The 277,461-nt window shown below is 53.5% G+C and overlaps 13 protein-coding genes across 24 annotated transcripts in view; 7 read left to right on the forward strand and 6 right to left on the reverse strand.

Annotated features, from left to right (window-relative positions):
• Positions 1 to 109,184: 109,184 nt before the first annotated feature.
• On the forward strand, positions 109,185 to 110,491 carry THY1 (Thy-1 cell surface antigen). 2 transcript variants are annotated; one of them, XM_009486832.2, is made up of 3 exons: positions 109,185 to 109,221; positions 109,358 to 109,693; positions 110,379 to 110,491. In XM_009486832.2, the coding sequence occupies exons 1-3, from the start codon at positions 109,185 to 109,187 to the stop codon at positions 110,489 to 110,491; spliced, it is 486 nt and encodes a 161-aa protein (XP_009485107.1). The 2 variants fall into 2 exon arrangements, with proteins under 2 accessions (XP_009485107.1, XP_075579470.1); XM_075723355.1 differs by having other exon boundaries at positions 109,409 to 109,693.
• Positions 110,492 to 118,686: 8,195 nt separating this feature from the next.
• Positions 118,687 to 129,806, forward strand: USP2 (ubiquitin specific peptidase 2). 3 transcript variants are annotated; one of them, XM_075723298.1, is made up of 13 exons: positions 118,687 to 119,313; positions 119,365 to 119,415; positions 127,143 to 127,193; positions 127,487 to 127,610; positions 127,927 to 128,038; positions 128,119 to 128,229; positions 128,385 to 128,449; positions 128,544 to 128,647; positions 128,721 to 128,801; positions 128,956 to 129,034; positions 129,139 to 129,246; positions 129,481 to 129,601; positions 129,719 to 129,806. In XM_075723298.1, exons 1-13 carry the CDS (start codon positions 118,687 to 118,689, stop codon positions 129,804 to 129,806), a joined length of 1,722 nt encoding a protein of 573 aa, XP_075579413.1. The 3 variants fall into 3 exon arrangements, with proteins under 3 accessions (XP_075579413.1, XP_075579412.1, XP_075579414.1); XM_075723297.1 differs by having other exon boundaries at positions 118,687 to 119,415; XM_075723299.1 differs by lacking the exons at positions 118,687 to 119,313; positions 119,365 to 119,415 and adding an exon at positions 124,322 to 124,462.
• Positions 129,807 to 132,117: 2,311 nt separating this feature from the next.
• MFRP (membrane frizzled-related protein) lies at positions 132,118 to 136,206 on the forward strand. Its single transcript, XM_075723359.1, has 13 exons — positions 132,118 to 132,171; positions 132,269 to 132,380; positions 132,632 to 132,760; positions 133,116 to 133,277; positions 133,358 to 133,601; positions 133,696 to 133,826; positions 133,984 to 134,109; positions 134,263 to 134,339; positions 134,485 to 134,633; positions 134,827 to 134,957; positions 135,495 to 135,629; positions 135,776 to 135,903; positions 135,982 to 136,206. Exons 1-13 carry the CDS (start codon positions 132,118 to 132,120, stop codon positions 136,204 to 136,206), a joined length of 1,803 nt encoding a protein of 600 aa, XP_075579474.1.
• A 3,193-nt stretch (positions 136,207 to 139,399) lies between these two features.
• C1QTNF5 (C1q and TNF related 5) lies at positions 139,400 to 140,741 on the forward strand. Its single transcript, XM_075723350.1, has 2 exons — positions 139,400 to 139,616; positions 140,224 to 140,741. Exons 1-2 carry the CDS (start codon positions 139,403 to 139,405, stop codon positions 140,739 to 140,741), a joined length of 732 nt encoding a protein of 243 aa, XP_075579465.1. The 5' UTR covers positions 139,400 to 139,402.
• Positions 140,742 to 148,824: 8,083 nt separating this feature from the next.
• RNF26 (ring finger protein 26) lies at positions 148,825 to 150,275 on the reverse strand. Its single transcript, XM_075723336.1, has one exon. It carries the CDS (start codon positions 150,273 to 150,275, stop codon positions 148,851 to 148,853), a length of 1,425 nt encoding a protein of 474 aa, XP_075579451.1. The 3' UTR covers positions 148,825 to 148,850.
• A 9,673-nt stretch (positions 150,276 to 159,948) lies between these two features.
• On the forward strand, positions 159,949 to 170,993 carry MCAM (melanoma cell adhesion molecule). The gene is made up of 15 exons (XM_075723217.1): positions 159,949 to 160,015; positions 164,808 to 164,935; positions 165,043 to 165,253; positions 165,342 to 165,412; positions 165,524 to 165,611; positions 165,823 to 166,002; positions 166,090 to 166,217; positions 166,381 to 166,543; positions 166,632 to 166,753; positions 167,074 to 167,212; positions 167,327 to 167,448; positions 167,546 to 167,681; positions 168,423 to 168,564; positions 168,998 to 169,115; positions 169,989 to 170,993. The coding sequence occupies exons 1-15, from the start codon at positions 159,949 to 159,951 to the stop codon at positions 170,016 to 170,018; spliced, it is 1,845 nt and encodes a 614-aa protein (XP_075579332.1). The 3' UTR covers positions 170,019 to 170,993.
• Positions 170,994 to 179,741: 8,748 nt separating this feature from the next.
• On the reverse strand, positions 179,742 to 221,034 carry CBL (Cbl proto-oncogene). Of its 3 annotated transcripts, XM_075723175.1 has the most exons (17): positions 220,888 to 221,034; positions 212,668 to 212,915; positions 196,336 to 196,482; positions 194,847 to 195,003; positions 193,193 to 193,314; positions 192,066 to 192,203; positions 191,179 to 191,266; positions 190,492 to 190,623; positions 189,858 to 190,061; positions 188,187 to 188,318; positions 186,673 to 187,050; positions 185,637 to 185,731; positions 184,744 to 184,828; positions 184,673 to 184,707; positions 184,076 to 184,179; positions 183,429 to 183,611; positions 179,742 to 180,766 (listed from the first exon to the last, which is right to left on the reverse strand). In XM_075723175.1, exons 1-17 carry the CDS (start codon positions 221,032 to 221,034, stop codon positions 180,486 to 180,488), a joined length of 2,676 nt encoding a protein of 891 aa, XP_075579290.1. In that variant the 3' UTR covers positions 179,742 to 180,485. The 3 variants fall into 3 exon arrangements, with proteins under 3 accessions (XP_075579290.1, XP_075579289.1, XP_075579291.1); XM_075723174.1 differs by having other exon boundaries at positions 184,673 to 184,828; XM_075723176.1 differs by lacking the exons at positions 212,668 to 212,915; positions 220,888 to 221,034 and adding an exon at positions 196,829 to 196,855 and having other exon boundaries at positions 184,673 to 184,828.
• Positions 221,035 to 225,629: 4,595 nt separating this feature from the next.
• Positions 225,630 to 229,255, forward strand: DRC12 (dynein regulatory complex subunit 12 homolog). The gene is made up of 6 exons (XM_009485450.2): positions 225,630 to 225,696; positions 226,438 to 226,503; positions 227,706 to 227,825; positions 228,473 to 228,565; positions 228,920 to 229,050; positions 229,127 to 229,255. The coding sequence occupies exons 1-6, from the start codon at positions 225,630 to 225,632 to the stop codon at positions 229,253 to 229,255; spliced, it is 606 nt and encodes a 201-aa protein (XP_009483725.2).
• An 855-nt stretch (positions 229,256 to 230,110) lies between these two features.
• Positions 230,111 to 234,248, reverse strand: NHERF4 (NHERF family PDZ scaffold protein 4). Its single transcript, XM_075723205.1, has 10 exons — positions 234,206 to 234,248; positions 232,826 to 232,853; positions 232,414 to 232,478; positions 231,989 to 232,200; positions 231,646 to 231,832; positions 231,422 to 231,558; positions 231,142 to 231,346; positions 230,757 to 230,953; positions 230,409 to 230,579; positions 230,111 to 230,155 (listed from the first exon to the last, which is right to left on the reverse strand). Exons 1-10 carry the CDS (start codon positions 234,246 to 234,248, stop codon positions 230,111 to 230,113), a joined length of 1,290 nt encoding a protein of 429 aa, XP_075579320.1.
• A 103-nt stretch (positions 234,249 to 234,351) lies between these two features.
• NLRX1 (NLR family member X1) lies at positions 234,352 to 239,732 on the reverse strand. Of its 3 annotated transcripts, XM_075723203.1 has the most exons (9): positions 239,612 to 239,732; positions 239,332 to 239,392; positions 239,028 to 239,204; positions 238,817 to 238,914; positions 237,990 to 238,606; positions 236,114 to 237,528; positions 235,186 to 235,272; positions 234,824 to 235,075; positions 234,352 to 234,670 (listed from the first exon to the last, which is right to left on the reverse strand). In XM_075723203.1, exons 1-9 carry the CDS (start codon positions 239,730 to 239,732, stop codon positions 234,352 to 234,354), a joined length of 3,147 nt encoding a protein of 1,048 aa, XP_075579318.1. The 3 variants fall into 3 exon arrangements, with proteins under 3 accessions (XP_075579318.1, XP_009483704.1, XP_075579319.1); XM_009485429.2 differs by lacking the exon at positions 239,028 to 239,204; XM_075723204.1 differs by lacking the exon at positions 239,028 to 239,204 and having other exon boundaries at positions 239,332 to 239,389; positions 239,606 to 239,732.
• Positions 239,733 to 247,730: 7,998 nt separating this feature from the next.
• Positions 247,731 to 255,103, reverse strand: ABCG4 (ATP binding cassette subfamily G member 4). 4 transcript variants are annotated; one of them, XM_075723227.1, is made up of 15 exons: positions 254,875 to 255,089; positions 252,297 to 252,414; positions 252,081 to 252,213; positions 251,772 to 251,822; positions 251,441 to 251,586; positions 251,001 to 251,124; positions 250,632 to 250,746; positions 250,193 to 250,332; positions 250,023 to 250,031; positions 249,770 to 249,868; positions 249,405 to 249,573; positions 248,737 to 248,837; positions 248,382 to 248,540; positions 248,093 to 248,211; positions 247,731 to 247,981 (listed from the first exon to the last, which is right to left on the reverse strand). In XM_075723227.1, the coding sequence occupies exons 1-15, from the start codon at positions 255,086 to 255,088 to the stop codon at positions 247,756 to 247,758; spliced, it is 1,923 nt and encodes a 640-aa protein (XP_075579342.1). In that variant the 5' UTR covers position 255,089; the 3' UTR covers positions 247,731 to 247,755. The 4 variants fall into 4 exon arrangements, with proteins under 4 accessions (XP_075579342.1, XP_075579340.1, XP_075579341.1 ...); XM_075723225.1 differs by lacking the exon at positions 250,023 to 250,031 and having other exon boundaries at positions 254,875 to 255,103; XM_075723226.1 differs by lacking the exon at positions 250,023 to 250,031 and having other exon boundaries at positions 249,770 to 249,925; positions 250,226 to 250,332.
• Positions 255,104 to 262,965: 7,862 nt separating this feature from the next.
• HINFP (histone H4 transcription factor) lies at positions 262,966 to 268,057 on the reverse strand. 2 transcript variants are annotated; one of them, XM_075723181.1, is made up of 10 exons: positions 267,895 to 268,057; positions 267,447 to 267,673; positions 267,126 to 267,237; positions 266,485 to 266,637; positions 265,794 to 265,871; positions 265,580 to 265,700; positions 265,331 to 265,469; positions 264,914 to 265,038; positions 264,066 to 264,208; positions 263,892 to 263,947 (listed from the first exon to the last, which is right to left on the reverse strand). In XM_075723181.1, the coding sequence occupies exons 1-10, from the start codon at positions 268,055 to 268,057 to the stop codon at positions 263,928 to 263,930; spliced, it is 1,281 nt and encodes a 426-aa protein (XP_075579296.1). In that variant the 3' UTR covers positions 263,892 to 263,927. The 2 variants fall into 2 exon arrangements, with proteins under 2 accessions (XP_075579294.1, XP_075579296.1); XM_075723179.1 differs by having other exon boundaries at positions 262,966 to 264,208.
• A 5,137-nt stretch (positions 268,058 to 273,194) lies between these two features.
• POU2AF2 (POU class 2 homeobox associating factor 2) overlaps positions 273,195 to 277,461 on the forward strand; it is a 7,091-nt gene continuing 2,824 nt past the window's right edge. Inside the window, exons 1-2 of the mRNA XM_075723402.1 lie at positions 273,195 to 273,262; positions 273,784 to 273,943. Of these exons, the coding sequence (XP_075579517.1) occupies positions 273,195 to 273,262; positions 273,784 to 273,943 (228 nt within the window). The remainder of the gene's footprint in view (positions 273,263 to 273,783; positions 273,944 to 277,461) is intronic.

Genomic DNA, 277,461 nt, shown 5'->3' on the forward strand with positions numbered 1-277,461 from the left:
AAGTTAATTTGGAAGGGGGGCTGACTGGGTGTATTATCTAAGAGAGGGAACCATCTGTAACCAGGGTTGATTCTCCAGACTAATCTCTCACAGTCACATAATCTGGGAGGAGGCGTTGAGGGTGAATACACCAAATTCTCCCTCTGAGATGGCGCTCTCAAGTTGGCTGTCTTCAAAGCATCCCATGAACCAGGGTCTCCCCTTAGAGAAGGCGGCAAGCTGTTTTGAGCAGCAGTCTGCAACCAGCCCATTGCTGGTGCAGGCAATCACACCCACTGCCCGCCAGCAGCCAGAGCAGGACCGACGGCAGCAAGGATTTCAGGGCAAGCTTTGGATGGCGTTACATCGATACCTAACGCTTTTGGCTGTCACCCTGTGCAGGTACAGATTTTTGCATTCAGTCTCTCTCAATATCCAGCTTGTGGATTTGGTGTTTCGAGTCCTTGCACTACACACACACGGAGGTACCCTTCGTCCTGCAAAGGCACTGCACACCCTAGCAAGGGGATGCAAAGCTCCTGAGCAGGGCCACGTGCAGGCAGTCCGTGGGGGTGCATGCAAAACCTCCGGGTGCTGGGAGTCCGGCTGGGCTGAGCTGCTCCAGCCGCATCTGAACTCCTGCGGAGCTGAGGCTTTACATACACAAAAAATAAGGATTTACAAACCCTGCCCGGGTGCATGCTTCCCTGAATGGTAAAATACTTCTTCACTTATGGATGTTCAGGAACAAGGAGATGAATCAAATCCAGATGCGAAACCAATATGCATAAATTAAAGGAGGTAGCTGTTCTTACGCAGGAGTGAAGCGAGCGAAGATACACAAAGCTGAGCTCCCCCTTGCCTTTTGCACGAAGTGCACTTTGAAAGCAGGGGGAGCACAGCTTTGTGTCTCTGCTGCAGCAAAACCATGTGTACTGGGAGAAAAGCAAATGGAGTACAGAGCAGAAAGGAAGATTTGAGCAGCCCTCCTCTGCTTCTCCTTAGCACAAATGGACGCCTCAGAATCTGCCTTAGGGAGAGGGCAAAGGAGTGAGAGGCAGAGATGGCAATCTTGGAACAATAGTGGTTATTTATAAGGCTTTTTTTGTATATTGCAGATCATAGCCAAGAGGCATCTGCCTGAGGTCTGAATTAGTCAGAACGGGGTTGGGAGGGGAGGTGGGCAGCTGCTTGAAATCACCAGTCTCCAAGTCACTATTTTTTTCTCCTCAGGGTAGCTGGCATTGTCAATGATGGTTTAACCTACTTACGATAATAATCCCTGTAATAAAGGCATTTTTTAAAATCTCATAGCCCGAATGACTGCGTGGAGCGGTATAGGAGCTGCTGTGCGGGAAGGCTCGTCTGTGTGGCTTGCCAGTGAAGAGTGGTGAGCCAGCTATATGCTGTAATTTCTTTAATACGCTCCCAGACCACTACCCCCCACAAGGCAAGAGAATTCCTTTCCAGGAAGGGAGTTGGCAGGGACTGTCCCTTCCCCCCAAAAAAGATCTCCTCCCTGTGGATTAAGGCATTTCTCATCTGGAGCGATATTAGATCATCTAGGTTTCTGATGCTTTCTGAAAAATCAAATGCCTCTAATCCTGCCCACCATCTGGCCCAAACCCCTCACCAGCTGGTAGGTTCCCTTCTGCACACCCAGCAATCTCTGTGCCAAGATGCGTGCCCCAGTGTCGCAGGGACTGTAGCTGCACAGAAGCATGTGTCTGAGGCAGGAGCTGTTGCTTCAGGTGACAAGGCAGGCAGACGCGGTGGCAAAGGTGTTGCAATGGGCTTCAGGAGCCCTGGGGCCAGCTGCTCTGCACGTTCATCAGCCTGGCCCCGAGGCAAGTCCCTGAGGCGGGCAGAGATTCCTGAGCAAGCAGAAACCATTCTGACGCTGGAACCAGGAGCAGTAAAGTTGCAGCAGCACAGCAGCGGTACTAAGTCCCCTGGGACAGCTACACTGCTTTGGGACCAAGCTGTATGAACGTACAGGCGGCTGAGGGCCTTGAGCAGGTTTGTGCCAGTGCCACCCTGAACAGAAGAGCAAAGCCTGCAAGTCTCCCGGCTGTCTGAATTGCACTGAGATCCTTTAGAGGCCATGGATAGAGCTGGTCTTCCTGATTATGTGTGTTTTGTTTCTACTCCTCAATACAAAGCACTTCTCTTCCCCTGCCCCCCCCCCCACTTTCAAGATTTTCAAGACTTTTCCTTCTGCAGAACACGAATGTCCAGCAGCCTGTAGCTCACCGTCACACTTCCTAACTCCACTTAATGAGGTGCAGACCTCACTGTTTCTCTGACTCCAGCTTTGATAGGGTCTTGACTAAATCCTTCCCTGCTCACCCACTTGAGAATATGTGATTGCTGAACTCAGCTTGGTGCAGTGGTTGGCACGTTCGTTGGCCAGGCGAGGAGGTGTCAGAACAAGTGGGATGGAACCTGCTCTCCCAGAGCTTTTCCCCAGGCTCTGGGTAATGTGGGGAGGCAAGAGCTTTCTGTGTATTTACCAGATATCTGCTCACTGAGTCACTGAGAACAGCATGACACGAGTTGTACTGGATGTGCACTGAACAGCAGGATAGAAAGACAGGGCTGGCAGTGGATGGCAAAGAAAGATAGCAAGATTGTGCATGGCCGTAGGTAGGTAGTCAGGGGAAAGACTGCAGTCTGTGTCGTTTGCTCCATCTGCATGCTTGCATGAGCTCCCTGTGCCTCAGCACACCATTAATAGGGGTATCGACAGTGCTTCCTGGGTCTAATGTATAGACTTCTCCCCAGGGTCGCCTCAGTTGGCAGGGAGACACTAAAGTACTAAGGTGGAGTTGCCATTTCCTCTAAGTGATATTGTCACTGAATGGATTTACCCCCTTATGTCTGGGTACACTGTCCTGGGGACTTTGCACACAGTGAATTGCACACAGGGCTTGCACAGAAGCCAAGAGGCTGTGGGGAAAACCTCCTTCATCCCTATGCGCTGGGCAAAACTTTTACGTACAGAACCATCGTGAAAGCAACAGGTTTAGGCTGGGACACCAGACCGATGAGGTCCCCTCAGCCAAGAGACAATGGCAGCCCAGGGGCTCTGCCTGGTCTCCTCCCCAGACAGATCATTTCCATACTGAGTAGTGTTATTCATGAGGGTGCCTGGGGGCCCCAGCGGTGCTCAGAGACTTTTATAGAGCTGCAGATCCCAGCGGCTTCAGCCAGGGAATAAACAGCTGTGAGGGAGAGAGAGCTTTGCCAGTGCTGGGGCTGTGGAGCAACAGTTTTCAGAGCTTCCGTGGGATTAATGGAGAGGAAGGTGACTGCATCTGCACAGACGAGTCCTGGGAGGGAATGAGAGCCTGCCTTTAGCATCCTGTGGCTTGTCGTGATTATTTGTTCTTCCACTATGAAGAGAGGCAGGAAGGACGGCTGAGGTGCTGGCTGGAAAAGACCCGGAGGTATAAGCCATGATTTAGAGCTCATGTCCTTGGCTGGAGGTACTCTACCTGGGAGGCTGCTTGGTCACAGAGCTGAGCTAGATTTAGCCGACTGCTGCCTTCTCGCAGGCTTCCAGAGGAATGACTGGATGCTTGTCACAGACACTGTCCTTACTGTGGAGAATGATAGTCTAGCAGGTAGCACAGGACCTGGCAGACAGGGTCTTGGTGTGTGGTACCCATGTGGGATGGAGGATGACCTACTGGTTCAGACAGGAGAGGAGGACCCTTCATCTCCATCACTGGTGAGGGATGCTGAAGTACAAAGCAATTGTTTTCTTACTCTGGAGGGTCACTGAGGAAGAGGTTTGTTTTCAGGCTATGTGGGTGGGAAACAGTAGCTCTGGGTCAGTCCAGCTAATGGTGTCAGTCCTATAACCAGGGGAGAGAAGAGAGGGCAGAGTGCAGTATGTGTGCATGATAAGCAGTTGCTTTGTGAAGGCTATGGAGCCGGCTCAGGCTAATGCAGGGGGTTTTATTCTAAACCGTCCATGAAACGTAGCTTGAAAATTGCACTTGCTATTGCTATCTCAGCCACTACAATCAATGCTGAAGAATATGCATCTCAGAGCTGTGAGAAGCAGCTAAAAATAATGCAGGTCAAAAGGGAAAATGAGGGAGAGCAAAGCTGAGCAGCACAGCGACTGCATCAGCAACAGAGCAGGGCAGCATGCCCCTGCTTCCAGGGAGGGGGCTAGGAGGTGTAAAGTGGCTCCCCGGGTCTGGGGAGCTGGAGTGGGCTAACCTTCTCCCTGCTCCATCGTCTCAGCATTAAGGGAAGGAGAGTTATAATCAAGTCCAAAATAAGAGGCAAGAGCAAATAAATATGCCTTTACTTGCATGGTGAGAGAACAATTTTGGGGATCCTGTTAATCCTGTGTAGATCATATTAACACCAATAAAATACTTAGACAGTTCTCTCTGTAAAAATGTCAACATTTATTAAGTGCTGTAGTACAAGCAGCTGGATCTCATCATTGTCTTTTTGCCTGGGATTTTGGAGGGGAGAGGAGCAGTGTTTGCTTTTAACATTATTCTGCAGAGACACGATTGTGTCAAAAAAGGGTGAGATATGGTGACCCTAGAAATGTCTAGACCAGTGAAGGGATCTTCACATGCTGTTGTCACCTGAATTTCTTGCAGCCAGGAGTTTTTATATCCAGACTGTAGTCTCGGCTTTGCCACGTGTCTCTCCTCACTCCCTTCCTTTTCTTCCCAGTCAGTATAGCTGCTGTGTGCACTGCTGAGCTACTGTGAGCTGCAGCTGCCCTCCATGGAGCAAGTGTGCAAGGTCTGTCTCCTCTCTTGGTCTGTCTAGGCACCAAGGAGTTCATACCTTTGCCTCCTGAATGCACGGTGTCTGTGGGAAGGGACAAGGAAAATGAACAGCCTTAGAGATAATCTCTCTGGCTCTGCATCTGCAGGGAGAGTTGTCAGGTTCAGATCTGAAACCAGCTGCTGGAAGACGGTTGCAGGATGAATTACTCCTAGCTCTGCCCTCAGTCTGGAGGGAGAGATAACAGACTGGTTTTATGTCACGGACCACATGGCCTGCCTTTCCATCTTTTGAATCCCTAGATTCCTTCTATTTATACAACCTCATTGGCTGCCGGGCAGATCTGAAGTATTAAAAAGAGAGTACCCTAAAGAAATCTGGCAAAGCCTTCGCTATCTCAGACTCACAGCAGAACAAGATACGAAGCTGAAGGAGCATCTGTCACAGCATGCAGGACCCACAGCATCCCCCCAAAAAGCAGTGCACTGCTGAGCATCTGACAAGCAGCAGCTGTGGTCATAGCCACCCTCTGCTGAGACTTATCTAAGGTGAAGAAAAACATCTGTGGCAAAGCAAGAATGTTGCGTGTCTTTCACTCACTTTCCACATGCTAGGCTACAGCTTTCTCTTCACAGGACGGCCCAACAAACAGCATACAGCTACAAGGACCTCTGAAAAACACAGCTGAAGTAGTGGTGGTCATATACGCCAGCACCTGTGGGGTACAGGCGTGATGGATGTTCTTGGTCTTCCCGTGCAACACTGAATTGCCTTTTTAGATGGGAGTTATCAATTTTGCTGCCATAGCAACCCCAAAAGTCACCTAGAGGACAGCCTTTCTGGGAGAGCAGAGATGGTTTGTGTATGAAATTAGGGGGAGTCAGGGTTTCTGGGACTCTGGGCCCAGGCTGGAGGGTGTGAGACCCCTGGGACCATAGCAGGGGCAGGCTGGGTTTCCCCAGGCAATGGGGACTACCTGTGCCACTGACTCCAAGGCTCATTCCTCATCAGAACAGAGTAATCAGCCCTGAAAATGGCTGCTGGTGTTTAATGTCACAACCCAGCTGCTTTCTCAACATCTTTTCTACATGACCTCCCTCTTGCACAAACACCGAGGCCTACTATCCCTTTGTCAAACTTGGTTGAAGCCTGTCACAGGGTTCAAGAGTTGGAGGAGGGGACAGAAAAGCAATTGCCTTTTCTCGTGCATATCGTACATGGTGTGATCTCATAAGCTCCCTTTCCTTAGAAAACCAGGCTAAAACTGGTATGCTTCAACCATTTCAATTCTTTTCCGTAAATGTTTTCAAAACCAGAAGTTTAGCAAAACTGCCCTTTTCAATGCAAAGGGCTTCAATTTAGCTAAATTGTTATTTTCCCACCAAATATTTCACTGAAAAATTCCCAGACAGCTGTATTCAGCAGCTCAGAGAAACCAGGGTTTTCTTCCTTCATTCTAACATTCATATGCAATACTATACATTTTTAGGCACGTTTCTGTCTGTCCCTAAGCTGATGTTGGCTTCTCATTCCTACCGTGTTTTAAGTGTATTAATGTTACTGAAAGACATTGTCAAACCTGCATCTGTGTTTGCATCTAGGATTCTAGCTCTGAAAAGCACATTTTACTTTCAATCTGACCCACTGAACACTGATTGCAAGCAACGATTTCTTCTGCTTTCCCATCATCTCCACGATGCCCTCCTTTTTGTTTAGAGTTTATGGTCAGTGACTCTGGATTGTGTCATTATTTGTCTCTGTTCCGTGTTTTAACCTTTGTTAGAGACTCAGCCATTGTGCAATTTCTGTTCAATGACCTATAATACCCTAATTTAGTTGGCATTTTGATCTTGGATTCCTGGCAAAAAATCCATCATATGCAATGCTTCTTTCCCTTTCTGTTTTCATCACTTCCCCACTCTTTCATTCCCTCCTACCTTTTAAAAGGTCTCCTGTGTGTTTCCTTACCCTCTTCACACTCCAGTCTCCCTCTCCTTAGGTTGTCTTTCACCCATTCTTTCTCTCTCTCTTTCTTTCTTCCAAAGCAGCTTCCCTTTTCACCCCTGCTTCTCTCTCAATCCCTGCACCATGTCATGTCACCAAGAGGTACTGCAATGAAAGAAGGCATTTGTTCATCCTCTCAGGATGAGTCTGATAAGGAAACTGGTCTTCAGCTGAGGCTGGAAATTTTGCCAGAGCAAGAAGTGTTGGTAGATGAGATAATGGCCATAAAAACAAGCTCTGGGGAGCCCATCCATCTCCTGAGAATCAGCAGCAAGTGCATGCATGTGGTCTTCACCATCACAAGAGGGAGTTGCTACTGCTCATTTGCATTTTGTTACCAGAGACTGAGGCAAAGAAGATGGACTAAGCAGCATTCTGGCCAGCTCCTGGCACTGGAGCCCTTTTCTGGATTGCTACTTGATAGCAGTAAAGGGAGGAACCTGCATAGTGCATCACATCTTTCCAACCACGTTTCAGGACCCTCTCTGAGCAGAGTCTGGAGGGAGCAAACTCAGCCTTGCTGTGCTCAGCTAGTGCTCCGTCACAGAGTACCCCTCAGGACAAAGAGCTGGAGTCTTCATTTCCTTGTCTGCCTTTCCCAGGATCCCCAGTGGCTGAGATCAACTGTGATGTTCGACAGCCATGACAACATCAGGACAGTGTTGTTTTGGAGTCTGAATGCTCAGAGCAGAATTTCTCCCAGTACGCCTCCCCCTGTCCCCACTGGCTTTGATTCACACTCTGATGTATTCTTCTGTCAGGAGACCCCAGCTGGGAGCTGCTCACAGGGGAACATGCTCCCATTTTCTCTGGCTGTGGGGACATGAATATTGCAAGGCCTGGGAGACAGCAGCCAAACGAGGAGGGCTGTCTATGCTAATTTCCCTCTGTAACACAATGCCTAACAACATCAGGCTCCTTGTCTCCGGTGCAGACAAGCCAGGAGATGCTGGTCTTGCTCAGGCAGCATGGAAAACACCTTAACCACGGGACAGCATCAGGCCAAGATGGGGAGATGGATGGAGGCGCAGTGCCTTGCTTTTTCAGTCTGGCAAAAGCAAGAGGAACCAGTGGTGTTCATTTTCTGCAACATGGCCTGAGATCTGCTGTGCAATTGCTCGAGATAATTAGTTTATAGAGGAGGTAAAACAGGTAAATAATTTAGAAATGAGCGGAGTCCTCTAATTATGATAGCTGTCTGCTTGTCTTTGTGTGGTTAGGGCCATGCTCAGCAATCCTAACGGGACAGCAGCCCTGTACGTGCCCATGCAGGGTTTGCCACGTGTCAGTTGGTTGGCAGCCCTGTGTCTGTGCAGCCCTCTGGTTCCTCCCCTACTTGCATCCAGGCAGCCAGTTAAAATAACGAGCCTGGGGAGTCACACTTCGCCGTGGTGCAAGCCCAGGAACGCTCCAGTTCTGCGGGAGCCACATTTTGTCCAGCCGCACACACCCAGGGGGAAGGGCACAGGCAGAAAGAAAAAGGCCTGCTGGCTCTTTTGGCAGCTCCTGAATCTCGCGTTTTCTGTCACCATGGTGGCATTGTAATGAGAACATGAAAGAGGAAGATAACACTGAATGGAGGAAAATAAGGCCTGCTTTTCTCTCTCTCTCTGGTTTCGAACGAAAGGCAAACCGTGTCACATAGGCCTATCAGATCTGTCAGCACGACAACTGGCAATGGGAGGGAAGGGGGAAATGCTATTGCACGCGCCATTCTGCTTGGCGGACTCGTCTCGCTGGCGCAGGGAAGGAGAGAGAAAACAGGGAAAACAAGATGGGGGTGTTCAACAGGGAGCCAGAGACATTTGTTATCAAAATGGAAATGCGCCTCTTTGTTGATGAAGGTGTATCTGCTCCCCATTGTCTCTCATGCCAGCCCAATGAAAGGCTCCTTTGATGGCTCCGTGTTTGTGCACCAGCTATGAATTTGCTTTAGAAGACAAAGGGAGTGCGTGCTTATTGGTAATGAAAAGGAGGTGAGGGCTACGTTTCTCTAACCCCGGCTCACCACACGAGTGCAATCTCCCCGGGAGCAGCTGTCAAAGGCTTGCAAAGAAAATTGGAAGGCTGAGACTGGATGGGGGGCCAGTGATGAAACGGGAGAGTTGCCGCTCTTTTGCAGGGCTAATGTGGCCATCTGCTCTGATTTAATGGGCCTGCTCCAGTCCAAGTGTTTCAAAGCCCCCCAGGCCACTCATTCCTTCCTCCCCAGTACACTGGCTTCCACTAGCAGTGAGGACAGGGTGGGGGGCACGCTGCTGCCTGCCACGTAGTGCCGTGTTAGGCCACTGCCCAGGCACTGAGGTGGGACCTTCCCTGATGGGGAAAGGGGAGGAGGAATCCATAGCTGGAAGAGCTCAAGGGCTTTACATCTCTCCCCTTTCTACTCGCCCTACTGATCACCAGTGATCTTAGCTGGGGAGTGCACCAGGGATAGAGATGCATATAAAGCAGCATCAAAAATGCAGGGATAACCCCACCCAGCAAAGCCATCAAACTTGCAGTACCCAAAGCACAGAACCCTCACAGCAGAGCTCAGAGAGCTGCTCCATCACACAGCAGCAGCGCCGCTCTGTTATTCAGCTGCTGCATGGTCCACTCCCCCCGCATTGCCACACGCCCATCCTCACAAACACAGCTGGCTGTGCCAAAACACAGTTTGCACCCGGACTGCTCCCTATTTACCTGCTTCTCACACTCAGTTTCTTGCACACATCTCCAAGCCCACCTGTGTTGCACGATGCTCGCACCGCCCCTACTCCCTCCACTGCCCATCCTGCCTTTCCACCTCCGTTCTGCTGCGCTCTCGCACACGGTGGGACCAGGTGTGTCTCTGGGTGTGCAAATACTGTATCATCGCACACACGCACACTTGCTCATTAACTAATAGTGGCCTTAATAGGAATGTGTTTCTTTCTTCACCTCTCCTTCCTCAGGTGGAAAGTGTAATCGCACAGTCATGCTCAGCCAGCCTCGCTCCTTTATCTGTGCAATAAAGAAACGGTTTACGGCAGATAGACACCTCAGCCCGAGCTGTCAATTCCACACAGGGCCTTATCAGCGCTCACACATGGTGTAAGGCCGTCGGAAATTAGACGCAGGATTCACATATCTAACAAGCGGGGTTAAATGTTTTCCCCCGCAACCCGCTTTTCCCCTCCACTGCTCCTTCTTCTCCCCTCCCTCCTTCTTCTCACTGGTTACAACACTGCCAATGGCTTTAAAAGGACAGTCTTGCCTGGCTCCTGGTAAAAGATGTTAATTTATTGTAGTCTGTTCTTTATTTGATTATCGGTTTATTAAAACTGCCCGAGGTGATAGCATTTCTTCTAGAACAAATCTTCTGCTTTCTCCTTTAATCTGTTACCAACTCTATTGGCAAGACAAAGGCAAGTGGCTGTGGCTTGTTTAGGGGATCATGCCCCTTTCAGCAGGAGCAGAGGCAGGAGGAGATGGGAGCACACCTGCGTTTCAGTGCTGCAGCCAAGCCACAGTTCCATGCCCTCCAACACAGGGGAGCTATCTGCCAGGAAGGGGCGTCTCTGAAAGCGGATGTAGTTGTCAGGTTCTCTTCTGTCTTGGACATACTCGATTTCCATTTGTTGAGCTCGCCTACACCCTGAAGAGGTCTTCTGTGGTGTGTACCAAGTCCCTGGGGATGCGCTCTACTGGCAGCCCGGACTCTCAGCCCTGTGTAGCAGGCACCCTCTGCCTTCTGCACAACAAAGGGCCATTGCACTCTCCTTTTCTCTAGCTCTTTTAGTACAGTCTCGATGCACCTCCAGCACCACTGCTCTGCTCCAACAGGCCTCTCCCTGTCCTGCCTCGAGCGGGGAGTCCTCCTCAACCCTGCTCTCTCCGTCCCTGTGGCAGCATTCCTTCTGTCCTAAAAACCAAGTGCCCAACATCCAGTTACACTCCTTAATCCAGAATTTTGCTGGAAGTCACCACAGGTATACTATGGCTGTCCAACTGCAGGAAAAGATGTGACTGATTTTTCTCAGGCCATCCACACAGCAACAAAGTCCATTTGTATTCAGAGAGCCAACCCTTCTGTGTTTGCACTCAGAGATGGAGTTATTGCAGCAAACTGTAACTCCTGCTGGAAGCACTGCCTGGTGCAGCCCCAGCCCTACTGAAGCTGCGTCCAGCCTTGCCCCTTCCCCATACCTCTGCCAACCCCTGCAAAGCATCAGCCCCCTTCACCCCTCTTAGCAGCTGGAAATGCTTATTCCTCTTCTCCTGATCTGCCCTCCAGCTCAGCCACAAATGTACAGGAATATTTTTACAGTGACAGTAGCTTGTTATAGACTGCAGTGCCTGCCACATAAAAGTCAGCAGCAACATAGCTGAGCGATTAATGATAATGGTTGACATTTTATACAGTGCCTTCCAGTCTAAGTGTTGCAGGGCACTTAGAAGGTTGCATCAAAATACAGCCCCTTGTTTCCTCCAGAGCCAGAAAAAAAAAGCCCCCTGGGGGAATGCAACATGAAAGCTGAGTTAATGGCATGTGTTAAGCATTGTCCAGGAACCTGGGTGGGAAGGCAGAGGGGAAGGTTGGCTCCCTTCTGAACTGGAACAGGGCACCCAACTCTTTCAAACAGCTTTAAAAATCCTCACTTGCCTGTCTAACAATGACCCAATTTCAGTGTTTTTTTTTAAGACACTGCTATTGTAATTCCTGGAGGCTTTGGGGCAAGGCTTGGGGCAGATTTACATGTGGCTGAGGGGAGAGTAGCCCCTTACGCTATAGTTGGACCTGCAACTTGGACACCAGGGGAAAGGACAGAAGAGAGGTGGAAGCCTTCCAAGATCTGCTGAACTCCCTCCTCTTCTCTCCTTGCTGCTTTTGGAAGGAAAGCTGCCTTCAGCACTGATGATTGTTTCAGGACAAGGAGTCTGTGGCTTGAATTAAGGCAGGTTTCATCCATCCTGGGGAATCTACATATTGCCAAGGCTAACATCTCCCACACTCAGCGATGTTTCTGAAACATCTTCATCAGAACTGAGGACTGTCTCAGCTGACCCGTAATTTAATTTTCTTCCTTTCTGTCTTAGACATGTGCAGCTGGGAGGGACCTCAGGAGAACAATGCATCCCTCCCTCTTTCACTGAAGCAGAATCATATATATCCAAAATGTCCTTGCCAGATGGTGGCTAAGCCCACCTTTATAAGCCTCTGAGGCAGGAGATTCAATGGCTCTCCTGGATAACTTGTTCCCATGCCTCACTCATCTCATAATTAGAAAGCTTTTCCTTATACCTCACTTGAATTGTCTTGTTGCATTTTTTCCTCTCCCATTCACTACAAATAAATAAGTAATGAACCAAGCAGTTTTCCTGCCCCCTTGCTCAATATGAACTTTTGACATGGGTCATAGGGAATGAGCCCCACCCAAAACTTACATTTTTTGTTCCCAAGCAGGAGGCACTTGAGATTAAGGCCTGAGACCTAGAGAAGATTGATTTACACAAGTAAGAGGCATTTATGCAATATGTTGATTATAAACCAGCACTCCAGGATTCATACTCCCACAATGAATGTGGTGCCTCAGGGCATTAAGCTCCTGACTCACATGTCAGTGTTACAGGCAGAGATAGCTGAATAATTCATCAATAATCCTACAAATTTGGCTTCCATTCCTGTCTGTGAGCTCTCTGCATGAAGATGTCTCTCCAAGTCTATTCATTAGGTGAGGTTACTCATAAAAATGGCAGAGGGACTCTGGGTATGAAACCCTGGTCCTAGTGGAAGTTTTGAATTTGCTTTGATTTGCAGCAGGAATTAGTTGCAAAAATTCAGGACTCAAAATGAGAGCTGTTTCGGATTGGCTATGCTGCTCACATGGTGTTGTGTCTGTCTCCTGAGTAGCTGAACTCAACCCCTGGAATGAGTTTCCAGGGTGAATAAGAATATCACATTTGATTTCCATTAATGTGCTATAACATTGCTTAAAATTCACTTCTCTCAGTCAGACTGATCTATCTATCTATCTATCTGTCTGTCTGTATAATTTTATTTCTAGAGCACCCATCACTGAACCATCTAATTATTAATTCATCCACTAGAATGTTTGCTGCAAGCTCACATCAAAGGCATGTAGGTACAACCAGAGTAAATCAGTTGAAATATGCAAACAGATATTGTCTGAAATCTGCTGGCCAAGACATTTCCCTATATCTAATCCCAGTTTTCCAGGCCCTTTCAAACTGCTGAACAACATTCACAAATGCAGAAAGGGGTGGGGGAAGGGGGGGTGAAAATAAATGACAGTCTAAATTTGCTCAGGGCTGACAAAGTTCCACTGGAAATGGCAAAATCTGACATCGGGGAGAAGAGTACAATTATTATTTGTATTGCAGGAGAGTCTGGGAGCCCCCAGCCGAGTGTCAGGACACTGTGCCTACAAGCAGCCAGTGAAAAGACAAGAATGGCTCAACCGCAGCTTTCCAGTAGGCAGGAGGCAGTGGTAATACCTTGAGACAAGGCACAAAGAAAGGGATAGATCGAGTCTTGAGAAACATAAAATAAACCAGTACAGAGAAGGGATTACTGGGATCATTCAGGGAATGACAAACCTCCAAGAGAAGGGGCTGGCATTTTTGTCTAACAAAAGTGGAGGCTGAAAGGGCATCTGATGCCTGTGTCTAAAAACAGCAGAGGAAAAAGGAGGAGAGAACTTCAGTCCTCCAGCTAAACAGTAACAAAGGAGGGCAAACAGAGAACAACATTTGTGGCTACAGTTAGGCCAGAAAGGAGGTTCTTTGCCATCAGGGCAACCAGACCCACTGGTATTCATGAGGACAAACAATAACCAGACTGAAGATGCTCTCGACGCTGGGGAAGGTCACGGCCCACAGAGAAGACCGAACTGGTTGCACGTGCTGAAGGCCAGTGCCACCGGGGCTGCCTGTGTCCCTGGCCACTCATTCCCCTGGCATCCCAGAGCACTCCTTGTCTGCATTGGGCTGATGCTGGCCGGGCTCGTTCTGGCTACCCCACACAACCCACTTCACCTGCCGAGCTCTGGATTGCTGACCTCTAGCAGAGGGGCAGCAACAGCCAGCCAGCCAGCACCCAGTACCGGTTTCCTTCACCCCACCAGCACCTAACCACAGCCTGCGCTTTGCTGCGGCAAGCAGACTGTCACGGAAGCGGCAAGAACAAGTGCGTATTTCACCATCAGTTTTCCCATGGACCTTACACCTTCCCCAGCTCAAAGGGAGGGAAAAGCAAAGCACATTGCTGTCGGCAAACGTTACACGAATGAGTCACTCTCCCGTCACCCTGGTTCCCCGCCGTCCCCACCAGGTGACAGTTCACGTGGGAGGATAAATATAAATAAAGAGAAGGAAGCCGAAGCATTTTGATGACTCATGTAATATTCATTTTGAATTAATTTGTACATGATTCTATAAAAAAGATACATTCCATAAGATTATTTTTGCGAGCTCTAATTTGCTGCTGGCACTGAGCAGCGTTTGGGTCTTTTATGGGTATTAGTTCCATAGTGTATAGCAGGAGGCAGAGGAAGTTTAATTATGATTCACTGAGCCACATTGTGGGTATGTTTTAAAGCCACTTAATTAGTGTAGAAATATACAGCTGTAATTATCCTGAAATATGGCCTAATTAACCTATGGAAAACCCATACACGTGGCTCAGGAAACTTGGAAGCGTTAATAGTCTATTAATATACCGGAGCCGACAGCTATCATGCTCACATTTGGGAACAGGAAGGCAGAACCTCCTTAAGCGTGATGTCCCATTGAGAATAGCTACCTGTGGAAGGTAAGGTGCTGGGAAGGACTGTGGCAGGTCTGGTGCACCTCCCGCCACAGTCCGTGTGTGTGAGCTGGAGTGAAGGTGCTGTGGTCCAGCTCTTCTACTGACCGTCCCAGCCCCTTTCCACTGTTCTGTCTTCTTAAATCCTGACATGCATCTCCCTACGTCTCCTGCCCTACATCCTTCCCACTCACTGCAGCCCTCACTGGACATTCATGGAGGCTCAGGAAACGCACAGGGTGTCCTCAGCCACTTCAGCCGTGTTCTGTCGTTTCCCCCTTTCTAAAACTATAAACGATTAAATGCTGCAATGGACCATTCTCTCGTGGATGAATTCCCAGCCCTGGAGCATAAAGTAGATAAACAGGGAGATAGCTAAAGCGTGGCTGAAGCAAAAAGGTGATGGCAAAAGGTCTCGTGTTTATTCCTGGGTGTTAAAGCTGATAAAAACAGAAGAACCAATTATCACTTCAAAGACACCTTGATGTCATAGGGTTTCCCAAACCATCTTGCAGACCCAAGAAATCAGGCTTATATTTTGTCCTTGGAACGCTGCTTATAGGAGCCTTTACAAAGCAGAATAGCAAATTAATGCCCTGTCCCTTGGCCCCATCACTTTATAGATGAGGAAATGGAGGCACACACCTGGAAATTAAATTCCCTGACTATGCTTTCCTTTTGCCCTGCTCTAACAATCAGATCATGCTGCCTCTTAGCTGGGAAAACATCCTGATTTTAATAGAGCTTCATCTTTGGGAAGGGGCATTTTCTTCCACTTGAGCTAAAGAAGCAGCAGAAAGACAATTTCTGCATTGGTAGGGAGGGGTGATGGGGGCTGAGAGGAGCGAGGTAGAGAGAGAAGACAGGAAGGAAGCGGCTGGTGTGAGGTTCTTCTTTAGGCAGAGCACATACCCAAATATTCAAGCAGCGTCTTCGTCCTTTGGTGATCAAAGCAACAGAAATTGAATCCGGCTGTAATCATCCACAGGGTAGTTTGCTTAAAATTCCCCTAATTATGGAAGTGCAGAAAATTACTGCTCCATGATGCGCTGAATAGGAAATTGAAGGCTCCCACAACCCAACTACTGCCACTGCAGCTTAAAGAGAAAAGACACGGGAAGTTCAGAGAAAAGGAGAGAAAGAAATAGATGTGAAAGTGGCAGGATATGCGAGCAGGGGGCCAGGGAAGGGAGGGGAAGACCGAGAAAGAAAGGTAATTGTCTCTCTCCCACTGTCTGGGAGGCCACCAATTTTGGAGAGCTGTGAGCTAAAGAGAGCACTGAGAGAAACGTAGGCCTTGCTAAGCTGGCCCTTCCACTTTGCCAGCGATTGTGCTGTGACACACTTGACACTGTACCACAAGCAATATTTCATCCAGAACTTCTGGTTGAAACTCAGAGGACTCTTCTGAGTACCATTCGGTCTGATATGCAAGGGTGGGGGATGTCTATATAGAAATAATCTGAATTATTGCATCACAGAGTGTTCTTCCAGCAGCAGTTTCTCATGATAGATGACAGCAGGTACCATGGAAGGCTCAGCCACCCAGATGAGTCACTTAGGGTCAAGGGGCTGGAAGAGGGTATTTTGTGTTAAGAAGATATTTTCTCTTTAAAAAATACCTCTCTCTTAGTGTGGTTCTCACACCTGCTCAGAGAAAGCCCTCCCCTCATCCTCGTCAGACAAGCTGCCCTGCAACCAGGCGGAGCAGTCTGAGTACAGCTGTCTCGCACTGGGCACATGGGTAGCTTGCTTTTTTCATGGGTGGCTGGGTCTGTCCAAGGCTCCTGATACCAAATGACATCTCAAGGGGGCATTCTGTTTTCTGGGGTTCTTTTGTCCTATTTAAGCAGGCAGCATCCTTCAGTGTCTCTGGGGTCCCTCCTCTGGACAAACATTTGCCGCACTGTGGTTCCCTAAGAGGGACTCGGAGCACATTTATCTTGCTCCGGATGTTTCATATTGGGTGTGAGAGAGAATCTGGCTGCATTTTCTCAGGAGCACATACAGTCTGTGATTAAGCAGAACATTTTGCTTACTTAGTATCAGTGTCATTTCAAAAGCCCTACATTCACTTAGAATGAATGGGATCAACAATGCAGTTCAGAGCGTGTGCTTCCTGCAATCGCAGGCGGCTGTTTTGGCTCCAGCTTCCTTCTCCCAGAACTGTGTGCTATAGTACATCAAAAGCTGCTTACAGGCGTCAAATAATCCTCCAGGGAATACCACCCCCATTAGAAACCTGTGCTGGGGTGGGAAAACACCACAGACAAGTGTAATTCATCCCACCAGCATGTTTCTACTCAAATAAATCCTCCAGTTCTTTTGAAATAAACAAGAACAGAAAATAACCAGTGACGCAAAAATGCGGTTTTTTGCAACTCTTCATCTGCAGAGGCCTTAGCAACCGTGCTATGGCGCTCATGAGCAATCTTCAGCCGAGGGCTCAGTACCTGTGCTCATAGGAGAGTTCAGGTGGGAAGGGACCCCAGGGGGTCTCTAGCCCAACCTCCTGCTCAAAGCAGGGCTACTTGTGAGTTCAGAGCAGGTCACTCAGGACTTGATCCTCTTTGGTCCTGAAAATTTCCAAGGATGGAGACTGCACAGCCTGGGCAATGTCTCAGAGCAATGATAATGAGCGGTTAATGGGCTTAGCAGACATCAGAGGAAGAGGAGGAAACTAAGACTTGGGGAACCATGTGGCAGAGCAACAGAGGGGCTTTTGCAGGAGAGTGTTTTGTTCTCCCTCAGTCATAAACACTGGCTCCCCTTTGCTGTCACAATTGCTAACTCCAGCAATAACATGAGAGAATTGCCTGCCTTCCCAAGGTACCCCCAGAGCCGAGCCAGCTTGCCAGGCAGTTTTAGGTCTCAGGTCTGTCTTTGCACACATCCTGGCTTCTGTCTGAATTGAGGTGTCTGCACTTCCTGGTAATAACATGGGACATTAGTCTGCTGATGACTTTGCATAACAAGCGGATTGCAATTAACATGATGATCCTTTCTTGTGTTTGAGCAAGTTGGCATGGGTCATGAAGTCGGTGTAGCAAAATGATCCAAAGGGAGTTCTTTATCTAGCTGTAAAGGGGCTGTGTTCCTGTGGAAGCAAGAACTCCAGTATAAGGTAGCTGCTTACATCCACGTGTCAGTCATTGCTTGCCTCTGCTCGGGTGGCACCGAGGGACACCACGTGCTCACAGTGCCTGCTGGCTGTGGTATGATAGCGACCCCGTGCCCAGGGGAGGGCTGGCCTCCCCAGCTTGAAACACACCCTGAAGCCTGCCAGCACTCTCATGTCCTGTGTTCCCTGCCTGGAAAAGCCAGATCTCTGCCTTTGGCAGAAATGTCTGGCCCTGCCAGTGGAGTTCAAGGGATAGATCTGTTTCAATGCCTCAGGTTAGAGAGGAGAGAAACCCGGGTGAGTTAGAAGACCATGCGTTAGGCTCTTGGCTGTGCTCCAGCAGGAGCCAGCTCTCCTCCTGACCAACACCAAACGCCACGTCCTGGGCCACCTACAAACACCCATACCACGCTCTCACCCACAGAGGCATTCCTCTGCTTTCCCTTCTCCCTGCAAGTGCCAGTATTGGTTTCCCAAGGCAGAGCATCCTGTAAGAGCCTCTCAAGCCTATGTCTAAACGAATCAACATTTGTTCCAGTCATTATCTGTGCAAAGACTTTCATGCCCAGGCACGCAAAAGCAGCAGACTGAGTTTGATGATCTGCCATCTTCCTACGATGGGAATCAATGTCTCTCCACTCCCTTTGCCTCCACCTCTCCTGCTGCTGCCGTAATCACTGGCCAGTAACAAATGAGAGGGATTTATGATTACTGTGTGGTTAACCAACCTATGGTAATTAATGGAGATGCACCTTAAAGGTTGCTGGCTAGTCCCCAGGGAACCCACTGTGTTGGAGGAGAAGTGAGGGCCTATAAGAGAGAGAGAGAGAGGATCTCTTCCTTGGACATCTTCGTGAGAGATGCATCTCTCCCTGGTTAAATTAATTTTCTCTGATTAAGTGATAGGCTGATGAAGTGATGAAGTGATCAGGAGGGTTCTTTCATTAGAGATGTGTGGCAGGGAGCTTGCGTGGATGAAAGTGGTCTTCCACTGTCCCCCCACTCCCTGTACAAGTGCTGCAGGGTCTCAATCCCTGGTCAGTCTCCAGGGGCTGGCATGGCAGCCCTGTTTTGGGGCACATGCGGGTGGGAGGGACAGACTGTCCCCATGGGATTCAAGGTTTGCTGATAGGGCCTCTCTGTTCTGTCCTACCTTGACAAAGTGCCTATCACAGTGCTCTTTATCTAAGCGATGCCAGGACATGAGTTTTGAGCCTGTTTCCCATCACATTTCCTAAGGCCTTGCCACACTGTCCCACAGGGAAATGCCTTCAAAACCAAATCCCCTTCTCCTCAGCACTCAGGCTCACTCCACTCCCCCAGCTGGCCCCTTCCCAGCACCCACCCGCAGCAGCCCATCTGGAAGAGCCGTGCATACATGGGAGAAGGGCAGCACCTCTGGAAACCTTCCCACCAGCACTCATAGAGACACACAGCTGGTTGATTCTGGCACATTCAGGCCGATCTCTCGCAATCCCATTTGGATGCAGAGCAGCATGGTGCCATCTGTACGTAGTGAGGGCTGATTTCAGCCAGGAAGGAGTCTCAGCCCGTTATGGGGTAGCCATGGGACTTGAGGTGCAACACAGAGCTTTCCCCTTCCACTGAGCGGGAATAATTGTCTCCCTCAGGCTGTACGCCTCCCACCCCACAAGCTACACTGGAGTAAGTCCAAAGGGCTGAGCGGACCAGCTGCACACACACTGCTGGTAGGAACCAGCTGAAATGGGACCGCTCCTATCCTTCCTCTTGGCATGCCTGCACTGTCCTGCTGGCAGCCAGACCAGCAGCCAGTATGGGCAAAGGGGGCACCTGGGGAGTTTGGGGTCCAGAGAGGGTGCCCTGCATGTTGCTTTGGAGGGGAGAAACTGTGAGGACTGGGTTCCATGAATGCAGAGCCTAAAGCCCAGGCTCAGGGAGACGGCAGGTCAGGAGCTTGCAGGCATTTCACACCAACTTGTTTCCTATCAGACTTCACCCACTTTTTCAGATCACATGAATTCTTCCATTCTCTCTGAACCTCCCCCTTTGGAGCTTTATTAAACTCCTGTGTCATTTCTGTCACTTGAAAAGACCATCCTTCCTGTTCCCTTCTCCCTGCAAGCATTATTAACAATTCTAAGCAAGCTTCCCCCAAAATGAAGTTTCAATCTCTGCAGCATCTTTTTGGGGTCTTTAAACACTTGTAAAAACTAAGTAAAGTATTAACCATGTGAGAACTGCTCTTTCTCAAAGAGGAACAGTGGTTTACCAGGATGTAAAGCTCTGCAATGGAACAGAGTCTGGGTGTTCAAATTAGCTATCCTCCCCTCTTACACTGCAGATGTAACACGGTCAGTGTCTCTTTTGTATGTATCTCATTGTGATACAGGGTTTTAAAGACTCTTATCACATGCTGTTGTTGCACAGTACTATCTTTCTATTTCTTTAGCCTGGGGTTTTTTCCCCTCAAGCTGTGTATTTCATAGTCAACTTCCAATAGAGTTTGTACCTTGTTTTGCATAACTCTAAATCATTTCATTAATGAAAAAACCCAAGCCATTATAAAGCAAATATATGAAATATGAACAGCTAATCTTTCCCTTATATTGCAAGGATTAAATAAACAGAAATAACAGCAGAAAGAATTCTAGACACGTTGAGCTGCTATAAAATTTAGTAGGTGAACTGTTAATTTACATATTCCCAAAATGCAATAGGGTGACACTTTTGAAATTAAAAACTGATGATACAAATGGCATTTAAAGTTCATTTAATATTATTTGTTAAAATTCCACTGACAAATCTGTCATATGTATAGCAGATCCTATTACTAGAAGAAGAAAAAAAAGGCAATTGAAATCAAAACCCACCCCAACACAGAAGGGTCTATTAAGGCAGTAGATGAGAATTTGCATTATCAAATAATCCTAACAGGAGATTTTATAAATGGAAATGTAAACTGTAGAGGGTTTTAAATGTTAATTTATACCAATAACTAGTTTTATAAACAGACTTGACTATGTTTCTCCTAGAGACAATAAGAAAATGTTTCCCTGGGGGATTGGGAGTACCCAAACAGCAGCAGTTGTATTTCTGAATAACAAATCTGCAACCACCTGGGATTAGGTTGAAGCAGTGCAGTCGGATGGATGGTGCCGTATATGGTCTGTCAGTACAGCGGGTCTGTCGCTGGCCCTGCTTCTTGCTTCCTCTGTGACTGAGCATGCCCTTTTCCCACCCGGCTCTGACCTGTAGGTCTTGCTTCCCACAGGTCTGTATGGCACCACTCGCAGGCACAGCCCAGTCTCGGGCTATCTTGCCCCTATAATAATACAGTCAACCCTTCGATGCTGCCGCAGCAGAAAATTCTCATTCTCTCTGATTTAATGCCTGGCACGGGATCTCATCCATTGTAAGGAGCCCCATCCTGCAGGGACTGCTGTTGGCTCTCCCAGAAAATCCCACTGGGTCTCTGGATCCTAAAAAACAGGCAAATTGTGAATCCCTGCTGCCAGGTGGCAATACGGAGCTAGTGATCCCCAAGCTGACATAGGACATGGCTGCAGAACACCGAAAGGGAAGCCATCCCTGGTATGAAATTTGGAAAGTGCTTCCCACTGACCAAAAAGACACAGAGGAAGACTCTTTCTGCACAAAGCGAAGCATCCTAATTTAAATGACAGATGGCTCATGCACCATGTAAAAGAAGCTAGGTATTTGGATTTCTTTTTGTTTGTTTATTTATTTTCCCCTTACATAAATATGGAAGAAAAGCATTGCAGGTGAAATGGTGCATGGAAATTAATCTGGTTGATAGTCATAAATATTAACAGGCTGGTAAATATATAACCTTATTTCTTTTTCCCTCTGCTCTCGTCTCTTCCAAGTTACTTTCATCAGGGAAGGTTAAGTGGTTGGGGTGGTTGTGTTGGTAAATGAGACTGTGGCAAAAGGGAAGGTTTTCATCCAGACCCAGTACCTGCAGTGGTGTGATCAAAGCAGTGCTACCTACATGAAAAGTGATTCTGCACCATGATGGGCCTCTTCATCGTGTGGCTGCAGAGCATGGTCTGAGGAAGGTTCTGGCCCACCGGCCCCATTGGCCACAGGGGTGAGCTGAGGCACCAAGGGGTGATGCAGCTCACCCCCAAGTCTGGTGGTGACAGGTCCTGGTGCTCTGACCTTGCCAGCAGCCAGGGCATGCTCTGGATCTGCCCTGAGGCATCTCAGAAATAAACTCCCTGGGGCCGGTCCAGTATCAGTCTCCTAAAAGAAGATCTCCCACCCCATGGCCCACAAGGCATCCACCTCCCTGCTCCTGCCAGAAAAAGAAATATCAATAGGCTCCTTCCTTCCTTCCTTCCTTCCTTCCTTCCTTCCTTCCTTCCTTCCTCCCTTCCTTCCTTCCTTCCTTCCTTTCTTCCTTCCTTCCACCCTTCTTCTCTTCCTCCTTTCCTCCCTTCCTCCCTTCCTCCCTTCCTTCTGTCTGTCTTTCAAGAGAGCATCTCTCTGTTCTCTCCCCTCCCAACAATTTCACCAGATAAACAACTGAGTGAGAAATTAACAGACACTTTCATCTGCACTGTAATAAAGTGTGTGCGTGTTGGGGGGAAACAGTGGAGGAAAACTTCGTCTACAGATTAAAGCAACAGGCCTTGTCTCCAGCGAATTCAGTTAGGGTCTTGAAGGATAGTGGATACATGCCTTGAGCTAGACGAGAGCTTTGTGCCAGACGAGTGACTTGAGTGAAAAGAGCTCTGTGGCATGAAATGCAGAAGTGGGTTTATAGCACTAGGATTTATCTGTGACTCCAAGCACTCACAATATTACTAATATGACTATTAGAAAAGCAAATGGATGGAACCATTAGGCCATCTAATCCCTCAGAGTCTGGCTGCAGCTATAAAAAGTGAGTATTTATGGGCAGGGCTTCTAAGTGAATTCAGGTGACGGATGCCCTGAGTGGGACCAGGAGGAGATGGGGACAGGGAAGGGTCAGTGCTCCTCCCTGAGCAGCAAGGAGAGGAGAGGAGAGCAACATTCTCCTCGGTGAGGAAAGGTCTGCTGAGTCCCTCTGACCTGCAGGGGCTTAGGGGTGAGGTCTGTACACAGCACCGTGTAACATGCTGCTCCCTCTGCTTGGCCACGCTCCCTGCAGAGCGGGCCTGTGTCACTTCCAACCTCTGCTGCAAAAAGCTGCTGAGGCTGGAGAAACGTGCAGGGTTTCCACTTCATACTAAGCTTCTGGGTCACAGGGGATGTTCTCCTCACACGGTCCCAGTCGTGACCAGGGAGGGGGATCCTATGGCACCCCACAACCAGTGCACAAGTCTCACGCAGCTCCTCGGGGGAGAAGTGCCTGTAGCGCTGCTGTGGTGCGCCCCTTTGGCAGCTACTGGTGTCAGGGGAAGTGAATCAGCATGACAGAAATCTTGTTCTCACTTGTCCCTGGGCCACAGCTGTCCCGAGCTGAGCCAGTGCTTTCCTCAAGGCTAAATCCATGCCTCAAACTGCAAGCTGTTTGGAGTTCCCCTCGCTCCACACACCTCTCTGCCCATGCCCATCTGCAAAATGGAGGGGGAAAAAAAAAAAAAATTTCAAGAAGAGGAGTGCCTTTTCCAAGGCACCCTGCCTCCTCAGATAGCCCAGGGCTGATGCAGTCAGAGAGCTGGCAGCTGGGCTTGCTTATTGAACAAGGTAAACCCTCTGCCAGGGAGTCTGAATTGCCTCCTGTCACATGCAAACCAGCACAGAAAGATCTGTAAAATCAGTGCATAGGATTTCACTGTCAGACCTCCAGATATAGCTGATGTCCTTCCCCGCTGGTCTCGTCCTCTCGCAGCAGAGAGTAAACACCACAGAGGTGCAAATTGCAGGACCCCTTCCCCTAAGCTGCTCGGTCCCCATCCTGCCTTACTATTTGCACCCCAACATCTTCTATTGCCTCTAAAGACATCTGTCCCTGCAGCAGTGACACTGAGGCTGTGCAAAGTCTTGTGATGCTGACAAGTGGTATGGGACTAGCAAAAAGTCTGAACTCTGAAGCAGCAGGCTCCATTGCATCTCTTCTTTCCAACTCCTGCGGGTCTGGGCCAGGCCTTGAGCTGGTGTCTTCCTCACCAAGCACCAGCAGAAACACCTTTGTGGTTCAGGAGCCAGAAGAAAGAGCAAGAGAGTTAGAGAGAGACCTACATGCAGAGACACACACTGTTTAGGAAAGGACTGTTTCTCTAGTAATTAACACTTGTGTCCTGCTGGTTTTATTTCATGTGTCCATGTTTTTCCATCCAGCAGTGCAAGTGATGTAGGTTTCAAAGCAATCATGCCATTTTCTATCAGCTGATCTTTTAATGCCTAGGTTTATGAAAGATGGCACCCTATATTTTTGTGTTTACATGGATCATTGCTGAATTGGAACTTACCCTGTTTTCATGAAAGGATTCCTCCCTTTTTGGCAGAGAAAATGAGTTTGTTTTCAAATCTAGCCTATGTGAAAGATCACGTGGCAGTGAAGAAAATCTTGAATCAGTTCCAAATGGTGAATATCATGAAGGCAGATTTGTACCAAAACCTCTAACACTTGCAGTTTCAGATATTTTCAGCAGGGAAAACCCTCAGCTTGGCGAAATTTCACAGAGGAGATATATTTCACTGGCATGAGTTTCCCCGAAAGACAAAATTGTGAATCATATACAAAAGAAGAAGAAGGAAAAAAAGCTGCTGAGACTTTACACAACATTGCCATATTTACATCCTTGAGCAGCTTCCCTGAAAAGCAGCCATCACTGGAGAGGAGCAGAGCAGAGAGCCAAAAGTCTGCAGATATATATCAGGTGAGGATGCAGATGGGTACTTGGAAAGTTATTCAAAATGAGGAAAGTAGAGGAGGCAGATGAAAATGGTGGCAGAATTGGAGCATGGCCCTAGTTTTTGTCCAAGCTACCGTGAGTAATCAGATATTGGAGATAACACCTCTCTGAAATCAAACCACTCATCTTCCTCAGTGGAGATGGATTCCATAACCCGGCAGCTGTCCTCTGCCCCGCCCCCCGTGCGACACAACCTCAATTCAGTCCCTTCATGCCCCCATATTTCCTTTAATCACTCGGCAATCTATTCCCTTTCTGTGCTGAAGCCGTCGGGCCTCTTCAGAAGTGTGGAGCTTGGGCAGTAATTGTTCTGTCGCAGGCTGACATCTCCAGAGAGGCAGTTTGGGTCTTAGCAACAGAAAATCCAGAGGCAAAGCTGGAAAGCTATTAATGTTTAACACACAGGGAAGCTGCTGTCTGTCAGATGCTCCGATCACCCTGAACTTGGCAGGCAGAACGTGTTAGCACATCTGAAGCTGCTGAAGGATTTTATCAGCCTGAGAGGACAAGGCATACCCATGTCCCCTTCTGCTGCATATCTAGCATAGACATAAAGAAGAGGACCCTATGGAACGGACATAACCAGGCCCACATGTAGCTTTGACACATCAGCTCCCAGCAGCCTCAGGGGAGGACTAAGTTTGCATGGAAAATTTGAGATGCAGCGAGATCTTTGCCAGGCCCAGCTGGGGCTGCGGCATGTGGTGAAGCACAGGACAAATGCTCCTTGCTGCTCCCAGTGATGCTGTTCCCAGCAGGGACAGGCTGGGACCAGTCCTGAAGAGAGAGCAGGGGACTTGCTTATGGCCCAGGATAAGACAGGTAATAGGGGAAGGTTTCCCAACTCGAATGAATTGAATCTGCTTTGTTAGTATGGGTGAAACTGTGGCTTTGAGCCTGGGGAGAACTGCTCCTGCTTCTGAAATAGCCATGGGACAACTGGAGGAGTCTAAGGGGCACCTGGTCCCTTTCTCAGGGCACAGTCACCACAGCATGAGCTGCAATGCTAAATGACGAACTGCTTCCAGAAGACCTGCTGTTTTCAGGAGTAGCTCAGAGCTACTTTGCCTGGCTCAGAAGGATGTCTGGCATGGGACATAAAGCCTGGGCCTCTTGAGGAGAAGCCAGCCTGGAAGAAATATAAAAAACTTAAAATTAAACAGACTAAAAGGCCCTCCTGCATTATCCTCGTGTTTGAGTACTTAGCCTCAGTCACACACTGAGCTTTCAGTCTTTTTTTGATTTCTGATCCTGTTAAGTTTCCCATGGAGGCATAGTTTTTCTGACCCCTGAAGACCTCAGTTAAGTCTGCTGTCAACAAGTTGGCTTTTCTTAGTTTCTTCTTGCAGCTCCTTAGATATAATCTGATGACCCCCAACAATCTTCAAAGTGCAGGTTGAAAACCACTGACCTGTAATATTTTGGTGTCTGCCACCTCAGCATCTAGCTTAAAACTGCTTCCCAACACCAGGGGATTGAAAAATGCGTTATGGATCCAGATTCCTGTATGGTATTACCCAGCCATGTGTGAAAGTGATTCAGACAAAAAACAGGGCGTCAGGGGGTTGAGACCTGGATTTGGTGGTGCTGATGGCTCTCTGATGACTGTCTAAATGGCCCCATTTAGCTGTGGAGATGCTGGGTGTGTCTGTATCTGAGGAAGATGCTGCTGCTGTACCTCAGTAAAGTATTTTACTAGCTCTGCTGTAAGATGCTAGGCTACTGCAGAGTGATCTTGTTTTGATAGCACCCTGTCTTGATGGAAAACCTTGTGTTTTTCCACGTAGGAGGAAATACTTCTCTAGTAGCCACAAAATAACACGTTACTTCACCCCCTGACTTTTGATGCCCATCAAAAGAAGTGCACTGACAGAGACGCAATCAACATCAGCTCCTGCAAGTGTTTACTGCATTAGGCAGGCTCTCACAGGACTCGCTGCCAATGCTCAGGGATGTCCCCTTTCCCCTCAGCATGCCTGGTTCCTGCCACCTCCCTTCCCCAGCCAGAGCAGAGGGAAGGAGACAGCTGGGGAGGCTGGCAGCTGGGTGGCAGGTTGGGGCTGTTGGAGCACATTGGGGCGTAATACCAGTGTAGGGTACAAGATGTGTACCTATTTTGACTCCACTCCAGGCCACCCCTTTGCTATGCCCACCAGCCCCCCCATTAGGTGCAGCCAGGAAAGGCCCCCTTCCCTTTCTCCAGCTCCTGGTCCCTCCCCAGCTGCTGCCGCCTTTGATCCTCCTTGCTTTCAATTTGCAAATATTCCTGTGTTCATTTTGCCTCCTGCCAGAAAAGTCTGCAACCTTTCAATCTAAGGCAGATTGCGTCCATCCAGCCTGTACTTGAGTCCCCCTTAGCTTGTGGAATAACTATTACAGCTGCAAATGAGCTCCCTGCTCTGCTGCACCTGGGAAAGCTTTCCAATGGTGTTCAGGGTCTAGCAGGTGTCAGCAGACCCATTCTGGCATGCTAACATCCATTGCCCTCCAGTCCCCCTTGCGCAGTGCCTAGCTCTCCTCACCTCTCCGCCTGGACCAGCAAGCTTTCCAATTCCTCACCCCTAAAGCAGCTTTTTTTGATGCATCATCTGACAACAGAAACACTAAACAGAGTGCACAGGGTGGTTGGGATCAAGTCTTTGCTTCAACCACTAATTCCTTTTGTGAGCCTGGAGACATACCTACTCATAAACTTGGGTGAATGTGCCTTTCCATCTCTGTAGCAGGCAAGGAGGAATTGTATTTTGTTGCACCTGGTGCAGCTGGAAACGCGTAGTTTTTAGTTGCTCTGGTGAGTGCTTTCAGGCATTGCTAGCTCAGGAGAGAATCCAGAAGATGAAGTTAAAGGTTAAGACATCACTATGGAGACAGATGCTGTGAATACTCTGTTATCAGCCAGGGGATCCCTAAAACTGCTACAGAAATGGGGTTACATATTGCACAAGCCCCTTGAAGGCTGTCTCCTACAGCATCTGAAACACTGCTCAAACCACACTTGGAGCCACGACTTCTCAAGACCAAAGCTGTGTGATGCCTCTGGTGCAGTTTTTCCACATAATGTGGGCCAGGCCATTCTGGGAGGCATGAATGTAGCAGAGCCACCCTGCCTCTGCAAAGTTTTAAGCATCCAAATTTCTGGCAAGAGAGGGTGCAAAATAGAAGGGGCTGGGCAGGGGCTGCGAAGTGCACAGACCTTCCCCCAGACTGCACCTCCTCTCTTGGCTCTGCAAACACAGATGCCCAGCCAGAAGGAACCATTGATCGGCATGACTAATGGGGACTTTAAGGAGGAAAGTGTGCCAGATCAATATGCAATCCACAGTACATGAATCACTCCAGCTTTTCCAATTTATTCAGCTCCAAATCAAATGAACAAACAAAAGATAAATATATAGCCTGGGGAGGCTGGGGGCGGGGGGGTGAGGAAGGCAGGTGGGGAGGCAAACTCTCATAAGGGATAATTAACTAGCTTTTATCATTCTAACAAAGCATTAAGCCAGTAAATCTATGAAAATGGGAATACTCCAGAGAGTCGTTACTGGCATAAAGCAGAGACTCCGGAGCCCTGCTCCTCTTCTCCAAGTTGCTTGGGTTGAGGAGGGGAAGACAGAGCTGCCCGTGGGCCTGACGCAGCCCCTACAGCCAGGCAGGGCTGCGGAGTCCCTGCCTTCCCGCAGTCGGGATGCTGAAGCTTCAGCCTCCCTGCTGCACTCTCAGACCTCCTGCAGGCTGGGCGAAAGCATCTCGCTGGCTAGAGGTGCATAAAAACTGGGTTGATTCAATTCAGCAGAGGAGAAACAGGAGAAAACTTACGTTCTGGGGATGAGACAGAAACCGATTATTTCCCTTTTACGTGAACTTGTAAGTTCCTTATACGCAAGTCAGAATATTTAGGTTGGCTTGGGGGATTACCCTGTGGATGGTGCACCCTTTTGCTTTGCTGCTTTCTTTGGGGTGAAGGCTATTATTAGATGACAAAATGAGGTTTTAAAATGAGAGATAGCAAAGTTTTGTCTGATACAAGTAAACACCCATTCAGCCTTTTACAAAACAAAGCATTTAATGCTTAAATATGTAGACGTGCCACATGGCTTCGTTATTCCCCAGACCTTCATTCTAGGGATTCATTTGCTATTTCCTCAAAAAGAATAAAATTGCTGAGAGATCACATGTCCCTGAAAGTTCTTGTCTAGCTTGTCCCTCTCTGAGTGCCCCCTTCTTGCCTTTCTCTTGATTTGGCCAGGGCTGCAGTTCAGCCTCCCTCCCACCTCTTCTCTGGCTGCAGTGCTGGGCCAGGGAGGCTCACGGAAACAGAAGCCCACTCTCATCACAGCCAGTCTGTGGTGGGACTTGCCCAGAAAAGCAGCAGGACAACATGGCCTAGAACACCCGGCAGCTGAAATTAGCTGCCTCTCTGCAATAGTCTCTCCTTGCCATCGCCTGCGCTCATCTCTCTCTGCAGCAGCCCCTCCGTCTTTTTGCCTCATCTACTCCCAAGTCCCACAGCACCTGAACCTCCCCTCATTTTCAGTCTTACAGCAGCGATCAGGAGGTTTGTCCAATGCATGTTCCCCATAAGCAGGGGCCAGTCTCAGGAAACTCAGCTGAATATCCCTTGTCTCTCTGACCCATCTTTTTCTCACTGTCCATCACCCATCACCCAGACAGGTGGCTGCACTTCCCTTCCTCATACCACCCTCCCCAGGCCTTCCCATCCCCCTGTGCTGTGGGGTTTCTCAGCAAAGAGATCTCTGGCTTTGCAAAAATGAATGCTGTTCCACTGCTCCAGCCTCCTGATTAATTACTTATCCAACAGGATTTGCTCTGCTTATTATCAACTTCATTAACAGGATGGGGAGGGGAAGGCCTTTGAGGAGGGGAGCCAGGCATCTCAGGCAACAAATTTTATTTGTTTTAGTATGGAAATATTTGGATGAAGCTCATAGCTTCTTTCAGGCTCTGCCAATGTCTTCCGTTCCTTCTCCTCTATTTCTATTCTGGCTTCAGGTACTCCCTCCCCTCATGGCTCCTGTGGCACTGCTTCACACAGACCTGGTGGTAACCCCACACCTTCTGTGGCTGTACCTTCATCCCACGGCTCCCACTACCTCTCACACCTTCTGCTCTTCCCTCATGCAACCTCAGCCTCACAGAAGCTCTCTGCCACCCATCGTGAGTCTCCTGCCCCTGCTACATGCAGTTTTCACACACCTCTGATGAGATGTCCTGCTCAGGAGCACAGGTGACTCCTGAAGAAGAAAGAAATGAGGTTGCAAAGGAGAGGAGGAAGGGAAGAGAAAGAGCAGGAAAAAACCTCACAGGTTCTGAAAAATATTGGGTTTTGATTCTGAGCACTTTCTCTCCCCCAGGCCCACATAGGCAGAAAAAGTAAGTTTAATTAAAACTGCATTAATTCTTCTCATATCGAGCCGATAGGCCTCCTGGAACCATCTGTCTCTGACAAAACCATGTGTGTGATGTGGTGTTCCTTCTGTTCCAGCCAGCAACGAGCACTGCAGTGCTACAAAATATGTTTTTTCTCATCACAAGGTGGGAAGGCAGCCCCATCCTGCATAGCAGAGGTGGTGCCCAGCCTGGCACAGCCAGCGCAGCAAGACAGACTCCCTGCAGAGATGAGCACAGAGACTGCATAGCTGAGTACTGCAGACATACCACTCGGTGTGCTCATGTCACACCATACAGAGAGAAAAAAGGATGGGGCGGAAAACAATTTTTTTTGTTGACAGAAATCCATCTCAAATTGAGGTAGGAAGTCAATGTATTGCCAATTTTCCCAAGATGACCAGTAGAAATACAGTTTAGATTGGGTCACTCCACACTTTACTCCAATAACTTTAGAATGTTCCATTTTGATTTTGAGCTTTGGGGTATTTCAAAGTGTACAAGTTTAAACTTCAAGTGAAATGGTAAATTTCAACTAAGACTTTCCCAGACTTTGTGCCTTGATTATATGAGACTGGGGTGCCTTGATAATTTTCAAACTATGTTTTTCCAACCTGGAAAATTCATCATGAATGCTTCCAAATCTTGAACAGTTCTATTGCAACAAATCAGCACTTTTCAGTGAAGGACAAAAATGCATCTCTGTGAAAAAATTGCCACTGTGTCTGCCTGTCAGAGGCAATCTCACGCTCACCATTCTCCCTTCACTTCTCTCCTTCCCTCTTAATCACCCCTCATTCCTGACCATAGCACGTGACAGTTTCCTACCCTCTGCCATAGAAACAGACTCTTTGCCGTGTGCCCAGCTAAAGAGAGAGTGTATTTTGGAGAGCTGGCATGGGAAGGGCAGAAAAGCCATTGGTTGCTTTAAAGGCTCAGCCTGAAGTTACGAGGACAATCTCAGGTGTGACTTCAACTTCCTTAATGGCCGTGAGATCCGGTTGGTTTTTTTCTAGGCTCCCCTCCTGTACAGAAGGAGTTCCTCCCTTTTCCACAGCCTCAGGTGTCCCTCACTGGCATATCCCCTCTCGCTTGCTGTCCTCTTTACTATTCCTGCTGGGAACTTCTGTGCTGCCCAGCGACGTGCTGAGGAGGGAAGAGGGGCTTTGTTGCCATGTCAAGATTTTTAATTTCCCCATGTGGCGATGGTATCATGGCCCTGACAGTGTACTAAACACATGTCTTATCTCTCTGCCCGTGGAAAAGCAATATCAATTTTGTGGCGTTAAGGGCTGGAGCGAGAACAATGCGCTGTGCATTGTTAAACAAGCCACCAGCCCTGTGCTGTACAAGCAGAACAAGTGTAATCTGTGATACAGACTTTCAGCATAATTACAGCTCACTAGTAAGCACAAAAACCTTTCCTGTCTTCCCTCCCTCGCCTTGAGTATCCTATATTGCAATAGCCCTTGAGACGAGCCTCACACCTTCTTGCTAGAGGGAGACTCCCCCTTTGCCACCTCTGCACTTCAGTCAACCACATGTCCAAGTGAAGCCCATGCCAAATTACAGCCATGGTTTGTTCATGGATCCCCCTGTGATGTCCCCTCCCTGCAGGATGTGTGCTAGTGAGACAGCAGCCCTAATCGTGTCAGTACATTTTGGCATCTATGGAAGGATCCATGTGAAACAGGTCACCCATGTCCAGTTCCACTAGCCAGGATGCACAGCCTGGGAAAGGCATGGGGCCCTCCAGCTATCAGTTTTCCTCTCCATCTTGTTCATCTTCACGCTGTGGTGCTGCACCCTCCAGGCCTTTGGGCAGTCACTCTGCCTGCATGCATGTCAACAAAGCCTCTGATCTGGTTTTGGCAGCAGAGTGTTTGAAAAGGAAGCCTTGAAAACTGAACTCTGCTCTGACAAACAGCATCAGGCATGAATTCATTATATCTGTGCAGCTGGCGCTGCCCCCATCACCTGTTTGATGCACGAAGGCCCCCAGCAGAGCAAAGCCCTTAAGCATGCATTGAGCTTCAAGCACTCGAGCTGTCCTACTGAGTTCACTGGGAACGAGGCAGGTGGGAGCGGGGCCCTGGTGAGGACGTCGGGGTTGTCAATCTGAGCCTCTTGTTTGAGCACTGCATTTACTTAATGCTGTTATTAAAGAGTTTAATGGGATAAACTTCTGCCACGCAAAAGCCCAGCATGAATCAGGTTTTATCATTAAACAGCCCTCCAGCAGAAACATATGGCTTTTGCCACATCAGAGCCACTTCAGTAGCCCCCACATTGTGCTGGAGATACACCACTCTCGCACAGGTTGCAAACTACCTTCACAATAGGAACGCCTAAAGAAGCCGTGTTCCTGTCCATCTCCACTGCAGAGCCAAGCAGTCCTTCGTCTATCCTCACGGTGAGGTGACGAGATCTGACATACTATGAGCCAGTGCACAGGAGGAAATGACCATGGCCGTTAGTTAAACCATGCTACCATGGCTTTAACATCCCCCAGCACGGAGCTGTGTGCAGCAGGCTGATCTTATTGAGGGAACCAAGGATGTTAGTTGAGGAGAGCTTGGAAGAGTCTACAGGATTTGTTCTAATGTTTAACCCTCACCAACTGGTCTCACCGTTGGAGATTGCCACTGCAAACTCCCATCCCATATGAGCAACCTATAGAACCACATTGTCACCCTGTCTTCAGCTGGTTTGAAGTGGGGAAGGGTCATTGCCTGGACCCTCAATGACAGCACAAGGCACCCTGTGTGTTCCCCCAGAGTTCTCCCACCAAATGAGACAAAGAAGGAACTGCCCCCATCCGGCCACCTGTATGTGTCCTTTTTTTTTAAAGACAGATCGTAATGCTCTGAAGTCTAATTGCTTCTAGTAGCAGACAGATTCACATAATGACTATAGTGTTTTGAAATGTTGAATAGCAGCTGTGTATCGGTAATATCTCTGGAGCAAGGTCAACTGCTCTGCAGTAAAACTCTATCCTGCCTTTCATATCCCATCAGCACAATCAGTGAATTGGACTCCTCTCCGAATACTAAATGCAGCAGCAAACTCCAGAATGAGCTTCCTTTGAGAGTGACAGGCTCTGCTTTGTGAGCCAAGACTGGATGCACATTCTAGATGCTGCGGTGCTGCTGCTGTCTTCCCCAGTCCCTGCTCAAGGCTGTTTTCAGCCCCCGTTGCAGCCAGGTCAGGCAACATGCTCAATAGCAGCATCGACCCATATGGCCAGGCAGGCAGAAAGGTCACAGTGACCCAAAGATGTACAGGAATTGATGGCAAAGCCCATCTCCCCACAGCTCTTCACCCTGGTCTCCCAAAACCACACTCCCCCTCCATCCATGACGCCTCCAAGCCTTGGGTCTGCCACTGCCTTCCCAGACAGCAGCAGCAGCCATGGCCCAGCTGAATCAGCCTTTTCTTGTCACCCTCCACTGCAGAGAGAGCCCCTCTGTTCCCTGCTTGTGCTCGCCATGGCAGACAGGTAAACGAACACTGCAAGGTCTAGAAGAGACAGACACGAAGCACTGCACCTTTTCATGAGGTAAAGGTTAACGGAGCAGGCAGGGGAGGCTACACAAAGCTAGAGGAAAGCCCAGCTTTGCTGCTAGAGCTGTGTGCATAATGCAACACTTCCAGTACAGGTACTCATGGTGCTTGACAGGAAAAACACTCCGAGCAAAGTCTGACTCAGGATAGCAAACTTCTTTCCCTGCTCACCACTGCAGAGGCCAGATGTGGCCAAATGAAATGTGCCGACTCTGCCTGAGCCTGTCAAACCAATCTTTTCCTTGACATGGGTACCTTTAGTTTGTTTCTGCTTTCATGTCTCTTTAAAAAGGAAAGGAAGAAAGGAAAAAAATCAGTTTCAACAGGTTTTCATTTCCTCCTCCCCCCTTCTTAAACAGATATTCATAAAACCCCTGTCTGTTTTCCCCTGGCTAATTAGCAGTGCAGATAATAAGCTGGTTTCATGGAGTTAGCATGCATCAATGTCTCTATTAACTGGGTTAATTACACAGTGGATGGGCATTTGTTTCCTGTGAAGACAGACTGATGATGAGAATGTGTCTTGGTATCCCAGCAGATACCACAGTGCTTAGGAACATGCAGCACTGAGTAGAGTGACCGTGTCTGATGGGAGTATCTGTGGACTTCACCAGTGGTGCTCCCTGGACTCGGTGTATGGTGGGAGGTTGTTAATCAATCTGCCCAAGAAAATCATGTTCCATCTTTCACTCATGGTCTGGCAATGGGCTCCAAACATGGAGAATTTGTTCATGCTTCCTGCCAGTATCCATGGGCAAGGAGGGAGAGAGGATGGGAGAAAGGGAAGGACAGATCTGCTCAGTGCCATTGAACCACCAAGGTCCCAGCAAGCAGAAAATTTGCTCAGCAGAGCCAGGGGAATACGCTGTCTCCCCTTTCTGTGCCAGTAATGTCGCACGTGCTTCTAGAGGTACAAACCACGGATCTGCAGCCAACAAGCTGAACGCTATCTCAGCTTGCTCCATTCAGCCTGTCCCGCTGAGTCTCAGAGCAGCTCTCTGGGGCAGTGAATGGCGCAATGGGACAAGGAGGGGAGAAAAGAAGTGTGAACAGAATTGCTCTCTTGAGTGGGAGCACCCTGAGCAAGATACCCCTCTGATTGGAGAGGTCTCTGACCGTTTCGCCAGGAGAGCTCCCATCATAAGTCCCTCTCTGCCAGGAGACACCCACCAGCTCCGGGCACGCAGAGCACACAGCTGTCAGCACGGGCTCCAGCAGCCGAGCAGATGGTCAGAGCTGTGCCCGCAGGGTTGGTGCAGACAGCACCTGCATGGCACAAGCCACCTCTAGGTCAGGCTCTGTGTGTTTTGCAGAGTTCAAGCAGGTAACTGGAGGCACCATCACTGAAATCAAACCCACACGCTGCCAGCCACAACTCACCCACTGTCCCTGCTGCTCCCTGCAGTATTTTAGCATTCAGCCTCACTTTTCCCATTTCCTGTTATCTCTGACAGCTGGGTAAAGTACATGACCCCCAGCTCTGTCACAGCAATGCTGCATGCTGCTCCTGCATGTGGGCCAGTACTGGGGGGCAAGGGGGGGCCGGGGAGCTCAGCGGCGCCAAGCTGTTGCCATGCCGACCCCATCCCCACTCTGCCACATCCTGCGGGGTGTCCTGCCTCTCTGACTTGCTCTGGCAGGTTTTACTCCCTTTCCAGGAGATGGAGAAGGCTTACAGCAATAACCTCGCTGATGGGAGTGGGGAGGGAAGGCAGAAAGGCCTGCATTTTCCATTTGCAAGAGGATGTATGTAGTTAATTCAGCTGGGGAAGAAAATTGTCCCCGCCCCGGGCCCCAGGGGCAAGCTCTAGGCGTGAGCTAGGGGATGGAGCTGCAGAGGGATGGCTCTTCAGTGGGTAGAAATTCTTTTCATTTCTCCAGCACTTATCACAAGGCAGTGCAGTGTGCCTGGGTCCCGGCTGCACTCACTCCCCAGTTGCAGTCTGACCTCCAGCAAGAGAAAGTGCTACAAATAAAACTGAAAAGCATTTCTGTATGCCATGTGACTGGCTAACTACACAGGAAGAAAATCTGGGTTCTCTCAGTTTTCATTCTTAAAATGCCCCAGGAGATTGTGTGTGTGCATGCTTGTGTTTACCTGCACATACCTACACAACACAGTACAGTGCACACATACGTGGAGAGAGACCAAAAGGAAGTGTGAATACATGGACAGCCTTCAAAGGGTTAAGAGCGACATCTCTGTTGGCAGAGGAGAGAAAGGAGAGATGAATTCACAGGCTCAAGAGCAATTTCAGAATCCACTCAAGCTTCATGCCACTCTGTGAAATCTCAGTGCACCTCAACTAGGTCAGAAATTGGTTTACATTCCCTTCTATGTGTTTATGAGTTTGTAAAAGCTGATTTATTTTATTCCATTGCTACTCCAGGATATTATAGCAAAGGCATCTATTGGGAGAAGAACTAGGATTCATTATAAAGTTGCTTAAACAAAGTCACTGCTATCACAATTGCTGGATCGGATAGTATTTTATTTTTATTGCACTGCAAGGAAATACCTTGGCAGCTGTGCTAACTTTGGCCCAGCATCTGATGGGGGATGGTGGAACTGTGGTCAGATGCAGTCAGCAGAAAAATTACTTTTCACTTCTCAGAGGACACAATTTCACCTGGAGGGTTTCATTTCTTACTAGATTCCATACTTGCTTGCACAATGGCTGTGATTCCCCTTTTTCTATCACTGTTGGAGAAAAGACCCCAAGCTGGGTGCTGGATGCTGGGTCTGTCCCAGACAACTAGACTTATTTTAACCATCATGTGTGGGCAGGTGTTATAGGCACAAAGGTATTTGCTTTCCTGCAGTATTTCACATCCTCTCTAACCATGTGCAAGGCTCTGCATGTGCTAGGCTCAGCACAGACATAGGGCAGCAGCAACACTTGTGTGCACAACACATGAGCTGCTTCTCACTTTGACAGGCTAAGGAAGCCACCCCTTTTGCTATGACCCATGAGCTTCTGTTGAAACAGCATCTTTAATCTCTCCTTTCATCTCTTCAGTCTCCCTAGTCTCAACCTCTTGGCCTCCTTTGTGTTCCCTCCTTCTCAAATGCTTTTCTCATGTCAGTTTTGCCTTGCTCAATCAAGAGGTTCACAAGCAAAACCCAATTGTAAAACAATTTGAAAGCAATTTTGCAGCTGCCTCATGATAAGAGGCACAGCTAATATCAGTGATGTTCGCTTTAGAAGCACGATGCACAGAAATAATTATCTCAGCTCATGGAGAGAGAGGGGGAAAGAGAGAAAGAGGAAAAACATGCAGCACGTGCCCAGATGGTCTGGCTGGCTCCTGCCTAGATTTCTGAGTTGCCGTCAAATCATCTTGGCTGCCTGTGTTTTTCCCAAGACATCTGGAGAAAGTTTTTCCTTAAGAAACAGATGCTGTAAACTACCCCGTGCACAAGTTCACTACACTGATTTGTGCACAGCACAGATGTGGCCCAATAACTTCTTTGACACCATACCAGCTTCACTCAGCTGATCTAAGTGGTGTATTTACACCCTCGGATCAGAAGGAAGTGAATTAGAAAATAATGGTATTACATATATCCATCGTTGTGATTCATTACTCGTCGGTTAATTTCCCTGGTTATTCTTTATGTTTGTTAGCATGTCTGAGCTCTTTGGGGAGGGACCATGTTTGCTTCATGCCTGTGCAGTGGATAGCACAACCAGTCTCTGGTCTCAGCTTGCTTCAGTTGATGCTACAGTAATAGAACCGGATCATTAAAAACTGCCATGACATATTGAAAACTCATATCTTTTCTCTGAAACTAGAGTAAAAAATAACACTCCTCTCCCCTAAAGCTAAACCCAAATGCAGCCACTTCTAAAACTTTCACTGTAACTTTCTGATCCAGATCTGAAAATTGCCTGTCAAATCAAACCAACAAATCACAGCACTGCCCTTCCTCCACTAATTCTGTGCCAAGATCAGTGTTCCTGCCTGAGCTGCGGAAGGAACTGAATGAATAAACAGCATTTGCCTGCAAATTCTGCACCTTTTCCTCCAGAGATGACAGCAGATAATCGCACACACTCTTGATTTAATAGCTGATTCTGGAGAAGATTAAAGCTGAAAGGAATAGGCCACATACAAGGAACTTTTATCTGTAGGTGGGAGGGATTTCCTAGGCAGTCTTACAAGGACAGCCACACAGTCTGAAAGAGTGGGCAGAGGTTTCCTCTGTCACCTGAGAAAAAGTGGTTTCTTATAGGAGGTGTGTCTCAAAACCCTAGGGAAGCAAAAGAAGAAGAAATTCCCTGGACCAGTGGCCAGAGGCCAGCAAAGGATCGAGCCCTCTAAGACCCCACAACACAGCAGTCTTCAGCATAAGGCATGCCCCAAATGCCTGGGGACACAGCTCAGGAGATAGTCACACCTTAACACATCCTGTTTCAGAAATACTTGTAGATCAACTTTCAGATCAGAAATGTGCAAGTGGTACAAAGCCCATGTCAGGGAGCAGCTTTCTGCCACAAAAACCCAACACAAGGGCTGTATTCTCCTTTTCTTTCTGAATCTGAATTCCACAGGTATTCCCACTTACGCAGTATTTACTTGTGCCTGGTCACTGCCCAGTTACTTCCAACGTTCTGAGAGGCATTCCCCAAATGTGCAAGGCAGAGCTCTGTATAAAAAGAGAAGGTGATGTAGAATGCACTTAAGGATGAATGCAACCCAGACACTGGTAGCACAGTCCCTTAAAAATCAGTGAGGTGGTATCATGACACTTGCATAAGAAATTTTGCTCTCCATAAAGATAAGAAGTGACTGAAATCTTAGCAATAATAAAATTGGATTGGGTAGATGGAATTACTAATAGAATCTCAGCAGTCAGGAAAGAACCACGAGCTGTTCCTCACACAGCTCCCTCAAAAACTCTTCCGCAGCATGTGACTGAGGAGTGTGCCACCTTCATTTGTATGCAGCCCATGGACTTCAGTCAGCTACCTTGCACATTCTTTTATTATTGCTGTTATACTCAGGGATGAATTCAAACAACTCCTGTTGGCAATTGTGAGCAGAAAGCCAGACAGAAAAGGAAAAGCACATACCTGTCTAGGAACTGACCTCCTCACTCCCCGAGCTGTCTGACGCTGGGGCCCCAGACAGAGGAACATCCTGCGCAGAGCCCCAGTTACAGGCAGAGCCGGCAGATTACCTGCACATCCCTACAGGATAACAGCAGCCCTGACAGTGCCCTGTGGTGTTGGAAGCTGACCCAAAGGAGAGAGTAATCCAGGCACATTCGGGATTCCTGACGTACAAAATCTGTCCCTACTTGTAATAACTCCAGAAATTATCACATGTGCTTCAGAGCTGGTCCTAAATCTGGACTTTTCTTTAGAAATGAGATGTTCTGCCTGCCTCAAATCACAGCTTGCCAAAGGTCAACCTCAGGCAGGGAATATTTTTCAGATTTGTTCTTAGAATCAGAGAATCATAGAATTGTTTAGGTTGGAAAAGACCTTTAAGATCATTGTCGTGGTTTAGCCCCAGCCAGCAACTCAGCACCATGCAGCCGCTTGCTCACTCCCCCTGCCCCAATGGGATGGGGGAGAGAATTGGAGGAGTAAGAGTGAAAAACACTCCTGGGTTGAGATAAGAACAGTTTCAGAATTGAAATAAAGTAAAATAATAATGATAATAATATAATAATGATAATAACAATAATAATATCCAAAGCAAGTGATGCACAATGCAATTGCTCACCACCCGCCGACCGATACCCAGACAGTTCCCGAGCAGCGATCGCTGCTCCCCGGCCAACCCCCCCAGTTTATATACTGAGCATGACGTCATATGGTATGGAATGGCCCTTGGGGCAGTTTGGATCAACTCTTCTGGCTGTGCCCCCTCCCAGCTTCTTGTGCCCCTGGCAGAGCATGGGAAGCTGCAAAGTCCTTGACTGGCATAAGCAGTACTTAGCAACAACTAAACCATCAGCGTGTTATCAACATTCTTCTCATGCTAAATCCAAAACACAGCACTGTGCCTGCTACTAGGAAGAAAATTAACTCTATCCCAGCCGAAACCAGAACAATCATAAAGTGCAACCGTTAACCTAGCACTGCCAAGTCTACCACTGAACCATGTCCCTAAGCACCACATCTATATGTCTTTTATATACCTCCAGGGATGGGACTTAACCACTGCCCTGGGCAGCTTGTTCCAGTGCTTGACAACCCTTTCAGTGAAGAATTTTTTCCTAATATCTAATCTAAACCTCCCCTGATGCAACTTGACACCATTTCCTCTTGTTGTTCATTCCTTCTTCAGGCAAAATCCTGATTTAAGGTGCCCTGACCCTTGATTGGTGAACAAAGTCTGAGCGAAACCAGTGGCATGCTGAGTGGGGTCCCGTGTAGGGTTTGGGTTGGGTGGGCACTGCATCTGCATACCCCTGACATCTCCCTGATCCTCTTGTTGGGTCAAATGGGTTCTGCAGTTTTTTGAAACTCCAGATCCCTAGAAACAAATCCTCCTGAAGAGAGAGAATATGCCTAAACGCACTATCCAAGTGCCTATTCCAAGCCCTGAGCTGTAATACAAAAAAGACGAACTGTGTACCTATTAGCACCACATCAATATCATTTAAAGCCCCATTCTGAGGAGGGCCTGGCAGCCCTATTAATGCACTTAATTTCCCTGTGTCTGTGAATGGACATAAATAATTGTGCAGTGCTGGCCCTTCCCGCTCCATCCTCTCCAGCCAGGAGGATTATCTCTTGTTCTTTCCCTAGATTTGGCTTCAGGATGCAAACACCATTTACGGTCACTGATTGTTCAAAAGGCCAAGTGTATAATGTACCATAAAATGAGATTTTAATACTCAGCGGGAGATTAGAGCAGCTCTGTTTTGTTAAAGCAGCCTGTGTTCCCACACTTCAGTGATCCCCAGCAACTATAGCTTGCCACCAGGTTCAGGAGAACCTGGTGTGGGGATAACACACACGACCCAGCATGGACTTAGCTTAAATGATTCTGTTTTCTGCTGTTGTTTTTACCATTCTGTCTTTGGATTTTTGCCTTGCAAGGCTGCTCTTGATCCTAATGCTTTGGAGATGGAAGAGTTACAGGCAGCAGGTAGCAGGTTGGGTTGCAGCTTAGTGGAAGAGGAGGGTGTGTGGTTAATGGGTGCAGTGTGGTACTTTGGTGCCTGGAGAACAAGGCTCCAGGCAGAACAGGCAGAGCTCAAGACCATTGCTTTAGCCCTGCATGCCACCTGCATGGGATTGCCCATCAGCAAGAGGTGGTGGTTCAGTGGCCTCCAGCAGAGATGTGCCAACGAAGGCCATCCTGGACAAGCCAGCTTTGTCCTGGCCATCTCTGCTGAGGAGGGGCCCTAGTGGAATACGCAAGAGGAAAGGAAGCTCTACAAATATGGATGGCAGGCTCGGCACCTCACAGCTCTGGAACATCGTTCCCATGAAGCAAAGCTGAAGGATCAGTATTATTCTCCATGTAACCCAAAGGTTGGCAAATTAGCAAACTGAGTCTGGGGAACAGACTGCAGGCAAGGGAGAGAAAATCTATCATGAATTAATCACAACAGGGCATCTTTCCTCAGACTTCCATAAAACTCCAGTGCGATAATTTAGTGGTGAGAATATCCTCTAATGAGCTTCGAGGAAACTGCAGTCGTCTTAATGGGCTTCTTAATGAAGAATCATTTAGGTTTTTATTAACACTGAGGAAAAACACATGGTGTTTGGTAGCTATTCGGAGCTGGATGAACATGAATAATTGCTTCAAATGTTCAAACACAAATGCTCTAATGGGCCCCTGTTTGGTGCTTGAAGGGATATCACAATTTTGGTCTTTGGGAAGTGTATCCAGAAAGAAGATTTTGCTTTGGTTCCTAAACAGAATTTTCAGCACATCAAGCTTTGTGGCAAGTGCCATCAGTACCATATGGTTCCCAGATGTTCTCACAACTAAAGATGGTTTGAAGATCCAGTAGAAACTACCAGTGGATCTCAGCTTTGAATCTTGTACTGGGTTTGCTCTAGATTCAGTCATTGCTTACTGACAGCATTTGCCAAGCCATTCCACAATGTCATTCTGCTCCTACCTGTTATTTTCTATTTTAATCCTTTTGAAGTCCTGACACAATGTCTAGTCAAATGGAGGAATGTGTCCCATTGGCTTCAAAGGACTGTGGCCCAGCCTCATAGTCAACAGAAACTGTGAAGTCCCTGTGATTTTTGTCATTCCTGATTTGACTCTGGATTCTAAAAACCTCATGTCTGACATTAGCTGCCTGTTGACAAAAAGGGAAGAAGCAAGATCATGACACACCAGTTGAAATGGACTATGAGAGCTGGGAGAGGAGGAGTATCTTGTTGTCATTTCCTATCACAATTTACCTAGCTAATGGGCAATCTGTTCTGTGGGCATCACAAGTCTAATATCAGTAAAGAAGTTTGAGTTAATAAAGCCAAGAGTTTCATGCTCTGCACAGCCATGTGGGATTTGTTCATTGTATCACACAGTTGCAGCCCCCAGAAATACTCATGGTTGATCTTGCCTGTAGACCTCAGTTTCAAATGTTAGCAGCTCACGGGAAATCTGCCTTTATAGTTATAAGAATAGCTTCAGATAGAGATAATTACATCTAAGGGTATAGCAATCAGGCAGTTATACAAGCAGGGATACTGCAAGAAGCTAAAGAGGTGCTAAGACATGGAGTAAAGATGTTATTTTTTCTTTCCTTTGGCCTAGATTTGCTGCAGGAGTTTTCTCCCAACTTTCTCTGATCACCTTCCTCCAGCCCTGTTCACTGTGTTCCCTACAACTCATGGGAGCAGCAGGCATCTTCCTGCCTCTGCACAGCCTAATGCTTTCACCCATCAGCGAGGATGACTGGTGAGCGTTGCTATGAGGGGTGCTGAAGCCGCCCTCTGAACTCTGCTCTTTCTCTTGTAACACTGCCACATCAATATGGTCCCGGACAAGGAAAGGCTACCTGGACTCCCATCCCTCTGGTCCAAGTGGCGTGCTGATGAGGCAGGGGAGCACGGTAAGTCCAGCAGCTGTTTCCTGACTCCTATGCCATATCTGGACAGATGGAGCAGAGCTCAGGAGAAATCAGAGCTGCCTTCTCCCTCACCCTGATCATTCATGCAGTCACTCACTCTCCCTCTCTCCCGTGAAGGCCATTCAGCTCTGTAGGTGGGCTCCATCACCCTCAGGAGGTGTTTATCCTTTCCTTTGTATTGCAGAGGCAGCAAGGGGACAACACACCTAACATGGCACCTGATAAATGAATCGGATCTTTTCTCACCGTCTGCCTCTGTTTCCCCAGCCCAGCTGCTCATATCACAAGCTGTAGGAGACAAGGTTCCTCTCTGTGGTGTGGCCCTTAACGCTGCTGAGCCCTGAGCAGGAAGCTCCAGCTCCTGTCCTTACATCATTAACAACTGGGTCAATAGCCATGTGCAGAGGTTCTGGCCTTGGCCTCCCAGGATGCACCAATCTCTCCCCGGTCTGAGTGAGAGGTTTTGCCTAATTATGAGCTTTGTAAGGGACATCCAGATTTGTCCCTAGGAGACCAGCAGTTGGGAAAGACAGAAATAACCATGAAATTACTGTCTTAATCTATCTGCTGCTTACTGTGCAATCAGAAGGCCAGCAGTTACCATACAATTATGGAGTTAGTTAAATGGGTATCTGTGCCCTTAAACATAAAACACTACCGGGTGGTACCTGCTGTATGTTGGATTTCAGAGGGATAAACAAGACCAAAAAAAGGGGGAATGGAAATAAGCTATTTTAGATTAAGGGGGAGGAAGGAAAGGGTGCTCATCATTTTCTGATATTCCAGTTTGCTAGATGCCAGGAGTTGAACTCTTGTTTAATTTCCAAGATCTGTGCCTCAGTGCAGTGGAAGCAGCAAGGGAGGGCTTTTGCCAAATTCAATAGACTTAGTCAATAATATTTCATTAATACAGAGGCAGTATCATAAGCGTTTAAGTGTGGACACAGTAATCACAATTTATTTTCAAGCTAGATTTATTCTCCCTGTACAGCTGGCAGTAAAATAAATGGTAATATTACCATTATAATTAATCTCTAACCTTGAAATTTTAGTAATAGCTGAGAAAAGAAAAGGAAGCTATCTTTAAGGAGGAATGTTCTGGGGAGGTATTATATGCAGGTGGATTTATTCCACTTTCAATTAAAAGACTAACACTTCTGTTACTCTATCAGCTTTGATTTGCCAGCATCTTTCTCTGGTTTTACTGCAAGAAGAAATTAAGTTCCTCTGTTTCTAATGAAGCCAACACCAGATTAAAAGTGTATTTACCCATGAGTTCGTGAGTGCTTTGGGCTTTATTTGAATGGCTCCTAATTTACATGAATTTGAGGATAGCAGTTCCTGCAGTTTGCTTGGATTCTCCTTTGGGATAGCCCAACATGACCAGCTCCCATCCCTTTGTGATCTGATCCACTCAGTTTATGTACAAATCATCTTGGGATCATCAGTCAAATTTCTCCTTAAAAACGATGAGTTAAGGACTTCCTGATCTGGGGTCCCGAAGCCTTCACCTTTGAACCTTCCTTGAACCTGAATAAGAGACTACAACTTTTTGGTGGCTTCTGAGCATTTCTGAACCAAGCTGTGCAGTCACCAGCAAGAGACTGTCCATACTTTGGGATCTGCTGCCTCTGTGGAATAAATTAACCACTTTCTCAGTCAAGCAAAGATTGAACGCACAAGGGACTGAATTCCCTCTTACTAACAAATGAAAGCTGCAGTGAAAAGGAGGAGGCTTCCTACCCTCACTGCCTGGTGTTTCTGCCTGTTTCTCTACTTCCATTGCTCTCACTCCTCCCCAGTGCTGAATCCGGCACTTCCTTTTTCCCAGCAGTTTCCTGAGCTTCTCCATAAAGCTACATGTGATTCTCGTCAGTGCTTGCAGAACTTATTTCCAAAGGACAAGCAAATTACTTGCAGCTTCTCTCCCTTCTACAACATTTCTTCATCTCACTTGTGATAAGGAGTCTACAAGCTAGCACTTTCCAGCATCCATGTATCCCTTCTCCAAACATAGTGTAAGTTAATTTGCAAGTCTAAAACTTGCAGGTTCCTAACACAGAGGAGCTGTGGATCTTGCATGGCCGATTACCACACCTTTTGTCTAATTCAAGGGCCCTCCTACACTTCCCTGGCTTCCCCTCAACAAATTAAAAGTTGCTATTTAGCAAAGGTAAGCTCAGGAGATTTTTCCAGCCACAGGAGATACATCTACTGCACTACAGCCTGTAGATAAACTACATGCTGCAATCAGGCCTGTGTCTACTACACAGAGAGGTCCAACAGGCTGAGATTAGCATAGGTCCAGCAATTCAGAAAATCATACGTAATGTCCTGTGAAAACAGGGCAAAAAAAATCATCAGCTGTCCAAAGCACGTGGTAAGGTTTGAATCATGCTCTACACTGGAAAGAAACCTGGAGTCTTGAGAGTGATAGAGAGAGTTTTTAGATTAGGCAGCCAGACATTATTCAAACTTCCACCTTCTCTATTGCTAATTAATCTGGACTCCCTCTCCCATACTGCAGAATTTCCTCTGTGACTGCTTCTGCTTGTGTTTCCAAGGGAGATTCCCCCACCCATTGGTGTGTGATATCTTGACTCATTTTTGGCTTACTTCCCTGTCATGCCTAAGTGATGGACAATGTGTCTGTATAGAATAATAACAGTATAGAATAATAACATTAACTCTGTGTCTAGCAAACACACTAAACCTAAGATGATGCTGCCAAAGAAACCCTAAGGAAGAGAAAGTGATGAAAATACAAATTATTAGAAAGAGATAGGAGACAAAGAGTCTAAACCTGTCCAGGGAGAGAGGAAATGAAAGTAGGAAAGTGGTATTCAGTGGGTTTAAATCAACTCACAGATTATCACAGATTGACACCAGTCTCCCTCCCTGGATGCTGCTGGGAGGAGCTCAGCCCTAACACTATGCAAGCTGAATCCTACAAGCTTTTTCCAGCATTAAGATTGCAGAGCCAGAGTTTGTTCTGTGACAGTCTTGCATCTCTGTGTGTTGATCTCTAACGCAGCCCCTTTGTATCCCCTCTTCAGATGCAGGCAAAAGAGGAAGGAACAGAATTTGGAAAGGGCCAGATGATTTTTTCCTGTGCTCTCCCAACTTACAGTTTGTAGTGCCGGTTCACATCTAAGACACAAATCTCTTCCCTCTTTCCCAAATGAACACACAAGGTACAGCGTCATCAGTGCAAGACCAGAGTGCTCAGTTTGCTTCACCGTGGCATTTTAACGTCCTCTATCAAAGCTCTTCCTCAGGATGATCCAACTTGCAGCCCTCGTTCCTGGGCTCACCATTGCCTCCCCTGCATCTAGGACCCCAACACTAAGTGCCCCCTCTTTCTTTGCTCAGTATGTTCAGTCCATCCTGAAGGATGGCACAGGCATGAATACGATCAGATTTGTGAAGATATGTGTATGCTTGTGTAGTCAGAAGTTCCCCTTAGAAGCATGTTCCTCAGACATGGGCAGGTTCCCCCATCCTAGAAAGAAAAATTTATGGAAGTGGAGAAAGTTGTTTTAAATTATTCAATATAAATGTAAATAGGAGAAAGGGTTCCTTTGAATAAATTGTGTTATTTATGCTCAGCCCTGGAAAAATGGGCAGCAGGTTAGGATCTGCTTGCAAATCGAAGGCATTTGTTTTCCTGGTAGTTGATGCAAATAACGTAAATATGCTTTACATTTTAGAAGGAAGCTTATGAAATATTAAAGCCAAATTCCCAGGTCCCATCTCCTATTGAAATGGAGTGCTCTTGAGGGAGACTCGAGGATATTTTGGTGATAAAGCACAGGAAGGCTGAGGTGTGTGTGCAAGACAGAAAGCAAAGTATGGAAAGGGATGGCTGGGGAGACAGTTGTGTTTAAACAGAAGAAGACATGGCTAGAGGGATGGATGGATGAAAAGATAAAGGAGTACGTGTAACGTTTGTGTCTCCCAGGAGGGCCTCTGCCTCTCCCATTCCCTGTGTGTGCGCGTGGTGGGGTCTATGTGTGTGTGTTGGGCGGGGGGGATTCTCCCAAGGAACAGTAACAAAAAAGGAGCAGGGCATGGAAGTCCCTTGAATTATTCAGTATTCATAAATTACCACTCTTTGTTGCTTCTTTGTCTGGAGGACACGTTTTCATTTCAGGGGAGAGATGAAGAGATGGCATACAACCATGAGCCCTGACAGTGCACATGTCGTTCAGGCAGGATACTGAGAACCACGCAGGGAGAGAGAAACAGGAACACAACTTTTCAGATTTCACCATGTTTCCATAGCATGAGACTTATTTCTTCTCATCTAGAGTATCCAGTTGCGTGGTTTAATCCAGGCCAGCAACTAAGCACCCACGGCCACTTGCTGCATTGGGTCATTACAGCAAAGGCGCATGCCTGGGTGCTTGTCCTGGTTTCGGCTGGGATAGAGTTAATTTTCTTCCTAGCAGCAGGCATAGTGCTGTGTTTTGGATTTAGCATGAGAAGAATGTTGATAACATGCTGATGTTTTTAGTTGTTGCTGAGTACTGCTTATGCTAGTCAAGGACTTTTTCAGCTTCCCATGCTCTGCCAGGCGCACAAGAAACTGGGAGGGGGCACAGCCAGAATAGTTGATCCAAACTGACCAAAGGGCTATTCCATACCATACGGCGTCATGGGCAGTATATAAACTGGGGGGGGGTGGCCGGGGAGCAGCGATCGCTGCTCGGGAACTGTCTGGGTATCGGTCGGCGGGTGGTGAGCAATTGCATTGTGCATCACTTGCTTCGTGTATCATTATTATTATTATCATTATTATACTGTTACTATTAGCATTACTATTTTACTTTATTTCAATTTTTAAACTGTTCTTATCTCAACCCAGGAGTGTTTCTCACTCTTACTCCTCCGATTCTCTCCCCCATCCCATCGGGGCAGGGGGAGTGAGCGAGCGGCTGCGTGGTACTGAGTTGCTGGCTGGGGCTAAACCACGACAGTGCTACACAGTGCTTTGTCTCCCCTTTAACAGATGAGCTCTAAGAAGCCTCCACACCACGTGCCGATGGCTGCAGGAGCCGTGCCTCTGTGCTATGCTGCCAAGGAGGGGTTTCTGCAGTTCCTGAGCTGGCTGGCCAGGAACAAGGCCCAGGGACTCGCATGAGCACCGCTAGCCGCACTTTAGCAATTCTGCCACACCTTCGGGCTCTCCCATAACTCCAGGGCAGAGCAGTGGTTCTTAGAGTCCCCCAGGGCAGGTTTCTGCAGAGCTCTGGCCAGGCTCGGAGGAAATAATGCAATGCTCCCTGCATGGTTAACTGCACACAGTCTCCTACCTTTCCTCCTTGCAAAGGCATCTATCATTACCTTCTGAGAAGTCAAACATGGTATGGAGGGAAAGGGGTATCTTCTGGCAGACCTTGTACCCAGGAGCATTGCAGCGCTTGGAGCACTAGCTCCAGAGCACCAGAAACCACCCTCCCTCATTCTTCCTGCTGACTGCTAAAAACTCTGTTCTATGGAAAGCAGGATTGCTACCTCACTGCTTTCAAGGTTGAGGCCTTCAAATGCAGGGGACTATTTCATGCAGCAGACTCTTGCTGGGCTGCTTTAAGAGAACATCCCTTCCACCCTTTTTTCTTTCTCCACCTTGCATGGTCCTCTCACAGAGCAGAGCTGGTAAGATGAGGCCTTACTATCAGGGCCACCACTCTCTGCTGAACTGCTGTAAGAGGACAGGATAGAAAAAGACAGAGTTTATTATCACAGGATGAATAACACCATCGGTGGTTGGGTCCCAGCCATACACCACAGCCCATTTCCTCCCCTCCTTTGCTCAAAGACAGACAGGGCACCATCCACCTTCTCCTGACACTTAATCAGAGAGCCTGCATGAGCAGAGGTGATAGACCACCTGTCAATTAAATCTGTGGCTAGTGACCAATGGGTGGCAGTTGTCAGAGCTTGTTGCAGAGGAAGGAGGGTAATTATCAGCTGTAGTAGGGAGCAGAAGCAATCGCCTGGTTTGGTGCTGTTTGATTAGCAGGCCACACTGCCTCTGGAGAGCAGACCCATGAAAAATGCAGGAGTGGTTATGTGTGCAACTCAATAAACATCATTACTGCAACAGGAGAGGGGAAAGGCCTGTTTGTACAAGAGGCTGCAAGCTGCCCTGCCAGAGCAAAGCAACCAGCAGTGATTCAGAGAGCAGTGACACCAAGGAGCACAGGGGAAAAGCTCTGGGAAACAAGCAGCCCTGGCTGTTTGAAGCATCCCATTGCATTGCTCCAGCTTGTTCCCATGATGGAGGATTGGATTATATGGGACAGCCACATGGGGATATAGTTATATGTGCATAGTATACACGTAAATGCTGCACACTGGCAGACACTGTGGCTTGCATAGACTTCTCCTATACATAAGCCAGCCAGCAGGTCGGTGAGTGAAATGCATATGATGCAGGTCTCTCTTTAGTGGCCCCAGACAGAGCAAGCTGGCTGTCCCCAGCAGGCACCTAACACGTGGGAGCAAGGAATAGATATAGCCAGGGCACTGCCCTGCAGCTGAGGCAGAAGGCCATGTACACACCTGTCTAACATGCCTTAAGCAAACAACCCAGCTTCTATTTTGTCTGATTTATTTTCTTCCTTCCCTCTTGAGATAAACAGCATAGCCACTTCAGATATTTCTGGGGCTAAATAAGGAATACAGTAACAGACAAGCAAAATCAGGGTTTAAGCATCTGCCTTCCTATGCTGGATAGGTCCAGAGAATCTGAAAAACTCCAGGCATTCCTTTGAAAGACAGTTGATCAATGTCATCATTGCAGTAAGAGCAGAATCTCCCTTAGCAGGTCACCTTTCCACCAGAAGATCTGATTTCCAAAGTTTTTACATTTCTGAAACACTTTCTTTTCTTTAATTGAATGCACTTCTCATCTATAGTACTGCCAGTGCCAACCCTGAAGGGAGAAAGGAGGGAAAGGAAAAAGGGCATTATTTAACTTCCGATTAGGGAGTCTATCAGCCTAAACAGGGACCTGCAACTTGTATTGAACATTTTTATAACATACAGCACTTCTGCAGCATTTTAAGTAGAACCCCCAAAAAAGACATCAGTTTGAACTCCTTGACTTGATGACCGATTGGGTCATTGCCTATGTCTGGAAGCTGTATTTGTATTTACCGACAGAGTTTGAGATTCCAGCAATGCAATCATTTGCTTGAGTTCCCCAGGCAATGGTGTATAATACATGGCTGTAAACGGTAATGGGTATAGAAGTATTAGCATAGAGTCTAACTGGCAGAAAACACACACAGTAACTAGTGGAGCTCCAGGAAGGGCAGCACATCCCTACAGGACCTGCTGCTTACTTGCAGAGGAACAGGAAAGGAAGGACTCATCTGGAGCCCTTGGCTGCCCACATCACCTCTGCCAGAACAGCATAGCTGGGCACATGCTTATTTACATGCAGGCGCTCTGGCCAGTACTAGCCTGGTGGCAGCTCAGTGGGAGCTTCAGGAGCACTCTGTCTGCAGAGACCGAGCACATTTGCCTTGCCTGTCAGACACATCCCAATGCTGTGCCGGCTGACCAGCGAGTACTGGCACGAGCAGAGTGACATCCTGCATTATACAAAGGTAAACAGACTTGTGAACCAGAAGAACCACAGTAAAAACAATCACCCGACACACACCCACTTCAGAGCCTGCCTAACCAGGCTCCTTCACCAGCACATGGGATGGCAAAAAATTCATCCACCTAGCTCTCATTCCCACACTCCTCTCCTCCCCCATTGTAATCCAGTGCTGGAGCAAAGGCTGTCTGGAATTTGCCTGGCACTCAGGCATGAGGTCTCCCCCTTATTCCTGTAGCAGAGCACGTGTCTTTTGCCATCCTCCATCCTTGAAGTATGCAGCCACAGTTCCCTGCCATGAGCACACTGTAAATGCTGGGTTAATCTTAGTGAAAACAAAAGACCTGATAAAATGAAACCTGAAACCTCAAAGAAATTGCAATGACTTCTTATACCCTGCACTGACAGCAGGAAAGCACATATTTCCACCCGGGGGGAAAGGGCTTTTTCCCTCCTCTCCCTTTTTTCTTTAGGGTGGAGCAGCACCCTAAGTCATGCAGCACCCCTGGGATATGCTGTAACAGCCCCAGTGCATGGCTGGATGCTAGAAGTGGATCACGCGGGCTCCTCCTGCCAGCTGGATGCTGGTGTTGCCACCGGCTCAGCACCAATTATTTATGAAAGGAAATAGAAACAAAACTGCTTGACATTTGAAAAGGAATCATTACCACACACTTGTGGCGAATCAGAGCTGGAGTGCTTTAAAGTTCCACCATCCCAGTGCTTAATTAGAGACCAGGCAGCTTATGTTTAGCTCTCATGAAAAATTTAACCCCCAGATGCTTTGCCTGATTCCAGCCAAACCCTGCTTCTGGCCCACCCCCTTCCACTTCAACAGGGTGCTGGGCTCATCCCCCCCGCCCAGAGACATCAACCCCAGCTGGAAGCAGCCTTGGGACTGCTCAGGGTAAACGCTTCAGCAGAGCCCCTGACCCCACAGGGGTGGTTGGGCAGTTCAATCCATTAGGACAGGACCTTGGCGCAGCCTCTGGGAACCTCAGTGAAGCCATGAGAGCCTTTCCCTTTCTCCCTGCGCCAGGAGAAGGCTTGATACACTGGCTCTGCGGGGTCACCATCCCCAGGGCAGGATCACTTTTGGCTAAACTGGCCTGTTTTCTTCCTTGTTTTTATAAAGCACACCTCCATGGATGGCTGAGTTGAAGAGACTCTTTATTTCCACCCCCCACGCCCCCACCCCGAAAGGTCTTAGTGGCTGCAGGGGTAGTAATTAGAGCCTACTCCCTATTTTGGGGGTCTAGTCTCAGCTGCTCTGCTCCCTCTGGATGACACTGCTTGCCTCCATCCCTCATCTATAAAATGGGTGTAGCAGGTGTAGTATGAAGATAAATAGACTGAGTAGCACAAACTGCTCAGATAATGGGATCTATATAAGCTTCCACAGTAAATGATCGTTGTAGCTACCGCTGAATTTCCCTAATCTAGACAAGCCCCTGGCTCTCCTGTCCTTCCACTAGCAGTTTAATTTGCATTAAAAAAATCCTTCCAAGATGATGTGGATTGCACAGGCTTTTTTCCTCTCCATGCTTTACAAGACATAAACATTGCGTCTTCTTTTTAAATGTAGCCTCTGGGTAGGGATTCCTGTGAAATTGAGAAGCAGGCCATTTTTCAGATAAATGATTTATACAGAAGATGCTATGGATGACCTGACGCTGACCTGTTTGAATTAATTCCAGCATTTGAGCTTCCATTTCTATTAAAACTCCATTTACCAGGAAAGTGAAAAGGTAATTATCGTCCCCAGCTTTAAATCACTCTGCTGCTGAATTATTAAAGGGAAGAATTAAAAATAATCAGGCTTTTTCATTATACTTCATAGAGAGGAAATTAAAGGTGTAAGAATGTATTTTTTGCTTGAATTTAAGTATTCATTTCTGAGATTTATGTAGAAATTGAAATTATTCTCTCTGCGTGCCCAGCTCATTCTCTTTATGAAGGATGCACAGACACATACATGGGGGGAAAGAAAAAAGTAAAAACCCTCTTGTAAAAATAAAAGAAGAATAGAAGTAAGAAGGGATTTAACATGAAAAAGTATAGGAGAGTGTTTTGCATTTTAATACCCTTTTTTCTGCACAATTACACCTCTGAGTGATCCAGCAGAGGGAGATTAAGCTGCTACTAATTTCAGATATACAGTTGTAAAATGCTAGGTTAGTTCTTACCAGGAGAGGTAAAAAAAATCTAACACTGTCAGGCAGTAGGAGATAGCTGATTGCTTCTGATGTCTGGAACCTCACAGGAGAAGCGCTACAGCAGGGACTGACAGTGGATCAGAACAGTCCGGTAACATACCTCCTCCCAGGGAAAGGTACCAGCTGCTTTACACAAAACCACAGAATTTTCCTCACTTAAATAAATCCTAGCCCTCTTGCCAAGTAGGCAATAGTTTGTACCTTTGCAGCATAAAACTAGAATGGAGATAGTTGATCAAGTGGATGGATACACACAATAAGGTCTAACATACCTGTGGAAGTGCTCAGGACTTCCAAAACCAGGTAGCTTTGCATGAGTCTTGATCAGTATTTCACCTCACTTCATATCTTGAGGCAGTGAGCTCCAAGGATAGATCATGCCTACAAACTCACCATGCTACAGGGTGGTGGTAGCTACTCCTTCATGCCAGTTCAATAGCACTTTGGAATGCCCTGAGGCAGAAAGACCCATCTTAAAGAATTTTTCTCCTGTGCATCCAGTGGGAACAAGCCTAGCAGCTGATAAATCTGGTCTCAAAGCATGAACAAGTGTCTTTGGGGCTGGTGTAATCTTTGGGGAGATCCAGGAACATTCATCTGTGTAGAAACAGGAAAAGAAGGGAAAAGCCCTTTGTTCCATTCCAGAGTCAAAAGCAAGTCCCAAAACACTGGGCTCCTTGTGTGATTGCCTGGCCCACTGCCTCCTCCTGCCGGATTACGGCAGATAGAGCCACCCCCGGCTCCAGAGTCTCACATTGTCTCTCCCGTGACACATGAAGGCAATGCCATCGCTTGTCTCCATGCTGCCCGGTCCACAGGGGTCAGTATGGGACACCAGGCCAACCACCTACAACATCAAGGTGACAGGAATATTTATTTAATACTGGGTACCATCTCCACTCCAGCCAGTCACTGGCCATCAGAGGTAGTAAGAAAAGGCAAGCTACAACCTTTCGTACAGTCTGTCAGCAGGGTCACTGGATGTAAGTGCATTATTGGGCCAGTAGTAACTGTGTTAGAGACTGTGAAAGAGATACAGTAGTAGTAAGGTACATTCGGGTCAGAAGAATCTTTGTGCAAAGTCATTTGCGAGCTGGTTACAAATGACAGAATCAGATCTCAGAGGTCCTACCCAATGCACATGTCAGGAATGTTTGCAGTGGGTCCTTGGGTGCTTCCATTACACAGAAGAGCTGGGCTTCCCAACCTAAATATGGCCAACCAGCTAAACGTGGTCCTGCATCAGTTCCCACTTCAGGTAGTTTCCTGCAACTCTCTTTCACCACTTCTTCAGGGACAAGTCTTGCCAAGATCAATGTTACAGATGCACTAACCTGCAAGCATATGCGCCGGATAAGGCATCCCAGCCATGGTTTAAAAAAGAAAAAGGCAAAGAGTGGTCAACAGCAAATAGCCAAAGCAAGAGGTATGCTTTTTCCCCCACCTCTTACATTTGTACAAAGTGGTTGCTATCTTTTCTCTCCCTGCCATGCTCTTCTACACATTAGAGCTCATGCCTATCTAGTTCCCTGAAAAAGGAAGAAAATCACAGAAGGAAAATGTAAACCCAGTGCCTACATTTTACAACTGCCACAATATTGAACCAGGGAATCTAGGCCAGTCAACATCTGTCCCTGGCAAAGTAATCAGAAAAGCTGATATACAATTCAATTGATAAAGAATTAAAGGAGAGAAATATAATTAACATCAGTCAACATGGCTTTATGGAAAATAGGTCTTGTCAGACAAATCTGATTTCATTCTTTGATGAGATTACAAGTTTGGTTGATAAGGGTAACTGCAAAGATGTAATATATTTAGCTCTTGTAAGATGTTTGACTTTGTATCTCACAACCTTCTGATTAAAAAAATTAGCACTATACAATATCAGTAAAGCATGTGTTAAATGGATTAAGAATCAGCTTTCTGGCAGTTCCTCAGAAAGGCATTGTCAATGGAGGCATATCACTGAACAAGGGAGAGGCACGAGTGGTGCTAACACATTTCTAGGCTTGGCCTCAATTTTCCTCAATAATCTTGATATGAAGAATTAAACTATTACTAATGAAATTTGCAGAAAGCCAAAAGATCTAAGGAGAGGTATATGACAATAAAGGGGGCAAATTGCTCAGGGAGAGATTTGGATCACTTGGGAAGCTGGGCCTATTCCAGCTTCACAGGACAAGGAACAGCGTGTAGGTAGCTCCAGAGCAAGCAGGGGCAGGAGACAGATGAGTAACTCAGCAGCTGGTGCCTACAATTCCTGGCTGCACAAGCAGCAGTGGAGCAGAGAGGCAATTCCTTCACTGGATACAGCTCCAACGAGAGCAATCAAACACTGCTTCCCACCCTGCTCTCCAAAGGATGCTGCAAATCTGGAGCATCACAAATGACCTGACTGGGGAAACATGCAGGCTAGCAAGCTTGCATATAGCAGGAATTCACTGATGCGGGGCTGGTGTCTGGACAACTGCTTTCCCTGGTGAAGACCAAAGGCGATGCAGAGCATGCTGAGAGCACTGATCCATTGCTCCCCGGAGGGTGACAAAGAGCTCAATCCATTTAGTTTATCAAACGGAGATTGAGAAGTGACTTGACTAGAACAGATAAAAACCTTTGTGGGGAGACAATAGCAGGTACTGAAGGCCTCATTAATCTGCCAAAAAGGACGTAAGAACAATCCAATGACTGCAAGATGAAGCCAAAGAAATTCAAATGAGAAATTAGGCCCAAATATCTGGCTACAATGTGATTAAATACTAACAAACTGCTAGGGTAATAGCACATTCTCAAGCTCCAGACACATTTAGTGTTTTATGAAATGGCTGCTTTAGCCAACAAAAAGTTGGTGGGCTCATGTTCATTCCCTTTTGCTAGGAGGGAAACAGAGAATTAGAAAAAGCTTCAAGTGCTCCCTTCTTTTAATGCTGCCTAGGGAAAAATTGCTGAACGTATCTCTGTTTTCAAGCAAGATAAACAAGTGCCCCATGCTGTTGTTCCTGGCTGTCCATGCACCTATCTGTCCCCTTTCCAAGCTGCACAACCCCATCCTTGGGGAGGCAATTGAGAGTCACACCCCAGGGCTAACACACAGCACCAACCATCCCAAAGACATGCACACACACATACTAACCCTTCCCAGAATCTCCTTCAATCCCACTGACTTTAACCCAGAACCAAGATAACCCTCAACTTGATAACCCTGCCTGTATTGCCCTTCTGCTCAGTATCAATCTTTAAAAGCTCCTGGTCTCCAGCAGTCTTACCTTTTTACCATATTCTGCACAGAACTTATACTACCAGATCTCCTGGGCAATGAATTTATTATCCCTTTAACTGCCTGAAAAGAACTTACAGCCCTTATAATAATATTTTACATCTCTCCAGGGTTTTCCCTTTAAGGATCTCAAAGAGCTGTGCAAATAACTCTTATTCCTTATGTTCCCACACACGGTATTCTGTTCCACCATACAGATATGGAAATAGAGGCTGAGATGACATGATTTGCTCTGTGTCATACATGGTGTCAGAGAAAAGAGGGCAGGAGGATTAACTGCCAGCACTCTTCACCAGATTGCATGGCCTCTCCAAGAAGCTGCAACGAACTTGCAAAAACCTGCTGTTGGCCGAGATGTTCAAGGCAGCCCACAAGAAAGATTGGGGTCTAGGGAGATATTGACATTACAGGGCTGAAGAGTAAGTTGTTTCTGCATTAACAGAAAAAACCAGGACACAACCGCCCTTTGAAGAGTCCTCTCTCTCCACTGACTATAGCAGGAACTTAGCCTCTACTGTACCTGAATTCGACTAATGCAAATAATCACACAGCAGCACCTTGTATTACTAATTTGACCAATGCACTGTTACCACTGCCACCAACTCAAACTCTCTGCCAAGTCTTATCTCTTTTACCCTCTATGAAACCCAAACCATGCAGACATGCCATGTACTGTCCCACGTGGCACTTGCCTGGAGTGGCATTTTAGGCTGGACACATCAGTATCCCCACCCACACCCTTCACACCAAAATGTAAGCTGTACATGTGCCTTTGCTTTTTGATACTAGGCTGCATCATGCAGATGAGGACATGGAGACATTTTCCATGCTTGCTCTGCTGCTTTTTCCTCCAACACCCAAAATTTAGGAAGAAATTTTGATTAAAAAATAGGTAGAGGTGCCTTTCGATAAAGCAGAAACATAGTTTTGCCACTGTTTGGAAGGAACACCTTCGTTTTTCATTTTAAGACCTGCCATGTCAGAACATGGCTTTTATACTATTATCTTTTCAAGGCACAATTGAAAAGAAATATTGTGGTTGGCCCAAAACAATGCTTCTTTCAAAAAGTGTGTTTCACAGGAAAGAGCAACATTGGATTCTAATTCAGAACAGAAAATAGACATCATCATCCCCTGTTTGGATGCATATTGTAGACAGAGGAATAGACAGACAAGTTAGCAAATAGGTGAGTAGGTAAACAAGAGATGGATGGATATTGTAGACCGAAGAATAGATAAAAGTGCAACTAGAAGAAACAGAGGTGAGTACATGGATGCTCAGATGAATATACAACAATTGTGAGTGGAAGGCTGGACACGGGTAGAAAGATCAGCAGGTAGTTTCTTGGGGATGCTCACTTGGGCTTTAGGTCCCCAAATGTAGCAGCTGCTGTTGGCACCAACTGCCCTTGTGCAACCAGCACAAGCTCTTGTGCTGCTGCAACAGCAGCTCCCCATTCCTTGTCTGTCTGGTTTTTGTATCTACCAGCTGGTTTACATTTCCCTGCTGTGTGCATTGGGTTGATTTCTCCTCTTCTGCCTCAGGGTTCCAGGAAGCCATTCTCACTAGCATTTCTGTTTTGTGTTCCTGCTCCTTCCACCTCCGCTACCACCTCCTGCTCTCCAGTCACTTCACACCACAGCCTGATTAGCGTAAATATTGCCACTAAACAGAAACTGTCTGAACAGATACCTTTCCGTTTATCTCCCCTCCCTTCCCACCATGTGAGTCTGTAATGAATTAGAAGAAAATGCTGCTGAGAGGTGTCAGAACAATTTCTATTAAACATAATTTTCTAATGAAAAGGTTATAAGCGACTGTGTCAGAGCTAATCAAAATTCAATCCCCCAGCCACTGCACAGCACAATCCTCTTCCAGCAAGTCTAATTTGGATGGTTGCAAGCCCTATACAGTATGTCAAAGTGGGGTCCCATGCCAGAGCTTGCTTTTGCAATGCCATCCTTTGTAGGAGATGAGCACCTCCAGCTCTGGGGAGGGAGAAACTAGTGAAATAGTTGGAGGTGTCTGTGACTTCCAAACTAACCCTCTCCTGTCTCTTCAGCAGAGCATAGCCCACCCTCCAGCCCAGGGAGCAGGAATAGAGTTTGCTCCTTAGCTAGCCAGCAAGTCATCCTCTCTCAGGGACGACTTTTTCCTTGCCTCCAGCACTTCCCTTAATTTATCCTTCTCATTTCTTACTGTCCCTCCTTCCCTTCCATCCTTCCTCTCTTCTCTGTCTTTCCCAAGCCACTAGAGAGGACTGGAGACAGGATTACTTATTGATAACAATGGCTACCATCTTCAATCCAGCCAGGGATGGTGGCTAATCCCTTTAATGAGCCACTGTAGCTCTGGCAGCTGAGCTAACCTGCATGCTAACTCACCAGCTCTCCTCTCCTCCTCCACAAGCTCTCGCCTTCACCTCCTCCCAGAGAGACACAGCTGCTGATCAGAGGTTGCAGACCAAAAGATTGCTCTCAGCAGCCCTAAGGTATTTTGTTATTTCTTTAGCACTGTGGAAACAGTCTCAGAGAGCCCCAAGCATGTTCCATATGTCAGGCAATCTCTCTAGCACCCAGAGCTGGAATAGTGGCCAGTGCCCATTGGTCCCATGAAGGTTACATGGATGACTGGACAGGGGTAAAGAAATGCCTTCGACCAGCCAAACAGGGGAGAAGCTTGTAAAACTCGAAACACTCACCACCAAAACGGAAGCATCAAAACACAGGACACAGCTTGACCTGAAGCTTCCTCCCGTGCTGAGCTGCTCTGCTGGGCTCCCCTCCGGGTGTCTCAGGGCCCAGTCTCGGATCACACGCAGCACAGACTGTGCTTGCAGGCAGGGCGACTTCTTTGGCAAGCGCAAGGCAGCGTCTTCCCTGCAGCAAACAGAAACAGGGGTGGAATGACCCTGGGCTATTCATGCACATTAGGCTGAACTGAACTGTTGTCTCTAAATTAGGCTTTGTGCAAGGGCTAAAACCTCTCATTGATTCAGTCTCAGTCATTCATTCCCAAGGCTCACTGGAGTTAACGACACTTCCTTTGCTACAACAGGCGCCTGCTGGGCTGGGAAGGGCTTTCAGCTGGTGTAAGAGAGCAGAGCACCCCAGCCCCGCAGCTCCATGAACAGCACACCTGGGGAGGCAAGGTATGCACCTCTGCTGCCTGGAGCTCTCTCAAAGTGGATGCTTTCACTGAAGGGGAGCAGAGCCCATGGCCAGAGTCCTCATGAACCTGCTATTAGTCACTGTTCAGAATCATTCAGTACTGCACAAACAGAAAACCCATCTCCTGCCCAGCACTCATATTAAGATAGGACAGGAGAGGTGGGAAGATCCACTTCCCTCTCCGTTGAATACATTTTCAGAAATGCTATTACAGCATCCAAGGAGACAGTCTGGAAAGGTGCTGCCTGTTTCCTACCCAGTTTGTGTTTCCCTGCCAGCAAGGATGACGGGGATACGTTCTTCCCTCAGTCTCAAGGCAAAATTTCTCTGCATGGATAGCACATGGCAGACAGTATTATAGTGGCCTCTCCAGCCCTTAAGGCTGGTTCTTCGTTATTTTGCACCAGTGCTACATTTTGCACTGATGCAAAGGAACAGTGTAAATCAGGCATGAATGAGAGAGGATTACTGCTTCAGGAGCCTCTGACTGCCCCACATTGGCAGGTTTAATTGCTTTCACAGGGACCAGGCCAAATCAGACTCAAATTCTGAGTATCGAGGCATACAGGCAGGCACACTGATTAAACTTTTTCCTCCCCCCTGCTCTGGTCATAGCACTGCTAGAGCATCTGTGAGCAGGAAGCCTACCTACAAGGTCTGATGCTTTGTTTCTCCCCCTCTGGTTTTTAGAGGGAGTCCTCACTCCAGTAGAAAGGCACTAGTCAAACTTGACTAAAAGCATCACAATGCAATCCTACCTGCTTCCCTTTTGCTCCGCAAGAATGGTCCTGTGGCTGTCAGCACATCCCTCTTGTCCTTCACTTACAGGTGTTTATGCTCCCAGCCACAGCTTGGAGTAACACTGCTGCCAGTGCTGCACTGCCTTTCCTTCTAATGAGGCCTTCCCTCTCTGCAGAACACGTGCCAGCTGGGTTTTTCCCTCCGTTTCCTTATTAAGATAAGGCTGTCATCAGCTTCCCCATTCCACTGGTTTGTTGGGACTTTCAAAGCCTGGAACTGTATTAAATATTCAGTCTACTCCTTTGGGCTACATTTCAGAGCCTGTATCCCTCCCTTTAATTGCTCTGTCAAGAATAGATGAAAGTTTGATACTGAGGCTTTGACTGGGACGAACTCAAACACTTTGGGCTCTGCTGATTTATTTATTTAAAGAGAAAATATCTGGATTATTCTGCTTAAATTGGGCCCTATGCAACTGCTAAAGACCTCTTTTCATTTGTTCTTTCACTCATTCATGCATCCTCCCATTAATTCACTCTTTCCCCTGCTATTTTTGGTTATGCTGAATGATATGCATGCACTTTCCTTTATCCCTTTTTTCCTATCTCTCTTCTGTCACCAAGTGTACATCTCCTCAAACACCTTTTCTAGAACAGCACTGTGCCCTATACTCACAGGAAGGCAGATGGAGATTTCCATCCAAGCAGATACATCCCTGGGGCATTAATCCACCAGCAAGGTAGCAGAAATCAGAATTTGGAGAGAACTTGGCTGGCAAAGAAGAAACATCTGCATAGCTTCAAAGGCTGGCTCTGATTTATATGCACCCAACAGAAGCTCATTAATCTGAGCCCCATCTACTCACTACCTGGTCCACCTCGCCTAACAGGCTGAGCTCTCAGCCATGTCTCCAGGGCCCTTCCCCTCTTTTTGCCTCTCCTGAGCATCTTTGTTCTTGCTCTGAATACTGCTGACTTCTCCCACAGGCAGACAGAGGCCAGCTATGCCCATCTCCCCAGCACAAGGAGGCAGCTTTGCATGCACAAATTCAGCTCCCTCCTTCATTACAGGCTGCAGCTGGGAAGAGACTTTTTGTTTGTTTGGGGCTTTTTCCTTTGCTTTGTCCTTATCTACCCATAGCTACATCTCAGCTGCTTTTCACTGAGGTGTGGAGTCTGTGGGTAAGCACATCTGTGCCAGGATCAGGAGGACAAGGTCAGCCCCAATCACAGCGTGGCAAACAGCAGCCACTCCAGCTGCACTGCCCTCCTGGTTCCTTTGATGTAATTAACATCCCTTTGTTATTGTCTGCAATCACGTCTGTCTCTGCTTTAATCATCATCTCCCAACAATGAGCATTCCTTCTCATTAGGGTCTTAAAAACCTCCATTATAAACATGTAAATGGGATGCAGTGAGGAGGGAAATATTTTACTACTCCAATTTCCTGTTGTGCCACTGCCAGCAAGTCGTGATATTATTACTAAGCATCTCCAATCAGCTCCAGTATCTACAGGACCAGATCTACATTGCATTTGCAGCCAGCATCTGAAAATACATTAATGCCCAGAGGTATCAAGGTTTTCAGCCTTCAATGGAGAATGGAGATTTTTCCCTTGAGGAAAGAGAGGAGAGGCTCTGTTCCCCTTTACAGCAGTTCTCACAGAAGCATATCTCCCAGTGAACCTCTTCTGCTCTTTAAAAAAGGCCTTTTGCCAGGCAACCACTGTTTGGGCAACATGTGGAGAACACAGCAGCTGTGACACCTCTTCCACCACTGTAACCTCTAGGCTGTCCAGCCCTGCTCTGCTCTCAGAGGCCAGCCAAGGCCTGCCACAGTGCTAGGTCAGCTCTCCATCGCTTGAGGCCCAGATACCACAGCCCATTGCACAGATGCCCTGTAGGCTTCGCATATAGCTGTCTAGCTTGCTCCTCAGGCAAAACTTCTGTGCCAGGCCCTCCCAGTTCTCGCTAAGAGCGTCCATAAACAGTTTAATCTTCAGGATTCAACCTTCCTATGCCTGAAGCCCGTGTCACAACTTTTTGTCCTTTTTTCCTCTTCTGTTTTTGTTTGTAGTAGGGTACAAGTGACACTTGATCTGATCTCTCCAGATGGGCTTTCTGCCTTATGCATACTAAGGCCCCTACAAGCAGAACCCATGGAATACATATAAAATATTTCTCACCCAAGGTGCCTAACAAACTTCTAAAGGCAGAAATTGCCTTTCTAAGGTGCAGAGAAAAGATAGCAAGTCAGGCACTACAGTGCTTTCAACTCCAATCTCCTTGTCCTACCTCCTGATAAAACGTTGCTGAGACTTCTTCCATCTCTCAGTTCCTCTCTAGCACATGGATTTGGCACCCATAAACTTTTTAATTTCATAAACCACCAGTGCTTTGCCTTCCTTTTTGCACCCCGTGCCTTCTTGGAGCTCTCTAAGCCAGGTGCAACTACCTGATAATTCCCTGTAATGTGATCACATCTGCTGGAGCAAGGCTTCTGTGCCAGAACTGAACTGTGCTGAACTACAGCCTCAACTCAAGAAGGCCACTGCTAGTAAAAGAGCAGGACAGCTGGGAACTCAGAGTCCCCTCAGGCTTGAGCTGCATCACACAAACCTCCTTATTTCACTGAGCACCAACACCACTCCTCACATTAACAGCCAGAGCATTCTCCTTTATAACAAAACTCAGCAAAGGCCACTTACCTTCATTTCTCATGCCCCACACATCTCATCTCCAAGAGCAATAATACAAAAATGAAAAAACCTTCTCTCTGTGATGAGTGGTTTATATCCTCTGTGCACCTGAGGAAAGAGCACACACTATTGGTGCCTCAGTTAAAAAAAAATGGCACACCTTTTGGCACTCAAGTCATCAAGACAAGAACAAGGGGATTTTGCTCACTCAGTTAAAGGAGGTAAAGGAAAGTTAAAGGAGGTTGAATAGACATGAATACTCTGAGCCTTTTGTGCAAGACCCTGTGCTTAGGGGCAACCCCATCAGATTTAATCCTCTGTAAGAAATACACTGGCTTTGCTCCTGAAACTTTCTGGTGTGTTCCCTTGGAGACAACCCTTGGTGGTACCCGAAACAGCCCTAACTGAGTGCTCGTGTTTACTGCCTTAGCTAATGTCTACTCTGACCAGGCCTTAGCTTTCCCTTGGCCAAGCTGTGGATGGACAGGACAGGATAAAACAAGGGAATTGCCTTCTGCAGCAGAAATACTCCTATACTAGCAGTTTGCAACTGCATGCAGATGCACAAATTGTGCTTCATGTGTTCAGTCCCACTCACCCTTCTACCAAGCCACCGCCACAGCTGGTCAGAGCATCTCCGTCGAGGGCAGAAGTGTGACCTGGATGTGCACTAACTGCTCAGGAGCCCAGACACTGGACCCATTTGCAGGGAATTGTTTGTAGTGAAGTGGAATTCATAGGCAAACACATCCACCTGCCCAGAGACTCACTGCAAAACTGTCTCATCCATCCCCTTCCAAACACTGCTCAGTCAGAATTTAATACTTACACTTTCCTGTTTATGTCCCCATCCCATGGTCTTAAAGCATAACCAGCCTTTTCACAATGAGTTCCCATTGACTGCAGGGGAAAATCCATGCCTGCTTTTAAACACAGGAATGTCCTTCCTAGCTGTCTTCCCCAAATAACTTTCTTTTCTCCTCAATCAGAAATTGAAGCTCTATGCAACATCATCAAGTACATTTCACTCCTCCTTGATGCTCATGGATCTGCTAAAAGGTTGGTTTAAAAGCAATAGAGGCCCAGTATGTGGTGCTGGCAGAGTAGCAACTCCCTCTTCCTCTGGGTTCAGCTCAGGCTAGGGCAGGGGTATGAATTATGATCCAGCATTAGGAATATTTAATAGCAGGAAGAAGATTTGAACCAGTTGTAGGATAAGGCATCAAGATTACAGTGCTAACAAGGATTTTAAGGGAGGCTTGCTCTTAAATGGTCATGAATGAATGGGGAGTGAATGAGGGCGGAGTGGATAGATGCATAGATGAGTGGGAATTAGTAGTTGTAAAGAAGAAATTTGGCTTTCTGTTGTGGTTAGGACTGGGATATGACAAGACTACTATAAAAGTCTGGATGATTTCAGCCTTTGCTCTGTTTGACTGGCCAATATTCTAAATTCCCCTTTGTTTCACTTATTTGGGAGAAGATACATCTACAGATGTAGAGATTAAAATGGCTTTTTTCCTTGTCAGTTTGGGTGCTGATTTTAATCAGGGTTTTTTTTCCCTTTCACAGCTCCATTTCTAAAGAAAAGGAACAGCTCAGAGAGAAATTGGAGCTGCTCCCAGGACAAATGGGCCTGACTGGCAGTGCATAAAATTACCACTGTCTCTTCACCTTGCTTTCTGCAATCCCTTTATTAATTAACTGAATCTGTAGTCATCCTCTCTTTCCTAGCTCATTCATTCTCTTTCTTTCTCCCTCTCTCTGCTCCCAGCTAAAAGGTTCATTATTGCATGCTCGTGGACTAGTAGTGCACCCATATCATGGGGGTTGCAATTACATGTCCTACAAACATCAGCAGCCCAAGCTGGCAGCAGGTCATCAGTCTGGCCCTGTGGAGAATGCTGGATCTGGACCTGGGAGTGGCTTTCTCCAGTGCTGCAGGCACTGATGTGGTAGGGAGGTGCTGCAATGCCCTGTGCATGGGGTTAAGCATCTGGCCCGGTCTAAGGGCAACTTATTTCTAGGATAAAGAGGAATCCTACCCTCCTACGGCTCTGGCAATGGGAGACAGGAAGAGGAAATGAATGTAAGTATGACAAAAGACTCAGCTAGCCCAGGATTTTGCCTCTAGCTGTGCCACAAGCCAATAAGAAAACCCACAAGCTGCTGGTAGCATTTAGCAAGCTTGTTGTTCTTGTGCTTTGCAGCTACCAGTGAACCCACCTTCTGTGAACTGTTGTCTCACCCCTTCTCAGAGCCCTTCACAGAGCCCTGCCATCACCTGTCCTCATGACTGAAAATGCTGCAATTAACAGCCAACCTCCATAACTGTAAATGGGCCAGTGTGACTTTGGCCTTGGCATGTTTTTTTCTGGGGCAGGGCTGAGGCACATCAGAAACCATACTGGGGTGATCACACCCAGCAAGCTGTTAGACTCTGCTCTGCAGTGCCGTCAAGCCAGTTCTCACTTCAGCCCCTAGAAAAAGGATTCAGACACAACCTCCAGCTGTCAATCAAAGCACACATCCAGGTTGAAGTTCCAGGAGGGTAATTAATTTCCATCCAAAGACCAGGGGAGAAGTGTATTTGTTTAATGAACGCATTAACAATTTGTTCTTCTGCTCAGTATGTGTTCTGACATTTTATTAAGACTTTTTTTTACTTGGGGTGGGGAACAAAGACTAATAGAATGTGTTAATGACAAGTACCAACTGCGTGAAGAGAAGACATAAAAGGGACAAGACGATTTGTGGGCTGGATTGAAGGAGACTCTGAACACTCAGTCCACAAACTGGGATGAGGAAGAGCTGACATCACGCTCACTTGAAAAAGGTGGTGGGTATCTGGCGCTTTTAAATCTTGCTTATTAGTGTCTATCTGTGGCATGATTGCGTGTGAAGCACTCTCCCAGCAGATGCTGTCTGCCACCTCCCCTGTTTCACAAGACCTCTTCTTCCTCGCACTTATGCCACCCCCAGATCCCCACAAACCTCACTGAAGTGACCACGACCCTCAGGAGTGCCATTAGCCCACCTGGGGGCTGGGACCCCGCAGGTTACCAGCACTGTGGCTTCGTCCATGGCACAGGTACCAGGACGATAAAGGAAAAACTGCGCAGGGCTCCTCACCCCGCTGCGCTGCAGGCGTTGGGGGCAGCAGGGCGTGGGCGGGGCCCCGGCTTCGGCTGCCCGGGTGATGCCTGGGTGCTGCCCGGGTGCTGCCCGGATGCTGCCCGGGTGCTGCCCGGGTGATGCCCGAGTGATGCCCGAGTGCTGCCCGAGTGCTGCCCGGGTGCTGTTCGGGTGCTGCCCGAGTGCTGCCCGGGTGCTGCCCGAGTGCTGCCCGGGTGATGCCCGGGTGCTGTTCGGGTGCTGCCCGGGTGATGCCCGAGTGCTGCCCGAGTGCTGCCCGGATGCTGCCCGGGTGCTGCCCGAGTGCTGCCCGGATGCTGCCCGAGTGCTGCCCGGATGCTGCCCGGATGCTGCCCGGGTGCTGCCCGAGTGCTGCCCGGGTGCTGCCCGAGTGCTGCCCGGGTGCTGCCCGAGTGCTGCCCGAGTGCTGCCCGGGTGCTGCCCGAGTGCTGCCCGGGTGCTGCCCGGGTGCTGTTCGGATGCTGCCCGGGTGCTGCCCGGGTGCTGCCCGGATGCTGCCCGGATGCTGCCCGGGTGCTGCCCGAGTGCTGCCCGGGTGCTGCCCGGGTGCTGTTCGGATGCTGCCCGGGTGCTGTCCGGGTGCTGTTCGGATGCTGCCCGGGTGCTGTCCGGGTGCTGTTCGGATGCTGCCCGGGTGCTGTCCGGGTGCTGTTCGGATGCTGCCCGGGTGCTGTCCGGGTGCTGTTCGGGCGCTGCCCGGGTGCTGTGCGGGTGCTGTTCGGGCGCTGCCCGGGTGCTGTCCGGGTGCTGTCCGGGTGCTGAAACGTGCCACCGGACAGGCCTGCGGCTCCCACCGCTGCTTCAGCTAACCTTCCCCGACGGTCTCATCGCCTTCCTCGAGCTCTTCCTGACTCCCAGGTCCTCTTGCTGCCAGGGAAAGGTCCCAGCACCTCTAGCTACACCCAGCCATGTTGCTCCTTGACTATTGTGACCAGTGCTGGATGAGAATCCCACTTCTGGAAAGCTGCTGGCAAATGGCTATGGAGACCCTCTCGCTTGCTGCTAAGTCATGATCGTCTTGGTGGGTGGGATCTAACACCAAGAGTGCTGGTGGGGATCCCATCTTGGGCATCTCATCTGATCGTTTTGAAGACATGACAAGAAGGGACAAGTTCAAGAACAACTCTTGACCAAAGCCCAGCTAAGGTGGGAGGAAATGTTTCTGCCCCTTTCCAGCTCAACAGCCTCTCAGCTGTGCTTCCAAAAAGCCAAGTGAGTTATGCAAAACTGGCATTGCTCCCTCTGGCCATCTGCAGCACTACTCACAGCTTGTCTATCCTCTTTGTCTGGTGAGGTGCTGCACATTCTTGCATGGGGTGCCCAACTGCTCACTGTGTCTAACAGTTTGCAGGGTGGACAAGGCACACCACAACTGTCTTTTCCATCATCATCTTTGCAAGGCACCTGATGCCACCGGTTCCATGGCAACACAGAACAAAAGGCAGAAATTAGCCACAAGGACACCCTGTCTCAGAAAAAGTGGGGAAAACAAGTGGAAGCAATTAGCAAAGAGCTGGGGTAAACTGAACAGTTTTATTTTCATTTTCTAAAGAAATCAATTACCTCATTTGGCCATGGCACCTTTCTGTTCTCCCTGGACCAGCTTCAAGTGGAGAGAAGGGACCAGCCCCACTTTTCTTATTTGGAGGCTCTTTTCATCAGAACTTGCCCTGGACTTAGCTGCTTGCTTTCTGCACAGGACAGTGCAGGGAAGGATGTAGCCATGGACAGAGGCAATGGAAGGGATACCCACATTTGCCCACCTCCTTCTCACCCCTTCCCTTGTGTCACAAACCTTTTCTTTCCATGTGACTCCATCCAGCAATGACTCCTTTCAGTATGTGGCTGGCTTTCTAAGCCTTCTGCTCTCCTCATCCCTGCTTGCTTGTGCATTCAAGTATGATGCTCTAGGACAGTCTTGTTCTCTCAGCCACTAGACTACATCCAGGGTTAATTATAATTTTTTATTTTCTTCATATTTTGTGGCTGACATGACAATAAATAACTAAAATATCCATGCCTTTGTTGCAGCAAATATTGTTTTACAGGAGATGAAGGCAGATATGACCCTCGATATACTGCCCTTCGTTGTAGTTATTTTCTCTTGTCTCTATTTTTTGGTGAAGTTTTCTAGAACCATTTATACTTTTCTGTATGTCACTTTAAAATCAGAAAGCTTTAAAAAGAAAATTGCATTTTTCTCTCATTGCAGAGTCTCAGCTTTCTTACTACTCTTCTCTTTGATTTTTCTTTTTCCTAAAGTAAATAAACAATAAAAAAAGTTTTACAGCACTCTCAAGAAGTTATATTCTGGTCATTTCTCATTTTTTTTTCCAGTGTTCAGTGACAATTATTACAAAAAAGAACCATTTTTTCCAGCCAAGACCTAGAATGGGAGCAGTCATGTAAACCACGATTTCTAAAGGATGAAGCAATCTGGCTGGATCCACCTGTTACAGAAATCCTGGGAGCCCCAGTGACCTCAGGTGGACTAAGCAGATTTGCACTAGCTGAAGAGATCTTGTGTTTTTTAACTTCTGCATCCCCTGACACCCCCAGCACTTTCTTAACTTGTACCTGATACACACAGAAGCTACTAAGAAAGAGTGTGCACGTAACACCTATATTTCTAGCACTTCTCACTGGTTGGAGGTGTTACCAACTTCCTCGATGTTTGTTCAGCCAGATAGTCGTCCGTATCATCAGCAGGATGTTGCTGCAGGTTGCTGAGCAGAGACAATAACCTCAGAAAAAGGAGAGCTCGGGGATTGCTGCCCCTGTGCTCAGCCTCCTAGTGCCTCAGGTGGCAGGACACCTGGAGAGCGAGCCAGTGTTTCTCCTGCTGATCCTGCAGAGAAGCCGGTCACAGCCGCAGGCAACCTGTCGTTTTCTCAGCATAATCCAAAGCAGGATGAGACCTAGAGGGTAGCTCATCTTTCCTGTCTGGAGGCAGTCCAAAGTCCTGGCTAAGGAAAAGATTGTCCCTTTGGTATCTTCCCCTCATCTCTCATTTCCTCTAAGTTGCTCTTTCCATCTGTTCACACATACAGGGGTTTTATTTTAACTGGAAGTTCTTCACCATTAAAGGAAAGAGTCTGCCCCATGGCACATGCAGCATGGCCCAGGCAACACCTCTGCTTTGATTAATGCCTCCTGCAGGTTCCAAGTGTGTCCCCATCTGTCATCAGCTCCATGTCCTCACAATGAAAACAGATCACCAGTCTGCATTTAATCACTCAGAACAAAAACAAGCCATGCAAAGCAGAAAGGCTAGTCAGGAGGCAAAGCACTACTCAGCAGCATTCTTTCACCGTGCTTTGTGCTTGGGATCTACTGAGAACATGGACAGAAAGGCCTCAGGGGCAAAATACCATTCAAAGAAGGCCAAGCAGGGGAAAGCAGGGGGTGGAATAGCAACAGGTCAGGGCACAGCTTGTGCACTTAAAAACCACTTGGTTTTCAAGGGAAGAAGAATCAAAAAATTTGTTGCCCACTTAGCAATGTCAGTTCCCACAGGACACAGGAGAAAGTGCCTTCTTAGATGACTACAGGTGTCCACATTGTGAATTCAGATGAAAACAAAGTGTGGTCATAAAGGACAGTGTCTGTTCATGTGTTCATGTGTGGACACTTCTGTCCTCTCCCAGTACAAGAGGAAGGTGTTCCTTTCAAAGTGGGAGAAGGTGGCCAGCAAACGGGGGCTCTTGGTTCTGCACTAAAGGGTGGCCAGAGTTCATCAAAAGCAGTTCACCAGGAATCACACTCTGAAGACAAGCTCTGAAGTCTTTCTTGCTTTCTCTCAGTCTGGTCTGAGTTTCTAACGATTGCCCCATTACTGCTGGTGACAGGCTTGTGATAACATTGCCATTTCATTAGCTGAGTATTGTTCAGGAGATTGATGGCTGGCAAGCTAAGAAAAATTGCATCTCCCTCTGCAGCTGCCTGTCCCACAGACAGCATTCATCACAGAGAGAAGGGGAGTGAAGAAAAACATAGGGGAGTAGGAACCGGATGCGTTGGCATCCCACCAAAGTCAAAAGTCTATCTGCAACCATGTGTGAGGATCCTGGAGTCCAGGCATTTCCCCTTCACTGCTCCAACCTCAGGAGAACGTCTTCCAGGAAAAGTAGAGAAAAAGTGAGTGCCAGGACCACCCTCCCCAGCCTGAGCTCACAGAGCTGGTCCCAGAGGCCTCACCTCACCTCTGTGCTTGAGAATTATTATTAAACAGACAGTTCCAAAGGAAAGTAAATATTGACGTTAACCAAGAAAGTAAATGCCATTTTGCTCCTGGGTGCTTGAAGAGAGTAGAGAGGAAAGACAATGTAGCACAGAAGGAAATGAGGCTCTGGAAAGTTTTAGAGAGACTTAGGCCGGCTCCCCAGCCCCTCTCAGCATCTACACACTCTCTTTTTGCTGGGAGGAAGAGTGACTTGGGGCTTTCTGATAGAGACAACAAGACTGCAAATGCAAAAGAAGGTGGCAAAGGTAGAAAGCAGGCAGAGAAAAGGATAAAAGTAATACCAAAAAAAATGTTTGCGCAGTTGTGTCTAACACTCTGTCTTTCTCTACTGGCTTTTGCAAGTTTCTTCCAATATTGCTGACTGGTTCTCAGGCTGGATGAAGCCAACTGTCCAACTTCCAGAAGAATTTCTCCCATGCTGAGCACCTCCTTCTGTGCTTTCAACACCTCTACTACTACCAGTACTTGCATGGGCTGTGATCCTAGGAATCTTGCATTGTTTTGGCACTATTGCTGAGAATAAGTTTTCCTAAGTCACTCATTGCCCAGCAGTATGTTGTTCTGCAACCAGGACATTTCCTAGGTGCTAGGAAGGGCATGCTGTAGTGCCATGTGTGTGTGACAAATAACCCCAGCTCATATTAAAGCTGCAACCTACCCTGCCACTTCCGGAGTATCATCCTGGTTTTGTCTGGCCCTTTCCATCCTTTTGGAGGCGTTTTCTGATGTGGGAGGCCTCAGAGAGCTCCTGATGCGATGAATAAAAACCACCTTGCAACTGTACACAAAAAATTAAAACCTCATTTGTGTCTGCTGAGCAAACAAACCACAGCTAATTAAATCCCATAACAATAGGACATTATACAAATGAGTACCGCCTCCTTAAAAGCACAGCTGGGGACAAGTACAGTTATTCGTGCTGTGGCCCTCCAGAGTCATGGGGTGACAAGTCTTTCATGGCAAGACTGTGCCGCAAAGGCGGGAGCTCCCTCATGCCCTGACAGATGAGTCCAGAATGATTTATTTTTTTCTTTCCAGGGAAAAAACACATGTATACACACACAGACAAACAGCATGAATACTCTCCTGCTGCCTCCCTGGGGAGCACTTAGCTCTCAGCAATCGCTCCGGCTGTGGGGCTGTGGGGTGGGGGAGTGCCCTTCGTGCTCACAACAGGCTCTGCGTGCAGCACCTCACGCCGCAGCAGCCCAGGGAGGCTGGAGGCTGCACGGGGAGTCGAGGCACAGCCAGGCTGCAGGCGCGCTGCCGAGCACGGCTGTGGGCTCTGTCCTGCCGTCTGTCTCGTCTGAAGTGCAGAAGCCTGACACGGAGAATTTATTATTGTCTAACATCTGTGCCAGTGAAACCATATCAGTCTCCAAGGCTTAAATAACCTCTTTTGCTATTGTATAGGATCTCCTCGCTAGCTTCACACGTCCTTGTCACATGCCCAGGGGAGGGGGGTCATGAGTTGGTTTTCTCCCTTTTTTCCAGACAGGGAGACGAGAAGCATGGAAAAACCTAAATGACAAACTAGGGCCAAGAAACAAATCTGTATCAGTGCCAACATCTGCATCCAGATCTGATGCTCCGTGACTGCCCCTTGCTATTCTTCTTCCTTTGTGCCCTGTGCCATCAGCCTGGCTGGTCTGGCATCCCACATGGGATGTTCTGCCCCTACCCAAAGACATCTGCTGCAGCAGAGCAGCGCCACACACAAAGGGAAAGGTTGCCACCCTGCTGGGGACCAGATTAGCAGGTGTCTCACAATTGAGGCCCCACTTCCCATACAGTTTATTTTTCAAGCTATTATCTGGTATAATGTGCAAAATGTGTAATGTGCTTGCTCACAGCATTGGCTTTGCAATGAACGGTATTTAAAAGTCTAAGGGTAGATTGGAAAAAGACCTGCTTTGTATTAAAAGGATGAAGTTCATTCAGCTGAGCTCAGTCTGAACTCTTTGAGCAGGAGGAGGACAAGGGCTCCTTCACTATCTACACCCATACAAGCTCAGCCTTTGTGATCTTTGTAACATCAGTTAACTTACATTTCTGAACAAAATTATGTCTTCTAATTTGAAGTGGCACATTTTTTCCATTTTGGAAATGTTGAAATGGGATGATTTGCCATCTTTCATTCTTTCCCACAGATAAATTTGTTATTGGGTTTCTTGTAAAAATTGACTTATTTATGAAAACACTTTCTGCAAAGAATTTCAGTTTCACTAAAGCACTTTTCTGATGAGGAAGCAGATAATCAGAGAATACCTGACCTTACCTAGTTATATCTCATCTTCCCTCATTAGCACTGAGGAGCTTTTCTGACACAGTCTGGCAGTTGTAGAAGTGGAAGGGCTGGATTTCTGTGTTAACCATGATCCTGGACCAGGCATGTCAGGGAGTCAAGGAGTAATCAGGGAGACAGAACCCCAGCCCAGAACAGGCAGGAAGCAAATGGGAAATTTAGGTTCACCCTGACTCTCTTCTGCTGGCAGTCTTGGCAGCATCACTTCCCTCATTTTGCAGTGACTTGCATGAAACTTTTTGATCCCTGGGGGAACAAATGTCACTCCTTTCAAGCCTGTGGTTTGAAAGAGCCTAGAATCGCAAAGAGAAAATTAAAATAGAATACAAGACTTCATCTGGTTCTGATGAGAAGTCAGACCAAGCCACTAATGCTTTGTAGTTTCTATCAGCAACCATGACTTTGGCCGTAGCCACGTGAAACATGATCCACAAGCACTGAAAGCTGGGTGAGTGCATTACCAGTGTATTTTCTCCATATAAGTCCTGGAATATGCCTAGGCACAGATGCTCTGCCTTCCTGCCCTTTAGTATCCACAACAGTGCCTTCTCTTAATGCTTTCCCTATGACCATTTCTAAAGTCTGGCAGAAAAAGAGAGAAACAAAACTGAGGAACCAAGTGAATGCAGAAGACAACCAGTGAATGGCTGTGAAGAAGGTGACAGAGGCAGAGGCTCAAATGTCTAAATTTACTCTCAGCACTGAAGCCTGCTCTGCATTGGCTCATGTTGGAAGGGACTGTTCTGTGTAGTTTTGCATTGAGGACTCAGGGAATGTTGGTGAGTTTTTAAGGTTTTCATCCTGATTTTACACCAGTTCTGTGGTTCCCAGACTGGCTGATTTGTGGCAGAATCCCCAGTGGCCACGCAGAACTGTCTCTCCTCCCCACCTTCTCTTGCTCCTGAGGGCAGCTTAACTAACTCACCTGAAAGATTATTTATTCGGCAGTAAAAGCCACAAATAAAACACAGCTGCCTAATGAAGACAGCTTGGTAAGTCTGGCCCATTTTTAATTTTAATGTTGCATGTAATCTTCATTCTGGTCTATGGACTTGTCAGTGGTTTTACAACTTCTGATTATACAAGTGCAGTAGGCAGAGACAGCTCAGTGGAAGAGCTGGGAGAGCAGCATTAACAACTGCCTCTGGGGAGCCCAGCCAAAGGAGCCAAGGATTTGTCTACACCATCATTGCAATGACAGAAAGCAGAGGCTGAGCAAGCACTCTGTTGGGGTGTCCTTTTCACAGCCTACCTGTCTACTTATTTATAGGCAGTCAAGTAGATCTGGGCCTTAAACACAAGGGAAGAGGACACTTCTGCTTCACCATCCATGGAGAGAGAGGGACACTTCACTGTGTTTTACAGAAGGGCAACTGTTGCAGAAATAAAGTGGATACTGGGAATTTGCCCATGGGTACAGGGCAGAGGGGCAGTGGCAGACATTAGGGCCAAGCCTATAGCCAAGTTTGCAATCTTGGACTATCCACCATTGCCTGACTCCCCATCTTCAAGGCTATCTCCACCAGTGAAGTGTCCCATCAATAACAAGCGAGCCAGCCTCCTCTCCAGAGCAGTGTCCTGCCAATAAAGCCCTCCAGACTCATTCACCTCCTTCCATTAGACAGGCTTGGTGCTAAACAGGTTACAGATCTGAGAGTAAATTTATTCAGAGGCTGAGGATTTTCTGACAGAAAGATGGATACAGAGAAAGCAGTTTCCTTCCTGGCATGAATAGAGGCAAGCACAAAAGGGCATGTGCATAAAAGTTCAGCGCTGTTCCCGTTTGGAGACCCATGACCTCAGCCGTCCTGCATGGCTCGCTCTCCCGCCTGCAGAAGCCCCAGGCTCACTGCTCCCATTGTCCCATGAAGGATGCTCTCCTGCACCGCTCAGCGAGCGCACCGGCCTTTCTGCTGTCCTGCTGCAGTGGGCGATTGTCGTTCCTCCCAGCAGGGAAGAGAATGCTCCAAGGAATGCCTGGAAAGCACAGAGGCTGTCAGGGTTAACACCACCACAGGCTGAGGGAGTTGGATGCTGTGTTATAGCTGGAGACTTGGAGAGGAAATGTGAGCTTTGCTCCATGGGCAGTTTTGCCAACCCAGGATCAGGGTTGGGGCAGTTGGCAGAGCAGCATGTGGAACTCCATTACTCTCCTGGATGTTGTGATGGTCAGCAGGAGCAGTCTGAGCCTTGAAAGGTTTGTATTCCTCATAGCCAAGGCAGGAGGTACCCCAGCTTCTCTGGGTAGGAGAACTGGGACCCGGAGGAATTATACAACTGACCTACAGTCCTCCAGGGAGTCTATGGTAGATCTCAGAGTTTTATCCTAGTCCTCCATCACTTTGGCCCTCCCAGGACTTAGAACAAGGTTTAATCAAAGCTGCATCCTTTCTCTTTACAATGGTGTAAATCAGGAGTGACTGCCCTGGAAGTATACTGTGCTTACCTGCCTAGCAGCCTGCTATAAGGCAATGAGCTGTGGGGCCCCACTCATGCCCTGGCCTCACAGGCAGGCATGAGTTGGGAAGGTGACTGGATAAGATGCTTAAGACACTTCAATCCCCCAGCCCTGGGCCTGCAAGCTCTCTCCTGATGCTGGGCCCCTTTTATTCCTGGGAAAATGGTACTGCAGTGCAAAGAGTGCTTGGTTAAGGTCCACAGGTGTCAACCCCCAGTGAGAAAGGAGTGGTCCCATTCCCCTGGCTCCCCTCCAGGGACCAGCATGTCAGCCACACAAGATGCTTCTCACATGAAGTGCAGAAACTGCCACCAGCTGTGGAGCTGGTGAAAACTAGCCCAGCCATCAACAAATCCTTCTCTGGAGATGGCTGACTCAGATGCCGCTCTGCCTCCCAGGGGTCTCCTGTTGTGTAGGCCCTGTCACTTCTGTGTCTCAGAATTAGCCAGCAGGGTTTTCTGCCATCTGAGCTTGACCTTCTAAGGATGTTCGGCATCTTTCAGCATCTGGCCCATTAGGGATGTGACATGCTTCACAGATGTGCAGGACAGCAGGCACAGGCTTCGGAGAGCAATACAGACCTCCTTCCTCCTTGCTCGCCATCTCTTTCCAGGGACTGAAGACACACAGTCTGCCTGACTCCTTCAGGTCCCAGCAGGGACTCCGGGGCAACACTCAACAGCATACCCAGGTAACCATGATTCTTTTCCTGAAGAAAGAAACCTTGTCTCACCTTCCTGCCTTCCCCCCCCCAAAAGATGCTCTCTAATCTTCATGCTAATCCTTCCTGAGTCTCCAGCCTGGTCCTGCCTGATGAGGGGTGGTGAAGAGGATAGCTTTTGCTCTGCTCCTGCTGCTTTGCAGGACAGAAGCACCTGCAGTCAGTCCTGCTTTTAGCTACTTGGTTGCCAGCACACTGCTAGGAAGTGTCTTTCTGCTGCTGCCACCCACTGCTCTGCAGGCAGACCCTTGGCAGAAGTCGCTGTGGGATTATAGGCATTCAACTACAAAGCCCGGTAAACCTCCCGCTGCCTGCGAAGGGGGATCTGCCTCTCTCAGGTGCTGTGTCACTGATTCTGAGTGCTGCTTAGTTCAGTCCCTTGACACATTTATCTGTCTCCATCCACAATGGAAATTTCTGTGCAATTCAGGGGCTCACCAACCCGGGCTGCAGTTTGGCTTTGTACCAATACCTGAAGCTACCCTGCTGGCTGGGCTTCCCAAGGGGCAAGGAAGAGGCTTGTCTGTCTTTACAGGTAATTAAATCTGGATAAAAACAAGATCTTACTGGAATCCAGCCTAGGGGAAATTGTAAAGGGCTTCCTGGAGATGAAGGTCTACAACCAGAGCCCAGGCAGTGCAGTGCCCTTTCTCTGTCTCCTGAAAGCGAGGGGGAAGTGAAAACCCCACATAAGCTGGTTTGAGAACCTGTCCATAGCCAAAGACTAGCTTGGATGCTCCAGCACAACACTGCCCATCACATGGAGCTCTCTATTCCACCTATGGGAATGGAGGTAGCCATAAGAGAGTCCTGACGCATGTAAAACCAAGCTTAGTCCCTAATTGTCCCTAAAATTTCACACACTTGGCTTTGTAGGGCTCCCAGGAGCGAGGTAGCAATCTCTTCTCTCCTGCATAGCTTTGGAGAGGAACCGGCCCTGGACCCTCAGCCAGGACCGCAACGAGTCGGGCACTGCACAGTACTCACTCCTGCTGGGCAGCTTCAGAGCTTGCTCAGCTGCCTCTCAGCACTGCCATGTCTCCAGCACTGCCACGTCTCCAGCGCTCCCACTGCAGAGGGGTGGTCAGGCTGTATCCCTCTCTGGAGGAAGGAAGGACTTGCTCACTGAAACTCAGATTCTTCAAGGAGGGGACCAGGCTGGATTGAGGTGGTCTTCAACTGGAAGGACTGGTCTGCAGAAGTGCTGGGCACCCTGCAGTTCGCTCCTATCAGCACAACTGGCAAGCATGTGCTGTGCCCTGTGCCTTAGCCCTAGAAAGGCTTTGCTAGGTGAATCTGTCACCTTCTTTCCCTGTGCTTCAGTTTCCCCAACTATAAAATAAGGCATCGATGGGCAAACTGGTGTGGGCCCATGCCCTCCTTAGTAAATTGCTTTGAAATGCACCAGTGAAGAGTACAGGCTGCTCCCCCTGCAAAGTACAACCTCCAGCCCACCGCTGCCTTGCACACACTTCTGTCACCAGCTCCTCCTCCTCCACCCTGCTGGGCATTTTCCATGGTGTGTCCTTGTGACCAAGCAGACATCAGGGCTCGCGTTCCCTGCTGGATTCCCACAGCACCCCCGCCCATGTACTTCCTCCCGGCTGCTGCATAATGGGCCTGAAAACACACAACCAATATGCAAATCTGACATTTAATTTGGACATGAGAGTTTAATGAGGCTGTGGAGATTCTGCCACTCGCAGCCTCCACATCCTGCAACCTGCAGTCACATTCCCTTAATTGAACACGTCCCCACTACACATGTATGAATGCACACTCACATGCACGTGCTCTCCAACACAATCCCCCCTTTGTGGAACAGTTGCTCCCAACTCCCTTCTGTCCATGCCTCTTCCCAGGCTCCTGGGACCACCGGGCAAATGTGGGGACTGTGACTCTCCAGTAGCCACATCTGGTCCTTCCAAAAGCATCTCAGTTCGGAGCAGACACACATTTTCCTGCCCCAGTTTTGGGAACTCTTTTAAGACGGTGCTTTGGTTTGGTGACTCCTAAAGCACTTGGCTCTGCTGCAGGGCAGGCAGGGCCTATTTACTCTGAGCCAGAGGGCTAGGGGCATACAGTTCATGAGCTACTGTGCTATCTTGCTTTTGAAGAGGTGGACAGAGTACCAGGAATTGGCTCTGCTGAGAGCTGGGGTGAAGGGGGAAGGGCACAGATCACACCTTGCAAGGCCTCTCCTCCCATCCCATGAGACCTGCAAAGCACTTCCCTGCCAGAGCAAGCTCTTCAGTCAGGGACAATGTATCCCATCCACTAGCCCCAGTGCCAAAGATACCTTGCTGTTGGGAACAAGATCAACTTTTCACTTTAACAGCTCCATACCAACCTCCTCCCTGAGCACCTGTGTGAGCAAAGGCAGCATGAGCATCTCTAGAGTCCCCTTTTTGCCATCCTGCCCTCCTCTGCAAGGTAGGAAAGGAGGAAAAACACATCCTCCCTGATCCACAGGCTCACTCTGATGTGAAAGGCACCCCTGGAAACTAGAGCTGAACTGTAACAAAATGAACCATAATTAATCTGCCTCCTCAACTGCAATAGCCTGAGATCAGCATATTGCTGAGAGCCTCAAATACAATGTGCATAGGATACATTGGTCCTGAAGAGGACAACCAGGAATGAGCTATCAGGCCCTCTGAAGAATCCTTAAAACGCCCAGCAAAGAAGAAAACAAATAATCCAAGAACAAAGCCCAAGCAAAACCCAGGAAGGAGACAACATCCAGCAAGGAGATACTCCTTTGAGCCACCTGCCTGAATGCAAAGGCTTCTACCAGCTCCCAGCACAGAAACTTCAGTCTTTTTATTTGAAGAGGATTATGGAGCTGCCATTCAGTAAATGAAGTGCCACTCCAAATGTCTGCACTGTGGCCTGCCCTTGTTCAGACAGAGCGCCTTGCTGGGGCCGCAGAAGCTGCAGGCAAAGGCTGCTCCTGGCCTTGAAGTTCTGCAGAGCTAAGTAATGCCTGAGAGTGCATGCACAGGAGCCAGAAGAGGGGTGAAGAAGCAAGTGGAGAGCTTCTTTTCATCATTCCTGCTGCTCCTCTGACAGGTACAGCCAGGGTTTTCTTCTTCAGCAGCCTTCTTTCCTCCCAGGTTACAGCCACAGCACTGAACTGCTCCTCTGGCAACTGAAATACAGGTCCCATTTTCCCTGCTTTCCTGGGAGGGGACAGAAGGACAGAAGAATACGGGTCACTCCCCTTCCCTGCTGCTTGATATCAAAACAAGTTGCTCCCAGAACCCATTGTTGCTGCAGTAATCACAGCACCCTTTGCACAGGGCTGATTACCCAGCATCGCAGAAGACAAAGAAAGTGAGCAGCAAGCCCCAGCTCTAAGTGTTCTGCATTTAATTGCCAGGCAATATGAGCTGGGGAGAGGCCATACAGCTGGTGAAGAGAAAGGGAGACCCAGTCAGGGGCTGGAATGGGGGAATGTGAGCTGGGCCAGGGCAGGAGCTCAGTGGGAAGAGGCAGGTACGTGGGATGTGAGCTCTCTTCAGCACGAGCAGGCTGCAGGATGAAATATTAATGCCAGCATCCTGAGAAGGCAGCAAGCAGCGGTGTCAGCGCCACTTGGCCATGAATAAAAGATGGTCCTGAAAACGGGGAAGAGCCGCAAATTAATTAATCGAAGCAAAAGTCTCTCCACTCCCATTAACGAACAAGCCTGGAATCTTCCTATATGCAGCTCAGCTTTGGGAACATGCAGGGGCACAGAGGGGAGGAGGACAGCAGCGGCAGGGTCTTCTCCCAGTGACCTGGGGTCTCCCACTGTCCAGGAGTGCATTTAAGCTCAAGTTCTGGTCCTGGTTCAGCTCCCCATCATGTCTAGCCTGCCAGCTTTGAGATTTCAGCCTCTGTGAGCTCGGACTCCTCGCCTATGCCCAGGCTCCCTCAGGTTTTAACTCCAAGCCCATGCAGGCTCCTTCTCAGATTGCTGTCTCTGCAGTGACCCTGAAAAATGTCCATTGGTTCCTCTTCACTCTCCTCCTTCCTTTCCCAGGGCCAAACTCAGGACCACAGTCAGGGGGTCCTTCTGGACACAGGACTGCTGGGCCCCAACACCCCCACAAGGATGCAGGGCTGGTGAAGGAGGAACGGGAAGGAGCAGCTGCAGCTGAGACAGTGCCAAGCAAGGGCTGAGGTGGGAGCTGCAGCTGGGGTCCTGGCCCAAACACCAGGAGAAGGTAGATGTGGCACGAAGCTGCTGTATCACCCCACGCAGGAGCCAACACATTGCATCAAGAGGGGTTGAAGGAAGGCTGTGGATTCCTAACCCTGCACTCCGAGAGCTGCGCAGGCTGAAATAGCCCATCTCTCTGCACCAAACCCTGGGCCCCAGCCAGCTGCTCCCAGGTGAGGTAGTGGGAGGACAGGGCTCTCTCCAGGGGGCAGGCGCTGGGGGAGGGCTTGGAGCTGCTGCTGCCTGCAAGAGGAGACAATCTGGTTTCTCTTCATTCAGAGCTGGGAATTTTCTGGGTGCTGCTCGGTGGCTGCCCTGCCCAAGGCTAATCCCTTATGCTGTGCCAGTTGACTGGAAACAGAGCAGTGGGGGCTGCTGCAGATGGAGAGCCACCCTCAGCACTAAGAGATGACTGATCTTCTCTTCTGAAGCTTTGCCCATAAATTATAGATTTTAAGCAGTGTTTGTTTAAAATATTCAGCTTCCCACTTAAAAAAGAATACTCATACACACCGGGAATGGGGAGAAGGACAGAGGTGGGGGCTGCGTTCCCACTTGGAAGAGGGGGAGGGAAGCAGACAGGAGAGAGGTGTTTCCTCGAGTAATGAGCCAGCATCCCTCCCGGTGGATGTGCAGTCCGACACGTGAGCCACCTGCACTGCAGCTTTGCCTGCCTCTCCCTGTGGCACACAGCTCAGGCCCAGCAAAGGTCTGCAGGAGCAACAGCTTCTGCTTTTTCCACCCCGCATCCTAGTGTGCATGTCATCCCACGGCCTTCCCTTCGAGCCTGCAGGACAGCACCGTGTTTGCAAAGGCAGAGCAAAGGCAGCTCAGGTGCTCTGGGGGCAGAGAGGAGGTGAGGAGGTAGGAAAACATCCCCCTCTGCACACACCCCCCTTACCTAAAAGCACAATCTTTTCTTTGATTAAAAAATCAGCTCTTCAGCTGACATGGCCAAGGGGCAAGTCTGTAAAAGGTGAGATGCAGGGAGCAGTAGCCGAGATATTTCTCATGAAAGAAAAATGCTCCTCTTCATCTCTGCTCTGGGCGCATCCCAGTCCTGCCAGTCACCAGAGCCTGTATTGCCGCCTGATGGTGAAGAAGAGGCAGGGCTCTGCTGCAGTGTAAAGGGATTTCTCCTCTAGGTTGCAGCACTTCCCAGGCTAAGGCAGGCTCTCGCTATCTTCTGGGGTGGATTTCACATGGAAGAGACTGCAGATAGCATTGGTGAAGAGACACGACCTTACAGGAGATGACTAAAGGCATACTTCAGCTTTTCCTGCCCCAAGCAGCTCACTCATACTCAGGAACACCTTGCAGCAGGGTACAGGTAGCAGCGGTCCAATTGCAGAGAGATGTTCAGGAAGGCACAGATCTCCTCCCAGCAAACCCAGATACACCAAAGGGCTGCTGCTATGCACACACGTTGCCCAGCTCCTTGTGTAAAAGCATTGGAGGAATTCTCAGAAAGGCAAAAGGCTTTCACTGTTGTGTGCTCAGTGCTTGCTGTTTATCAAGGCCTCTGCCAGGAAAACTGAAGTGGCTGGAGGGAAACAAGGCAGCTACAGCCAGGGTACCTAGAAACGCCATTACCTGTACTGTGTTGTAGCAGCACCTGAGGAGAGCCTGACCCACAGCCTTGGCTTTGCAGCACCAGGTGCTGCGGAGAGCTTTAGGAAAACCCAGCCTCGCTGAGGTCAGTGGAAGCTGAGCAGCCGTGCAGGGTCTGGAGCTTGCCCCAAGGAGAAAGACAAAGTTCACTTTTAATAAAAGGAATGCAGCCCAGGGTCAGACAGAACTAGTGAAAAGGGCTGCACCTTCAAATCCTGGCTACCCCACATCTTCTGTGATTTTATCAGGGTCGCACCCAGCTGGGAGCTGGCTCTCCCGAGCCTCAAGTCGGTAGCTCTGTGGGATCTCCCTGTGACCTGATGATGGCTGGCTGCCAGGACCACCAGCCCGGGGGCACTCTGCCTTCCTACCTGCTACCTCCTGGCACCTCATGTGCCTGCATGTGCCTGGACTGCACAGACGTCTTTAAGCAAGGATTCCTCCTTCTAAAGGGCCTTCCCAGGCTCACCCTAGCATGCAGGTAATCTAGGACATGCCCCGGGGCTCATTCTGTCCAGGGAATACTCAGTCTCTGCCTGGGAAAGCAAGCGAGAGGTGGTCCAGGGTGCTCCTAGTTCCAGCAAGGGCAGCTGGGTGTTTCGGTCAGCAGGCTCAGGGAGTCTGCAGCTGAACCAGCCTTGCCTGCAGCTTAAGCACACTATGGGCTGGCTTCACCTCATGCCCTCCTTAGATGCAGAGGGGGAACAAAACACCCTGTACCCCCAATAGGCAGAGAAAAGCTTGGTGCCTGGTCACATTTCCCTTGTGGCAGACAGGAAAAGAGCACAGCAAGCCCTAGAAAAAAACAGGCAAAACTTCTCCGCATACCTGCTGCCTCCAAGGGTACTCAAGGGCTGAGCCTCCCACATTCCCTCCTCCTGTAGCTCTCTGAGAATCCTGCAGGGCTGGACATCTTTGCTCAGCCTGGTCTGCTTGCCGGCACAGCCTTTCTGGCCCTAGCATTCTGCTCGAGCAGGAAACAACCAAATAAAGCTCACCAGACCCAGCCTGGAGCTCAGCAACATGGCAACTGCAGAGACCGAGGGTCCCCTTGAGCTTCCATACAGCTCAGAGGTTTTCCCAGCCCACAGGGGCTTGAATTTGGCTCCCCTCTTGCCTGTCCCCCAGCCAGGCAACATTGTCCCCTGGCCAGCCACAACCGTTTGCCAGCAAGCGGCAAAGAGCCATGGTTGGCTGGGGTCTCCCAGCTGGAACCAGGGGTGCTCGGGCTGAAACATTTTTGCCAGTAGCCAGCTCTGACCTGCTCAGTCCCAAATCAGGGAGTCAGGACTCCTGGTTTCCCCACAAGCAATTAAAATGCGCCAATAAGGCCAGGGAAGGACTGATGCTGAATGAAAGTCTATTGGACACTTTCAGACATTCAGAGGAAAGGCATGAAAAAAGCCCAGAAGACCAAAGAGTCAACAAGCACCTGCTGATCATTTTTAGACTGTCCTCTCCTTGCAGCAATGTCTGTCTTCAGGTATGCCCAGCACCAAGACCTGGCCAGGGCTACGCGCATTGCCAATGCACACAAGGAATGTGAACGCTAGCCCTGCTGCTGCAGCCGCGTGGCCATCAGCTGAGGGTGGGGTCCCTTCAGCCTCTCAATACTGCCTGCCTCCCCACCCTGCAGAAAGACCTAACCCCCCCAGTCAAGCCTGAGCCCAGCTCCCCTCCGTGACCCTGGCAGGACCATGTTTCTTGCTGTCCCTCCCAGGAGACACTGACCATTCTGGCAAGCTTTGCACTCTATTTTTAATAAATTAGCCCTGAACTCCATTTGCGTAGATAAATATAGCATCGACCACTCTGCCAAGCCATTTTTCTCTTGGTTAACACATTCATCCAAGCTGCTCTATTTGTCTTTCCTCCACAGACTCATATTCTTCTGGATTCATTTTGTCAAACAAATTGCATAAGCTGGACTGCCCATTTACCCAGTGCTGTTTGATTACAGGGGTTATTTATGAAACAGCAAGACATATGGCATTAAGCTTCTTAATAATAATAATAATGAGAGAAGGGAAGGGGGGAAGCACTAGAAGAGAGGAGGGGGGAAAATGTTTTTTATTACAGACAAAAGATCCTGCCATGGGTGATAAATTCCAGACACTTTTTCCAGTTGCTCTTGTGCTGCTGGCATGATGAATGGCACAGGCACCAGCACGCAGCTTGGCTGCAGGAACGTGCCCGTGGGCTGCAAGGAAAGGCGGGAAATTCCAGAGCATACACACGTTGTGAGGCTGGCTGAGGTGTGCAGGGGCCACTGGCCAGCAGTCACCAGGCAGTTCACTTCCCAGGAGGGATCACACCGGTTGCAGCAATACAAACCACACGCAGCCCTGCCTACCATCAGTGCCATGCCTGGAGTCCCTCACATTGCAGGCTCAGAGGAACCTCAGAGGCAGTGTGAGGGCAGGTGACATGGCCATCCAGCACCTTGCCAGTCCCCTGCCAGCATTGTTCCTCCCAAAGCCCAGCTGCTACAACCAAGTGATTACTGGAGAATCTTGTGTTTGGGGAGCAAATTATCCTCTAACTCTGTGGTTGCAAAGCAGAGCCTGAAGAAAGAACATAGCACAGAGAAGAGAAAGCCTCAAACTACTTACTACTGAGCACTCAAATCTTGTAAAAACTGCATCTACAGCCCACTGAGAATCTAGGCCAGGTCTTCTCCTTCTCCTACATTGTTCCCATGCTGAGTAGCCTCCATATATGCAGTTACTTTTTCTACCGCAACCTGTACAATTTCCAGGCAGTACTCAGACTGCCCAAGATTTCTGATAACTAAACTGCTTTGGAACCTGTTTCCCCATCTTCTCTCTGATTCAGCCACTTCTGAGAAGTTTGGAACCACTCCATTCACCACAAGCAGGGCCCAGTTAGGTCTCTGAACTCATCCCCCTCTGACCTGGCCATCCTGGCTCTAATGACAGCTTACTGCAATTCAATCAAAACTTCTTTCAAAGGGAGATGCTTGATTAAGGGCCTGGGAGACCTTGAAAGTAGAGGCATTCCTGCAAGATGAAGGTAATTAATTTTTTTAATCAGTGGGCACTGATCTCAAGGTCTAGAGAACAGAGTCAGCAGCAAACTCACTCCCGCAGATACATAGCGGAGCCCTGCCACATTACTGGAGGCTCCAGGGAAAGTGCTGGGAACTGGACTTGGTACACACCAACCTGCAGAGCTGCTGCATCACCTTATCCTTCTCCCTGGCGGCAGCAGTCTGGGCCATTCCCCTGGGGCAGAGGCACCCTGTGCTTTTCCCTCTCACCTCTGACATGAGCAAACTGCTGGTCTTCCCTTCTCACCCTGTCCGGTAAAAGGAAAACACACCAAGCTTGCAATCAGAGACAGCATGAATCTCTGGAGATAGTTCCTTAGCAGCCCAGATTCCCCTCACTGTCTTACAGGGAAGACCCTGGCAATAGGATAAAGAAGGTCAAACACTGAGACTACAGGCTTTCCCCTGGCAGATACAAATGGTTCTGTAGTACTAGCCTCAGCTTCTGGTTTCTTGTTCATCAGCTGGCACAGACCCGGGGACACCGGGCAGGCAGAGTTAATCAGGCCTCGTTTGTGATTACAATGAACTCTTGCATTTCATGGCCTGCATCCTAAACCTGCTTTCTAATTCCCCAAGGGAGAGGGATTTACACTTTCAATTTTATGTCTAGTTAGTTAATGGTCCATTACTGTCAAAAGGATCAGTAGCTAGAAGTTAAATCCTACAGGATTTACGATAAGGAAGAGCCAAAGGCTGCAGAAGAAAACCTGCCAGACAGAGGGCACAGGGAGCGCAGAGGGGTGTTTGCAGGTCCTCAGCACTGTGACACTGGCCCGGAGACAGCTCCAGAACAAGGTTCACCCCCCCACTCCCCGCTGGCTGCTTCTCTGCTGTATACCGTACCAAGTTTCTGCCTCAAGTATCTCCTTGGAGAGAGTTTACCAGCAGGCTGCCCCCATCTTGCAAACTCTAGGGCAACCCCATGTCTTCTGCAGACAGCGTGACCTTACTTGAGCACGGACTGTTAGGGACTCCACTTCCCTACTGCTAAAACTGGAGTAATGGTACTCCAATACTACTGGAAACTAGAAGGGCTGAAAGGCAATGCCATAGTACACATACAGTCTCCCTCATGGAAAAAAACCCAGAACTTTGGCATGGCGTACTGCAGCCCTCACCTTCCCAAAACAACGCTCCAGAGCCTCTCAAGGGGGAAGTCAGGTCCTGTTTTCCCCACCCCACAAGAGTTTGCTTGGGCTTTTCCCTCTACCCAGAGCTGAGCTAACACTGCAAACTCTGCAGGATTTGGCCCCTGAGCCACTGGCCAGTATTGCTGTGACCTTGAAAGCTACTATATTTCCACACTCCAGCATCGCTTAAGTGAAGGTAGGCCACTGCATCCCATTAAACTGCATGGGAAATCAGGTGGAGCAACACTTTGTTAAGCGCCGGCCTACCTTCCATTAATGCCACTCACAGAAGGATCCCAAGCTCTGCTGTGGGTAGAAAATTACACAGCTCCCTCTGAAGCAGGACACTCTCACTACCCCATAGCACAGAGAAGCAGTCCTTGCTGCAGGCAACCAGAAGCTCAGAGCAAAACTATAGCTTTGGCAGGACTGGAATGGGTTTGCCTTGCTCATGCTGAATTCCTCCCCCCTCCCCACCAAGAGATACTGAAAGGTCTCCACTTCCTTAGCAAGATAAAGGCTTCTGTGAAGTATGCACAAGCCTGCCAATAGCTGAAAATGTCTGTCTGCTTCTGATCCCATCCCCTGAGATGCATGGTGGTGCTGCTGTCAGAGCAGAGGTATTAAAGCAGCTACACTGAAAGGTCTGTCAATATTACAGAGCTTGCTGTGCAGGGGTTTATAACCTGCCCATAAAAACCTCACTCCAGGCCAAAGCAGGGCAAACAAGGTCCCCATGCCCCTCGAGCAGGGAAGTGTTATTTTCTTTTTATTTTGCAAACAAGGAAATAACTTTTTCTGCTGCCTGCAGTTTTTCCCAAGTTGTAAATGGTGCCAGAGAGACAGAGCTTGGCTAGATGTAGGACAGGAAAGTATTTACGTGATCAAAGAACAGTTACTGATTGTATTTAGCAAGAGGTTGAAAATTATTGTATAGGTCAAGGTAGCTTGAGCTGCAGCCCGGCAGGCAGCACAGTGCAACTCTGAGGTCTACAGCCATCGAGGCAGGTTCAAGGTCCTTCCTCAGCCTGGTCCATACCTGCAGAAGAAGGACACATTAGGCACAGAAAGACAATCCAGGAGAGCTCCCACTTCTAAGCCCCTCACCACTAAACACAGGTATGCCAGCAATGCTGCTGGCCCTGGAAAGCCTGGGACAGCCAAGGCAGACTTCAACACTGTTCAGGGACACTACCGGTCTGGCTTTCCAGCAATGCTATAAGTCTCTCCCTGCCAGCACTCCCCACTGAAGTCTGTCTCACCCTTTTGATGCCACCATACAGCTTCATGGAACCCATTAGACATACCACACGCATCATTGCCAGCATTCAGAAGTTGTACTGCTATTACTTTCACAATTTCATCTAGTAAGCTTCTAGATCAGCATTTTTTAACTTCTTCCCACTCCCTCTTTCTGTACAGCTAGGAGTACTCCTCCCCACTGAAATCTGTGATTCTCCACTAGAGCCCTGCCTCACTATCTCAGGCCTGCTAGCATATACACCAAATAGAGCTGTATGACTCACGACAAAATGAGTCCATAAAGCTCACTTTCATCCCTCCTATCTACCCTACCAGGAAAGGCAAGGCTAAACCCTGACAACCCAAGGATCATTTTAAAAAAAAAAAAAAAAAAAAAAAATCAAAACCTACCCTACCAATGGACTGCAGTCCATAAGCAAAACATAGGACTTTGGCTTCTACAATGCATTTCTTTTCACATGTAAGAACAGACCACCGCAGGACCTTAGGATCCAACCCGGTCCACCCCAACAAACCTCAGATAGCTAGGAGAAACAGCAGCACTACACTGGTTCCCACAAGCACAAGGCAATGCTACCCTCTGGTGCTTCCTAGCAGCATAACCAGTCTGCCCACTACTCACCAGAGCCAACGCAACAGCTGCAAGCCAGGGATGCTAACACCATGCTGCTTCCCCCACATCCCTCCGTACAGGCCATCTTACCTGCAGCATGCAGCTTCATTACTCAGAGAGCCATAGCACCATAGGCTCCATAAAAAACTACACTAGAAAGCAATAACCAACCATGCTGACTGACCCACCTCCTCACCCCAGTAGCACAGACCACCTCTACCGTGGAAAGCCATTAAATACACGCAGCAAGGCGCAAGGGGCTGTGCTCACACTCACCTGTGCAGGCCAAGGAGCTGTTTTCTTCCCCTCCCCGTGTTAAAGCTGTTTCTGACTCAGCTGGTTCCAGTGTAAATTCCCTCATGCACCTCCACAGCAAAAGCAATTAATGCAGTATTAACGGGAACGAAGGAAGAAACTAGCTCTATCAAGTCATTACTTTGCATGAGTAGGACACATGGAGACTTCAGGGCAGTCTTTATTGGCCCTTCATACTTGATTAATTCATATTTACAAAGCTTTGCTTCATTTGAATGGAGCTTTTTGTGAATTATTTATAATATATTTTCAGAAATGTAGCCCTGGCTTGCCAGCACAGACAGGAATTGTATTAACATAGGCTGTGGTTTGGTTCCTAGCATTTATTTACTATTCTTGTAGTAAACAGCAGATTACACTGTTTGTGATGCTTAATAAATCCCTTTTTGTTTAGTGTGTGTTTGTATGTAAGTAGAGCCTTCCCCTGTGTCTGTGTGCATGCATGATTATAGTAGCAATATTATTTTCCTCTGACAGTACGACAGAAATTAGAATTTCATCTAATTCTTTCCCTGTCTTTCTCATTTTGCCTGTCTCTCTGTCCCTGCCTCTGATTTTCACCAACAGAACTTTCCATTTTTCCTTTGGTTGCAAATAACTTGTTCTTCAGGGGCTTTTTGAGTTTACTAATGTGTGACCTCAGATATACCTATAAGTACTTCCTTCAAGTTAAGAAATAGCAGGAAAGAAAAGGAATCTTATTGAATCAGATGCACAGAAACGCACCCCTGGGTAACAGCTGCATAGATTGCAGTGGCATGTATTTTGAGGACTGTATGTTCTCTACTATTTCCTAGCCTTAGGCTACAATGTGGTCATGAACCTAAGCATTCCTTTTGGAGTATCTTGCCCAACACACTTTTTGACTAAAATCTGAATCTCTTCAAAACAGAGATTCACAAGGTAAAAAAAAAAAATCTATCCTGTGGAAAGAGCAAAATGACACATCATGTTATGACTGACTCATCACAAACACCCTCCACTGCTGGCATAGTAAAGAACTAAGTAAATAAGCATAGTCTATGTTTATATGTAAATAAATGTAGTCAATAAAGTATGTAACTGAACTATGTAAATAAACATAGTAAATTAAGTCAAATTATTTACTTCAGCCTTGCAATAAAAAGCTGAGAAACATACTTGTTCAAAAGGTTTCTAAGCCAGCATATGAACTTAAATAGCCATTTCTTGTTTTTTTAATAGTCTCATGTTTATAAGCTTATTTTATAAGTTTTATAATCTCATGTTTTATAATCTTTGAATATCTCAGAGGGCTCAGCTTTAGCAATCTAGGAGAATAGTGTGATACGCAGACTGGCCAGTGCTTTGCACCCAGGAATTTCAAGGCAATGAAAAGTACAAATCCAGTTGCAGGGAGAGGAAGGATACAGGCTTGAGAAGCAGAGCTAGAAAGAGATAGCATAAATCTTTTTTTTCCACATTTTTTTCCTACCATTGCACAGGAAAGGTAGAGAAGGGGGCCTTCTTGATATGTTGTTTTTTAAAAGACACCAAGGAAACTACTGAAAAATAACAATAACTTCCTGGTCATATACTATACAGTGACAGTATTTTTGCATGTAAAGGGCCTAAAATATTTTGTTTAGAATTCAGCTCCAGAATGATACAAATGCAATGGTTAAAGGATTTGCTGAAGAAATCAGGCTGGGCTGCACCTGTGCGCTGTTAATTGCCCCTCAGGTGCTGCTAGCGAGAGGTCCTGCCCCCAGCACCCCAGGAATGCAGCTGGGATCCCTATAAGCAGCTTCCCAGCAGCAGGTGGAAGTTTCTGTTTGTGCTGTAGTCTGGTGTGAGGAAGCTGAGCAATGCTGGAAAGGTCCTCAATATGTTCAGGATTAAAGCTTCAGAGAAAAACAGGCAGATACAGGTATTTGGCTGGAGGTGGGGCTGTAAATGTTTTCAGAAATAGTTCTGAAAATATTTTGGGGTTATGGACTTTATAAATGAGCTTACATTTTACTTAAGTGGTTGCGTAGGGTGGGTAGGATACTCTTCAAGTTTTTTGTAGCTCTGAGTTAACAATTACAATGCTGAGGGAGAGCCAGTGAGGCTGGGTGTCCTGGAAGTGCAATGCCAGCGGGAGCTGTGCCCAAGCAGGAAAGTCAGGCAGCTTGTGGAAGGGGTGCAAAGGGATGGTGCTTCAGGCTTAGCCTGCTGATGTGGTGGTGCCTGCTGTTGAAAAACAAATTGCTTGGTGCCTGGGGAAATTTGGGTGCTTTAAAAAGGTAGCAGAGGATCACTGTTCAAGAATGGCTCTTTGCAGAGTCCTATCTCCACTTTCTAGCCTGCAAGCTATTTAGGGGCTTTGGGGAAGATTAGGGGATTGCTGAAGGGAGGCTGGTCTGCCCTGTAATTTAACATAGTAACAGACCATGATGATAAATCTCCCCCTTGCTTCGTGAGACTCGGGGGGGCAGCTGCTCTGAGTTTGGGTATGCTGGTGGCCTGCTCTCTGGACCAGGTGTGTCAGGCAATATGAGTGGTCCTGGGTGATGCAGAGTCTAACCTGGGGGATGGAGGGAGGCACTTTGCAGCACTGAGATGCCCCTTGGGTGATTAAGCCTGTGTTAGTAGCTTGCTTCAGCTCTATTTAGGGTGATTGCCAGGGTGCTTACCCTGGGGTAAACACTCATGTAATTGTCCCAAGTGGTTTGATCCTGGCGGCTGAGCTGCCTGCCTTCCCAGGGGCTCTCCGCCGGGTTTTGGGGCTGTGCTGCCCCTTGCCCTTCCTGAGCAGCACTGGAGCTGTAAGGGGCTCCAGTGCCAGGCGGGATGCTGGTCCCAGGCTGCCCCAGAGCTCAGGGCTCTGCCTCTCCCCAGCGCAGGACAGGCGCTTTCCACGCAGCCTGCCTGGCCAAAGGTCTTTTCAACCGTTGCAGGCACAGGCATCTCTGATGGGGCTCACTGGGCACAAAATGCCATGAAAAGCCTAGAAAAACAACTGGAGAGAGAAGGCTGCTCTGCCAGACCTGGCTTTGTGTCTCAGTGCTGGTATCTGCATATTGCCTGCTGTAAAGCTGTCCCCTGCCTTGAGACTGTTCCCTTCCAACAAAACTTCTAGTACCTAGCCTACCCTTGATTGGTTTAGTGTGGACTTGGTAGTATAGGTTAATGGTTGGACTGGATGATCTTAAAGGTCTTTTCCAACCTAAATGATTCTATGATTCTACCTTTTTAGAATACAGCTGTAGCAGATAGCTGTTTTGCATTGATTAGAACTGGATCTGCATGTTGGTGGATCACCTGGAAATGAAGGTGTTATCCAGATGAATGCACAAACAGATTTTAGTCCCATTTGCTGGCACATGCAGAGCTGTTTTTGCTGGCTGTGTCAGCTGCAGGAGCACAGATGATAGCCCATCTGGCATAAACCTGCTGGGACAACTCTTCCTCCTACCAAAAAAAAAAAACCCCACCAAACAAAAAACTAAAAAAACCTGGAACGCACCTGAATCAGCAGAGTGAACTAAAACTGATTCAGCATTTCATATTGGCATGGTAACTCCAACCTGGTAACAGCACCCCAAGGCCTGGATGTGAGCTTCCTGTCCATTAAACATCAGTTCTTTAACTCGTAAGAGTGCCAAGACTCTCTAGAGAAGATAATTCATGAATTGGCTATGGCGGTCCTGCTTTGACTTGCTCAGGGGTTCTTTTTGAGGCTTTTGAGTGTTGGAAACTGAAGTGTGAAGTCCCCTGGAGCCAAGATCACTAGATAGCTCACCACCTCACCCATACAGTCCTGGCTGGCCCTTTGCCCGCTGCTGTCAGTCTGGTCTTCAAAGCCTCGGTGCAGTCCCTTTTCCCACTTGCTATGCCAGGGGAGATGATGGAGTAGGGGGACCTGAATGCCACCCTGATATTCAAAGTACACTGACTCAGTACTCGCTTTTCCCTTTTGCTGCCGAGCAAGCTGAAGGGTACGGCCAGCAGCTCGCCCTGTGGCGTTAGAATCATGAGTACGCTTTATAGGCAGAGATCACTTAGCCCTGGTGCCTCTGCTGACTCAGGGTTGCTGGCATTTGTCTCTGGCAGTTTCCCCACCCCTTAAAATGACTGCAGTAGTTGCCCAGTCAGGTAGGATCCCTGGGGGATCCCCCGCAGGGTTGCAGCCTGACCCAGGACTTTGTTTAAAGGAAAATGTATGTTTTCCTGCTAACCGTGAGAACCGCTGTGCAGGTGGAAAGATCAGAGAGATCTACAAAAGAAATGCTTAAAAATGCATTTGGAACCAGCCTCATTTCCTTAACTTTTATAGCGTGCTCTGACCGTGCATTCCAGTGCAAAGCTGCATACTCCCTTTGGAATTGTTACTGGCAGAGGAACGATACTGACAAAGCGTTTGTTCTGGGAAAACAGCAGCACAAATGTGGAAAAGATTAAAATGGATGTGTTTGTGTAAAAATCATCTTAAGTGGGTGCATGTGGTTGAAAACTTGGGGAAATCACATCAGAGCACGTAAGGCTTATTCTGAGCTCTTAAATGAAAAAAAAAAAATAAAGGAAAGGAGAGGGCCTCTTGTGTTCAGCTGAGTGCGTGTTGGACTGCCGTGAGCAGGCTGGAGTGAAACAGCGGGGCTCCACCGGTGTCTAGCTAGGGAGGGCAGGTGCAAAGGAGATGAGGGGGGCTGGGGTGCAGAGCAGGGCAGGTGGGGTGCATGCCGGGGTGCAGAGCAGGGCAGGCGGGGTCCATGCCGGGGTGCAGGGCAGGGGCAGGCAGGGTGCACGCTGGGGTGCAGGGCAGGGGCAGGCGGGGTGCAGAGCAGGGGCAGGCGGGGTGCAGGGCAGGGGCAGGCGCTGTGCATGCCGGGGTGCAGGGCAGGGCAGGCGGGGTGCACGCCGGGGTGCAGGGCAGGTGGGGTGCACGCCGGGGTGCAGGGTAGGGTAGGGGGGGTGCAGGGCCGGCGGGGTGCACGCCGGGGTGCAGGGCAGGGCCGGCGGGGTGCAGGGCCGGCGGGGTGCAGAGCAGGGCAGGTGGCGTGCAGGGCAGGTGGGGTGCACGCCGGGGTGCAGGGCAGGGCAGGTGGGGTGCATGCCGGGGTGCAGAGCAGGGCAGGCGGGGTGCACGCCGGGGTGCAGGGCAGGCGGGGTGCACGCCGGGGTGCAGGGTAGGGTAGGGGGGGTGCAGGGCAGGTGGGGTGCACGCCGGGGTGCAGGGCAGGGCCGGCAGGGTGCAGGGCAGGGCCGGCGGGGTGCACGCCGGGGTGCAGAGCAGGGCCGGCAGGGTGCAGAGCAGGGCAGGTGGCGTGCAGGGCAGGCGGGGTGCACGCCGGGGTGCAGGGCAGGGCCGGCGGGGTGCAGGGCCGGCGGGGTGCACGCCGGGGTGCAGAGCAGGGCAGGCGGGGTGCGGTGCAGGGCCGGCGGGGTGCAGAGCACGGCAGGTGGGGTGCACGCCGGGGTGCAGAGCAGGGCAGGCGGGGTGCAGGGCAGGGGCAGGTGGGGTGCATGCCGGGGTGCAGAGCAGGGCAGGTGGGGTGCACGCCGGGGTGCGGGGCCGGGCCGGCGGGGTGCAGAGCAGGGCAGGCGGGGTGCACGCCGGGGTGCAGAGCAGGGCAGGCGGGGTGCAGGGCAGGGGCAGGTGGGGTGCATGCCGGGGTGCAGAGCAGGGCAGGTGGGGTGCATGCCGGGGTGCAGAGCAGGGCAGGTGGGGTGCACGCCGGGGTGCGGGGCCGGGCCGGCGGGGTGCAGAGCAGGGCAGGCGGGGTGCAGAGCCGGCGGGGTGCACGCCGGGGTGCAGGGCAGGCGGGGTGCAGGGCCGGCGGGGTGCACGCCGGGGGCCGCGGAGCGCGGCTGTGGGCGCCGGGCCGGCGGGTGCCGCGCGCGTGCCGGGGCTGCTGGGCTGTCCCGCGCGGGCCGCAGGGGGGGCGCCTCCCGCCGGCGGGCGGGCGCGTGCCGCCGTCCCTGAGGCGCGAGGCGGGCTGGTTTCCCGCCGCGGGCCGCGCCGAGCGGGAAGGCGCTGAGGCGGTGCCGAGCGGCTCTGCCGCAGGGCCGGCGGCCGACGGGCTGAAAAGCGCGCCTGAGGCCGCGGTGCGCTGTGCCGGCTCTGGTAACGGCTCTGCGGATCGCCCTGAGGCAGGCTTTGGGCTCCGAGGGCTGGAGCGCTGAGCGGGCAGCGGCACGGTGTTTTGGTGGCGTTTCTGAGGGAGAAGAAGAGGTAATGGCGAGGGGACAGGGTGGGCTTCTTACGGGGGGCAGCTGAAGTAACTTAGAAGGGACAGAGAGGGGACGTTTTGCGTGTAAAATTTGAGGGAGTCTATAGGGGACAGAATGAACTTTTTGGAGGGAAAAGCTGACATAACTTAGTGGGGACAGACGTGACAAACCTGAGGTAAATTAGATGAAACAAAATTACCTTTTCGGGAGGGGTGAATCGGGGGTAATTTAAAGGGTGAAAAATGAGCAATTTCTGAGGGAAACTCTGATGTAACTTGAAGACAGAGGCATTTTTGACAGAAAATGTGGGATAACTTAAAGGGGACAGAGGTGATGTTATTAGCCGAAAAGCTGGGGTAATTTAGAGGGGACAAACCAAGCATTTTTGTGAGAAAATCTGAGGTAATGTACAGGCGACAGAGGTGGCGTTTTGGCGGGAATACCTGAGGTAGTTTAGAGGGGACCCACCGGACAATATTTATGGAAAATCGGAGGCCCCTCAGAATGGACAGGGTAAGCATGATTGAAGGAAAGGCTTAAGTTTCTTAAGGTGGACAGAAACAGTTTTTTCAAGGGGCAACTTTGAAGTAACTGAGAGGATAGGGAAAGCTCCAGAGTAGAGCTCCATCATTTATCAGAGTAATATTCAGGAGAGATAGGATGGGGTAAGCATGTTTAAGGGCAACGTCTGATGTACCTTACGGAAGACGTTGGCACCATTTTTCTGGCGGAACTTACATGCTCCAAAATGCTAAAGATAGGAGAAAGGATGAAGATTTTAGCAGGCCATGGTGAATGAGCAATCTTGATTTGTGTCATTGTTTAGGCTCTAGGCACTAAGGTGGAGGAGGGATGAAAAGAGGGTTATGGAGAGGGATTGTCACAGGAAAACATCATCTTCGTACAGATTGACTCAAAAACTTAGCAATGGTATTTTCCATTATTTACAGTTCTGAAGGCCAGGTTCAAAGAAATTCATAGACATAATCTTCCTGGGGGGAGAAGAAGGATCAAATACTACTTGATGGTGAGTTAAGCAACAGCTTTTCCTGCAGTGAATGAGTACAAGGAGTTGAGAGAGAGCAAAAATGTGGCTGAGAGAAACAGGAGAGGAGGACGCATCAAGCAAAAATTGCACTTGCTATGGGTTGAACAGGGAATACAATTAAAGGAGTGGCGCTACATAAGTCGGTCCTTCACCAGCTGTACTGGCTAAGGAGTCAGCACTTCTCAGGCCTAACTGAGAAGGAGCCTCCGCGGGCCTTTGGGACCAGGGCTGCCCTGTAAGTCGGGGCCCGGCCAGCGCCCTGGAGTCCCGGGCGCTTTGCAGTCCAGGCAGCGGCTGGAGCCCCCTGTAAGCAGGGGTGCAGCCTCTTTGGCCGCTGCTTTGCGTGCCCAGCTTCATTTGCCCAGGGTGCCCTCCTCCGAGCCCAGCTCCAGCACCGGTCGGAGCCCTGCCGTGCGTCACCCTGGTGAGACAAGCTGAAGTAGGAGGGTTTTGGGGAGGTGGGTGGTCCGCGGGCGGCGCCTTGGGGAGCTCTGTCTGGGGGGGTAGGGGCCCCTGTTTCCTTCAGGCGGAGGAGCAGGCCCTAACCCTAACCTGGCGCTTCTGAGGCCTAACCGTGTCCTTCTCCTTCCTCAGCAGCAGCTGGCGGAGAAGAAAGAAGAGGCAAGTAGGTCGGCAAGGCAAGAGTGGGCGAGAAGAGGAGCGGCGTCGGGCTGAAGAGGGGGCACGAGAAAGGCGCCCTGGGCAAAGGGACCTCCCTGTCACCAGGGCGCGGTCACGTAGGAGCATCGCGGGCGCCTTCGGGGTGCCCCGGCTGGCTTTGCGCTGGGCGACCTCCCTGTAACCAGGGCTCAGTCTTTGCTTTTGCTGTCGTTGGCCTTTTGCCGTCTTGCTCCTTTGGCTGCCTGGAGAGAGTGGCCACCCTGTAAGGAGGGTGAGAGGCACCGTCTCCGCACCCGGGGGGGAAAGGGAGCTCTCTGGACCCCGAGCCCACCCTGTAAGCAGGGGAGGGCCGTTTTCCCCGGCCCCCTCCTCCGGCCCCGGCGGCTTTCTGCCCGCTGGCAGCCTGGCCAGCGTGACCCCCGGTGTCGGGGCGTGTCACAGCATCAGCCCCTTGGCCACCCGTGAAGCCCCTTGGCACGTTGAGGCCTCTCTGGCTTCTGTGCAGCCCCGGGGGGCAGGTCTGAGGCTCTTCCCTCCTGCTCGCGGGTAGGGCTGGCTCCCCAGACATTGGCTGCACAGAGCTCGCTCTGCCTTCTGGCAAGTTCTGTTTGTGTGTCCTTGTCCGTGTCCGTGTGGGTGAGCGAGTGAGCGTGTCCTTTAGGCCCCTCTTAAAATCGCTGCAGCTTAGCTTAGCTTAGCTTAAACTTCCTGGGAGGGCAGAGAAGGGCTCCGTGCAGCAACAGGGGGGTCCCCTCTGAGCCCACGAGCGGAGGGAGGGTGCGGGCTTGCCCCTCCTTTCTAAGGACGGAGCGAAGCCGCTTAGTCGTAGCGCGGGCAAGGCGACCTGCCTGTAGCCAGGGCCTGGGTCTCTGCCTGCGTGGCTGCCTGTCCTGCTGGCGACCTGCCAGCCTGCCAGCCCTGTACTCGGGGCGTGTGTCACGAGCCGCGGAGCCCTCTGTCCCCAGGAGCAGCCCGACCTCCCTGTAAGCGGGGCTGGGGAGGCTGCTTTAGCCAGCCACCAGGAATGAGCCCTCCCTCGCCCTTTAGAGGGTGCGGGTCGAGCAAGTGCTGTGCCGGAGGGCGCAGTCCCGCCTTTGGCGCTGCTTTTGGCTGGGGTGACCTCCCCACAGTTGGGGTTGAGGTTGCTCCCTGGGCTCCCGAAGACGTACGTCCGTGGTGGTGTGCCGCAGCCAGGAGGCCAGCCCGTAAGTCGGGCGCGGGTCGGAGCCTCGGGCTCCGTGGGGCTTGTTGGGAGTGCCGAGCCGAGGGGGACGGCCCTGTAAGTAGGGCTGTGCGCGTCCCCCACGCTCGGCGGGAGGCGCTTGGAGGGACCCCCCTGTAACCAGGCGGGTATCTCTGGCCCCGGCCTTGCAGAGGCGTGGGGCCGGGGTGCGCGGGGCCAGGTGCGTGCCCCCCCTGTCCTCGGGGCTGGGGCCCCGGCCCCCCGGCCTTTGGCCGTGAAGCTCCACTGCCTGGCTGCTGAGTCTCGTTCCTGTGGCTGCGGGGGAAGGCCGAGCTCCCCGGCTCCCCGGGTGTCGACCCGCCTGTAATCAGAGTCCGGGTCTGGAAGCCTTTGTGCTCAGCTGGCAGCCTGTGTGGGGTGCCCGCCCCGTTAGCGGGGTGCAGGTCAGGGTGCCCCTGAGTCGGAGAGAAGGAGCCTCCGCGGGCCTTTGGGACCAGGGCTGCCCTGTAAGTCGGGGCCCGGCCAGCGCCCTGGAGTCCTGGGCGCTTTGCAGTCCAGGCAGCGGCTGGAGCCCCCTGTAAGCAGGGGTGCAGCCTCTTTGGCCGCTGCTTTGCGTGCCCAGCTTCATTTGCCCAGGGTGCCCTCCTCCGAGTCCAGCTCCAGCACCGGCCGGAGCCCTGCTGTGCGTCACCCTGGTGAGACAAGCTGAAGTAGGAGGGGTTTTTTGGGATGGTGGGAATTTTCATCAGATACTGCAATAGAGGGAGTTCCTCCTGACAGCTTTGTTGGCATTTTTTATTTGCACCAGATATGCAGCTGTGGGGAATGGGGTATCCCAGTATGATGCAGGTTTTTTTTCTCTGTGAGGACTGTTCTTTTAGGCTTTTTGCTATCCTTTAATTTAGAGATTATGTGGTGGTTTTGTGTCTCAGTGTGTTTTTATTGCAGCTTCTCTACAGGAGAGAGCATCTGGACTCCAGCATCCAGAAAAACATTGTTTTTATTGTCCAGGAACAGCATCTGTGATGTCTGTTTTTCCCATTACTCAGTGTTCTGAGTCCTCAATAAAATGCTTTTTGAAACTCTGCTTTATATTTATAGTAATTTTCATACTCAGTTTTATATTATTCATGCTCTTAACCTTTTACTACAGTTTTGTTTCTAACCTTTGTAACAGCAGTTGCATTTATTCCTGTCACAAGTTTGTTGTGTATTTGTCCTAGGTGCTTCCAAGTGGCATCTCGGGTATCATGAGGTGGTGTGCAGACAGGTGACATTGCAGTGCTACAGCTGACATATCATGGGACTGGTGGGTGTCCGGAGGCACTCCATTCCCTGCCCAACTGCTGTCCGGGCCTGGCCCTGCTCACCCAGCCTCTGGACACCCTGTTTGGCTTTTAAGTGGGACTCCCTGTGGGTGAGTTTCTGTACCTGCTGTAGCAGAGGATTTGTTCAAACAAGAGGATGCACAAATTCCCTTCAAAATTAAAAAAAAAAAAAAAAAAAAAAAGAGCATGGCTTCACTGCTGCACTTGGGGTGATTTATGTACGTGTTCTATTCTGCACTTGCTTGTACGTAGCTCTCAAAGCCTATAATCACAAAAATACTAGAGCAGGTATAGGAGCAGTGAAATGGTGGGGAGTTTGTGGGGCTGCCTAGTGGTACTGTGGTATTTCAGGGGTCTGAAGTGGCCGCTTGCAAGAGCATGGCTGAACACTCTAGAGGGCAGGTGATGTTCTGCAGCTTTGACAGTGTCACAGCCTGTTGCCAGATGGTTTGTTTACAGAAAAATATAAATCTGTGCATTTAACATAGAGGATATTGTTAAGTTGTTAGAAGCAATACACAGATTAATATACCATGTAAACTATCTTAAAAGAATAGGAGAGTTTGTTAATTGTAATCAAGTGCTGGCTGGCAGGATCCTAAACTCTGGGAAGAATAAATGTTCAGCCAGGTGGTATGTAGCTGCTGATCTGAACATGCTCAAGGTATCTGAAGTCATACAGAGAGATTTCTTCTAGTAAACACAGTCATGGGGCCTTTATCTTTTTGCAATGAAGACTTAAAAGTTCTAGAGGTTTATTCTTTATGCGTTGCCTTGTTTATTTCTACTACCTGTACGTGGCTATACAGTTTTTTAGCTATCAGTAGGAGAGAAAAGGACCTCTAAACAGCAGCTAAGCTTGTCCCAGCATCTGCTGTCCCTGCCTTGCCCTGGAAAATATGAAGCGTTTGGAATAAACTTACTGTTTTGCGAGAGTGACAGATTTGATGTGAAACTCCTGGGGTGAGGTTTTGGTGGTGCTTAAAAGAGGAAATTGGCAGCTGTTGCAATACTGAAGTGGGAACTTGCAAAGAGCAGTCAGTGCAGAACGGATGGCACTGCCTAGCATAGCTGTGGTACCCATCGTACTTTTCTCCATGGGGGCCTCGCCGGTGACATCCTCCTTTCAAGCTGTTTCATTTTGATGCTTGTGGTTACAGAATTCACAGTAATTACCAGCTGTGCTGCTGTCCCTCGATGAAGTCCTCAAAGCGAGAAGGGTGCTGTTCTGTTTCTTGTTACGTATGTTGTGCTACTAGGCCAAACTTAAAATGTTCTTGAAACGGAAGGGCCTCAGCTTGCTCAGTTACCAATGTTTTAGATAAAGCAGTAATAGCTCAGAAAGATGACAAGATCATGATGGGGAGCTAATCTTTCCAACACAAAAACCAAAACTGCATTTAAGGTTTATCTTCCTAGGGAAACAGTGGTGATAGGGTAAAACTTAAGAAAGATTTGCTGCCAACTTACGCTTGCAAATGACAAAGTGCACTCAATAGAGAAGGCAGTCCTCAGGTTTGACTATGAGGAAATATGTTTTATTGACTTTTTTCAGAAGAATTCAGGGTTCATCTTAGAGTCAGTTTCCAAAGTTAAAGGTTCCTAACAGCATTGTATGAATTGGGCTGTCATGGTTTAGCCCCAGCCAGCAACTCAGCCCCACGCAGCCGTTTGCTCACTTCCCCCTACCCTGATGGGATGGGGGAGAGAATTGGAGGAGTAAGAGTGAGAAACACTCCTGGGTTGAGATAAGAACAGTTTCAGAATTGAAATAAAGTAAAATAGTAATGATAATAATATAATAATAACAATAATAATATCCAAAGCAAGTGATGCACAATGCAATTGCTCACCACCCGCCGACCGATACCCAGACAGTTCCCGAGCAGCGATCGCTGCTCCCCGGCCAACCCCCCCAGTTTCCATACTGCCCATGACGCCGTATGGTATGGAATGGCCCTTGGGGCAATTTGGATTAACTATTCTGGCTGTGCCCCCTCCCAGCTTCTTGTGCCCCTGGCAGAGCATGGGAAGCTGAAAAGTCCTTGACTGGCATAAGCAGTACTCAGCAACAACTAAACCATCAGCGTGTTATCAACATTTTTCTCATACTAAATCCAAAACACAGTACTGTGCCAGCTACTAGAAAGAAAATTAACTCTATCCCAGCTGAAACCAGGACATGGACTTATGCTAAATCTCCAACTGTCCCAACCACTGCTTGGTATTGATTCAGCTCCGGAGGTTGAGTTCTTTCAGCACAGAAAATGTTCCCAAAGGGTATTTCTTGAGGATGACTGAGGCGCATTTAACACACTGTTTATCACAACATGGAAGTTCCAGCCCTTCCCATAACATTACCTCTTTGGTATAAGGCAGGTCCTTTAGACAGAGCCTCATTTATTCTGCTTTACCACCTTAGAGGCAAAGCAAGCCTGTAACTGGGCAAAATCCCATATCTTGCACCTCCTTCCACTTCTCTCTCTGGTTAAGTGCTGAATTATGAAGGCTGTGCTGCTCCAAGGGCTGTGAGGCCAGAGCCCTGGCTGAGTGTAGCTTTTCCCTGGCAGGACCCCACTTTTGAGCAAATTTTGGATCCCTGAAGTGCCTGTCTTTGGTGCTCCAAAGGTGCAGAAACACCTGGGGAGGTCTGCATGAGAGCTGTTGTATTACAGGGCAAGAGGCTCATGCTGAGCTAAGGCTGGGCCTTTTTGCCTGCCTTGAGTGACAGTACGGTGGAAAAAGCCAAAGACAACAGCATTTCCAGACATTTGATGTACCACTGTTGGAAACAACCCTCTGTACTACAGCACAAATGAGGTGATTGAGACTGTGTGTGCCGGAGGGCCCCTGACTGCTGCCTGGGTGCTTGTAGTAACTCGGTGAGTATACTGAAGAGCACTCACGCCAGCATTATTCTTTAGCGGGTGCCTGGGTAACTCCTCCACTGCTACAATCAAGTTTTATTCTTTCTGTTTCATTTCTAACTTTTACCTATGGCTTTGGGTTTCTCTTTACAAAAGCTCAGTGATTTTTTTGGACTGCGCTGTCTTTATTGGCAGTCTGTCTCCTAGAGACCAGTGTTTCAAAGGGTTGGCCCAGACAAAAAAGGAAGGAATTTCTTCAGGATATGTTTTTCTGTGGCAAAACTGATGCACAGAGATATGAAATGACCCACTTCCTGTCCCTGAAGGAGACTGTAGAAGGGAGGGGGGGACTCAGGCTTCCTAGCTCTGCCTCAAGAGCCCAGAAACACAAGGTTCTCCAGACCATAACGGGTAAAAAGCTGCCTGGGAAGCACTTGAAAATCTCCCTCCGCTCCAAAGAATTTTTCATTATGGACTGGGAGGAATCGCTGAGTCACTAAGAACAGCGCAAGTCTGGTTGCACATGCAGATGCGGCTGGAGGGGTGCTGGCTTGATGCTGAGAAGGAAAGGTAACGCAGAGAGCGGAGTGCCTCCGAGGAAAGCCGGCACCAGGCTCTGGGCAGGCAGCGCTGCCTCCCCCTCCGCCCAGGCGCTCGCGTGTCCTTGGGGCAGGAGGGCTGAGGGGGCACGCTGGCAGTGCGGGCTCGCTGGCTCCTTCCCAGCTGCAGAGAAGGCAGGGAGCAGGGGGAAGCCCTTCCTCGCCCAGCCTGGGTACACGCTCCCATTGTCCCCGCTAACAATGGGGTGGATGAGCGAGCGCTGGAGCTGATGACACAAACCCAAGTGCGGGGAGCAGCTGGCTGGCTGCTCAAGGGATGCACTGTGTGTGCTGTAGCGGCAGCCCGTGCCCTTCCAGCGCTGCCAGGGTGCGAGCCAGGCTTGGGCCTCCCTCTCTCACCAGTCCTCCTGACGGTCTCCAGCCTCAGCGTAGAACCACGCTCTGTTCTGTGCCTGAAAGGGGCACAACTGCCTGCCTTTATTTAACCTGCCTCTCTCGAGTGAGGAGCTTCCCAGGTAACTTGGAGCACAGGGGGACCCTGCGGGCAGTTGCTTCTAGTTGCTGCTCATGCTCTGGAACTATCCACAGGAACCTGCACGGTGAGAGTTAGCCATCCTGGCCTGATGGTTTCTTCATAAATAAGGAATGCTAATAAACAATTTCCATTCTTGAAGGCCCAGCAGGTAGGAGGAGAAAATTCAGGGAAGCTACTTCCATTTTCTGTAGCTTGCATTATTCATCTCTCCGGAGACAGAGAGAAGAAAGATAGGCTGGGGATGGGGAGCAGAAGCAGCACTGTGCTCTACGCCCCTTTGTCTGTCCAGCATCTTCCTAGGAGGCCCCTAGGAGCTTCTCCTTTCCCACACAGGTAAATTTCCCCAAAGCAAAGGGGTTTAAAGTTGCTCTGGGAATCAGCTGCCTCTCTGGGGCTTCTAATGCTGCACAACCTGGCATCAGCCCCCATAGGTACTCCCCGTGGTTGCCATCTTAGGGTAGGTGGGGGGGATGTCACAGGGTAAGGTGTTCAGCAGGTGGAGGAGAGGAGTTTCACCATCTGGAGTGGCATCTTTTCCCAGTTCCAACTCTCTGTCCATGTTAACTCTCATATGAAGAGCCTGTGGGATGTGGCACCCTTGCAAAGAGGTTGAATGCAGGCCCTCTAGCCACTCACCCTGCAGGTAAGAGACAGATCTACAAACTCTGAGCTAGGAGCTGAGTTATCTGCCAAACCTGCCTGGTTCAGTTGGCAGAGATGTTTCTCCTTCCCCCAGGGACACGTCTCCCTCTAAGCTCAGCAGAGATCAGGTTTGCGGGGCATGGTGCAGAAAGCAGCTCTCCCATCCCAGCAGCTGAGTGGGAAAAAGACTAGCCCCTGCCAAGCGCCAGCGGGATGCATCACTGGCTGCAATGGGAAGCAGCGAGGAGGAGGTTGGAGCAGGCAGCCAAGCACCTCTCCCACTCAGTCTGGGGAGCAGATGGAGCAAACTGAGAGCTCTGTTCCTCAGCCAACGCCCTCTTCCAAGCTGAGTTGGTTCCTAGTGTCCTGGCTGGCTCCCACAAGGATTTCCAAGTCTCCTGCAGGAAGATTTTAGTGGCCCTGGGTAAGAAAGGCTGGAAGCAGAGGGAGGTGGTCACTCACTCCTCCAGATGGATATCAGACTGCAAGGAGAATTGTTCTGCTCTGGTTGGGCAGGAGAGCTGCACTTCTGGGATCTTGCCTGGTGGCTTCCAGATCCCAGTAGGGTGGAAAGGCAGCAGTGTCAGGTGAAGCAGGGATTTACTACGGGGAATCCTACACTGTAGGGAATACTCACTGCTGGCAGCCTCTCAGAGACGCCTCCCTTCGAGGCAAGCCACCATGACAAGCAGGCCAGCAAACATCCCCACTCTGGGGCACTCTTGCATGACTGGGCGTGAGCACAGAGCCAGGACTTTCTGCTAGCCAGAGCGCGCAGGAACGGAGGGAAGGGAGGGATGTTCCTGCTGGCAGGTGTGTCGGTGCAGGGACTGGAGCTGATTCCTCACAGGCACTTCCTAGCCCTGGATCACTCTCTGTTAGACTGAGGTCTTCAGTCTCTGGGGCTTCTCTGTACCCAGGACACAGCCATAAAACAGGTTGAGGCTACCAAGGAGCCCTGCTCGCTGCAGGCAAACCACCTTGGCAGAGCTGGGGCTTTCTGCCAGCCAGCCATCTCCTTCGCTAGGCTAACGTGGCTGCTCGAAGCACAGCAGACCCCAGGCCAGTGCTGTGACAGGAGCCCTGCCTGCCCCTGTTTTCCATGGCTGTGTGCTGCATGCAGGAAGGAGGGGAGCACAGTCTCCTCCATCCCTGCTCTGTGCAGCGGTGCCACAAAGCCCAGGGGCTTTGTATCTGGGCCATGCTACATATAGCATCCATGGGGCCTCACTGGGCTCCCAGGGGCCATTCTGTCCCTCCAATCAAGGGCAAAGCTCTTCTGCAGCCTTCCTTTCTTGTCCCTCACAGATGGGGTTGGGAAGGGCCTGGGTTTGGCTTAGTGCAGTGAGAAGCATGAATCCTTTGCAGCCCTCCCGCCAGCCGGAGCTCTGGGGCCCGGCCAGCCTGCCAGGCAGAGTGGGGATATACAGGGGCAGGCGCTGTGCTGCAAGGCAGGTGAGCATTTCCATCAGCCAAGCCTAGAGCTGCGATCTCTGCCAGATCTGGCAGATCAATAGCACTGATTCTCGGATGCCCTCCCTCCCTCCTCCGTCCCGTAACTCCTCAGCTCTAATGGCCTTGGAGAGGGTGCCAGGGGTCTCTCCCCAGGAGTGCTGCTCTCAGGTCCTGGTGGGTGGGACCTCATGTCTCCCCAGCAGTTAGCAATGGGGGAGAAAATGGTTGCTGGTTGGGACCAGCTGCTGCATGGGCATCCTGCTGTCACGTTTTGAGCAGGACCCAGAGTGTCCTGCTGTGCAGTGACTCATGAGCAGGAAGGAGAGGGAGAGACACTCTCTTATTCCCATGTTCGAGGGTAGGCTGAGGGCAGGGGAGGGATGTTCCTCTTGGGAAGGATGTGCACCCACCTTTCTTTTAGAAGGGTGTCCCCTGCAGCAGGATGTCCTTGGGGCAAGGCCAGGCTTTAATTGCTGCAGCAGCACCAGATACCCGAGTCATGGTCCCCCTCAGTGCCTCTGCTCCCAGCCTGCCTCCTGCAGCTACTGGGAACGGTCCTTGAGCTACCGGGAGCAGTGATGCCCCCAACACACTCCAGCAGAGCAGAAGGACACCCCACATGCCCTGGCTTTCTCTCCAGACAGGAGCTTGGGGCAGTTCAGCTGATCTGAGCTCCTAGGAGGGCTGTCTGTGCCCTGCCTCTGCCTGTTTGTCCATCTGTCCTGCCACATCGACCCATGCCTGCTGGTACCTGCACTGCCGTGCTGCACTGTGTCTGCTTGGCTACCTCCTTGTCTCCTGCTTATGCTTGGCTGTCTGTCTCTCTGTCTGACACCTGCCACTGCAAACGCTGCCTGTCCCCCTCTCCATTTGTCTGTCTGCCATTATTAGATTTTCTCCTCCCCACCCTTTTCTTTTCCTTTGGCCATTATCTGGAGGCCTCTGCATTAGGTGTGACTTGGAGACTGATTTTCTCGGGTTTATGGATGGCAGCCAGACTGCAATCTGCAGTGAAGGGACTATCCAGCTCCTCTGCAAGGAGCCTCCTACAAATACCTAGGCAGGACGCTCGCTGCCAGCACTGCCCAGAAACTGCACAATCACGCCTGCCTCCACAGCACCACCAGCCAGTGATTTAAAGGGAGATGAAATCTCTTGCAATGGGACTTGGGCAACTGCATGCCTCCAAAAGCCAATCCTTCGAGCTTGAATTCCCTGGTTGCCTATGCTCGCGTAGCTGGGGGTGAGGGTGGGGATGTGGAGGAGACACAGCTTGTGGAGATGTGGAGCTAGATGTAAAAGGGACCCATGTGTGTGTGCATGATTACGTGTGCTGCCCCACATCACAGCTGTGTTTGGATGCAGGCCTCGTGCTTGCATTTTTTGCACCCTGACAACATGGCAACGCACCTCTCGTGTTTGTCTGTTTGCATTGCATCGATCTGCCTCCGGTCGTGTTAGTGGCGGCTTTCTGTGTCAGTTTGCCATGCCTTTAGTCCCATCCTTAGCCAGCACTGTCAGTCTGTACCATCCTGGGTCGCCAGTATAGTTGTGTTGCTGTGCATATGCAGCTGTGTAAGACCCCACAGCCTGGGTCCGTTCGATACCCCGGCTGCCACAGCAGATAGGGTCAGGCCTTTGCCCTCCTCATGGCGGCACACTAGGAACCCTGCTGCACGCTCCCTGGGCATCACCGGCCCCCCGGGCCAGCCTGGGTGTCCGGCCCTGTTTGGGGCAGCACACCCGCAGCCCACACAGTGAGCGAGCAGCCAGAGCCAAGATTTTGTAGAATTAGCAAAACCCCACTGCACAGCCAGCTTGCAAAACCTCAGCACTCGAATGTCACCTGGGATCAGGTTCTGCTGGAGCAGAATATGACTTTTCATATCAACTTTCACGGTGCCAGCCCTTTTTGCAGAGCCCAGCCAGGGGGTGTGGGAGGAGGTGAGGACAGGGCAGGCCATCCTGCATGACTCTGCTCCTTCCTGGGGTGCCTCAGGACACAAACCCCCAGGGAGAGCAGCTCCCTCATGCTGCCCTCCTCTCCTGTCATCTCCACCTTGCCCAAGAGCAGGGGAGAGGTCTTTTGCCAGACTGCTTTCTGGGTCCAAAAACATTTTGCCTGTGCAGAAGCAGCTCTGCTTAGCCCCTTCCCAACTGTGGGGTGACAGGAGCCTGTGGGGTGCACGCCCTTGTTTGTGCCCTCAGTGCCACCAGCCCTGGGCCTAAAACTTAAGGTTTGTGGCCAGTGGCATCACAGACAGAGCGTCAGCTGCGTCCCCCGCTGTTCCCAGCACCATTTCCCGCTTGGAGGAGACCTGGCTTGCATGGGTCTTTGGTGACTTGGTGCAGGCTGGCCTCGTCGGGCACCTGAGCTCTAGTCATTTGGGGAGGGGGAATACCTCCCCCCTGCTCAGCAAAGCCCAAGCCAAGCTCTCCTTTCCACTGCCGAAGCACCCTCCTTTCTCAGCAAAACAAGCCCCACGTTGCCGGGGAGGATGAGGGTTGGCAGCTCTTCTGCAAAATGCGATGTTCCCATGACAATGGGGATCTGTCGCCCTTTCCAGTCTGCAGAAAGAGGGAACGGGGGGGGGGGTGAACGGGACCCCCCGCACCGCTGCGTGCTGCGGCCGGGCCAGGCTCAGGGGCCGCCCCGGCGGTGCCCCCTTGCCCCCCGCCCAAGGGGCTTCCTTCCTGCCGGCCCCCCGGGGCCTGGGCCGAGCCCCCCCCGGGGCCGGGGCGGCCGCAGCCCGGGGCGGGGGCAGGCCTGCAGAGGCGGCCCACGCCCCCCCCCCCCCCCCCGCCGCAGGGCCGGGGGCCGAGCCTGCGTGACGCCGCCCGGCACTGATTTGCTGGGGCCGCCGGGCCGGCCCTTCCCAAACTGCGGGAGCGCCGCGCCGCCCACAGCCCCGCCGGGCAGCAGCGCCGGGCAGCAGCGGGCGGCAGCGCGGCCAGCACCGGACAGCGCCGGGCAGCAGCGGGCGGCAGCGCCGCCAGCACCGGACAGCGCCGGGCAGGTAGGCACGGCCCGCCCGCCCCGGGCAGCCCCGCTCCGCGCCCCGGGCGGCCGCGGGAAGGGCCCCGCCGGCGGGGCAGCGCGGCCGGCGGCGGCGGGGGAGCCCCCGTGCCCCTGCCCGGGAGGCGGCGGGGCTGCGCTGCCCGCCCCGGGCCCGCGGGGCCAGCCCGCTCCTGGGGGGGCGGCGGCCGGGGGAGACGCTCTCCATCTTCTCGCGTGGGTGGCGGTGCCCCCCCCCCGCGCCGCGGCGGGGATCGGGGCTGCGGCACCCCGCTCTCCCGCGGGCACGCCTCTGCGCGCCCCCGCGCCCACCCGCCGCGCCCTGCCGCACGCGTGCCCGCGCCCTGCCAGGCGGGCAGCTCGCGCCCCGACCCCCCCCAGCCCCCCGACCCCCCCCGCGGGGCCCGGGCAGGGGCGTCCCCGCCTCGCAGGGCCCCCTTTCGCGGGCGGCCCCCCCCGCGCTCAGCCGGGCTCCGGGGGCCCTTGGCTCCCCCCGGCCCCTCGGTCCCGACGCCCCGCGCCCGCAGCCCCCCCGTCACGCTCAGGTGGTCGCGGTGCTGGGCACGGAGGCGCCGCCGTGGCCTGGGCCCGAGCGGGTGGCAGGGACCGCGCTGGGAAGCTTTGCTGGGCAGGGGCTGGAGCCACCCTAACGCTGCCGTCCTGGTGGGTCCTGTCCCGACGTGAAGCCCCCGGAGTCCTGGTGGGTCCTGTCCCGACGCGAAGCCCCCGGAGCATGCGGGAGCGAGAGCTGGTACCCGGCTCGCTCCGCTCCCGGCACCGCTGCCGGGAGGAGGGGAGGGGTGCAAGGGATCCAAGGGCTCATGAACCCAGCGCCTGGGAGATGGGAGTGCTTTTGCACGTAGATGGGAGGAAGCCCCCCTCTCTGGGAGCTTATTTGCACTGATTTTCTGGAGGAAAGCCTGGCTGTGACCTAGATAGTGTCCCAGAACGTTCAAAGAGGAGCGGGTTGGAGCTGGGAAATGACAAAGCAAGGGACAGGGGCCAGTTTCTAGGAACCCAGAGGAGACTCGGGTAGTCTCCTCCATCATGCGTTTGCCCCCATTTGCAACCTCTTGGTTGTCAAGACCAAACAGAAGGGAATTTTTCCTCCTGGCCGGGGTTCAGGGTTGCAGATACAGAGATCTTTCACAGCTCCAGAGTGAGCAAATGGTTTTGGTATTTCCTCCTAGAATGTTATATGAAAGGCCCAAAAAATGCTAACAAGAAAAATCCAGCTGGCTGCGGTGCAGGCAGTTCCTAGCTCGTCCCTGGATGCTTTAGCCAGGCTCAGAGGGAGCAAACCAGGGGTCTGCTGTCCCCTCTGCCAGCCTGGAGTCCCGAAGGGGTGGTAATTCACCTCCCCTTCTTGGACCTGGCCCCACATCCCCAGCCTGGAGGACTGGCTGCAGGGCGCTTGGTGTGTCCTTCAGCGTCTGCTTTGCTGCTCCCCCACCCTCTCCCTCCATTCCGCATGTCTGCGGCTAGATTCCCCATGTGGCTGCTTGGCTGGGCTGCAAACCTTTAATTGATTCCTCTCAGCTGGATTGGACCGTCAGCAGCCCTGGGGTTTTGATGGCACATCCACGGGCCCCTTACCCACGCAGACAGGAGGCAGCCTGAAGAGACGGGCAGCGGGCCAGGGGCCCACAGGGTGGACTCTGCCACCCCAAAACCCTCCCACCCTGTGGCCGGGCAGGCTTGGCTCAGCCCCTGGGGACTTGGTGCTGTCCTTCGGCAGTCTTGGCTCCCCGTCCAGCTGCCGTGTCCCTCCTTCTCGCTGCTCTTGGCCCCCTTCCCTCACTGCATCACAATGAGTCATCTTTGCTGAGCTCACCCGCCGGAGCTGCAGGGGGGCTGGCAGGCCTGGCGCCCGCCGGCGCCGAGGGAGGGTCCCAGCGAGCCGCAGCCCTCTGGCCATGATGTGCAGGCACCAGGGCGCATCCTGATATCACCTGCCCGTCCCTCGACCGGGCACCCAGCCTGGGCACGGGGCAGAAGGAGGGGAGGACAGCGCACGCAGCCCTCGCTGCAGGCAGCTGCAGGTCTGTGCCACGCTCACTGAATGTCTGGCGTGGGGGATCCGGACAAGGAAAAGAGAGCATGGCTGGCATTGCCTGGGGATATGGAAAGGTGATGCTGGCCGGACACACGGTGCCCGATTCCCTAGCTCATTGCAGGGCCAGCCAGTCCCTGTGCGGTGGCTCAGACACCATGATGAGGAGCAGGCTATAGAGCATCATTTGTGCGAGAAGAGGCAGCCTGCCCACCTGTGCCATGTGTGCCCGTGTCTGCACCACCAGGAGCCCGCGTCTGTGTGCCAGGGCAATGGCCTGACGAACCGCCTCTCTCTCTCCCTGCCCAGGCTCCCCTCTCAGTGACAGCCACGCGCACCTCAGCGGAAAGATGAACCCCACCGTCGGCATTGCCGTCATCCTGACAGGTACAGCCGGCAGGCGTGCATCCCCTCCCTGCTCTCCAGCGAGCCCAGCCCAGAGCAGCTGAGCAAGGGCCAGGAGGCTGCATGGGCACCCCCAGTGCCCGCCGTTCCCTGCCCAACCCCTGCTTGCCTCTCCCAGTCCTCCAGGCTGCCCACTGCCAGATGATCAAGGACCTGAGTGCCTGCCTGCTGGGCCAGAGCCTCCGGGTGGACTGCCGTTACGAGAATAAAACCAGCAACCCCCTGACCTATGAGTTCAGCATCACCAAGGACAACAGGAAGCATGTCATCCACAGCACCATCAGCGTCTCCGAGAACATCTACCGGAACCGAGCCAACGTCACCATGCAGAAGAACCTGGTGTGCCTCTACCTGCAGAGCTTCACCACCAGCGATGAGGGTGTCTACATGTGCGAGCTGAAGGCCACCAATGACTACACTGGCAACCAGATAAAGAACATCACTGTCATCAAAGGTGAGACGGGCAGCTGTGCCTGGCCTCAGCCCCTCCTTCCCACCTGCTCCTTGGCTTGGCAGGGCCAGCAGAGACAACCACAACCCCCTATGGCGTCCCCAAACCCTCCCTGAGCCCCATAAATGTTTCCCAACCCTTACATGCCCTTCCTACTGCAAGCAGAGCAGTCAGCCCCACAGATGGCTTCACTGTGCCCCATCTCAGACTGCTTACCCCTGCCTCGCTTGGGCCCTGCCTCGGGTGCATTGCCCAGGTGTCCTATGGGGTGGTGATGCTTCTTAGTCAGTCCCAGCAGAGGGGGTAAGTCTGCTGGTGAAGGACTGAAGAGGTACGCGGTCCGGAGCAGGAGCGCAGTAGGGATTTTCCACACTTACATCCTGCAGGAGCAGTCCTCCAGTTGCAGAGCCCTTTGTCTTACCGGGTGCCCATCCCCTTGTCACATCAGTCAAGCACAGGCAGGGTTATGCTTCCCAGGGACTCTGTGCCCCAAAAAGCTTTGCCACTACATGGCTACAAGGTGGGAGGGGAAACAGGAAAGGGGCCAGGATGGCACTTGCTGCATTTCTGTGACAGAGAAAAGGCAAGAAGCTGAGTCCCAGTACCCCTTGTAACACCCAGCCTGATTCCTGTTCCTGGGGGATTTCATTGCGGCTTCTCTCTCCCTCCCCATTCCCTGTCCTCACAGACAAACTGGAGAAATGCGCCGGCTTCAGCCTCTTGATCCAGAACACTTCGTGGCTCCTGCTGCTTCTCCTTTCCCTGCCTCTCCTGCAAGCCGTGGACTTCGTGTCCCTGTGAAAGGAAAAGCGCACACACGCACGCACGCACGCACACACCGAGTACCCCAGCAAACCCACCTCCCCGCCAGAACACAGCCCTTGGAAAGAGAAGCTGAACCATTTGGAACAAGTGAAACTTCTCTCTGTGTTATCTCTATATAGCCGTATATCTAACGCTAACCACCATCCTGTGCCAAGACCCGCCATCACACGCACACATGCCCTGCTCCGAAGCATGGTGGCTCTGCTAGGCAGCGTTGCTTCTCCCATCGCACCTCCCCGCTGGGTGGGCTGGCTGGTTTGCTTGTGCTGGGATCACTGGAGCCTCAGCCCCACACAGCCTGCTTCTCCCGTCCCTTTAACTTTTGGGGTTTGCCTGTTCTCAACTGGGGAAAGACAGCTGGACTGGCAGGTAAGAGAGAGAGACGATGCGAGAGCATGCGGAGGGGTCCCTGTGCTGGGTGCTGTGCCCACAGGTCCCGGAGGAGACGGGGCTGCCAGCGTCCCTGACCCGCCCTGCCCGCTAGCCAGGTGACTTACTGATTTCTCAGCCTGCTCCTCTCACCCTGAGTCACCCCAAGCTGCCGTGACTGGGAGGGGGCACGAGGTGAGTCCTGTCTCAGAGCAAGCAAGGAAGAGACAGAGGGAGCAGGGGAGGCACGGGATGATGCTGGGCCTGGCCAGGCTGGGAGGAGAGAGGGGAGCAGGTCTGGGAGACACCCATCGAATGCCCCTGCCTCCTTAGGGCTCTTCCGGGGCCCTGGGTGGGGGCTCACTGCAAACGTGCTTTGGCAACAAGTTTTTCCTAATCCGTTTTTTACAGCTGAGCTCGAAGTGAGGCCTCCTCCAGACATCGTCTGGTACCTTTGGGCTGCCAGAGCCCGAGGCACCGCTTCTCTCCCCAGGGACCAGCCCTTAGCTGTGACGAGAGAATTGCTGCTAGCACCTGCTCACAGTGGAGGCAAGCAGAGCCTCTCTGAGCTAGCCACAGCCCTGCCTTCACCCCTGCTCCCCTCCCCGAGGCCCCCGGAGCTGGATCCCCGCAGGCTGGTGGGGAGGGGGCTCCCCTACGGGAGCGTGACCCCAGGGTCTCCGCAGGGACTCCTCTGCACCATCACCCTGTCTTCCCCAAGGGAACATCTGGGGGCCCCGATCCTTCCTCATGGCGCACATCCCAGTGCCTGGCCCTGGGCAGGCTCAGCAGCCTTCCTCCAGCACAGTCTTCCTCCGGTCCCACCATGCCACTGGGAGGAACCCATGTGTCCCCTCCCTTCTCCCTCCTTCCTTCCTGTCTCCATTTAAGAGCAGAAGAGGGCCTAAGGGCAGCCCAGCTCTTGGCCACCCGGGACGTTCGCAGGGGTCGGCGAGAGCGGGGAGAGGGACGCCGAGCACAGCCCGCATCCGCCAGCCCAGGCCTGCCCCGATGCCCCACAGGACCCCGAGGAGCCAGTGGGCTGCTGCCCCAGCCTCCCCGAAACCTGGTGGCTCCTGGGTGAGGAGCAGCCCAGCCGGCCACGGGGAGAGAGACCAGAGGGCTGGCCCTGCTGCACCCTCACCCAGGGAAGGGCACGGGGGCAGGGGAAGATGCAGGCAGAGCATCGGGGTCCATGGGGTGAACCCCAGCCCCACTGCTACCCGTGCAGCCTGGGCTGTGCCACCACAGCTGAGAGCCATTCACAGCAGCTGCTCCCCCCGTTCCTTGCTCTTCTCTGGACACCGCGAGCCGCCTCCTACCCCCTGCCCATCCCTGCCTGCTTGCTTGCTGTCTAGTGCTGCTGAGGCCGTGTAGAGCTGAGGTCTGGCTGCGCCCAGCTCCCTGGGCTTGCTGGTGAGTGCCGGGGCAGGCGCAGAGCCCAGCCTGCAGAGCGCAGATGCGTCTCGAGTCTCATATTTTTTGTGAGCATTTGTAGTTGTTTCCACAGCTTGTCGTAAAAGAAATTCTGTTAAGGGGGAAAAAAAAAAAAAGAACCCTATGAAAAGCGACAACAACAACAAACTATCCTCCGGGAGTGTTCCTCTGTCTGCACAATAAAACTCTAGGTTGTGTGTTGGAGCCATGGCCACCCGTGTGTGCGGCGGCGGGGCGAGGGGCCGTGGCGGGGCCCATGCCCTCAGCCTCCCGGGTGGGGGGACACCCTGCCTGGGCAGCCCCCACCGGGCCTGCCCCCGGGCCTCCAGCAGCCCAAGCCCTGCGGAGAGAAGCGGGCAGGGGCAAGACTTGCCTTCCCCGGGGAGGGAGACCCCGTCCTGCCCACCTGGAGCACAGACCCCTGCGCCCACGCCCTTTGCCCCCATCCCCATCGTCCCTGTCCCTATCCCCCCGCTCCATCCCAGAGGCCCCCCCTCGCCCCATTGTGAGCTCAGGGCCAGGGCTGCCCACCGCGCCGGCAGGGAGGCGAAGCGGGGTAGGTACGAGCGGGCACCCCGGGGCCGGTCCTGGCCCAGCCATCCTCTGGGGAGGGAAATTGCCGGGGCTGGGAGCTTGTGCGGGAGCAGGGCTGGGTGTGCACGCGTGTCCCAAAGCTCCTGGCCCTGGGGTGGTGTGTCTGTCGTGCCAGGGTCCTTCCTGCACACCTGTGCCTGCACGCTGCCCGTGGGGCTGCCAAGGGCCCCTGCATCCTCTAGAGCAGCCGGACCAGCCATGCACTGCTCCCTGCCCCGGGTCAAGATGCCGCCCTGGGAGCCAGGAACTGTGGGGCATGCTCACCCTCAGGTTTGGGAGCAGGGCCCTGGCACCAGCCCCCTAACACCGCTGGTGGCCCCCGTAGCAGCCTCCCAGAGTGACACCCAGACGCATCCCTCCCTGATTAAGGGCTGGAGCCAGGCAGGAGGGAGGAAAATGCCACTATAATTGCATCCCTCCTAATTATCCTCCGCAGGTGCTCACTGAGTCACGGCCGCTCAGGTGCCGGTGTACCGCGAGGCCGTGCCGCCCTGGGTGGGTCAGGCGTTGGGGGAGTGGTGCTGGGGTGGGTGCCCCAGCACCCGTGGAGCCATGAGGGGTGGGTGCTCCTGTGCCTGCACCGCCACAACCGGCTGCCCTGTGGCCCCACCCTTGCTGCAGGCTTAGGGGGCTCTTCTCCCTACGGCTTGCCCCAAGGGGCACAAGACCCAGACCACCTCCTCCCCTCACCTTGATGCTCTGCTCCAGGCCTTACTGGCAGCCATGAGCACCCCCTCTTTCTGCCTCCCTGGCCCCGACACCAAGTTGTGTCCCACCCTACTCCCTCCTCTTAACCCTCTGTCCATCCTTTCCCTCCTGGACCTCCATCTCCCTCCCCAAATCTCTCCCCTCCCTGCACTTACCCTCAGCCATCTTTCTTTGTTCCCACAGCCCCCCCCTCGCCTCCACAGCCTCCCCTCCCAGCACCCCATTGCCGTGGGCCACCAGCCCCCTCAGCTTCACGTCCCCTTTTAAGCCTCCCTGAAGCTGGAATGCGAGAGGAGCATTTCAGCGCCCTGTGAGGTCAGATAAAGACGCTATATTTATCTAGCCGGGTAACCTGAGCCATGAATTTCTTCGGTGGCATTTTTACGCAGCCCCACAGCCCTCCGGCTCGGCCCCCTCCAGCCATTGCGTCTGCTCCTGCCGGGTGGAGGAGCTGACGGTGGGGGTGGGCCTGTCCCCTGCAAAGGTGCTGCCAGCCCCTCCGCATCGCTCACTCTCCTCCAGCCCCAGGGGAAGCACCCCGAGCAGGCAGGATCGGCTCCCCGTGCTCAGTCCCGCAGGCACCACCTCATGACCGGCCCGCCCACCCCCCGCCATGCCGGCCTCGCGCCCCTGACCAGCCGCCAGCGCCAGCCCTGCCGACCCACATGCAGGTGAGTGGAGGGGGTGCCGCGGGGACGCCGGCCCCAGGGAGGGGGGCTGCGGTGTCAGAAATTCGGAGGCACTGCCAAAACTGCCCCCCTCGGCTGGGTAAAACTACGGGGAAGAGGTTTGCAGTCTCTACATCTCCAGAGAGCAGATTCGGAGTTCATGCACAAAACCTTGGCAGCTCTCTGCCAGCAAGCTGCACTCCCTGGCACCCGCCTCGTCCCCCCGTGTGGGCAGAGCCGTGTGCCCGGGCAATTCCCCGGGGTCCCTTCTTTTTTTCCACTCGCAGGCGTCAAAGCAATAACATGCCCTGGGTCTTATGCCAAGGTTCCCTGTGGGTTTGGGGTTTTACTGCCTGGGGGGTGGCCTGGGAGCGGTGAGTAGCAGGTTCTGCAGCCGGCTGGGTATGTGTCAGCAGCGCAGAGTGAGTCCAGGGCGATGACTCCCAGCCAGCACATGTGGCATGGGTTTGGAGGGTTCTCAGGCCCAGTGACTGGTAGGGGAAGGGCAGGTCTCATCGCTCTGGGGTGCACTAGTGGTGAGGGGGCAGCGCTGGAGCCAGGCTGGCTTCTCACCAAGTGCCGGAGCAGGGCTGCTAGAAGGGCTGCGGGCAGCGCCCCGGGGCGCGGGGGTCTCTATCTGCTGACCGAGGACACCCCTTGGTGACTGCCCCCCTTGCGGGGAGCAAACACTTGGCAGCACATTCCCTCCAGGGCTGCTCGGGGCCACCCTTCCTAGAGGGAAATGCAGATACCCAGAGGGATCCCTTGCCTTGTCCCCCTCGGGGAATAGGCAGGAGGCCATCTCACCCCTCTGGCACTGTCAGGTGGACAGGGAGCCCCTCCGCCCCAAACCACTTGTGGGCTGGAGCAGGCAAGGTGCTTCAGTCCTCTGCCTGTGGAGGGCTGGGAGCTCCCACGTAACCTCCAGGCTGGGACATTGTGTCTTGGGGGACAGGGGACACAGCTCCAAGCCTGCGTAAGCGAGGAGCAGCTGTGCCGAAACACCTTGGATGGAGCCAATGCTGTGTAAGCTGAGCCTGCTCTGGGGCTCCACAGCCGCCAAGGGGGACAGCTGCCACCGGGCCACAGGCAGGAGGGCTCCGGCAGCGGCTGGAGAAGGAGCAGGGTCTGCTCCTCTGCCTCCAGGCTGAAGGGTTTGCCTCCCACCTTTGGGCTGAGCTTCCCATCCGGAAGGCTGCTGGAGCTGGAGGCCAGGGCAGGACTCCCCAGCAGCCCAAGCCACCGTGCGGTGCCCAGCTCCCGGGTCCCTGGCACTGGCTGCTGCCCGGCCACGTGATGGCAGACCGGACATTCCTGTGCCTCAGCTTCCCCTGACACCCTGGGAGGATGATGGGGGTGCAGGAGGCCTGACTCAGCCATGCCAGCCCCAGGGCTTTGCCAGGCAGCAGGAAAGCTCAGTGCTATTATGGGCAGGGAGGGGCCAGGCAAGCCAGGAAGCGATGGGAGGAACCGGGGTTTTCTCACACCCCCTCAGCATCTCTGGCTCCTGGCACACTGTTCTCCCACAGCCCTGGGGTCCACTCTGATGTGACATGGGGACTCCGCAGCACAGGCAGTCCTAGCAGATGTGGCAGTCATCCGTGGTAAGACCTCTCTTCCTGCAACGCCAATGGGTTAGCTGCTGTGTTCCCCCTCCCGGGCCCCACATCCCTCCATCGGCTCCCCCACATCCCCGGGGCACGTGCTGCCCTGTGGAGACCTGTCCTGCTGCCAGAAAGCACCTGCTGTCCTCCCGCTCCCAAGCCGGCGGCTCTCCCGGGGGCAGAGGCACCCTGCACGCACGCACGGGAAGCCGCTGCTGGTGCCAGCGGTGGCACAGCACAGCGGGAGGGCACGGGCACCGCTGGCAGTGGGCGATGGCACACGGTGCTGTCGGAGAGCACAGGCACCGCTGGCAGTGGGTGACGGCATGGGGCTGTCCTGGCATGGGGGCGCCTGTCCCAAGCCCAGATCATCCCTGCTGTCTCGGGGGACAGGGAGCAGGGGCAGCCCAGAGAGGGGCCCTGTGCCAGGCTGCTCCGTGTCCCAGCAAGGCAGGCAGCCAGGCGTGTGCTCCCGGGGAGCCGAGGGGCTCCGGCGCTCCCACTCCGGCACCCATAGAGGGTGCCAGTCCCTTGGCCGGGGTCCCATGTTCCTCTGAGCAAAATTCCCCACTGTGCATGTCAAATCCCGGCTGGCAGAACCGCTCCTGGGCCCTCCCAGTGCCGGAGAGGGCAGCCACAGCCTGGCCGGGAAGAGCCGGGTGTTTTGTGGAGTTTCTGCCTGGGAGCAGATTATTCACCCCTCAGCCTCCATTCCCAAACAGGTCTGTGCGCTCCACCTTCTTGCTTGTAAATAGTTTCCTCTCCACTGTGGGCTGATTGTTCCCTGGGCAATAACAACAACAAGTGGGATGCAGCCAGCTGGCCGGAAAGCAGGGCTGCCGGCCAGGAGGCCGTGGTGGCTGGATGATGCTTCTCACCACCGTCTCCGAAAAGCAGTCCCAGGGCATTTACATGCCGGGGTTAGATGGGCAGGGGCGGCTGGCGGACCTGACACCGCAGCCACCTCACCCCCTGACCAAGGGTCGGTGGAGCCAAGGGGGCTCGTCCCTGCAACGCACGGCTCCCTTCCACCACTCCGGTTTCATGGGGATCGCTTTCAGCTGCCTGCCGTGGAAAATGCAGGGCACACGCGCTGTGGCCGCAGCAGGGAGGCTCAGGGTGGCTCCCATTCTGGGGGTGACACTTGCAGAGGGGTGCTGCCAGCAGCTCCCACTGGGGGCAGGCGTGCCTGGGGACTCCTGGGCTCTGAGCAGGAGCCTGGGTCCCCCCCCCCTCCCCGGGGTCAGGCAGGGAGGGATGCTGCAGTGACTTCTCTTGCTGGGATCCAGTGCCCATCCCCAAGCCTGGATGCGCCCTGCCTGCTGCCAGGGCTGCGCAAGGGCCGGGCCAGGCAGCGTCTCGGTCACCTCCTGGCTTGGAGCTGGGCCAGAGCCCGCCCCAGCTGGGCTGGGAAAAGCCTTTGAATCAGGGTCATCTCCCGGGTGACTGGAGACTCTCGGAGCCACATGAGCCACTGTCCTGCCAGGGAAGGGACGCCAGGCACCCAGGGAGCTGAGAGCCAGCAACGCCAGGACAGAGGAGTTCAGCTGGGATCCTGCCCGCCCCGGTGCCAGCCACAGCCCCAGGACAGGTAGGGGACCAGCCATCAGCCTGCCAGTGAGGGTGCCGAGAGCAAACTTCCCTCCGGCTCTGGACACTGCGTTTGCAGGCGTTGGAGGCTGCTGGCTGCCACACTGCCCTGTCCTGGCTCCAGGCTGGCTCCGTGTGTGCGCTGGGTGCCTCTGTCCCTGTCCCCCGTACGCTCCTCTCCTGCCCCATGCAGTGCCATGGGGCAGAAGCCACCAGCTCCCTGTGGGGACCGAGTGCTGGGCTGTCGCCCACTCCTACAGGCTGGCTCTGCCCGGCTGGCCAGGGCACAGCAGCCACCGCACCGGGAGGACTCGCAGCAGCTTGAATTATTGATGGGAGGCTAACGGTGCAGCCACGGCAGGCTGCTTGGGTGGCCAGGCCCCTGCAATGAGGGGATCCCTGGCTGTCCCCACAGTCCCCTAAGGCCCTTGGGTGATTGCGGCTGCACCAAGGTCTTCACCCACTGCCTGGTGCTGAGCACCAGGTAGGAAGCAGGGATGGGCGGCAAGGACTCTTGTGCTGACTTCCTGACCTTGCCTCAGTTTCCCTCTCAGCCAAACCGGCTGTGTGCTAGCAGCAAGCTGGAAATGCCAGCCCCCTGCCAAGCCCCAGTGCTCACTCGGAATAACCAGGGGAACATGCTGTATGTAGTCCATCCTACCTGCCTATCTCAGCCAGAGCTGGGCCTAAGCATCGTGACTGTGACCAGGCAACTGCCTCCCATCTGGAGGAGGCACTGGGGACACCTCTCCAGCCCCAAGAGTGGGACAGCCAAGGGATGGTGTGGCAGGGATGCCAGGGCTGGGGCAGAGGTGACGGCTGCAGTCCCTTGCCTTTGGTGACTGTGGGCGCCGGGATGATGGGTGCCTCTGGCTGTGCCCTGGGGCTCCCTTCTGTGGTATGAGGTGCCTGAAGGTACATGGGTGGCAGTGCCAGCTGGGCCCTGCTGTCCCAGGCTCTCCAGGAGGGCTGGCAGGTGGCAGGAGCCATGGCCACCCTGCACCCCACAGCCCCCCCTGCACCCTTCATACCCAGGGTTCCTGCTGTTGCCTGCCCGCCCCTCTCCCAGGGTCTCCAGGTGAGGCAGGAGCCAGTGAGCTACTGGGTGGGTGCTGGTGGTGGGTGCCCCGTTGTGCTGACCGCGGGCTCTTCTCTTGCAGTCGATGCCTCCAGGAGTGCCTGCTGAGCCCCAGCCTCCAGCATGTCCCAGCTCTCCTCTACCCTGAAGCGGTATGTTGACTCGTCCCGCTATGCCGAGACCACCTACAGCAAGGTGCCCAGCAGCTACAGTTCCTACACCTCCTATGGATCCACTTTGGCCACATCCTATGCAGACAGCAACAAAATCGGCTTCAAAACCAGCTACCTGGCCTCCCCCCGGTACCACCACACGGGGCTGTCCCCAACCAGTGGATACGACAGCAGCCGGCTGCCCCTGTACCCCGACTCCAGCATCCACCTGAGCCCCATGTACATCCGCACCCAGAGCCGGCTGCCCAGCAGCGGGCTGAGTGGGGGTGCGTGCTACACCTTCACGGGGGCCCCCAGCAGCCCCCCGGGCTACCTGCCCACCACAGCGCCTCTCAGCCGTCGCAAATCCATCAGCCACTCGGATCTGGCACAGGAGTTTTCAGGGCTACACACCTCAGACAGCACCTATGTGCCCACCCCCGCCCCCCTCGGCACCCGGGGCCGCCAGGAGCTCAGCGCCCTGCAGGGTCTCTACCAGGCTGCCACGCATTCTGACTACGTCCGCAGCTACCTGGAGAGCTATGGGAGGAAAAGCAGCCATGGCAGCCTCCCCACCAGCCCCCTCAGCCCCTCACAGGTCACCCTCGGCTCTGCCCTGCCGGCCTCCAGCACCCGCTGCACCAGCCAGCCCTGCGAGAGGAACGATGGCTACTGTGACGTGCCCGCCCGGGACCCCACGGTACGTGGCGCTTGCTGGGGGACAGGGGACAAAGCTGGGCTGCGGTGGGGTATGTGGGCCGTGCCTTGCACACTCTCCCTGGGAATCTCAGTGCATTGCTCCGTGCCTCGGTTTCTGCATCTGCATCTGTACCACGCAGGGCTGCTGCTGACCCTTCGAGCCGCCCTTGCTGGCACAGCAGTCCTGGGCCAGAGCTGCTGAGACAGCCGTGTGCAGGCAGGCAGGTGTCCTCTGAGGGGCTGTGCTCCTCGCTGCCTGCACTGCTGGGAGCACAGCTCATGGGGCTCCCCACAGGTGCCTTGCGGCTCAGGGTGTCCACGTGCTGACAGGAGTGTGTGCGCTGCACCTTTCTGCATGTGTGCATGACAGCGGGTGATGGCACACGCAGGCGTACTTACACCCCGGTGCATGCAAACCTGCATGGGTGCACACTGTGCACCATGTCCCCACACCGCTGACTGTGCCTACACCCCCCGCCCTCCGCTCCCTCCCAAAGAGGGCTTCCTGCTGCCTCATCCCAGCTAGAGAAGGTGACATGACAGGGCTGGGCACTCGCCCTGCTGGAGACACCCAGCTGGGAAGGCTGGTTTGACTGCTGCTGGCTCTGGCACAGTGACTTGGTGCCCAGCTGCCAGTCAGGTTTTTCACTCGTGCCCTGTGATGCCTGATCCCTGGCATGGTCTGTTGCTGCCATCCTGGGGCCCTCTGCCCCAGCCCCCAGCATGGGCCGCGGCAGCCAGGGAAGCAGCAGTTTCTCCATGGCAGTGGCTGCTCTGTACAGCGTCACACGAGGTGGCAGGCACTCGGTGCCCCAGGTATCAATCGGTGCTGCACCATCCCCAGAGCCTCAGCCCAGGCCGGGAGCAGGCATCACACGCGCAGCCCGGCTCAGGCGCGCAGGGGAGCAGCCTGGTAATTTTCCACTCAGGTTTCCTTCCAAGATCTGGTCAGGCTCTGCCCGCATTGTCTTCCACTCTTTCCAGTCAGCCTTCACTCACCCATGGTGGAGGCCAGTCTGGCCCTGTGCAGGGTCTGACCTGCCCTTTGCTTCCCTGCAGCTCTGTCCCACTGTTTCCCACCAAAATGGGAGGATAAGGGCTGGGGGATTCTTCTCTGCTTCACTGCGAGCAGGAGAGAAAGCTCTTTCCCTTCCCAGCCAGTACCCCCATGTCCCTCCCTGTGCCCAAGGGCCTGGGAAAGGGCTGTGGGAGCAGCCTGGAGGTCTGGCCCATGCCCTTGGGCTGGGGGGGCACAGCCGAAGGCATGGTGTAGGGAGGACAGGCAGACACTCCTGCCCACCACATGTCCTCAGCTGGGGCTCAGCGGAAAAGGTCTCCCCCCTCTCTCTCTGGAGCCTCCCATCCCACTCCTGGCAGGGCTGGCTCCCCTCTTCCCTCTCCCTGGTGCTCACCTGGGTTTTAAACACCCACCTGAGCCCCCAGGCACGGGAGCAGGGGCAATGGAGGGGGTGCAGCATTGCAACCCACTGCCAGCAACTCACCTGCACCTTCCCCAGCACCCTCCGCCCCAGAACCAGCTGCACCACATGCAGCGCCAGCAGTACCCCCTGTGCCCAACCCGCCTGGTCCCTGGCCCCAGCTCTGGGGCAGGGGAGCAGGTTGGAGGGCCGGGGCGAGTGGAGGAGGGGTGCTTTGGAAGGGAATTCCTGCCTCCCCCTCCCACGCCAGGCCCCGATGGGGGGGACCGAGGGGGGACCCAGCAGCCGCTGCCAGCCATGGGCACTCACTAAAGCCCTTGCCACCACTGCCAGGGCAGGGGTCCCCACCCCCAGGTGCCCACACACTGCTCCGATGTGGGTGCCAGCCTGCTGCCATGGGATGGCCATGGGGCATCAGGGAATGCACTGCTCCCAAACAGCAGCCTTGTGGTCTGCATGTGAATGCAGCTGGGGGCTTTCCAGCCAGGGCTGAGGGGTGGCAAAGATGAGCGGGGCTTGGCAGCTGGCACAGGGTGCTGGGGCAGGCACCCGTGCCGGGGCAGGCAGGGAGGCTGGACTGATGACACTGGCTTAGGTTTCCTTGGTGCTTTGATGGGCCCACCTGCTATTTTCCACTCCTGTGCTTTTTTTCCTCCCTTTCCCAAGCCATGAAGCATATGTACCGATCGTAAAACTGACTTGGGTGCTTGCGGTCGTGCCAGGTGCCGGAAACAAGCACATGTTGCAGCCCTGGCGCTGCCATCGGTTCTGCCCCATTACCCAGCCCCAAGGGCAGTGCCAGCAGCACCCGCTCCAGCCAGAGCCAAGGCATGGCGGGGCTGGCTCAGTGCCTCTTCCCATCCCTTCTTCCCCAGCCACCTCCTGCCTCCACACCACACGAACCACCATCCAGAGGAGTTTGCAGCCAGGAGGCGAGGATGCCCACATTTGTTCCTACCCATACCGTCACTTTGCACCTCCGTTTACCATCCCGCAGGGCAAAGGGAGGCACGTGCAGCTGCAGTGAGCGGCCATGCCTGCCGAGCCGCCGGCTCTGCGCAGGGCCATGCTGGCTCCCGGGAAGGGCAGGCTGGCGGGGGCCAGGACCGGAGCTGTGCCGCCCCATTAACCACCCTGGGTGAACATAGGGTCAGAAGGCCACAGCCACCCACAAAAACGCCAGCAGCTCTCCGCAGCCCCATCCTGAGCAGCTGACGTCTCTGGCCGGCAGCCAGTCGTGGCCCTGCCTGCCTTCATGGTGCCAACCGGGCCTGTGGCAACCTCTGCCCATGGCAGAAGGTCACCGCTGCAGAGGGGACAGCTGAGGGTAGGGAGCTAGCTCTGAGTGATGCCATCCCACCGGGGCTCCCCTTCTCTCTCCTTGCCCTGAGAGCCTGCGTGCCGCGCTGGCTGGAGGGGAATTTGGTCCTTGGCCCAAAGTGCCCGATGTCACCAGGGCACGAGGTTCGGCGCAGGATGTGGCTGAACGTCACCCCTCTTGCCATGGAACCGGTTCTGCTGGCACGGTACATCCCCAGGGAGAGCGCTGCACCGGCACCCTGCACAGCGCTTGGGGCAGCCTGTGCACTGGGGCAAATCTGCCCCCGGGCCACCCACCGGGCTGCAGGGCAGGGTGGCGGGAGCCCTGGCTGGCGTGCGCGGCGCTGGTACAGCGGTACGCGCACTGGGGAGCCGTGCCGTGGCCCCGGGGCCCGGGATGCGACCTGCAGGGGCTGTGGGAGCGCGTTGCAGGGCACCCACACTGCGCAAGGCCAGCGGGGCGTGCACGCTGCATCCCTGCGTGTGTATGGTGTACACACTGTGGGGTGTGTATATATATACACATGCGCGCACACGCAAGCGGGGATTACGACAAGCATCCTGTTGTGATGCAAAAAGCCCTGGCCCTGCAGATGAATAACGCTGCAAGATGCCTCCTCAGATATTTTTGCTGGTGCCAAAAATAGTCTCCCTCCCTTCCCCCCGCAGTCAGCCCCTCCACTGGCTGTGCTGAGCTCACACCGCGGACAGCGGAGGCTGCATCTGCAGCAATTAGGATTCAAACAGCAGCCGCTGGCTCCGGCTGGAGGTGTGCTGGTGGGGGCTGGCATGGGAGGAAAGCAGCCTCTGCTCGGTGCCTCCAGCCCCCTTGGTGAGGCTGGAGGCTTTGGCTGTCCTCGGAGCAGCCTGACTGCACTCCCTGCCTCAGTCGCCCATGGAAATTTCCCTGCGTGAGCGGGTAAGACACCTGGGCACGCACAGCAGTCGCAAGCCTCCGTCGTTCACCCTGCTGCGGTCAGAGGGGTGAGCAGAGGGACATGCAGGACTGGGATGCAGGGGAGACAGGCTCCCTGCCAGCCTCCACGTCTGCCCTTGCTGCAGGAGAAGAGCTGGAGCCCTGCCTGCTCCGTGCCTCAGTTTACCCAGTGCTCAGAGGGAAGACACCAGATGGGGTCTTTGCTCCACACAGGATTTGGGGCGAGTTTTTCCCCAGCAAAGGAAGCAAGGCACTGAAATACCCTCTGAGCTCAGTGCCAAAGAATTCCCCAAAGAGGGGGGTATGCGCCGTCTGCTGTTGTTCAGCTCCCCCAAAACGGCACTGCGCAGCAGCCCAGCACTGGCCCTGCAGGGAATGCACATGCCTAGGAGCCCCACCAACCCTCTCAGACAGCCCTCGGCCCCTCTCTGGGTACAGCCACCCCACGCACCCACATGCTGTGGGACTGTCCCCGTTTTACTGAGCAGTTTTGGCGACTGACCCCTGGCTGGGGTCTCTGCCAAGCGCCTGCCCAGCTCTCAGGCCAGCACCGTGCTGGCAGCCCAGCGCGCCCGGGGCCGCAGAGCTGGTGCCATCAGCCCTGGGCCCCCGGAGCCGGGAGCACGGGGCAGCGCCGGGGGAGCAGGCGCTCCTCCGGCTGCCGCCTGGCACTACGTGCCCTATTGCCCCCGTGATGCCAGTGTGGTGCCGGCACGGGGGACGGGCACCTGGAGCGCGGGGAGCACCGCTGCCGAGAGCTGCCGGGCTGCGGCGTGTCGGCGGGCTAGAGGGGGTAGAGGGCTGCACCGGGGCGCTGCCCGCATCCTCCCCGGAGGCCCTGCGGTGCCGGGGCCCTGCTGCCACCACGGGCTCGGCGTGCCGCGAGCGTGGCCCACGGGCACAGCCGCCCCTCGCGGGCCCCCTTGGCTCGCAGCTCAGCCGTACCACGCGGTGCGGCGGGGGCTGGCCGTCACGGAGCCCGGCTGCCGCCTCTCCACCCATTTGATGTCAGAGCCGCTCAGGTGCCGTCAGCCTCAGAGCCGGCACCGGCTCCGGCGCCGCACACCGTGCTGGTGCTCCAGCGAGGCCGGGCGCCTGACCCCGTGCCCCAGGCCTCAGCTGGCCTGAGGCGAGGGGTGCCCACCCGGCGCCCCTGGGATCCCCCTACCCGCGGCTGGCCCTTGCGTCTCGCCGTGCCCACGAGGGCCATCATGAGGGACTCCTACACAGTGACGCTGCCCGAGGAGCCCCCCGCGCTCCCCGACCTTCACAAGGACCTGCGTCCCCGCACCTCCATGCCAGGGTCCCTGCTGGTCTCCACCTTCGTCGGGCTCGTCCTCAACAAGACCAAGGTACGAGCCCTGTGGCTCCCGCAGCCCCTGCCCTCTGGCTTGGGGACAGAGAAGGGGGTGCAGGGAGGGGGCAGCCCCTGCCCTCGCCGGGGAGCATGGGGTACCCCCTGGCATCCCCCTTGACGGAGGATGGGGTGCCTGGGGTGGGTGCCCATCCCGGCTGGCCGCGGGGCCGGGGTGCCCCGGTGTCCCGCAGGAGGGGCAGGGAGCAGGCGAAAGCACGTGTCAGGGTGCCCGGGACCCTCTCCCAGCCCTGCCCCTGCGGTGACCTTGGTCAAGTCCCCATGCCCCAGCCTACCCACCGCAAAGAAGGGGCTCCTGGTCACACCAGCCCCTTGACAGTGTCACCGGCCTGAGCTTGGCTGTCCTCGGAGCCACAGTGCCGGGCAGGTCTCCCCGTGCGGAGACAGCAGAGGCAGGGGGCAGGGGGCAGGGTCTGGGCACTTATGTAAGTCTGGCTGCTCCCGCTCTCCCGCTGCCAGGCACTTGGCGTGCGGACCTGGATGGGGCAGGACAGTCGGGATCTTGTTCCTGTCCCCTTCCCCTGTCCCCCGTCCCCCTCCTGCAGTGCAGCCTCGGGGACTCCCTAGCCGCCGCCGCGTGAGCCAGCTCTCCTTCGCCGCCTCTGAGCAGTGCCGTGTCCTAGATAAAGCCCCGGACGGGCAAGGGGGATTAGCTGGAGTTGAGTCACCCAGGGGAGGGAAAACTAGGGGGAGGAATAAGACCTTGGTGCACACAGGCTTGTGCCACAGTATGGGGGCACCTGGTGGGCCCCCCCCAGTCCAGCCCTCCCCTGGGGTTGCTCCAGCCTCTGGGAGGGCAGCCCAGGTCCTGGCCTGGCCAGGCAGTGGGCGAGTATCAGGTCCTGAGGGGAGGTTTGCACCCACATCGGTGGGACACTCTGGTCCCTCCCGGCACACGGCAGGAGCTGCCCAGCCAGGGCAACTGGACGAGCAGCGTCCTGATGGGCATGGCTGGGGCACGCTGGGGCAGCTCCCAGGAGTTGCTGCTACCCCTCCTGGCACCGTGACCTTCCCTGCAACAGGGGTGGGTGCATGAGCAGCGGGCCCTCAGGGGGTCGGTCCCTTCAAGGGATGGAGGCTGTTGGGACACAGACCCACCTTTCCTGCTGCCTGCTCGGCCCCGTCTGCTCAGGGACCAAAGCCAGGCCAGCTCCTCCAGCCGCGGCGTGACACTGACCTGCCGCAGGCTGCTGGCACCCCTTGCCCAGCTGAGCCTGCCCCTGGCCTGGGGGTCCCCGCCCAGGGGTAAGCAGTGGGTTTGCCTGGTACTTTTGCACAGCCACCCCCCCGCACCGAGTGCTGCGGCCGGCCACGGCTGCGGACAGCCCTGCGTGCTGGGCACTGAGGGGGCACTCGCATGGCACACAGGGTACCCGGTCAGGCCAGCACAGCCGCCTGTGCCCGCGCAGGGCGGCCGAGTTCCCGCTGGGGCTGGTCCCCCCTGCGGTGGGTGATGCCTGTACCGTCGCTAAGGAGCACGTGTAACTGGATCTGGGTTATTTTGGGCTGCTGTCAGGGCTGGGTGCTCAGCACCTCCCACACACACACCAGCTGCTGCTATTTTGGAGCTGCTGGGCCCCCTCCCCTCCTCTCCTCCTCCCCCTCCTCACGCCTGGGGTGGGCAGCTGAGGAGTTTGCCTGAGGATCTTTAAAAGCTGGTCAGGCTGGGGGGGTATGGTCAGCAGTCTGACCCTGCAAGCCCTGTCAGCCTTCCACCCTGCTCCGGGCATGGCTCTGGGGAGGTTCACCCCATCACTACCCTCTGCGCCAGGCTCACATGCAGAGCTGGGAGCCGGACCCCTGGGCTCCCACCACTCGTCCCCACCAGCACCCAGTCCCCCACACGGGGAGGGGTGTGGGCAATCCTGTGGCACCCCAGACTCCTCCATGCTCTCGGTCTCTCCAGCAAAGAGTGGCGATGCCTCCTAGCCCCAGCGCTCTGCTTGGTGTGGGCCTGCCCGGCTCAGGGAGTATCTGGGGCCCTGGAAGAGCCCCATGGCATGGGCACAGCACAGCCAGGCCAGTGCTTTTGGGAGGGCACCGCTGGGCTCGCAGCCCTGTCCCTCAGGCTGACTGCTGCAGGGCTGGTCTTGCACTTTCCTGGGTGGACTTTATCCTGCAAAACAGCTGTGCCAAAGTCTGGGCTGCTCTTGTGCAGGGTGTCCCGGAGGGGACACCCAATGTGGACAAGGCGGGCAGCGGCAGGTCACTGTGCACCTCCTGCAGCCATGGGGCAGGCACGGGGCACTGCCGCCCCCCAGCTTCCGAGGGCACAGGGCTGGGGAGGGGAGGCAGCAGGGGCGGCTGGCCTGGCCTGCAGCCCAGGCATGGGGCAGCAGCGTCACCGGGCAGGGAGAACTTTGAGCCCTGCGCGTTGCCCTGGGCCAGGGAGCCGAGCAGCAGCCAGACCAGCAGGATGGGGCAGGCCAGCCGTGGCTTCCCACCGGGCCCTCAGCCACGGTCCTGCGTGCAGCTAGTGCAGAGAGCAGCTGCGGGGCTGGCTCTGCCCTTGATGCCCGCAGGGGGATGGGGCCTCTGCTTGCCCTTGAGGGTCTGCTCCACGTGGATGCCCATGGCACCACGGCCTCACTGGGCTACCCGCAGGCATGGGCAGCCTGTGCCAGGCACTGTCTCAGCCCTGTTCCCTCTCTTTGCAGAGCTCCAAGGCGGTGCAGGGGCTGACCGGCCTGCGAAACCTTGGCAATACGGTGAGTGCTTACCCAGGCACCTGGCTGCACGTCCCCAGCTCACACTGTGCTCTTCTGCGGGCACATCTGTGGGGCAGGAGGGAGCTCTGTCCCTTCGCCTCGCCCCCAGCACCCACACTCTCACCCCGGTGGCTCCCTGCACCCTGCTCCTGACAGTGCTGGCTGAGAAAGGGGCTCCCGTGCTCTGCGCTGCTTTGTCCCCATCCTCTGCCCACTCGCCCCAGGTGTCCCCCTGCCACCGCCTGCCTCCCTCTGCCTCCCGTTGCCATGGTTTTCTCTTCTGCCTCCCCCAGTGCTTCATGAACTCCATCCTGCAGTGCCTGAGCAACACCAAGGAGCTGCGGGATTACTGCCTGCAGAACCAGTACCTGCGGGACCTCAACAACAACAGCCGCATGCGCACCGCGCTCATGTCAGGTAACTGTCAGTCACCGGCCCCTGGCTCTGCACCCTGCGGGGCGTCCCTGCAGCACGTCCCTGCTCCCTGGGCCACCCCGTGTCCTGGGGGACCCCCCACCCAGAGGTCAGTGCTCTCCCCAGCCTTGTTGGGGCAGGTGCCGAGCTGTGGGTGCCCGACCAGTGGGAGGATCGGGTCCTCTCTCCAGAGGGGATAGGGCTGGCCATGGGGACCCCGGAGTGGGGTGCTGGACACTCTCCTGGAGGGCACGGCAAAGCCATGCCAGCAGGGCTGGCCAGGGCCAGCTGTGCTGCTGACGTGCCTCTCTGCCCACAGAGTTTGCAAAGCTGATTCAGCTGCTCTGGACCTCGTCCCCCAATGAGAGTGTGAGCCCCTCTGAGTTCAAGACGCAGATCCAGAGATATGCCCCCCGCTTCGTCGGCTACAAGTAAGGGGTGTTGGTGCAGGGGTGGCAAGGGGGAGCCGAGCTCCTGCCACCACTCACCAGCTATGCCCCATGTCTTGCAGCCAGCAGGACGCACAGGAGTTCCTGCGGTTCCTCCTTGATGGGCTGCACAGCGAGGTGAACCGTGTGCTGGTGCGGCCACGGGCCAGCACGGACACCCTGGACCACCTCCCGTAAGTGCTGGCTGGGGCGGGGGCGGCAGACAAAGCTCGCTGCCTGCAAGCCCGGCCCAGGGACGGTGACCATGCGGGTGCCTCTGGGCTGGGTCATGGGGGCCGACGTCCTCCAGGCCACACTCAGTATGGCTCTGTCTCCCCATCTCTTGCAGTGATGATGAGAAGAGCCGCCAGATGTGGAGGAGGTACCAGGAGAGGGAGGACAGCCGCATTGGCGGTGAGCAGGGCTGTGGGGAGAGGAGGGCAGGGCTGGGCTGGGAGAGGGGCTGGGAACTGGGGGTCTCACCCCTGCTTTGTCCCATCCCCACCAGACCTCTTTGTTGGGCAGCTGAAGAGTTCACTGACCTGCAGCGAGTGCGGCTACTGCTCCACAGCCTTCGACCCCTTCTGGGACCTGTCCCTGCCCATCCCGAAGGTAAGGGGTCCCCACTGACCCCCAGTCCCCTGCCCTGCACACCCCATCCCTGACCCGCGCTGTGCTCCCACAGAAAGGCTACGGGGAGGTGACCCTCATGGACTGCCTACGGCTCTTCACCAAAGAGGATGTGCTGGACGGGGATGAGAAACCGGTATGGGGCGTGGGGCACGGTGACAGGTGGGCTTGCCTTGGTGCAGGCTGGGCCCCTTTCCCTCCATGCTTGTGTTGCCAGGACTGTGGGCCCGGTACCTGGTGGGGCTGGCATCTGCCCTCACCCTCCTGCTTGTGCTGTTTGTCTCCCACAGACATGTTGTCGCTGCAAAGCCAGGACGAGGTCCACAAAGAAATTCAGCATCCAGAAGTTCCCCAAGATCCTGGTGCTTCGTATCCTTCAGGCGGAGGGACAGGGCTAAGGGGTGCTCGGGGGGGGGCAGGCAGTTCTTCGCAGGCTCCGCTTTGACCCTCAGCTCCTTGACATGCTCCCCCAGACCTGAAGCGCTTCTCAGAGGCCAGGATACGAACGAGCAAGCTCACCACATTTGTCAACTTCCAGCTGAAGGACCTGGACCTCCGGGAGTTTGCCTCGCAAAGCTGCAGTGAGTGCCGGGCCCTGTGTGGCTCCAGCCCAGCCCTGGGCTCCCGGCAGCTCCTGGCTGGGTCCCTCATGCCCCCCAGGGTGCTGCAGCCTGCAGCGGGTGGCAGAAGCATGGGGGGTGGGAGCCGCAGACGTCCAGGGTGCCGGTCCCTCCCGGCCCCAGCTCGGTGCTGGCATGTTGTGGGGCAGCAGGACAGCAGCTGGCACAGCTGAGCACCATCCTTGCTCCCCACAGACCATGCCATTTACAACCTCTACGCCGTCTCCAACCACTCGGGCACCACCATGGGGGGACACTACACCGCCTACTGCAAGAGCCCCGTCTCCAGCGAGTGGCACAGTTTCAATGACTCCCGGTGAGGCTGCGCATGGGACCGGGGTGGCTGCAGGGTCGGGGCAAGTGGGGACCCCCTGCCCAGGGCATCCCAGTGCCTCATCCCCATTGCTCACAGCACATCTCCCCATCTCTGCAGTGTCACCCCGATGTCATCCAGCCACGTCCGCAGCAGCGACGCCTACCTGCTGTTCTATGAGCTGGCCAGCCCGTCCTCCCGCATGTAGCCAGCCCTGCCTCCCTGGGGACCCCTGCACCACCCCTCAGAGCCAGCGCCTCCAGGTTTTGGCCATTTGCCCCCCAGGTGCAAGAGGGAGGTGAAGAGGAGAGACCCCGAGGTGGCTGCAGCGGGAGGCTGGAGGCGGCCAGGAGCAGACCCCAGGCAAGGACACCCCAGCTCTGAACTGAGGAAGGCAGCCCACAGCAGGGCAGGGCCCAGGCAGCTCAGGCACCTCCTGGTCGCTGGCGGTTGGTTTTTACCTTGGGGTACGTTTTAGTTTCTTTTTTTTTTTTTTTTTTTTTTTTGTTGGTGTGTAATAAAAATACTGAGCAAGGGACTCTGCGGGCATGGGGCTGCCTGCCCCATTGACTCAGCCAGGACCTCTGCTCCCTTGGGGGAGCACCCAGAGCTGGGGACCCAGGAGAGCCTCCCACATCACTCCTGGCCTCTTGGCACTCCCATTCTGCTTGGCTGTCCTAGAGGATTTGTGAACTGCTCCTGGTCTCCTCCCGGCACTTCTGAACCTCCTGGCAAAGGACCCCGGCCCTTCAGTTGCCTCCATCCCATCTCAGGCAGCACGTCCCCACCAGCTGCCCACACTCCTCAAAGCAGCCTGAGTTCAGGCCCAGACTCACGGACAGGAGGGAGGAAAACATTTTGTGGAATTTATATGTATTTATAGTGGACTTCTCTCAACCTGGAGCACCCCACCGCTTCCTGGCTCTCCAGGGACTTGTACCGGGGGATGCTTTGGGTAGGTTTTTACCTGCCTCCTCATACGACGGTGCCTTAAACCATTTAGGGGAGCGGGAGGCCACGGGGGTTGCACAGGAATGTCCGTCCTGCAGAGGAGAGGGAGGGGAGGACAGTGGCTTTCCAGGACCATCTGCAATTGGGGCTTTCTTCTCTCTGCAATCAGGAGCCCCCCTGGGTGCCCGGGGATGCGCTTCCCCACCCACCCTGCTGCTCTGTCCTCCAGCTAGCAAATGCCAGTGGCCTTTTTAGTCTTTTCTCTAATTTATTCTCCTCCCCATTCTGCCTTGCCTGAGATGCAGCAGGGAGGACAGATGGGCCTGACCCAGCACAATCCCAGCCCCAGCCCGCAAGGCAGCTATGTCCAACCCAGCAACCCGTCCTGCTTCGCCCTCGCTGGCCCCGCGGGCGCAGGCTGAGCACTCTTGCACCCTGAGCATCCTCCCCAGCCTGGGGCATCCCGGCGGGGCTCAGGGGAGGGCAGGCCAGGATGGAGGGGCTGCCCGCGGCAGGTACCGGACTGGGGCAGTGTTGCTGCTTGGCAGGTGGCTTGTTTACCGTGTAAGCAAGATGGGCGGGAAGTGTCTCGTTACAAGGGAGACTCGTGCAGGAATAAATTTTAGCTTGAACAGAGCGCTGTGTACCTGTGCTTGTCTCGGGGTGAGCAGACGAAGGACTGCGGCTCCCGCAGCGGGAGGGAAACCGGCACCGGTGCCAGAGCAGCCTGCCCGTGCATGGCTCCAGAGGCCCAGGAGCGCCTGTGCCCAGGGCTTGCCTGGAGCAAGGGAGACGCAGGCGCAGGCGGCAGTCCCTCTCCTACAGCCACCCGTGGTGCCCAGAGGCAGAGGGAGCCCTTCCTCCTCCTCCAGCCCTGCGGAGCTCCCCAGCGCCCATGCTCTTCCCCCAAAGCCCCTGAACAATGGCCCCTTTCTCCCCTGCTTGGGGACGAGACAGGCACCGAGGCATTAAGGGGCAGCAGGAATGCAGGCACCGGGCCTCCGGTGCCCGGTGCCGGAGAGGTGCAAGGGAAGGAGGGACGCGTTCAGCCCAGGCTCCCCAGCGCAGCCCTTCAGGTGCCCCCCTGCGCCAGTGGGGAGCCTGGAGGCAGCAGGCAAACCAATGGCCCCTCCGTGCCCCGAAAGCAGGGTCCCCAACAGGACGGGCTCCCAGCAGGGCGGGTGCAAGCACACCTTCCCCTTTAAGGCGCTGGTTCTCTGTGCCAGAGCCTGACCTCGGCATCCTCAGCTGAGCTGGATTAACGGGGCGAGGGGGAAGGGGCCTGCAGAGGGGACTGGGGCTGCCGGTCTCCCAGGGCTTCCTGCACTCGCAGAGCAGCGGGCATGGCCCTTGGGGCTCTGCGGGCTCTGGTGCTGGGGTGGCACGCGTAGGCGCAGCTGGCGCTGCCACCGCCTCTGCCCCGGTGCGTGGAGCGGGGGTCCCCACGCCACCCCGGGGCCGATGGGGGCAGCTGGGGAGGAGCGGGTGGTGGGGCAGGTGGCTGTGCTGGGGAGCAGAGCATGCTGGAGAGGCTTCTAGCCAGGCTGCACCGGGAATCGCCTGCCGCGATGAAAGACTTCACCGAAATCACGCTTTGCCCTGAGGCTCTGGACCACAGCAAGGTAGGGCTGGGGGTGCCACCTAGGTGTCCCCTCCTAGGCACCCGCGGGCCCCCACAGCGTGCTCCCCGTGGTGCCACCTGCAATCGCTCTCCTGCAGACCGAGTTCTGCAACCCTGTCTTCGAGGGTGAGGAGCTCCAGGCAGCACCAAGCACCGAGAGCCTGCCAGATGAGGACGGGACTAGCCCCACGTCGCCCCGGGACGGCCTCGGTACCAGCCTGGGGGTTTGTACATGTGCCCCTGTCCACAGGGCCACCAGGAGCAGCTGCGGGTCTGGGAGTGGGGTGGCGGGGCAAGCTCCCCGCAGGGCTCTGGGGCCGCTTAGGGGACCCACTAGCACCCTGGGGACAAGAGGTGAGGACATGCCCAGCCGTGGCTCAGCCAGCCATGCAGGGAGGTGGCAAGGTGGGGGTATGGCTAGCAGCACCCTGGCTCTGCCCACTTTCCTCGCCCTCCTGCAGGCCGACAGTTCTGGGGCCAGGCAGGCTGGCGGTACCGCGCCGACTGCAAGTTCACCTGGCTCTGCGTGGCTCTGATGAGTGCCGTCCTCCTCTTCCTCGTCGCCCTGCTGCTGGGCATCGTCATCCACCGTGAGTGCCCGAGCAGGGCGGGCTGTGACCATGAGCTGAGGGACACAGAACCGGCTCAGAGGGGGAGAGGGGCACAGCGAGGGCATCCGTCCTACACAGGACCTCCTGGGGTCTGCCCGTTGTGGGGAGGGAGTGCTCCCATGCACAGGAGCAAGGGGGATCTCCACCTCCCTGCAAGGTGGCAAGGACACCGGGCCCTATGAGAGCTGTGTGGGATCCCCTGGGACCTGCACACGTGTGGGGTAGCGCGGGAGCATAGGACGTGGGGCTGGCTGAGCTTCCTAAGCCCCTTCCCCACACTGCAGCCTTTTCTCCCCGCTGGGGCTGAGCTGTCCCTGCTCTTCCCCGGGCACAGAGCTGGTGTCCCCGCAGCCACCCAGCACCGCAGCTGCAGCCCTGCCCGCCCGTGGCACCGCCGCCACCACCACAGCACCCACCCAAAGGGACGCCCTGGCCCCCGAAACAGCTGCCACCCCAACCCAGAGCTGGCTGCCCACAGCCAGCACACCAGCACCGGGTAAGTCCCACGTAGGGCACTGTGCCAGGACGGCAGTGCCCTGCAGCACTAGCTCATGCCCACGCTGTTGCCCCGTGCAGCCTGCGGTGGGACCCTGCAGGGCCCCGAGGGCTCCTTCAGCTCCCCCAACTACCCCGGCCCCTACCCACCCAATGCACTCTGCATCTGGCGCATCGAGGTGGGCCCCGGCCTCACCATCCAGCTCAAAATGGAGACGTTCAGCGTGGAGGGCGCTGCCTCCTGCCTCTTTGACCGTGTGGAGCTCTACGAGGAGCCAGGGGCTGGCAGCATGGATCCTGCCCCAGCTCGGGGGGACCCAACCAGGTAGTGCCCCTCGCACCCGGGGAGCGTGGCGGTGCAGTGGGGAGGGGGCAGCATCTCCGGGGGCGAGCAGTGTCGCCCCTTGTCGTGCCCCCAGGTTTTGCGGCAATGTGCCCCCCCCGACCTTCAACACCAACTCCAACCACCTGCGTGTCACCTTCGTCTCCGACAGCAGCGTGGGCGCCCCAGGCTTCAGTGCCCGCTACCGCGCTGTGGCCCCCGGTGAGAGTGAGTACCCCCGCCCCCAGGCACTGCCAGCACTCCTTGCTGCAGGCAGGCAGTGGGTAGCGCCGGAGGGTCTCCCGTAATGCCCAGGGTACTGGGGCAGGGGAGGGTGCCCAGTGGGATGCCACTGCCAGCCTGGCCATCTCTGCCTGTGCTGCAGAGAGCTGTTCCTGGGATGAGCACTTGTGCGACCAGGGGCTCTGCCTCCACCTGGGCTTCATCTGCGACGGCTTCCACGACTGCGTGGACAAGAGCGATGAGGCCAACTGCAGCCTGAAACACAAAGGTGGGCCAGCCCCCTGCTTGCAGCCCACAGCCCCCACGGCACCTGGCCAGAGGGCGCAGCGATGGGCAGCGGGAGGCAGGGGCTGGGGAGCGGGGAGATGGGGTGAAGGGAGAGGGACAGGGGGTAAAGCTGCACGTGTGTGTGTCTCTTCAGAGTGCGGGGGGCCGCTGACTAACTTGGAGGGGCATTTCTCCACCCCGAGCCATCCCCAGCCATACCCGCACCAGCAGGTGAGAGAAGGGATGCCGGCGGGATGGAGGCAGGAGGAGGGCGAGGGTGAGGGCAGGCAGGGAGGAAGGCAACCTCCCACCAGGGAAGGCTGGGGGTGCCCCTGCCCAGCTTCACGGGTGTCGCTGGCTGCCCCCTGCCCTGCAGCTGTGCCTCTGGCAGATCTCAGTGCCCGTGGGCCACATCATCGACCTGCACTTCCACAACTTCAGCCTGGAGTCGCACGAGGACTGCAGCTTCGACTTTGTGGAGGTGCACGACAGCGCAGGCACTGGGGCCGCCAGCCTCATGGGCAGGTACGGGCACATTCCTGATATCTCCGGCCCTGCTGCACCAGCCTGGGTGTGCTGGGCTCCTGTGGCTCAGCTGGGGAAACTGAGGCACGGGGCAGGCTGGTGAGGGGGAGCCACCAGAGGACAGGGTTTGGGGAGGTACTGGTCCAGCCCACTGCCCACCCTGACTGCATCCCTCGCCCCATGACCCCGGCAGGTTCTGCGGCCACCAGGTGCCACCCACCCTGACCTCCTCACGCCATGTCATGACCGTCCTCTTTGTGGCGGACGAGGGAGTAGCAGACGATGGGTTCTTCGCCACCTACCAAGCCCGCAATGCCACAGAGAGTAGGTAGCCAAGCAGGGTGCAGGCTGCCCAGAGGGGCTGTGCAGTCACCATCCTTGGGGGTTTTCAAGGCCAGACTGGATAAAGCCCTGGACAAAACTGCTGTCACTCCTGCTTGGAGCAGGAGGTTGGGCTACAGGCCCCTGGGGTCCCTTCTCACCTGAATTACCCTACAACCCTATTGATCCTAGCCACGGGGACGTGGCCTGGAAGGGCTTACCTGCCCACAGGCACGATCCATCACCTGAGGGCTGCCCCCAAAAAACCCAGGGAATTTGGGACCCTCCTAAGCTGGGCCAAGCGATGGTCACCTATCAGCCGTGGCTTCCAGGTGGCAGTGCTCTGCAACCACTCACCTGGATGTCCCCTGGCCAGCGACCAAGAAGAGCGGAGACAGGGGTGGTCAGCACAGGAACAGGCTGACTCCCAGCAGGGAGGCCAGCTGCCATTGGCACGATCCGGGCCACGGCCAGCCTGCTCTCTGCCTGTGCCTATGCCCAAGCCCATGCCCTGCCGTGCCGGCCCCTCTCATCTTACAGAGACCTGCAGCCCCGCAGAGTTCTCCTGCGGAAATGGTGAGTGCCGGGTGCTGGAGTCCGTGTGTGACGGCTGGCACGACTGCCCCGATGGCACCGACGAGCTGAACTGCACAGAAGTCTCCTACCCAGCCTTTGGTGAGTGCTCCACTGAGCACCCAGCCCCTCCTGAGCCCACCTGACCCAGGAGACATGCTGGCAGCTGCCCGATGGCTAACATCTGCTCAAGGCATTCCTGGTGGGCATCGCTGCTGCTATAAGTGAAGCACCTCACCCTGTGGCAGGGTCTGTCTGTGAGCCCGTGGACGTGGAGATGTGCCTGGGGCTGGGCTACAACGCCACCTCCTTCCCCAACATCTGGCTGGCCATCCCGGACCAGGAGGGAGCTGCCGAGGTGCTGCAGGACTACCAGGTGAGCTGCCCAGGGGCTGCACGCAGGTCTGCCCAGACCACACCACACCGTGCCACGCTCACCGCCACTCTCCCACAGATGCTGATGGAGCTCGCCTGCTACCAGCACCTCCGCCTCCTCATCTGCAGCCTCTTTGTGCCCAAGTGCACCCCAGACGGGGGGGTCCTGCAGCCCTGCCGAGCCGTGTGCCTGGCTGCTGAGCTGCGGTGCCAGCAGTCCCTCAGCCTCCTCGGCATCCTCTGGCCCATCAACTGCAACATCCTGCCTGACTCCAATGACCCCGTAGAGTGCTTCCAGCCCTGATCCAGCAAGAGAAGAGGAGCAGGGGCTGAAGCAGCCTGAAGCAGAGACACTCCCCCACCCCAAATGTCCCTCCTATCCTCCTCCTGTTGCAAATACCCAGCTGCTGGGGTGGCCCCCATCAGCAGCACCCCATTGCCTAGCTCCTCACCTGCCCTGGGATCAACCCCTCTGCTCAGCTCTCAGCTCAGTGCCCAAATGTCACGGGCTTGCCCATAGGACTAAGTCCTTAGAGAGCAGGTGCCCCTTCCCAGCCTTGCTACAGGGAAAGGCTTGTGCTGGAGGGGCTGTGCCCACAAGTTGGGGTGTGCTGGGGACACCGCGCAAAGTCCCCCCTGCCAAGCAGCAGGACAGTGTCAAGAGGGTTGGGCGTTGCCTCCCCATCCTCAGCCAACCCCAGGTGCGTTGGCCAGAGCCGTGCATGGTTCCCAGCTCACTTCTCTCTTTCAGCCTCTCCAGGCTGTGCGTGGCCTTTTTCCCGCAGCCCTCAGGCAGCTGCCAGCCTAGCAGGGGAAGGGTTAATGCTTCCCAAATGGAGCAAGGCTGGACTGAGGTGAGCCAGGCTGCAGGCAGAAGAGCCCAGGGCTGCCCATGTCCCACAGCGCCAAAGCCAGAATAAACAGCGTGAGCAGCTGACAAACCCAATGGAGCAGGTGGCTCATTTGGGGAGGGCCTGTGTGTGGGTCTTGCCAAATCCCAGGGGAAACTGAGGCATGGACCAAGGAAGGGAAGCCACGGCTGAGGTGGGGGTTCTGAACAGGAAGGGAGGGGCACAGGGGAGACTGGCTGCAGGGGGGAATGGGCTGTGCCCTCGATGGGCTGGGGGGCTTGCAGGGCCCCAGGGAGATGGATGGGTCTCAGAGGGGGTCAGGCTGGCAGCCCCATGGTGCAGGGAGGGGATCCTGTCCCAGCAAAGGCTGTGGCCCTGCCATCTGAGCTGGCCATGCTGGCTTCAGGCCACCCTGATGGCCACAGGCCTGGCAACACCCCGCAGCCACAAACCAGCTCCCAGCTGGCCAAAAACAACAGCCCCTTCACACCTTGGGAGAGAGGAGCCAGGTGGCTCCCTGCCAGCACCCAGCCTGGCCCTGGGCTTCCGGGGCAGGCAGGCTTAGCCGGCAATGTCACCCGCACTGCTGCGGGCACCGGCACAGGAAGGAGAAAGCCAGCAGCGCTGGCATGCTTCTCACTGCCCTCTCCTGCCCTGAGCGTGTGGGAAAGTCCCCTGCCTGGCTGGAGTTACAGGGAGCAGGACCCACTTGGGTCAGCACCACTCTGCCCTTGCAGCCAGCACGGCACCGCCGTTCCCGCACAGCCACCCCTGCTCAGGGGACCTGAGCCCACCTGGCTCCTTCGCTCCCTGCATGTCCCGGCTGCTGCAAGCTGGCTGCAGGGCACGAGGACTCCCCCAGCCACGGGACCGCCCCACGGCTCGGCTTCTGACGGTGTCCCTTGGATGCACTCAGTGCTGGAACGAGTTAAAGGCAAACTGGGAGTGCCTTCGAAAGCCCGGCACGGTCCCAGCTTTGCCGCGTGCCCCGCGGTCCCCTAGGGCTAGCCCTGCTTCCTGGCACGGCCGAAGCGCGGCTCTGCCTGCGCTTCCACCTGCCCGCTGCCGGCTGGCACATCCCTGCCCGCTCAGCCCCACGCGCTGCCTCCGGGCCCTACGCCAGCACCCCCCGGCTGGCTCCTGCGGCTCCCCGCGGGTGCTCCCAGGGCTGGCACTGCCAGCCTGCGTGCGCCTGCTGTCCCCCTTGCCTCAGCCTAGCTGCCCCAGACAGCCCCAGGGCTGCCCGTCAGGGCACCCGCACGCCCCGAGGGCTCCCTCTTCCTCCTCCTGCTCCAACCCTGCCTGCCTTTGCTGGGTTTCCCTCCCTTGGCCTTTCTCTTGTTCCACTTACTGCCTGTTTTCTCATTTCCCTTCCCTCCATCCTGCTGCCCGGGTGCCCAGACGTGTTCAGCCGAGGTGGTTTGCAGCCCATGTCTCCTCTCCCTTTGCCAGGCTGTTTCTCTCACTCTCCCTTCCCCCTGCTTACAGCACTTCCGACACCATGGGATTATTTTTCTTTTTCCCCTTGTCTTGTAGCTTTTGGCTCCCAAGGCCCTTGATTTCCTTTGGAGTTTGGGAGGAGAGACGTGAGGAGGAGGGGGGGGGTGGAGAGGCTGCCTTTCCTAGGGCCTTCGTCAGAGTGAAGTGGTCAGGAAGAGCCGCAGCCCTTCCACTCCGGAGAGCAGCGAGGCGCTGGGGCAGGAGCCGCGGGATCACAGTGAGTGGGGCTACCCAGCTCTGTCCACCCCGCACCGGGGGGAGCTGGGACTCCCTGGGGTCCTGGCTCTGACGCCTGGGCGGAGGAGAGAGACACTTTCCTCCTCCTTTTCCTCTTTGTTGCAGCCCTCTCGTCCAGGAGGGGGAAGAGAGCAGCTTTCCCTGGGCAAGGCCATGGGGAGGGGGCCAGCGCCGGGCGCGGGGCTCCGCTCTCGCTGCGCTGGTGTGGGAAGGGCTGGGGGCAGCCCGGGCAGCAGGGTGGTCCCCGGCACCGGGGTGGTCCAGCACAGCCGGGGATGCTGCAGCCCCAGACAGCCGTGCCCCAGGAAGTCAGCCGGGCGTGGAGCAGAGCTGCCGGCAGCGGGGATGCTGCCAAGGGCTGGGCCGCGACGCAGCCCCGCGCTCCCCGAGCTGCCGCCCCGCCACGCACCGCCCGGGTGCAACAACCCCACCCCACGCACAGCCCCCAGCTCGCCCACTGCCCTCCAGCTGACATCGCAACGGGCCCCCGCCGGCACCCCCACGCGCGCCCAGAGCCGGGCACGCCACCGATGTGGCAGCTCCCATCCCAAACAGCCCCCAGCTGCACGCGCAGAGCTACTGCCTCCCACGCGTGCCGCAGCTCCCTCCCCAGCTCCCTGGCCCCCGCCCCCCCACGCCGCCGTCCCGTGGCGGGGCACGCCGGTGGGCTGCAGGGCGATGTGGTGGCACAGCCGGTGATGGGGATGCTGCGGCAGGTGCGGCCAGCAGTCAGGCCTTGCCGTGGGGAGCAGCCAAAAAGGCGAGGGGGAAAGAAGGAGGAACGGTCCCCCGCCGACCCCCCGCACCCACTCCCTGCCAGGCGCCGCAAGGCTGTTTCCCAGCCCTCTTCACTGAGGTCCCCGGAGCCATTACCCCTCTCTGCCCCCTTCCAGACCCTCCTCGGCAGACGAGATGAAGCAGCTCTTCCTCCTCTTCCTCCTTGGGCTCGTCGCCAGCTCCTTGCAGATCGAAGACAACAAGATCCCTGGGCTGTGCTCAGGGCAGCCGGGCATCCCGGGGACCCCCGGCCTGCACGGGGGCCAGGGTCTGCCAGGCAGAGACGGACGAGACGGCCGGGACGGGGCAATGGGGATGCCAGGGGAGAAGGGCGAGATGGGCCCTCCTGGTAAGAAAGGAGACATCCTGGCTGGGGAGGGGGACCTGCTCTGCCCTGCCTGAGGGGAATGCCCTCAAGCCAGGGGGTGAGTCCTGGATGCTGGCACAGCTCCCCATTGCCAAACCGAGAGAGAATGCTGTAAAAGTGCCCCTTTCATGCCACCACCGCCCCTCTGGTCCCAGCTGTAGTGGCCCTGTGCTCCTGCAACAGGGAGCAGCGCCCCATCACTGGCAAAGCTGCATTTCTCCCCATCCTCACTGCCATCCCTATCCTCCACCCCCCGCTTTAGAAGGGCCCACCAAGTTGTCCCCAGAATACAGCTGCATCATCCCCACCCTGGCTCCTGGGCTGGGATTTCTCCCAGCCTGTGGGGGTTTCTCCAACTCTCTTGTTGCTGCTGCACCTGCTTATCATGTGCACCTAGCCCTCCCCCTTGTGCTGCTTCCCCAGGCAGAGTGCTGGCCACAGTGGGTATTCGGCAGCCGCATGCTGTGGGAGGGTTGTAACCCCGGTGGGACTGAGGCTGGGCAGGGTGGCTGGGGGAGCTCCGATGGCAGGGGGCCGCGCTGGTGGCGGTGGCTTAGAGGTAACCCTGTCCCCCTCCTGCCTGCCCCAGGAGCGCCCGGTCCCCGCGGGGAGGTGGGCAGCCCCGGTGTGGACGGCATGCACGGTGAGAAGGGGGCGCAGGGCGAGTGCGCGGTGGCCCCCCGCTCGGCCTTCAGCGCCAAGCGCTCCGAGTCGCGCAGCCCGCCGCTGGCCGACCAGCCCATCCGCTTCGACGTGGTGCTCATCAACGAGCAGGGCCACTACGACCCCGCCACGGGCAAGTTCACCTGCGAGGTGCCCGGCCTCTACTACTTTGCCGTCCACGCCACCGTCTACCGCGCCAGCCTCCAGTTTGACATCATGAAGAACGGCCAGTCCATCGCCTCCTTCTTCCAGTACTACGGAAACTGGCCCAAGCCCACCTCGCTCTCGGGGGGGGCCCTGGTCCGCCTGGAGCCCGAGGACGAGGTGTGGGTGCAGGTGGGCGTGGGGGACTACATCGGCTTCTACGCCAGCGTCAAGACGGACAGCACCTTCACCGGCTTCCTCGTCTATTCCTACTGGCAAAACTCCGCCGTCTTCGCCTGAGCCTGCCCTCGGCTGCGGCCGGGGCCAGGGCGCGTGCCCCCTTCCCGGCCACCGCGCCCCGGGGAGGGCAGTGCCGGGGTCCGGCAGCGTGGGAGCAGGGACGCCGGGACCCCCGCCCCGCTCCGCTGCTGCCGCCCAGCGCAGGGCAGGAATACGGCCCCTCTGCCGCCCCGGGGGTGGCGGGGAGCCCCCCCACTTCAGCAGCGCTGCATAAGAGCTAAGTATTATCTCGGGCACCCGGCTCTGGGGCAAGACGCCCGCGCTGGGGAGCCGCAATAACCCGGTTGTCGCATGTCGCTCGCCGGAGCCGCCTCGGCACGCAGCGCAGCCCCGCCGGCACGGGCACCGCGCCCGGCCCGCGCTGCCAGCTTCTCCCCGCGCAGAGCGAGCCCCGGCTGCCTGGCCGCTGGCACGGCAAGGGGCCCGGCCGCCGCCCTGGCACGCCCGGGGCTAGCAGTCACCCCCGCTCCCCGCCGCCTGCCCTTCCTCCTTCACCCGCAATAAAGGGCTCCTCGGCCACGCGTGTGCCTGCTGCCTGCGCGCCCGGGGCTGCGTGCCGGCTCCCCGGGGGGCGGCGGGGCTCGCTGCGTGCGGGCACCGCTCCGGGGAGGCTGCTCCCGGCGGGGGGGGCTGCGTGGGCGCTGCGCAGCATTGGGGGGGGGGCGGTGCCAGGGGCCGGCAGGGCTGCGCCGTCCTGCCCGGAGGTGCCGGGGGGGGCCGCTCCTGGGCCGCCGCAGCAGGGCCAGCGGGAGCCGCTAGATGGAAGCACCCGCGCCCCTTAGCGAGGGCACAGCCCGCCGCGACGGTCCCCGCTGCGCCCCCCCCCCCCCAAAGCCCGGGAGGGGCGCGGGGGCGGCCGAGCCCCCGCCAGGTGCCCCGGCTCCCCGCGGCGCGGCCCCACGCCTCGCTGGCCCTGAGGGTCCCGCTCCCGCGGGGGCTGCCGCGGGGGGGGGGGGGGTGTGGGGGTGCTCGCCTCACGGCCCCGGGCCGGGATGTGCGGGGCCCCCCGCCTGCCGCCCCGCCAGCCCCCCGCTCCAGCGCGAACGCCGTGACCCGCCGCGGGAAGGGTCCCTATTTTTAGCAGGGGAATGAAGAGCTTCCTCATTCCTACCCCAAATAGGTCCCCGCGGGGACCAGCCAGGGAGGGGGCTTTTGGCCGAACTCCTGAGCGGGCCCCGCTGCCCCAGCGGGCTGGGGATGGCTGCTCTGCCAGCGGGACCTGGCAGGCGCTCTCTGGCTGGGGACCCCCTTTACAGGGCCGGACAGCCCCCTCTCCTCTGGCCCCGCTCTCCTGCTGCCTCCCCAAGCCGTGCTGCGTGGAGCCCCCGGGACCACGGCCATGCCCATTCGGGATGAACAAACCCTGTGGGAGCTGGGGCAGGCTTGCAGCAGCCGTGGGGCCAGCCTGTGTGTCCCTGTGGAGGGCCAGTGCCACCCCCAACGGGGGCTGCCCACAGCCCCGCAGCTCCCCACCCCAGGGCTGGGGACCACGCAGGGACCTGGGGCCAAAGGCGCGTCACCGCAACCTGCCCGGCTGCGTTGCACCGGGGGAGATGCACAGTCCAGCAGTGCCAAGGGCCACCCCAACCCACAGGGACCTGTGGAGGTGCTGGGACCAGGGTGAAGCCTCGCTCCTCGCTGGGGTGCAGAGGTGCTCTGCTAGCCGTCTTGCAAGCTCCTCTTCCCAGCCTCAGGATTCGGTTACAGCGGAAACATCTGTTTGGGTTGATGATGGCCTTTTCTGTAAGCAGAGCCACCCAGGGGCAAACAATGCCGCAGAGCAGATCGATGGCTGGCGCTGTCTATTCTGGGAGGAGGAAAATGACTTTTCCTGAGATGAGGCCAGGGGAGGTGTGTGGGGGCTGGGAGCATCCTCTGGGCCCTATCACGATGTTGGGGAGCACAGCTAACAGAGGCAGCCACAGACATAGCACTTGGCACAGCAGTTTCTGGGCTCTGCTTTCTTTGAGATGCTCTTGGTCTTCTGGACACGTTGTCTGGGGGACTGCTGGGAACCCTCTGAGGAACACGGGGGTGCCTGCTGCTGCCTGGGGAGGATGAGGAAGAGGATAAGGAAAAGATAAGGATAAGGGAAGGAGAGCGTCATGAGACCTTGACTTCTGGCAAGTTTCTAGTACGCTCCAGCTGCTTCTGACAAGCTCTACCAGCTGCCCCTGAGGAAGGATTGCTTGAAGCCCCTGTTCCAGCTGAGCCCAGGTTAGGGAGGGGCCAGCAGCCCTTAGCCCGTGCAAGGGAGAAGCCTATATAAGAGCCATCCTCAGCACACAGGTACTGTAGTGCAGCTGATAGATGCAGCGGTTTGTGTAGAAAGGTGGGTTAGTTTGGGTTTTTTTGGAGGGGGGATTGTTTGTTTTTAAAAAGTGCTAGCACCTCTTCTCAGAGCAGCACGCGTGTCCTTGGCACACCAAGGTCACAGTCCCCAGCAGCCATTGGAGCAACTCTTCCTGAAGGACACAGCCTGGCCAGCCCTGAGCTGCAGAAGGTGCTTGGGGCCTGCTGCTGGGGCTGGTGCACCTGGCTGGCAGCCTGCAAGCGGTGTGTGGTCTTGTACATCTTGGAGCTGTGCTGCCAAGTGCAGGAGCTGCTGGAGAAGGTCAGCAGGCTGTGTGGCATCAGAGAGGGCATGAAAGAGATCAACTGGATCACCTCTGAGACCTTAAAGCTACAAGAGCCCAAACCTTCAACTATGATGGCAGAGCATGTGCCTGCCAGGTTTGAAAGTGGAAATGCTCTCGATGGTGAAGGCTGTCCTGGTGAGTCCTGGCAGCAGAAGGATGGCTCCTGCTCCACCCAAAAGCTTGCGGTTTTGGCATAGGTTCAGTGCCCTCATCGCTGACAAGGTGCAGGGAGCACTCTCCAGTCATCTTCAGGTGACCTCTGCCAGCAGGCCAGCTGACCTGGTAAGGAGAGCTTTAAACTGGGAATGGCAGGGGAGGGGACAATCCTCGCTCAGGTGGGGATGTGGTGGGGAAGCTCAGGGGGTGAACAGCAGGGACTCTGTTACCCACAAAACAGGCTTGAAGTAGGGTCACTTCAGCATAGGGGCACAGATAGGGCAGTGCCTGCGGGACAGTGTTGTGGGCAAGCTCTCATGGTCTTGCTGGGAAGTGGGCATGTGCAGGGGCAACTAATGCAGGCAGGATGGCGGGCAGACAGAAGGAACTAGCAGGCTGTGAGCACTTACAGGGCTGCAGCCTCTTTGGGATCATGGCTGATGCGGCAGCTGAGGGCTGATGGGTCAGGATTTGCAGGCAGCTGTGTGGGTGTTTGCTACATGCAGCCTGATCAGGATGCAGCCTGCCTTCTTCAGGCATCTGGAAGAAGCCCCATGTCAGCAGGCCCTGGTCTTTACAGGGAGCTGCAGCTCTGAGGCGCTGTGATTGCCACTGTGTTTGGGGAGCCAGTGTGGCTCCCCGTGCCGAGCTGCTAATGAGGGAGCAAAGCTGGTGCCCAGGAGCAGCCCAAAGGCACCCCATGGTTTGGCTGCTGATCATCACCTGCTCCCTCCCTGTTGGCCTGGTATCATTAGCTGCTCGTGCTGCTGCAGATCTGTAGCAAGTGTCTGTTGTGCCAGCTCCCTGCTGTCAGGCAGACGATGGCTGTTGTCCCTGGGCTGGGACTAGCAGCTCATTAGGACTGGAGTGTTGCAGCTGGGCTGACAAAGGGATCCTGGGGATTTTCCCAGGGCCTGGGGGGGGCCAGTTTCAGCAAGCTGTCAGCCCCCACCGCTCCAGTGCTCCTAAACTGGAGTAACCTAGCAGCATCATGCTCCTCCCTCCTTGGGGAAGGGAGAAGGGTCTTGGCACTGTGATGGGCTGAGACCAGCCCACTCAGCTCATGCATGAGGCTCCCAAGCAAGCCCTGGAGCAGGGAGTACCCCCAGAGACTCCAGATCTTGTGTCCTGGACTGGTCTGTGAGCATTGCTGCTGCTGGACACTCTCCCCAGGCAGTGCAGCCCTGCACCAAAAGCCTCAGTGCCAGAGCAGGCAGGTCTGGCATGGCTGACCATCAGTCTCAGGGACGCTATGCGCTGCCCATCAGCCGGGAGGTGGTTGCATTTTCCTCCCGTAATTGCTTGCTGCTTAGTCAGTGAGCGAGCCAAGTGCGTGCAGGATGGCTCCCGGGGGAAGGCTGTGTCCTTCACATCCTGTCCTCCCTTGGCTGCAGTGGGCCAAGGCGGCTGAACACCCTCTGTCCCCTGCTGGGGCTGGCTGAGGGGGCGGTGGGCTGGCAGCACCCTGCCCATGCAGGGGATGGCAGATGTTCCCCTGCTGGCCCCCTCCTCCTGCCCCAGGGCAGCTCTGCAGCTTCCCTGGGTGCCCAGCCTGCCTCTGCTCACACACCCTGGGAGCAAGAGAGGAAGGCTGAGCGGTGCCTCAGTTTCCCCAGTTGTCGCCCATCTGCAGCCAGACCCTTGCAGGGCTTGGGTGGGCTGCTGGCGTGGCCCTCCTCCCCATGCCTGCAGAGCTACACTCCTGCAGCAGGTGTCCATCTCTTTCTGGCTTCCCAGCAGCCCCCCTCTCCCTACTGTGGTTTCCAGCCAGAGTGTGAGAGGATCCTGGATAAAATTAGCTAGTTTGCTGGTGTGGCCTTGCCAAGGCAGGTGAGTTCAGGGCAGGGTGAGCCAGAGCTCCTGGGGTCTCTGCCTATCAGGCTTCCAAAACATTTTTCCAAACAATTTACAAGGATGTTGGAGAAGCAGAGGGTGATTAAAAGCACACAGCAACCTGCCAAGAGCTCAGATGGTGGCCAGGGAGTAACTCGTTCTGCAGTGAATGCATCTGTTCTCTAGTAGCCCAGTGCACCTGAGCCTGCTACAGCCTTTCTGCAAGGCAAGACCAAGTCCTGTGCTGCCTGCTGCTCCACAACTCCTAGTGCTTCAGGTGCTGCCTCCATCCCTGGGACAGTCTGGCTTGCTAACACCTATTGCAAGCAGCAGGATATCGAGGTGTCAAGGATGTGCAGGAGTAGGGATTACATATCCCTGTGCGTGTTCTTGCCAGCCTGGGAAATCCCAGCCCCTCTGCGCAGGGCTGCTCAGGCCCTGGGGAGCTCCAGCTCTGGAAAACCTGAGCACGAATCCCTTCGTTCCAGTACAGAGAGGAACTGCTCCTGAAAAGAGATGAAGCTGGGTGTACAAGCCCCTCCACAAAGCAGCCGTTGCTTCTCTCCTAGCTAAGCAGCTCAGTGACCTGAACTAGGAGTGGAGAGAAGATGCCCACCAGTCCTGGGCCCTTGCCAGCAAGAGCTACCCCAGCTGCTCTGCCTGCTCCTGGGCCCAGAAGAGGCTGCAGCACCAAAGACATCTCCAGGCAAGATGCAGACATTGGCACTGGTGCCTTGCAAGCTGCATTCTCTGCCCCCTTGCACAGACGTATCCGCAACCACCGCCTCTTGCTGTGGGTTAGCAGAGCAGGGGCTGGGGGGATGCCAGCCCTGGAAAGCCCACCCACCATGTCTTCAGGTGCATATTCATCTCCTGGGTGCCAGGCTTTTCCTGTGCAGCAGCCTGGCTCCAGGGTATCCCACAGCACTGCCTTTCTGGGTGTTAAGCACCCCCAGACAAGTACCCCTGAGCTTGCTGGTGGCCTTGGCCCTCCAGCTCTGACCCTTGGTGGGGAGTGATGGGCTTCCTCTGGAGCCCAGGGGTGAGCAGGGAGGAAACCCCATCTCCCCAGAGAAACCCTTCCCAAGAATGAGGCAGCAGGCAGCTTTTGGTAAAGGAAACTTTAATCTGCTCAGTATCTAGTCCATAGTGCAAAGAGTTAAACTTAAGGCAAAGCTTTCTCTTTTTTTATGAACAGGCAGCAAACGAACAGGCTCTAAAACAATAATAAAGCATGACTGCTATAATAGAAAAAGGGGTTGGAGGGGAGAAACTGCAGTCGTAGGGAGGTGTCCTTCCCTCCCTGTAATTCATGTAGGAAACATTGCACCCTGATACACATGAGCCGGTCCTGGCCCAACACCACTGCCTGCAGCCAGGAGCACAGCCACATTCCCACTCTGGGATGTCTCCAGAGGCACACCCAGGGGAGAGTCCTGCTCCCTGTCTCCTCTTGCAGGAGGACCTCTGTAGGTGCCTGGGACAAGCTGGGCCCTGGGGAATAGCCTGTGGGGCCGCACTCGCTGCTCTGGCGAGGGCTTGGCTACTCAAGTGCAAGTGTCACTGGCTGCAGCCACAGCAGAGATGGCTGGGGAGAGCAAACATTAACATGGGTGGTGTGTGTCTGGGGAGGCACAGGGACAAAAGGCCGAGCAACAGGGCTTGGGCAGGGAGCTTTGCATCTCTTTGAAGCAATGTGAAAGCAGCTGACAGCCCTGCGGTCAGGCCCTTCTGATACCCATTAGGGCTCAGGAGACCAGCTTGGCCCAGGGAGCCCCTCCAGCCCCCAACAAACGCAGCCCCTGCAGTGCCTCCCAGAGCAGAGCCACTCTCCAGCAAGATGGTATGTTGCCACAGCTCATGTTTACAGCGCAGAGGTGTCTCCCAGCATGGCCTGGCCTCTCTGCTGCTTCTGTTTTGGCTTGAACCACTAATCAAGAAAGAAAATAGAAAAGGAAGACCATGCCAGCCGCCCTCAGGCTCTTGGCTTGCAGTCCAGGAGTCAAGACTCTTTCCAGTCTGGCTCCAGCCAAAACTGGCTGTAGTGCGTGGCTGACCCCAGGCAAGCAGCTGGAAAAGAAAAAGCTTTTTAGTGCAAGGCCCTCTTGCAGCCCAGCAACTTCTTGGAATAGTGCTGGTTGACCAAGCTGGGATGAGCTGTCTCTGGCCTCCCCAGCCAGGATTGGATGCCCTCCTTAGACTTCAGGGGACACTTTTAAATAAAACTAGCTACATTTCTGACAGACAGTAAGACAGAACAGCAGTGTAACCTGCCCTAATCAAAGATAGCCATGGTCCTTGTACTGTTCCATGCACATAACTGCAGATCTGCAGCATGGATACGCAGACCTTGTGCCTGGAGCTGGAATGTCTCAGTGGGCTCCCAGGAGCTTTGGGGTGTCCTCTCTCCTCCCAAAGAGTTACTCCCTCTAGCCAGCCCAGCCTGGGAAGCAGCAAGCAAGCACTGGTGTGAACTACCCAGTTCCATGGCACTCTGAGCCTGAAGAAAATGTGTATTATCTAGAGAGGATTCTCCTGCATTGGCTCAGATGTGTGCTGCTGCTGCCAGGGCTGTGAGCACTGGCCAGCCACCCACCCCTCAGGTTCCCCAAGCAGCACCACCGCCCCTGCAGAAGGAGTAACTCCCTCCAGCCTCCCTATGTGAGTAACCTGATGTGTGCTTGCTAGTCTTGCATAGGTGATGCGTGGAAGCAGCAGTAACACTGAGCTCTGCAGTCAGCTGGCCTGTAGGGAGCCCACGTTCATCACGGCTCCTCATTGTCCTGGCAAGGGGAACAGGAAGCTCAACAAACAAAGCCGTGGTGGCTGGGATACTGAAGTGGCCCAGAAACCCTGCTCTTCTCCAGCTCAGAGCCAGGCTCTGCCCTTTGGTAGCAAAGCTTAAAAAGCTTGAGTGTGCTCATTGCTATCCTAGGGCCTTGCAAAAGGCGCACAGTTCTCCCTTCCCAGGGAGCTGTCTCACTTAAGTGGTGGGAGGAGGAAACAGAGGTGTGAATGCAGTCTCCCAGGTAGTTTTCTGGTCAGACCTTGGGAAAAACCCTCCCTTGCCTTGCGCCAGCCCCTGTGATTCCCAGGGGGGCAGAGCCTTTAACCTTTCCATCAGCTTTGGCTAGGAGGGACCAGAGCATCTTTCTGTGCTCTGCTTTGGATCTCAGACTACTGCAGGCTTGAGGCAACAGGCCCCGAAACAGCAAAAGTTGTCAACAACAACAAAAAAAGGTAACTCTTTCAGCCTGCTGCAGAGATCAGTTATTGTGCTTGCTAGCAAGAGCTACAATCTAGTTACATAGCAAATAGGGCTAGGAGACACCCCCAACAGCCTTTTGCCCTTTCAGCACCATCCTTAGTTCTTTGGAAGCTGCTCAAGGCAGCCCTGGGAAGTTCCGCTTCCCGGCAAGAGGCAGAGACAGGGGTGCCCTTGACCTCCTGGGAAAATGACCCAAGTCACCCCCCCTTGGGTTCACAAGTACACATTGAGCGTCTGGACGATCATCTGGCGGCACAGTGGGCAGTTGCGCTGGTAGATGGCCTGCTGCAGGAGGACTTCCGTGCACTCCTGACACAGGCACAGGTGCCTGCAGGGCAGAAGCAGGACTGTCTTGGTTTGGTCTTGACAGATGACACATTTCTTACGTTCCTCTTGTTCCTTCAGGAGCACCCAGGGGTCATTATCCAGAGCACCCTCACCATCCCCAGCTGCTGCATTCAGCTGCTGCCTCCTCAGAGCTTTCCCCCAGGAGGTGCTTGGTTCCTCCCTGGGTGGCTGGAGACGCTGTCCTGCCACGGCACTTCGACTCAGAGCAGGACGTGCTTGTGGTACCTGCTCTGCATCCAGCTGGTCCTCATGCTCGACTGGCAGCTGGCCGACCCCTGCCAGCATCAGCCTGCCAGCCCCTGGTCTCTGGGCAGGCGCAGCTGCCCCTCGCTGGTTGCTTTCCCGGTTCACCGTTCTGCCTCCTCGGCTCCAGTTGGTCACCTGTAGACTCCAGTCCACCAACCTGCGCCAGGCCTGGGAGGTCATGGCCATACCCAGCGTTAGGACTGCCACCTGATAGAGCCGCCACACATCCCGCTGCAGGCGGTGGTAGGAAGGCAGCGTGTTGAAGTAGCCCAGCACGTAGCCTGTCAGCGTCCACAGCAGCCCGGGGTTGAAGACAAAGGCGCCGATGACAATAATGAGGAGGAGCAAGCCCAGGCCGTAAATATTCACAAAGAAGATGCTGATGAAGAGCTCGGCGACAGAAGCCAGGAGCTCGAAGGCTAGCTGGCAAGGCGACCACAGCAGGATGGACACGGCGATGGCACCGCTGGAGACGTGGGCGAGGAAGGCAGCCAGCAGGTCCGTGACTCTGAGGAAGGGGCCGGCGACGGAGTCCCACAGGGCCGCGACCAGGGTGAAGAGGTTCTGCGTGCCGATGAGGCACACGTTGACCAGGCTGTTGACGAGGTAGGCCAGCAGGCTGGTGCCGATGGCCAGGCCCTCGCAGACCTGCCTGGCCAGGGCCTGGCCGCAGCCCAGCAGGCCGTAGAGCCCGCGGTGCAGCAGCTCCTTGCCCCGCAGCGCCAGGTGCGAGAGGAGGTGCCCCGCCACCTTGAGCCCCTCCAGGCCACAGCAGCAGCCGCGCAGCAGGCCGGCCAGCCCCTGCAGGGCGCCCAGCGCCAAGCAGCAGGCCGCCCGGGCCAGGGAGGCCAGCGAGAAGAGCAGCCCGTCCCAGCAGGCCAGCGCGCCGGCGGCGGCGGCCGCGGGGAGGCTGCAGGCCGCGGCGAGCAGCCAGAGCACCGCCGACACCAGCGAGGACACCAGGAAGAAGTTGACGTCCAGCACCAGGACCAGCAGGTCCAGGGCCATCCGCAGGCCGCGGAGCAGCACGAACAGCAGGTCCATGGCGGCCGGGCGGGCCCGGGCTGCGGGCGGTGGCCGGGCGCCCCGCCGGGGCCCCTACGGCGCCGTCAGCTGCGGCTCGCTCGGGGCCCCCCGGCGCTGGGCGCCGCCATCTTCGCTCGGGCTGCCGCGCGACGCCGGGCCAATCGGCGGCGAGGGCGGTGCCTCTCCCCGGCGCCCATTGGGCGGTTCGGAGGACGCGGCGGGGGCGCGGCTGCTGGGGGCGTGGCTGCTGCCGGGCGGGGCGCCTCTGGCTGGTTGTCGCCGCCAGGACGGGCACCGCCCACTCAGGCGCATTTAAAGGGCCAGCGGCGCTCGTTTAACCGTGGCGGAGCCCAGGGCAGCCCGGGCCCGCTCCCAGCGGGGCGGGGGGGGGGGGGGCGGCCGGGCACGCGGAGGCCGGGACACGGCACGCAGGGAGCAGGGGGCGGCCGGGGCATGAGAGCGGCCCCCTCGCCCTGGTTCCAAGCAGTGCGGGGGGCACCCAGCACCCACAGGGTCCCTGGGGCCATGCGTGTGATGAGTTTGTGACAGCCTCAGCCCTGGCACGGGGAAGGTTTGCGCTCGCTAGCGGGGTCCCTGGGGCGGGAGTGTTTGGATCAGGGTCAGCCCAGGGCAGCGCTGCTCTCACCCCACCAAGTAGTTTCCTGCAGGAGGTCCTAGAATAAACCCATGGCCGTGGCCTGGCCCAAGGTTACAGCCCCAGAGCAGCTCCTGCCCTCCCTACTGGCTCCTGGGCAGGGCGTGGAGCTGCCAGCATCTCTGGCCTTTGCTCCGCCATGCCCCAGGAGATGGTCCAGCCCTGCTGCCCTGACGGTGATGACAAGCTCAGGAAAATCCAGCCCTGGAGCCCAAGGCTTTTTAAGGAAGGGGAGAGCGAATGGAGCAAATGACCCATGGGAAAGACATCTGCAGCCCCGGGAGGCACCGGCCAACACGGGGCCAAGGGGGGAAGCACTGCACCCCTGGGCAGCAGGGGAGGAGCCCCGAGGGAGCAGGACGCTGGGGTCCCCTTCCTGCAGCCACCTGCCCCTTCCCCTGCATGTTTCCCCTGTAACACCCTGAGCTGGGGCAGGAGCTGGGGCAGGGGGCATGGCCTGGGCTGATGCTGCTTGGTGCCATCCAGCTCTCCTCGAGCTGCAGCACTGGCTGGGCTGCCAGCGTGGCAGATCTGTGTCTGTCTGTCCCCACCTGGGGTCTGTCCTGCCAGCTGGCTCCCTGCCAGCCCCGTCCCCACCCTGCCTGGCGGGTTCTGGCTGTGAGCTCCCTTGCAGCCGGTGCGTGGATTCCCCCCAGCAGCGCCCATGTGACGGAGCCAGGATGCTTTCAGCATTTATGGTAATGTTTGGATTTCTCATTGCTTTACCAAACAGGAGAAGGGAAAAAAGAGCTGAGCCAAGGACTGGGCGTGCTCCGCTCATTCCCTGCCTCCGGCTGTGCACCTGCCTCCCCCTCCCCGCTCCTGGCGCCTGCCTGGGCCCCTGCCTGGGCCCCTGCCGTGCCTGGGGCACCGTGCCCCGGGGGGCTCCCCGCAGCAGGGCCAGAGAGGTGCAGGAGTTGCAGGATTTAGAGGTCATGGCTCCGTAGCAGGGCTTCTCCATCATTGCTCGATGCTCCAGGGGCAGAGAGGAGCCTGTGCCTGCTCTCCTCTGCTGTAGGGTGTCCAGCTCCGCAGCGTCCAGACCTGCTGGAGAGAGGCGCAGGGCTCAGGCACCCCGGCACAAGGCGAGGAGAGGTGCAGGGGGCTGGGGAGCACCCGGGGGATCGGTTCAGGTTGGAACACTGATTTGGCTGGACCAGAGTAGAGCAGGGGTCCCGGTAGAGGGGCTGCGAGGCTGGGGTGCAGAGACAGAAATCGCCTTCACGGGGCCCTGCAGGGGGACAGAGGGCCCTGCCAGCTGGGCCATGGCCAGGACCACGCCTTGCAAGGAGGGTCCCCCCAGCTGTCCCTGCACTTGCTGGAGGTCTGGGTGCGATGCCAGCGTGCTCCCGGCTGTGCCTGTGGCAGCTGCCAGCAGCAGGACAGGATGGGCCCTGCTTGTGAGCCCCTTCCCCTCGTCAGCCTCTCTGTGCTCGTTTGGCACAGGGTAGACAGGGCTCTGCCATAAACCAGGCTGCACTGGTGCTAACAGGGGCTGCCACAGCCCACTCTGAGGGTGCAGGAGCCTGGGGTGCGTGTGCATCCCTGCTTGCCTGCCCTGCAGGCAGCCCTGCCTGGAGATCCACTGCCGGCCAGGGGCTGTGCAGTGCACTGGCTGTGCTGGCACCGAGCCTGACTGCGGGGCTGCTGCTGCATCACGCCTCTGAGCTGCCTTCCCGGTGCTGAGCTCACCGCAGCCAGGCAGCTGCCCCACGTTTCGGGGAAACAGAGCAGCCAGAGGAAGCCAGCTATAGGGCTGCCTCAGCCATCATAGCTGCTGTGTCCTTGCAGCTTTTTAGCTGGAAGCAGAGAGAGGGAGGGTGTGAGCAGCCCTGGGGCCAGGTGTCGTGGTGCTCGAGGAGCTCTCTGGAGCCCAGCATGCTTGGGGGGGATCAGGAGCCTGTGCTCTGGGGTCCAGGCTGTGCGGAGCATGGGGTCAAGCTAGCAGCGCTGGGGCTGCCTCACCTTGCACCCTGGGCAGGTCACAGCAGACTGGCTGGGAACAGGCTGCGGGTGGCAGAGGAATGGGAAAAATGAGGCAGACAAAGGGCCGGCAGCACAGTGTGCAGCCGTGGAGTTGGGAGACAGTGCTGGGGACCACCACGGCTCCCTCCAGGCCTGCCTCCGCAGGGCGACGTGCAGCTTCCCCAGCCCCAGCATCTTGCCCTGCCTCCCTAGGCCCTTGCTGCACGGGCACGTCCTGCCCTGCCGCTGCCCTGAGGCAGGAAGGGTGTTTCTGGGGTGTGGGTCCTGCTGGCGTCATGCCAGCGCTCCCAGCACACTTGCGGCTGGCCGGGCAGCTGGGACCATCCCCAGGGTGCCCTCGCGTGCAGAGCCCTGGCCGTGCAGCAGTCCCAGCGCCTGGGAGAAGCCCAGGCAGCACGGTCCTCCTGGGTGCTGCCAGCAGCCTTACCTTGGCTCCCTTCAAGACGCCCTTGCCAAGGGCTGGGCAGATGCCTCAGCGTGGCAGCAGGCGCCTGCAGCCCCATGCTCGCAGGCCAGCCTGGAACAATAGCTTGTTCCGGTGCGTCTGCTCCAGGAAAGTCCCCCGTCCCCACTCGGGCTCAGCTCCAGGATGGTCTGGCTTGCTCTTCCTCTGGCCTTCGCCTAGCCTTGGAGGCACGGGTGATGGTATCCCCCACCACACGTATCCCTGCTGGCAGGGAATGACAGCTGGCATCCACCCTGCGTGCCACACAGCTGAGGCTGCTGGAGAGAGCCCGCAGGAAAGCTTGGGAGCTGGAGGGCACCCGTCTCCCCCTGTGTCCCCAGCAGTGGGCACCTGCCCTACCTTTGTTTGCCCTGCAGACTGGTGGAAGAGTGGGAGCGCAAGGGCTGCCCGCCGTGTTTCTGGAGGTCTGTGTGGTTCCCCACAATGGGAGCTGGGATATTTCTCTCTTCCTGGAGCCCGGCCAGACAGGCCTGGGAAAAACAAGTCCTCTTCCATGGGAAAGTCCTGCAAGGAGAAATCCCTGCTTGGCCCAGCCAGCCCCATAGTTCCCCTGGGCCCTGGTGCTCTGGCGTGTTCCCGATGCTGTGGGGCTGAGCAGGGTGCAGGGCCAGTGGCGTGGGGAGGTGGCATGGGGACTGCGCTCTGCTCGCTGCCTTCTTCCAGGCAGCCCTCGTCTGCCCTCGCCCCTACTCCATGTGCGCTCGCAGCAGTGGGGAGCCTTCCCCAAAGCCCTCCAAAGCGATTCTCCACAGCCCATGGGTGCGAGAGGGGCTCCCCCACAGCTGGGGCTGGCCTCGCCGCCTGCCTGGGGCTAATCTCTCATTACTCTTTCTTGCAGTTGCTCCTACTGAGCTGTCTTGGGGGAGCCCCGAGCCCTGCAGACAAAGCTGGGATGAAGACTTCACCGCCTGGGGCCGCAGGCAAGCACAGTGGGTGATGCTGGGCCCCTACGCTGGCTTCTCCTCCCTTCCTTGGCAGCGGGAAGCGTGCTGCTCAGCGACACCACAGCAAGTGGGGAAAGCTGGGTGACATGGAGCGCAGGGCAGGGGCGTTCCTCCTCCACGTTCCTCTGGGGAGCCGTGGCGTGAGAGCCGTGGCATTAGCAGGGGTGACGAATGAGCGTGGCCGGGCCCCCTGCCTGCCTCTCTGGCCTGGCAGCCCGTGCGGTGGGGTTGCCGCACGGGCGCTGGTGGCAGCTGCTCCTCCCGGGCATCCCGCTGCCGGACCCCCGCCGGCCGGGCGCATAATCCGCTCCATTGTGCGGGCGAGTGCCCGGCCCCGGCCCATCTGGTGCCGAGACAATGGGGCCTTTTCCCGGCCGGCGCTGGAGGGAGATGAACTCGGAAGTCTTCTGAAGGAAAAGGATGGTTTATAAATAGCCCTCCCCCGGCTCCCAGCTTCTCCCTGCTGCCCCGTCAGCCCCCATCTCGCCCAGCCCCAGCCCCAAAGCCTGCCCCTCGCACCCAGGCAGCAGCGCACCAGGGCTGGGAGAGGAGCCTGGGGCACGTACATGAGCGGCCTGACGCGGCTGCGCACCCGCGAGCGAGAGGGCAGTACGTGGCTGGGTGCACGCTGTCCCGGGACTGCACCTGCTCTGGGCTGTGGGGAGCCTGTACCCCCAGGATGCCAAGTGACAGGCCAGCCCTGGGTGGAGGGTTTCTTCCCCCTGTGCCTTGGGGGTGGCCATCGGCTGGCTAAGGTTTCCCTAGGAGCGCTCGATCCCCCAGCTGTCCTTGTCCATCCGCCCTGCGCACAGCGAGGGCCGGGCCCCCGGGGCAGGGTGCGAGGAGAGGGCTGCACAGCTCCACAGCCTTGCCCAGCACCCCTGCGCTGCTCGCTGTGGAGTGCGGCCAAGCCCACGTCGCTTGCATGCCACAAGCCATGCCTCGCAGGGGAGCTGGAGCCCCGGGGCTCCTGGGTCTGTCCTCTGACAGTGGCACCATCACCGGGGGCGGATGCTGGGGGCTGCACTTTGGATGGCGTGGGGCTGGGTGACCCTCGCCAGCTCGGCTCCTTTTTGGGGCTTTGCAACCACTCTGCATCCGCCGAGCCGCCAGCCATCTCCGTGCAGCTGCCCCGGGAGATCGTGCTCCTCCGGCACAGAAATCCAGATGTCACCTTCCTTCCCCCCTTCCGCTCACGTCCTTCCTTCCTCCACCCGCCCAGCCCCTCGCCCGGCTCCTGCTCCAGCCCCTCCTAAACAAAGGCCCCGTAGCCATGGTTAATAATCCCCACATAAAGGCCCTGCAGAAGAGGAGAGGAAGGAGAGGGGAGAAACAAAGAAGCCACTGGGAGCCCAGCCGAGGAAGCGGGGGGTGGAAGAAAGGCGTTTTCCTGAGCTGTAGGACAGGGGCATCGAAGGCTCCCAGAGGTGGACAGAGACGGGGTGGAGGGACCCCAGGGCAGCTCTGACCTCATGGCACATCTGATACCCCGTCCCTCGTGGTCTTCCACCCAGGGAATGGGGAGCCAGAGGCTGGACAGCCCAGGCAAGTCCCCGTACTTACCCCAGACCGCAATGTGTTGTGTGAGCCCTAAAGCACCCCAAAATGTGGCACCAGGGGCTGGTGGGAAGGTGCCCTGGGGGTTTCTGCACGGCGGTAGTGAGCCTTAGCACTGCCGTGCCCCAGCAGTGGGGAAGCGGCGGGCTGTTCCTGGGTGGTGTGGAAAAGCACGGCACTGGCCTGCATCCCGTCCCTTCCCGGGGGAGCGGGGCCCCTCTCGGCCCTGACGGTGTTGTGTGAGGAGGTGCAGGCCTGGGCGGACGCGGCAGCGAGCTTCCGCCCTGCACGTCTGCCTTTCATCTACCCTGGAGCCACGCAGGAAGCCAGCGCCAGCCAGCAGCTCGTGGCTCACTGGCACTGGCGGGGGGCTCGCTGGGAGCAGCCGGCACACAGAGCACCCCGGGCACCCCACAGACCCCTCCTGAGCCCCCTGGGCTGCTCTGGGCCCCATCAGCATGGGGAGGGGCGGCAGGGGCTGGGGAAGGCACAGGGCCCCCTGCACCCACCTGGGGCACGCCAAGCAGCGTGTCGGAGCATGCACAGTGGGAGAGCAGAGTGCTGCCTGCCGGCACGGCCCGCGCTAAAGCCAGCTCCCTCCGGCAGCATGAGCAGCGCCCAGCCGAGCGCCAGGAGCCTCACTGGGAGGGCAGGGAAAGGTGGAAGGAGCTGAGGTGCGTGCTGTGATGCAGCCTGTGCTCAGCCCCAGGCCCCGTGCCTGTCTCTGCACGCTGGCCATTCCTCCCCTCCGGCTGCAGAGAGCCAAGCTCAGCAGGAGCCAGAGGAGAAAGGCAAATGCGATTACACGCTTCCACATTGCGCCTGCAACCTGCGATGCTCAGATAATGCATGGGTAATCAGCCCTGCCCCAGGCAGGCTGCGCCTACAAGCGGCCCGCGGTCCCCATTTTTCAGCAAAGAGGAGCGGCTGTCCGGCAGCTGTGCCAGGGGCCGGCAAGCCCCACTGCTCCAGGGGCAGAGACGCCTGCCCGGGTGCAGCCACTCGCTCGAGGGGTGGCAGGAGGGTTGGAGGAGGAGAGCGCTGGAAGCCGTGGGGGTCTGGACACCCGCGTTCCCTCAGCTGCCAGAGAGCGAGAGCTGCTCCGTGCCTTGGCTGGGGCCGGACCGGTGCGCCCTGACCTTCCCACCCTGGCTGTGTGTGTGGGACTGCCACACGGGAGCCTAATCCACAGTGTTTGCATAGCAGCGAACGGGGCTGAAGCCAAATCCATTAAGCAAGCAAACAAATAAGAAGGCGTGAGATAAGGCGGCAGAGAGAGAAGATGACGGTGGCCAGCCTGCTGCGCTCCCCACGCAGAAGTCCCTGAGCCCACCGTGTGCCGCACACAGTGTGGCAGGGCAATTTCATGCCAGCTGTGAGGGCAGCAGGGCCTTGCTTTGATATCCTGCTCGTCTTCCCCAGAACCATTATTTGGGGGGGGAGGGGAGGGAGGAAGTTTTCTTCCAAGTTAAATGGTCTGAAAAGCAGAAGCCCGACCAACTGGAGGCACGGCCGTTGCAGTGACAGTGGAAGGCTCTTTCAGGGTGGCATGCTCCCTGCCGCAGCGGTTGGCCAGCCTCTTTTCCCCTGGGAGTGACATTGCCCTTTCCAACTGCTGGGAATTTTCTGCAGAGGTTTTATTAGCAACATTTGGCTTTATTTTTAACACAGAATAAAAGTTAGCACCAGAACAAAATGCACCAGCAGTGTGTCATCTGGGTTGTCCCGCTTGTTTGTTTGACTTGGTGGATGCTTTCCCGCGGGAAAGTGGGACCCCTCGGGCCCTCTTCCCTTGCAGGGTGGCATTTGCGGGGCTTAAATTGTGGTGTTTTGTGCAAAATGGAACATCCCTTTCCCTCCTCCAAGGGGAGCAGAGCCTGAGGCTCCTCTGGTGCTGCATCCTGCCCTTTGCAGGGAGAGGAAAGTGTCAAGGGGGTCCCCGAGACCTGGGCACCCCCCCGGGGGGTGGCTATTCCCACTGCAAACAGGGAACTTCTGCCACTGTCAGCTCGAGCATCCCTGCGTTGCAGCCGTGGGGCTGGAGAGCAGCTCATGAGCAGCCTGCGCGTAATGGCACAGCTCCCTTGCACTTGTTCCTCCCAGCAAGGGCTAGGAGCCTTATCACTGACCAGCACTGCCATTTTAAGCAACTAATCTCGCGGGGAAAAAATGTAATCATTTCCGATGAATCACCAAGTGTATTTCGCTGGGAAAGTGTTGGGGGGGGTTGGCCAGGCACACAGACGAGGCAGAAGGAGGGCATGGGAAGGGCCGCTGCATGGCACCGGTGGGGGAGCGGGGCTGGGGCTGGGGCTGGGGGCCAGCACAGGGTTGCTGGACCTGGAGGGGCTGGTGGCATGAGGGGTGTTTGGGGATGCCCAGGAGGAATGCTGTGGCCCAGGGGAACCTGCAGCCCAGCCCCAGCGTGGCTCAGGGTGGTTGGAGAGATGCAGCCGATGCTGCCTGGGGTCTGGCATGCAGCTCGTGCTGCAGGAAAAGCAAGCAGAGGAGGGAAGAGGGTATGCAAAGGTTCAGAGTCCCTGGGCTGAGAGCTGGAGGAGAGCACGCTCACTGCTCTTGGGAGATGCTGGGGCAGCCCCTGGGCCTGTCCTCAGGTGGGGTGAATGCGAGTCAGCGAGCTTCAGGAGTCCCGTGTGAATGGGGAGCGAGAGCGTGGGAGGCAGAAAAAGGGCTCTGAAGGAGAAGAAAACCCCAGTGCTTTGTCCACCAACACAGCCCCTCCGGCTCTGACTGCCCCGGGGGAAACCGAGGCGCAGAGCCAGGCTGCGACAGGGCAGGGGCACTGGACCCAGGCGTCCTGCGTGGTTGGCTGTGGGCAACTTGCAGCACCGGGGGAGGTTTGGTGTGCTCCCCCAGGCCGGCGCCGGGGCTATCCCGGGGCTGCAGGAAGGGAAGGGCTGCGTTGTTGGCCCGGGTGGTTACCCCTGGATAATAGCAGCCTTGTGCGGCCCTCGGAGCCCCTCCGCCCCCGTGCCGGCCCCCGGCCAGCCCTGCTGCCCCGGCCACCGCGGCTAACGGCTTCTCCACAGCCGCCCCGTCCAACAGCTGCGCGGGGGCCCGGGCCGAGCCGTGCTGTGCACCGGGGAGCGGGGCTGGGCGCTGGGGCCTGGCCTCGGGGACCAGGACGGGGCTTGGCCGGGAGCGTCCCCGCGGGCTGGGGGCACCACGTGCGGGGGGACCGAGGCGGAGCGGGGCCTGGGGCGCAAACCCTGCAGAGCGCGGTGAATGGTTGCACTGGATGATCTTAAAGGCCTTTCCCAACCTAAAGGGTTCTGCGATTCTGTGACCGCCCTGGGACGGCACCCCCCAGGACCCCGCTGTCCCCACGTGTCTCTCCGGGCCCAGGCAATGATGAAGGGTGTCTTGGCCCCACTGTTTTGGGGTCCACCTGCGTGGGTTCAGAGGCAAGCCAGGAGCCAGGGGTGGGCTGTGGGGCAGAGCAGCGCTGAGCAGGGGAGCGGGGCGGTTCTGCCCCGGGGCGCTGCCAGCCAGACCCACCGGCTCCCGGGGCGCTCGGGGACTGTCCCCCTTTCTGCCATTCCCGAGCCCCTGGGGAAACCCACGCCTCTGCCCCCCGGGCTGGGCCTGCTAGTGATCTCCCCCTCCCGCGCCCGGCAGCCTGCTCCCACCTGGGCAAGCCCGGGCAGGCGGGAGCCGGCACACTGCGGGCCGGCAAGCGCCGCTGGAACGAGCCCCCGCGGCAGAGCGAGAATCGCCCGCAAAGGGCCCGCGCCGAGGCGGCGGGAGCGCTCGCTCGGGGCTCAGAGCCGGGGGGGCTCTGGGAGAACCGGGGGGGCTCTGGGAGAGCCGGGGCGCCGGCCCGAGCGACGCCCGCAGCCCGGCGCGGAGCCCCAGGGGGCGGGGGCCGCACCCCCGCCGGCCGTGCCGGGCGCTGCGGGGCTCGGCGGCGGGCGGGCGGCTGCCGCCGGGGGGTGATGAGCGGCCGCGGGCGGTGGGCAGGCACCGCGCCTTCCTCCTCCTCCTCCTCCTCCTCCCCCGCCCCCGCCGCCTGACGTCAGCGCGGGCCCCGCTCAGTCGCGGGAGGCGGCGGCGGCGGCGGGCATGGCTGCGGGGCGGCGGGCGGCGGGGCTCGCCCTGGGCTGGGGCTGCTGCCTCCTGCTCTGCTGCGGTGAGTGGCGGCGGGACCGGCGCTGCGGGGCGACACGGGGCCGTTCGGCCGCACCTGCGGGTGCTGCGGCTGGGGGCAGCGGGGCGGGGCGCGGGGCCCCGCGGTCCCCGGGCAGGGGACCCCCTCCGGCCGGGGGGCGGCCCGACCCGCTCTGCCGCTGCCCGGGGGGCGCCGGGCTGCAGCGGGGCAGCTCTCCGGCCGCGGGGCCGTGCGGTGCGGTGCGGTGCTGGGCTCTGCCCGGCCCCTGCCCGCCGCCGCGCTGCGCGCTCCGAGGGGGCGAGGGGCGGCAGCCGGCGGGGTCTTGCCCGCAGAGCCGCTCCGGGGCCAGCCCGGGCAGCCAGCGGAGCTGACGCCCTTCGGGCGCTGCCTGGCTTGCGGCCAGGAATGCTGAAATTGTGGCGCCGGGGGAGCCCGGCTGGGAGCAGCCCCTTCGAGCGCATGTCCTCGCCTGCCCGTCCCCGGGCTCCGCGGTGGCGGCGGGGCTGGGCGTGGGGAGCGGGGAGTGCCCCGTCCTGCTCTCGGGGCCCCTTTGCAGCCCCCCGAGGGCAGGGCAGGGTGAGGGGTGCGCTCCGCCTCCCCGGGGGCGCTGCCCCGGTGGCCAGGGCGGGCGGCCGGCGCAAGGGCAGGCTCCTGGGGCCGTGCTCCGTGGGGCAGAGGCAAGGGTGAGAGGGGCAGGGTGCCGGGGTGCATCCACGTGTGTACGGTGTGCAGCAGGATGAATTGGTCGAGTTCTTAGGAAGCATCCGCCCCTTTCCTTCTAAGGAGTTTTTCCCCAAGCACTTTGTTTCTCTTGGCTTTTTTCACGCTTTCTTTTTTTATCCTCTTTCCAGTCCATTTTTACCCTCGGGGGGGGCTGCATTTCCTGCCCTGCCCTGCTGCTCGCAGCATGCCCTCCCCTCCCTGGGGGCCAGGGAGCCGTCCCGGTGCGCTGGCTGCTCCCTGCCACCTTCTCGCCTTGTCCCTGGCCAGCCATGCTGCGGAGGTGGCCCCAGGCGCTGGGGAAGCCTGCTCTGGCCAAGGCGTTGGTGCCGCAGGAGAGCTGAACGCCCGAGCCAAAGGCAGGCTGCTTCCACCCCCGGCCCGTGCTGGGATCCCCTTCCTCGCAGCGCATGTGCCGAGCGAGGCTTTTATTGGTTGGCGGCATCCGTGTGTTTGCAAGCCCAGCCACGGCGAAAGGCTTGATGCTTCCCAGAAGCGTGAGGGGCCACAGCCAAGCCGTTCTCAGGCAGGCCGGGGGGCTCACTGTGCTGCCGGGGCAGGGGACTGAGCCCACACTGGAGCTGCCGGTGCCACCCTGGCCCCTTCTGCACTGCCATCTCTGGCTGTTAGAGAGGTCTCTGTGGATGTTGTCACCTGGCTGCAGGGCTGGGGTTGCGAGCCTTTCCTCTCCTGGTGCACACGGCTGGGTCCTGATGGGGTGGTGGGGTTTGTTTGCGGGTGCAAGGCGCCGGTCCCTCCTGCAGCAGAGCCTTGGCTCCCTCCCCGTCCCCAGCACAGTGAGTGCTGGGCTGGGGCGGAGGTGTTGGGCGCTGGCGGTGGTGCTGCTTGCCGCAGGGCCGTGGCTCTGCACCTGGTTTCTCCTTTCTCTGAGGAAGAAGGGGTGCACGTCATCCTGCTCCCTGGAAGCTGGGGCACCCCGGCTCAGGGACCTGTGCAGGAAGGGTGGCCTTGCCAAGGCAGAGGAGAGCAGCATGTGTGCGTGTGCTGGGAGCGGGAGGGATCTGGCTGCAGCTGGTTTCCCTGAGAGAGGAATAGAAACCTGCGGAAACCTCAGGCATCCCACGTGCGGCTCCAGACCCCTGTGGTGCCCCTCGTCTTGCTGCTCCGTGCCGGGGGCTCTGCGCTGGGGGCTCTGCACCGCCAACGCAGCCGCGCTCCTCGCCGGTTCCCCACACACCTCGGCTCCGCAGGAGGCTGGTGGAGGGGCTGTGCTACTCCCCACCCCCTTTCCCGGCTCTAAAAGCAAATCTTTGTTCTCGTGGAGCTCTGGCTGCCGGCCGGCTGTCCGCCAGCCAGATGGAAAGGCACGGGGGCTCTCCTCCCTTCCCTGCTTGCTTGCTGCAGACGTCCTCTCCAGATCTCTAGGTCTCCCGCTGGAGCCGTGCCAGGCACTTGGGGTGCACGGTGCAGGCTGGAGCTCAGCTCTGCAGCTGGGCTGCTCCACGCGAGGCCGATGGGTCTCCAGCCGTGCCATGGTTCCCTCAACAAACTGGTGCCTGTGCCCAGTGCCTCTCTAGCCTGCCCACACACCTGGCAGGCTGTGGGGTCTTGGAGCTGCAGGAGGAAGCCTTGTGTCCCCCCAGGGTTGGGGGGGGGGAGCTTGTGTCCCCCAGCTAGCCGCACTTGTGCCATTGCTGGGTACTCCTTCCAGCTCCGGGGGAGGGCTAGTATCCAGCCTGCCCCGGAGGAGGCGGGCAGCCATGAGCCCTTGTTCCAGGCAGCGTGGGGGCTGCAGCGTCCATGTCCACCTCCTCAAGGGCAGTGGATGGGTGGGAGGGACGTATGCCTCATGCCAGCCCCAGATGCCAGCCATTCTCCAGCTCTGAGCTCATGGTTTCGGCTGCTTCGCTGCCTGGATGAGGGCTCTCATGCTGAGCGGGTCAGTGGTGCGGGCCAGCAGCTCTCCCTCTCCCAGGGGCTCGCTCTGCCTGGGGCCCATGCTGAAGGTCTAAAAATGATGGGGGGGCAGAGCCTGGCCTGGCTGCCTGCAGCCCAGAAGTGCCAGGGCTCAGGGGAGGGTGCAGGGGGGCAGCTGGGGTCCAGCCCAGCCTCAGGCTTGCCCACGTTTGCGGACGCCTGGCTGCACCAGGCAGCCGAGTCATGGCCGTACAGGTGGGCAGGTGCCTCCGGTGCAAAGTTATATTTTCCTACGTACGCTCAGTCCAGTTTCCTGACCCTAGTGCATGCTTATCTCTGAGGCTTTCACCTGTTTTTTTAGCACCTCCTTTCCTGTGCAGTGCTTTGCTCATCCCTCTTTGCTTAGTGCCAACTGTACTGTGCCGATGGGACGGGTGAGGGCCAAAAGCTGGCTGTTGGGGTGTCCTGAGGTGTCTAGTCCTGTGAGCCAGGGCCTTTGCTGTGGCAGAAGGGCTCCTGGCTGCATTTTGGGGCTGTGCCACCACATACCCACTCCAGGCAAAGAGTATTTTGTGGGCACAGCATTGCCCTTTGAAGTTGCCTCGCTTGCAAGGTTCTGTGGCTGTTATTGAGCGGCACTATCAAGGGAGGTGTTGACACAGCTGGCTTCCTCCAGCCTCTTGTCCCCAGCTCCCATACCTGGGCTGGGCCTTGGGTGCCGAGCCGGCTGGCCCTGTTGCTGGGGGACAGACCGCTCTCCCCTCCTGCAGGGCTGCATGCCAGCCCAGGGCATGCAGACCACCCTTGCCTTGGCATCCACAGGGCCAGCGGTGATGGCACTCCCAGCCTTGCTGTGAACGCAGCCCTTGTCTGTGCTGTGCCCGGCTGGGCTGCTCTGCCCCCAGCCCTTCGGGAAGCTGCTCTGGGTCGATAGCCATTACCTTCCCCTGCTGCTCTGGAGCATGGCCAGGAGCTCCATTACTGCTGCGGGCAAGCGGGCGGCTGGGCTGGGAGGGAAGGTGGGCTGCTGGGGTGGGCAGGCTCTGCTCGCCAGGGGTGCGGGTCCCTGGTGCCACCCACACTATGGGCAGGCAGCGCTGGGTTTGCTTTCTGGGCAGGGAGCAGAGGAGCAGCGAGGGGCTTGCCTTGGGTACACTGCAGGGGTGGATGCTCCGACTGCTGGGTTCTGGGTTCCTGCCCAGGTGGCAGGGTTGGAGCTTGGGGAGGGACCCAGGAGTTCTGGCTGCGCCACGGCCATGGTGCTTGGGGGTGTGCTGCCTCCCCCACGGGCCCTCTTGCCTTGGAGGGGGCCAGGGAGCAGCAGGCAGCCGCAGCTGGCTGGGGCACCCCTCCTGAGCTGCTGCCCTGTGTGCCTCGTCCCGCTGTGGAGGAACACAGCGCCTCATTCATGTCCCAGCTCCCGGGGCTGCTGCGGGGGCTGCGCAGGCTGACGTCAGGGCTCTGGTCCCGGGCTGCGGGAAGGTGCAGCCTTTGTGCTGCCAGCTTCAGTCTCCAGCACCTGGCCCCTTCCCCTGCCTCTGCTAACCTCCCGGCACCTCCTTGCCTGGCCCTTGGGGCCAGTAAGGTGCGGTGGGTGCTGGTCTGGGATGCTGGCTTGGGCTGGGGAGGGTAGATGTGTGCTCCGGGGTGTGATGGGGATGAGCACTGCCCCGGGCTCAGATTATGGCAGCTGGCAAGGTGATCTGTTGGCTCGTGGGCTGTGGAGGCGCAGCCCGTTCCCATACCCATACCTGGGCAGGGTGCGGCCGCTCCCTGCCTCGGTGCTGTGAGGGGAGTTTGGGGGCTCAGAGGTCTTGCTGCCCGTTTCAGCAAGGCTGGGATTGCGTGGGGAGGGCAGGTCTGGCAGGGGCTGCAACAGCAGTGGGGTGGGTGTTAGTCTCCAGATGTCCTGAGGAGACCGGTGGTGCAAGCATGGTGTGCCTCGTCCCCTCTCTGGGAACAGGGGCGGTGGCCTGAGCCTGCAGGCTCTCTGTGGACGCAGAAGGCAGCGTGGTGGCAGAGGTGGGGCCGTGCTCCTGGCTGGCACTCCCACTGGGCTGGGACATGGTGCCTGGGGGATACCAGCACAGGACACAGCTCTGCCTCACGCCCTTCAGGGGATGGAGATGGCTACAGGCCTGGGCTCAGCTTCCCCGCTAGCTCAGACACAGGGGCTTCCCCATGCTTCCCACCCCTGACGGGCTCTGTCCCACAGCTGCAGCCAGCAAGCTGGAGGTCTCCATGCCAGCAGTGGTTGAAGTGGAGAGCGGGGGCATGGCCAGGATTGAGTGCAACTTCCACATCCCTGGAAATGGTTCCTACACCTACATCAGCTGGTTCTACGTGAGTGCTGACCTGGAAGAGGAGCAGTGAGCGGTGGGCTGGGGTGGTAGCTAGCCCGGGGCTTTCTCCCGGGCTCCCCGTCAGCCCAGCCCAACCTCGCCTTGCAGATTGACCGCAACAACCGGGTGAGGCTGTACCACATCAGGGGCAACGAGATCCTGGAGGAGAACACGGACTACAAGGGGCGGCTGTCAGTAGGGGAAGACAAGGCCCTCTCCATCAACAGGGTGATGGTGCAGGACTCCAGGACCTTCGTGTGCCAGGTCGGGGCGGGCAGCCACGGCATGGGCGAGAACCGCACTGAGCTCCGCGTCTACAGTGAGTGATGGGGCAGGAGGCTCTGTGGGGCTGGCAGGGGATCCCGTCCCATCCCTCCTAATACGTGTGGGGTGGCTTCTCTTTCCAGAGGTCCCCGAGGCCCCTGAGATCGTGGCCAGTGCAGGCGGTGTCTCCGTGCAGAGCAGTGACATCCCACAGGTGAGGAGGGGCTCCACACAGGGGAGGGGGAGGCTCCTATCCATGCCAGGCTCCCCACTCCCCTCTTCCCATGGGGGTACCCCGTGCTCAAGGCGCTCTCTGCTGCTGCAGATTGCCCAGTGTGTGAGCAGGAACAGCTTCCCACCTCCCAACATCACGTGGCACAAGAATGGGGAGCAGCTGCAGCCGGAGGAGAAGAGTGAGTTGGGTGGGGTTGGGGATGAGGATGGGGATGGGGAGCTGCACCTGCCTGCTCGAGAGAGGGGCTGGAGCACTTGTGCTATCCAGGGCCTTATCGGCTGGGGACTGGCAGCCCATGGCACCCAAAGGAGCCCGGAGCTCCCAAGGGAGCCCTCCTCGCCTCCCACGGCCTCCCCATGGGCTGGGAACAGTGGCTCTGTCCCCTGCAGTGGTGAAGATCCCGGCCACGCTGACCCGTGAGTCGAGCGGGCTGTACACGGTGAGCAGCACCCTCTTCGCCCATGTCACCCGGGAGGACCGCAACTCCCTCTACCACTGCACTGTGCACTACTGGCTGCGGGGACAGAAGCGTGCTGTGGAGTCGCGGCGAGTCAACATCACCGTCTTCTGTGAGTCAGGGGCTGGGGGCCATGCCCGCTGCCCAGTGCTGCGTGGCAGGGCCCCGCACTGACCCCCCCAACTCCCTCCTCCCCCAGACCCCGCGCAGCACGTGAAGCTGCAGGTCATGCCGTCCTCGGCACTGGTAAAGGAAGGGGACGACGTGAAGCTGGTTTGTGAGGCTGATGGGAACCCAGCGCCCGTCTTCAGCTTCTATAAGAGAGAGGTGAGGCTGGAAGGGACCTGGGCACCTCTCCCTTGGCAGACATCTCATGTCCTGGCTGCAACTTGGCCCCTGCCTGGAGGGCCCTGGGGAGTGGGATGCAGTGGCTGGGATGGAGGGTGCCTGTGTGCAGCTAAGGGCTCTGCTTTCTCCCCACTGCCTGCAGCTGGAGGACAGCTGGCAGGACCTGACGTCACTGGCAGACACCAACAGCGGGGTGCTGAACTTGCACGATGTGAATAAGAGCAGCAGCGGCCTGTACAGATGCCAGACCCTGGACTTGGATGATATGAGACAGCTGGAGAAGGATGTGGAGCTTGTTGTGAACTGTAAGGCAGGGGACGGGACGCTGCGCACCTTGTGGTGGGTGCCCCATCCCTCCTGCTCACCCTGCCCTGGTCTCCATCCCTCTCCTAGACATTGAAGGGGTCCATGTGAAGATGGAGCCGTCCGCACCCCTTCAGGAAGGGGATAGTGTGAGGCTGAGCTGCGATGCCCACAGCCCTGTGGCCCTGGACTACCAGTGGAGGGATGAGAAGGTGAGCAGGCATTCGGGTATCGTCACGCTCAGGCTCAGCGAGCCTGGGCTTTGCAGCAAACTGGGCAGAGCGAGGAGCTTGCTCCATCTCTCCTGGGGGGGCCCAGGGGTAACATTCCGCCTTGCATGGACCTGCATTCTCCATCTCTACCTCTTCACCTCCTGGCCAGTACTGCAGAGAGGTCCTGTCCTTACAGGCTCCCTCGCTGTGCATAGGAGGGAGGGCTGAGCCCCTTTGGGAGAGCTGCAGAGCCTGGGGAGCTGGGTGCAGAAGGACCTGGTGCTTGGGGCTCATTGCTGGGGGGCATCCCTTCCCAACAGGGCAAGAAGGTCGGAGAAGGGAACCAGCTCTTTCTGAGCAACCTCACCTTCGAAACCTCCAGCAACTTCAGCTGCAAGGTGATCGCACCAAGTGTGCCGGGGCTGGAGCAGAGCAAGCAGGTGGCTGTGGCTGTTCAGGGTAAGAACCGGCATGTGTGCAGGCATGCTGCCATGCCAGTGAGCCCCGTCCCGCCCAGCATCGGCCCTGTTACCCCCCCGACAGCCGCGGGTGCTTGATGTGCCCTCCCCACAGGGAAGCCGCGGATCGTCGCTATCAGCTCGCCGCTGTATGTGCGGCCGGATGAGGTGGTGAACCTGACCTGCAAGGCCATCGCTTTCCCCAGGCCCTCTGTCCACTGGAATGTCAACGGGACGGTGAGAGCTGGGGATGGTGCTGGGTCCAGGTCACGGTCTCTCAGAGGGCCTGCACACTGCCTTGGGTGCTGAATCCTTCACTGCCTACCCCTCGCAGGCTCACGAGTACGTTGAAAATCAGCACATCGCTAGCAACCTGACGGTGCGCGTGAACCATGACCTGCTGCGGGCGGGAGCCATGTGCAGGGTTTCCAACGCGCTGGGTGTCAGCGAGAAGCACATCCAGCTGCTCGGTGAGTCTCAGGCACTGCCCTCTGCACCGGGAACCCAGAGAAGTATTAGTTGCCCTCACACAGGCACCGTGTGAGCCGTGCTGCTGTGGTGTGGCTAAGCTCTGTCTCTTTCCTTCCCTTCCTGCTCTACCAGTGGAGTCCACCAGAAAAGGTCAGTCTCCTTGCCGCACCGGGTGCATGCGTCCATCATCAGGCTCTGGTGGGAGCATGCCACCGGCGGGAGTCACGCTCACCTCTGGCCTGGGGAGGGAGCCTTGGCTGCTGGCTCTTGCACCGTGTCTGACACTGCTCCTCTCTCCTGCCAGGCTGCGAGGGAAATGGAGGCTCTGCCCCCACCTGTTTCTGCAGCGGTGTGAAAGCTGCCTGCTTGTCCTCAGCCTGTAGCCCAGCGAGGCCACCAAGTGTGGCTTCGTGCAGCCCAGGCCCGCTGGGCGAGGAAGCAAAGGCATGGCCTGGTGTCTTGCAGGAAACCCTGTAAGCCATCCTCCTATGGCACGCAGGGGCATGGCAGCCGGGAGCAGAATGCAAAGGGTACTCATGCAGAAACTGCCCTAACAGAGCATTTTTGTACTGACATCTGCATCCTGCATGGAGCTGGAGAAGCACCGGGAACTGGAGTCCCCATGGTGCTTTTTGGGGCAAGGGGTCCTTTTCTTGCCCCCGAGGGGGTGCAGTAATGCAGAAGCTGGAGAGCGTCAGAGTGGGACAGGCATTAACTTCTTCCTCTCCCGTTGTGTTTAGATCAAAAGACAGCGGAGAGCAAAGGGGTGATTATTGTGGCGATCATCGTCTGCATCCTCGTGGTGGCTGTGCTGGGGTCAGTCATCTACTTCCTGCACAAGAAAGGCAAGATCCCATGTGGCCGCGCTGGGAAACAGGACATGTAAGCACTGCCACCTGCCCTCCCAGGGAGCCCCTGGGGCCAAAGATGCTTGCCATCACTCATGCTTCCCATCTCATTGCACCAGCCGCTCCCTGCCCAACGCGGAGGGAGGCAATAGTGCAGCCTCGGGGGGCACCACGCTGGGGTCTCGGCAGCGCTTCCAGCTTCCCACTGCTCGCCTTGTCCACACAGGGAGGCAATGAGGAGGACAGCAGAGTGGTAGAGCAGCCAAGGGACTCCTCCCTAGGGAGGGGCTGGGCAGCCCAAAGCTTTCTCTGAGCTGGAGCCTCTTTCAGCCCTGGTGTTCCTCTGCCCCGGCCCCGCTCCAGAGCATCCCCTGAGATGGAGCCCCAGGGCTTGGCCTCGCTACACCGGCCATGTGCCCTCGTTGGTATCGCAAACATGTCTCAAAATTGTCACCTCCCTCCCCTAGCACAAAGCCAGAGGCACGTAAAGACAAGATTGTAGTTGAAGTTAAGTCAGATAAACTTTCCGAAGAGGCGGGGCTCCTGCAGGGTGCCAACGGCGAGAAGAGACCTGCCACTGACCAGGTAGGACAGAGCGTCGTGCGCTGCCCTTCCCCAGGGCCAGGGCTGCTCCCAGGGCTGGGAGTGGAGGTGAGGAGTGTACCGGGGGTGCATCGAGGTAATGCTTTTCTCCTCTCCGCAAGCTCCTTTCCCAGCACTCCCCACCCTGCATGGGCCTCCATCATCCATCATCAGCGCTTTAGAGGGGCTGTGGGAGGGGGGGGAGGTGATAAAGCCACAGCTCTCTGCTCCAAGGACGTAGGAGCAGCCCTCCCCTGTGCACGTGCAGCTCTGCTCCGTGCCAGCCCCTGGCACCTCCTGGGAGCACACTGCTCACTGCCCGGCCTGCTTGGCACTGCCTCCTGCCACGCTCCCTGGGGCGGGAGCCGGGCTCCCCGGGGGGCCCTGGGAGAAGGAACTACATAAACTTCTCTGGCCAGGAGTCAGAGCAGAGGCTGCAGGAATGGGCCCTCTGAGCCAAAGCTCTCCGTGCAGGGTGAGATGAGTCTCCTGGGCCGCGTGCTTGTCTCTCACCTGGAGTTGAGAGCCACTGGGGCCTCGAGCGACTCTTCACAGTATTGGTGCCAGACTGTCACCGTGCTAAGCCAGGGCTTGCACATCCCGCAGAGCCATAGGATGCGGCACCTGAGCCCGCTGCGGTTTTATTCGCCTTAGGCCAAGAGATAACCCCACCCTGTCCTGCTGCCTGCGCAGCTGGCGCTCACCCCTTGCCGTAGGGCGGGTGCTCAGCCACCATGGGGTGGCCCGGGCCAGCGGCTCTCCCCCGTTGCATTGCTGTCTGTTGTGCAGACACCTGCAGCGGAGGTCCTGGTTTTATGTTCACCCCTAACTGCTTTTTTTTTTTTCCCCCCCTCTTTCTGTTTTGGCGGACTGAAGAGCGAGAAATACATCGATCTGAGAAACTAGAGAGGGAAACTACTAAGTGCTTTCTTCCTTCAAACCTTTCCTGCTCTTGGATTGCCTTGTCCCACCCCTGCTCCAGTACCTGGGGAGCACGGCCGGAGATGATTACTGTGTCACAGCGCTGAGCCCCAACTCAGCCCCTGACTCACCTGTCTGTTACCTCAACCATGGGCTTGCAGGTTGTCGACTTAGCAGCAGCACAGCTGGACTTGCTTACTACTACGGAGAAGCCAACAGCAATATTAGAAAGAAATACCGCATTAAGCTACCTGGTGGAAGGATTTGAGGCTTTTTCAGGAAATCTGTCCTGTACATGTGCGGGAAGGTTTTGATGTGTTTTGCCCCAAACTTGCTCAGAAAAGCTGGTGAAATTTTACTTTTACTTTTGGGATGTCTGAGGCACCTTAGATGTAGTGGTGTGCAGGTTAGACGAGCGAAGAATGGAAGTGGTGTGTTAGAGTGGCATTTGCCAGCTGCTGGGGAGGTGTTAGTGCTTTGCTTTTCCTTTTGAACTGTTCTTGTCTTGTTGGTTTAGCCCAGCGTGTCCTGACGGTGCTGTGCAGGTAGGGAGCTCCACAACGGGTAGCTGTGATCCTATGAGAGGTGAGTACCTGGCAGAGCAAGGACAGGGGCACCCATCTCTCAGGCCAGACCAAGGGCTTAGGTTCTCTGGTTTAGCGTAGCCTTGCTGACGTGAGGGGGAGGGCTTCTCTCTCCCCACTCCCCAGGGAATTGGATTGCTTTTTAGGGGGGCTGCACAACTGCTGGCAACAGTGGGTCCCGGTGCGCACCCCCCCCACCACCAAATTTAAAACTAAGGAATATTAGGCCAGGGCCAGTTGGCGACGTCTCAGGGGTTCTTTTGTGCTGAAGAATTACCAGCCCCAGGTAAAACTGGTTTATTTCTGTGCTCGGTGGCACCCCTGGCCCCACAGCCAGGCTGGTGCTACAGCAGCCGAGTGGTGGAGAGGGGAGACGGGCAAGCAGCCTGCCTTTAGCTTCCGCTGCTGTGGCCTGAAACATGGCTCTCCCCCCGCCGCGTCCTAGAGAGCTCGGCCCCCCGCAGCCCCTCCTTCCTCTAAGTCCGATACTCTCAGTGCTACGCTGTCCACAAGCCTGTCACCCCGGCAGCCCTGCGGCAAGGGGCTGAGGGTAACCCTGGGCGAGGGGAGAGGTGTCCCCTCGCAGCCCCCAGCATCCTCTGCCGGGAGCAGGGAGCCGTGCGGCAGCCCCGCGGCCAGCGCCCTAACAAGCGGTGAGCTATACTCATGAGCTACAAGTGTTTTTGAAGCAAAAGCTTTGGTTTATATATATTTTTGTTGGATTGTGTGTAAATTTCCAGAAGTTTTGTCTGATACTTGCGAGGTTTTTTTTTTTTATATATGTGAAAATAAAGTACAAAGTTCAAAGCCGGGTTTGGAGTTTGTTCCCGCTAGCAGCAGCGCCAGCGGGACGGTAAGGGCAGCGTGTCTGCCCCGGCCCCGCTCCATTTCAAGGCTCCCTTCCCCAGGAGCAGGTTACCAAGGCTGGGCGGCACCGTGCACACTCCCACCTTTAGGTTTTGCTTCCACAACAGCGGGACTTTCACCTAGGAGAAGGGCTCAAATCGGTAGGCGAGTGTCAGCTCGAACCCCTCCTCACCCAGGCGTCCTGGCACTTGGGACACTGCTGAAGGTGGCGGCGGGCTGGCGGCTGCTGCCCCGGGCTCTCGGCCCGGCTGCTCTCAGCGAGGCGTCTGCAGCGGCACGCGCTGCCGCAGCACGGCTTTTGCCAGAAATGGCCCTTTGCTTCCCGGCGGAAGCCAGCAGAACGGCGTTGGCTTAACCTGCCTTCGCACCGCGGCCGGGGCAGGAGAAGCCCGTACGCTGGCGGCGATGGTGCTATGGACAGGTGCTGCACAAGTCTGATGCCGAATACTAGGAGGTAGCGGTAGGTAGTGACTAACGATGTACTGATGGCTCTTAGTCGAGGATCCCGGTGAGGGTCTGACAGATGGCATGCTTGTGCCTCCTGTAGCTGCTGACAGATAATTCTATAGATTCTAATAGGTAATTGCGTTAACAGCTAATACACTAATAACCACCGACACTAATAAATCTACTGATGTATTCTAATAGGTAATTGCAGTACTAGATTGTAATATCTAATTATATTGCTAGTGATGGTAGATACTAAAAAATAATACTGTCAATAGAATTTAATAGATCCCAACAGTAGAATCTATTAGATAGTTTTATTAATAAGTAATATAGATACAATAACTACTGAGATAAGTCTGTCGCTAGATTCTAATAGATGACATTATAGTAGATAATTGTATTGATAGCTACTATAGATACTAATAGATATTAATGGATTTTTCCCTTAAAGAATTCTAATAGATTAGAACTGTTATTCATATACTAGCTACTCCAGATCCTAATAGATAATTCTTATTGATATAGTCTAATACATTTTAATTGGTAATTGTATTAATAGCTACTATAGATACTAAATATAAATAGGTAGTTAATTTATTAGATGCTAATAGTAATAGCTTTTAACAGATAATTGAAATAATATTAATACAGATATGACTAGACAATTCTGTTAAAAGATTCTCATAGATTATGAGACAAAATTGTATGGCTAGCTACTAAGTATACTACTAATAAATTCCATTCATAAATTCTAATAATTCTAACAGATAATTGCATTAATAACTATTATTGATAAGTCTATAAGTAGGTTCTGTTACAGATTCTGCGAGACTATTGTATTTCTAGCTAATATAGATACTAATAACTACTTAATGAATAACAGTATTATTAGATACTGGTAGATTATACAAGAAAATCTTATTACCAGCTATTGTAGATATTAATAAATCTACAGATACACTCTGATAAATTCTGACAGATTTTAGGGCCAGCTACTGTAACTGCTACTCATAGATAACTATTGTTAGATTCTAATAGCTACTGTATAGGTTAAAGTAGCTATTTGTATTACTCCCTACTATAGGTACTATACATAGTTCTATTATTAGAATCTATAAGAAAACTTTGCTACTTGCTGCTGTAGATGCTAGTAATTACTCACAGACCATTGTTTTAATAGAATCAATTCTAAAAATTGACTTACTGTTAGTAACTGTTAGTGTCTGCAGTAGCTGTTCTCCGATAGCAGTAATATTCTAGTCTAATATAATCAATAAACAGAATTATCTGTTAACGATAGCTACTATAAACACTAATAATGCTAAAACCAACTCTGTTAGTGGATTGCAGAGAATACCAATAACCTTAACACCTAACTCTAGTAGCTTCTGTAGGTACTAACAGTTACGCAGCGGTAAGTGCGCTATTGGAATCTAACAAGTCCTAACAGAGAACTGTTTTACTAGCTAGGACAGATACTCATACCCCGCTAAGAAATAAATCCAATTCTGCTGTTGCACTGTGATCTGAGTCTATAAACGAGCTGTGCTGACAGCTAGGGTAGATGATGATAAACACTAGCAGGCAGCTCTGCCACTACACTGGCTTCTGAGCCCGCGGCATCCTGCACTGCCTACCAGCACCGATGCGGCAGCTGGCTGGTGACAGCCAGGGAGCCAATACTCAGAGCGCGTTCAGATTACGGCTGACACCACGCTGCCGTGACCCGGCCCATGCCTGCAACTCTGTAACTAGGCTGAGCGTGCCCTATGCACTGAACCCCATGGGCCCCGCATTTGACCCCACTTCATATTATTTAACCCCGTTAGCTTCAGGTGACCCCTGCGTCCTCAGTTGAGCCCCCCCCCCCCCCCCCCCAAGCACTTCATGAGGCCTTCAGGTTACCTCAGATGACCCCTGTGCCCTCAGTTGATCCCATGGTGAAATACTGGAGGTGTTTTGCGAACTCGGTTGACCCCTGAACCCTCATTTGACCCTCCCCAAAGTACCTCATGAGGCCTTGAGGTGACCTCAGTTGACCCCACGGTGAAACCTTTGAGGCTTTGATGCGACCTCAGTTGACGCCCCCCCCCCCCCGTGTCCTCATTTGACCTTCCCAAACTACTTCAGGAGGCCTTCAGGTGACCTCAGTTGACCCCTGTGTCCTCATTTGACCCTCAAAGTACTTCAGGAGGCCTTCAGGTGATCTCAGTTGACCTCTGTGTCCTCAGTTGACCCCCGTGTCCTCATTTGACCCCCAAAGTACTTCAGGAGGCCTTGAGGCAACCTCAGTTGACCCCCCCCCCCCCCCCCCCCCCCCCCGTGTCCTCAGTTTACCCCTGTGTCCTCATTTGACCCCCAAAGTACTTCAGGAGGCCTTGAGGTGACCTCGGTTGACCCCCATGTCCTCAGTTGACCCCTGTGTCCTCATTTGACCCCAAAGTACTTCAGAAAGCCTCATCATGATACTCATGAAGTACTTGGGGGGTGTGTGTGTGTGTGTGTGTCAACTGAGGACACGGGGGTCAACTGAGGACACAGAGGTCAAACGAGGTCACCTGAAGGCCTTCTGAAGTACTGGGGGGGGGGGGGGGGGGGGGGGGGGGCAAATGAGGACACGGGGGGGGGGTCAACTGAGGTTGCCTCAAGGCCTCCTGAAGTATTTTGGGGGTCAACTGGGGACACAGGGGTCAACTGAGGTCGCCTCAAGGTCTCATTATGTACTTTGGGGGTCAAATGAGGACACGGGTCAACTGAGGTCGCCTCAAGGCCTCCTGAAGTATTTTGGGGGGGTCAACTGAGGACATGGGCGTCAACAGAGGTCACCTCAAGGTCTCATTATGTACTTTGGGGGTCAATTGAGGACACGGGGGTCAACTGAGGTCACCTCAAGGCCTCATGAAGTACTTTGGGGGGTCAAATGAGTTGACCCCCGTGTCCTCATCTGAGCCCACTGTGACTTCTCTGAGGGGGTTCACTCTACCCCCCTGTGACCTGTGTGTCCTTATTTGACCCCAAGTAATGTCATTTGACCCCCGAATGCACTGGGGGGGAGGGGCGGGTGGCTGGACCAGCTTCTCCTCCTTTGTGCCTGCTTCATTGAACTGACCCTGCAGGCTCGGGCATTTTGCAGTGTAACGGAGCCCAGCACCTGCCAGGCTCTTCCAGATGCTACACGCTCGCCCGACTCACCCCATGCCTAAGGCCCACACTTTGAGTCCGTCAGAGCCTCCCAGGGTCCCGGCCTCTGCCACACACTCGCCCCGCGTCTCGCAAGCCCCAGCGGGTATGCTGGACTCCTGCAGTGTCTAACGTTGTACAGCATCCATTGCCCCGCACAGTGTTGTGCAATGTTAGCTGTGTATATATAGTTTGGGATTTATTCTATATCCTTTGTATTTCATATATAACTATATTTTATAATTACGTAAAATTACATAATTGCTATGCAGTAGTTATAAAAGTCTTTAGAGTCTACAGTCATGTTCTAACAGAGCCTGTGAGAGGCAAAGGGAGCCTAACGGACGGCAGCGGAGCGGGACTGGCGCTCCAGGGTCTGCTAGGCCCTCACCACTGCAGAACCCGTCAGCCTCTACCCGACTCCTCCGGACTCCCTTAGACTCTGTTCGGGGGTGGTAACAAACCTGTTCATGCCATTCCCGGACTCTGAGAGGTCCTGATGGATTATAGACTCCATTATAGTCGCTTCTATCAGAATACGTTAACTCTCTCAATAGACTTACTAGTATAACCTTTGTGTAAGTCTCTCCTGCCCTCTGTTTCTTAGTATCCATGATACGAACTAGAATTGAACAGATAATTGTGGTAATAGGTAAAATAGGTACAAAGTCAGTTGCAGTCGGCAAGAGATGCAGGAGACTAACTGAACATCTCAGACTTGGGCACCCTGAACAAGATGACTGAGACAGGCTCGAGCAGGATATTCTTTTTCCAGGACTCACAGAACCAACACAACAGAGACGATATGCTACGACAAAGGAAATTTTATTGAAAAATAAAACTTTGTTTTGTTTTCTTTTTACTGACACGGGTGAATGAAATCCCAAACAAAGAAGCTCTTAGTGGGCAGCATACAAGAATGGAAACAATTAATAAATAACATTAGTATAACCTCTAAACATTAACAATGCATTTGCAAACAAAACGAGGACTTTAAACCAAGTGAACCTTAAAGCTCAGCTACACTCTGTAAGAATATTTACCTTCTGTTTTTCCTTATTCTTTACAGATCTGAAAGGATTAAATACTGCTATTATATTTTTATATTAATGACACTATTATACTTTTTTAAAATATTTTGTGAAAATCTCAACATTTTTAACACTGATATTATACAAATTGGTATTTGTCATTCAAGAGAAAGAACAACTGTTCCTCCCCCACCAGGAATTTCAAAAAAGATTTCTATTAGGAACTTTAAAAATAACTGTCCTTGTTCCCCACTAATTTTTAAAGTGGCACCTTTAAGAAAGTGCCCTGGGAGTTGCATTTTTTCTTGCTCAACCGAAAAAAACATTTACAGTAATGACCCTGCCTCAGATTTAGCTACAGTAATGTAATCAGTCTAGTGCAGGAAGCAACATGCTGTACTCTGAGCCGGTCTGGCTCCCCGAAGATAAGGGCTCAGTGAAGGGCATGCAGAAAAGCTGTTTATAGTGAAAGCAAATCCACTGGTTCCACGCAGGGACACTCCATGCCTCAAGCTGCAGCACTTGCAGAGACAGACACACAAGGGCAGTGCAGCAGACAAGATTTACCACACCCCTGGCAGGATACATTGCATTTCAGATTCCCATTCAGCTACAGTGGCATTGAACGTACTAAGTCAGCCAGAAAGCCTCTTCAGAACAGATGATACTTGCCTGCTTTCCACAGCTACCTGCTGCCCGCTGTGCAGCGACTCATACCGGTCCCACACATTTTGTGCCCAGCTCTTATTGAACAAAATGTTTTCTGCTCGCTTTGTGTCCAGGTTGACAGGTAGGGGGGAAACCAGCATTTTTTATGAGCAGAACGCATATTTTATTACAAGCAAACCAATCCTGTCCTACAATTCTACTGTCTTCACACCAGGCTTAGTACAGCGCCAGTCCAGACAAGTCACTGTTAGTAACAGATAAAGTAGGAAGCCACCAGTTGAAATGCTACAAAACACAGTGTCATAGTTGAAGTGACAATTGCCCATCTTTCTTGCCCCTTCTTTGCACCCCTTTCAAAGCAGTCTTGTGCTCAAAGGCATCTTTACAGCTTGTCTAGTTCAGGCTCTTTATTCTCACAGAGGGCTGGACACTCAGATCCAGCCTAGCGATGCAGCATTCCCTTAAGAAAGGCACTAGACTTTTGGGGTTTTTTTTTTTCCTTTTTAAAGTAGCGTCATAAGGTTAACTTCTTAAGAATAAAGATCAAGAAGGTGAAGGAAAAAAAAGAGACATCAATCTTAGGCATACCTTTCTGAAAGAACAAGAAAAGCACACTGTACAGTGCCTGGATTGACTTCACAGAGCACAGCCATAAGACATGGTCAGGACTCTGCTGCACTTCAGTGGTACTAGCAAACGCTTACATGTCTAAGGAAGAAAAGCCAAGACTTAAGTTTCTTAAATCAGTTTGAGACACAAACAGTGCACAGAAAGGACACATGCAGAAAAAGTAGTGATACATGCCACAAAGACTGCTCTTTCTAATCTCTAATACCTGGAACACCACCCATAGGAACGTCTCTCGGCACATAAACCCCAAAGACAGGCCTGTAATAGCTCCACTAGGCATGATTTAATTTAACATTATAACAAGCCTGTAATAAAGGGCTTGTACGGGACAGGGCATCACTACTCTGATCACACACACCGTGCATAGGAACGTCTCTCGGCACATAAACCCCAAAGACAGGCCTGTAATAGCTCCACTAGGCATGATTTAATTTAACATTATAACAAGCCTGTAATAAAGGGCTTGTACGGGACAGGGCATCACTACTCTGATCACACACACCGTGCAAGACAAGAGTTAAGGCTTTCTAGCCAGCTGGACTTGGCTCTTACGCAGCCTTGGCAGTGGCAAGAGTCACACGCCACACTTGAACACACTTGCACTGAGTTTATGCAGCAAGTCAGAAACAAAGTGGCTCCAAACCCAACATGGAGCTAGTGGCAGCACTGGAGAGAACATGAGAAAGAGGGAAATAAAACCATAGTGCTCCCTCACAAAAGCGTTTCTACCTGGTTCTCCAGGACAAAGCCAGGAAATAACTTTCATACGGTAGGACTGGTTGCTCAGGCTGTGAGCGTAACACGCTGAGTGTAACACGCAGATCTACTGGCAGAACAACCAGAGCTGCCCCATGTTCCTGCCTCAGCAGCACAAGTGCTGGGCTTACTTCTCTAGAAGCTCGCACAGACACACTGACCAAGGCTGCCATGCATAACTAGCAGAGCACTTCACACAGGACTAGTTCACTATACCCCTGACTGATGCATGTGTGGGCAGAGGAAAAAGAACAGTTCCTCCTCCCCGAGTGCAATATGCACTGACATCACCTTCTGTGTAACCGAGCACCTTCACCAAGACCAGACCCTGCTCTTGGCTGTGCCTGACCTCTCTGCACCACTGCAGAGCACCATGCTTACCGACATAAATCTCATCAGTGTGCTGCATTTGCAAGTTTCAGCCCTGGCCCCAAAATAGCAACAGTGGTGATGGCCTGTAAGTGTTGCAGGAGATCACCTTACGGTTTCAGGGAACATTTTCTTTACTACAGAAAGGAGGGGAGTAAAGAGAGACAGTTCATCATTCTAAACTGCCTGGAACCCGCTGCATCAATTTATAAAGCTGTAGATATACAGAGAAACCTATACTCTACATAAAACAAACATTTTACGTTTAGTTCCCTTTGCTAATACTTGATAAGACCTCTCCGCCAATTGCAAGCCATTTCTCTGAGATCCAGGCCCAGCTACTAGATTCTTTAAAAGGCTAAACTCCATCCAACTGCCATAATCACCCCAACAATATTTCAAGTTGCAACCCTTTGCCTAGTGAATACTGCTGGCCTTAGAGAGATGCAAATAATGCTAGACATGCTTCAAAAGGCTAATAGCCTCTCAGCGTACACAGAGCACTTGTTTGTCTGTCAGGCTGTGATCTGTGTATCCCTACTTCATTTAAATCCTCTCAAAAGGAACCATACACTTCTTGCACATCAAGCATATATGAACAGAGTGAAGTAGCTGAGTATGCAAGTCAGGTTTTTTCAAAGTAACAGCTGAGTATTGACTTTTAAAGCTGTGTGATCATTTTACAAATACAGAAGTTTCCCAGATCTGTTTTAACACAAGCTCTGGCAATACCTTAGAATAATGGAAATGGAAAGAAGAGCCCCCATGTTATTTTGATAGCCATGCAGAGAACTGCTGCATTTCTTTTACTGCAAAGCAGGTAAGATACCAACGAATACATCAGCTGCATCTACCAATTCCACAAAACAGCCTGGCACAAAGACAGCTGGCTCCCGCAAAAGCTCTCTGAAGGAGATGATGGAATGTGTGTGAAGGCCACTAGTGTGCAACAGCCACCATGCAATTAAGATAAATAAAACATCATATTTACCAGGTGCAACATTCCTAGAGAAAGAGCGTATGGGAGTGTCCAGTGACGGCTGCTCAAGCCCAGCAGGGCCACAATCAAGTCTGAGCACTGAAGCACAAAATGCTCAAGGCTAAAAAAGGACAAGCAGCAGCCAGTTCTTTGCTCTCACTCAAATCCTTCCCACCCTCTCCCACCCCTCAAAAACACGCAAAACTTTCAGCACATCTAGCTGCCTGGAATCTGGTGCTGCCAGTGCTGCCGGCAAGAGGACACATATGAGAGAAATCCAACTCTCAGCACTGTCAAGATCAAACTGCCTGACAGAAGCTAGTCATGCTATCTCCAGGCAAAAAGGGAGGACTTGAATCAGAAGCAATAAATGCTATTATTACAGGCAAGAGGGAAACACCATGGCAAACAGGAAGCAATCGAAAGATTCTTCCAAGGTCTCCTATTTATTCCCAGCAGAAAGTGACCTCCCAGCTGCTCTAAAAAGCCGGAGCCAGACACACAGCAGCGAACAGATCCAAACCTAGTACCATAAACCACAGGACACACCACACCAACCTCGAGACTTTGTTTCTCAGAGCATTCACTTAGAATTCACAGCACAAAACACTCCCCCCAGTCTCCAGGGCATCAGCTCGGGGACCCCTTGCTGCGATACCTTTCTCTACTAACACCCTGGAAATAAATCTGTTCTCTCAAACAAGAGGTAGGGGTAAAGGACTCCAAGACATACACTGTAAAAAACACCACTCTGCTCCATTTCATTCCACTGCTTTGAAATCTGGAACCACAAAAACCTGATAACTGATTCTCTTAAGAGGCAGGACTGACCTCAGCATGAAGTCTCTAAAGGAACCCCCTTCCCCTTTGGTGCGTAGCTGGGCTATGGCTGCCCAGGCAGTTGGTCCACAGAAGTTGTGGGTGTGGAGGTAATGTGCTATGTGGCCACGTGCGCAGGGGAGGAAATGGAAACAAACTCCCGGAGAATATTCTTGGCCATTTCAATATTGTTATGTGCAATGACCAGTGCTTTCTGAATGTCCTGATATGAGTAGCCTTGGCTCATTAGATTCTCGATCTCACTGGAGAGTTGCAGTGATGCACTGGTCCCACTGCTGGCTCCGCCTGTTTGGCAGCTCCCCGCTTTCCGCTCAGAATTTATTCTCCGTGGTAGCGGTTTTGGCGGCCTTTCTGGAACTTGAGAGCCGTCTGAAAAACCTGGAAGGAGAAACAAACACATCACCTCAAAAAAGGACATGTCATTCTTGCTTGGAACAAAGCGGGAATGACATTAGACTGATAAATGGCACTTCAAAAACATGCCACTGAAAGCTATGCCACTTTCTCCAACCAGCCTATCCTCTCACACAACGGTACGGATTAGCTCAGCTTCCTCTCTTGTGTGCAAAAATGGCTATGGAGATTTTTTTAATTAGGAGGCCACATCAGGCTTGTTTATTAAGATAAGACCACATAAACAGAAAAAATTGACAAGGGATATATGCGTGCGTGGGAGCAGAGCTCAGACATCAGCCTTAGAATAAGAAGCAGAAACCTGCTGGGAAAAAATGACACAGAGAGTACACAACTTCACCAAACATCCCATTTCCTTCTAGAATCAGACAGCAATCCCCAGTTTAACTGTCCGGATGCTGATCTCTCCTCACAGAACTGCTGTCCACATTGCAGTGTGCTGAGGGAGTGTACGCATAAAACCAGATCTATCAGTTACAACTCATCCACCACAATTGCTCCAGCAACTGAATTATGTTCTCTGAAGGGTCTGCTCCTCTTCTTCTGCCAGCCCATCAGCAGGCCAGGGCCATCTACAAGAGCTCCTGCTGAAGCTCACCCTACCTAATGGCTGGCTGCTATGGCAGATCAGTAATCTCAGCCTGTTCTGCCTTTTCTCTTAGTCATTCAGATGTGCTACTTGCCAGTAGCCACATCATGCACTGTTCCTGGGGGAAAAAAAAAGAACAGCCAATAAACCAAACATGACACCAAACACTCCAACACATTGCTTAATGTGTTAATCCAACATCTGATAATTTTTGAGTTCTAACCTCTATCATTGCAGAAAGCATTGTTTTCCTACTTTGCAAATCACAAGAAACCTTTCTGCATGAATATTTGACATCACCTTAAAGAAAATTTTATCTGTCTTCCGGAGAAACTCCTCAAGGCTCTCAAGATATGAGTTTTTCTAGCAGTAGAACTGGTGTACAACAGACCAAATCCATAAGACTAAGAATGTCCAAATAATCTCTTTTTAAGAGTGGGCACTGCAACGCTGGTCACAAAAGACGCAGTCATTGTGGAGCCTTTCTGAAAAACTTGCACCAAAAGCACTAAGATAGAGAAGGCTCTTCAGGAAACAAATTCATTGAAGCTTCCTCACCAACCCACAATGCAGTTCAACTCCCTAATCTTCAAAGTACAAGCTTCTTACACATAAAAAGCTTTTTGTACATTTGAGAAAGAGGACTATCCACTTCTCTCCCCCCAAATTGCCTTTTGAAATAGCTGTTTCAGCTTGAACTGGATCAAATTTCAGAGACCATGGGTCAATTTGAAAGGGCAACTACTAACACAGCTTTTTTTGGTAAATGATTGAGAAACTAAACTGTAGGGAACAATGCATGAGAACATAAATCTGCGAAAATGTGTCCCATACTAGTCAGGTTTGCTTAACACCAGGCTTCAGCAATAGCCGATGCCCAGTGTTTCAGAAAACTGCACATGCTTCCCAGAGCAGTAACAATCAGCATTTCCACAGCGTTTTTCATTAGCAGATCTCCTAACACTACAAAGCAGGACAACAGCACTGTTATTTCAGGGCTGCAGAAACAAAGAAGGGTCAGTAATTAAGCTCTGTACTTCATCTGGGACCAGGATGTGAGCTCTCTCTGCCCCTTCTTATCCCTGTCAGTCACATTCTACAGACACAGTGACAGACTTTAAAAAGTGAGGCAGGGAGCACGGAGGAGTGGCAAAAGCTCATAAACCTCTCTGCACTAGTAAACTCTTCTCTGTGCTGAAGAAGGGTAAGCTCAGGGAAGGGGAAGTGGTGAAGCAGGTGAACAGAAGACTCACTGGGGCAAGTGGTCCTGGGGACAGGAGGCTCTGCCTCCTGTCTACCTCCAGAAGGAACAAGAAACTCTCCTCTCACCTGCCAAATCACCAGGGTGTTCAGACATGCTGAAAGCCCCCCAAAAGGAAGAGTTTCAGAGCTTCCTTTAGAGCTGCTGGGCAGTTGTAGGGAATAAGTCAAGCATTATTCAGAAAGGCACTTGGAGAGACGAGGCTTTGGTTCTTCCCTCAGCGAATGTGCCTTGCAGCCAGAAGGACAAGATGTCCTCTACTCCCCAGGGACAAAAAGCCGACCTTGCTGAGCCACTAGGTCCCCGCTCAAAGGAACTGACAGCATCAAACAGTACACTTGTGCCATCTGCTGGCAACAACCGCAGCCAAAACTGAGCCAGACAGAAGCTCCGCAAGGCCAGCCATGTCATCTTTTACTTGGAACACTGATAAGCAGCAATGTTCTCAAGTTCTGTTTCATGCCCTGGTACGCCCTGGTACAAAAGGTATGCCATGCCCTGTAGGAAACAGTGGCTTAAGGAATATCCTTTAAGCTGAGGAAAGGTTTTCCTAACTGTGATTTAAATGTGATTTGCTAGCTCAGTGATTAAATGACCAAGGCAGTGCATTCCAAGTTGTAAACCAAGCCAAACACCTAAGAACCAGTGTAATTCTGTCTTGTAAACCTGATTTTACAGCTTACATACCAAACCGTGAGTCAGTGAAAGAAGTTTCAAATGTGCATAGCAAGCCATAAGCACCCACCACAATGTGAAGAGTACGGGTGTTCGCTAACCTGTTACAGGGTCATTTTCCAAAGACATTCGGCTGAAGGCTGTTGTGGCATTGGAGATATCAGACAGTGTGCGACGAGCAATAGCAACCGGTAGCGGTGGTTTGGGGATGTCATAACCATCATCTTCATTTTCTGACTCTTCAGGGCCGTTGCTGGCAGTTGCTGCTGCCAGATCCCCTTCATCTAGAATAAGAGGCACATTCTGAGCTCTGGGACTGAACAGAGCCTCTGTCTCTCAAGGCAGACTCTGCTCCCCTGTAGTCCACAAACATTGACAGAACACAGAATGAAGGTTTTGCTGCCAAAACCCCACATTCAATGGAAGCTCTTTCCAGAAGGTAGTATTAGATTAAAAATACTTATCATAGATATAGGCTGACAACTGCTGCCCAGAAAAAAAAAAAAACAAACCACCCTTCAAAACAGCAATTTTTTTAATAACTGTTGAGTATTTTTACAGTGCATTCCAACCAGGCTTCTCAATAACATCCCCACATGCAGTCTGCAGTACACAGACCCAGATGTTTCCACATACATCCCAGCTATTTTAACAGTGAAAGCAAGTAACATTTAATTTAGCCAACTGCTGTTGGGACCAATTTATTGTACCTCAGTTTCTCAGTTGCTTTTTTAGCACACCCACTCACCAGAAGTGTTGACAGTCTCAAAAGCAGAGGGTGCTGCTTGGGAGTGAATGTTGTACATTGCTTCATACATACAGCCATCCGTCTGCTGGTTGCAGTCTAAAACTCTGAGGGAAAGAACACATATTTCCCTTCAGACAAGTGACAGTGGTCAACCACCACCACCTAGTCTCTGTGAGTGAGATTCTGCACATATCCCTGCTTCAAAGTGAAATCACCACTGTTCTGTGAGAGAATATTTGTTCCAGAAAATGCTCTAGTAATGTCTATTGCAAACAGCACATCAGCTTAAAAGAATTTAACTGATACCACCAGAAGACAACCTCTTAATAGAATTTTGAATTTCAATTGCTGCTGCTCTCAAAAGGTCACTGGCAGAAAGAGGTGGGAGTGGTTACCTGACTCCTTTAATACTGTATAAGGGTTCTGCAAAAGAGCAGTAGTCACATTTCATTTACAGTTAGCTATGCTAGTCTAAATCCGGTGAATATCACTGGGGGAATTCAGCAAACTCAGCAAGGAAAATCTCCACTCTAGTAAACAAATATGCTTTCCCAAAGCTGTGAAGAAGTAGCACAGCACACACAAACAGAATCTCACCGTAAACTCTGAGTCATTTCCAAAGGCATTTTGATCTCTGGTTTTTGTACAGCAGGATCTGGAGGCACCACAGGCAGAGAGGATGGTGACATGTATTCAGTGTCTTCATCGCTTTCAGACTGTTCCCCAGGAGGCAGTTTTGGTACAGGCAGTGGTCTGGAGGCAGAAGAAACAAGATATAAACATCAGAAAAACATTTACGCCAAGTCTAATTAATATCAAAGCGGCCTTTAAAATCTAGAGCGGACGTAACAAGCAGTCATAGAATCATAGAATCGTTTAGGTTGGCGAAGACCTTTAAGATCATCCAGTCCAACCATTAACCTACACTACCAAGTCCACTCTAAACCAATCAAGGGTAGACTAGACTAAACCATGTCCCCAAGTGCCACATCTACCCGTTTTTTGAACACTTCCAGGGATGGGGACTCCACCACCTCTCTGCGCAGCCTGTTCCAATTCTTGACCACCTTTTCCATAAAGAAATTTTTCCTAATTTCCAACCTAAACCTCCCCTGGCGCAGCTTAAGCCCATTTCCTCTCGTCATCTTATAGTGATTCTGTCTAAAGAAATAACCTGGCTTTCAGGATTCTCAGCAGCCCAGCTGCAAGGTCACACTGGCACAAGGTCATTATGCAAAAGGAAGTTGACAATATCATACACATTGTACATCACCTACTTCACATAAAGACCAACTCAGAAGTGAATTCATGAAAGAGCTAATGGCAACTGTAGCCTGTTTGCTCTTGACACAGCCAAGGGTAACTTCCACCAATATCCACAGATCTTTGGGATGCTGATTTAATCTACTTTCTCTAGACTGTGTATTTCGAATCTGTCAGAGACTGAAACTAAAGCTGACAGAGTTGTGTCAAATTCTGTCCCTGGCATCAGCATGGAGAGAGCATTACGATTACCATTCTGTAAGTTATAAAAGAGCACTTTTGCTAGAAAACAACAGACCTGGAAGCTAAGGAGTAGATGGCATTGGCAGACGAGGAGGGCTTAATTTTGGGGTGTTCACACTCTGGGGTTGTTGGCGGACCACTGTTCAAGCTCTGAAAGAAAAAATTTCAAGCCAGGAATCAGGAACACCACATATACCACTGTAGTTGCAAAGCTGTCAGCCAGTCATGCAACGTGTCCTCTGGGGGAATGAAGCATCTTCATCATTCCAAAGCATTTACTGACACCTTAGAAATCCAGTAGGTCTGTGACAGTTTTCCCTCAGTGAGGGCACAAGCGAGGTTCTTCTCCTGCAGCTAACTGCCTGTTTACACAAAAACTGCAGGAACTTCATATCTTTTGAGACTCCAATGGCGTTGGCAAATTCAGCCAAAATAGGCCAAAAGGCCAAAACGTTAATGGGGGACAAGAAGAAAAGGGTGCAGACAAGCACACACATATGGAGACAGAATGACAACTGTGCAAGTGTCATTTTCGTAACCAATCTGGCTATAAAGGTACTTGCTTTCAATTTTAGAAAGCTGGAGGTTTTAAAAGGAAAAATTAGGGGAATGGAATCAAAGAAAGCAAATCTGACTGGGATTTCTTTTAGAGAACAATATGTTGGACTACTAAGTTACACATCATGACATTGGTAAGAGTAACAGATCCAAATTTAATTCAGATTTTACTGTGTTAAACTATCATAGCTACCATGTGCAGGTTTTACAGGACTGAAAACTGAGAAGAGTAAATTACACTTTTTCAGCATACCAAGTCCCAATACAAAACATCCTCAGTTTTACGAAATTGAAAGGTGAACAGTGATCATGAAATTGTAGCTCATGACTGCTCAAACTGGGATTTCAGCCTTGCTCCCAAGAGGCTCGAAAGCACTTCCCTAAGAAGTCCTCTCATTAGTCTCCCTTGCCTGGCATTCACCAGTTCCTTTCCATCTCTCCCTTGGCACAAGATTGCCCTATTCAGACATAAACTATAAGAAGAGGGCACCTTGGAAGACTTAATTCTTCACAAATTACTTTCACCTACTCACCACTGGGTTGTCCAGGCTGAGTGTGCTCCCAAGCCGATGGCTGTCAGCCCTGGAGTCCATCTGAGAGGGCAAGGAAAAGGGAAGTGAGTGTCTGTTTGACAGTTCTCTCCCAGCCCAAGGGTCACCAGAGCTGAGAGCTACAGACGGGGCTTTTGGAATTGGCCTGGATGGCCACAGATCCGCTTGACGGTTGGAGGGCACAGGAGGTGGTTTGTCTCTCGAAGGACAGTCTCCTGGCGTGCAGGGCAGGGGACGTCTCTGAGGTCGACCTTCAGTCCCAATGGAATGTGGCCTGTCTGGAGGCGGTGGCGGCGGGAGATCTCTGAGCGTGGGTGGGATTGGCAAAGGTTTATCCTTGTGAAGAGTACCAGGTGCAGCCTGGAAGGCACAAGAATGTAAAATATTGCTTAACAAAGGTAGTCTAGCCACAAAACATAAAAAGGAGGGAGGCAGGTGGCAGAAGGGTGAGTTTTAAGTTTTTGTTTTCTCTATTTTTACAAGAAATAATCTCAAAGGATGTGGAGATAACTCTCCACATCTCCATAAGTTAACCCTCCAGAGCCACCTTCTCTACAGGCTTGAAGAGGTAACACAGTAACTACGTGCAGCTACAGCTAGGCACTATACAACCCAGATTATTTTTCTTGAAGGAAAAAAAAAAAGCTTACAGCAGCATTAGATTGGATTCCAAACAAAGGATACCCATCATTTTAAAAAAAGATTCAATTGTGGGTTATTTATACAAGTTAACATTCATCAGTCAGCAATGAATATTCATAGAATAGGGTATCATCTTCTGCCCAGACTTTGAAGCATAATTTCATTACTTCATCCAAATCAGCTGAAGAATCGCTGCCATATCTCAACAGACAATGACCAAATGCCACTGAGACCACATTACTGCCTTCTGCTACTCAATCAGAAAACCGATTACTCTCTCCCAGTCACACACATTTCATTCCTTCCTTAGTCTTCTATCTGAAAAAAATGCTCAATGGAAAAATTTGTGAAGAAAAGAACAGTTTGGACAGGAATATGACACCTTCCCACATCTAGCCTGCTAGCTAGAACAAAACAGAAGCTCATAAATGCGGCTCCGAAGGGTGTAGGCAGCAGCGGCTGAGGCTGAAAACCAGTGAAGATACTGGTAATAACAATAACTTGGTAGTTCAACAGGAGGACACCAGTCGCCCTAAATGAGCAAGTACTTCAGCTTCGGATCAGCTTCTTTCTAGCAATTGCATGGATGAATGTGAAGGAAAGACAGGCCCTTTAAACAGCAAAAAGGGACTCTCCTACAATGGATTCCAGAAGGAAGCATTTGCTTTCAGGACAGACTAGGCTCTCGCAGAGAACGGAAGGAAAGTGGCCTAACAGGACTACAGAAAAGGAAGAAGGAGTCTTGTGTGAAAGTACTTAGGGATGTCACAGAGAACATGTAGGTTCACCAGAACGCTCTTCTTCCTGCCTGCCCCACCAAAATCATAGCTGAAAGGGCAAACAGTGTGTTTGACCTTTGAAGTGGTCCCAGGACTGGAAGCCCCAGGCGGATTGGACACTCGCTGCTGCAAAAGATCCAGTCGCGGTGGCACGGGAGGAAGGGTGGCCTGTGGAGCTACTGAGAACGGAGAAGGAGGACGCTCGACCTGAAAAAGAAAAGAATGGGAAAATCAACAAATGACAAAATCCAGCAGAACTCCTTTTCTCTAGAGAGGCTTTCAAGCTCTGTGACTTGTACTGGCTTCAATATTGCTAATGGTAACAAATTACTATATCTGTAACAATCATACACCAGTAAATGCAGGCAATTTCAACAGCACGACAGCATTTGACTTGCGGCAAGCCTTGAAGATCGCCAGTGGGCTTAGCTATGGCACACAACTAAAAATGCACACTTAGCAATGGCACGATAAAAGACAAGCTGCTCAGCTGGTGTAACAAACCAGCCTTACTGGGCCCTGAGCAGAAGCAAGCTTCTTTTCTTTTCAACACAAGAGGGCATGATCTGCTGCAAATCCTATTTATCACTGCAGGCACCACTGCAAACTACCTTGACTACAGTGTCATGGCTGTTGCAGCAATCACTAGTTGCAAAAAAAACTCTATTTTTGTCCCTGGAAAGCTGTTTTTCCACCTAACAAATTGGAACAGTGCCTGTTCTTCTCTTTTTCATAAATCTTATTTTACAAGCAAGGCTAGTGCTTTCTAACGTTGAAAAGCTTTACACAGGTTTGAACTCACTAATGCCAACAAATACAGAGTACTAGCCTACTGCAAACCAGACAGGATGTCACACTGAGGAAATTGCTTTGCTTCCCCAAGCTATGTATACAAAAACTCCCTACAGAAACACTGTTTACTGTTTAGTACACTATTTCACAGGGTGGCAGTGAAAGAGAAATATGACCACAGGTAAACCAGTGTAGAGGATTCTTTCTGACCAGGAAAGGCAACTTATTTTAGTGAACTCAACTATTAAAAATTAGCCAAATTCAAACCCACTTCCCTATGCAGTAAAGCAGTGCTAAGTGCAGATGTGCAGGAGCAGCAACGCGCTTTCAGGAGAAAACATGCAGGAATCCATAAAGAATGCCTGTCTTGCGCACATCTCCTGGAAGGAAGTAGCACTAATGGCAGAAAGTTACCACACCTTTATTATACAAATTTATCAGACACCATATAAAAAGCTGACAGTCAAATTGACTTCCTCAGCAAAACAGCCTGCCCTCTACTCAGTTAGTCATCAGGACCTTGGGAAGACTATATCTGTTTGGCTGTATTCATCACTGGGGAAAATAGATGAATTTTTGCTGATATGGGTGAACTATGGCTAATAAATCAAAAGCAGCGTTGCTAAGCACGCAGAAAAGTGTTATAAACCTAGATCTTACATTCTGATAGGTCAGGCCAGCCTTTTTACCCTTCTAAGGATTCTTTCAAGGCAACACACAAAAGATCAAAGATTTCAAAGTGTGATCACCATTGCTTAATAGAACTGACAGTTTGAACTGAACTGACAAAACTGTACCTAAATCCCCATTTTCCATACTGAGTAAAATCTTTCCTGTTACAAGGTCTGACAATCCTCACATGCACAATTAACTAAGACCACAGAAAACTGATGGAGAACGTGCAGTCTTTGCACATACTGCCACATCTACTAGCACACACTCTGGTGACCTTACTTTGGTACCAGCAAGTTCTTTCATCATGAAGAGGGAATCATCAGCTCTGTCGTCGTCATCATCATCATAATTGGGTGAGGGAGTTCCTTCTGCCCCTTGCCGTAATAATCCTCCTCCTCCTCTGGGGTCAAATGGGTCTACTACAATTGGCTCCGTGCCTTTGATTTCACAGCGGCAAAAAGGACAACCCTGGCCTTCTGATTCCTTCAGGGAAGAGAAGAGATCTGTTACAAGAGCCACTATGATGCAGAAATTAAACATATAGTTAATATACAAAGAGATTTAAACCTGCTTTTTGGCAGGTACCTTTCAACTGAGAGGAAGACAGAAAGGCAAACTGCGCTACAAATACAGAGTATTTTCTCTCTGAAGTAGAAAACCAGCTTTTTGGCAAGTCCTCACACTCTTTGCCTATTCCTAGATTAAGAGATCAGGCATCTAACCAGCTCCTCCCTGCACTGGTGGAGCTGGCACTGACGCACTGGTATTACTGAACTATGAGCTTATGTCTTAAGTTATGCTATCTTACCTCCATACCTGAAGGAAACCGAACAGTTTTGAGAAGAGAATATACCGCTTCTGTAAAAGAGCAACTAGCTTCACTCAGAGAGATTAACAAGAGGCCATGCCTCACCTGCCACGCAGTGAGACAGGACGTGCACATCAGATGGCCGCATGGTTCAATCTTCACATCCTTGTCATTTTCAGCACATATTTTACACAGCTGAAACGTGGAGCCCATCTCGCAATACAATTCGTATTGTTCCTTAGGGAAAGATAGACAGACATGGTTGATACTGTAAAATAACAAGCATGATTAGTCACAGCTACAAGAAACCCAAAACAAGATTTGCAGGAATAAATAAATTCCAAACACAAGAACACAGTGCAAAGGAGAACAGAAGTCTGCAAAGATTTCGCTACAATTTTATGTACTAGATACACCTGTCAAGCTCTGAAACAAGTGGACTTCAAGTTACCCCAGGTTTTCATTGAGGTGTCCCAAGAACAGCCTAGTAAAGCAGGGCTCAAGACATGCTGGATGGCACAAAAGAAGGACTATTTGGCAGAACATTCTAAAAAAAAAAAAAAAAAAGTCTTAAAATCTGTCAGCCCTGCATAAAGCTTTACCTAGCCTTTGCAATCTCATCTGCCTATTCCTACCATTCAAAGATTTCTGCAACTCCTGTAAAATACAACACATCAGCCTTAAAAACAACTCTTGGGGATACCAAGTATGACAGAATTGTATAAACAGCTAAGGAGGCTAGAAATTAGGAAGAAAGCAAGTGAGTTTGATGGGATAGAATACTTTGCTCACCTGTGTAACTTTAATGTGGTCCTGAGGTGTGGGCTCACACAAGCCAGTCAAGTCAGGATTCTGATTCCGGCCATCGGGAAATAAATAACTGTAAGCAGTTGGGGGAAAAAAAAAGATATCTCTCTCTATATGTGCATATACACACATGCATACACACACACACACAGAGATGAACACACGTATAAGGTTTCTTTTGGGGATGGCAGAGGAAAGAAAGAATGAGGGTGAGAAGCGAGGGGTGTGAATTCAAGGTATTCTGAATTCAAATGAAGGTCTGGAAGAATTTTACTATCAGACAAAAATCAAACGTCATTCTTAAAAATAAAAAGAAGCTTGTTTTTCTTCCTGACACCAATTTTTATTTTAAACAGGATACTATGGTCCCAGAGTACTCTTCTTAAATCATCCTATAGTGATGACTGTAATATCCAGAGTAAGAAAACTAATGCCATAATATCAGTTGCAGTGGCTCAAATTAAGGACTCGACTGGAAAAGAATCTATGACAAGGGAAACACTGACACACACTTATTGTCTGCTATTGCAAAGGATAGTACAGCTCTCCAGTGCAAAATATAGCTGAGTATTCTTGAGTGCCAAAACAGTTACGTATATGAATTATTCCACTGACATCAATGGGACTGTTCACATGATTGAACTGTTTTGCTGAATCAAGGTCTAAATAAAAAGGAAGAGCTGAAAGATGTCCGAAAGGGGCTCAGTGATGTCAATAGTGATTGCTTGACCTCTGCAACATGCTGCCTCTCCTGCAAAGTAGATAATGTGTGATGTTCAACTGACTTTAAGACCTCACCACAGGACTAAGATTTATAAAACAAACTCACAGTGAAAAAGGGCAAAAACCTTAATTTTGATAAAGTTACTTACAAGCCTTCCCTGAAGCCATCAATCAGTGCTTGAAAAAGAGGTTTGTTGTGGGGGATTGTCTGAAGAATGTTCCCATCTGCAGTGACATAGCCAATGGCCCACTGACCGAGTCGTGTACAACTCAATCGGAAAATGTAACTAAAAAAACACAAAGGAAAAGAAACTTCAGTTTGGACTAGAACAGACAGGAAAGATTAAATGTCAAGTAGGCAGCCTTTGTCTGGCTATCTCAAGACAGCAAATAAAAACTAGTAGGAATAACCTGATGATTAATACCAGCTTTCCTCAATTTACCCCCAGGCAGATCAAAGGAGAACCTTGCAATCTGATACAAAGTGAGAAAAGCATCCAAGCACTGGCCTCCAGGTGAAATCAAACCCAGAATCCAGAGCAAGAAAAGTTAGCATCCTTAAAATAATTTGTTTCAAATTAACTTTAAAAAAACCCAACAAACAACAAAACCAACAAACAGACTATAGAAGGTTTCCATTTTTAAAACTGGCACAGAACTAACAGTATAGTAACAACCTCCAGAAATGCATAAAGAGAAATCTGTTAGCCCTGTTGCATTGGGCCAAGTTCTACCCAGGTAGGGTAGCCCAAAACTACTCAGGTCAACAGCCCCCGCAGAAGCATGTGTAGTCCACTGAGCCTGCAGCCTTACCTTGCCGCCTACTCTGCCTACCATGCTGCTTTCTGCCAGCACAAACAATGGTCACTGCCTTGTCTGTCTGAAGTTGGCTTCAAACGTACACGCTGCTTCTGAGGGCTGCAATCCACTCAGCTCTCCTAGTTTTATGCATATTCACCAAAAAGTTATGGGACCTATAGATGCATTCCCTTATTCACGGTCGTCAACAGCCCACCATTTAGGCTCACTCTGGGAGTGTCTGCCTCTGCTTTCTGCTCATGCCAGAGGGAGCTGTTGTGACCATTGTGGGTGTGGGCAGGAGGTAAGCTACCTCACAGAGGATAATCTCTAAATACAGGGCAAGCTAGGGTTTTTCACAGTTTAAATTTCTGAGGAAGGAGGACAAAGACAAAAGAAAACCAATCTCCTCAGTCAGCGCAGTAATCAGCAATGTTAGCAAGTACGATCAAAAAAGCCACCGCTGCCAAGCACTAACCTGCCAGGTTTGTGAATGAATTTCTGAAGCCGGGCCTTCACCTCATCATATGTTAGGAATGCCATATAACCAGGATGAGTCACCGCTAGGCTATTCCAGTTCCTGAGCAAAGAGGACCATGGCTATAGAAACAACAAAGAATTATATTAACCATGCACTTCTAAAAGGTATCAACACATTTAATATTCCTTAATCAAAGGGATCACTTCTTCAGTTAAAGCAGCAGGTTTCTTACCCCACCATAAATCCAGTAGAGGAACTATAAACCTCCATTCTCATGCAGCAGCCTTAGCATTTGAGCTTCTCTCTTGTCAGTGATAAAAACATCACCTAAGGCAGACCTTAATCAAAACTCCTTTAAGAAATGCCAAGGGAGAAGTTACTGAGGTCACAAAAAGACAGCTCAAGAATAGCTACCAAATTGTGCTGCTTCTGCAGAGAAAATGACTCACCCCTGAGATAGGAGTAGAGACAGGAGTTTAATAAGATTACGCACAGGACCAGAAACCGTGACTAGTCTGATCTCTAACACCAACTTCCTATATGGCCGCAGGAAGGTGACCTCCCCTCTCTGTCTCAGTTTCACTGTGTGTAAGGTGCTTGTGACTATTCCTTAACCACCTAACCTCACTTGGGTGTGGCAAGGATTACTGGCTAGTCTAAGATTTGAATAAATAAACCAGCACATACATGTTAAATATTCCTTAAAATGATGCACAAAAAATTATAAAAACAGTTAGAAAGCTCTCAATCCTGAGAAGGGCTTGGGTGTCTAAATCTCATAGAATTTTTCCAAATTTCTCAGCTTGCCTAAAGGAAGGTATTAGCTTTCCCTAAGAGCTTTGCATCTCCTGGAAACTGCAGCAACTCTTAACTTGCTCTTTATGTACTACAGTTGGAAAAAGTACTGAATGAGATCAGCTACATTGCAACACTGAACATGGGAATTTTTCATCTAGACATATCTTAATTACAACCCACCCTATCACATGGGAAAAGGCAAGTTAGAGCCAAAGAAGTAAGCGTTCGTTCTTGTAAATACCCAATTGCACCATCAGAAGCTGTGTTTTTGAGTTTAGCACTATTAAAGACTATGGGTTAGAATTTCACCTACTATTAATATCACTTCAGTAATATAGATATTCTTGTGCACAGAACACAGACATGTCCACAACATTCTGTCTATGTCACTTCAAAAGCCAGGAAGCACAAATTTCCATGCTTGTGCTCCATCTTGAACACACCCCCCACTATGGCAAATAAATCTGATGAGAAAGAAAAGGACAAGGAGAAGAGACTGATAAACTAAGCTTCACATTTCCTGGCTTATAGAAGTTGTGTCAAAACTTCAGTCTAAAAGTGACCTTTGAAAGGGAAAAACTGATTCATGGGAGGATACTGAATGTGCCTTACAGTTGCAGTATATATTTAGACAATTTTTTCTTCTACAACCAGAAGTATCACACACTTTTACAGCAATATAGGGTCCTAAGTATTACTAGAGCTGTTTCGCGGATGAATGGCAAGAAGAACAAATCCCTTACAACACAAATAATTGTCATTTTAGTGTGTAAAATATAGTTTGTCCAGGGAAAAGAGTCTAACCTGAAGCACTGAGACACATCTCAAGTAATTAACATTCCTCAATTCTTACCTGAAAAAGTCGTGTGAAGATATCAAATTCAAATACTGAAATGTAGTCATTGCACGTCAAGTCAATCGTTGACTTCAGGGCCATGGCTTCCAGCCCTGAACTGATTGGATGCACTTCATGCAAGGCCTGACGGAAGCTTTTCCAAGGAACGATAGTCCTGGGGGAAACCAAGCCATCTGTAAATGTGATATGTCTGAAGACCACCACCGTGTACACACCTTATACATTTTTTTTGTGACTATGCACCTCATGATAATGGAAGAGAGGAATATCAAAACTAGACACAAGATACTTATTTATGTTATTCAAGCACAGGATTTCTTGGTACCACAGGAAATTAGCAGCTAAATGCACTTTAGACCATTTTCTCTGCATATGCAGAATTTTGGAATCTGAAGTCCAGCTTTGCTTTCTCCTTTGCCTTTTTCTGCAGCCCTATCATGTCAATGCTTGTATGCACCCTGGGTTGTATACAACACCATCACTCGATAAGAATACCATAATGTTGCAGCTGGTAGAGGAGTTAACCGTAAGTCTTTTAGTAGAAGTCTAGACAGCTGAAAAAAACAAAAAAGCTGCTGCAAGCAATTCTCTGAAGAGGTATTAACTGGAGAAGTAAGATAATCAGAAGCCAAAACAGAGGCTCCTGTTCAAAGGAAAATTTTCCTTCTTTTAAAATATCAAGCAAAATAGAAACATAGAAAGAACATGCCTAGCTTCAGACAACTATGTTATTCATGAGTAAATATATTACTGCTTTTTGTTCTGACAGCTACTAATTAAACTCTTTATGTGAAGTACCTTAGTTACCTTAGTTAGAAAGCAGTACCCAATTCCATTAATTTTAATCCTCAAATGTTGCTGTGGACACCTCTACAGTTCATTTAGTCAGCATTTGATTAGATACAAAAATTAGAACTGGCATTTCAACTGTTTACACACAAATATACATTGCACTTCACTTTCTCCTTCATTCTATCTTAGCAAAGCCATTATGCAAACTGACAAAAGTTCAGAGAAGCCAGAAGAAAGGTGACTAAGTGATTGGAAAGACTAATTGGAGGGAAGATGAAAAGAATTTAATATAATGGCTTAGCTGAAGGACAACTAATATTGGGGTCATAGTAACCTTTGGAGGAAGAAAGGAGACTTTTGCATAGTTCGTGGAGCTTACTTACAAGTTAAGGAATTAAATTAAGGAGAGGAAACTTTAAACTGAATAACTGAGGGAAACTCAGTGCCAATACAAGTCTGCTAGGGAAAGACCAATCATGACACATTTAAAACAAGACAGGACAAAGAACTGTGAAATATAGCGTAGGAAGATCCTGTACCTCACCCAGACAGCGGATCAAATGACTAGTAGGTCTCCCCCATCGTTCATTTTAACCTGACCTTTCTGAACCGCAAAACAGAATTTTTAGAAATACACAGTGCTGTGTGCAACTTCTTCCCACATCTCTATTTTTAAGCACAGTTAGAAACTTACTTTTCACCAAAAGCCTTTCTCCAAAATTCTGCAGCATCTGCCTTGGTGATCCGGAATGTGTCTCCCTGGAAAAGGCCACTTGGGAAAATACCTTTGAGTTCTGCCAGCATATGGCTGAATATCAGGGATAACTTTGTCAGGTTACGCCTACAAAGGACCACAAAAACAAACGTTTCTTTTAGAAAAGACAGATGTAGTTTAGCACTCTGAACAAAACAGAAATAGTACCCATTGCAATTCAAGAAGTATCCCAGCCTAGAAAACTCCTCTTGTTTGGGGCTGCCTTTCAAGTATTTACCCAGCATTCAGAACACATCCATCACATGGCACTTATCAGCAAGGTCTGTGTTTGTCAAGACATTTTCCACAATGACTAATTCTGCAGAACCTCTTTGAGGTGGGCAGGTTATTTCCAAGGCAATCCCCCCCTTCCCCCCCCCCGCCCCGGAAATACATTCACAGAAAATGTCCAAAACCAGTATTCACATCTTACCTATTAAATAACAGCATAACTGGAGCCAAAACCTCATTAGACTCCTTTGCTCTTGGGTCTGAAAATTCCTTATTAGAGCACATGAAACTACTACTGCCTTGGATCATGAAAGCCAAAGGTCTTTCCAAGTCTCCAGAGGGTCCCAACACAGTAGATTTGCTCAGAGAATGTCTAAGCGATAATAACAGGTCCAGCTCCCAAGGGAAGGTCAAAACACCTGCAGGTTTTTTCTAAAATGGTAATAACTTACAGACAAAAGCTTGACAGTTAGGGTGCTCAATTTTGTGTTGAGTAATTATCCAATTTGAATTACAAATTGGTACCCCAAGTCCCTTCTCTGCCTGATGACGTTCATATATCAGGAGTGCCCTAGTCCATCAGGGCATGCCCTTTTCTGAACTGGAGAGGGAAAGCTGGAGAAGAGGGAAAGAGAGATTCTCTGCTTTGGATTTAGTCAATGTACAAAAGATTACCAGAAATAGAAGACAGGAGGACTACTGCCTAGCAGAGAGGACACAGCAGCATTGAGAGCATTTTGGGTTGCATGCTTCACAAGAAACTAGCATTGGATTGGCACCAAATCCCAGTAGTAAAAACTGCAGCCTGGGACTGCTTCTTCCCTGCTTGTAGTCTTAGCAACTACATTAAGGAGGTAAGTTCTAGGTAGTAACTGTGTTCTGCAAAAACAGAGCTAGCTTCAGTACCTGAAAGTATTAGTGACTGTAGCAGTACAGGAATAACAAAATAAGTGTCTTCCTACTTAGGAGTCAAACAATAGCACTTTTACACACTAGAAAGGTTGTCTTCTACTTGTAGATGAAAAAAAAAAATCTATTCAGTAGTGGCACCTCTTTCTCTCATTCCTTTATCCAAATAAAGGATGACTCTCTTCTCCTCTACTTCATTATATTCTCCATATGCTAGGAAAATGGGGGTCCCTGAAGAGAGATGGGGATATTCCTAGGCCAGAGGCTTTTTTCACCCCCATATCACATGCTTGAAGGTAAAAGAAGGAACCAGTATCATGTGGGGAAAAGAGAACTTTTAAGTTATGTCCAACAGACCTGAGCTGGTCAGAAGACGTTGTCAACCACTGAGGCATTGCACAGACTCAGTTATGACACCGAGCAACAAGTTATTTTGCAGACTGCAAAATACTGAGCTATTCAGAGAAGGGCTAGAAGCATCCCCAGTCATATAGTATTTTCTTAATGCCTTGTTTCCCAAGCTCTCTCATTAAGTATGCTACTATTGTAGTGTGCCATCTCCCTGAAGACAGCTGTGTTTGACAGAAAACTAAGCTCCCCCCAGGTTTCAGCCTTTCACCAATTTCTCGTATTCTGGTTGAATTAGTTCCGATTTACTTGATCTTGGACATTTTTCAGATACCACTTGCTCCAGACATGCTGTTCCTAGCTGAAGTACTTATCCTGTTAATCTGCCTGATTATAGAACTGACCTCCAGCTAAAGGAGATAGGTCACTAGCTCCAGCCTTTCTACAAAAATTTCCCAGGACATCTGGGCTTAGATCTTCTAGCTCCATATCATACTTCATTGAGTCTAAACTCAATTAGAAGTGACCTACTTTGCTTGACATATATTATAGCATATACTCAGCTCCACATGAGCCCTTTCTCCACACTCTGATACAGTCTGGGTAGACTAGAAGGTATACAGGACTCAAAACTATCAATCTTCTTTGACAGTAGTTCTCCTCTCTTACCCTTATTTATTCAACTACATTTTAATTTGTGTCTCAGCAATGAAAGCTGCTCAAAGTGTTTAAAGAAGGTGCCAGCTAGACAGCAGGGATTCTGTGTTTCATCATTTCATACATGTCCAATAACAACAGGTGCTCAAGATTAAGGTAAGTAAAACCACCCAGATGCTCTTCTGTAGGCTTCTCCATTCAGCAGCTCTCTAGTCGACGCATTATATGTTCAAACTGCGTGCAGTTTAAAGCAGCTGTATGATTGGGCTGAGTCTATAAACACCAACTGAAAAAGCTTTGTTGTTCACCACTCTTTGTCAGTTAACTGGCGTCCACAGAGAGGGGCCGTCAAAGTCCCCTTGCCTTACTAGCGTATCACAATCTCCAGCCATCTTGCTTTTGCAGTTTTGTTATACCTTTGGAGTGCTACTGTAATTCCCCACCTGCTTTTAGGAAGGCTTAATCAGCATATCTTAAAAAGAAAACTATACAGGATCCTGTGTGTAGGAAAAACCAAGCTGTATCAGAACAGCAAAGTAATGGCTTCCTAGATGATCACGATCACGTTTATGAAGATCAGGGGCTCCGGACCTAGACTGTATGGATACACAAGCTGCAGCAATACAAAACCAGACTGTTACCTTATCAGTAGCATCTGTTTGTGCAACTCCCCACCCTGTGTAATATTAAGTAATTCAAACTTGTGTGTTCCTCTTTCCAGTAGCAGATAAGCAACTTTGCATTTACTGGGGAAAGGCTCAGATTTGGAGGCACAGCCACTGGCTAATGCTACAGAGAGGACAGTTTAACTGTAAACTCATACCCCAGCTCCCTCCCTCCCTCCAGAGGGTAGGTTCCCACCATGTCCCTGCACTGCCTTCAGCTGACACTAGAAAAATTGCAAATCACAGGTTGTATCAGCAGAGCTTGCTCCCCAAGCCATCTTCTGAAAGTCGTCATTTCCATAAAGTGACAGAAAAGATGACAATTTATGGCAGTGCAAGGGGAAAAAGCAAACACCATGCTATTATGAATCATTTAATCCATCTACAACTCAAGCAAAAAAAAGAGATGGTATTTGTTTTTACTAAGTTTATAAAAATGGAGGCTTGAGCAAAAACTAATTATCTGTTACACTAACATGGAACTAATTGGTAAGAATTAAATTCTGAATCATTTCCTTGAAGGATTAGTGTGCAATATTTTTATGCAATCTTAGCAGGTAAAGCGGAATCTTGCATCAATGCATTAATGCCAAGTGACTTCCACAAAGTTAGCAATCCTAAAGCTGTTTAGGCATACGGCTCAAGCTAGCACTGACTTGCTAGTACTCTTACCACTTGAAAAATCATGTCCTATTTGTGAAAAAACCTCTAAGCACGCTTGAAACTAATGTATGCAATATTTGGTAGGTGGAAGGAAAGTCATCTCAGGTATATACTCTCCTGTTGCTGCCCAGCACAGTGTGAAAATTTGTGCATGACCAGGCAAGCACACTAATGCATTTCTGTCCCTCAGACAAGACTCTAAATGAACAAGTGCATGGTTTAAACAAAGCAACAGTTAACACTGCAAGACGACAAGGTATATTCCTGTGTCCAGTTGCTTATCACTTCTGCTCAAGAGCCTTCTCCCTTAGCTGAGTTTCAGGAAGTGCTTGCACACAGCTGCGCACATCGTTTCAGTGAGAGAAGTAAGAACTTCCGCAGGCTTAAGGATGGATGAACAAATTATTTTACACACACAAACAACACATATTGAGGGACTCTGTTTCCAAAAAGTTTCTAATACCTGAACATCTGCAATTCTTAAGGTTATCATAATTTTTTACAAGTATTCAGCTGTATCTTAGGTAAATAACAGGAAAAACACAGGAAGTGAACATAAAGAGCAGCAAATTGCAGAATATTTCATGCTAGTAACTAGCTTTTACATACAGCAACTGGTTACCAAGCCTGTGCTAAAAGGACAAACATTTTCTTTCAAGAGTGCACTCCTTTATTTTAGCAAGCCAATTTACACATTTGTAAATTAATACAGACCAAATAAATGCTTGCAATTACAGAGAACATTTTTAATTGGGATATCAAAGTTTAGTGATTATGATTGTATTTTATTTTTAGTAACATCAGCAACTGTCCTCATCTCCATTGCTTCAACTAAACAGAAGCAAGAGTTCTCCCAGAAAAAGGGTAATATTTTCAAAGAGTGCTTAAGTGACTTAGACCAGAGATTCCCAAACATTTTTGGCTGCAGACCTCCAGCAATCTCCCATGTTTCTTATAGACTATGATGGCCCTCTTTCAAACTTCTAGCTAAACACAGTAATGAACACAAATACTGTTACCAAGAGTTGCACCAGAGGTATGCCAACCGCAGTTTGGGAATCACTGACTGAGGCACCAAAATCCCATTAACAGTCAGTGGAATTTAAACACCTGTCACATAAGCACTTTTGAAGACATTACCCAGGAACCGCAGGCCACATCAGTTGGCTCTCCTCACTGTTTGCAACTGAGCTGAAGGCGACACCTGTACCAGCTTCAAACGAAAAACTACAGCATGCTTCTGTTCCGCGGTTAGGTCCAGAGACAGAGCAACAGCTACAGTTTAGGTGGGATTTCATGTTCCTGCAAGTGCTTTCACACATTATTCACACAGCACAGTATGCAGCTTATTATGGTTAGATAGTGAATCAACCAAATACATAAAAAGTGAAAGCCTAGAAAGCCAAATATTTTTATACTTTATACAGTAACCAAATATTTTTACTAAGAAACACCTGCAGTTCTAGCATGGAGGCATTATTCCTTCCATACACACAGTGTTAACAGAGAACCATTTTTTTAACAACCCAGAAACATCACCAGAGCCTGTTTAGCTGCAACTACACTAGCCTGTAAAATTGCACTACCTTCACACTGACAGGGCTCTAAAGATGCAGGTCTCAAGCAAATGTTTTGGGGAACAAAAACCAGCATGAAGCAAGACTATTTCTTCAGTTACCCCGTGCTTATTAATCAGCCGGCTCCCCAAGGCCAGGCCAGCCCCGCCGGCAGCTCTGCAGGCTGAACAGACATGTTCCTTCATCCTCCCTCCTCCGTGCCCCCTCCGCTGTGGTTGTGCTACTTCCTTCCTGCTTCATGACTGGTTTTGCTCCACGCATCTTAGCGGAAGTCAAAAGGTTGAGCAGGCACTTCCATTTGCACTGCAGTTCTTCGTTGCAGCCCCTCTGTGGGCCGGGCCCCAGCAGGGTTTTCTGGTGCTGTTCTCTCCCCCAGACCTAGGGCAGATTTTTCTTTTCCAGTTTCCTGTTTGCTGGACAAAAGCATTTTTCCACCATAGAGGCTCAGTCTTGCAAAACCAGTAACGACAGAGGACCGTTTTAATCAGAGCACTGCCTCTTTCAGCTACATTGACACAATTTGTTAAATTAATTCAAGTTACAAAGTCATACAGCACCTAACGCGCTTCATGACTAAAATGCCTTTCTTACCTCAAGGCAATGTTAATATAGTACTACCATTTCTGCCACTGCCAGCTAGAATTTTTTCATTTTCTTCCAGTATTTCTCAACTACTTCACAGCTAACCAACTCACACAGTATAATTTTGTTCCTCACATGTAGCAAGGAGACTGCTCCACTGGATGATTTAGTCACAATATTGTGCTCACATGCCATAATTTGACATGAACATAATGTCACGTCTGTAAAGCTCGTTCTGTTGAAAGCATGCTACAAACACCGCTGTACAGAGGAATTAAGAGCTCTAACACAAGACAACCAACTACAAAATGCTTCACTTCGCTGAAGTGATTGTGCATATTTCTTACTTATGACCGAACTTTCAAAAGGATTTTTGTATTTGCACTCCCACCGACGTCAGTTACACTTGTGAACACTGGGTTTTCACAAATAACGTTCAGCCTCTCTAAGAATAGGCTGTGTTTAACAAAGATTCTTCGCAGGAAGCTAAGACAAATGCAGGCACACCTCCATCTTGGCCCCAAACCAAAATTAAGCCGAACATACTTTTGAGAAAATGCTCTATTTCATAAAACCAGCATCAACCTGGCTAATATTGCACATCAACAATGAAGATTCAAGAGGGTAAAAAGAATTCAAATCAGAGGACGTAAGTTACTGTAAGCCCATCCTACTCAAAACTGAAGAGAAGGCTCGGCTCTCTTTACGTGTCAGCTTGGCTGTTTAAAGGGGCATGATCCAAAAATGCAGCTCACAAGAAATGCAATCTCAGTACACTGGATGAATGGCCACAGAGCATTTTTTAAAAAGTATACCTATTTATTCTTATGGAAAGTGAAGGAAAAAAGCATTACAGAAGGTGTGGGAGTGTCTGAGCACTAAACTCATTGACTGAAAGTCAGAGGCTCCTAGAACAGATGATGCCATTTCCAATTGCTTCTGTCCTCACAAAATTGCAGAACTAACATGTTCACCCAGGACAACTCAGATGCACCACTTCCTTTCTTCAGAAATTCTATGTTTATTTGCTGAAAGAATTACAAATTGGTGGCTTGGAAATGAGACGATTGCTCAGTTAAACTGAGGGAAAACACAATCTAATTGCTGTACTATTACTCACTGCTACTGCTAAAAACTTGTATTTTTTTTTAAAACAACTCACAGTCCAAAATGGCTTCTGCGGTATCGCAGTCTTATGTCTCCAGCAGCTCTCCACATAAGTTTATGACATGCAGAGCTGCAAGCACATGATAATTATTTCACTAGTTGAGCAATTAATGCTTGCTTTTCTGTAAATCACACCTCAACAACCCTATTCATGGATAAGACTTCCTTCAGGACTTCAACATTCTCCTGAGCATGAGATCACATTAAATTTTCTGAGAAAAAAAAAATTTACCTCATTTTACAGGTGAGGCAGCTGAAGGACAGAAAGAGAGTGCTGAAAGCTAGAATTACAGCTAGGGAATTTCTAATTCCTATGCCCCTCTGCTCATTATTGCAGAATAATATCCACTTCCTAAGTACTACTGCAAGAAATTATAAATAAGGTAATACAAGTTTCCGACCCACTCACTTCTGGAGTTACTTTGGAATTACACATGACCAGATGATTTTTAGGTGACAGGGTTAGCATCCACTACATGTAAACGCAAGCTCCAATACTATGGGGGGGGTGGGGGGGTGGAGGGGAGGCAGGGGAAGGAGGAAAATAAATAAATCAATCCCCAGTCTTGGGTCCTGCAAACAGCCAAACATTGTTTTTTCCTCTACTTTAAATCTTACAATTTGATATTTTGAGGATTTAAGAGCTTTAAAAAAAAAAAAAAAACCCAGCTCTTTTAACAAGTGTCCAAGAAGTAAAATGCACCTTTCAGAAACCACAAAGGTGTGAGGTTATATGATAACACCTGCTCTTCAGATGTTATGAACTATCCACCAGACATGAGCAGTTAGACCCAATTTCAGCAGACAGGTGGCTGCGCCTGGTTCCAGGAAGAACTGTATCTTATATCTTACTACCACACCAGCAAGTTTTCTGCATGCTCTTCAATGCATATAAGCAGTAAGTGGAAACGCTTGAGGTGATCCCAAGATGTCTTTTATAACTCTGAGACAGCTTCAGAGTCCTCTACACACAGTAATCAGTTTTAAAAATAGAAACAGCGGAACTACTTTCAACAAAACTTGCAACACAGGAAGTGAATGAAATTCCATTTAACTATTACTGGCTCAACAGAAGTCACCTTACAAAGTTACGCTGGGCCACTGCTCCGTAACATTTACAGTACTTCTACAGGACAATTAATATAGCAGACTACCAGCAAACCAGACACTTTAGAATCAGCAAATTAATTGCTTGTACTATAGAATTTTACAGCATCAGCTAATGCTACATTGATTTTGTAGGCTAGCTCATCCCAGCACCCTTTGGGAAAAAGGAAAGAAACACTTAACATGTTTATCACCTCTTGTTAACACGAGGTTCGGCTCCAAACATACTTTTCCATTTAAAGAACTACAGGCTTCACTGTTTCATTCTTTGTAGAGCTATAAAACCAGCTGGTTAATTCTGCAACTTCAAGACTTCCCCTACTAAAACAGCAAAATGGGAATGGGAACACATGAACAAGAGGACTAGATATTTCCGTCCGTTCTTGGTCTAATCCCAGTTCCATTAACTGCTCCCAACAGCAGGCTTGAATAACCTGAATGCAGGGCGGCACTATTGCCTCCTCTGCAGGGGAGCTGGTCTGCATCAGTGGATGCCGTGAGCACCAGCGTGCCCAGCTAAGCACGTCTGCTCCTGCACAGAACACGCATCTAATGGCATCTGGAAGCTAAACTGCTGTGTCCGCAAGACATTGCACCTGAGCGGGCCCCCACGAAGGCAAATCAGAAATGACTGCAACCACTACATTAGACTCTTACCCTGCTTAATAGCTGCAACAAATCTGCATACAACAGTTAAGACTGCTGCGGAGCTTCCCCTCTACTCCCTCCCTCCCCCCCCCTTTTGTACCAATGAATTATGTCTATGGCCAAAAATGCAATAGTTAATGATTCTCTGCATGCAGTGTTTCTTCCAATTCTAAATTTTTTAAAGCAGTACCAATTGTAGCTTTAAAGAAGCAGGAAATTCTATAGGCTAATGCCTTTATCAGTGGTTTAAGTATTATAGGACAGAAATATTACACAAAACATACGTTTCCTTACAGTCTTCTGAATCCTGGCACTTTTCAACTAACATACATATGTTTATGTATATGTTTTTTTATATATATATATATTTAAATACCTTGAGTTCTAGAGCATGCCAATCAGTTTAAAGTGTCACGCAAAATATACTGCAGGCCACAGACAACCAGAAAACTGGCATACTCATACTGTTACGCAAATGGATGTGACTGATCTGCAGCAGAAAGGACACACAGTCCAGCGTGCTGACCAGAAGCACCAACCTACTGACCTTTGAAGGATCTGGACTACTTATTCTAGGCACAAATGCTAGTGTTACATTTTTAACAAGCTGGATTTCTTTCAATATTAAGAGGGTAAAAATCCACTTATTTTTCTGGATTTAATTATTATAGAAAGCACTTTAAAGAGAATAATTCATTTGATATGATTAATGGTCTTTAAAGAGCTCAACTTACACTCAGAGCATTGACAAGATAAAGGATAACCTCTCACCTAGGCAACAGATTAATTCTTTCACCAGATTCAAGGGACTGCACAGCAAAACTTACTGCTCAGAACAACACTACTCTCTGTACTGGAGTTAAAATTCCTATTTCAAGGGCTACTTGTTCAGTTCAAGGGAAAAACAAAGCACAAAAGCCATGTTTCCAAATCAAGGAAGATGCCACATCTCACACTTGATCTTCAGCCACCTCAAACTGTCTGGGTATCATGATGCCACTGGGGGATTCCTTGGCAGAAGGATCTGTAAACTCTTATTGCTTCACTCCCAACTCATATCCTGTCAAAATACTAAACCCAAGACATTTTGCAACATACATACTCCAGTACAACATACAACTTCAGCATATGTTTGCTTTTCAAGCAGCTAGTGGCAGTACTTCCCCAGCTCGTAGCTGTCCTGCTGAGTAATTCAGAAACAGATCCCCATTTTTCCCCTCACACCACACTCACTATGACCAACTTCGCCTCTACAGTAATTTTACAGTCCTTTCTACAGGTGGGTAGCAGTCAGCAAATCACACTACCTGAGCCAGCTGTGGGGCACATAACTGAGCACCATCTGATCCACCTTCCAGAGATCAAAACAGGGCAAAGCCAGCAAGTTCACAAACTAACACCACAGAAAATATTGCTTCAAACTGTTGGGAAGCAGCTGGCCTAATTTTGTTCAGTACCTTCTAGCAAGTTGAGGGGTCTTTTCATTGTTATCTTACAGTTCAGAAAAGCTTTCATGCACCAAAACACAATCTGTTTTCTGGTTGAAAGGGCTACAACTGCAGACTTCTTCAAATCAACAGAAATCCAAAACATGGCATCTTGGCCCTTAATACACAAGCCAAGCACCCAAGAAACATGATACGGTTGCCAAGCAGCAGTAACACATTTTTGCCAGCATTGAGAAATCTATCCGCATTTCCAATGATAATTACTACAAACTAACATGCTTGCACCTCCATCCACAACATCAAGTCCACAGAGTTAGTGTTCCATAAAACTACAATTTTATAGGCTCTGGGAACAAAGACGACTTAAAAAAATCTTACTTCCTTATTACACAATAATCTGAAAGCTTACTTTGGCCCATAAATTGATTTTCAAGACAGTGGTCTAATTTTTGACGGAAAGAAAACTGAAGTAAGTGCAAGCTTATGCCAATTATGCTAAGTGTTACTTAAGTTCCACAACTATCACCTCGATTAGCAATTTAAGGCCAAATTAAAAAGAAATAATTCACATTCCTCTCTCCAACAACATTTAAATGATAATGAATTTCTTCTTGGGTAATAAGCAGTTAGTGTTCATATGCTGTAGCCTGGCAAGGAAACCTTTCTTGTGGGGAGCTTTGGAGCCTGTTATTCTCTTTAAGATGTTCTAATTTAAATGCAGATGTAGACTTCACACTAGTGGGTTTTGTTAAAAAAAAATAAAAAAGTCTTAGCTGTATTAGAAGGAAGTAACAGAAGGAGGACTTGCACACACCATGCACCATTTGAGTTCCACATTTTATACTATCTCTTTTTCACTGGACAGGAGTGTGTGCAAGCACTCTAAAATACGAGATTAGAGCACTAACTCTGCCCTCTCCCCAGAGGACTTTTCTGGTTCATGGCTCAGCACAAGAGTCTTCCAACTTTTTCCTCTTTAAAATATTTTTTTTTCCCCCCCAAGTCATTCTTCATGCATTTCCTTCCCCTTCAGAGATATGCATGGTCATTTCCAGTAGACATTAAATATTGGTAGCTTTTTCCTGTGTAAATTAGTAAGTCTTCACATTGGAGCTAGAGGAGAATATGAAATCCTGCTGAGCCAGCATCCCATAAGGCTACTGTCAGAAAGACAACAGTTAAATATGAACTATCTTCCCAAACCTTTTTTGCCACTCCATGTTATACGGAAAGGGTTTGATATTCCCTGCCTAACCCCTTTTTCTCCTCTAGAGATGTTAGCTTTATTAACTGGGTTTGTTAACAGTTTGTTTTCCAAAGTATGCAAGCTGAACTCGTGAAATAACTTCTGCTATTGCCTAAACATCCAGTCCACATCCTGGGTAATTACTTCTCAGCCTTTCACCTAAACCCCACCCTCCAGCTTACGTAACTGCATTCTCCCATGGAAACATTTACAGCGGTCTGATTTTATTTAGAAAATAAATTTTCTGAATTTCCCCTCATAATAGACTGTTTTAACATAAGCAGTAAATTTGACTCGTCAGTGAAAAAGGAACTCTTCAGCCTAATTCATCCTTTCCAAAGTAACAGACAATTTCTATCCCTGTCTACTGATCCGCAAACTATTTTTCTGTCCTGCCATGTGAAGTATAATCTATTTACACAACTGCAAAACACACTGCTGCAATGAGTAATTTATGTAGTGGGGAAAGCTGATGAATGACAGCTCCTCTGTGCAAGTAAGAGGTCTGGAGAAGTAAAAGCTTTCTGCAATAGAAACAAAAAATATTCCAACGTAACCACTGAGCCTTTAAATTAAACTGTAATCAAGAGCTTAGGCAAGTTCAGCATGTTCAGAGTAGCTGTGGCATTAGCATTAATAGCACTATCAATCAATGGAACCATAACATTGCAGGAAAAAAAAAAAAGTATGTTTAACCAGTTTTTCTTACCACTAGTTAAAAAGTAAACTCAAGAAACTCACGATATTTACAGGGGCGAAGTCACATATTTACCACTATAGGCAGCACAGCAAGCTCCTCAGTGCTAAATAGCTGTACCTTTCTCCTTCGCATAAAGACCTGCTAAGTACCCTCTACCGATTTCTTTTATTGCACCGTTTCAGCTATATAGGCTACAAGCTTCACCTTTCAGTGGTTTTTTGTTTTCTTCTAAAAATTCAAGTGACAAGTCTTAAAATGACTTTTGCATTAGAAATCACTGTGGACCTATAAAGAATAGGAACCAACAGCTTTGGAAATGTGTATAGCCTCAAGAATACCTGCTAACTACTGCAGCACAGCCAACCAATTATTGAATGACTTACCTTTAGCTTACTGCAAGCATATGACAAAACATCGAGAATGATTAACTCTTGAGATACTATTTGATTCCATTATCAAAGCCTGCAGATGTTACCATTTTACTTTACCAGATCCCCAAATATATAATTTGTTTTAAGAGGCTGATCTACCTGTTAGCAAGGACAACCCAAATAAGCTCGTAAGCTGTCAAAACTCAGAGGAGCAATATAGTATCTCCACTAAAAAAAGAACACACCTACTCAGAAGTCAAGTTGAATCCGATGTACTTGCTAAAACTCAGTCTTTAAACCGTAACTAGAAGTTACTGCATGTACTTACTAGTCAGAAAGTGCATACATAGCTTTAAAAGTACCCTCAACAGCATTAATTTTTAAACAGCTATGGAAGTGAGCTAAAGCAGAATTCAAATAGCATCTTTAAAGCTCTCCTAATAAAATGAGTTCCCTTCACAAAAATCGCAGTGTGAGTTTAGGCAAAAAAGTAACAATTTCATCTGAACCACTATACCGCAAAACCAGCGTTACAGTCCTAAGAAAAGCAAGCAAGCCATTGAGCTCATAGCACTGGACATCACTTTAACGGTGGTGGTAGCCACAACAGGAGGATGCTCTCAGCATGCTGACGGTTAAGGTATGACGTCAGAGCCACATTCACTAACAGCTCTGACTGCAGCTAATTTAAAACTGAAGAAACAAAGGCTCACTGACATCCGTAAGCACAGCAAGTGTTAAAACAAGCCTTTTCTAACCCTGTTCTCCGCACCTCTGCTCCTCTATTGCAGTTTGAAAGGCAGAGAATACATCAAGGCATGCGTTCTCTTTACAAACACACCTTTACACGTTCAGTGTGCAACTGCAATCTTATTTTGTACTACTGGATTTTAAACTGCCTGCCTTACAGCAAACACCAAATAGCATCCACATTATACTCCCACACAGTCTACTCCAAACACATACACAACACAGTGTACCAAACCGCTCAATGCTAGATGACACACATCTTGCAGCTATTACAAATTCTCGAAGTAGCACAAGCAGCTACAAGACATGGTGCTCTCTCCGCAGCTGTGCTCCAATTCGGCCTTAGTCCACCTTGGAGGAACACACTGGAGAATCTCTAAAAAGTTTGAGAGGAAATACACAGAGAGCAATTTAGAAATAATAAAAATAGAAGGTTGATGCTCAAGTGATCAAGACAATTCTGATCCTACAATTTAAGAGCGACTTCAGTAATTTCTAATTACGGGTCTGTTTGCTAGTAGCAAACACCTGCACAGCTTTCACACTAGTTATGCAAATGTCAAAATAGTGCACTTGCTCTACATCAAGAGACATTTGGGGGAGGAAAATAAGAGCATACACAACAGGAAACAAAATGAATGCTAAATCTGGAAGACAGGAAGAAAGAAGCTTCAAGGACAACAGGGAAAAAAAAGTCAGAAAAAGTCAAGACAAAATGATTATTCAGTACACCAGATTAGATTCTGAAAGGCATATTTTCAAAACACTGCAGACTAACATCAGCTGCAAACTTGCAAGAGATCAAAACACATTTGTTATATATATACATACATATACACACACACTGCCATGAGTACATTTCCAGTGAATACCAGATTCAGGTAGTATTTGTGTGCTTTAGAGGCTGCTGACAACCTTGCAGAAAGCTTCACCCACATTTTGAATATTTGAATTCATTAATTCTTACAAAAGAAAAAAAAAATTACATCTATCAACTTGGATATCCCCCCCCGCCCCCAATTAGTTTGACTACAAACAGACTAGGATGATTAACTCTCTGGAATTACTTCTCTGTGCTTCTCTGAAAAAAACAAGGATCTGGAAGCGAGATGTTGGACTTATGATTGACATAGCTATCCATCATTTACTCATTAGATGTTCCATATTTATGATAGACAGATCACAATACACACACAGTCAACCAGAACAAGTATCACAGATAAATTCTAAAGGGTTTCATATATCTTTTTAACCTACTTCTGGAGGAAATAGTAAGTGTAATAGAGTTGATGTTATTTTCTAGAACGTGGGAGCAACACACAAAACTATTTTCAAGATAAATGCTACTTAAAATATTTTAAGAGCAACCCACCACACTGTAAAAATCGCTCACAGTCTTGAATGATAATCTGCGTTGTTAATATCTCAGAGGATGATACAAGAAAATGACCAGTTCTAGCAGAAGACTCAGAGATTCATTTTAATCAGTTTCATCAATTTATTCACAATAAGAAGTGCTTTACATACTGTGGCTCATTTTGATATGAGTGAAGGCTAGAAAAAAAAGCAATTTTCCATTAAATCTCACCTCATCCACAAAACATACCAGGCTAGCGAACTCTTTTCTCCCCATATTTGTTATATCCATATCTTCTGTAACACTTTTTGAAAATTCCAGCTAGCAGCATCTCCCAAAAGCCACTTCTCACCTGCAACGAGGCAACTGTGCCTATACTAACCACATTCTCCCAAGGCTGGGGGGCAGGAGGGAGGAGCAAGTGGATAATATTACATTTAACTTTTTAGTTCACACATTACATTGAACCCAATTCCTGAAGGTCTCATACAGATAACTAAACTTTTAAAAGAAGCAAGTATACCACATGAAGGCACACTTACACTCCCCAAACCCTGTCTTAAACAAGCTCTAAGAGTAAGCCTTATCATCTCACAAAGAAACGATGCTAAACAACAGTCCAGAAAGAAACTTCCATTTCTTAATTAATTCTTCTATACTATCGGTGAAAAATAAAACAGCATTAACAATGCCTTCTGGAGCCACTACCATAGTCTTTTGTTGGCATTCAATATTATAAAATACGCTACATAGAGTTCAATATTATACCAGACACATGGGCCAGCACTTCACCATCCCCCGCCTCCAAGTAATTCAAGCAAGTAGTTGCCAGGGCGTTAACCACATATTCTCCTCAGAGCAATTATGTTCAGCCACTGGGTGGTTTTCACTTTTTTCCACTGTTTTTAATTCAGCACCTACTCCAAAATCCTGATATGAGTTTAAAGTTACAAATGTATGCTTTGTGTATCTCTGTCCATCAGACCTGCTGCCAACAGACAAATATGAAAGATTAACCTTTTTCAGAGCTTTATTCTACTCTTAAATTACCTTGGCTCTCCTGCTTAAAGCTGGACAAAGGAAAGAAGCACCTTTTCAGGGACAGTACAGTGCTCATCAAATTCATGCTATTTTGTTCTAGAGCCTTATATTCAGATACAATTGCAGTTTCTACCTCCACCTATCCTTTTTAGTAAGTGCTGTTCACCTTGAAGATGTCCCTTGATCTCAGTTACGCCTTCTGAACAAAATGAAAGAAGAGTTCACAAGTGGGGAACCCTGATCTACCTTAAATAGGAAGTTTCCAATGGATGAAAGTTATGGGGTTTTAGTAAGATGTTTTATTCCCACAAAACAAGGTTACTTCCCTCTACCTACCGCAAATACTGGACAGTTTCTGTTTCCAGAAAAATGAGAAGTTCTGTAAAGCCTGAAGACCAATTACAGCAAGTTTTAGTCTGGATGACTGTTTTGCTATGTAACACAAAATATTCTACTTTTTCCTAAAATTGCCAGAAATGTCATTCTGAACCTTATCATCCTCTCTCACAAGGCATTCTCTATGTGAGAATGAAAACCTTTTCACAGCAGACTTTATTGCTTGTATTAACCTAGCATACCTGAACTATACAACAACTAAGGCTACACAGGCTCTGAACACTTACTCTGCTCTTAGATTTCAATATACCCAAGTATAGTTCACTTAAAACTCTGCACTTAGACTTACATTTCTTTGAAGTCTGTTTTCACGTACAGACAACATATTAACCAGCAGACATTTGTTCAAGCTCTTGTTCATTAAAGCAAATTTATATCATAGATATTTGAAAACATTTCTCCCCATTACCTAGGCTGAGAGTTCTCCTCATACATCCGCTCTTTCCCTTCCTTGAAAAGGCTGATGGTCTGCTTGGTTTTCTTCATCAAGTTCTCCATGAACACACGGAAATACTCATTTTCTCCTAGGGTCTCCATCTTCCCCTCATAGCGTGACAGGATGGTTCGTAGATGCTGGTAGGTATCAGGTAGCAAATCTAGGATATAGGGCGGGCTGTTCTTCAATGCCAGTTTTGGGTTCTGACACAAACGCACCACCTGTGGTTAATGAAAAAAACATACCATTTTGAAAACTTAAAAATAGCAAGTAGCAATCAGTTACTTAAACACAATTCAGTGTTATTTACAAACACAATACACTGAAACATTCACTCTCAACAAACCGCGTTTGTCACTCAACTCCAGTTAGGGAGCCCAGCCACTGGAAGAAAAATGAGTTTATGGACTGAAGTGCCTGTGGACTGATGAAACTCCCAACATACATATGATTATATTACATGAGGCTGTGTTTCACCCCAAGTGCATTTTCAAAAACACAATTCAAGAAAATTCAATATGGTGTTTGTAAATGGCAAGGATGTAACTTAGCATATACGTGTCTAGTACTTCCTGCCACATTTCAGACTCTGAACATGCCCATGGGCAGAACTTTACCTGTCTAGCTGCCCTGATTTTGGCTGCAAAAGTGACTTTTCACACCAACCCATATATTCAGGACAAATATGCCCACAGAGGAAGTTCCACTGCTACAGATATCACTGATGCCAGCAAGTGTTCCCAGGCTGAAAGTGTTTTGAAGGCAACAGTGCTAGAAGAATCTCCTTTTCTTCCTCCTTGAATACATACAAGGACTAAGAGGAACAATAACTTTTATGGATAATGACGACCATCAAGAAAGAATGAACACAAAGGAATTTTTCTGTGCAAGAATGAGAAATAAGCTGTAGCATAATAGATACGGTAAGAGAAGTCTGGGTAAAAGTTTAGCTTGCAAGAACTTGTGTCCCCAGTTATGCATCACCTGCTTCTACCTTCTCTTAGGTGAATCTCATTGCAAAACTAGATTCTTCACAATAATTCCTGTAGGTTGGTTTGTCGTTTTCAGGGGGGTGTGGGGTGGGGGTGTGTGTGTTTTGTTTGTGTTGTTTTTTTTTTTTTAAACACCACCACACACACCATGATACTAGTAATTAGATTAAAGGGTTATTAGACGACTTCAACCTGTCTTCCACTTGGCATACAACTAAACATCTCATTTTTCTTCCTTCCAAGCCACATGTTCTCTATTTACTTCTTTAGCAGCGAGATCACATACTCTCAAAGTTAAGAACTTGAATCTATTGACCCAAATTTTTGCCATCTACAATGAATCATCGATAAAATAATTGTAGACACTTACTGTCGCATTAGGTAGTTAAGGTACAAATAACAAGTAGAATATTCCAGTTCAGAACTCACAAGCAATACAACTGTTACACCCATACACAAACAAATCAGGATGCACGCTGAACTTTATATAGGTCTTTAACACACAGAAACGTAGAGCTTGCGTGCCAAAAGCTTGTGATAGTAAGTTTATGTGATGGGGAGGATAAAGGAAGACACTTCACCATCTGCCATAGCCAAAATTTTCCATTATCTAGACTGAGAGAATGATAGGGGAGGATAAAGGAAGCCACTTCACCATCTGCCATAGCCAAAATTTTCCATTATCTAGACTGAGAGAATGATAGGGAGAGATAATGGCAAAGTAGCAATTTGAAAAGTTAGTGGTACACTTTCAGTTATAAAAAGGGCTGAAACTCTAGAGTTGCAAGGCCAGTATCAGATGAAGCTTACAACCTACGAACCAGCAGCTGGTATAGTCTTACTGCTGTCTTGCTGGCTAACAGCTTCTAGCTTCTGTGATTTACAATCAAACTTGAGAGGAAGGCCGGTACAAAACGTAGATACAGTTTCCTAAAGTTCTTCACTACAATGAATGTTATCTGACTGCTTAATACCAAGCACGTGAATGAGGTCTAAACCAATGACACTGCCAGGTATAAGGGTATTACAGGTATGAAACAATGCAGCACTGCAGAACGCAAAGCTTAAGGGAGGTGGATAGGAAAAGATAAAAGAACGTAACGTCCTTTTGCACTACATAATTTCTACAAAATCTTGTGAAACCTTCAAGGGGAATTGAGTAGTTCCCTACAATGCATACTTAAATACCTACTTCCCTCAAACACTTAAGTGCTGATGGTAAACAAAGTAATTTATCCTGAAACAGTGCTTTAGCATTTAATTTTGCCATTCAGGGTATATGCAAAAAGCAACCTTGTTAAGTGGCATCTCCAATTATATCTGACTTACAGTAGTGCCTCTAATAAGAGCTGACTGAGAAAGACTCAATTTCAGTAAAAAGAAAGGCACCCAGTGTAGCAAAACTCAAACAGAAAAATCTGACTGCCATTAGAAGAATTACATGCCTAAAAAAGCCTCTGCAAGAACGCATGGAAAAAACACTACCAAAATTTTCCCTCCATTTTGAAGAGGCTGCCAGGGATTAGGAGGTCTAGATAAGGAGACGCATGGTCAGACAACTAACTTATTCGATTGATTCTGATGTCTCAACTGCTGCTTCCTTGGAGCCTGTGAACATTGTACAATGAACCACATCAACGAATTGAGTCACCACATTCGTCCCCTGAATAAAACTCGTTTCACTATGCAGCATGAATAGGTTCTAAATATGCTTCTCGGACACAGCTGAACTGAGCTATGGATAGCAAAATCTTTTCTTCAACAGAAATTGTTTATTACACAGTGGGTTTAAAACCTTAATAAAAACAGTCAGCTCTTATGAGGAAGCCACATTAAGCAAGCATAGAAGTCAGAGTATGCACTTCTCTCAGTCATCTGTAATAGAAAACAGGTTGGCTGTTACCCCTTGAGAATATCCAGCTATAGAAGAAGTAGACCCACTGTGTTTCAGTAATGTAACAAACTTCAATATCAATCAGAAAAATTTCCCACAGCAGAAGCAAGTTCTGCAAACCACTCATTCTCATAGCCTCCATAAAATGTTTCCCAAGAAGTGCCTTGCAAAGATACCTCCAATTTAACAGAAAGGCCAAAACTACTGTGATTTTATTATCAAACAAGCATCTTTATTTACCAAGTAGACCAAAATTAGCTAAGATAAGCAATTAAACAGATCTGCGTAACTAGGAACTGCTGCCTCTTGAGCAAACTTGGTCGTTTTATAACACAGCAGCAACAAAACCAGTTGCATTTTGCTTGTTTCTCTACGTGTGCACCTGCAGCATCGTGACAATGTCGGAAGGCATGTTCCCAGCCCTGGGAACAGCCACCCCTCAGCGAGCTACCCCGCCTTCCACAGGGACCAGCAATGTGGAAGGAAATTGAGCAAAAAGCAGCAAATAATTTTGTTTAGGTCTGATTGCAAGAAACACAAGCAATCCATGTTTTTAAACTACCATCCAAACTCATCCAAGTTTGCCTGGCTTATGCTTTGTTCTCTCAGGAACAAGCCTTTTACAGAGACCTTTTGGGGTTTTTAGAAATACCAATAAAGCACTTCAAGCTTAGCGCAAAGATTCTAAGAGGTTGGCCTGTGAAGAACCCTAAAATTGACTTCACTGATTCTCATTTGCCAAACTCAAGAGGAGAAAATAATCAAAAACCAGTTTCCCCCCCTCAGTTTTGAAGAAAGCATCTGTTAACTGCTCATTTGAGGGAAAAAAAAATCTCATGGAGATTTTCTAGTCCTGGAACTGAGTCTTTCCCCTCAAGATTCGGCAGCTTGCCTTGACCGGTCTCTGGATTTAAAATACTTCTCTTCAGCACTGCCTTGTTAGACTTGCACAAATAAAGGAACCGGGTAGCTAGTGTAGGAAAGCACTATATACAGAGCGTTGTCACAGCACAACATATAGATAACCCGAGAAACACAGCCAAGAACCATTAGCGTTTTTAAATACTGCAGTCAGGTCACATAGTTGGATTAGGTACATGTTAGCAGAAGCAAGGAAGCATTCAGGAAAAATGAGATACTTAAGCAAATGTACTCATTTAACAATACACAGTATTTGTTAGGAATAGCAGAGAGCGCTGCTTAACAGAGGACACAAACCCATACGAATGGTGGCCCCTCAAGGCAGACTCACCAGCTGCCACACTAGCAGGTTGTTTCCTCCAGCACACCCTGAATCCCCCCCTCTCAGCTTCCTGCCTACTCGCCCCATCCTCTTGGTTCATTACTCTCCCCGTTTTGCTCACCCCCAGCCCTACCCACGAAAAAGCTAGTGCCAGCCTGTTTGCTGCAGCCATTGATATGGCACCCCGTTTCTTGTTCTGGCAGAAAGTCCCCGGCACAGGCACCACCTACCTGCTTGCCTCAGATGGGGGACAGTGTCAGAGTTCCAGGCCTGACAAGACCCCAGGTGCTACTGTGCCAGATTAACAGTTTTTCCCTACCAGCTCAGACCCCTTCAGTGCAGTTCTGAAAAGCCATAGTTCCTTCCTTCCTTTAAGGGCTAAATAGCTGACTTCTTTATTGAAATCGCATCTCATTTCATCTTAAGCCAACAGCAAAAGAAAGCCTATTCAAACTTCTCTTATCTCCTGCTGAATTTATGTTTGGCCTCTCTTCTACTTACAACGAAGGTGACCTACAGTGGCATTTCTTTATATCAGTTTTAGAAACCGAATGGCATCAGTACGCTGTTTAGAGAAGCTTTATCTCACAGCTTGTCTTCCTCCTCCATGTCTTACTACATGTACCCTACCATTCCTCTGCTACATCCCTTATACCTCATCCCGAGCGGTTCGTGACTATACCACCTATTCTTCAAATACCATCCACAGCAATAAACTCAAGCGGTCTGCATTATCTGCTGTCCAGATCGCATTTGCAAGAACTGATTTGTAATCTCATCCTTTTGTGTAAAAAACACAAATTGTTTTCACCATCCAATACATCTTATGTTTTCTTATACTAAGCACTGCTTTATTTGCTAAAGACAGTAGCAAGACAAGCGAGCATGATAAAAGCAAGTTAACAGCAACAGCAGTTCCTCCCACTTGAACCAATCTATGCACTTTACCAGGTTCCAGACACTGCAAGGAAGTTACTATGTTGCTTACTCCTCGCTATTCATGGCTGCAAGCTTGCAGGCTCACCAGACACCTGACAACACGTTCGGCTTCCAAAGACACATTTAACCTCTACTACGTAGATAAATGCATAAATGTCACCTAATTCAGCTGAAGGTGAACATCCTGCTGCAGTGATGAAAAGGGCTACTTTACGTCCATACTATATGTGACCACGTGCAACTGCAGGAGCAACAGTTAGTACTGGCAAAAACTAGAACTTAAAGCGAAAGGATCTGAAAGACAGGAATGCATCAGGCAGCTATTGAGAACATTATAGGGAAAATATTTGGACAAGAATCAGCTTGCATCGAAAATTCAGTCACATCCAAAAGCAGAGATGCACGAATGCTTTGACAACACCAGCTAATTATGCAGACTAACGAATCAGGTCGTGAGTGTACTACACACGCACAGATACAGCACACGTTTCTGAAAGGCAAACACATCATCTACTAAACGCACACACACAAGTATTTCTTTTATTTGCACCTGTAATTTAATTTACTTGGCCCAGAAGAGTAACCAATTTTCAACACCTTCCATTCATTTAGCACTTCTCACCACTAGTTTCACAAGCACTGTGTTAGCCTGGCAATTTGCTACACTACTAAAAAGATTTTTAATTCAGATGTGTTTTCATAAGTGTGCATAAATACAACTAAAGTCTAACTGAAATCTGAAGGGCTTTTCACAACCAAATCTCTCCTCCTGTACAAATCAGACTGAACAACTAACTCTTTAAGACTTTAAAAATTAAGCCTACACCTAACAGCTTTCAGATGGTGCCTACGAGCAAAACTGTGAAGTCAGTGCACATTTAAAAGAGGTTACTTTAATTTGTGACAAATACAACAGTGGCCTTGGCTCTTCTATCGGCGATATCATGGTGGAGAGGGTATACAGGCAGACTGGCTATGCAGATATGAAGCTGTGAAAGTATTTCCGTGCTCCCCCCCCCGCCCCCGCCCCCCCCCCCCCAAAAACCCATCCCACTGCAATTCAAAATGCCGAGGTAATCAAAGGTTTTTTTCAGGCCAGCCTTCTCCTTTGAACAAACCAGGTTATGAGGTCAAACACAGGCTGACATTCACATCTATATCACATGCACTAGAACGAAGACATGCATTCTTACAAGTTGTATCTGCGAGTTAAACTTATTTCTAAGAGAATCACACTTCTGTGCTCAAACTACCTTTCCCACATTAGCATTTACGCTTGCCCTCAACGTTTGTTAGAGAGCTGCTGGCACTTCTCAAAAGACTTTTTTCTTTATCCCAATCTCTCTCTGTAGAAGGTGATCAATGCTCATCACAAGCACAGCAAGGCACAACTATAAACCAATGTCTTTTGTTGAGCTAGCCAACACAAAGTGATTTCTTGGCATGAACATAATTTAATATGTCTTTAAAAAAGTCATCTACTCTGCCTGCTTTAGCATTTACTGCAGGAGGTTCAGACACTGCATGCATAAACAATGCAGGGAAAAGAGAAAGAAAAGCTGAAATGCATAAGCCTGCAGGGCAATTGGATGAGGTATGCCCATCAGCCCTGCTTGCTCCGGTCCCAGAGGGGAAGAAGGTGGTGAGGTGACACTCCCCAAGGACTGCAGGCAACTTTGGCAATGCTCTTACTCTGCGCTTATTTGAGGGCCCTGAACCCAGCATCAGAAAATGCACTGCACATTTTAGACTCCAACATGTCAAGCCTAGCCTCAATTCTCAGAGCTGAACAGTAATAACATCGGAAGATCAATCAAAATCCCAGGAAAAACGTTAGAAGATTTTTATTTTGTGCTCACTTCTGGATGCCTATGCTCACTTACTGGGTCATTCTATAAATAATGCTAGCATCCACTAACATCTCACCAGGATTTCTTAAAACAATGGACGTACCAACACACCTAGCCAGGCTAGTAAATCAATTGTGGTGGCCCATCACACCACCGGGCCAAAGGGTCTGGTGTCCTGCCCCCGGCAATAGCCATTTCCTGGCATTTCAAACGGTGGAGGAGGGGAGAGACTTAATGACCCCAGAGTGCCCCGCGTAAAGGCATGGGACTGGAAGATGGCCTTTCCTGTTCCCACACCGCAGGTTTTTGTTGTTTAACATTAGATTTCATACTCCTTATCTCTGTGTAACTACACGCATTTATCACAGAGCGTTTTATTCAGACTTTTACAGTTTTCACCAGGCTCCCTGTTCTAAGGAAAAGGCTTTGGGCTGAGCTCAGTAACACGTCCCCGGTCATTCGGAAAAGGACAATCTGAACTGCCACAAAGCAGACGCTCAGCCTCACCAGCCAGTACCCGCACACCGGGCCCTATCGCAGGCCGAGGCTCACCTTCAGCCAAGCAAACCCTAGATCCCTCCCTCCTGCAGTTACACACGGGTAGCACCTACAGCTGGCACCGCTAGGACGCACCTGTAGCTCCTCACGAGGCCCTGCATGCCCAGCCTCCCCCCACCAGCACCACCAGTGCCCACAAGCACATGACGGTACGAATTCCAGATCCTCTTGAGCAGGTCTGCGCCCTCCGCCCCAAACCTTCCCCTCTTTCTCCAACCCGTTCCCCCCACGGCCCTGCATGCAGCTCACCCCTTGCAGAGCCGCTCTTCTCCCTCCACATCTTCTAACCTTCGTATCCCACTCCCGTCCTGCCTCTGGCCTCTCCTCCACCGGCCCCCACATCCTCCCCCGCAAAGCGCTGCACCCTACCCTGCGCCCACACAGCTCCCGCCCCCCCCAACACTTCACCCCAGCCCCACCCCGAGCCGTGCAGCCCCCTCTCCCCCAGCCGAGCCTGCAAACCCCTGCGGAGCCTGGCTCAGCCTGCCCCCCCGAGCCCCCTCTGCCCCCACAGCCGCCCCGGCACAGCTGTCCCTCCCCGCTCCAGCCCAACCCCCAGCCGCCTCCCCAAGCGCCGCAGCCGAGCCCCCCCCCCGGCCCCCCAGAGCCCCTCTCCCCAGCCCCGGCCCGAAGCCCCTCGCCCCAGCCCCACCTCAACCCACAGGGCCCGCTTCCGCCCCGCCAGCCCAGGGCGGCCGACGCCCCCGCCGGGCCCACCTTGTCCATGAGCTTCCAGCACTTCTCCACCATCTTCTTGTCCACGGCGCCGGGCTGGTGCGGGCCGAGGTGGTGGTGGTGCGGCTGGAAGGCGTCCTTCATGAGCCCGATCAGCCCCCCGGGGCCCTTCTTCAGCGGCGCCGACATGAGGGCGGCGCGGGGGCGGGGGGCGGCCGCGAGCGCGCCCACACCCGCGCCCGGCCCGTGGCCCCCGTCCGGCAGCGGGCCGCGGCCCTGCAGCGCAGCCGGGCGTGGGGGCGCTCCCGCGGGCCGGGCCGGGCCGCGCCGCGCCGGGCAGGGCAGGCGGCGGCAGCGGGAGCCGCGGGCGGTGGCGGCGGGGGCGCCCGGCTCTAGCGCCGCTCCGCCCTCCAGCGCGGGCACGCTGCGCGCCGATTGGCGGCTCGCCCCCCCCCCGCGCGCCCGGGACCGCCCCCTCCGCCGGGGAGGAGCCGGCGCCGATTGGCCGGCGCCCGCGCCCGGAGGGAGAGGGGCGAGCGGCGGCCCGGCCGCGAGGCCCCGCCCCGCCACCGCGGGGCAGGCGCACGGCGGCGGCGAGGGCGGCGCGGCGGCCATGTTTGGTGCGGGCGGGCGGGGCGCGGGCCGGGGCGGGGCGGGGTCGCCATGGGAACGGCGAGGGCCGCGCCCGGGCCGCGCTGCCCCGGCCCCGCCGCCCCCGGGGCGCAGGAGCGCGGCGGGACAGACCCGGGCCCGGCGGCGGTTCGGCGGCGGTTCCCTTCCGCGGGCCCGCCGCGCCGGTTTCGGAGGCTGCAAAACAGGGCCGCTTCCCCTTTCCAGGAGCCGGGTTTCCTTTTCTTCGAATGGCCCGTGTCCGGCCCGAAAACGGGGAAGCGTCCCCGGGAACCGCGCTGCGGCCCCGCCCCCGCGGCAGCCGGCGCTACCGGGCCCCGCCGCCCCCCGCACCGGCTTGGCAAAACGTCCTCGCCCCAAGGGGCTCGCTCGCCCCGGCCGTGGGGAAGCAGAAGCCGACCCTCGGCCTGCTCGGGCCGCCGCTGCAGAGAAACCCACCCCACCGCACCCCACCCCGGCGCGACCGAGACCGCACCCCGAGGGGCGCGGGGCAGGGGGTGCGGGGTGCAGCCGCGGCCCGGGCACTGGGCCTGCGGCGGGAGCGTGGCCCTTCCCCGCGGCGCAGCTCCCCGGCGCTGCTCTGGGCTGTGCTCAGCGGCGGACGCCGGGCAGGAGCGAAGGCAGCCGCAAGGGAGCTGAATCATGGAACCATCGAATCGTTCGGGTTGGAAAAGACCTTTCAGATCATCCAGTCCAACCATTAACCCGACACTGCCAAGTCCACCACTAAACCCATTAAGGGTAGAGTAGCAATTTCATATTTCCTGCCTTGGTGGCTGGATTATTTTTTAATGAAAGTAAAACTAGGAATCATTAAGATTGGAAAGGACCTCCAAGATCATCAGTCCAACATCAACCCAACACCACCATGCCCACTAAACCATGTCCCAAAGTGCCACCTCTGCCCCTTTTTTGAACACTTCCAGGGATGGGGACTCCACCACCTCTCTGGGCAGCCTGTTCCAATGCTTGACTACCCTTTCCGTGAAGAAATTTTTCCTACTATCCAATCTAAACCTCCCCTGGCGCAGCTTGAGGCCATTGCCTCTCATCCCATCACTTGTTACTTGGGGCTGAACCAGCGCCTCCTTCGCCAGGATGGAGATGGGAACAGCTAGCAGCGCTGGGGTGCGGTTGGAAAGCACCTGGCTGCTGTCGGCGTCTTTGAGGCGTCTCACTCTTCAAAGGCAGGGAAAGGAAAAGCCCTCTGGAGCTGCTATCCCCATTACCTGCAGCCCAGCTCCGACAGGTCCCCGGGGGCAGGAGAACACATGGACAGAAGAATAGGGAAAGGACGCCTTTTGTCAATCTTTTGACAGAGCTGACAATGCTAAACCTTCAGAAATTATAACATGAGCTCAAACGTAAATTCAGTTCTGTTTCTTCGCTGCCTTCAGATCCTGTTTTCCGTCTCCTTTTCCAGGCAGAAGAATACTTTCTTTGCAAAAAAACCAGCTGAGGCTGGTAGAGCACAGCGCCAGTCTCACAGCACAGGCTCCAAGGAGGAAAGAAGACAAAACAAAACAGCAAACCAGCAGCGTGGCCAGCCTCACTTTGGGGAGCACGAGCACCCAGAGACTGGGCTCAGGCCTGCAGGCTGGACAGGACGGCCTCAGCCTCTGGGGCCTGGGGTCCACGCTGGAGCCGAACCCCACAACCGAGCTCACCCCGTTGCTTCCCCTCGGCACCCATGCGCCCACTCTCACACGGGAGCCGGGACCCCTGGGGTGCCAGGTGTGCAAAGCCACAGCAGCGCGGAAGAGCCACTGCCCTGGTACACCGTCTGCCACAGGAGGGACGTGCCAAGCTCTGCTGCTGCTGCTCAGCTCCTGCCAGCCCGGGGCATGGCCACGGGGCTCTGCGCTCAGGCTGGGGTGCTGCCAAGGGGGAGGCTGTGCATGCCGTCCCTCTCCGCCCATCCCTGCCTTGGCTGCGCACGCACATCGCGCATCAGCCTGCTTGTGTCACGGCAAAGCGCTGCGCTGCCCCACACCACCCCAGCTCCAGCGCTGCTTTCTTCCATGACTGTCTGCCTGGGACTGGGGCTGTCTGTCGGCCGAGGGCTCGTGACAAGTTCCTGCATAGCATGTGGCTTGCTGAGCTGTGGCATCAGACAAGCAGGACAGCAGGAAGCAGCATGCAGCACTAGATATAGCAGGGGAACCCTGCATAGATTGGTTATAAAACCCTCTGTCTTGATTTTACTACCTTTGGTAAAGCTTGGTAAATATTTCTGGGACAGGCAGCTCCTTGTCTGGCTTTAATTACCTGGGCAAATTTTCCTAAGAATTATATTGACCTCAAATATGTCAACATTTATTGAGGCCGTGTTCCTGAGGCTTTTCCCATTAGATGCTAATGGATTCTGGCTAATAGTCAAGCCGGATTGACCACCGGAGGGTGCCCTGGCCAGCACCAGGATACCACAAGTACCTGGGGAGAGGGCTGGGGAGGGTTACACCAGCTTTGAGGAGCCAAACATAAAAATCACCATGGCCCCAATCCAAAGAGATCAGGAAACATGCTTGAGCAACTGCATTGCTAACTATCTGCTTCTCTGGGCATGATTCACTCCAAGTTGTGGCTGTATTTATGTGTGAGACTTAAGCAAAGGTTGCTTTCTCTTGGGACTGTTCCCTCCCCACGGGAAAGAGCAATGCAGCACCCCTCTGCAGGGCTCCTATTTGCTTCTGTCCCTTGGGCCCCTGCTGGGGCCAGGGCCATGTTCAGCACAGCAGTCACTTGCCACCGCTGCGCCAGAAAGCCACATCACACTGGTTGTTTTGGAATTTCTTCCCTCCAGCCTGGTGGCTGGTGGCCAAGAGGGCAGCCAGGTGTGCATCTCGTGTGGTTGTGGGTCAGAGCAGCATCTAGGCCCCTTGCTGGTCGTGCCAGCCAAGGCTGGGCATAAGCGTGTGCTCCCTTCCCTTCTGTGCCCCACACTGCCAGCCAGCTGCCAGGCCCATGCACGCACTGACACCCCTCTGATTGCTCAGCTCTGAGCGGCTGGGCAGTGGTTTCAGATGCGTGCGCATGGGTACTCACAAGGTGCACGCCAGCTTCTGTACCTGCACGTCTGCACAGGAGAACGGCCGCCACCGTCATCCCTGGCCCAGGCCCAGCTCCCCTGGCCCTCCGCACCCAGCCTGCCGCCCTGCCAGCTCCTCCAACACGTGTCCCCGCCGGGCGAGTCCCTGCAGGTTGTCCCCGGGTTGCCCTGGCAGCAGATGGCCCTGCAGCCTCCCCACGCACCAGCTCCTGTTCCCAGTGCCTGCCTGGCTCCTGCTGCCCTGTCCACACAACGAGGTCTGCATCCTACCGAGGAACTGCGGTGCACCCAGGAATCACCTGCTGGCTCCCAGGTATTTAGGGTTAATTGTGTCCTGAGCAGAAACAGCTGTTTAAAACCCTCTCCCTTCCTTCCTCTCCTGTTTTATAAAGAAGATCCAAATCCAGCCTCAGTCCCCAGGGCAAAACTTGCAGCACTGAGCAGGGGGGTGCACCACAGGGGAAGAGCCAGGACAGGGAGGGAGGAAGATGCCAGGCTGGTTTCAGACTGTGGCTGGGAAGTTTCACCCTCCCTGCTATGTCCCCGTTTCCCCACAGCTCAGCTGGACCCGTGCTGGGGCTGATCTGGGACTGCTGCTCTGGGATGCGAGGGGGACAAGGTCCAGCCTACCTGATCAGAGCTGTGTGCCACAATTTTGCAGTCAAACATGACCAGTTCAGCACTGGGGAGCAAGGCTGGCTTCTGACCGCTCTGGTGCCGCACTGGGCGCGGGGTGCGTTCGATCTACGCCTCTGTCACAGGAATGAGATGCTCAGCTGCTGCAAGGCAGAGGCGGGCTTTGGGCCAGATAGCAACCTGCCTTCATTGCAGATAGTTGCTACAACAGCAGGGATTAGGTTGAAGGCAGCTGCTGCATCCTGAGGGTCTGAGGTCAGTGCTAGCAACCAGGACAGGTGCTGGCAGGACAGCCATCCTGGTGGAGGCACAGCAGCTCCACGTGTCTAGGTCTTGCTTCCTGGGGAAGGAGAGGCCTTTTCCTCCATGTGCTGGGGGGGCCCACTGCCTCCCCTTTCTCCCCCAAATTGGTGATCAACATGTGATCACCAGTTGCTGATAGAGCGCACTGGTATCATTTTGCAGGAGGATGCCTCCAAAGAGCAAAGGGAAAGGGAGGAAAGGAGTGAAGCAGGAGCAGAAAAGAAACAGAGCAGGTGAGCCTGGGGTCTTGTGTTCCTCCAGCCAGTAGGAACATCCTTCTCCTGCCGCCCAGCCCCAGCAAGGGCAGGCATCATGCGGGCTGCTGGAAGTGGGAGTTTGGAGCACTAAGGCGAAGGATTGCACTGGGGCCCCATGGGATAGCCTGGCTGCAGCTCTTGCAACTCCCCTGGCCCTGCTCACCCTGTGCCAGGGCAGCATCACAGTTATGCCTGATGAGATACAGGAGACAGGGTGGTGCAGAGCCCTGCCCAAAGCACTCTGCACCCCACTGCACCCTCCACCCTGGGAGGATCCAGCGGGGAGGTCAAAGAGAGCAGCTCTGCCAGGCCTCAGCCTCTCCTACATGCCTCTGAAAGTGGAAGCATGCACCAGGCTGGAAGAGCGTCTGGCGTGGGGTTTTGGAAGGGGTCCTCAAGCCTCTGTGCACCATGGCTGCTGCCCCACCTTCACAGCAAAATCCCAGCCCTCAGTCCCAAATGAGGGTGTGTCTCTCCAGGGCAGCCACTTCAAGTAAAACCAGCTACATCTTGACTGTGTGTCTGACAGGTGTTTGCAGAAATACTGCCCTGGTGCCGGTGTTTGAGCTGGAGGCGTGTCCCAGCAAAGATTTCCTGGGGCAAACACCCCAAGGCAGCCTTTCCCTGGGCTATTTGACAGCCCTTGGTGTCCCTGGGCCAAGCCCCTTTAAAGAGCTGCTCTTGACTCTGTCCTTTCCTTCTTCCCTCTGGCTGCAGAAAGCCAAGATGAAGAGAAGTACGGGAAAGCAGCACTGGAGGTTGACATGCCAAGAGAGCGCCTGGGTAAGGTTGGGAGGAGCAAGCGGCTGGGGCAAGCAAGGGATGCCTGCTGCCCTGTATGTACTTCTTCTGTACTAGCCCTTCCCGGCAGCAAGTCACGCCAGAGGATGGCACACGGCCTCCCTTGCATGCGGGCACCAACCCCAGGGGCTGCCTGTGCTGTCCCACGAGTCCCTGGTGTACAGCGCAGCAGCTGCTTACAGAGGCCAGAATTGCTGCAGAGATGGCAGAGAAAAAGAGGAACAATGCGGAAAGCAGATGGGAGGTGGTAGGAATGCTGCAGTGAGGCACCCCCCTGGAAATTCTTTCCCAGCACTGGGCTGAAATGAAGGGGAGGTTTCTTGCTATGAATCACAGAATCATAGAATCCTTTAGGTTGGAAAAGACCTTTAAGATCTTCAAGTCCAACCGTTAACCTAGCACTGCCAAGTCCACCACTAAACCATGTCCCTAAGCACCACATCTACACATCTTTTAAATACCTCCAGGGATGGGACTTAACCACTGCCCTGGGCAGCTTGTTCCAGTGCTTGACAACCCTTTTGGTGAAGAAATTTTCCTAATATCCAATATAAACCTCCCCTGGCACAACATGAGGCCATTTCCTCTTGTCCTATCACTTGTTACTTGGAAGAAGAGACCAACACCCACCTCACTACAACCTCCTTTCAGGCAGTTGTAGAGAGCGATAAGGTCTCCCCTCAGCCTCCTCTTCTCTAAACTAAACAACCCCAGTTCCCTCAGCCGCTCCCCACCAGCCCTGTGCTCCAGACCCTTCACCAGCCTTGTTGCCCATCTCTGAACACGCTCCAGCACCTCAATGTCTCTCTTGTAGCGAGGGGCCCAAAACTGGACACGGTATTCGAGATGCAGCCTCAGCAGTGCTGAGTACAGGGGGACACTCACTTCCCTGCTCCTACTGGCCACGCTATTCCCGATACAATGAGATTCACTCTGGTTCAGACAGGGCCTGGGGCCAAGCATGGGCTGGGGAGGTGTCCACATCCCCCTGGCTTTGGGAGCAGAGAAAGGCTAGGAATAAGTCACTGCCAGGCCAAGGTACGGAGGAGGCACGGGGCAGGGAATACCCACCCAGTATGGTTTGGATGGTGCCCTTTGCCCGTGCGCAGGTCAGGGTCATGGTGTGGTCGCCTGTCAGGAAGCGTGTTGTCCCCATGGCAGTCCTGTGCGTCTCTGGCTCACAGTTGCCTGGAGGGACATGAGCTGGCAGGCAAAAGCTGACAACGAAGCGCTCAAGCGGAGGCTGTGGGACCTGGAGAAGGCGCTGCAGCAGGCACAGGAAGACAAGCGAGACATTCATGAAGGTGAGGGCAGAGTTGGGAGGGGGCAGTGGGACAGGTGCAGGGACCCCACACTTTGGTGCTGCTGGGGGAAGCCAGCCAAGCTTACCGCAACTCCCTTTGGCCTTGACTGCTCAGCCCCAAACCACCCTGCTGTTGGCTAGCCCTGCTCCCGCCCATGCTGTCAGCATGCAAAGGCTCTGGACATGGACTTGCTGCACCCCAGATACCTGTACTTGGCACAGGCAGAGGAGACCACAGAGGCAAGGACTTCCCTGTCTGCAAAAGCCATTGCTTTGCCATTTCCGTTAGTGCTCAAGAAGGGGCCGATTTTAGCAGAGGTTAAACCTCAGCCAGAGGTTTGCGGTCTTTGCCACATGCAAAACTCCGTGCTCATTTTCACTCTCCCACGCTCAACGGAGAGGCAAAACTTTCCCTCCAGGGCTCCCTCCTGCCCCTCCGCCCCCAGCATTGTCACAGCCCTGCCAGACAGGGAGAGGGTTCATGCACGGCTGCTTCTGACACATCACCCTGCAAGGGGAGCCCTCAGGTCAGACCTTGCTGGAGCCCCTGCCTGGTCACAGGTGATGGGATCCGAGCACAAGGACTGCCTGCTTGTCCCTCCTATAGTCTCAACGTTTGTTCCATTCTCCCCTCCCTGGCTCCCCCAGAAATGACCCGGCAATACCAGGAGCTGCAGAAGCAGACAGCAGCCCACGGCCAGCGCTTGGAGGCGAAGGTGAAGAGCCTACAGGGGCAGCTCGGTATGGCCCCGTGGCATGCCTACCCCTCTCCGGTGGGTAGGGATGGGGTTCGCTCCAGGGCAGCAAAGTGCACTTGGGGGGAGGAAGGGGAGATGGGAGTCATTCACCCTGTGCTGTCAGCACGACAGCAGCTGAAGGCAAAGCCTGACCCAGTGCATCCCCGACCTTGGGAGATGCTGACTGCAAAGGGATGCTGTGATCCCACCCCTGTCCCAGAGCCCTCTGCCGCCCTGGGTGTGAGGGGGATTGGGCAGGGACTGTGCCACACACTGCCTGTACTCTCCCGTGCACTGGTCATGCAGTGCCATGCTTCCTGTGCCCACATGCTCAGCGTCCCTGCCTCTGTCCCCACAGCCACTAGGCTCCAGGAGAGCCAGCAGACCCAGGAGACTGTCACCCAGGCGCTAGCAGAGAGGGACAGGACCATCACCCAGCTGCAGGGCAGGCTTGATGCCATGGAGAGGGAGTATGAGAAGATCCTCCACGTGAGTGGGGATGTGGCTGTGGGTGGCTCACCCTGGCAGCGTGGTCTCCCCTCCTCACCATCCTCTTTCCCACCAGGGTAGCCTGGACCTTGTGCTGGCCAAGATGGCAGAGGCCAGACAGCACTGGGAAGAGGTAGGAACAACCATCGCTGTGGAGCACAAGGAGCGCCTACAAGAGTTTGGCCTCAACCCCCTGCAGATATAGCACCCTGGGGACCCCCGGGACAGGATGGGCTCTCAGCCCCTACCTCCCTATCAGCACACTTAGAGAGCTTCCTACATCCACTGCCCGACACGCCAGCTGCCCCGGGCTAGGTAAGAGAACATGGGTCCTGTGTGGCCCTGGGATGCACTGCTGAGTCACAGTCCTGTCCATAACATTACCCACATGCAAAGGAGTGTGGATTTGTCCTTTAATCACACCCCAGATGGGTGACACAGCAACAGTGCTGTGATGGGGGGGCAGACACTCACTGCCCACAGGTTCACAGGGAGGATGAGAGGAGGAGCACAAGAGAGATGTCCATGCAGGTGCAGAACTGAGCCAACAGGCTGAGAGGTGGGGGGGGTTCCTCCAGTGCCCCGTCAGGCTCCGCTGCTCCCTTTCCCCTTCGCACAGTGGCCCAAAGGCCAGCCCTGGGCTGAGCCAAGCCTCAGGCTCCCCTGTCCTCTGGGTCATGGCGTGGAGGGCAGTGCCTCGGCTCTCCTGGGAACTCCTGGAGCCTGGAGCTGGGCAAGGGCTTCAGTGCAAAGTCCCTAGATACTCCTGGAGGCAGCTGGGCAGGCAAAGACACAAGTCCGTCTTCAGGTTACAAGAAGCTACCACCATGGTTAAAGGCTTGGAGCCAGCCTTGGTCAGCGGAGATGAGTCTCTGGGAGGTGTGATGCTGCGAGCCCCATCACGGGCATGGAGACACAGCAGCTGTGTGTGCAACAGCCATGCTGAGCAGCGCTGTGCTTTCTGGGGAGCCGCGGGAGGGGGGCACCGATGGGCTGGCCATGGCCTGGGTTGAGGTGCTGTGTTGGGGAGCCTGGCCGGAGGCAGGGTACGCCTGGGCCGCTAGAACGCCTGGTGCAGCCTCCTCTGCTCCTCCTGGCATGGACTCTGCAGGGACAGAGTGGGGACATTGTGGGCAGCACACATCCACCCACCCCACCACACTCCACCCTTGCTCCATGGGCAGGTTGGGGGGGTCTTTCTGCCTGGCCCCTGTGGCCAGGGGACCACGCAGCCCCCTCCTGCCAGCGTCACAGGTGCCAGGGAAATATTAGGACAGGCAGAGCAGGAGGGTGCCAGGACTCAGAGCAGGACTGGGCTGTAAGCAGCACTTCTGTGAGCGCCTGGCAAGGGGGGTTACCTGTGTGATCCCTATACTGTCGGCAGCAGCCACCAGCCAGGAGCCAGGTCCCTTTGGTCCCACCTCAACATGACAGAGTCCAGGGGAGCCAATGGGAGAGGGCAGGGAGGGCGTGCAGGAGCCTGAGACAGGGTCACTGTCCTCAAAGAACAGCAGAGGGGACAGCCCGATCTGGAAGAGCACAAGAAGGATAGCCGTACAGTTTCTGTACTCCACAGCAAGCCAGCTCCGCTAGAGAGGACCTCACTGTGCAGGTCTGGGCGCAAGACACCCATCCCATCATCCAGTCTTGCAGCACCCCAGGACTCCCCAGCCAGGGCAGGGCCATGCTGAATCCCCAAAACCTACCGAATGGTAGAACTTATCGCCAGCGGGGTCAATGACCAGCAGCGTCACCTGGTCATCATGGGCACGGATCCTGAGCACTGTCTGATGGTGGTCCAGCCCCTCAATGCTCTCACCATTCACAGCCAGGAGACGGTCACCTTCCTTCATCCCAGCCTGCTCGGCCGGCAGCCCTGCATCCACATCCCACAGGAACTGGCCTGCCATAGTGGGACAGAGGGAGGGCGGGGAGATGCTCACCGAGGCGTTCAGCCAGAGGGGAGCTGGCACTGCTGACCTCCATGGGCAGGTGGGGACAGGGTCCCACTGTGGGCACAGGGCTTGCAGCTATTCCCAGCCCTCAGACATGCCTTGCTCAAGTACGGACTGTCCCCCTCAGCCCCCTCACCTGTGGCCCCTGAGCTGCAGTCATCCTCTTTGAGCAGAAACCCATAGCCAGCCGGACCCTTCACCATGTGCAGCTCCCGGACCTTGAAGGGGAGCCAGGAGGTGTCTGCCAAGGCAGACGTGACCCGCAGGCCCCGGAGGCGGTAAAACTCCTCCACGGCGCTGGACGCCACCAGCAGCGTCACCTTGCTGCCGCTCTTCTTAAGCTAGATGGGAAACACAGGGCGCTCGGTGATGTTGCTGGCCCTGGTCCCCCACCCACCTGCGCTGGGAGCACACACCTTTCGGGCAAGCTGTGCATGTGAGTAGTTCCTCACGCTGGCCCCATTTAGCTCCAAGAGCCAGGCTCCTGGTGGCACCCCTGCTTTCTCCGCTGGCCCGTCCTGCTGCACCAACAGCTGGAAGGTGCCCTTCACACCTGCAGGGAGGGGAAGAGGCAGTCTGGGGTGAACAGGGCGCTGTGTCGGGGAGGCTCACAGCACTGGCATCCCACTGCCCGCTTTACCTTCTGGACCCGAAACACTGAAGCCAAAACCGCTTTTGTCCCGCGTGATGTGGCAGAGGCGTGGGCGGATGTCAGCTGGTAGCATCTGGGACAGGTCCCTGCCCAAGGCTTTGGCTGCTTCATAGGAGTCGCCGTCCAGCACCGCCAGGAGGACCTGGTTCCCACTGGCCTTGATCTTCTGCACCACCTGGAAGGACCCAGGCCGTGAACCCTAGGCAGGGTGCCCCTCCAACCAGAGCTGGTGGGATCAGGGCCCCGGGGGGTGGTGGGGTCCCGTACCCCCTGTGCCCCCCGCCAGGGAGGACCTGGGCATTCCCACAGCCCCAGGGTGCTTCCAGCTTACCCTGCGGTGGTCCATGTGGTCCACGAAGTGGCCATTGACCTGGAGGAGACGGTCCCCATCCTGCAGCCCCCTGCGCTGGGCCAGCCCCCCCAGCTCGACCTGCCGGATGACGTGGCCCCCGCAGCCCAGCTCCTCGTGGAGGCAGAAGCCGAAGGTCTCCGCACTGCCCTTGCTCAGGAGGTAGAAACGGGGCTCCCCCACACTCTTGCCATCTGCGGTGGGGCACAGCTTGTGAGCAGGGCCCTGCAGGGATCCTAACATGGGTTCTCTACCCCATCCCGGGCTGGGATCTCCCCATCCCTGCCTCCTTACATGTTCACCTCCCCACAGTCCCCCAGCGTGAGAGAGCCCAGGATCCCAGTGACAGCCAGCTACCAGAACCCCATGCTGACACAGGGACACCCTGGGGAGAGGAGGGTATTTACCCATGTCCTCAGCCAGCGACAAGGCAGGGTTGTCAATCCCATCTTTGGGGTTAAATTCAAATTTTCTGAAATGATAAAAGGCAGGAGAGGCCACGTTAGTGCAGCAGCATGGCCTTCCCCCCGCCCTCCCCAGCCCTTCCATGGGGCACCCTGTTCCTCCCAGAAAGGGCCAGCCGGGGCCACAGCGCCAGTGCCTCCTCTTCCTTGGGGAAAGCCAGGAGGCGATGTCCCTCTTGGACTCTCCCTCACATCTCTTCTGAGCTGACAACTCAGGGAAGACCTTTCTGGGGCAGGCAGCTGGGATTGGCAGCCCTGACCCATGCCACCCCAGCTGAGGATGTGCCCCAGCACAGCCCGGTTGTGGGGCCATGAGCCCCAGGAAGCCCCTGCCCAGGGGGAGCTCAGCACTTACATGATGGACTTCTTGTCACTCTCGAGCCCTGCAGAGGGAGAGGAGAGGTCAGTGCAGGAGGCGGCCGGCTGGGAGCAGACCCCACGCTGTCAAGCACGCAGGGCTTGTCCGTTTGCAGGCTGAGCACACCATACCAGGTGAGGTGGGTTTGCCGAGTCCACGCAGGACCCCTGGCCCCTCTGCCCCCTGGCTACAGCCTGTGCCTGGGCACAGCTCAGCCCTTGGCCCTGCCACCAGCGTCCTCTTGCATTTCGAAGCAGTGGAACGCCTGCTGGTTGGGTGCAACAGGCTTCTGCTGCCCAGCCCAGCGGGGTCCTGCAGCACCGGAGGCAAAGTAGGGCCAGGCGGCAGTATGCAGATGGAGGTTAGCCCTGGGGGTTTAGAGGGCTTTTGAGTGAGGGGTAAGAAGGGTCACCAGGACCCCAGAGAGCTGGCTGGAGCCAGGAGATGGAGACAGAAGCCTTCCTCTGCACACCTCCCCATAAAACCCCTCCCCACCTCTTCCAGCACAAGGACCCCCAAACCCAAGGAGAGGGGATTCCTGCCAAGTGTCCCCACAATGTCTATCTCTGTTTTCCTGGATGCTTCTAGCTCCTTTCCACGGCCTGCCTGGGCTCTGACACTGCCTTGCTCTGTGAGGAAGCAGGGCCTGGAGATGTGCGTGTGGGAAAGGGTCTCTGCAGGATGAAGCCCCACTGCCCCGGCACATACCTTTTGTTTGCTTCATGGCTGCAGGGAGTATGAGAGGGAGCAAGGTACAGGGTGAAGTGGCAGGGAAGCTAGTGTCCCCGCCTCTTCCAAGACGCCCCAGGTTTAATGGTTAAACAGCCTGACCACGTCTCCCCTGCCCTCCCAGCCCTGAGGCACTGCCAGCCCTCGCCCAGCAGAGCTGGGAGCAGGGACCAGCACCCTAGGACACCCAGCTTGGAAACTGATCCTGGTATTCCAGCTTCCAGCTGCCCCCAAGGGCAGCCCACAGTGGGAAAAAACAACTGGTTCGGCATGGGCTGGAGCAGAAGTGGGCTGCCCCATCCTAGCCCTGTGAGATGGGGAAGGGCCAGAGCCCTCCAATCCCACTGCTGGAGGGATGGCTGCACCAGCACCCCTGCATTCCTGCCCCAGGAAGGGCCCAGAAAGGAGACTGAGTCTTGGCACTAGTGTGCTTTGGTGGAAACAAAGCAGTGCACTTTAATACCACCAAGGGTTTCACAAGCAAGCCTGCCACTGCTGTGGCTTGTCGCTGGGCCAGCAGTGGCCAGGGTGGAGGGGCTGGGTCTCTACAATCCCAGAAGAACAAGTCCCATTTGCTCCTGGCCTGGTCTCCGTACAGTTCTCCCACACTTCAGCCTTGCCCGCAGATGAAGGCTGAGCCCCACGTACCCAGCACGTTTGACAGTCTTGGTATCACCTGATCACTAGGCATCTCCACGCAGATAAGGGCGCAGGGGATGTGCTGCCTGGGCACGCTCCAGTGTTTTCTCCCCAGCAGCACTGCTCCTTCCCTGGCCAGGTGGATGGACAGCAGGTTAGAGGGTCCCATGCTGCAGTTTCCCCAGCATCTTCTTGACCTCATTCTCAACCCGTAGGAACTTGGCTTTCCTCCAGGGGTTGGCAGTCTGTCTCCGGCTGCTCTCCAGGTCCTGCAGGATGAGGGCCAGGTGCTGCCGAACCCGCTCACGGTCCCAGAAAGGCAGGTTCCTCTGCACCACATTCAGGATGTTGGACCAGTAGTCGGAGACGTCAGTGCCTGCTGTAAGGAAGACCAGTGCTCTGACGCCGTCCCGGTCCGCGCGCAGGCTGTGAAGTGCCCGCTTGCCGTCCTCACTGATGTCGTTGAAGTACAGACTGTGGGTTGACAGAAAAGGAATGGGAGACACTGTGAGGGCTGGGGGCAGGACGCAGAGGCAGGAAGGAACTCCCTGCTCACCACCACGAGGAGGGACACTGGGTTGGAGGCAATGCCTGCAAGAGGGAAGAGATGGGGCAGAGTAAACTCACTGCACTTTGTCCAGCGTCGAGTGCTTTTTGGCCACCTCCACCACATGCAGGGCAGCTGTGTCCGTCAGGGAGTTGTAGCCCAGGTTGAGCTCCTGGAGGTGCTGGTTCTTGGCCAGGTGCTGAGCAATGACTTCGGTGCCCCGGTCCCCCAGTGCAGTGTGCAGCAGGGACAAATGTGTCAGGGAGTGGTTGCCTGCCAGCGCCTCAGCCAGGTATTGTGCCCCTTGCTCGCCCACGGGGTTATTTGCCAGCCTGTGGACACAGGAGCTCAGGGCAATGCTGAGGCTGGGCAGGGGGCCCAGGGCCACGCCACATGGTGGGCAGCAGAGACGGTTTCATGCAAGAACAGAGGCAGTACTCACCGCAGGTTGCTCACCACACACTTGTCATGCAGGAGCAGGTCACGGATTTCCTTGCAGGCATCAGAGTCCAGGCTGTTGAGCTGCAGACTGATGCAGAGCAAGATGTGGGGATGGCAGGACTGAAATGGCTGTTACTTGTGGGGCTGGAAACAACTGCTCTCTCCAATTTCCCTGGCCCTCCCCATCAGCATCCTACCTGGGCTCCCCAGACAAGGCCACACAAGGCTTCCTCTCCAAAAGGGAGCACACTGAAACCACATCAGAGCTTGGATGGCATCAGCCAGCAGAGCCAGTGCCAGCAAGAGCAAGGGAGGGGAGGGGGTTGCAGGGCCCGCAGGGGGTGGGTGAAGGTCTGAGGAGGGATCAGGACCCCTCCAAGACCTCCTGAGCATCTGGAGCAAGGAAGTACTGCACAGCCCTGCTGCACAGCCAAGTCCACCTCTGCTGAGCACGGCTCGCCACCCCCTGGGCGACAGGAAGACTGCAGTTCCACAAATGGACTGGAGCGGAACCCATCCCTTTGCACAGCCCAGACTCTCGCCCTCGGGCTGCGTATCTCCTGCCCAGAGTTGGTAGTAGCAGAGCTAGCTACACGGAGATGCTGGGTGGCTCCGGGGCACCAAGCGGTGGGAGGGATTTGGGGCTGCCAGCCTGTGGTACCAGATGCAGAGTGCTGCCCAAAGAGTCCTACGGGAGGGTGTGTTGGGACTGCAAATCCCAGCATGCAGTGCCCTAGCAAGGCTGCTCAGGGAGTGTTGCATGTTGGACGATGTAGTCCCCCAGGTCTGCACTGAGGATAAGGAAGAGCATGCATGCCCTTCCCTGCCTTTGCCATACTCGGGCTCCTAGTGTATCCCTGTGATGGGCAGAGGTGAGGGAGAGCCCAATTTCTGAGCACTGCCCAAGGGCAGAAGAAGGTGGTACTCACTGGAGAGTTCTGCATCGCAGCAGGACAGGGAAGAGGATCCTCAAGCTGCTTGTGTCAAGGTTACAGGAGGTCAGGTTCAGCTCCTCCACCTCATGGCAAGTGGTGCCCATGACAGATGCCAGGACACAGCACTTGAGAGGGGTCATCTTGACGGATGAGAGGTTGACAGTCCGGAGGGAGCGGATGGCCTCAGCTGTGAAGCGCTCGTTCTGGAACTCATGCAGGAAGAAGAGGTAGTCCATCAGCTCCGAGGGGGGCAGCCCCTTGCGGCTGTTCCTTATGACTGTTTTCTTCATGGCCTTGGCAATCTCAAATGCTGCCAGATTCTTGATGGAGCAGCCCAGCTGCTCCAGGATGGCACGGTTACGGCGGGACAGTATCCCACCCATGAAGATGGGAAAGAGCTCAAAGACCTCATCATCAGGGGCCTCATCAGGGTGGTGCATGGGGCCCTCCACGCCCAGGATGCTGGAATTGATCTGGTCCAAGACATCATCATTGTAGTAATCCTCTTCTTTGAACAGCTCCTCTGCCATGGTGTGGGCAATAGCATCCCGGTCCTTACCACTCAGCCGGGAGAAGTAGCGAGGGAAGATTTTGAGCAGGTTGAAGAGCACTGGCAGGAAGCGCAAGGGCAGCACCTTGGAGATGATACTCAGAACGACAGCAACATCTTCACTCACCTTCCCAATGACCTCTGACAGCTCCTTCCCCACTCTCTGTGCCAGGGTCTTCTTCTCACCCAGCACCACATACAGGGCTGCCAGGTACTCCTGCATAGCAGGGATGGTGAAGACAAAGGTGTGCTCTTTGCCTGGCTGCACACACGGAGTGAGGAAGAAGCGGAAGACGTCACTGCGGAAGACCTCCAGGAGGTTGAGCTCACTTTCAGTCTTCATCTCCACCTCAAAGCACTGCTGCAGGTCATCCTCTGAGAAGCAGGTCTTGCGGGACATCACCCCTTCGTAGGCCAGCTTGCCCACCATCTTGGCCACATATTTCATCATGGAGATGTTGGTGGGGTCCGTGCTGTCCAGCACCTCCCCGCTGAAGTTGAGCCTCAGGAAACTGGTGTAGATGCCAGTCAGGGTCTGGCTGGGAGGCACCGTCCTGGTGAAGTAGAGGAAGTGCAGTGTGGTGCACACCAGCCAGCAGTAAGAGGGCAAGAAGCAGGCAGCAGCTATTTGGTTGTGGCGCTCCAAGTTCCTTGACAACATCTCCACCAAATTTTCCTGCTCGCCTGAGTTGCTACCTGCACTGTCCTCTCCACTGCAGCCAGGCTGGCTGAGACGCATCTGGAAGTACAGCTTCTGCAGGTTGGTGTCGGAGAAGCCACAGATCTCAGCGTAGCGGCCCACATACTTGCCAGGGATCCGGCGCACCGCTGATGGGCGCGTGGTGACGATTATGCTGGCCTGGAAGCAGAGGGTTGGGTGAGTTTGGACGTGCTCTCTCTGTAGCTTTGATCTAAGCTTAGCAGGGTCCCAAGTGCATAACCCACATATAGGTGCACAAGGATCACCCCACCCAGGGGCTGGGGTTCAAGAAGCTGCTGCCCAAAGGGCGTTGGTTCAAATCTGGCCCAGGCAGAAAGGACAGAAGAGCTTTCCCCATCCCCTACTAGACATATATTGAGAGTGGAAGACCACAGCCCAGCAGACTTCCTCCTTTGCCTTACCAGGCCTCCCCAAAGATCCCACAGAGACAAACTAGTAACACGAGGCCACCTTGGTGAGTCCCTCCAGGAATGGAGGCTGCCTGTTCGCTCACAGCCAAGCTGGAGTGCAAGCAATTAGCACAATGGCCATGCCTGCAATGCCCCAGGGCTCACCCCCAGCCTTTCTCCAGCATGAAGGAACTGGAGGGAGACACTGACCTCTGGCAGGAGATATTTTCTCAGCAGGTTGACTACAATGGCAGAGGGAGGCACAGGCTCGTTGGGGTCACAGCACAGCTCTGTGCCAGCCAGCCGGAAGTCCAAGTTGACGCGCTCCAGGCCATTGAGGATGAAAAGCACTTTGAGGTTGGAAGTGCCCAGCATTGGCACCACATCCCGGAGGTGCTGGTACTTCTTGGTTATGAGGCGCCGCAGGGAGATGGGGGCATGACTATGGGACAGATCCTCACAGGAGAAGGGGATGACCAGCTCAAAGCGGGGTAGGCGACCATGGCACCAGTCCACCACCATCTTCTTGATGAGGGTGCTCTTCCCTGTGCCCACAGTGCCATACAGCACCACATTCTTCACCTGCCGTCCATAGGCATCCACATCAAAAAGGTTCTGGAGGCTGATAACCTGGCTGGAGGGCTGCTGGAGCTGGTTCTGGATGGTTAGGTCAGGTGAGGGCTTCAGGATCTCCTCCAGGGAGCTCTCCCGGATCACTGGGTCCACATGGACTGCATCCAGCGAGAAGGAAGGGCCAAACTGCCTCTCTTCATTGGGCTGGTGGCTGAACCATGCAGACAGGCTCTTCTGGTGTTTCTTGATGGCATCTGGGAAGAGGAAGGTGCTTGACAAGACAAGGGCTTCTCACTGGTGGGAGACTGGGGAAGTTGCCTGTCCCCAGCCACTGCAGTGAAGTGGCTGCAGACGGGAGGACAACATCCAGTTCTTGCTAACCCTCACACTGCTCAGGACAGCAGCTGCCCCCAACGTGCTGTGTAGGACCCTCCATCCTCTTCAGCACAAGGCTGCAAGCTTACCAGAAGAGGCCACGTTCCTCAGCTGGGACAGGCCGTGGCGAGAGGCACTGGGCTGGACAGAGCGCTCCTGGGACCCTCCCTGGTAGCGAACACAGCCCCTGCAAGAGGAGGTAGAGTGTCACGAGGAGGGCAGGGGCCAGCAGTCCCAAGCCCTGCCTGGGGCAGGGTAGGCAGATCGCAAGTGAGTGCCATGGGAAGTGCTGAGTAGAGCCAGCTCACCCCTTCGTTCCCCCACACCAAGGAAGAGTGCAGGGCCAGGGCAAGGGCACAGCTGGGAACCGAAAGCAGGTCAGCAAGCCATGCGCTGACCATCCCCAGCAAACCCATGGTGAGGCAGAGAAGTTGGGCTAAATTCAGAGAAGGCAGGGAGCTGGATCTGGATTGTGTTCTAGGTGGAGGCAAAGCAGCATCTCTGCCCGCAGAGCCCAGATGGTCCCAAGGCAGCCAGCTCAGCCACCCAGGTCCTGTGGCAAACAACCACAGGGCAGAATGGCCCCAGCTGTGTAGCACCGTACCTGGGGAGGTAGACGCTGCTTGCGTGAAGGATCTTCCTGAGGAAGTAGCTGCCTGCAGCGCCTGGGGGGGTAAGAAGATTGCACACAGTCAGGGATGGCTGTCTCCAGCCCAGCAGAGCTAACACCACGGAGCTCAGGGGCTTCACATCTTGCCAGGGTGACCCACAGACTGCACAGGCTCCACTGTGCGGCTGAGGAAGGTTGTCCACCAGGAACAGGGCTTCCCTGGGGGCAGGACAGATTCAGGGTCGCAGTCCCAGAGGTACAGAGCCCAGCTCACCTGGCACAGAAGCAGCACACAGATACACACTCCGGGTCCCCCTGCTCCCTGGCAGGGATCGATGCAGCTGCATCCAGCTGCCCCAGGGCAGGCAGCTCTGGCATTGCATGGCCTGCAACATCTTCTGCCTGAAAGAGGGGACAGCCCATGAGGCAGGCTGAGTGCCTGGACCCACCGGTTCCCTGCCACAGCCCAGCTTTGCAGCCTGAGGCCATACCCACTCCCACCCCAGCTCACGGATGCCTGGATCAGGCATGACCTGCTCCCACATCTGACCCCACAAACCCACCAGCCACGGGGAGCTGCGGTGGGCTGGCCAGCAGGGGGGCTGGAGCAGAGCTGAGTGGGCAGAAGCATGTCCCACCTCTGACTCCCCATCCAGCACCCTTCACAGACCTACCTGGGCATCGCCGGGAGGTTGCTGCCAAGAGGGCAGCAAAGCAGGACCCCGAGGAGGCACTCACCTTGCCAGGCAAGCCTGCCTGCCCCCCCAAACCCACCCCCACCCCCCAGGGCTTCTGTTGGGACCAGCCACCCAGTTCACTGGGGACACAAGGGGCAGGGGATGATCTCCTCCCTATTAGCAGCCAAAGGTCACTAGCCTAGACTCGGCTGTAACAGTACAGCTATAACAACTATCATAACAGAGAGAACAAAAGTCCCGGGGAGAGGGCAGACTTCCTCCTCCCCAGCTTGAGGGCTTAACGTTTTAGGGCTTTATATTAGAACAAACCAACCGCCCTCCCCAACCTGCCATGAAATCCTGCAAAACCAGGAGCTGGGGCCGGGAGAGAGGAGACAGCAGGGAGTGGCTGCGGAAAGGCAGAAAATAAAGGTAATCCCATACCCACAGGCACGGTGGCCCCCAGCCCAGCAGCGGCAGCCCTGGGGCTGCCCCGCGGTGCTCACTCCCGGCGGGCAGCCCTGGCCGCCCTCGGCAGCCGCTGAGCCCTCTCGCAGGGCCCGCAGGGCCGCGGCGGCTGCAGCATGTAGGGATGCTGAGCACAGCCTCCTCCCATTTAAAGCAGCCGGGGAGGCTGCAGCAAGCAGTAGCGGGGGGGAAAGGCTAGCAGGGGGCTGCGGGGGCTCAGCTGGTCCCTCGGGGCTGCACTGGGTCCAGCCTGGCACTGGGTGACCTTTCCCAGGCAAAGCCCCCATCGGCAGAGGTGGACAAGGGGCTCAGCAGCTCTGGGGTGCTTGGGCAATGTCCTGCATGCGCCCAGTTCTGCAGGGCAGAGCAGGATGGGCTCGGGTCGGCAGCTTTTGCTCCCCAGGGATGTGGCACAGCAGCACCCTGCCCAGCCTTACGTGCACCGATATGGTCCACTCTGGCAGAACCGGCTGTGCCGGCATTGACTCAGGCTCCCGCCCCAGCTCAGCAGGGTAATAATCCCTCAGGAACACAGATTGCACTCACAGCCCCCAACATCCTGAGAGACTGAGGCATTGGGTGGGGGTGTGTAAGCAAACCCCAGCAGAACGGGAAGGGACAGCACACAAATCTCTCTGCATTTGGCCTCCCCCAGGAGAAGATGAGCAGGGTGACAGCTTGCTCGCACCTCCCACAGCCAGGGCTTTTTGCAGTCCCTCATCCCATTATCCAAATGGAGAAACTGAGGCACGGGGGTGGGGGCAGCGGAGCTGACCTTGAACTTGGGTGTCCTGGTCTCGAGGCCTTTGCAGCAAGCGAACCCCAGTGCATCCCATGCCCGGCTCCCAGCCCCTTCCTGGCACCCTCTGCCACCCAGGGCATGCCGCTGAGCGGACAGCCCCACGCTGCCCGTCTGCTGCGGTTCCCCTTCAGGGACCCCCTGGTGCATGCCTGGCCCACACACCCTCGCTCTCTAGCTACCGTGGTCTCCCGCCTCCCTGCTTCCGTGTCTGGAGGGACACGGTAGCCGAGACCCTAGCGGTGCGGCGACCTGGAACCCAGGGCAATGGTGAGGCTGGCACTGAGCAAGGTGAGATTGACAGCTGCACCGAACGTGGCAGGGTTACCTCCAGCAGGACTTCTTGCCAGGGAGGCTGAGCCCACGGCTCCCTACGCTTGTGCTGCCAGGCGCTGAGCCCGTGGAGGAGAGCCCAGGGCTGCTCAGCTGCCTCCTTCCATTCCTGTCCCAGGAAGAGGCTCCTCTCTGGAGGCGGCTGTGTTGCAGCTGTAACTTCCTGCAACGCCATCCTGTCCCGTCCTGCCCCGCGCCCAGTGCCTGCCAGCTCCGCTGAGCAGGGCGAGAAGAGCGGCCGTGGCTCTGGGGCCATGCAGCAGAGGGGCTGTCAGGCACAACAGCAAGGAAAACCACCTGTACCCCCAAGCACAGGGATGCACGGGGGGTGGGGGGGGGCGGGGGCAGCCCTGGGGTCTTACCAGCAGTGCTGCAAGGGGAGGTTTCCTCAGACACATCTAGTGGCTCTGCAACCCCAGCTGGTGCCCAGCTGTGCAACAGGAGCCCACAAAGACAAGTCCTGCTCTGGAGTGAAATCCTCCCGTGCTCAGCTGCCGCTGCCTCACACAGAGCGTGGTGCAGGGAGCAGGACAACAGCAGACCCACAGGGAAAGGAGCCCAGAGGAAGCTGTGCTGGCAGGGCAGCCCAGCACTGCCAGGTTTTGCCTGGCGGTGTAACACGTGCACAGATATGCACACACAAACACACACACAGAGACATATGTACCTACCCTCTCGCTGCTTGCAGATCTGCTCTGGCAAGCCAGTAAGGCGCTACCGAGACCGGAGCCAGCGGTGTCTGCGGGGCTGCATGCACTCTGCTCGGTCCCTGGGTGCTGCCCGGGACGTGCCAGCCCACACCAGCCAGCCACGGGCAGTGCTGAGCCAGGGGTGCTCGGGCCAAGGGTTCACAGCCGGGTAACCCCGGAGGCCACGCTGGCATGCCAAAGGCCTACACAGAGCCCACACGGATATGCACGGCCCTGCACGCCTTTGCACACACTCGGCACCCGTCCCCAGCAACGTGTGCAGCCGCCTGCCTGCTCCCCGCAGCACCCAGCTCCACGCCCTGATGCAGGGATGCCTGCTGGTGTACCCAGGCACGCCATCTCCCCTTGCACACGTGCCCTTTGGCCGCTCAGGGAGGGGAGGCATCCAGGCAGTACACTATAAATATAAGTTTTATTGATGTGTGAAATCCAACAAGTACAGCTGGCATCTCAGAAAGACTGAAAGAAGCCGCAACATTTCCACCTGCTCAACAGCTAGCTCCTGGGGCCCTCCGGACACTGATGAGCACCAGCAGCATGCTGAGACCCAGGCACCCTGTCCCTGCGGGGCACTTACCTGTGTAGGTGGCACAGCCCAGAGAGCCAGCAGGGCCCTGCCAGCAGCCCCGTGCTCCCCCCAGAACCCAGGGGCTCCCCTCTGCCCTGCCTGGTTCCTGCCAGGCTGCAGCTGTGGGCAGTGGTGCCCTGGCCCCGTGTCACAGCCTCCCCACAGCAAGGCAGAAGGACCCAGGCAAATGCCACCCACACACAGCTACCGCAGCAGAGCTACAACTGTGCGAGCAGACTCCCTTAGCCTTTGAGCTGTTACCTGCATCTTATTTTGGCAATCGGTCCCAGGAAAAAAGCAGCTCACCTCCAGTCATGTGCAAGCATGGGTTTCAACAGCTGCACCTCTCTGCACAGCCCATCCCTGCCCTGTATCACATGTGCAGCCCACTGTACAAGCTCCTCTGCCCATCTGGACAAGACAAAGGCTGGAAAACCACAGGGTCCAGCATGGCACGGACGCACGAAGATATCCCAGGCAGCCATAGGCTGCCTGTGGCACCAGGAGCTCCCGTGGCAGAGGGACAGGACAAATGGTGTCCACACACCATGAGAATGAAACACTGTTTTATTGCCTGATTTGAGAGAGGGGTGAAACCCTGGGATAAGCCCCATCCCCTCCCTGCGCTAGCCCAGTCTCCCCTCCAGCAAACCCTAGCACCAGCTGGGTGACGATGCATTTGCTTTTCTTGTGCATGTGACAAAGGTGGCCTGGACATGCGTGGAGGTGAGAGGCCATACCCCTGCTTGCCTGCCTGCATTCACAGCACGTGTAGGGGAGAGGCAGTACCTGATAACCATGCCTGTGGGCTGAAGGAGCCAGGCTAAGGGGCTGAAGCAGTTTTAGATGGGTTAAGGTGCAACCGGTGCTCCCAGGGAGCTGCAGCCACAGCCTGAACCACATCCTCATCCATTCAAAGTGCATTGCAAGGGAAGGCAGGGACAGGAGGGGAGAGGAGGTGTGGAGGAAGAAGCCCGCTCTCCTCCATCATGCTCCTCATGATTATCCAGACGCGTTCCCTGGTGGGATTCCTGTAGCCAGAAGCACCCACGGCCCCGCTCCCCTGCTCTGATAAAGTGCATCCTTGCTGCTGTGTGCCAGCCCAGCACTTAGGTGCTGCCCACCCACTCAGGACAAGGCAAGACCCACTCTGGGCACCCCTGGCCCCACACCACAAAACAAGCAGTGTTATTGCCAAGGGGTCCTGCCACAGCTGAGCTTGGTGCCTATCTTGCCCTGAAGAGACCATTCCAGAGAGATGCCCGCTAGACAGTGAGCTGGAGTGGCCCAGCCTTGCTCCACTAAGGGACCCCCAGAACAGCATAGCTGCACCCCATCCTTCTGCCATGCCAGGGCAGAGACAACTCTTTTCACCCTCCTCCTGGGGGGCAGGGAGCCACCTGAGCAGCAAAGGGGCAATAAACTCTGAGTGCTCAGCCCAGCCATGCCAGCCTGCAGGGCTCAGCACAAATGTACGCGGTCCCTTTGCATTTCTCTGCGCCTTCCACTGTCTCTGGGATTGTCCTCGCTGAGAGGGAACAGGCAATGGATGGCTCCATTCTGGCACCTCGGCTCAGCTCAATCCTTGGGCACCGTTTGCCCTTAGGCACCACCGAGGATGCCTTTGCCTGGGGCAGGGTCTGCCATACCCAGACCCTCTGTGCCACGGGGTGCCCAGATCCCTCATTCCTCACGGCCCCTTCATACCAACACATTCACTTGCCGGCTCTGCTGGGAGTGCCGGTGCCCTTCTCTGGGGCGCCTCAGGCCTCCCGCTGCCCTGGCCCTGGGCACAAGGGGCACCTGCCCCATAACACCCACTCCCCAGCACCCTTGCCCAGCTTGGGGACACAGCCATCCTCCATCTCCAGAGCTCGCCCCAGCCCTCTGCCCCGCAGTGGCTGCGTACCTGGTCAGCTGGGACTCTGCAACCTGTGCACTCACCAGCGCGGGAGGCCTGGGCTGCGCTAAACTGTCCTGGAGATCCTGGGGGTGCTGCCAACTGCCCCGTTCCGGACAGGCTGGTCTGAGCAGCCACCTGTGGAGCTACCTGCCCTGGCAGTCTACCTCTGGCGACGCTGAGCTTGGACAGCCTGTCCCATGGGGTTTCTCTGCAAGCAGCAGAGGCTGGCCAGCGAAGGTTTCTGCTGCAGCATCCCTGTGCGTGGGGCACATGAGCAGTGGCAGTCATGGGTGCCTGCTGGTAGCCCCCTCTGCTCCACACGTGGCCCATCGCTAGTCCATCTTATCCTGATCCATCTGGGAGTGGCGGTGGTGCTGGCTGCGATGGCACAGGGGTGTCCCGGGAGGTACCGTACGCTGGGTGCGGACAGCAGCAGGACACAGCACTGGGGACAGCAGGGCCTCCGGTGAGCAGGAAGCAGGACCCACCACGAGAGCCCGTGTTGCCAGGGAGCAGGCAGGAAGCAGGAGCTGTGCAAAGCTGCACCACTGGCACCTCCTGCTGCCTTGGTATCCGCCCAGGGGAAAACCCTCAGCCCAGCAGCGCACATCCTGCACTGGGCAAGGCTTAACTAGCCACAGCCCAGGAGCGGGACAGAAGGGGGGCACTGGTCCCATCAGCCCCACAGACAGAGAGATGGAGAAGGGTGACAGCCTACAGCTCCAACATCTCCCTGGCTCCCTGTCCATCCACGCACCTGGTGACAGAGCGGACATGGGGACCGTTCCCCACTCAACCGTGCCCCTGCAGCTGTGGTTGGCAGCATCATGCCCAGGAGACTGCAGCCCCCCAAGCTGGCGCGGCTCCATTGCAGAGCATGGCACAGGGCTGCCAGTGAAGGAGAATCCAGGAGTGGAGGGGAATTTTGTGAGGGACAGCGATAAGTCAGACAAGAGCCCCTGGGGAAAACCACAATGCTCAGCACAGAAAGGGCATCAGGGCATGTCCTGCTTCCAGACCTTCTGTGCAGGAGAGCCCCATAGCTACAACCTCCTCACAGCAATGCCGTCCAGGCAGGGAAACCCGACCTTGCTGAGTACCCAGCATCGGTGCTGCCACACATCTGCCATCCACCTGCAGGCCAGCCAGACCCTGCTGTGTAGAACAGTCCCAACACGAGCCAGTAAAAGCGAAGAACAGTCTCAAGGATTTCGCTGAAATCTGGCATTTGCCCTGCAATCCCCTGCTACTCAGAGCGTGCTGGCAGCAGCATCTCACAGACTGCACTTGAACCAGGCCCAGCATGCCAGGATGGGGCAGAGCAGCCTTCTCCATGTCCATGCTCACTAAAAACCAGTGGGTTCCCATGGCATGGGTGACCAGTACAGCCCCGCAACACCAGTGCCAGCACACCCAGAGATAGGCCTGTGCTATGTGGCTAAGCGGCGTGCTATGCTCCCAGCACAGCAGCGTGTGCAGATGCCCCACCAGCTCTGGTCTCAGGTCTGTTCCTTTGGAGAGCCAGTGAGGTGCTGAAATGCCTTCCCTCTGCAAGGGGTATGGAGAGGCAGGTGACTTTGGAGGAGCCACCAGAAACACTTGCCAAAATGGACCTTTTCCCTGATACCAGTCACAAAGCGCAAAGCCCTTCCCAGCGTCAGGGTCGCCCAATGCAAACAAACCACTCCAAGACCTCACCTGCTTTCCAGTTTGGGCACTGCTGGGACCCCCTTCTGCACAGTGTTACCCTGGGAGGTTTGCACTGTGATGAGGCTGGGCGTCCCTGAGGCTCGCATCCCCCCTCCTTGCACAGTAGATGCTGAATGAGGCTCGTCCTCCTTGTTCTGCTGAGACAGCCACAGTTGTGCCAGGGGAAGAGGAGTGAGGAGTGAGATGGTGCAAGGGAAGGGCTCAGGGCCAGCTCTTCTGCAGTAGAGGCTCCAGCAATGGCATGGCTGAGCCCAGCCCTGCTTTTCAGCTGCCTGGCACTGGCAGCGTGTGGGAACCTAAATCTTCCCCGCTCCATGCGGCACTTGAAGGGACCAGTCACTTCTCTTCATGTTGCTTGATTTTATCCCCTTGGCTCAGACCCCAAAGACAACAGGGACTGAACATGAGACTCCCTAAGGTCTGAGAATACTATCCCATTCCCACAGACCCTGCCACATCCCCAGGTTTGAAGATCCCATCTCTGAGGATGGCATCCGAGCAGAAGTCTGAGTCAGAGCCTCAAGTCCTTCTCTGCCTGCTGGCTTCCTTTCCCCTTCATGCAGACTGGGAAGCAGTGGGGTTTATAAAAAAAAGAAAGTAAAGAAAATAAAAAAAAAGGGGGGGGTGGGATTTATGCAGAAAGGAAAAGGGGATGCAGCAATTTCTGTGGCTATGGCAACAGGAAACACTAAAGCCTTGTGCAACTTTGCCTGTTGCATCTTTGGGCTCTTCTTAGCACGGACACACATGCTGGCCAGGGTGAGCAATGGGACTACGTGCTGTGCTGCCGATCCGTGCTCTGCAGGCGTCTCTTCCCCGCTTCAGCCCCAGGATCAGGCAGCCCCAGGGCGCTGCTCCCCTCCTGCCTGGAGCAGCCAGCTCCTCTCAGCCTTGCTTGGCAGACCGCCGCCGCTGCAGGACTGTCCCTGGTGTCCCAATGTGTTTGGCGGAGAAGGGCAGTGCCAGGTAGGGGCAACAAGAGGGGATCCAAGCTCTGTGGGGTTCGGCAGTCCTCAGGGAGAGGGTGGCACATGCCAGGGCTGTACAAAACTTTAGCAATGAAGAGTGTGTGGAAAGGTTAAAACAGTTCCGAGATGTCTCAAAACCCTTCTCGACTGAGCCAGGCCTGGCTGGCACCTACCAATGCCTCCGCCGCAGTCCGTGACCTGCTAGGAGCACTGTGTCCATCTGCAGAACCATCTCTCACAGCAGGCCAGGCCCGGGAACGGCACCGGGGCCCCACGGCCCCTTTATCTCTCTGACTTGACTTTGTACCTGAGGACCAGGTAAGCCAGGAGCCGCAGGATGATGAAGAAGATACCCAAGATGAGGAAGTCCAGGTAGAGCTTGGCCTCCTCCACATCCAGCTCCTGAAGGATCTTGATGGGTTTTTGGAAAGGGCAGAAGTCCTCGAGGCACTCCAGGTCCTCACGCTCCATAGCGTAGATGGTGAGAATGACGCCCTCGAAGCCATATCTAGGGCAGAGCACACCAGGAGAGTCACCATGTGCCCCAGGCAGTCCCGTTCTCTCCCCAGCCCATGGGACCCCAGGGCAGGGAGCTTCTGGCCAGAGCGTGGGGTCCCACCTGACATAGGAGACGTAGGAACTCCACTGCAGGTAGGTAGGGATGGTCTTGAAGCTGACAAAGAAGCCCGAGAAGAGCAGGACGGGGATGGCAGTGACGGGTCCCACAAAGGTGGCCACCTGGGGGAGCAGAGGCCAGCCGGTGTCATGTCCCTGTCCCAGGGTGCACCCACCTGTAGCACTCACGCCTGCCGAGGGGCAACCCTTCCCTCTACCCCTCCTTGTCATGGGACCCCCTGCAACTCTCCCCTTGTCTGCACATAACAGGCAAAGCCGGGGCCCCGTCCGACCTGTAGGGAAGTGGAAGCAGCTCCGATGAGAAGCCCAAGGGACTGGGCCACCAGGGCTGTGGCGGTGGCCAGTGCAGAGAAGAGGAGGAAGCGCGTAGCTTCGGGCGGCTGGCCCGTCATCCAGTACACGATGCTGCAGTATGCGATGGGGCAGATCACCTGGAGAGGGGCAAGCAAAGAGATTGCTCTGCTGGGCCGACGGCCATTCTCGCCCCACAGACCCTCCCTGGGGGACGGAGGGCCGCAGGGACCCCTTCAAAGGCCAGCCCGGGGTATTGGGGTAGCCGGGCAATTGGCTGTGCCAAGAAAGGCACATCAGCATCGGGGCCACACTTTAGTCCCCCCAAAAGTTCACCTGGAAGGGCACATCTGCCATGGTCTTTGCCAGATAATAGGCTTTCAGGCTGTACCAGTAGTTCAAGTGCTCTCGCAGGAATACAGACATCTCCTGTGGGACTGCATGGAAACAAGGAGTTAGCAGCCAGCAGTGCCCCGGCCTGGGCTGCTCCAGCCCCTACTCCCGCCTGCCCTGGTGCAGGCAGATGTGATGCTGCCCCGGCACAGAGCACCGGGCAGCCTCCTGCCTGCGCCATGAGCGGCTGCTCAAATCTTCACCATGGAAGAATGTCAGTGACCGATGTGGGAACTTTCTGCATGGAAAAGTCAGCTTGGCTGGGGATTTTCAGGCAAACTTTTTGAGGAAGTGAAAGACGTGAAGCAGCTGAAAATGCAGCTTTACAGACATTTTCTCAGCAAAAATAATTCCAGCATTCTGCTTTGAGCCAGCAAGTACATTATAGCCAAACATTAAAATAAAGGGCAAAACTGCAATATACCCAAACAGAAGTTTTCCCCCCTCTTCTGTGTTTGAATTCTTTTCCTCTCCTATTTCCCCTCTTTTGTCCAGTTCATCTGGCTCCACCATACACTGCCCAGCAGACACACTCCCACACAGCTGGAGCACTCCCCTCTGCCCCAAGGGCTGGGAGCAGCAAATGGGTGTTTGGGGAAGGACCTCCTTACAGGTGAGGATGGTGGGCATCAGTGCGGCGAACATGAGGAAGAGCATGGAGAAGAAGAGAAAGCCAGTGTTGTTGAAGACTTTGCCCGCATCGTTGCCAATGTGCAGGTAGAGCAGCCCGATCAGCACCCCGATGCAAATGTGGGACATGAACCGCAGGTGGGTCAGCACCTGCAGGCAGAGAGGGTACAGGGGCTCAGCAAGGCAGGGCTGCATCCCATGAGCATCCCAGGGGAGCAGAGGACAGCCTGCCTGCTCCTTAAAGGTGAGCCCCACTCCCACCCCCCTTCAACTCCTGTCTCTGCCTGCCCCCACAGACCGACAGGCCCCATCCCCTCAGCCCTGGCCCAGCCTCCCCTGCCCTCACCGTGTCCCTTAGGATGCAGATAAAGGTTCTCTTGAAGAGGATGCAGAACTGGGTTGAAGTGCTGGTGGCAAACGTGTGGCTTTCGATGTGGTCCACGTCCTGCAAGACCACGGACAAGTCAGGGACATGGGTCAAGTTCACAACATGAGCTCCATACTGGGACGGTACCCAAATGCTCCCAGGGCACCCCTTGTGAGCACCCCTGGTGAGAACAGGCACCGCCAGCTGCAAGCACAGAGCTGTTGTTCAAGACAGGTGGAGGCTGGCTGAACGCTTCCATGCTCCCCACTGTGTCCAAGGGGCTCTAGGCATCACAGGATATCTGCTCACTGTGGGGCAGGGGGGACTGAGGTATCCCTGGGTGGACACCCTGTTACCTGCCACTCCCCATCACCACAGGAGGCTCCTCTCATCCCCACTCACCGTCACACAGTGTGCTGGGCATGATGGATCTGCCTTGTCAGGGCTGCTCTTCTTCTCAGCCATGGTGCACATGCCATTCTGGACGGCACGGAACAGGACGGGGTTGAGGTCACCGTACTCTCCTGAGGCCACCTCGATAACTGTGGAGGAGGACAGGACCCCTGAGGTGCTGAGCCAGCCTTTGCCATCACTTTGCTCAACCTACCCAGACCATGACCCCATGGGGCAGCAGGATGGGAGCCCAGCACAACCTCTGCCCCATGATGCTGCACCACACGGCAGCACTGCCCAGCCAGCACCTAACGGGAAGGGCACGGGCAGCTCTGCTCCCTGGGCAGCCTGGGGGAATGATAGGCAGCCCTTAAGGCTTGGACACTGGGTTTGGACCTTACCACCCTCTGCTCCCCACCACGGCCCCAGCTGGGGCAGGAGCACTCACTGAAGTCGGCAGGGTTATGGTACGTGGGACAGTGGAGGCCAAGACCCTTCAGGTAGGGGATGAGGTTGGTCACGATGCCTTTGAAGATGCACTGGCCCTGGCTCAGGATGTACAGCTGCAAGAAAAAGCCAGGATATGACAGGTACAGAGCAGCCAGGGGCACTGTTGCCTGCTCCTACCCACCTCCCTTATCCTAGGGTGACACAGGGCACCCTTGCCAGACCCCAGCCGTCAGGGCTGCATGCCACACAAGCCCCGTGTCAAATGTCTGCAGCGCAGCCCATCCCTCCCCCCGGCCTCTCTCCTGGGTCTCGGGGCCAGAGGCAGCCTGCACCCCTGAAGAATCCTGTGTCCTAGCCCAGCCCAAACCTTGTCAAACATCTCAAAGAGCTTGGCGCTGGGCTGGTGGATGGTGCAGATGATGGTGCGCCCACCCTGAGCCAGGGACCGCATCAGAGAAACCACCTGGAAGCAGGAGGCACTGTCCAGACCGCTGTGGCCACGCAGGATAGGGGTGAAGGAGAAAGAGACAGCAGAGAGAGAAGGGGAGAATTGAGAGGGGGGAAAAGTACATCCTAAAGATGCCCCCACTTGCCTCCCCTCGTGCGCACCCTCATGCCAGGTCGATGGAGAAGAGCATCCCTTTGCAGCCCCAGCCCTCTTGGAGCCCTGGTGGGCACAGTCACATCCCACCCCTGGGTCTCACAGCCCTGCTGTGCTCCAGAGGCTGCTGGCCACCCCGGTGTCCCCTGGCAAGGGAAGCCCAGCTGGGCAGGCAGTGCCAGGGAGCCACAACCCTGCAGCCTCACCTCGTGGGCTCATCGAAGAACATGACTGGAGGATTGTTCACCAGCTCCAGGGCGATGGCCAGGCGCTTGCGCTGGCCCCCCGACAGCGAGATGGTGCGGGTGTAGGAGCACTCCAGCAGCCCCAGGGCTGTCAGGATCTCGTTCACCTGTGAGACAGCCTCATTCACCATGGGCTCCCATGGACCCTCACCCCATCCCTGCCACCTCCCTTCAGACCTCCATCGCTGGGAGTCGCTTGGCATCCCCTGGTCCCCTCACGGCCCTCCCTTCCCTACTCTCCCCATCTTGGGGAGAGATGAGGGGGCCTGGGCCCACCTTCCTCTGCACTTACCAGCTCCTTCTTCACCTCCTGCTTCTCACTCAGCTTCAGGTTAGCAGAGACCTGCAGGGAAAGGATGGGCAGGGAGACATGACTGTCAGATGTAGGAAATAGAACTGGCTGCACCATGGCCCCATCCCTGCCTGGCCAAGGGCTGGGAGCAGTGGCTCAGGATGAAGGGAACAAGAACAGCAGGATTTTGTCCCTATGTCCCAGAGCCCTTGGAAATGCCTGATGTCAGTGTGGGCTCAGTGCCCAAGGACACAGTCCACAGTATGCCCCACAGAGCCCAGCAGCGTGTCTGGCTCCCGCATCACTCACCATCATAGCCTCCAGCACGGTGAGGTGTGGCAGGAGCATGTCATCCTGCATGATGTAGCAGGACATCTTGCGGAAGGTACGCAGGTCCCGCGGACGGCCATTCACCAGGATCTGGCCCTTCATACCAGTCTCCCTGCAGGAAAGAGGTGTGGGAGGATGTAGCACAGGACCCCCAGCCCTGCACCCCCAGACCCGCTGGCTTCCCCCCAGCCTCACCTGTAGCCAGCCAGGATGTTCATCAGTGTAGACTTCCCAGCACCTGAGGGCCCCATGATCCCAATGAGCTCCCGCTGGCAGAACTTCCCTGACAGGCATTTGAGGAGAGTCTTGTACCCTGGAGGGAGAGCAGCATGGGTTCAGCTTGCAAGAGCAGCAGCGCTACAGGGACCACAATGCCATCCCAGCACCTGGGGGACCTCAGGACCTCCATGTATCGTGCCAGGGGCTGCATGTGCCCAGAGACTGTCTGTGTCAGCATCACCAGGGCTATAGCCACAGCAGCTGTCATTTCCAGCACGATCCCTGACCCTGGTCCTTGGCTGGCCCTACTGATTTCCAGCACTGAAGAGGCACATGCCCTGTATCACGGCAAAGACCATGGAAATCACTGGGTCAGGGCATGTAGCTGCTGAGGAAGATTACCAGGCTGTGACATCAGTCCTGGGCATGTTGTCAGATCCCAGTCCCTAGGGCCAGTGGAGAGGGGCAGCAAGAAGCAGGGTAGCACGGGGCAGCAGAGTCCCCAAGCCCGCTGCATGCCTGGCTGTTGCCTTCATTGGCATTCACGCTGCGATACCCAGCAGCAGCCACTGCTAATCAGACCTGGAATTATCTCTGCTTTAAACGCAGCTGATTAGCGTTTTCTGGCAGAAGGAACATGATGTGTTGGGAGTAGGGAACAGGCACAGCCTCAGGCTCTCAGGAACTACCCCCAAAACACAGCCCTGGCAGAAGAGCAATAGTATACAGGGTGCTAGGACCATGCTGAACCATGGACCAGGGCTGAGCATCTGCCTGCTGGAAAGATGCGCCCCATGCACCCTGCGGTGGCAGCTGGTGTTGGGCGAGGGCACCACGTTCATCCCCTGCCCGCAGGCAGGGGCAAGCCTCAGGGCCAGGTCCTAGTACCACACGAGGCGGGGCAGCCCCTCTGGCTTGTCCATCCCTAAGACAGGGGGTCTGACACTGCAAGCTCCTGGTTCTTCCTCTGCACCCCTCAGTCAGGTGCCCTGCAGCCAGGAGCGGGCCCCGCTGGCAGAGGGGCGGCGAGGGCTGGGAGGGGAGGGCAGGCGGCTGTGCACGATGACAGCAGAGCGAGCATGCCTGGCAGCCCCCCCGGCACATCCCGGCACCACGCACACGGCTCCGGCACCGCGCATGCTGCTCACGTCGGCGCCACTGCAGCTTGCGCAGCGGTTACTCGCGTTCATTGACTGCCAGTAACCTCCTGCTTCAGCAGAGCGGGGCAGCCCAGCCGGATCCTGGGGGCTGCGGCCAAAGGCACCGGGAGCTCCCCACCAGCACCTGCATGTGGCCTGGGGGAGAGGAGAGTCCCTCCTACTGCCACCCCGGGATCCCAGCACCCCTCAGCATGCTCCTCTCTAGTCCAGCTGCCCGAGCCTTTCTCCCTCCCTCCCTGCAGGGCACTAGCCCACTGGCAAGCAGCCGGTCCTCAGGACTCCTGCCCTGGGGAACCCATGGTTGTACCATGGCTCCTCCTGGGATGCTTCCTCAGCATCCCAGGCAGACAGGCAGACCTCATCCTAGGGGATGGTCCCACTGTCTTTCAGTGCCTTAGTTTCCCTAGCTGCAGATCCTCATTGGGGACAGGGTCAGAGGCCTCATCCGGCACTCCTGACTGGCAGGGCACCCCGCTGAGCAGCCCTGAGCCTTTGGTCTGCTCACCTCAGGCCCCTGCACATCCCTGCCTGCCTTCAGCTTCTGCAGATCAGCTCCCCCTCCATCTCATGGGGCTGCCTGATTGGCATCCCATTAACTGAGAGAGCTAATTAAAACAGACTACCACCCACCAGCCGCCATCTGCCTCCCTTCTCCCCTCCCTGAGCTCTCGGCCAGAGTCACACACAGGAAAGGGGACCGTGGCCTCAGCTGCACAGGGAGCTGCTGGAGAGGAAATCCCCTGCACATCATACATATTCTCCTTGCCAGGCTTGGAGCTGGGGCACCCCTTGGGTGCATATCGCACACAGCCATCATACCCCAAACAACAGTGCTGGGGATACTAATCCATCCTGGCTGCCCCCGAACCAGGAAATCTGCCCTATCTCTCCCACGCAGCCCTAGCCAGAGGCTTCCCTGGGATGCGCTCTGCTTTCCTCTGGCATTGCACAGCAGAGGTGCGCAGCAACTGCTGCGGGACACGAGCCTGCCCTCCACCCATGGGTGCCCAGCAAGGACAGCGAGCCGCAGCACGGCTGCAAACAGCACCTGGCGCTCAGACAGACCACGGGGCTGGAGAGCCCCACCACCCAGCCAGCCCCCACTGCCGCAGGGGACAGCAGGGCGAGCGGCTCTAGCATCTCCTGCTGGGGCTCCCTGTCTGCAGCCCCGCTGCCATGCACTGAGGCAAGCTCCTGCCGGCAGGCAGAGAGCTGAGGCGCTCTGTGCTCGCAGAGGCTGGGGCTGCCTGGAGCAGGAAGTAGCAGAGAAGCGATTAATTGAGCACAGAGGGAGATGCTGGGGACCTGGGTGAGATCAAGGCATAAGGAACAGGAGAGGGGTGCAACAGCCCTGCAAGGCCCCTCCCCTCCCCTTCCCCAGCAGCAGCTCCTACCTCTCTTCCTCCACCACGAGCCTTCACGCACGGAGTAGGACAGGTCAATGAACTCGATGTTGACGGCCGAGCGCTTCGGGAGGTGGGAAAACCTCTGGGCCTCTGTGATGTGGTTCTCCACCTTCTTCAAGTGGGTGGTGAGGAGCGGGGCATCTGGGGCGCTGGCGTGGCACACCGTGTCCTCCAGGGCAATGGAGACACACGCGGGATCCATACCCTTCTCTGCCATCCTGCTGCTCTGTAGAAAACGCACAGCGACTGACTCACAGTGGGCCCCTCTCTCAGGGCCAGGGACCAGCCCACAGCAAATCCTCTCACAGCCTTTCCTGATGGCTCCAGGCCTCACTGCCCCCCTCTGCCCTGTGATACACTGCCCAGCTACGGTCTGGCACCCACAGCTGGATGGAAGGATGGACCTGGCCAGGGCAGCCAAGCCAGCACCAAGGGGCTCATGGCAAGGAGCAGCTGATCAGCTCCACAGTCAATAATTCATGCACCTCCTGCGGCTGGGTCCAGCTCTGGCAGCAGAGCTGGCAGGCTGTTCAGCTCCCCCAGCCCCGCTGCTGCTGTGCTCCCTGCCCCGCTCCTGTCCACCATGGTAGGTGCAGGACAGGAGGTGGAAGAGCTGATGTTCTGCCGTCAATGGGGGACACCTAGCTGCACCAGGAATTACCCCTGCCTGGCCTGGCCAGGGCTTGGGGGACACAGGTATGGGGTGCCAAGCAAGCAGACTGTTCCAGCCTGTTCCTCAGACAAAGCACGTCATGCTTCACCCAGGCTCCTGAGGCAGAGCAGTCCTGGCTAAATCAGACCCTCAGCTAGTGCCTAGGGTCCCCGTGGGCTTGCTGGGACTGACTTAACAGAACAGGGAGGGGGCTCCACTAGCACCAGTCCTCCTCTGCCTCCCTTGGCTCATTTCACTTCCCTGCCTCTTACCAGCACAACCTCAGAGACCAGGCCAGCGCTTAACTGGGGCCATCGCATGATGCTAATACACACACCTGCCCTAACGCTCTCCTGCCGGGCAGTGTCTTCCACCTGCAGTCCTCCCCACAGCTGGTTGCAGCACGGCCAAGCTCCCCGTGTTCCTGCTTGGCTTGAGGACTCTGCGGTGCTGGGGGGGACGCTGAGCCAAGCAGGGTGGGGAGCACGCTAACCCCAGGTGCCACTGCTGCACCACAGACTGGGAGAGGGGTGGGGATCGCCGTAGCGCCAACAAAAGGAGCCTCAGCTGTGCCCGAGCAGGCTGGGCCCAGCACCCATCTCGCCTCCGAGGCTAGGGTCCTAATGCTTCGCTAACCTACATTCTGCTGAGGCGCAGGCTGCAGGCAGCTCCTCGCTGCAGCTGCAATGCACACACAATCCCCTGAAAGGGGAAGCCGGCTTCGTGAGGAGCTGCGCCCAGACCTTCCCGGCCGCCTCCCTGTTGCGGCCAGATCCCTTTCAGGGCAGGAAGAAAGCCAGCCCCGGGGGAAGAAGAGGTGGGAACGGGGGCTGCGGGACCCCCGCGCTCGGCCCCCCCCCAGCAGCCAGGAGCTCCGGGACGCGCAGCCCCAGGGTGCAGGCCCGCGGGAGCGGGGGGCGCGGGGGGCACCGGGCGCCCTCGGGCTCACCTTGCCTCCTTGGCTGGCCGTTCCCAGGAGCGCTCAAGCCCGCAAGCCGCTTCTCCGCGGCTCAGCCCACCCCCGAGGCGAGGGGTGGGGAAGGCAGCTTCGCCGAGGACGTTCTTCCTCCGCCCCGGCTCCATCCCCCGCCGCCCCCGCAGCCCGCCCGGCCCCCGCCCCGGGGAAGGGGCGCCCGCAGGCCCCCCCCCGGCTCCCCCCCGGCTCACCTGGCCGGCACCGGGCGCGGCAGCTCCTCTCCCCGCCGCCGCAGCGCCCTCCGCCTCCGCAGACAAAGGGGCGATGCCCGCGGCGGGGGCTGCGGGCCGGCGCCGGGCGGGCAGGGAGCGGCTCGGCGGCCGCCGGCCGGTGCTCAGCGCCGGGCCCCGGGCTGGGCGCTGTCCCCCCGGCTCCCCAGCCGGGGTCTCCTCCCCATCCCGCCGCAGGGCTGGGCTGGGCTGGGCCGGGCGGCGGGCGGGTCTCCGCCCCCAGCCCGGCAGTGGCTAGCAGCCCCCCGCGCCCCGCGGTGCCCCTCTCCGCCGGCTTCGTCCCTGCTGCCGCTGCCTGTCGGGGCGGCAGGATGGGCTGCCCAGGCAAGGCAGCACTGCCAGGCAGCCAGAAAATCCTCTTAAAGGGACCGGCCCTATTTCCTCTCCCCGCAAGCCGCAAGGCCCGGAGCATCCCCAGCCCCCAATCCTGGTGGGTGCCAGCCCTGTGTCCGCAGCCCCCCCGCACTCCTCCCCGCTGCCTGCTGCTCTTCACATATGGGGCAGAGCCCACCGCAGCTCCCTCCGTTGCCACCTCGGCCCCAAACCCCGCAGGCCCGGCAGCCTAAGTCTGCTCCCACCAGGGATGCGCCTGGCCCCCGCTCAGCCCGGCACTGACCTGGGACAGGGGCCACACCTCCGCGCAGCCACCCCAGCTGCCTGAACCTCGGGCTGCAATGCAGAGGACTGCCCGAGAAGCCCACACCGGGCATCGAGAGCCAGGTGGGGTTACAGCCGAGCGCAAAGGGCCTCAATAGGAGGGTGCCCCCCCCAGCAGGGCTTTGCCCCCAGCACACACTCCCCTCCGCAGCTCATCATGGGGGACCTGCCACCCCCTGCACCTCCACCCTCCTCAGCACCACGCCTGGCTCCATCCTCGCTGTTACTCACACCTCTCACCCACCACAGCACTTAAACACGAAAGACATATGGAAATGAGTGGCACTAGCAAGAGTATTAATTAAAAACCCATCTGTTGAGCAAAGGAAAGCTTTCCCCTCCCGCAGCCAGCCTTGGGCTGGGACAGAGCTTAGGGCAGCGGTTTGGTTCCTTGGCAGAGCAGGATACAGCCAGAGGAGAGACTGTGGGGCAGGACAGCCCACAGGCTGGGCAGGGGCAGGTCACAAGGAGGTGGTCGTGGAGCCAAGCTCCATATGGAGGTCTTAAGTCATCCCCTCATGGAGCAAAAGGCACACCGGACCCATCCGGTTTGCTCTGCGTTCAGCACACTGACTCCAGTGCCCAGGGTACTCACCATTAGCAGGTCTCAGCCCAAGCCTGCTCTGCGCAGCACAAAACAGCCCTGCTTCCCTGCAGGTGGGCACGAGCAGGGTCTGGGAGTGAACCCCCTTGATGTTAAAGCCCCTTCCTTCTCAGCTGCTCAAGGCTGGGTTGGGAGCTCCTGAGACCCAGCTGGTGGCCACACAGCAACCAGCAGCTGCTGCAGCATCCTGCTGTGGAGTAGTTTCAAGATGGAAGGCCAGCAGGGATGGGAGTCCAGTGCCCAGAAAGGCTTTGTCGCCAGTGCCATGGGCACATTCAGCATCCATCTGGTCCCCAGCTAGGACCTTCCTACAGTGGCCTTGACCATAGCTGTGTCCCTGTGGTGGCTCACATGTCCAGGACAGTGGCAGAGGGAGCCTGTCCTGGCTCTGTCATGTACGTCCAGGGCTCCAGGGACAGAGCAGGCATCGGAATCTCTTTGCGTGACTGAAAAACCTGTGTGATTTCCTGTAAACATATTTTTAATTAGCCATAGTAGTGCCGCTGGTCCTCCAGCTCCCCTGGCAATCCCATCACACATGCTCCAGACCACCTTCTCCTTCCCTGGGGGAATAAAAATTCTGGCTTTTCCATTGCTGCTTCAGAGGGACCCAGGGCAGTCCCCAGGGAGCACGAGGCTGTTCCTGGCTGGAGTTGGGTACCAGCGTTAGCACGAATGCAACCCACTGAGCATTGCCCCAGCGAGAAGTGAAGAACCAGTGGGGAGAACAAAGAGTTTAGGGAAAGAAGCCTGGTCAGAAACCCACTCCTGAGAAGAGAGGTGGCATAGCACAGGGTTATAGCAGCGCCCTTGATGGCTGCTCCTGCTAAGGGCCACTTTAATAGCAGCTGTGCAGGGAGAGCCCACAACCCCAGCTCCCTTCTCAAGTGCCTAGGAGGAGTCATTGTGGGCCCACACCCCAGGTCTTTTTCTCCAGCTACAGGACCAAAGAGAGCCCTGCTCTACTCAGGACACCCCTCTTAGATCTCCTTACCCATCCTGGCTGCAGGGCATTGGCTACCATGTCTCTCTGTGGCCCCAAGCTGCTGGGAGAGAAGTCCCTGTGGAAATGGGCTCTCAGGGCACAACCGTAGACCCCTGGAAGGAGCATGACCTGCAGCCAGCGTGTGGACCAGGCCATGGGAAAGACGTTGCACCTGGGAGCTGAGACCTTCCCCTGCACAGCTGTCCTGGCCCCAGTGCTCCCAGGGAGGGAGTAGGGCAGTTTGTCCCACTGTAACACTTGACTCCTCAGCAATGGGGTGTGCAGCCCTGGCCAGGCTGCTCTGCCCTGCGAGCTCTGCCCGTGGCGTGGGGATAGCAGGCAGGTCGCACGCTCCAGCTCTGCCTGACGGCTGCAGCAAGCACAGAGGGCAGATCTACCACTCAGGCCAGGGCCTGGTCTGTGTGCAGGAAATACCTGGCAGGGAGAAATCACAGCCTGCAGCACAGATGGGATAGATACTTCTGCAACAGGCACAGGCACATGTGCTACCTCCCCTCCAAAAGGGGATATGAGCCTCCTCTAGGAAGCAGCTGGGCAAATGGAGACAGCAATGTCCCCACGCCCAGCTGCAGGAAACACAGGCAGCTCCCCAGCACCTGCTGCTCACGGAGCATCCCCTGCCACCAGAGAGTCACGGGATGGGGCCAGGCAGGAAGGCAGCCCTGCAAGAGTGAGTCCAGAATGTCTCCTCCTCTCAGATGACAGCCTTGGGATGGACGGAGCTTATGGAAGGAGTGCAGCAATGGAGATGTGGCAAAGGGAAGCAGACATCCAGGGTGCAAGCCTCCCTCAGCATGGGGCCAGTGGCCACAGCCCCAGATGGCCCAGCTCTACCCGGAGGAAGCTGTAAGGAGAGCGAGAACAGCAGATTTTGAGCTGTTCGGTAGCTCCCAGCTCTCAGTGCCAACCCTTCCCATGAAACAGTGAGGCAGGCCCTTACCAAAGGTGGTCAGCCACTGCTGGGACTCACCGCACGGGACATGGCAGTCGCACTCACAGACGTCGCAGCGCAGGAACCAGCGGGCCCAGCCTGAGTGCTTGGTGACACAGGCTGAGATCTTGATGCAGCCATGATTGAGGAAGGCTCCCAGGTGGGCCTGGGTGCTGCAAGACGAGGAGCACCTCCCGGTAATATCCCGCTCGCTGATCTCGATCCGACCTCGCAGGCAGATCCCTGCAAGCACAGGGCCAGAGCATGTCATGGGGTGCACACCAGCCCTACAGCAGGCTGGGGGAAAAGAGGGATGGGAGACATGCCTGCAGCCCTCCCACTGGCTCCCCGTGCGGGCAGGGTGCCCCCTCAGGCTCAGCATGACACCCAGGAGTACTCACGGAGGCAAGTGGGCTTGGGGCTCCAGCGTCCATCGGACTGGCAGGCGCTGGCTGGGTCCCCCAGCAGCAGGAATCCAGGCCGGCAGCTGTACCGCACCACTGAGCCAACCCACCAGTCGTTGCCGTACACCACTGAGTTGAAGTCCGCTTCGGGTCGCCCGCAGTTCACTGGGGACAGGGAGGTTCCCGCGGGCAGTGCAGCGCGAGGCTAGCACCCCGCGCAGCCTGCTCGGCAGAGTGGCAGCCCAAGGGGATGCACCCAGACAAGGTTGCAGGTCCTGGGCGAGGACCAGGGTGCTGGGCAGGCTCTGCGGGTGCCCCAGGCTGTGTTGCCTTGTGGCCCGAGAACTGGGCTGCTGGAGAGACTCCATGCACGTGTGCGTGGCACAAAACCTGCCCTCCCCAGGCTGGCTGCAGCAAGCCCTGCAGCCATCCCCCGAGCCCCCCCGGTCTCCCCACTCTGGCTCTACCTCTGCAGAAGGACTTGTAGCCCAGCCAGCAGCAGCTGCCGTTCCCGCACTGGCTCCTCTTCAGCTCCTTGTGCTTCCCCTTGCAGCCCCCCAAGCAGATGGGCGCTGTGCCAGACCAGTAAGTATCCCGGTCTCCTGGTGCCGCAGGAAGCAAGGCAGGGCAGGGCTAGGCTGGGGCAGGGGGCTGAGGACCAGCCTTCCTGCCCGCTGCCCAGCCCTCAGAGAGCTGCAGGGAGGCGGCACAAGCCCAGCGAAGGCTCATCTCAGCCCACTCCCCGACCCCTGCTGCGGTGAGGAGTGCAGCCAACTGCAGCCCCCAGCTCTTCTGCAAACCAGCTCCTGCTTCCCCTGCGCCAAGCCTCAGCACAGGGTCATGACAAAGGTCTTGTTCCCGGCTGGGGAAGACCAGTCCAGCCAGGTGCCAGCAGCTCTGGGGCACCCTGTAAGCCCCTCTTCCCCCACACACCCTGTTACCTTCTGGGTCCTCACAGGAGACCAGCATGGCCAGCATGGCGAGGAAGAGGAGGCCCAGTCCCATAGCGCGCACTGTCCTCCTCCCCTTGCCCCTCAAATCAAAGGCCCCCTCTCTGCTTGCCCAGGAAAAAGTGAACTTGGTTTCCATACACACAGGACAGGGGATGCTGTAGGACATGGGGGAAGGGAGGAGACATTCCCTTTAATGCCAATCCTCTTCCCAGCAGATAATCTCTGGCAGATTACTGTCCCTGGAACCAGTGTTTAAAGGGACAACTCCTTCCAGCCACCACAGCCTCGCCTCCGCTCCCAACACGTTGTGCAGCAGGACCATAGTACAAGATAATGCAGGTGCAGCCGTGGCTTTGGCAGCAGAGCCCTGAAGCCCGCGTGTTGGAAAGAGGGCCAAGCTGAAGTGCTGCGAATGCAAACCTGGCAGGAGGGAGGCCTTTCTCTTGAAGGTATTCTCAGCCCAGCTCTGCCAAGTACCAGGAAGCAAGGGCCAGACAGGGGCGGGGAAGGCTGGGCAAGGCCCGGCCACATCGCATGCCGGCAGCCCAGGGATGCTCTCCCCAGAGCTAGCAGCATCCTCCTGCAGTGCATGCTGTCAGGGCTGCTGGACAGCCAGCTGCCTCCTACCCTGCCTCCCCGAGAAGGTGCCCAGCGCGTGGCCCCAGCTGCGTTTCACTGGCCCACGGGAGGCACTCTGCATGCACGCCCCTGGAGAAAGCAGCATTGGGGCGCAGGGGTGCACATTGCCCTTCACACACGCATGCAGCCCCAATAAACCTTCCCACACAGCCTGCAGTGGGCAGCTCTGCCCACTTCATCCCTGCTCCTCACCCAGCCCCTGTGTACGGCAACTGCAGAGCATGCTGACCCTCACCCAGGGCGCAGGCCTAAGGGGCTGCTCTCATCACCCCATCCTAAGAGCACAGCCACAAATCACACCCAGTGTTTGCAATTAGAAAGTGAACAGATGGCCAATGGTTTAGCATAAAGTGATTTCCTCCCTTAACCTGGAATTCCAACAGCTTTTGCTGAACTACTCGAGAAAGGAAGCGAGGGGAAAAAAAAAATCAGCGTCCAGCCCAGGAGATTGGCAGGGCACCTTCCCTGCCTCTGTCTGGGCACATCACCTCCACACACAGGGTGGTGAGGGCCCAAGTGTCCCTCCAGGGACACCAGCTTCACACTGTCCTCATCCAAATCGCTCGACAAAGGGCGAGCTGGCTCTGCTCACAAGCCCAGGCTACTCTCTATATTCAGAAAGTGACATTGCAGGCAGCTGACATTCACATCCTGAAGGAGGCAGCAAAAATCAAACCTGCATCAGGACAGCAAGGAACAAAAGTGCCAGAGCTAAACCTGGCCTTCCAGTGCCACCTCTGGGGATGTGGAACAACACTCTCCAAGGCAGCTGCCAGCTGCACCAAGTGGCAGCACATAGGACATGTCAAGTGATCCTGGCAGCTCTTCAGTGCCCACCTCCCACGCTGCAGGCTCTAGGCAACTTGGTCTCATCCTCTCACAACACGCCACAGCTGGCAGGGATAGGGCTGAAACAGACACCAGACACTGGTTGGCCTGGCAGTCTGACTTTTATTTGTCTTGCCAAAGTACACTTTGCCCAAGCAGGAGCCCAAACCCCAATGTGGGGAGGAAACCCAGGGAAGGACAGAAGTAGTAAGAAGCTCCCAATCCCCCAGCGCTGCAGGGTAGCAGTAGCTTGCAAGGGACAGCACCTCCAGCCCTTTCCTCCCAGAGATCAGCGCAGTGTAATGGGATCAGCGGTGCAAACATCACCAACAGCACCAGCTGAACACCCTTGGAAAGATGATGTGCAGGGAAGGGCTGCTGAAGGCAGAAGTAGAGCACGCCATCCCTTGGAGAACAAAGTATGGATGGAGAAGAACGGGCCTGCTAAGGGCCACACATTTCTCCAGGGAAGAGGCTTCAGCTGCAGTGTCTGCTCAGCACACCATCCCGCCTGGGGAGATCCTAGCTGAGGACCAGGCTTCGCAAGGGCTGACAACTTAGCTGCACAGCAGCAGGGACCACATCACCAGTGAGTGACCAAGAGGGGAAGGCCTGCGTCAGGCTAAGGCCAAAACTCCTGGAAGGGTGGGAGAGGCTTGCTAGTCCCTAATGCCCAAAAGGAGAGGACAGACAGCTCCTTCCAGCTCAGAATACTTGACCCACAACTGAGAGAGACCTGTCCTTCCCCTCTCCCCATGCTGACCAGAATCAGCAGCCAGTGAGGCTGGGGCAGCAGTTAGCCAGGTGCAGGTAGGCAAAGACGAGCTCAGCCCTCTCCCCCAAGCACTTCCCAACCTCCCCCACCAGCACATCCCATGAAAGCCCAAGTTTTCCTCATGCAGAGATGCAAGTGAGCACCTCACACAATCTGGATGCCCAGCTCCTCAGCAGTCTTCTGCAGACGGTCCATGACATTCTCCTCCAGCTCCATAGCCAGCCCGCCAGCTGCTGCCACCTGCTCCTCTGAGGACGTGCTGGCCATGACGTAATACACGGTCTCACTCTCCCCGTGCTCATTGGTCCGGTTCACCACACGGATGATGGGGTTGGCTGGGGTGCTGGGTTCTTGCTCCGATGACAGCGCTGCTCCTGGGAAGGCACTCAGCCGTGCTGGCTCAGGGCTGTCAGGAGAACAAGGGGCCAGGCGCAGCGGGGCCGCTGGCAGCTCAGTGATACTGTTCTCTACCAGGGGAGCCTCTGCCGGGGCCTCCAGAATGATGCCCTGCAGGTTGCCCTCACCCTCAGACAGCACCACACACTCAGCTGAGCCATCCAGTGCCTCCCCTCGCTTCTCTCTGTCCTTCAGTAGCTGCTCTGTCAGCTCCACACTCTCGTAACGCACCAGCTGCAGCCTCATGTAGCCATCCTCATGTTCCTTGTACCTGAGCAGAGACAGGCAGGGGTGATGGAGCCAGTCACACTGCAGCCCCTTCCCAAGAGACAGGTAGCAGCCTTGAAGCAGCAGCCAAGGAAGGGGCACTATATTCTGGGTTCCAATGCCCAGTGCTACATAGATGATACCAGGCAAGTAGCATAAAAACCCTTCAGCCCCTACCCCTAAAAACCCATCCATGTGGCAGCTTCTGAGCTTACTGCCAGGCCTCTATCATCTCCCATGCCCATCTCCTTCCACCACTCTTTCATTGTGAGCATTTGAAGTCCATCCTCTTCCCCTCCCAGCTTTTAGACTCTGGAAACCCTTTGGAGTTTCCTAGAGAGGATGCAGCAGAGGCATCTGTCAAGAGACTGATCCATAGCAGCTCTCTCTAAAATGGGACACCTGGACCTGGACCCTGCCAAGCTCAGAAGCGTCCCACCAGATGCAGCTTTGATGGAACCACTGCTGCCCTTGCCCCTAATCTCCGACCCACTGCTAGAGCTGCCACCCAGCACTGCTCTGTTGCTGTGCCAGATCCCACTGAATGCTTGCTGCCCAGTGCCTCCCAGCTACTGGGAAATGGGTCTTGAGCACATTACAGGCAAACATCAGAGCCCAAGCACTGCTAGATCTTTGCTCCAGCAAGACGCAGCTCCAGCTGTCTCCTGCACTAGAGAGGAGGTAGTGAGGAGCTAAAGATGGGCAGTACCTGAAGCGAGGATGCCCCGAGGGCCATTTGAACTGGTGTTTCTTCCTGAGGTGGACAGTGAGGTTGTTTCCACGTGTGAAGCACTTGTCACAGACATGGCACTTGTACCGGGGCTCTGAGTCACCCTGAAGGGCAGAGAGAGGGATGTAAATACCCCATGAGTCTGATCAGAGGGCCTGGTATCCATGCATGTGCATGGAAGGAGGAATCAGGTTCTCTGAGAAGACTGACATGACATATCATTGCAGCAGTAAGAAAGGAACGCAACCCGACCTCACATTCCTACAGCCCTGGTCAGCCTAGGGCACTTGACTTTAGCTTTTTGCCTCATGCTTCTGTACAGCATGTTGCACTTAGTGGTTCTCAGCCTCACTGGGAGACAGTACGCAGCAGAATAGCCCTCTGCTCCCTTCCCACCTCATGGACTTTCCGGTAGTGCAGTTTGATGGAGCAGAGGGAACGTGCAGTGAAGCTGCAAGCCTCAAACTCGCAGCGATAGGCTGGCTCTTTGCTGTGCGTGTCCAGATGTTTCCTCAAGTCAATGAGATTCTTGCAGCTAAAAGGAAATGATAAGGGAACAAAGCTGAACACTGTGTAGCACATACACACACATGACTGGGTGCTTCTCTGTCACCAGTCTGGGAGACGGAAAGCCCTGGTTCTCACCTGTAGTCACAGTAGTCACACTTGAATGGCCGCTCCTCACTATGCCGAAAACGAATGTGATTGCGCAGGGAGGAGGGCAGCGGGCAGGTCATGTCACACAGAGGGCACTTGTAATGGTTCACTGTGCAAAAGAATGGGTGGAGAACATTACCACAAAGCAGGGGAGAGCACACACTCTTCAGAGCCTCAGTTGGGAGAAGGGGCCTTTACTCACCATGGTTCCTCATATGGTCACGCAGCAGCCTCTCTGTGGCAAACCTCTTGGAGCAGTGAGAACACTGAAACCTCTGCTCTGCAGCACCAGGGCCAGGAGGAAAGGGGAGGTGGTGGTGAGAAAAGAGACCAAAGCAGAGAGAACAGCACAAAGAGCAGCAAGTGAGAAAAAGAGGTAGTTACAGTGGAGCTAGGAACCCTTCTCTCCAGGCAGAGAGAGCAGACACTGACTACAAAGCCAAACAAAAAAAAAAACCCCACCGCTTGCAAAGACCAATCTGCCTCCCCTTCGCACAGCCTCCTTGTGCTGCCAGTGCAGGAACTGGGGAGCAACCATCACACACACGTCACCAGCACAGCACAAGGGAACTCAATAAGCAAATCCCCAGTTGCTGCTACAAGTGTCCAGCTGCTGCCTTTGACTTCAGTCCTGGGTCCCTATAGGAGGAACAGCTCCGGCTGCAGCAATGTGAGCCCTGTGCAGCCTTCTCAGCCTCCAACCCTCCTGCCTCTGCAAGAAGACACTTCTCAGAGATTCATCAGTGTCTGAGTTCCCAGCCACCAGAGAAACCAGGCTGTTTCCAAGCACACCTCTGTCCTTTCCTCGCAGAGAACAGGCAGCTCTAGCAAACCAAATGGCGCAGCCAGAGAACTGCACACAACCCACTCCTCTCCAACCCGCAGGAGCTTACGGTCCAGCGCAGTCTGACGGCGGATATGGTCAAAGAACTTGGTGTTGTTGGCGAACATCCCCCCACAGGTAGGACAGGCCACCACCTTCTCCTGCGTGTGGCTGCGCAAGTGCTCCCGCAGTTTGCAGCGCCCCTTGAAGGTGCAATCGCAGTCTAAACATACAACAGAATGCCATTAAAATCCTTCAAACATGGGCCATGATCCACAGCTTGACCGAATGGCAGGCTTCTTGCTTCTGTTTTGACTAGCAAGGATCAACTCCCTTCTCCAAAAAGCTCACAGAGCAGGGCCACAGCAGAATGAGATCACTAGTGTACAACTGGTGTGGGCCCCCACCACTGCAAGTAGCTAAAGCAATTGCACAAACACAGGAGAGAGAAATTATTGAAGAAGTTAAACTGGAGCCTTTTCTTCTAGGTAGTAATTAAATTCAAATTAAAAGTTTAATATTATGCACTCAACTGGATCCCCTGAAGGGAATTCTACAGGAGTATTTCACTGTTAGGACCATGCACACATATTCTTAAAGTTCAAGAGGCTCTCTGAAACCCTGCCAAGGAGTACAGAGTTCTCCTGTTCAACATTTGCAATCCAGCCCTGTGCAAAGCTCTCTAGAGAGGGCTCGCATGCACCCACTAACCTTTCCAGCCACAGAGGACCACATGGTTCTCCTTCCCTGCTGCCTTGTACTCCGAACAGAAGCTGTGATCCTCCACATGCCGATAGAACCACTCGGGATTATCAAATGATCTCTGTTGGGGAGCAGGGACAGACAGAACAGGGGGAAAAGATCAGCTCGAGCTGGCATCAGCCAGAGCACAACAGACGCTTTCACACAGGTACAAACACAGATAACAGGCAGACATGCAGGTGAGCTGCAGGACAAAAGCAGCTCTCCTTCCCTTGGCCGCCACATCACGGACAACACAGAGGAAAGCAAAACTGGATCCCCTGTTCTCACCTCACAGTACTCCCACAGACACAGAAAGTTCTCCTGGATCTCAGGGATGATATTGCGGCTCTGGAAGTCCAGCTGGCAATGGCTCACATCTGACTGGTTCTGCAGGGCCCGCAGCCCCCACTGCTTCAGCTTGGTGTGGTAGCAGTGGAAATAGACGTGGCGAATGAGGTCGGCTGAGCTCTCTGGGGAGCAGAAACCGCATTCCTGCCACAAACATGTGTATTCCTCTGCAACACAAACAGGAGACATACCGGCCATAATGGTCTGATGGAAACTCTGAGAGTAAAGCTCAGGATCCTGCAGACAAACACCACGGCATTTTTCATGAGATTCCAGTCCTGCAACAGGCAGCGCTGCTCTCCTCAGGGAGAGGAACATTCTCTCACAAGGAACTATCTCAGAGGAGAGGGCTCGCACGCCCCAGCGGCCGAGGCTGCTAGCTCCTTACCGAGAGGGTCCATCTCATCCCGGTGTTCCCCGGGAACGTGCTGCTGCAGGTGCTGGGCCACGTGCTCGCAAAACTCCTCCATTTTCGAGGCCACGTAGGTGCACACCTCCCACTCGCACTGCAGCACCAAGGCCTCCTTGCCGCCGGCCTTGGCGGGAGGCATGGCCGGGGCCGCCGGCCCTGGAGGGCAGGGCGAGCCGCCAGGGGCTCCCCTCACCGTCGCGGGCACCCACTGCCCGAAACCAGCCCCGGCGCTGTCCGGCAGGCCTCGGCAGGGGCGGCCCCGCGCTCCCGCAGGGGCGGCCGGAGCCGGGGCGGAGCCACCGCGGCGGGCCGCCGGGCCCAGCGGCGCCGAACCGGCGGGCGAGGCGGGGGCCGGGGCACCGGGCGCGGGAAACCGCCCCGCTCAGCCTCCGCCCGCCCCTACCCCACCGGGGGGCGCCGGAACCCAACGGACCGCGCCCGACCGCCCGCCCAATCGCAGGCGCCCCGCCGGGCCGCTGACCAATCCCCGCGCAAGAGCCGGCTGCGCGCGTGCAGCGGCCGAGCGGGCCCGCCGGGAAGCGGCGCCGGCTCACAAAGGTTCCGGGGCCGCCTGGGGCTGCCCCGCGAGCGCGTCCTCGCAGACACCCGCGGAACTAACTCGCGTTTGGTGTTGGGAAACCCCTATCCCGGGAGCCGGGACCGCTTCTGTTGTTATAAGATTTGGCACGGAACCTGGCGTTGCAGGAGCGTGCGGAGACTACCAGCACAGGCTTTGCGACTGCCGCAGACGTTCATTTCTGGTGCCTCCGGAGTCGTTCCTCGCGCAGACAAAGAGAGCCCTCAAAATCCACGCAACCGGGCATCCCGGCCAAGCGCCGAATACAAAACCCACCAGTACTGTGGTTCCTGCTGTGAGATAACGCAACATACTCTCTTGACTCTGTAATGAGAAGACAGATTGAAAGGACAGTTTGCATTAAACAAACGTACGTTGACTACTATATCTGTTGTTCCAGGCTTTTGTAACGCAAAATGGAGACACAATTCTCAGAAAGGTTGCTTTGGCACAGGTAAATGCCATGCTAAAACCAAATGGGATTGTATAAAACGTGCCACAAAGCGTGCCTTGCCAATACACGATTGCTTCTGTAACTCCTGTCATACACACAGGCTTTCCCCTCTGACGTGAATGGAAAGTACATGCCCAAATTCATGAAATCATATAGAAAATCTGGGTCTGATGCTTTTTCAAATGAAATGTAGGGTAAGAGATGGATCTTATCTAAAAGAAGGCTGGCTGAATTTTTATTTTATCTCTGTTTATTTGTTTTCTGCAGGATCTGTTGTTTTCAATGTAACTGTTTTGTAATCAGCACAGAAAACACCTGGACTGGCTAGACAGTGCAAAGCTATTAGCTTGAATGGGGCTGGGATTTAACTTGTATATCCTAACCAAGGTATATAAATATCCAGCACAGGAGACAAAACTACCTGGGAAGCCTGCCAGGAGCCAGGTGGCAAACTAAGCCTATTGCTGACAAAGCAAAGACAGCCCTCTTCTGTTGCGACTTTACATCTGCCCACGCTTCCCCGGCCCGCCTGGTGCTTCCTGCCCATTCTATTACCTGACAGCCAAATCCGAGACACCTGTGGGTACTAGGAGGGGGTGGCCAGGAATGGACAGGCCAAAATAAGACTCGTCTTAGATAAGAGGACATATACACATGGTGAAAGACTGTGTATACAGGAGCTCGAGTCTTCCATGAGCTTGACTGTGTGATGTTATCTTGGTCCCGAGCTCCATGTCTGAGCAGGCAGAATACCCAAGTCATTCTGCAAGTTAAGAATATTGGGAATTATTCAGGATGTTATTTCAGCTCTGCCTTCCCCACTTGCCTCAATAGCCTGAGCAGATGCAGTCTTTGCCAGCTGATGCTCTTTGTGTTTTATTTTTCTTCTGAAGGAAAAGAATAACTACACTTAAAAAACCCAGTAGCCTTCCCCAGGAAGGCAGCTCACATGACAGGCCAAATTCATCTCCAGGCCAATGCCTGGGAAAGCGCATGGAATTACAAAGAGGGACAGATCTTACCTAATAGACCCACAAGCTGGCAGCAGACTCCACAAGAGGAGAAATATTTAATTACGAGGAACATATTGGCGCCAGTCTTGTCCTGCTTGTGTAAGATGAGCACAGCAATACTGTGCACCAGCCCACTCTGCTTGCACACAAAACGCTCCAGAGATCATCTGCCTCATCACAGCCTGTCTTCACCGTATTGATAGGTTGTGCTAACCAAGTTGCAGGGAAAATGGCACTCTCAGCAAGTGTGGATATGTTTCAGACCTAGGATATAAGCTACAGTGCTTAAAGAAGAATTTAAAGGCTTAACTCTGCCTTGGTTCAGATATTGCAGAAACAGGCTCGCTATCGTTTGGAGGCTGGGAACAGAGGAATGGCTATAGCAGGCCTGGCCAAAGGTCCCTTTAATCTGGGTCCAGCAGCAGTGTAAGAACAGGTCCTTTCCTGGCTGCTGTTTCCCCTCCTGGCACCTCACTGGAGGCTAACCTCAGACCTTCAGAAAGGGGACCTCTTGTTTGATAACAGAGAGCCAAACCCTGGGTTTGCTAAAGGATGTTCCTGCTGGTCCCATGACTGTTACCCCTCTCCCCACAGGTGCTAGTGGATGATGCCATGCAAAGCCTCCTGGGTTCACAGTGTCCAAAGATCCAGTTTTAATTGTGCAATGCACAAGCTAGCCTGTGGGGTCCCAGAGAGACAATACTACTCCCTGAGTAAGGCCTGCTATGTGCATCTTCAACAGCACATGGGTGTCTCGCACACAAGATGCTCTTGTCCCAAGCCCTGTTTCTCAGCCAGGTTCCTCACCTGTAAGGAGATGGCTCATCACCGCAAGACTTACCAGCCTTTCACTTTAACCCAAGATTTTTCTGTCAGTAAACCTCAGCTCAGTTTTCATCCATGAAATGTCAGCTCAGACAGGAAAGAGACTCTTCGGGAATGATCCACACTGACCATGCAAATTGGAGTGAAACACACATCAAGAGATTTGCATTTAAGCAAATCCCAAACAAGGTATCATGGAGACATCACTAAATTGTAGAAAACATATTTCCATCAGGCTCAGCTGGAACTTTACCAGTGGAGTATGAGCACTGACTTCACTCTGCTCTGGGAAGCTCATGACAGACGGCCCTTCTCCAAAGTCCTGCAGAATCTGAGAGCTGGGACTTGTCAGCAGTGACGACAATGGAAACAGGTGAGTTTAAGCACCTTGACTTTTCACAGGCATAAAGATGCATCTTCATGGAAATATCAGGGAAAGAACATACCATGCCATCCTTGGGCTTATATTAAAAAAAAAAAAAATCAGAAAGAAGAATTGTCTAAAATCAACATGTGGCATCTTTAATGTCCCAAGAATTTAATAGTATCTATTAGCATGTTCCGCCTTCTCTAGATTGAATTTATATTCCTTCACAATGCAATATTTTCCCAAAAAGCAGTTAGATCAAAATGATGTGAAATATGATTCAATTTACTTGAAAATTATATAAACTCGGGCCTAAATTAGCATTCCCTTCCCCGATGCTGCCAATAAGCAGAGTTATCTGGAGTTCTAATAGCTCAGCATCAGATCCTGCTGAATAACTCACTGAAAGCAACAGGTTTAGTTATGTAAGTTAAAAACAGGGTTAGAGGACAGAGCCATTGCATTACTTACTTATAAGAACTTGAGCAGAGGAATAACTGTGAGTATATGAGTGAAGTAACTTCAATAGCACAGCACCCATGTGTAAAAGTAAGGAGGTGTGGAAGTGTTTTTCTAGTGTCTTTAGACCATAGGAAAGATGTTAGGAAAACAGGACTGCAGAAGTGCAGAACATCAGACACTTGCTAGAAATGGTCACAGACAAGCAAGGCCAGTTAATACAAAGAGGTTGTAGGATCTGGCAATATCAGACTGCAGAATAAAAGAATAAAAGCTGCTCACAGCTTTTCCAGTGATGCTATTTTAGAAATATCCCCATTCTGAAAATTAAATACGAGACTGTCTCCTTGGCTTCAGTCCTCCTCCAGAAGTTCTGTGCTGAATCAAGGCCTGAATCTTCAACCAGATGCAGCTAGCAAAGTCTGCATGAGTTATTGCAGGTATCAAACCATGATGGAACTCTGTGAAATGTGCTATACAGTTCAGGCTTTTCCATCAAACTGCAACACTGTTCTCTCTAAAGGAACTCTCATGCAAAGATGTGAAGTTTCCGATGCAGAAAGTATAGCTGTTTCTGCTAGTTATACCTGCTCTGCCACAGCTTTTGAGCTCCAGCTACATGTGCACACCAGGTACCCATGCTTCCAACTGCTTTCAGTAAAAACAGCCCTGAAAATGGACTACAGGAGGGAGATTTCTTCCTTGGGCCGTAGAAAAGAGCCAGCCTCAGTATAGAGATTCCTCTCAGCTGCAAGAGTTGATATCCATGTCTGGCTGTGTCCTGGCTTGTCCACGGATACTTGCTGGTTGGTATGGACTCAGCATTCAAGTCTATTTTGACTATTTTGATCATAAGCTCTTTGGGGCACTGTCTCTTGCAATGTGTTTGCCTTGTACCTAGTCTTGGATGAAGTCTCTTGGCTAGTACTCAAACACCAAAACCAAGTTGCAGTTGCCCAAAATTGCAGTTACTATGGCCCAACAGAAAACATTTGGGGTAACCCCAAGCCAGCACTGAGCTTCTGTGTTGTTTAAACCCTCTGCTCTTTCCTTTCTAAGCTCTTCATGCGTATGAGCACCTGGGGACACAATGCCACATGAATGAAAGTGACAAATGGAGCCAGTGGAGCTTTTCACATCCTGAAAAGCAGAAGGGCAAAATGATAAATAACAATTTTAGAGATCAAACACATGAGCTATGGAATAGCTGTGTTCCCTTGGAAGAACACAGCTGCATGTTTTCCAAGGGATTAGCTTCAAAGTTAAGTTGTTCTCTGAAAGATTTCAATAAAAGCCCATATGGACATGGCTCCCTGGCTCCACAGGTGTGAGCTCCCTGTTCGGGCACAGCCTGCTAGCCAGGGTAAAAGAGCTGTCCCTGGCATTATACCTCATACCTCTCTGCCCTCGCTTGTGCCAGAATGCCTGTACACAAGGCAGATATTGCAAAGCTTTATCCAGGCAGAGGAGGAGGATAGATGCCTCACACCAAAAGTCACAAAGACCCTATGGACAGGTTGTGCTGAATCCCAGGCAGGTCAAGAAAGCGGAGCCAGGCCTGCCATCAGCCTCTTGGGAGACATGGCCGAGACACTGTACCCCTTCCTCAATAACCTTGATAAAGCAACAGAGTCCCCAAGTACCTGCCTGTATTTGCTGTGGATACAAAGCAGCCTGAGTGTCCAGCTCCTTTTCCTTTCCCGAGCTGCACTGTGATTCACATCACCGTTCAGAGGAGCCACTCCAACCGTCCAGGGTATTTCCACCTTTGCTGCACCGAGATCAAAGCTCGCAGAGCAATGTGCTCAAAGCCAGCAAGTCTAGAAGAGCAAGGAGGAGCTAAACCACAGCATTTCTGCTGAAAGCAGTAGGGGCTGTACAGTTAAATCAAATTTTGCTGACCCGAAGGGAAAATGTAGCTCTCTTTGGAAAAACAAAAGCCAAAAACCATCAGCCAGCCATATCTGGCACAGAAGGAGCTGCACAGAAACCACATGGCACCCAATGCTGAAATAGGGCACCTCAGTCTTTGTTCTCTGCAAACAAGCAGCCTTCACTGTTGGGCTCCTAAGGGATGATTTTGTATTAATAATAGCAGTCTTATATGCCTCCTTCCTAACTTGGTGTACAGAGGCAATGAATTTTCTTCTTCCTTAACAACCTCTTCCAGCTACTCTGTGCTTTCACTGAACTCCTCTAATGCTCATTTCCTTCCCTCAGTCCCTACAGATTTTGGCAAACGCGTGTACCAAGGAGTGCGAGTGAAACACACAGTCAAAGACCTTCTTGCTGAAAAACGATCCAGGCAGAGCAGTGGCTCCCGCTTCAGTGTAAGTGGCCTCCCCCCTCTTTTTTTTTTTAAAAACAGAAAAGTCATGTCATGTAATCCTCTGGTTTAAAGAGCATTTATGTTGAGTTCAGGGCACTGCCAATATTGACAGGGAATAGCAAAAACATTTGCAACACTAGTGTTTGCCCCAAAAGATCACAGATGGCTCCTTGATTTTTTTACATCAGTGGACCTTTGAGGGATTAAAGTCTTTTTTTTTTTTTAAAAGCAAATCAGTAATGCTAAATTTCTCATTCCTGTCACATCCTGCATACGACACCTTTCCAAGTCAACTTTCTTTTTCACTAGCCACACTTGAACAACTCAGTGCCACAAAAATAGATGTTCTTCCCTGAATGTTGTGCTCCTTCCAGCTCCTCTCTGGCATACTAGGGTGCCAGGGGAGATGCAGTGATGTTATGGTCTGGAAAGAGGCCAAGCATCAGGTTGTAAGAGATGATTTCTTTTTAAAGTGGTCCTATGGCAACAGGAAACCTAAGTCAAATTATAGTACGCTACATTGTTTTTTCTCAATGACTAGCCAGAAAAGCAATGCTGCCCCCAGAAGGGGACACAATATTGCAGGTGCCAGCACGTGGCATCCAGTGGCACAGTAAGCCATTCCCTGTGCGCTCTCAAGACTCACCTTTACCAATTAGCAGCACTTCACTTCCAGGCTGATTGGGAGCAATGGAGCCACTGACAGATGAGGAGATGCAGTCAAGCTGCTGGAACTGTGTCCTGGAAGGAAAGGGTGGGAGCAGAGACCTGAATTACTGGCAGCAGAAGACACATATTAGGAGTTTTGATGCTCTTTTCCTCCCAAGCCAGTTGCCTCAGGCTTTTTGCCTTTAGCAAAACAAAAAGACCTCAAGTATTTTTCTCACCGTTACCTTCATGCATGTTAACTCTGTGTAACAGAACAGGCAGAAAAACAGAATGGACGTTACCAAACAAGGCAAGATCTAGCCATAGATCTCTTCAGAGCCTTCAGCTAATGCAGAAGACCCCCTGAGCCGTGGACAGTCACTGGGAAACACATGCTCCCACAAGGCAGGCATTTGGGAAGACTGCTTTGGGGAGCATCAGGAAACAACTGCTGTGTTTGCACTTACTGCGAAAACAGATCCTGGTTGATAACTATCATGCTTTACCTGCTCCCTTTCTGGAGGCGGCAGCTTCAATGGCTGCAATCAAAAGCCCTAGGAACTGTAAAACACTTGCTGCTTGCTTTATTGTCCTTTGCTTTGTATTCCAAAGCTTAGCAGTTGTGTGTCTATCTAATGCAAAATCAGGCCTGTTGCTAATTCCCTATGAGAGACGAAAAATTATTGTGCAGGGCAAACATCCGTATTTGCTTGAATGTGTCATGAAAAGAACAGCTGCAAGTGCAGCTCTGTTTATCTGACATAATATAATCCAGAATCAAAGCAAACGGCAGATAACTGAACACCCCTCTGTATATTTATGATGCAGTGTAATTTAGCTGCATCTTTTGTTTGAACATGATCTTTGCTCCAAAATCAGTAAGCCTTTGTTGTGCAAGGGGAGGTCTATGGAGGAGATCTGTGCTGCTACAGAAAGGTCATTGCTCATCAAAGGTGAGCTGCTGGGCTGTTTACTGAGGCAGCAGAACAGCAACAATTTCATAACAGCCAGGCCCTGCACACACTAAATGATAGGAAACCAGTGCGTGCCATGATGAAAACCACACAATTTGGGCTTCTGAGTTCCCACCAACTGCAGAGCAGAAGGGCTTGGTCCTGGGCTTCAGGGAGGGTCTGACACTTTTTCCTTTGGCTCATCCACCGCATAGGCATGAACCAGCAGTTATCCTCTGCACGATAAAAGAATTACCCTCTTATCAGGTGGGGAAACTGGTAGGTAGACAGATGAAGCACTATGCCCAGCAGCACTCAGAGGCCAGGGACAGATCATTCAGCAAGCTTGCTGTCAGCAAACCGGTGAGGTGCCCTGCCCGGACTAAGCTTTGCTTTTATTATTAATTTTTATTACTTCAGCTGCTGTACTACAGATTTGGCCCAGAGAGGAGATACACTGAAGTCAAAGTATGGTCAAAGGGCACCACAGGTCCCCATTGCAGGACCAGGTCATTATTTTGACCTGGACCCTTACATTTACTCCCCCAAGGCAGCCTTGTAGCTGAACACCACTCCTAGGTTACCAAGGCAGTGAAGCAACGCAGCTCTCTGTGGTACCCCCAGCCATCATATCTGCCTGGTCATGCACAAGGCAGGCTGAGACCAAGCTTACCAACAGCCAAATGTGCTGTGGGCTCAAGTGATGCTAAATAGACACACTGATGTGTTGCAGAAGATCCAGCTACCCCAGTCCCACAGTACTGAAGTAATGCAGGGAGAAAATGAACTAATGGGCTTAAATTAAGCTGAGCAATTCATCACCTCATAAGGAGCCAGGAAGCAAGTGAAATGTAGGTCTCTGCAAGTATGCAGGTGCCTGCTATGACGAAGGCCAAAGATGGGCTGTTGCAGAGGCTCTTGCAATTGAATTAAGGCAGGTAAAGCCCTTGCAGCTAATGTCAGCTCTGGGGCTATCCATCAAAGGCATGTGCAAAAGGACCTGCTGCCTGTGACACACAGTCAGATAGTTTCAGTGGCTGTTGAACAGGCGGGATCAAAGATGAGCTGAGATGCTCTGGTAATTTGAAATGCTCCATACTAGAGGCTGGCAGGTGTGCCCAGGGACCTTCCTGTCCTTCCAGCAAAGCATCCCAGCTCTCATCACTGTAGTCCTTTGACCTGTAGGCAGCATCTGTGCTACCTGCACCTCCTAACTCAACTTTTTCCTCAAACACAGTATTAGACAGTACTAGACTACTTCCTGGTGGGGTGTTAAGACCGGGGTCTAAACGCTAGTACAGAGGCCTGCACCATTACTTTCAAAGAGACTCCTCTTCAGTGAACGCAGACATGAGCTGGCTGCAGGACATGATGGCCATGGGCAGGCAGAGGAGGTGGTGGTGAAAAACCCTGAAGCAGGAGAAGGTATGACTAAAGTGACGTAGATGCCGAGAGAGGGGTGTCTGCTGAGACCAGATTTGCATGTGGAGGCTTTAGCTTTGCAGGGCAGCATGCATTACCAGCTATGATCCTCACTGAGGTCTGCAGCTGAAAATGGCCCTGCTGGAGACAGGTGCAAGCCCTGACCCTGCAGTGTGAACACCCTCATCTACCCACAAGCCAAAGGGCTCCTTCCTGACACCTCCTGTCACTCCTGCAGCCCGTGTGACTTGTGTGGGCTCAGAGCTCATTTTCATGACGGAGCAGGGAGCAGCTGCAAGCTTCCCTCAGCAGTAAAAGGAAGTCCTAGCACTGGCAAATTTAATTCAAATCTAAACCTCTAAATTTGGTTGCTTGCTATGGCAGGAACCTCCTGTTTGCACTATGCAAACTGGAAATAGCATGCCACCATCACTGGCCAGGGCAACAGCACAGCCAAGGTAGATGCAGCCGTGGGCACTGTATTTCTGCTTTATGG

This window comes from Pelecanus crispus, chromosome 19 (genome assembly GCF_030463565.1).
Source record: "Pelecanus crispus isolate bPelCri1 chromosome 19, bPelCri1.pri, whole genome shotgun sequence".
Lineage (NCBI taxonomy): Eukaryota > Metazoa > Chordata > Aves > Pelecaniformes > Pelecanidae > Pelecanus > Pelecanus crispus.

Bases quoted from the DNA above. Each gene is read 5' to 3' on its own strand.
- C1QTNF5 (XM_075723350.1), top strand. From the start codon at position 139,403: ATGAAGCAGCTCTTCCTCCTCTTCCTCCTTGGGCTCGTCGCCAGCTCC. The intron at 139,617-140,223 runs GTAAGAAAGGAG...TGCCTGCCCCAG, and splicing joins GGGCGAGATGGGCCCTCCTG to GAGCGCCCGGTCCCCGCGGG.
- MCAM (XM_075723217.1), top strand. From the start codon at position 159,949: ATGGCTGCGGGGCGGCGGGCGGCGGGGCTCGCCCTGGGCTGGGGCTGC. The intron at 164,936-165,042 runs GTGAGTGCTGAC...CTCGCCTTGCAG, and splicing joins CCTACATCAGCTGGTTCTAC to ATTGACCGCAACAACCGGGT. The intron at 166,544-166,631 runs GTAAGGCAGGGG...TCCCTCTCCTAG, and splicing joins TGTGGAGCTTGTTGTGAACT to ACATTGAAGGGGTCCATGTG.
- NHERF4 (XM_075723205.1), bottom strand. From the start codon at position 234,248: ATGCCTAGTGATCAGGTGATACCAAGACTGTCAAACGTGCTGG. The intron at 232,854-234,205 runs GTACGTGGGGCT...CTCCCTCTGCAG, and splicing joins AAGACTGTCAAACGTGCTGG to GGCTCGAGAGTGACAAGAAG. The intron at 230,954-231,141 runs GTGAGGGGGCTG...CCACTATGGCAG, and splicing joins CTGCAGCTCAGGGGCCACAG to GCCAGTTCCTGTGGGATGTG.
- THY1 (XM_009486832.2), top strand. From the start codon at position 109,185: ATGAACCCCACCGTCGGCATTGCCGTCATCCTGACAG. The intron at 109,222-109,357 runs GTACAGCCGGCA...TGCCTCTCCCAG, and splicing joins CATTGCCGTCATCCTGACAG to TCCTCCAGGCTGCCCACTGC. The intron at 109,694-110,378 runs GTGAGACGGGCA...CTGTCCTCACAG, and splicing joins GAACATCACTGTCATCAAAG to ACAAACTGGAGAAATGCGCC.
- USP2 (XM_075723297.1), top strand. From the start codon at position 118,687: ATGTCCCAGCTCTCCTCTACCCTGAAGCGGTATGTTGACTCGTCCCGC. The intron at 128,450-128,543 runs GTGAGCAGGGCT...CATCCCCACCAG, and splicing joins GGAGGACAGCCGCATTGGCG to ACCTCTTTGTTGGGCAGCTG. The intron at 128,802-128,955 runs GTATGGGGCGTG...TGTCTCCCACAG, and splicing joins TGGACGGGGATGAGAAACCG to ACATGTTGTCGCTGCAAAGC.
- NLRX1 (XM_075723203.1), bottom strand. From the start codon at position 239,732: ATGTTGCAGGCCATGCAATGCCAGAGCTGCCTGCCCTGGGGCAGCTGG. The intron at 237,529-237,989 runs GTCAGTGTCTCC...CTCTGCTTCCAG, and splicing joins GAAAATATCTCCTGCCAGAG to GCCAGCATAATCGTCACCAC. The intron at 235,273-236,113 runs GTGAGTACCACC...GCTCTGCATCAG, and splicing joins CTGCGATGCAGAACTCTCCA to TCTGCAGCTCAACAGCCTGG.
- ABCG4 (XM_075723224.1), bottom strand. From the start codon at position 255,088: ATGGATCCCGCGTGTGTCTCCATTGCCCTGGAGGACACGGTGTGCCAC. The intron at 252,214-252,296 runs GTGAGGCTGGGG...TCTTTCCTGCAG, and splicing joins AACATCCTGGCTGGCTACAG to GGAGACTGGTATGAAGGGCC. The intron at 251,587-251,771 runs GTAAGTGCAGAG...GCTGTCTCACAG, and splicing joins AGGAGGTGAAGAAGGAGCTG to GTGAACGAGATCCTGACAGC.
- HINFP (XM_075723179.1), bottom strand. From the start codon at position 268,057: ATGCCTCCCGCCAAGGCCGGCGGCAAGGAGGCCTTGGTGCTGCAGTGC. The intron at 267,674-267,894 runs GTAAGGAGCTAG...TTTGTGTTGCAG, and splicing joins GGATGAGATGGACCCTCTCG to AGGAATACACATGTTTGTGG. The intron at 265,701-265,793 runs GTGAGTAAAGGC...TCTTTTGCACAG, and splicing joins TGACCATATGAGGAACCATG to TGAACCATTACAAGTGCCCT.
- CBL (XM_075723174.1), bottom strand. From the start codon at position 221,034: ATGTCGGCGCCGCTGAAGAAGGGCCCCGGGGGGCTGATCGGGCTCATG. The intron at 187,051-188,186 runs GTCAAACACACT...TGTGCCTTCCAG, and splicing joins GTCCTGGGACCACTTCAAAG to GCTGCACCTGGTACTCTTCA. The intron at 184,829-185,636 runs GTCTGTTGTTTT...TTCTGCCTCCAG, and splicing joins ATCTACTCCTTAGCTTCCAG to ACCACTGCCTGTACCAAAAC.
- MFRP (XM_075723359.1), top strand. From the start codon at position 132,118: ATGAAAGACTTCACCGAAATCACGCTTTGCCCTGAGGCTCTGGACCAC. The intron at 132,761-133,115 runs GTGAGTGCCCGA...CCCCGGGCACAG, and splicing joins GCTGGGCATCGTCATCCACC to AGCTGGTGTCCCCGCAGCCA. The intron at 133,602-133,695 runs GTAGTGCCCCTC...TCGTGCCCCCAG, and splicing joins GCTCGGGGGGACCCAACCAG to GTTTTGCGGCAATGTGCCCC.
- DRC12 (XM_009485450.2), top strand. From the start codon at position 225,630: ATGCCTCCAAAGAGCAAAGGGAAAGGGAGGAAAGGAGTGAAGCAGGAG. The intron at 225,697-226,437 runs GTGAGCCTGGGG...CTCTGGCTGCAG, and splicing joins GCAGAAAAGAAACAGAGCAG to AAAGCCAAGATGAAGAGAAG. The intron at 228,566-228,919 runs GTATGGCCCCGT...CTGTCCCCACAG, and splicing joins GAGCCTACAGGGGCAGCTCG to CCACTAGGCTCCAGGAGAGC.
- RNF26 (XM_075723336.1), bottom strand. From the start codon at position 150,275: ATGGACCTGCTGTTCGTGCTGCTCCGCGGCCTGCGGATGGCCCTGGAC.